The 288,358-nt window shown below is 39.3% G+C and overlaps 1 protein-coding gene and 1 long non-coding RNA gene across 2 annotated transcripts; one reads left to right on the top strand and one right to left on the bottom strand.

Moving 5' to 3' along the window:
• Nucleotides 1-109,572: 109,572 nt before the first annotated feature.
• HECW2 (HECT, C2 and WW domain containing E3 ubiquitin protein ligase 2) lies at nucleotides 109,573-285,422 on the top strand. The gene is made up of 28 exons (XM_047773115.1): nucleotides 109,573-109,947; nucleotides 126,204-126,311; nucleotides 137,759-137,853; nucleotides 144,919-144,994; nucleotides 149,789-149,958; nucleotides 152,735-152,877; nucleotides 158,282-158,382; nucleotides 158,802-160,157; nucleotides 161,328-161,423; nucleotides 173,659-173,809; nucleotides 174,498-174,601; nucleotides 175,107-175,231; nucleotides 187,919-188,104; nucleotides 205,374-205,508; nucleotides 209,162-209,264; nucleotides 211,413-211,509; nucleotides 226,097-226,180; nucleotides 232,258-232,367; nucleotides 241,146-241,266; nucleotides 243,045-243,158; nucleotides 253,788-253,940; nucleotides 255,979-256,077; nucleotides 260,032-260,161; nucleotides 261,441-261,587; nucleotides 262,257-262,371; nucleotides 265,396-265,481; nucleotides 266,526-266,638; nucleotides 283,235-285,422. The coding sequence occupies exons 2-28, from the start codon at nucleotides 126,305-126,307 to the stop codon at nucleotides 283,344-283,346; spliced, it is 4,329 nt and encodes a 1,442-aa protein (XP_047629071.1). The 5' UTR covers nucleotides 109,573-109,947; nucleotides 126,204-126,304; the 3' UTR covers nucleotides 283,347-285,422.
• LOC125123401 (uncharacterized) lies at nucleotides 264,857-269,023 on the bottom strand. The gene is made up of 2 exons (XR_007134050.1): nucleotides 268,811-269,023; nucleotides 264,857-266,599 (listed from the first exon to the last, which is right to left on the bottom strand). It is a non-coding gene; the product is annotated as an uncharacterized LOC125123401 (long non-coding RNA).
• Nucleotides 285,423-288,358: the final 2,936 nt, after the last annotated feature.

Genomic DNA, 288,358 nt, shown 5'->3' with positions numbered 1-288,358 from the left:
TGATATTTCCCCATCTTTCCTCAGAGGACAGCTGATCAGTCGTGATTCCCAAAGAACCATTTGCTATCTATTTATAGGGTGCTTTGGAAAGACTGTGGCAAAGACAATGTGACCTGGGTGGGGGGTGGCAATATTTTCCTTGTTGGGTTAAGATAAATTGTGAAAGGAGATAATGAATATAGCGAATATAGTATAAGCTCATCGCATAGGGTCTTGCACATTTTAAGTGCTCAGTAAATATGTTTTATTCTCTTTTATAAATTTGCTTCTAGGTTTATAGCTCTCAGGCAATCAGCAAGCAGGTCTGTGTGTTTTAAGACCCAGGAAAGATCCTCCAGAATATTTAATTTAGTGTAGAGTTTTAGTACAATGTCCTTTCTGTTGTTTACCCTTTAAAAAGGGAGCTAACATGTTCTATAACTTTAGTATCTCTAAATTGAGGATTAACAATTAGGGGATTAATTTGTACTGAAAGCATTGATATCTAGAAATAATTGAGACTCCTTCTCAAAATATGGGAGTGTGTGTGAATTGTGAGAAATGGAATCTTTCTTTTGAAGTTTATATGCTGTTTTAGGCTAAAAGCACTAAAAGTAACAATACTAGATCAAAATGCAACCATTTAAAGTTAAACATTTTTGGTTACAAATAATGGTTTAAAATTTTTTCTGTTATTTGCATGATATATTTCTTTGAACAAAAACAGTTGATTTGGGGTCATTGGGCAAACTACATTATTGTCTTTTGAATTTCCTTTGTTTCTCTAGTTTGAATGATATAACTATTTTTTATTTTCTACTTTATGTTCCTAGTGTTAAATATTATTATTATCTTTATGAAAAGTGTATGTAAATGTAGTTAACATATTTTTTAAATATCAAAGAAGACTTTTTTCCCCAAAAGAATGCCGCAATTAAATGCCACAATTTAGAAACAATGTAGCATTTATAGTAAAAGGATACTTTATAATAAAAAAAATTAAAAGAGGATTAAAAGTGCTAAGTTGAAATATAAATAATATAATATGATAAAGCCTTTTAGTAAGTAGATAAACACCATGTTATGTTTTTTAGCTGTTTGAAATATCCACATGTATCTGATTTTTCTTGCTTTAATTGTGAGCTTCAAGAGTATCTTCCAGTGTATGTGGATCACTAGTTAATTTTTGTTTAGTTTTAATATTTTTATTTATCTTTCATTTTGCTTTCAATAAAATTTATAATTCCAAAGGAAAAAATAAATAAGCTTCTATGTTTAAAAGGTTGTCTGTACCATCACTTTTTTATAATTTTGAATTTGGAATATTTTAAAAATGCTTTTGTTACCATAAAGTCATGAATAATATAAGGATACATATGTATGTATGACCATGACTCTTAATTAAATTAAACTTTGTTTTGGAAATTATAACCAATGCATTTATTCTAGAAAAACAAAACAGAAAGCTACAGAAATCCCCAGTATTTTTAAGTGATATGATTGACTAAACAAATCTGCCAAGGAAATGCACTAGTTTGTAAAAATTAAGTAGAAGGGCCTACATTTAATCCAGTAAGACTCAAATAAATACAAATGAGATAAAAACTGAGCTTTGTTTTTACCTTTCAGATGGGAACTATCCAATATAGTAAGAGTGAATATGTGTACTTATTGTATATCAGGTTTGTAGTAACTCTAATCCTTAAAAATAATTTTTTATGTTTCACATTTCTGTTTCACAGAAAGCTGCAGAAATGTCGAGTAACTTTCCAGAGATCAGGAGAGCTAGTCCATGGCAGAGCTGGGATTTGAACCCAGCGATAGAATTCCTCTTTTAGAACCTGTTTCCTTACTCACTAAACTGCCTCCAAATGTTGATAACATTCAGTGTTGGCAAAGGTATGAGGAAGGAAATGGCCATCTCACCTGCACTTCAGGTGTGAGGAATGTTCATTGCACCTCCTTTTGAAAAGACATTCTGGTAGCACTCTTCAACACCCTAAGATCCCAAAATTCCACTTCTAAGAATTTATGCTAAGAAAATGATCAATACAACATGCATTAACAAATGTGAAAGGGTGTGTTTACAATATGGTTTATAGCAATAGTGGAAAAGACCATCTTGAGGGAATTAACAGAATTATGGTACCTCATAGAATAGAATGTTATATGGTTATTTAAAAGGATGAGATAGTGCTAGGTTTATAACATGGATGTGCAAATTACTGTTTGCATGAAAAGAGCAGATTACAAAACAGTTTGTACTCTGTAGTATGATCTCATCTTATCTATGGGTTTAAATAGCTACTGTGTGTATTTGTAGAAAATAATGCAGTGGACTGGCCTCTCTGGGTGGAGACATTATGGGTAATATTTATCTTCTGTATCTTTTCTCATCTTTTCTGAAATTTTGTAGTGGGTGTATGTTATGTGTATAATTCAAAAAAAGCCCTAAAAAGTATTTCTTTTCCTTATTCCCTTAACTCTTACTTTTTTGTGATAAAATTAGGTTGGCAGGTTTTACTGACTTTGGTTTGATGCTTTCTGAGTGTGAGGCAGTGTTTTATGTGAGCTTGTCATGAAGCTCCATGTCACAATTTTGTTTTTGAAGTTTCAATTCTAAGGTTATCTATTTCTTACCCTAAAACACCTCCAGAGGTCTAGATGTGCTGTCATTAGGTGGGGCTAATGAGCTTTGGTTGTGCTCTAAACTGCAGGGCCCACCCTGATTTAAATGTGACTTTTCTGGAACATAATTTATGTAACGATAGAACTCTGTTAAAATAACTAAATACAAGCTGCCACTGAACATTAAAGAAGATGATATCTTAAAGCTTCATTTAAAATCAACAATTGTCATTAATAATCAGGGATTTTCTGTCAAACCATCAAAAATTTTCTTTCATGACCATATATGCTGATTCTGATTAGAATGTTCTTTTCTTCTTAAATCTTAGTTTGAGGTAAAAACATCTCAAGGCTTGAGTTCCATTGCATACTCCACTCTAGGGTTTGGACTTGGCTGGTAGTGCTGTGCTTTTGGGCAGTTTATTTCTTACTTACATCTTAGGTATATGTGCTTAAAAGTAATTTAATTGGCTGCACTCTCTCAAAGTTTTCTTTATAAGTAAAGCATTGTCAGCAGATTTCAGCATCAACCCGGTCGGATACCCTAAAATTTTATGATGTCATAGAAGAAAGATTTATAACTAGTTTCCTCCAGGGAGTTCCCAAACCCTTGGTGATTAGGTGTTTTCAGTCATAAAAGTCTGTTTTCTTTAAGAGGACTGGAGTCTTCCCTCTCCTCTCTTCTAGGAGTAGATCCATTTGCTTACATGGTTTCTGTAGGTAGAGTGAATATGTAGAAAGATCTTGCTGATTCCCTAAACATAGCGCTTCGAATAGAACCAATTGCTCTTAAAGGCAAATTTACCAGAAAGTGAGCTTGTTTTCACTGGCGGTCACAGTTCCATCATGGATTCTCACTAGTCTTTGTGAATGGGGCTAGGTTTTGTTTTTATATGCTTAGCCCTGGAATTGATTTACTGAAATCATAGGATTATCTTGTTGGACTGTGGTCCACTGGTAAGCTCTGCTCTGAAAATATACCAGGTGTGTTTATTGGCCCATGTTTTCTCTTAGAGCTTTGGGGTCATCAGTCTTTTGTTATACACAGATAAGGCCCAGAATTGTTTTCTGAAGACAGTGTCCAGATATGATCCTCCCACTGGTCTCCATGTGAGAGAGGAGTGGCCTTTTATGCAGGTATGTGTACTAGTCCGCCTCCTTCATGTTCGTAAAAGGATGAGACCCCAGTGACTTTGCTGTTAGTCACTTGTGTCACATATTCAAGGTCAGATTTCAATCAGTGGACATTATCTTGAACTTCCTGTTGCCAAATTCTTAAGAAAAACATATTTATAAGAAGTTATATTCACAAAGAGTTACTTAAAAATAAGTCCAGCCATTTCTTTAAGATCTAAAATTTTACTCTTGAGTTAAGCTGGAGTGTAGCTGCTAGGCTAGCATTGTTCCAGTAGAAATATAATGTATGCCACACATTAATTTTGTATTAATCACATTGAAAAGGTGAAAAGAGCAGGTGACATTAATTTTACAATCTATTTTATTTAAACCAATATATTTAAAACATTACTATTTCAATGTATAAGAATATAAAACAATGAGATATTTCCCTTTTTTTGTACTAAGTCTTTAAAGTCTGTTTTTTTAAATGTTTTTTATTTTTTCCATTATAGTTGGTTTACAGTATTCTGTCAGTTTTCTACTGTATAGCAAAGTGACCCAGTTACACACACACACACACACACACATTCTTTTTCTCACATTATCCTCCATCATATTCCATTACAAGGGACTAGATATAGTTTCCTCTGCTATACAGCAGGATCTCATTGCTTATCCACTCCAAATGCAATAGTTTATGACTATTAACCCCAGACTCCCAGTCCGTCCCACTCCCTCCTCCTCCCTCTTGGCAACCATAAGTCTGTTCTCTAAGACCATGAGTTTCTTTTCTGTGGAAAGGTTCATTTCTGCCATATATATATATATATATATATTTTTTTTTTTTGCTATTTCTTGGGCTGCTCCCGCGGCATATGGAGATTCCCAGGCTAGGGGTCGAATCGGAGCTGGAGCTGCCAGCCTACGCCAGAGCCGCAGCAATGCGGGATCCGAGCCGCGTCTGCAACCTACACCACAGCTCACGGCAACGCCGGATCGTTAACCCACTGAGCAAGGGCAGGGACCGAACCCGCAACCCCATGGTTCCTAGTCAGATTCGTTAACCACTGCGCCACGTCGGGAACTCCGTGCCCTATATTAATAATGCCATTTGCAGCAATGTGTATGGAACTACAGACTCTCATACTAAGTGAAGTAAGTCAGAAAGAGAAAGCCAAATACCATATGGTTATTTTATATTTACAACATATCTCAGTTTGGACCAGCAGCATGTCAGATGCTTAGTATTCACATGTGGCTGGTAGCTTGTAGTAGACAACACATTGTATACCATTATAGAGCTATGTATGAGTATGCCTGAAATGGCACTATTTGTGTTGTCAACGAGATATCCAAAAAAAAGGGTAATACTTGATATAGATATCACAATGCGGATGAATACTTCATACATCATAAAGACTAATAAGCAGAAAATTCTTATTTTACTTAAAGTCAGGTCTCATCACCAGAAAACCATTTATATTTATCTTATAGACTTACAGATTAGTCCTGTAATCCTTGTGCATCTGATTGGGATGCTAGGAAGTTGAGAGACAAATCGATGGCCTATTTCTGTTATCTGAGCAGTGCTGAGTGGCAAGAGTTCTGGGAGTAAACTTTACCCCTGGCTTGTTAACTCTGGCTTTTTCTCACTGACTTCTTTTCAGCTTGTTGGATGTCATACTGCAACATGCCATGACAATTTTTTTTTTTTTTTTTGAATAAGAGTAGGGATGATTTCAGTACTTGTGTTTGGTCTGCTTGTTTTTTTCTATTTCTTCCTGGTTCTGTCTTGGAAGATTGTACCTTTCTAAGCATTTGTCCATTTCTTTGAGGTTGTCCATTTTATTGGCATATAGTTGCTTGCAATAGTCTCTTATGAACCTTTGTATTTCTGTGATATCTATTGTAACTTCTCCTTTTTCATTTCTAATTTTGTTGATTTGAGCCCTCTTCCTTTTTTTCTTGATCACATCTGTCTAAGGGTTTACTAATTTTGTTAATTTTTTTGAAGATCCAGCTTTTAGTTTCGTTGATCTTTTCTGTTGTTTTCTCTTTGATGTTTCATTTATTTCTGCTCTGAGCTCTATGATTTCTTTCTGTCTGCTAACTTTAGGTTTCGTTTGTTCTCTCTCTAGTTGCTTTAGTTATAAGGTTAGGTTGTTTAAGATTTTTCTTGTTTCCTGAAGTAGGCTGGTATTGCTATAAACTTTATTCTTAGAATTGCTTTTGCTATATCCCATAGGTTTTATATCATTGTGGTTTTCATTTTCATTTTGTCTCAAGGTATTTTTTTGATTCCGTCTTTGATTTCTTCAGTGATCGGTTAGTTGTTTAGTAGCATATTGTTTATCCTCCGTGTGTTTGTGTGTTTTTTGTAGTTTTTTTTCTTGTCATTGATTTCTAGTCTTAGAGTGATGAGGTCAGGAAAGATGCTTGATATGATTTCAATTTTCTTAAATTTACTGAGGCTTAATTTATAGTCCAAAATGTGATCTATACTGGAGAATGTTCCACGTGCACTTGAGAAGAATGTGTATTCTGCTTCTTTTGGATGGAATGTTCTATAAATATCTATGAAGTCCATATGGTCCAATGCATCATTTAAGGCTTATGTTTCTAAGGAAACACAAGAATGGATAAAGGAGATGTGGTACATATATGCAATGGAATAGTACTTAGCTATAAACAGGAATGAAATAATGGCATTTACAGCAACATGGATGGACCTAGAAATTATCATACTAAGTGAAGTTAGCCAGACAGCGAGAGACAAACATCATTGCTATCTATAACATATGTGGAATCTAAAAAAAAGGATACAAGTGAACTTATTTGCAGTCTTTTCCTTTAGATCCTTACCTCCAGCCTCAGCTTTATTGACATGTAACTGACATAAAACATTGTGTAAGTTTAAAATGCACAACATATTGATTTGATTCACTAATATGTTATAAAATGATTACCACCATAGTTAGCTAATACTTTCCATCATGTGATATAATTACCATTTCTTTGTTGTGGCAATAACATTTAAGATCTATTCTCTTACAAAATTTTAAGTATATCACACAGTATTATTAACTCTAATCACTATGCTACACATTAGATCCCAGGAATTACTTGTTAGTCTTATAGTTGGAAATTTGTATTGCCATCCCCTCCCTCCCTGCCGCACATCTTTGGCTTATTTTTCTTTCCCCTGCCTCTCTCTAGCAAAGAACAATGTTTTAGAGGTAAACTCAGATTCTTTGGATTTTTCAGTTTTTCCCTCCCTGCTTCACCATGTTTTGTAACTAAATGGTGGGACCTCCCCAGTCTCTTATCTAGGATTTTTAAGTCTGTGACAGAAAGCCAACCTAACTTGCCTAATCAAAAAGAGAAAAGGGGCAGAAGAGCCCAGGGGTGGGTTTTGTCTCAGGCACAGCTGGGAGCCACCCACAGCTGTCTCTCTGGTTCTCAGCCTGGAACCATCCAGGTCCTCGTAGCTCCAGAAGACAGGCAGGAGAACACTTTCCTCTTCGAGGAGGTGAGGAAGAGAGGAGAAATGCTAATACTTGTGATTCAAAACCTCTTCTTTATCTCACTTACTCATGCTTCAAGACAGAAGGGCTGATGGTGGCAGAGAGTGGGCTTTTGGTTTACCCCGGATACTTTCTTTTAAAAAAGAATTGAATTAATGAGGTAATGTATAAGTGCATAGTGTTTTTAGATTTTTCCCTCAATTACTATCAGTTATAATTGATTTACATTTTAATGAGATTTTAATTTTTGGAAACTATTAAAGTCATGGCATTTTTCTAAATTTAATGGTGTAGCATTCTGAACAAAAGTAAATATTTATAAACTGAATGGGTTTCTTTCTTTGACTAGATTTTAATCTGTTAATTAACATGCCGCTTGTAGTATATTGAATTTGGAGCAGGAATCCAATTTCTGTAAATTTAATAAGTTAGAATAATTGGACTCATTGAAACAAATGATTTTTCAGCATCTTTAGAAAGAAGTTGGCAGGGAGTTCCTGTCATGGCTCAGCAGTTAATGAACCCAACTAGCATCCATGAGGATGTGGGTTTGATCCCTGGCCTCAGTAGGTTAAGGATCTGGTGTTGCCATGAGCTCTGGTGTAGGTTGCAGACGCGGCTCAGATCCTACATTGCTGTGGCTCTGGCATAGGCCAGTGGCTACAGCTCTGATTCAACCCCTAGCCTGGGAACCTCCATAGGCTGTGGGTGTGGCCCTAAAAGAGACAAAAAGAAAGAAAGAAAGAAAGAAAGAAAGAAAGAAAGAAAGAAAGAAAGAAAAAGAAAGGAAGTTGGTAATATTACCTAAAGTTATATAATTTCATCTGATGTATACCCATTTAAAATGGTTCTATTACTATTTTGTAAGACTTGTCTATTCTATAAAAATCACCATCAACTTCAGCCTTACTTCACTTCCATATAATAGGCTATATAACATACAGTAGGCTGCTTTCATTGAATAGTTTCCATGTAACATCTCGGTGAAACCAATGGGAATAGAAAGAGTGGAGAAGACCAAGCTGCTTTTTAAAAATTTTTTCTTTTTACAGCTACATCTGTGGCATTTGGAAGTTCCCAGGCTAGGGACTGAATCAGAACTGCAGCTGCCAGCCTACTGTACAGCTGTGGCAACACTGGACCCTTAACCCACTGAGTGAGGCCAGGGATCCAGCCTGCATCCTAATGGACACTATGTCAGATTCTTAACCCACTGAGCCACAGTGGGAACTCCCCAAGTTGCTTTGTGTAAGAACTGATGACATGTCATTCTGAGATCAGCTGGAAAGCTGCTGGGTCCCTGAGGATTGATTGTATGCATTAGTGTAATTGGGCAGGAGGAGGCTGGTACTTTAGACAGGAAAGCTTCCCATTTCCTCCTCCCTCCCTGTGTCTTTAGGCTAAGAGGCCACCACTGTCTTGTTTTTAACACAGACCCAAATGCCATGAAAACCAACCCTAGTTTTGACATGGGAGGTAGAACTTTACTACTCAGCTTACTGCAGAATTTCTAGGAACAAATGTTCATGTGCTTGCTTGAGGAACCCTCCTAATATATATTCATTACCCTTTTCAAAAATGGATGGATGAGAGGCAAAATGATGTGATTTTCTAAATGAGTCCCACTCCGGAAGGGCTTCCATTGGCAAAGCTACTCCTTGGCTCTTTCTTGAGTCTTCACATTGCAAAATGGTCAGAATCCATGGAGACTGTCTTGGGAGAGGGAACGTGCTGCTTCTCAATAAGCAACTTATGAAGCTGACATATAATAAATCTGTGGCTCATCACAAATAAATAAATAATGACTTTCTACATCCGCAAAGCTTACATTAAGGACCAAAATGAGAATGAGAAGTCAGGGAGAAAACAAGGCAAGTCAGGGAGCTCAGGAGCTCTGCTTTGCAGGGGAAGGCTATTTGGTGCCTGCATTTAAGACACTGATTTTAAACCCTGTAAATAGATAATTCATTCCTCCCTCCAGTTTTGTGGGCAACCCCAGGTACCACATGATGTGGCCTTGGTATAGTTGCCACAAGGAGCTGTGGCATATGGGAAGAGAAGCAGGCTTTTAAGACCTAAATTTGGGTCTCAGCTGTGTCACCCATTAGTTTGGTGCCCTCATCTGGAAATGCAATCAAGAATTTACAGCTCCATCACAGGGTAGTTGTGAGTGTGGGGGCAGAGAATAGACAGGAGATACCAGAAAGGCAGTCTTCTTAAAATGAATCCATTTACATTGGGAAGCCAAATTTCATAGTGATGAGGGGCAAAAAAGGTTTGATCATGACAAACAAAAGTTCAAATTATGGAAATTAATTTAAACTTACAACATTTAGTTTATAATAAAAAATATGGCCTAATTATTAGAATGAAAAGAGAACAAAGTGTTGAAACTTTTAGAGGATTGGGTAGAGTTAATTTAAAAAAAAATGTATGCTAGCATAGTATGATATTTGTCTTTCTACCACAGATATCAAAGTCATTATTACAAAAACTGCCAGTGCCTGGCCTCGCTCAGTGGGTTAAGGATCTGGCATTGCCATGAGCTGTGGTGTACGTTGCAGACGTGGCTTGCATCTGGTCTTGCTGTGATTATGGTGTAGGCTAGGAGCTACAGCTCCGATTCACCCCCTAGCCTGCTGCAGGTGTGGCCCTAAAAAGACGACAAAAAACCCAAACCAAACCAAAATATAAACTGTGCCGGGCCACTATCCACCTTCTCATGTCCTCTCTTTAATCCTGTGATATTCAAATTGCACTTAATGTTTTTCTCCTTCAGTTATCAACTATTTTAACTTTACCAGACCCTAATTAATCAGTGGTTTAGCATGCGATTTGAAGTAGTTCTTCAAAATCACTTTCATTGACTTTTATGAAATCCCAAGTCTTTCCTTAGTTCATGCAGTTTCTCTCTGCATAAATTTATTGCTGAAACATCTGAAATTCAGTGAGGGAGTGACTAAAAGAGATGTGAGTGGCAGGGAACAACTCTTTCCGTGCATAGGAGATGTGTTTGAATGGAGACATATAAAAATCTTCAGTTCATTGTTTTATGTATTTTTGCTATCTTCAGCTTCTTAATAGAGTTCAGCTGGATAATGAACACCTAGGTAAAAAGGATCTCTGTTAAAATTTTTTTGAGGATAAGAGTGTTACAAAAATGTACATAGTCCATTTAGGAAAGGTTATTTAAAAATGTTTTTTATTCTAATACCTGAATCAGAATTAAACTTGGTGTCAATTAGCAGGATCATGATACTGGACAGAAATGTTTCCTTATCCACATGCTATTACTGATGTTCACCTGACGTTTTGGTTCTTCCAGATCACTCTATATACCATGGAAATGTCACAATTAGTGATTTATTAATTATTTTATTTTTTAAACTGAAGTATAAATGGTTTACAATATTGTATTAGTTTCAGTTGTACAACATAGTGGTTTAATGCTTTTATAGATTATACTCCATTTAATGTTATTACAAAATGATGGCTATATTTTCCTGTGCTATACCGTATATCCTTATAGCTTATTTATTTTATACATAGTAGTTTATACCTCTGAATCCCCTCCCTCATCTTGCCCCTCCCCCTTCACTCTCTCCACTGATAACTACTATTCTCTATATCTGTGAGTGTGTTTTGTTATAATCATTTATTTGTGTCTTTTTTACATGCCAGATAACGTTAAATGGAGTATTATCCCATATAAGTGATAATATACAATATTTTTATTTCTATATCTGACATTTCACTAAGCATAATACTCTCTGGTTCCATCCATGTTGTTGCAAATGGCAAAATTTCATTCTTTTTACGACTAATATTCCATTGTGTGTATGTATCTATATATGTCACATCTTTATCCATTCATCTGTTGATGGACACTTAGGTTGCTTTCATGTCTTGTCTATTGTAAATAGTGCTGCTATGAACATTGGGGTCCATGTGTCTTTTCTAATTATAATTTTCTCTAGATAAATACCTAGAAATGGAATTGCTTAAACACATGGTAGTTCTGTTTTTGGTTTTTTGAAGAACCTTCTTACCAATTTACATTCCCAGCAACAGTTGTAAGTGTTCCATTTTCTCTGCTTCCTCACCAGTATTTCTTATTTGTGTTGGTTTTGATGATAGCCATTCTAACGGGTGTGAGTGATATCTCCTTGTGGTTTTGATTTGCATTTCCTTGATGATTAGCAGGAGATGTTGAGCATCTTTTCATGTGCCTATTGCCTCTCTGTATGTATTTTTTGGAAAAATGTCTATTCAGATCTTCTGACCATTAAGAAAAAAATTTTTTTTCTGATATTGAGTTGTATGAGCTGTTTATATATCTTGGCTATTAACCTCTTATCAGTCATATTATTTTCAGACATTTTCTCCCATTTAATAAGTTCTCTTTTCTTTTTACCAATGGTTTTCTTTGCTGTGTAAAAGTTTTTAAGCTTAAATATGTTCTGTTTGTTTATTTTTGCTTTTGTTTCTTCTATTTCCTTAGGGGGCAAATCCAAAGAAATGTTGCCATGACATGTCAAAGGGTGTTATGTCTGTTTTTTTCTAGTTTTATGGTTTCAGGTATTACATTCAAGTCTTTAACCCTTTTTGAGTTAATTTTTGTATATGGTCTAGTTTTTGTATAGTGGTCTAGTTTCACTCTTTTGCAAGTGGCTGTCCAGTTTCCCCCACAGTGTTTTTTGAAGAGACTATCCTTTTCAAATTGTATATACTTGGCTTCTGTGTTATAAAATTGATTATGTATGTGTGGGTTTATTTCTGAACTCTCTCTTCTGTTCTGTTGATCTATGTGCTTCTCATTATGCCAGCACCATACTGTTTTGATCACCATAGCTTTGTAGTATAGTTTAGAGCCAGGGAGCATGATTTCTCCAGCTTTGTTCTTTTTTCTCAAGATTGCTTTTATTATTCAAGGTTTTATTATTCAAGATTGCTTTTATGATTTTGTGGTTTCATATAAATTTTAGGATTTTTTTCCTCTAGTTCTATGAAAATGTCATGGATATCATAGAGATTACATTAAATCTGTAGTTTGCTCTATGTAGTATGGTCATTTAACAATATTAATTCTTCCAGTTCATGAATATGAGATATTGTTCCATTTCTTTGTAGCATCCTCATTTTCCTTCATCGGTGTTTTTTTTTTATATATAATTTTTTTATTTTCCCACTGTACAGCAAGGGGGTCAGGTTATCCTTACATGTATACATTACAATTACATTTTTTCCCCACTCTTTCTTCTGTTGCAACATGAGTATCTAGACAAAGTTCTCAATGCTATTCAGCAGGATCTCCTTGTAAATCTATTCCAAGTTGTGTCTGATAAGCCCAAGCTCCCGATCCCTCCCACTCCCTCCCCCTCCCATCAGGCAGCCACAAGTCTCTTCTCCAAGTCCATGATTTTCTTTTCTGAGGAGATGTTCCTTTGTGCTGGATATTAGATTCCAGTTATAAGTGATATCATATGGTCTTTGTCTTTGTCTTTCTGGCTCATTTCACTCAGTATGAGATTCTCTAGTTCCATCCATGTTGCTGCAAATGGCATTATGTCATTCTTTTTTATGACTGAGTAGTATTCCATTGTGTATATATACCACATCTTCTTAATCCAATCATCTGTCGATGGACATTTGGGTTGTTTCCATGTCTTGGCTATTGTGAATAGTGCTGCAATGAACATGCGGGTGCACGTGTCTCTTTTAAGGAGAGTTTTGTCCGGATAGATGCGCAAGAGTGGGATTGCGGGATCATATGGAAGTTCTATGGATAGATTTCTAAGGTATCTCCAAAGTGTTCTCCATAGTGGCTGTACCAGTTGACATTCCCACCAAGAGTGCAGGAGGGTTCCCTTTTCTCCACAGCCCCTCCAGCACTTGTTATTTGTGGATTTATTAATGATGGCCATTCTGACTGGTGTGAGGTGGTATCTCATAGTAGTTTTGATGTGCATTTCTCTTATAACCAGCGATGTTGAGCATTTTTTCATGTGTTTGCTGGCCATCTGTATATCTTCTTTGGAGAAATGTCTATTCAGGTCTTTTGCCCATTTTTCCATTGATTGATTGGCTTTTTTGCTGCTGGGTTGTATAAGTTGTTTGTATATTCTAGAGATTAAGCCCTTGTCAGTTGCATCATTTGAAACTGTTTTCTCCCATTCTGTAAGTTGTCTTTTTGTTTTCTTTTGGGTTTCCTTTGCTGTGCAAAAGCTTTTCAGTTGGATGAGGTCCCATGGGTTTATTTTTGCTCTAATTTCTATTGCTTTGGGAGACTGACCTGAGAAAATATTCATGATGTTGATGTCTGAGAGTGTTTTGCCTCTGTTTTCTTCTAGGAGTTTGATGGTGTCCTGTCGTATATTTAAGTCTTTCAGCCATTTTGAGTTTATTTGTGTGCATGGTGTGAGGGTGTGTTCTCGTTTCTTTGCTTTGCATGCAGCTGTCCAGGTTTCCCAGCAGTGCTTGCTGAATAGGCTTTCTTTTTCCCATTTGATGCTCTTGCCTCCCTTGTCAAAGATGAATTGACCATAGGTGTCAGGGTTTATTTCCGGATTCTCTCTTCTGTTCCATTGGTCTGTCTGTCTGTTTTGATACCAGTACCACACTGTTTTGATGCCTGTGGCTTTGTAGTATTTCTTGAAGTCTGGGAGAGTGATGCCTCCTGCTTGGTTTTTGTTTCTCAGGATTGCTTGGGCGATGCTGGGTCTTTTGTGGTTCCATATAAATGTTTGGATTGTTTGTTCTAGTTCTGTGAAACATGTCCTGGGTAATTTGATAGGGATTGCATTGAATCTGTAGATTGCTTTGGGTAGTATGGCCATTTTTCCAATATTGATTTTCCCAATGCAGGAGCATGGAATATCTTTCCATTTCTTTCCATCTTCTTTGATTTCTTTGATTAAAGTTTTATAGTTCTCGGCATAGAGGTCCTTTCCCTCCTTGGTCAGGTGTATTCTGAGGTATTTGATTTTGTGAGGTGCAATTTTAAAAGGCATTATATTTTTGTATTCCTTTTCTAATATTTCATTGCTGGTATACAGAAATGCCACTGACTTCTGAATGTTAATCTTATATGCTGCCACTTTGCTGAATTTATGAATCAGTTCAAGGAGTTTTGGGGCTGAGTCCTTAGGGTTTTCTATGTGTAGTATCATGTCATCTGCATACAGTGACAGTTTGATCTCTTCTCTTCCTATATGGATGCCTTTTATTTCTTTGGTTTGTCTAATTGCTGTGGCTAGGCCTTCCAAAACGATGTTGAAGAGCAGTGGTGAGAGTGGGCATCCCTGTCTTGTTCCAGATTTGAGGGAGAAGGCTTTCAGCTTTTCTCCATTGAGTATTATATTTGCTGTGGGTTTCTCATAAATGGCTTTGATTATATTCAGGAATGTTCCCTCTATACCCATTTTGGCGAGGGTCTTGATCATGAATGGATGTTGGGCTTTGTCACATGCTTTTTCTGTGTCTATTGAGATGATCATATGATTTTTGACTTTTTTTTGGTTAATGTGGTGTATGATGCTGATTGATTTGCGTATGCTGAACCATCCTTGTGAACCTGGGATGAACCCAACCTGGTCATGGTGTATAATTTTTTTGATATGTTGTTGGATTCAGTTGGCTAAGATTTTGTTGAGAATTTTTGCATCTATATTCATCAATGATATTGGGCGATAGTTTTCTTTTTTGGTGGTATCTTTGTCTGGTTTTGGAATGAGGGTGATGGTGGCATCATAGAATGTCTTTGGGAGTATTCCTTCTTCTTCAACCTTTTGAAAGAGTTTAAGGAGGATGGGCACCAATTCCTCTTTATATGTTTGATAAAATTCACCTGTGAAGCCATCTGGTCCTGGACTTTTATTGGTAGGGAGTGATTTTATGACCTCTTCAATTTCATTTCTAGTGATCGGTCTGTTCAGTTGGTCTGTTTCTACTTGATTCAGTTTTGGCAGGCTGTAAGATTCTAGGAAATTGTCCATTTCTTCCAGATTGTCAAACTTGTTGCCATATAGTTGTTCATAGTCTTCTCTTATGGTTTTTTGTATTTCTGCTGTACCCATTGTGATTTCTCCTTTTTCATTTCTAATTTTGGTTATTTGGGTTCTTTCTCTCCTCTTTTGAGTGAGTCTGGCCAGGGGTTTGTCAATTTTGTTTACCTTTTCAAAGAACCAGCTCTTGGTTTTCTTAATTTTCTCTATTGTTTTTTGAGTCTCTATTTTATTGATTTCCTCTTTGATCTTTATAATTTCCTTCTTCTGCTGACTTTAGGACTTTTTTGTTCTTCTTTTCTAATTCATTTAGGTGGAGGGTTAAGTTGTCAATTTGGGATCTTTCTTCTTTTTTGAGAAAGGCCTGTATTGCTATAAATTTCCCTCTGAGCACTGCTTTCACAGCATCCCATGGGTTTTGAGAGGTTGTGTCTTCATTATCATTTGTTTCAAGGTAGTTTTTGATTTCCTTCTTGATTTCCTCATTGACCCATTGGTTTTTTAGTAGCATGTTGTTTAGTCTCCATGTGGTAGGTTTTTTCTCTGTCCTTTTCCCATGGTTGATTTCTAATTTCATGGCATTGTGGTCAGAGAAGATGCTTGAGGTAATTTCTATGCTCCTAAATTTATTGAGGTTAGCTTTGTGTCCCAATATGTGGTCGATTCTTGAGAATGTTCCATGAGCATTTGAGAAGAATGTGTATTCTGATTTTTTGGATGTAGTGTCCTGAAGATATCAATGAAGTCTAACTTTTCTATTGTTTCCTTTAGGATCTCTGTTGCTTTATTGGTTTTCTGTCTAGAGGATCTGTCCATTGATGTGAGGGGGGTATTAAGGTCTCCTACTATGATTGTATTCTCATCCATATCCCCCTTTATGTCTGTTAATATTTGATGCATGTATCTGGGTGCTCCTATATTTGGGGCATATATGTTGACGATAGTAACATCCTCTCCTTGGATGGATCCCTTAATCATTCAGTAGTGTCCTTCTTTGTCTTTCTTTATGTCTTTTGTTTTAAAGTCTATTTTGTCTGATATGAGCGTTGCGACTCCCGCTTTTCTGTCATATCTATTGGCGTGAAATATTTTTCCCCACCCTTTCACTTTCAATGTATATGTATCCTTTGTCCTAAGGTGAGTTTCTTGTAGGCAGCATATTGAAGGTTTTTGCCTTTTTATCCACTCAGCCACTCTGTGTCTTTTGATTGGGGCATTCAGTCCATTGACATTTAAGGTGATAATTGATAGATAATTATTTATTGCCATTTTGAACCTGGTGTTCCAGTTGATTCTATGGTTCTCCATTCTTCCTTTCTTTTTTTTTTTGGTTGGATGGTCTCCTGTTATTATCTGCTTGAGTGTATTTTTTTTCATTTTTTTTCAAATGCAATATTTGGTTTTGGCTTGTGGTTGCCCTGTTTTTTAAGTATGCTAACCCCTTCCCATAATTGTGTGTTTTAGCCTGATGGTCCTGTAAGTTCAAACACTTCATTACTATATTAAAATTAAGAAGAGAAACATACAAACAAACAAAAAGGATTATTTACTTCCTAACATCCCTTGCCCACATTTTATAGTTTTGATGACTCTTATTTTTTTCTTTTTAATTTTATTTTGTTTGAAGCATGTTCATGATTAAATCTGTATGCTGGCTTATTTGAATGACTGCTCTCTGATTGCAGTTTCTTCAGTTCTAGTTCTTCCTCTTCTTCTTCCTTTTTTTTTTCTTTTCTTTTTTCTTCCCTTTCCTTCCTTTCTTTTTGGTTTAGCGAAGCCCTTTCAGTATGTCTTTTAGCCTGGGTTTTGTGTTGCTGTATTCTTTAAGTTTTTGTTTGTTGGAAAAAATTTTTATTTCCCCTTCTATTTTAAATGATATTCTTGCTGGATAGAGTATTCTAGGTTGCATATTTTTTCCTTTTAGCACTTTAAGTATCTCTTGCCATTCCCTCCTGGCCTGTAGTGTTTCTGTAGAGAAATCAGCTGATAATCTTATGGGGGTTCCCTTGTAGGTAACATTCTGTTTTTCTCTTGCTGCCTTTAGGATCCTCTCTTTATCACTAACTTTTGCCATTTTTATTATGATGTGTCTTGGTGTGGGTCTGTTTGGGTTCAGTTTGTTTGGGGCCCTCTGTGCTTCTTGTATCTTGAACCCAGTATCCTTTAGATTTGGGAAGTTTCCATTGATAATTTCTTCAAATATATTTTCCATCCCCTTATCTTTTTCTACTTCTTCTGGAATTCCTATTATGCGTAGATTGGCCCGCTTTATATTATCCCATAGGTCTCTTATATTGCTTTCCAGTTTTTTGATTCGGTTTTCTGTCTGCTGACCTGATTGGGTGATTTCCATTATTCTATCTTCCATATCACTGATTTGTTCTTCTGCATTATTCATTCTGGTTTTTACTGCCCTTAGTTCAGTTTGCCAATGAATGTTCTAGTTTTTCTTGGCTCCTCCTTATACTTTCTAGTTCCTTTCTGAGGGTATCTGCATTACTGTTCCTATCTTCTCTTAATTCCTTCAGTATTTTCACTATTTCTCTTTTGAACTCCAGGTCTGTCAGACTGCAGAGATCTGTTTCATTGTTGACTGTTTTAGGTGAGTTCTCCTGTTGTTTGCCTGGGGGTGGTTTCTCAGCTTCTTCATCTTGCTTGTTGTTTTCTTTCTCCTGAGGGAGCTGTACTGTCCGTTATCGGGCAGTGTTTGCTTTGTCACTGCAGTGGAATATTTCCTGAGGGCTGGTGTTGTTGGTGAGTCTTTTTTGAGGCAGTATGGCTTTTCTGGAGTGTTGATGGGGCTAACAGTGTTTCTTTGAAGCAAAGGAAGACTTCCTGAGGGCAGACAGGACTGGGAGGTCCACACCACGATGGTAGCAGATTTCACTTGGTCATGCAGAGCTTGCTCTGGTGTTTTTAGGCTGTGGGGTTCTTGCAGGGGGTTGGCGATGTTGGGCAGCTGTTCCTCAGGAGTGCAGCACCCCCTGGGGGCTGGAGCAGCTATCTGGGTCACTGAGAACCTAAGAGGCTCTTCCCTAGGGCAGCCCAACTCAGAAGGACGGCCTGAGAATGTAGGCGGACCTTTTCACAGTCTGGCCAAGTTTGTTGTAGCTTTTCTGGGCTGCAGGGGCTCTTCTAGGGGGCTGGTGGTGCTGAGCAGCTATTCTGCGGGAGTGGGGCACCCCCTGAGGGCTTTGGTGACTAGCAGGGCCGCTGAAAACCCACGAGGCTCCTCCCCAGGGCAGCCCGACTCAGAAAGACCATCTGAGATCTTTTCCCGGCTCGGCGAAGCTTGTTGCAGCTTTTCTGGGCTGCAGGGGGTCCTGCCAGGAGCTGGCAGTCCTATGCAGCTGATCCACTAGTTCTCGGCACCACCTGGGGGCTTGGGCGGGTAGCAGGGCCACTGAAACCCCAAGAAGCTCCTCTCCGGGGCAGCCCGACTCAGAAAAACCGTCTGAGAATTACGTAGATCTATTCACTGCCTGGCTAAGCTTGTTCTAGCTTTTCTGGGCTGCAGGCCTTTTCTCAGGGGCTGGTGGTGTTTGGTGCTGCTCTGCGGAAGTGTAGCCCCTCCAAAGGGCAAGCAGGCCTGTGCAGGGACAGCCCCTGCGGTGGTAGGCTTCAGGCAATTGTTGAGGCCAGCCCTCCTGGATGGCAGGCAGCCCCAGGTCCCGCGAGAGCGTAGGGGGTGGCAGGGGTGGGGGGGAGGGGATGCACTGGGAAGCACAGCTTTCTGCTAGCTAGCGGGCCTGTAAGCTTGCTGTGGCGTGGGGGGTATTCCATGGGGACCCACCCCTTCTTCTCTCCCCTCCCCAGCATGGGCACAGACCAGGCTCTTCTCCCAGGTTCCTGCTGATGTGGCTTTCCACTTCCCCGCCCCTAGAGTATTGCTCCCTTCCTCTGCAACAGCTTTGTTTTCTAGTCTCCCAAGCAGTCTCCGCTCCACCCCTCCCCCCCCGGCGCTTTCCCGGGGACTAACCTTTGGAGGCGAGGTCTCAGTGCCCAGCCCCCACCCAGGCGTCCCCCGGCCCTTTCCCGGGGACTAACCTCTGGAGCCGAGGTCTTGGTGCCCAGCCCCCACCCAGGCGTCTCAATTTTTGGTGACTGTGCCAGTAGTTCAGATGGTCCGTTCGGTTCTTGATCGGTTTCTCAGAACTCCAACTTACTGCTACACTCTTCTCTGCATCTAGAGATTCCTCCGTTTCGTTTGATCTTTCCCCCAAGTAGGTGACTTTCCAGGGTGCGGGATCCCTTTCTCCTCCTCCGTTCCCTTTCGGGAGCGCCCGTCCCGCTCGGATTCACCTTCTCTCACTCTCCTCTTTTCTCCCGTTCTGCCCAGTAATGTCACGAACTTCTTGCCGTTATGGGAGTTTAGGTTCCTCTGCCAGCGATTGGTTGCTGTTCTGTGCAAGTCATTTATTCTGTAGATGTGCTTTTTTTTTTTTGTGTTTGTGGGAGAGGGAGAGCGTATCCCCCTACTCCTCCGCCATCTTGTCCTCTCTCCTTTATCGGTGTTTTATAGTTTTCAGACTGTAGGTCTTTCACCTTTTTGATTAAGTTCATTCCTAAGTATTTTATTCTTTTTGGTTCAATTTTAAACTGAATTGCATTCCTGCTTTCTCTTTCTTATAGTTCATTATTAGAGTATAGAAAAGCAACAGATTTCTGTATATTAATTTTTATTCTTCAACTTTATTGAATTCATTGTTTAGTTATAATAGTTTTTTTGATGGAGACTTTAGGGTTTTCTATATATAGTGTCATGTCATCTGCAAATAGTGACAGTTTTATATCTTCCTTTCTAATTGGATGTCTTTTGTTTCTTTTTCTTGTCTAATTGCTATAGCTAGATCTTCAAATACTGTGTTGAAAAGAAGTGGTGAGGGTGGGCATCTTTGTCTTGTTCCAAATTTTAGTGGGAAGGGTTTTAGCTTTTTACCATTTAGTATGATGTTAGCTGTGTATTTGTCATAAATGGCCTTTATTATGTTGAGATATATTCCACTATACCCACTTTGATGAGAGTTCTTATCATGAAATGATGTTGAATTTTGTCAAATGCTTTTTTCTGTGTCTATTGAGATGATCATGTGATTTTTATCATTTGTTTTGTTAACATGGTGTATCAAATTGATTGATTTTTCAGTACTGACCCATCCTTGCATCCCTGGAATAAACCCCATTTTATCATGGTGTGTGATCCTTTTTATATATTGTTGTATTTAGTTTGCCAATATTTTGTTGAGGATTTTTGTGTCTATGTTAATCAGAGACATTGGCCTATAATATTCTTTTTTTTTTTTTTTTGGTGGTGCCTTTGTCTGGTTTTGGTACCAGGGTAATGTTGGCCTCATAGAATAAATTTGGGAATGTTGTCATTTCTTCAATTTTTTGGAATAGTTTTAAGAAGGATTTGTGTTAGCTTTTTATATTGGTAGAATTCCCCTGAAGCCATCCAGTCCTGGACTTTTGTTTGCTCAGAGTTTTTTGATTACTAATTCAATTTTATTACTAGTGGTCAATCTGTTAAGATTATCTGTTTCTTCCTGATTGAATCTTGAATGATTGTATATTTCTAGATATTTATCTGTTTCTTCTAGGTTGTCCAGTTTGGTGATGTATAGCTTTCATACTATTATCTTCCAATTTTTTTTTTGTATCTTTGTGTTGTTGGTTGTAATTTCTCCTCTTTCATTTATTTTGTTTCCTTGGTCTTATCTTTTTTTTCTTAATGATCCTGGCTAAAGGCTTATCAGTTTTGTTTGTTTTCCCAAAAAACAACTCTTGGTTTCATTAATCTTTTCTATTTAAATTTTTTTTTATTAAAGAATACTTATTTACAATGTTATACCAGTTTCTGCTATACAGCAAAGTGACTCACACACACACACACACACACACACACACACACATTCTTTTTAAATATTATTTTCCATCGTGATCTGTCTCAGGAGATTGGATATAGTTCCTTGTGCTGTACAGCAGGATCTCATTGCTTATCCATTCTAAATGTAATAGTTTGCATCTACTAACCCCAAACTCCCAGTCCATCCCACTCCCTCCCCCCTCCCCTTTGGCAACCAGAAGTTTGTTCTCTATGTCTGTGAGTCTGTTTCTGTTTTGTAGATAGGTTCATTTGTCCCGTATTTTATTTTATTTTACTTTATTTTTGTCTTTTTAGGGCCACACCCTCAGCCTATGGAAGTTCCCTGGCTAGGGTCAAATTGGAGCTACAGCTACCAGCTTACACCATAGCCACAGCAACACTAGATCCGAGCTGTGTCTGCAAACTACAGCACAGCTCACAGCAACACTCGATCCTTAATCCACTGAGCAAGGCCAGGGATTGAACTTGTGTCCTGATGGATACTAGTTGGGTTTGTTAACTGCTGAGCCACTTTGGGAACTCCCATATGGTAGTTCTGTATTTAGTTCTCCTCCATACTATATTCCATAGTAGTTATACCAATTTACATTCCCACCAACCCTCTCTAGCATTTGTTATTTGTACCTCATTGTAGCTTTGATTTGTGTTTCTCTAATAATCAGTGATGTTGAGCATCTTTTCATGTGCCTACTGGCCATCCATATGTCTTCCTTGGAGAAATGACTATCTAGGTCTTCTGCCCGTTTTTCATGTGGTTTGTTTGCTTTTTTTTTTTCCCCTATTTTTGGTATCGAATTATTTCCTCTCTAATATTTGTTTATTAAGTATTCTTTTAAATTCTTTTTTTTCTAGTCTTAAGACTGTAGGTTCCTTAGAATGGAATCTGTTTCATTTGTTTTTCCCTAGAGCTAGAACAGCACCTCATATGTAGTAGCCGTTGCATTTATTTGTATGAACAATCAGGAAGGTTTAGCATTTTGTGTTTGTGACTTACTTGTGACTCTCCTCTCTACCATGATTATTCCTTATTATTTCATTATATCCCTTTTCCTTTTTTCTGTTTTAATGCACCTTTTGTTAACCTCCGTAATAATGGCATACATCAGTTTTTAAACTCAGACTTTGAAGTTTAACCTGAATGTTTTCAAATTTCGCCCACAATCATTGCATTGTACCAGTGAAATTACCTCAGTTATAAATTTTACTGTGGTGGCGAATCACCTGTAAAGTTAAAAACAATAATTGGTTATTTAATTGAATGAACACTGTCTTAGAAAACCATATAATAAACACAATTTCCTGCATAGGGGTGACCATCTGTCATTTCCAGCTCTTCATGAAGCATATAATCTAGTGGGGAGAGACAATAGACACTAGAGAGACGCTGATAAGTTACACTATGTATTAGAATGTGGAGAGTGCTCTGGAGGAAAAATGAAGCAGGGAAAGGGGATAGGTAGTGTTGGGGTAGTTAAAAGTTTACATAGGATGGATAGGGAAGGTCCCACTGGGAAGGGTAGCTTTGGGTAAAAATGTGATGGGGTAACAAAGTGAGCCATGTGGATACTGAAGAGAAGAACTTCTGTGGGAGAGGAAACAGCAGATCCAAAGGCCCTGTGGTAGAGTATGGCTGGTGCCTTCTAGGATCAGTTTGAGCATAGGTAGTCTTCAGAGGACAGATAGCAGCTTGGACCAGAGTGCGGGTAGTGGAAGCCCTTTCCTATCTTTCCTTACTTTTTTTTCTTTCTATTTTCCTTACATTTTAATCACATTTTTTTCTTTGGCCTAGAATTCATGCAGTATTTCCATGGCCTCTTCATATCTTTCAAGATCCAGCTCAGTTTTTCTCACTAGGCTTTTCTTAAACACTCCATTCCCTGATGATCATTCCCTGTGGAGAGTACTTACTGATTTTTCCACTTAACACCTTGTAGTAGAGAAGCAATTGTTCTGTTTCTTTCTTGAAGATTAATTTATATATCTTTCTATGCTATAACAAGGAACTTACGCTTTTCAGCATAAGATAAGGTACTTAGTCTTTTTTTGGATGGCTAATGTGGCTAATTCTAAAGAAAATTCAACATATATTCATACTGTTGACTTGGTCCTTTTACATTCTTATTTTCTCATTAGTAGGAGTCAACCCCATCCATTCATTTCTTTGAAAAATATTTACCAAAAGATTCCTATTTTATGGAGGATGTAAGATGTAAGAAAAACCGTAATTGTCCTCAAAGAGTTTATAGTCTGGTAAGAGAAGATGCAAAATTTCATAACCAGACTATGAGGCACTGTGAAGTGCACATGATATGAATGATATAAAAAAGACCCACTGGCTTTTGGTGTCAGAATGTTACCTTCTGCTGAGAGTTCTTCAAGACGGGAGTGATCCTTAGGCCTTGAAGGTGGAGTGGAAGCAGGAGGTGGAGAGGTGAGCTGGGCAGTGCTGGGCACCCTAAGCATTTTTATGGGTAGCAGAATAAATGAACTACAGGGGAAGTTTGTATAGAACTTTGGGTTTATTTAAGGAAGTATATAAAAAAATCCATTAAAAAAACCCTACCACTTTCCTCCACCCTGGCCCCCAAGAGCCACCACTCAAATCCATGCCATCCTTTCACAAGGACTGTGCATTGGCCTGCAAACTACAGGTCTCAGCTTAATCAGCTTCCTGTCACTACCTGTGAGAGGCCTGCCTACTCCCCCTGCCCCTTTGTTCACTGCCAGCATGGGCTTTTAGTTATGTGATTTACTTGATTGGGAGTGTGGTCATTCAAAAAGTGCTATGGGGGGAAGAGAGTAGATGGGTCGCCTGAGGAAAATAGAAGGGTCAGAGAGGCTTTTAAGAAGTGAGTGTCTGGATATGATATGGCAGGAACTGGCTTAGCGATGTTGTGGCAGTGGGAGTGAAGAGAGAGAAGTGAGGTATAGAGTACACACTACAGTTAGTAGTGTTCATGGTTATGACCTCTGGTGTTTTATGGAATAAACAATTATACTTAAATACAATTTGTTGTCTTTCTAGCAGGTTTTGACAATCTACAACTGGAAGCTTATGTTTTCTGGTTTGCTTTTCAAGGAAGACTTACCCACCCAAATGTGCTCCAGCCACCTCAAAGTAATGCAGAAATATTAATATCTGAATTCTGTTTACCCACAATTGGTAATTATCTGCAGCTTTAGTTGAAGTTAATGTCTTGGGATGTATTCCATGCAAAAGAAAAAAGACATCTGTCCCCCTAAGGTTTAAAAGTTTAGTATCCTTAAAAAAAATGACTCAAAACGAATTGGTTCTACTTCTCCCACATGAACCATCACTATCTGTTGATAGATAAGCAGACCACCAACAGTTCTTGACATAAAAGCAGAGGTTTTCTTTTTTTCTTTTTATCAATACATGGATAGACCATGGAGCTTCATGTGTATTTACTGAAAAATAGGCTGGAATTTTAAAAAGATATTGAAAATATATGAAGTTTTGGTTTCCATTTTCCTAATTTGACATAATGTTTTTTGTTTTGTCTTGGGTCACTCCCACAGCATGTAGAAGTTCCTGGGCCAGGGATCAAACCCTCACCACAGCAGTGACCTGAGCTGCCCTAATGACGATGCCATATCCTTAACCTGCATGCCTCATGGGAACTTCTCTGCCATACTGTTTCAAAAGGATTCTTGAAATGGTTTTGCTCCTCTTAGTTTAATTGCATTTTAAAAGCATAGATCAATGTTTAAAAACATTGATATCTGTATGCCGAGGACTATCATTCCAGTGAGGGCTCATTGCAATCTATCCTCCACTGTTGAGATACATGAATAAAGATGTTGTCTTGGTTCTTTCTACTCTTTCTGTCCTAGATTCTTTTCTTGTTACACATTTAAGGGTCTGTCATTTGGGCTCTGATATTTTGTTAGTGTTTTTTTTTTTTTCCTTCATTTTTGTCCAGCCTTCATTTCTTCTTCTTTTAGTAAAGACTCCCTTACTTCTTTTTGAGGAATCATTTGTCCCCCACTGCTTTCAGTTTTGGTCTAGATGCCTTTTCTTCTCCAAGGGCACACCCAGTGAGAGCTACGTAAAACCATCCTCTCAGTAGTGTGAGTGTCTGTCTCATTTGTACTTTGACTTCTGAATACTGTTATTTTTCAAAGTTGACATTTTAATGGATAAAACATTATGTCTCATTTTTGTTTTAATTTTTTTTTTGTCTTTTTGCTATTTCTTTGGGCCGCTCCCGCGGCACATGGAGGTTCCCAGGCTAGGGGTCAAATCCGACCTGTAGCCACTGGCCTACACCAGAGCCGCAGCAACACCAGATACGAGCCACATCTGCAACCTACACCACAGCTCACGGCAATGCCAGATCGTTAACCCGCTGAGCAAGGGCAGGGACCGAACCTGCAACCTCCTGGTTCCTAGTCGGATTCGTTAACCACTGCGCCATGACAGGAACTCCAGTTTTAATTTTTAATATATAATTATTAATGATTTGATTTTTTCTTTTGTGAATTATCTAGTCACATCGGCAATAGAATATTGTAATTCAGTTAATTGAATTAAAAGCCTTGTCAAGTTTAAAGAACTCAGAAGAGTTAAACCAAATCTTAATTATTTCCTCTTATTTATCTGACTGCATATTCAGTGATTTCAAGCTAGACCAACAGCCTGAAAGCTCTGTTGGATTCAGTCTTTAAAAGTAACAGTTTTTGGAATTATTTCTTTCTGTTGTATCCATCCATCCCTTTTCCAAATTTACAAGTAGGCTATTATTATGTTGTGGTTCATAATATATCATTTGATAAAATTGCCAGGAGAAGAGCCTTTTCCTAAAGGGCAGCAGCCTGGGGGGTGGGGGTGGGGGTGGGGATTGCATTTTCTATGACTTTTCCACCTGGAAAGAGGAAATGAGGGACAGCTTCAGTCACCCCAGGCTCTCTGTTGAATACGACCAAGTCATTTATCGGTAGGTTGTATAGGAAAGATTTTTTTTTTTTTGATCTTAATCATTTTACTAGCATGCTTGCCCAGGAAGCTAAGCATGGGGTTATGATTATGTATGATAAACTCTGAGTAATGAGTATGTTTTCTCTGAGCAGTAGGCACAGTGAAAATCCACTGGAAAGAAGAAGGTCTTAGCTGAGAATTTGGTGATGACTTTCTTCATCTCTGGTGACAACTCTGATGCGTACTCGTTTCTCTTCCCAGGCCTCTCACATCTCCGCTTATTGCAGACATGTTTTGTTTTCTTTAATCTCTTGACATAAATATAATTCTCCTGTCTTTGTTTTCCTCATTTATACGGTAAAACACAAAGGGAGTTTGAAACATAATGTAGCTGAACAGCTGTGTGTATGTGTATGTGTGTGCATGTGTGTGATGTTTTTTGGGGAGTTTGAAGGGTTAAACAGATGTTGTTATTATTATTATTGTTTTTATTTTTCAATGTCTAATCTAGAAAGTTAAAATCTAAGGGTGATGCAGTCTATAAAAGTCTTTTCACCCTTCAGGTGAGGTTTAATAAATTGACATTCACCTGCAGATTCTTTAGCAAAAATATTTTAAATAAAAACACTTGTTCAATGTATTTGTCATGGGCTCCTGTCTGTCTGTATCTTCTAAACAAAATCTGCTGCTTTTGGAAATGAAGTTGTATACTAAGGTGTTTTTCAATTTGCTTAGTAATTATATCTTTCTTGACCTCTGTAAGAAAAGTGATTTTGTTTTCAGTTGTTGTTTAAGCAGATGTCTGTTATCTGAGAGATACGCCTAGTGCAGACTTAATCATAATTAGAAGAGGGAGCATTTTTTTTTTTAAAGGAGTCCTACACCATGTTAAATTGTGTCCTTTGAGAATGGGACATAGAGCTGTAGTCAAGGATCACCATGGGACGGATTTTCTAAGACGCTTTAAAGCATCTTTTTAGATATTTTTATTTTTTTATTTACTTATTATTTATGTATTGATTTTTTGATTTTTTTAGGGCCAGACCCAAGGCAAATAGAGGTTCTTTTTATATATTTTTTATTTTTTTATTTATTTTTTGCTTTTTTTAGGGCTGCACCCAAGGCAAATAGAGGTTCCCAGGGTAGGGGTCTAATCGGAGCTATAGCTGCTGGCCTACACCAGAGCCATAGCAACACCAGATACGAGCCACATCTGCAACCTACGCCATAGCTCACAGCAACGCTGGATCCTTAACCCACTGAGCAAGGGCAGGGATAGAACCTGCAACCTCATGGTTCCTAGTTGAGTTTGTTTCCACTGCACCTCAACGGGAACTCCACCAGGTTTCCTTTTAATAAATATGATGGGTACTAGTCATAAGCTTTATCTAATAAGCTTTATCTAATAAGCTTTTCAGAGAAACATAGATACTATTTTGGGAGAAAAATTGTTTTTCTTATTGAAGAAGGCATAGATGTGGAACCAAGACACCAATCAAAAATTCTTAGATGTCAGTGGGAGAAAATGTGAAGCAGCCATTCACTGTTTGAATAGCCCTAATTTTCCCACATGAGAACATTGCACTGAATAAAGTAGCTAAAAACTAAAATTTTAACTGTAAAGTTTAGAGTGATTTGATTTTTAAGATTTGTATGCATCTTTGCAAATTCATTTTTGCCTGGTGTATGGTCTTATTTATTATGGAAACATGAACTCTTAAAAGATACATTCATTTTCCTTTAAGGGAAAAAAAGAAGTTTTCCAAAGTAAGTTTGGTAATAGTCCCTCTTTATAATGTAAGCATTCTGATTTTATTTTTTTACAGTGATCTAAGTCATGTAAAATAAAACATCTGAGTGAGGTTTTAAACTAATAAGTTCTAAGACCTTATTAAGCAGAAGCTTTCAATTAAGTATTTGTTTTCTTCCTGGCCTCTAATAACCAGCAATTCAGGCCCATCCTCACAAGCATCTTTGGGACATAGTTGCTTGGATATATTGCATTTATTTTAGACTCACCCAAAATAGTATTGATTTTCTCAGGCCTATCAGTGTTTCTGGGGTCCTGTTTTCACTTAGACTGAAAATCCAGAATTGAGTCTTAATTTCTTTCTCACTTTTATCCCCTATATTCAGTATGTCACCAAGTCTTTGAAATATTCCTGATTGATATACTTCCTTTCTGGGCTACAAAAATCCATTCTTCAGCACTCGGTGCTGGATGCCATAACTAATCAACTAGCTTCTCAGTGGTTTCCACACCTCTATTTTCTTCCTTTTACAATCAGCTCTGGATAAGCTCTCATATTGTTTCCTGTGCTTAAATTTTGTATGTTGACTCTTCTGCTCAAGATCCTGGAGTGGCTCCCTGCTCATTGGTGAGGTTCCAAGTGAATTACTTTACATTCTGTGCCCAAGTTTCTTCGAATCTTCTCTCTCTCTCCTCTCACGTCTCCCTACATGCAGTGACCGGCTTGTGAGTGGTAGGCTCTCAGAGTTATTTTACAAGCGAGTGGTTTGAAAGTTGGAATTAATTTTTTATGTGGTAACAATTCTTTCAGAGCCATGGTGGAGTTCCTAAGCTATAGCTCAGATAAATCCTAGTTTACCAGTGTATCCTAATGCAGCTGATTTCTGGGCTCTGGGAGCCAGGAGCCACATTGAATAGAGAGGCAGGAGAAGGATGAACTGTTTTCTCCATCTTTCCTAACTATGGGGTAATCCAACACTAGGCAGAGCTTATAGTGACTTATCATGTGTAAAGCATTTGATTTCTCTTAACTGTCCTCCGAGCATTAGTGTTCATCTCCTTGGAGTCTTAGGCCTGGAGAGCTGCACTAAACCAAATAAGGCATTAATTAATTCATTATCTAAATTGTTTGTCCATTAAAATAGCAATAGTTGCTTTTTAAAAGATAACAGCAAAGTAGCTTTCACTTACGATTTTTCTAATCTACACAGTGGTTTTGCATGGTACATTAAAGTTACCTCCATTTATTTATTTATTTATTTATTTGCTTTTTTTTTAGGGCTGCACCCGTGGCCTATGGCAGTTCCCAGGCTAGGGGTCTAATTGGAGTTACAGCTGCCAGCCTATATACCACAGCCACAGCAACGCCATATCTGAGCCATGTCTGTGACCTACACCACAGCTCACGGCAACGCCAGATCCTTAACCCACTGAGCAAAAGCCGGGGATCGAACCTGCAACCTCATGGTTCCTAGAATTGTTTCCGCTGCACCATGAAGGGAACTCTGACCTCCAATTTAAAAGATGAATATGTTGAGGTAAGGTGAAACCTAAGAATATGCAGCTCTTGATATATAAACCAAAAGATTTACAAATAATCCTTGTAAATTTGTAAACCACTTTGAGTAAGTGCCATATAAATATTTGCTAGAGAAATATACAGATAACCTTCTTCATTTCCCCACTTTATCTCTTCCCCTGACACAAGTAAGTACGACTGAGGAGCTGTTCCTGTTTTTGAAGACTGTGTTGGCTCAGCAGTAACAAACCCAACTTGTATCCATGAGGATGTAGGTTCGATCTCTGGCGTCACTTAGTGGGTTAAAGATCCAGCGTTGTTGTGTCTGTGGTGTAGGCTGGCAGCTGCAGCTTTGATTTGACCCCTAGCCTGAGAACTTCCATGTGCCACAGATGCAGCCCTGAAACAAAACAAAACAAAACAAAACAAAACAAACAAATAAAAACGACTATAGCTTCAAGGTTGAGGAAAAGAAATTAAAAGATAGCCAAAAGAGTTTCTGGGATTGTCTGTCTCCCCATCCTTGAATCTATCCCCAGAAAATTCTCCACCCCAACTGGATGTCTTCATGTAACAAATAGAGATTTGGCTCAAAAAGCATCTTCATGCTAAAATGCATAGGAAAAAAAAAAAGCATCCATGCTAAATTGCAGGATTAAGGAATTCTTCATTACCCATGCATGATTGTCAGCTAGTTCAGTAATGTTTTCCTCTTAGCTACATTGAGAGTCTTTCTGAGGGGATAAAGTTGAAAAGGAAGCAAGCTGTCATGGAAGCAGATCTAAACTTCCATGGTTTAGATCTGTACTATCCAGACCAGCAGCCACCTGCCACATGTGGTTATCAAGTTCTTTAGATGTGGTTGGTTTGAACTGAAATTTGCTTTAAGTATAAAATACACACCAGCTTTAAATACCTCAGCACCAGATGAAAAAAGAATGTAAAATACCTTATTAATAATTGTTTATATTAATGCCAAAATAATAGTTTGGATATGTTGAGTTAAATGAAATATGCTGTTAAGATTTCCACCTGTTTTATTTTATGTTTTCTAATGTGGCTACTAGAAAGCTGAAAATTACACAAGTGGTTGCATTATATTTCTGTAGGCACTGCTGATTTAGACCAATCCTCTACCTGTCCAGTATATTCCAACTTTTGTTCTTCCTCAGTAGTCTGCTCCATCATGTGGATCTCCTCTTTTCCCTACATTTCCCTGCAGCCTCTCCTCTTCACTGGCTCTTTCTCTCAACTTTCATTTATTCATTCATTCAGCAGATATTTCCCGAGCTCTTAAGTACTAGCATGGTATTATAAACATGCAAAAGGCTCTTTCAGGCTTAAAATTAAAAAGTGAACAATACACATCACCCTGTCTCAATACGCATCACCCTCTACCATGTGCTCTTCTTCCCTTTATGGTCCAATCTTTTGAAGAAGATTCTGTACTCTGCCTCCATTTACCTTCTAAGCCTTGTTCCTCAGACCTCAACCATCTGGCTTTTACCTCTTTTACCACTCCATGTAAACTGTTTTCCTGTGGCCACAGATTACCTCCTAGTTGTCAGATGCTGTGGTAGCTTCTCAGTTTTCACTGGCAGCAGTTGGCTTTCTCCCTGAGTTTCTCCTTGGCTTTCAAGACATTTGTCTCTACTCCGTTTCCCTCTTCTTCCCTCCCTCCCTTTCTTCCTTCTCCTCCTCCCCCTCCTCCCTCTTCTTCTTCTTCCTCCTCTCCTTCCTCTTCTTCTTCTTCCTCTTCCTCTTCTTCTTCTTCTTCTTCTCTCTCTCTCTGTCTCTGTCTCTGTCTCTCTCTGTCTCTCTGTCTCTGTCTCTGTCTCTGTCTCTGTCTCTCTCTCTCTCTCTCTCTTCTCTCTCGTGTGTGTGTGTGTATGTGTGTGTATTTCCTCTCTTCTATTCTACACTGATTTTTACCCTTGTCTCTTACTAGCTCTGTGACCTTGGGCAAGTTTCACTTCATGGAGCATCAGTGCCTTCTGAGTCAGCAGCTCAGGGCTGACCATGTGTCGTCAATGGCAGTGTTATGACCCACCTCTCTCCCTGGGCTTCTGCTTGGTTCTTTTGGAGGATTCCCATCATTTTCCCTTGGTTCTGCAGAGCCTCTGTTCTTGTTTTATGTGTCTACCCTCTCATGTCCTCTTTGCTTGCTTCTCCACATCCGTCCTTCCAATTAGAATGCTCTTCATAATTTCTTCTAATCCAAATATATCCTCTTCCAAAGTTTTTTTTTTTTTTATCTCCTTCAGCCAACCTTTTGCCTCACTGATCCTGTTTTCTCATCTGAAAACAGATGATAGCATCTCTAAAATTTACTTCACAGTATCCTGGGGTCTCACTTGAGATAGCAGATATGAAAATGATTTGGGAAGTGTAAAGCATTTTATAAGTGTCATATTATTATCACTTCCTGATGTCCCATGAGCATTTATCTCTATCACATACTGGTGGGGACAAATTGTACATATACAGGAACTGTCAATAATAGATTTAATTCTTTCATGTGTGAATATTTGGTCTTCTCCCCCAAAGTCAAAGTTCCTGGAGAGTAAGGGCCAAGTTATGTGCCTTAGGAAAAGAAAAGAAAGAATTTGAAAGTAAATCTTACTCTTTTCACTGTTTAATATGCTTTGTAGCTTTATGCCAGACGTATGCTAAGAGATGCTTCATACATTTTTTTCAGGTTTCAATTAAGCTAGCAAATTCACACATTTCCAGTATATTTTTACCTTTCCACAAAATAAATATGTTCTTTATTAGTTTTTTGATGTGGCTGCTGCTTGTCTGTCCTTGTAAAAATGAAGGCTTCACACAGTAGGGATTTGGTCTTTTGCTCTGTTGTATCCTAAATGCCTTTCACATGGGAAGTGCTCAGTAAAAATTTGTTGAATTTGTGAATGAATGAGTGAACACAGTAACAGAGAGAAAGTCACATTCCAGCCTTTAGTTCTAGCTTGAGGGCCCAAGAACGGTCCTCCTCAAGCCATTATTATGGGGTTAAGGCTTGGGCTTCAGGGTAGCTATTCCTCAGTGCCTATAAAGCTCTTTTTTTTCTTTGTTTTTGGAATTGTGCTTTGAATAATTGAGGGTGCTGACAGTCTACTCTCCCAATAAAGGAGGGGAGGAGGAATCAAGGGAGTATTAAAACCAGTTCTGCTTGATATGATTAAATTAGAATGTAGTCACATAATAATAAACATGAGTGAGCACTTATTATGGCCAGACACTGTTCTAAATGCTGTACCTGTATGGATTCATTTACTTCCCTCCAAAATGCTATGAGCCAGGCGTCATTATGTCCCTTTTTTACAGATGGGAAAATGGAGGTGCAGAGAGTTAAAATAAAATGTCTATAATCACAGAGCAACTTAATAGTAGACATATGACTAAAACCCAGATATCAGGCCTTGGGGTTTATTCTCTTATCCACTATTTTAACCTGTCTCTCTGATTAAATTGAGGTCATTAGAGAAATAAAACAGTTTTGGTGTATATCTGTGTTTTTCCTTTTTTTTTTCTAGGGCAAAGCAATTTTCTCTTATGGCTTAAAGCTGTAAAGGTTCTGGCCTATTTCTTTCTTTCAGGGAAGTAGCTTAGTTATGTGCAGCCTGGATTTTCTATTTGACTATAGTGTGTTAAGAGTTAATTATTTATAGTGCTTGCTGAAGCTGATGTGCTGTTGGATTCACTCTGGGTTGACAGACAAAAATGGCCTGTTGAAATCCAATAAAATGAAAATTTCATGAAACCGTCAGATTAGAGGTTGACCTGAATTTTAGGCTTCTTGGATTTGAAGATGTCTCATAGTTATGGATTGTATTATGATGTCAGAGTTACTATATACCACGTAAGGAAAACAAGTGCTAAATTTATGAAGAAGAATTAGTTTCTGTGTTCATTTTATTTCTGCTCTTTTTACACAGGACATCTTGCCCACCAATCGGTAATTCAAGAGGTAGTGCTAAAAATAAGAGATCAACTTCATGACAGAAATTAATTGAATCAATAGTACATTTACAAGTACTGTGACCTTTGCAATGACAGAAGGTCCCCTTCACCCAAGTGGTTGTGAATTGGATGAGGGATGGGAGAAATTAGGTAACCCTACTCCTTTTTTCTTTCCTCAGACTTGGTAGCCAAGATTATTAAGGATAATGTAAATATTGAACCCAAGATTACTTTTTTTTTTTTCATGGAAGTTCATGCTGACATTCCAGGACACCTTGCAGGGTGGCCATTTGAAAAGATGTAGCATATTGAAGAGACCGGCACATAATAAGGATGCAGAGTAAATGTTAAATCCATAAACCTAATAGTGAAGGCCGTCGTCCTGAAAGGGGTAGTGTGGGGGAGGGCCAGGTTCATTCCGTGTAGAGCCTGTGGCATCTGGGTGAGGGGGTGTGAATCCATGGACGTGCAGGAAAGGCACTGGCAGATGGAACCTCAGATGTGCTAGAGGAAAGTACAGAGGTCTTGGAAAGAATCTCTGTCAGAGTCTGGCAGTGAGGAAGAAAGTGGATATTTTAGGACTAGACTGAAAGTGAGCCAGCGGGGCTGGATCTAAGTTCAAACAGGCTCTGTTCCTTTAGATGGAGGCCAAGTGGGAACCAAAGGAAGTGGCTTATCATGGGTCCAAATGGTAGAAATAGTGTGGACCAGTCAGAAAATCAGGAATGGCAATGAGCAGTTCCAGAAAAGGGCCTCAGGTTGCAAGCCGTGAGTATCTAGGAAATAGTCAGGAGTATCTCTTCAGAGCTTAAGGAGTATCTAGGGGAAGGATGCTGCTGTCATTGATCAGTTCATTCAGCATTTATTGATATGTACTATCTATCTACCAGGCACTGTTGGAGATACTGGGGATAGAGTAGTAAACAAAACATGCACTTGTGAAGCTTATATTCTTCTTCTTCTTTTTTTTTAACTTTCAGCTTTATTGAAATGTAATTGGTAATAAGAAGATACTTAGGTACATCATGTTGATTTTTCTATATGTATACATTGTGAAACGGATTCCCATCTCGTTAATGAACACACCCACCACCTTATGTATTTATTTATTTTGGTGACAGCATTACCTTCTACTCTCTCGGCATATTTCAATTATATGATAATGATGTTATCAACTATAGTCATTCATGTTTTACCTTAGCTCCTCAGACCTTATTCATCTTAAAATTGAGAGTTTGTAGCCTTTTACCAACCTCCGTGTTACCACCAACCCCTACTCTTCTACTCTCTGTTTCAAAGAGTTTGACTTTTTTTTTTTTAGCTTTCGCATGTAAGTGGGATACTACAGTATATCTCTTTCTCTGAATTATTTCACTTAGCATGATGTTTCAGTGTTCCTCCATGTTGTTGCAAATAGCAGGGTTTCCTTCTTTCTCATGGCTGAGTGATATCCCATCGTGTATGTACTGTGCCTTCTTTATTCAGTCATTCGCTGATGGACACAAGTTATCTGCATGTTTTGGCTATTATGAATAATCCTACAATGAACACGGGAGTGTACATATCTCTGTGATATCCTCTTTTCATTTCCTTTGGCTGTATACCCAGAAGTGGAATTGCTCTATCACATGGTAGTTCTATTTTTAATATTTTGAAGAACCTCTATAGTGTTTCCCATAGTAAATGCACCAATTTACATTCCCACCAACAGTGTAGGAGTGTTTCCTTTTCTCCGCATTTGTTATTTTGTGGTCTTTTTGATGATAGCCATCTTGACAGGTGTGAGGCAATGTCTCATTGTGTTTTTGATTTGTATTTCCCTGACGATGAGTGATACTGAGCATCTTTTCATGTGCCTGTTAGCCATCTGTATTTCTTCTCTGGAAAAATGTCTATTCAGGTCTTCTGCCTATTTTTTAAATTTGTTTTTTTAAATATTGAGTTGTATGAGTTGATTATATAGTTTGGATATTAATCGCTTATCAGTCCTATCATTTACAAATATTTTTCTCCCATTTAGTAGATTATTTTGTTTGGTCAGTGATTTCCTTTGCTCTACAAAAGCTTTCGCGTTTATATAGGTTCCATTTGTTTATTTTTACTTTTGTTTTCTTTGCTTTAGGAGACAGAGCCAAAAAAATATTGCTATATCAAAGTTTGTTTGGTCTGTTTTTTTCCTATGTGTTTTATGGCTTCCTGTCTTATGTTCAAGTTTTAATCCATTTTTAGTTGATTTTTGTGTATGGTATAAGAATGTGGTTTAGTTTCATTCTTTTACATATAGTTGCCTAATTTTTCCATCTTCATATAGTGAAGAGACTATCTTTTCCCCAAGCTTACATTCTTGTTTGGAAACCTAAACAATAACCAAACAAATAAGTGTATGGTACTTTGTGGGACATTGGCTCGTAGTAATTGCTTTTGAGAAAAGTAAGGCAAGGAAAGAGGGGTAGAAAATGCTTGGGTTTTACAGTTTTAAATAGAATAGCAGCTGTATTTAAGTGAGGGGGTGACATCTGAGCAAACTACTGAAAAGGGATTTAGTGAGTCTTATTCCTATGTGAAGGAAATTGAGCAAGTAAACTTGTCCTCAGTGGTGTATTTTAATTGTTTTCCATGTGTCAAAATTTTCTGTCCTGCTATTTTAAAATTTAACTGCATCATCAAATAAATATGTGCGTGAGGTGAAGGAGAAGAGGCTACCATTTCTAAAGGAAAAAGGACAGACATACAAGGGATGGCAGGGAAATCCCTTCCTTAATTGCCGGGAGGAAGCCGGTGGCCAGTGAAATCGAGGGCCACAGGTGTTTGATGACCTTTAACATCATGTGACCTCAGCGTATAGAAGTGGTTTCTGACATCATCCAAGTTGACAGTCGAATAATAGGTTTTATTTTGACAGCAGAAGATTATGGCATGGCTAGGCTTTAACAAGCGGTCCTAACGTCTTTACGTTTGGGAAGCTTAAACTTAATTCCTCACATTGTAGCACTAATGCTTTGTGCTTGTTTGTCTCTCACAGCTTTGTAGGAAGCCAACCTCAGAGACGGGATGGCTAGCTCAGCCCGGGAGCACCTGCTTTTTGTGCGGCGGCGAAATCCCCAGATGCGGTACACTCTGAGTCCAGAGAACCTCCAGAGCCTGGCCGCCCAGAGCTCCATGCCCGAGAACATGACCCTGCAGCGGGCCAACAGCGACACAGATCTGGTGACTTCTGAGAGCCGGTCCAGCCTGACTGCCAGCATGTATGAGTACACGCTGGGGCAAGCCCAGAACCTCATTATCTTCTGGGACATTAAAGAGGAGGTGGACCCGAGTGATTGGATTGGACTTTATCACATAGGTGAGTCAAACAAAATGGACTTGCTCATGACTTAGAGCATACATTTCACTCTGACATTTTCTATTCTGTGGTTTCTCCTGGGAAGGAATTCACATACATAAATTCCAGGCAGATCCTAGGAATTTTTCTTTCGTCTTGAGGGTGGGGGAGTCAACATTTATAAATACCTTTGCTGATATGAATTCTGTGGTTATATCTCTACCCTAATTAAATGTGAGAATCTGTGATATTTTCCTTTTAAAACTTCATTTTCCCCTTAATCAATAGCCCCATTTTGGAAAGAGGTTGCTATGAACATTTACTAGTATTTTTAAACCAAGGAAAAGCTTGTCTAGATTTAGATAACTGATATAAAAAATGTTTCATATTTTCTAAATGTTGAGTTTCGTTAAGAACAACCTTCAGTCTAAAGTATCTTTATTTCAAAATTGATTAATGTGTCCTGGATCAGTTAGGTGAAGAAAGTGTCACATTGTCCTAACAAATGACTTAGAAATAGGTTGCTCTTTGTTTTTTAAAATAGTGTCCCATCTCTGTTTGTTTGCATCTGTTATTCATAGGTGAGTGCATGATGAATAGCACATCCCAGAAAATATAAAGCCTGCTTTATATGAAAGCAAAAGTCAAAACCTACTAATCTATCATAAAGAAAATCTAAACTTAACCTAATAATAAAATCGAACACCTCTCCCCAAAATTGGAGAACTTTTTCACTGAATAAAGGGAATCCTTTTAAAAATTTAACAACAGATATTTTATCAGAGAGACACTGTGGCTTTCAATGTAGATTATAAATCAAGCATATTTTTGTGTGCATGTGAATAAATTTGGCAATGTCTGCAGACATTTTTGGCTGATATAACTGGGTGAGGGTAATGGATCAGGGGTACAGCTAAACATCCTGCAATGCACAGGACAGCCCCTCACAGCAAAGAATTGTCTATCCCCACATGTCAGCAGTGCCACTGTTGAGAAACCCTGGTTGAGGCAAAGTAATATCCTTGCTGAAATTTTATTAAAATGTTGAACCCATTGCCCTTTATGTTTCTCTGGACAGAGAATTTTATATTGACTAAAATAAAATTGATTTGCATTTACTTACATATTTTTTAATATTTAATCATGCTACAAAGCAAGATGTGGCAACCAAAAAATTCAATGCATTTTTATTTTTCTATTTCTTCTTACGACAAAAAAAGGGAGGAAAAGCTTTCAGTGTTCAGCCCTTTCCCCAGGTGCATTTAAATATATATTCAGGAGTTCCCATCGTGGCGCAGTGGTTAACGAATCCGACTAGGAACCATGAGGTTGCGGGTTCGGTCCCTGCCCTTGCTCAGTGGGTTAACGATCTGGCATTGCCGTGAGCTGGGGTGTAGGTTGCAGACGCGGCTCGGTCCTGCGTTGCTGTGGCTCTGGCATAGGCCGGTGGCTACAGCACCCGATTCGACCCCTAGCCTGGGAACCTCCATATGCCGCGGGAGCGGCCCAATAAATAGCAAAAAGACAACAACAACAAAAAAAATATATATATATATTCATAGTGAGGAAGAGACATGATTTAACGATTATGTTTTTATATCTGATATCTATTATGTTCACAAAAGAATCTTAGTTTTGACGTGACTTAAGAAGTAACTCTTTTGGTTTTGATTTCACTCTTCCAGATTTCATAATTTTTTTTTCAGTTTTCTCATATTTTTTCCTTTTTTTCTCATTTTAGATATTGTAATGCTTAATATAAGACTACAAATAGACTGTTTTCTTAGTGATCTTCATTTGATATTTCTTTGGGACATAATCAGTGTTATTTTCTCACATAGGATGATATCTTTTTTCTGTGGGAATCGCTTAATCTGTAAGATGCTAGAATCACTTAGGATTCCCGTGTGGACAGTGACTTCTATTACTCCATACTTTTCCGCCATCTTCCTTTCTGTTTCTCTACCCTATTGTTATATTTACCTGTATGTACTTTTTTTGGTGTGTGTGTCTTTTTGCTATTTCTTGGGCCACTCCCACGGCATATGGAGGTTCCCAGGCTAGGGGTCGAATCGGGTGCTGTAGCCACCGGCCTATGCCAGAGCCACAGCAACTCGGGATCCGAGCCGAGTCTGCAACCTACACCACAGCTCACGGCAATGCTGGATCGTTAACCCACTGAGCAAGGGCAGGGACTGAACCCGCAACCTCATGGTTCCTAGTCGGATTCGTTAACCACTGTGCCACGACGGGAACTCCCATTCCCTGTATGTACTTTAAAAATTTTTTTTGTAGTTGATTTACATTGTTCTGCCAATTTCTGCTGTATAGCAAAGTGATCCAGTCATACATCTATACACACTCTATTTCTTATATTCCCTCTCCTCATGTTCCGTTACAAGTGATTGGACATAGTTCCCTGTGCTATACAGTGAGACCTCATTGTCCCTCCATTCTAACTGTAACAGTTTGCATCTACTAACCCAGATTCCCAGTCCTTCCCAATCCTGCCCCCTCCCCCTTGGCAACCGCAAGTTTGCTCTCCATATCTGGTGAGTCTGTCTGTTTCTGTGCTGTTAGGTAGGTTCGTTTGCGCTGTATGTTAGATTCCGAAATAAGTGATAACATCTGGTATTTGTCTTTCTCTTTTTGACTTAACTTCACTTAGTATGAGATCCCTGACTGTATTTAACTGAGAAGGAACTAAGGAATCCAAAGCCAAATTTATCTTATTCCCGAGTAGCCAAAGTCACAAAATCTTGGTGTTCTTATTTTTCACTTTCTAGAGTATAGATCAGAAAACTACATCTGGAATTAACTAAGGATATAGGTAGGAAAATAGTATTAGGAAATAAATCTCTTTTGAAAGTGCTATTCTTTAGTTTATTTCAGTTTCTAAGTCTTTACTATATATTCTCATTGTGTTTTTGCTTTCTTGTGTGTAATCTATCTCTTTTTTCCCTCTTGGCTACTTTGAACATTTTTTCTTTATCTTGGTTTATCTTTCAGCAGTTTGTCAATGATATATCTAGCTGTGTTTTTATTTAACCTGCTTGTAATTCTTTGAGGTTTTTTTTTTTTCTTTTTCTTTTTAGGGCTGCACCCATGGCATGTGGAGGTGCCCAGGCTATGGGTTGAATCAGAGCTATAGCTGCTGGCCTATGCCACAGCCACAGCAACACAGGATCTGAACCGCGTCTGTGACCTACACCACAGATCATGGCAACGCTGGATAATTAACTCACTGAGTGAGGCCAGGGATTGAACCCGCAAACTCATGGTTCCTAGTCGGATTCATTTCTGTTGTGCCATGACAGGAACTCTTTCTTTGAGCGTGTTAAATAAGCTTTTAATGAAAGTTGTGAAAATTTTGAGCTTTTAATGAAAGTTGTGAAAATTTCGGCCATTATTTTTTTCAGGTTTTTTTTCTATTTTTACCTTTTTTTTCTGAGACTTTAGTTACGCATATGTTACATCATTTCATGTTGTTTTGTGAGGCCCCAAGGCTCTTAATTTTTCTTCAATCTCTTTGGTATTCAAATTAATAATTTCTTTTTACCTGTCTTCAAGTTCACTAACTTTTTCTATTTTTATCTTCATTCTCCTGTCAGTCCCATCCAATGACTTGTAAAATTTGAGATATTTGACTTTTTATTGATAGAATTTGCATTTCTCTTTTTATGGTTTTAATTTCTCTTATGAGAGTCCCTATGTCTTAACTTTATCAGACCATATTTTTGTTCAGTTCTTTTAATTCATTTGAATACAGCTGTTTTAAATTATCTGCTAAAGCCAGTATCTGGAGGATGGGGGCATCTGAGGGTCAGTTTTTATTGTCTATTTTTCTCTTGACCACAAGTCCCATTTTCTTATTTCTTTGTGTATCTAGCAATTTTTTATTTTACACTGGACATTGAAGAGTCTATATTGTAGAAATCCTGAGTTCCATAGGATAATTTTTATTTTAATGTTAATTTTATTCTAGTCGGCAGGCTTATTTCCTTGAGCTTACTAGTTGTGATTTAATGCTTTGTTAGAATGGATCTATGGAAAGCCCAGTGTAGTTACCCAGCACTTCTAACTTGATGAAATTTGGCCTCCACGTTTGGTCTCCTCTGTGGATTTTGTTGTGGTTTGGTTTGGAGATTTGTTGGAGTCTATGGTGGGCTTTACTATAGGACTTTGCACTTATTCCTAAGTAGTGGCATTTCTGATGTCTTAGCTGGATGCCTGGAATGTTAACCATTCTGTTTGGCTGGGCTGTAACTTCAGTGTTCTCCAGCATTGCTTGACCTCTTTAACTGTACTGCATTCTCAGCCCTGTAGCAGCTGCTCTCTGGAAAGCCTTGGTAGTCTCACCTTACACATGTGCAGCCTAGACCTTGGCCAAAGGCTTGTGGGGGACCCCCATGTGGACTTTTGGCCCTTGTACCTCCATAGCTCTTTCCTTTCCAGTGCCTTGCCTGGAGATTGTAGCCACTTCAGTTGACCCAAACTCCATTTGTTGCCTCTTCAGCTCTTGCTAACTTACATGGCCTCTAACTCTGTGTACTGCACTCAAAAAAATTGTCCCCTGGCAGAGATCTGTGTGGTCATAGAAATACCTTATCACTTTACCTTCTCTCTTGGATTTTATTCTTATGCCACCTATTGTGTAATGTCTGAAAACCACTGCCCTTTAGTTTTACAGTTGTTTCCTTAGGAAGATGAGTCTGGAACTAATTACTACAATATGGCCTGGAGCATAAGTTTCTCCTCTGCTTTTGATTTAGGGTAGACATTAAGAGGTTCCACTTAATTTTCCCATCTACCCATTTCCAGAGAACTCTGAGTAATTAATAAGTGATTGTTTAAGTTCCAGCCATTTGTCTTCTTCATGGTGTATTTTCTTATAATCCGTAGCATGGAAGAGGTATGAGGAGTTGGCACCCTCAGATCTCTTAAGGGACTAGGATGAATGTAGAGACTAGCATTTGGAAATAAAAATACCATGAAAGTTGAATGAGGTACGTGGTGTTTTCAGGCATGCTGTTGGTTTTAGCAGGTCTTCTGCATTAAAAGGCACAGGTCCTAAAATCTAGAACATGAAGTATGGCTCAGTTATATAGTTGCAGAGCCACAGCTGTGTTTAAAAGAAAGCTTAGCTTCTTTGGGACCTCAAAATGAGTGACAGAGACCTGGCTTTAAGCAGAGATAGCTATTTTTCTCCTGGGGCAAGAAAGGACTGTTCTGACCTCTGGACTGGAGGCAGCCTCACTTCTGTGGGGACTTTGCTATCCCATGTGATGAGGGAGGCCTGGCAGCACTCTGGTCTTTAACTGACATGCATCCCTGATCCCTTTTTCCTTATGGAACTAGGGGATGGGCCGCAAGCCCTTGGACTCAGGGTAGGTTGGACCCCTCCAGGCTCAGGAAAGGTCTAAACCTATGTGGTAATCCAACTAGTAAGTAAGTAGTCTAGGTGTGCCCATGTCACTCAGTTCTGGCCAGTGATATGTAAAGGAAAGACTTTGGAGGAACTTCCTTTTCCAGTGAAAAGCCGGAGCCTCATGAAGAGAATCTTTAAACCTCCCTTCCTCTTGCATTTGGGACTCTGGTGAAAGGATGTGCTATCTTTAGTCGTTGCATCCATGTAGCAACCATAATTTATCAATCAAGAAGGTTAAAAGCCAAGAATGACAGAGCAGAAAGCTGGAAAGAGCTTGGGCTGGCACTCTAAAGTTCTTGCTGTATATAAAAAGAATCTTCACCTCTGTTTAAGTTATCATTAGTGAGGCTTTCTTGTACTGAGACAAGCTGGGGCCTGAGACCTAGGACCCTTGGCTACAGTGCTTGCATGGGGACAAACATCTCCTCTAGCAACAAAAACCGAAGAAACTACTAGGGACTAAAAGTAACTGTATGCATGCACAGTTGGGGTACATTATGGACAGTAAGATGCAAAGACCAACCCCCCCCCATCCCAACTGCCACTGATGAAGAGCTGGAGCAAAAACAAAGAACTGCAATCAAAAGCATATTACTGTGCATGTACCTTGCTCACACCACCAGCCACGGGGTGGGCAAACCACCCCTAGACAACTCTCTGGCATAACCCTTGGACCCGCCCCTAGCCTCACCTCATGTAAGGAACCAGCTTGCCATCCCTTGGGAGCAAGCGAGGGAACCTGTTGACTTGTTTCTCCTCCTTCATGCTGCAGCAGGAGCCCTGACAAAGCCTTGTCTGAATTTCTTGTCTGGCCTCTTATCTTACTGATTAAGGAAGGCCAAGACTGTGATTGGTAACAGTACCAGCAGTTCTTGAGCTGCTAGGGTGGCTCTAAAGATGAGAAAGAGAAAAGGAGGAACACAACTGCTTTTAAAGACAGGATGAAGAGTGAGTCGGTTACTTCTATAGCTGCTGCTTCAGGGAGCATGCTCAGGTTGCTTTAACATAGGTAAACCCCCCAAAATTTGACATAAAAATTTTGAAAACGGTTAACTCCAAGCCAGGCAGAAATTTTCAAAAGTTCATCAGGACAAATGATGTGATAGGCAGCATCTTTTAAATGAGTAGTTAGTAATCTGAAAACATGCAGAGCAGTTTTCTTGGGGTAAGATAATGCATTTGGAAAAGACTTGAAAGAAAGGAGGAAATGCAGGGCTGGAATGGGGATGTCAGGGTCCGAGTGATGTCATAAACTCAAGGCTGTTATGACTAAAGAAGAATATTCATAATAAGTTCTCTGTCAGGCTCTGTGAAGTAGAGCTCATAACAATAGCACATGTAGTGGGAATAGCTTCAGGTTTCTTTACCTCTTAGTAGAAAGCAGCCACTCCTCTTCAGCTGTGTCCTGAGAAGCCGGACTGTTTCCTAGCAACAGCTAGTTTTATTTGTGGAACTGAGAGATGGTCTCTATAGAAATAAGTCCCAAAGGGAAAGGATTTGGGTGGAAGATAGGGCTTGCGGGGTGTGGCTTATTGGCACATTCTCACATTTTGATCATGTTTCTCTTGGCTTAACGTTTTCTTCCTACCTTGAAGTGTGTGTTGCTTTTCTTTCGCTAATTGCTAATAATGTTTTGCACTGTACAACTTGCTCCAGATGACTTTCAGCACTGCTAATCTGGAGGGAAAATATATCCTCCCAGATCAGAAACATAAATCTTTCATAAGGCATTTTAGGCAATATATAGATCCTATTGGGAATACAAAGAAAAAAAGTTGGAAATTATAAACACCATTTGGGGAAACTTCGAGTTTGTCGTTCTTAAAGTGAATGTCATTCTTAAAACAGAAGCTAATTATAGTTTCTCCTTCCAGAAAGTCTCAAGTACACCCTAAGAGTTCTAGAGAAGATCATAATGTAGCTATAGCTCTGAAAATCCAGATTACAACAATTAATCCCTTGCAGATGGTTTCCAGAAATCACCAGGTTTAATTTATTGTTGAGCTCCAAAATTAGAATTGACCCATCACAAAGTTAATAGTGCTACTTGTTGCCTCCTCCTAAGCCCTCTAAATAAGAAGAGTCAAGTGTTTATCTTATGCAGAAATACTTAGGGGACTCAACACAAACAGCTTTCCATGAAAAATCGAAGGGACACTTTGTAAAGAGGAGGCAAAACATATTAAATTTGTTTCAGGCTTACTATGTAATTCCCCTTATCCTTTAGTCTTATGCTTATTTTTTTTAGCTGTTCAGGAGAAAAACACTTCAAGAAGCTTAATTTGCCATTTTTTATTTGTAGGCAGCTTCAGGTACCTGAACAGAGCTGGGAAAATGCACATTATGAAAATTAGAAGTATATACTGTGCTGTATACCTGTGCTACTCACAGTGCTACTCACAGTGCTGGTCCGTGAACTGTTTCTCATTGATCTGTGACTTTTAGCTTGGACAAGAAGCTTTCTCCAGAGTGTAAATCAATGTGAGAACTTCCTTCATTGAGAAATTCTTGGTGTAAAAAAATCATCTGAACTAAATAATGGGCTTATTGATGTAGGTATTTCATACTCTGTTTTTTTTTTTTTTTTTTGGTCCTTTTGCCTTTTCTAGGGCCGTTCCCGTGGCACATGGAGGTTTCCAGGCTAGAGGTCGAATCAGAGCTGTTGCCACCAGCCTACACCAGAGCCACAGCAACACAGGATCTGAGCCGCATCTGTAACCTACACCACAGCTCACGGCAACGTCGGATCGTTAACCCACTGAGCAAGGCCAGGGATCGAACTCTCAACCTCATGTTTCTTAGTCGGATTCGTTAACCACTGAACCATGACAGAAACTCCTGGCATTTCATACTCTGGACCAAGCTTCTTATCTTGTCATGGACTGGTAACAAGTAAATAGTTTACCATCATTGTCTGGTCCATCCTTTGAGTATACCTCTCAGTGTCCATGTGTTGATTGTATCTTCAAAGGTGAATGGCAGAACAGTTGTACTTTGACTCTGTCTTAAAATGTTTTCCTGTCTGGGAGTTTCCGTTGCGGCTCAGTGGTAACGAACCCACTAGTATCCTTGAGGATGTGTGTTTGATCCCTGGCCCTGCTCAGTGGGTTAAAGATCTAGCATTGCCATGAGCTGTGTTGTAGGTCGCAGATGCGGCTCAGACCTGGCATTGCTTTGGCTGTGGCATAGGTTGGCAGCTGCAGCTCTGATTCGACCCCTAGCCTGGGAACTTCCATATGCCATGGGTGTGCCCCTAAAAAGACCAAAAAAATTTTTATCATGGCTTATGTATTATGATATTTTCACATTTCTTTGCATTTGGATGGTTAAAGTTGCAGTAGTGAACCAAGACATTAGGACTGTGTATTATTGAGCTCTAAGATCTGAAAGTTTAAGCTGATGTTTCATAGATAAAAAAACTAAGCTCCAGAATGGTGTTGCCATACAGCTAGTTGAGGACATCTGAGCCTGGGGCTTAAGTATCCTGTGCCACAGTCTTCATTCCTCGCCCTCCTCTGTTGAAAAATATAGTCCAATACTTTTCAACCTTTAGTTACTTCCTCAACAAGTTCTTGGTTTTTGCAATATTGGATTATCAGTTGTGCTATTAATCTTTTTCTTTAAACAATCTGATTAAAAGAAAACAAACTGGTTATCTACTCTGACCTTGTTCTTTCTAAGCAATAAGGTCTGGGGAAGGTTCGCTCTGTTAGTTGTATTTCTTTCTAACATGCATTGCCTGTTAATAAATAACTTTTGTCTGTGGACCACCCAGGGTTGTCACACACAGCATACTTTGAGAAATTCTGAAGTTATCAGTGGTTAAGAGCACAAGCTCTGTAATCAGACATACTAGTAAATTCATATCTACTTATTAGCTTGGGAGAATTATGTCATCTTTCTAAATCTTAATTTCTACATCTAAAAAAAAAATACCAAGGAACATACACCAGTGTCATGAGAATTAAATGAAATAGTGCATATAATGCTCTTGGCAAGATGCCTGGGTTCATGTAAGGTCCTTACTGATTATAAACTACCATTGTTATATTGGCTACTGTTAAAAATAAGAAAATCATTTTCCTGGTAGCCTAAAGCAGCAGCACAAATTGACCCACTGAGTGAATCCAAAAGAAGGGATTTCCAGATTAAAGTGACATACTGGGCCACTTCTGCTCACAGAAAACAAAATCCATTCCTTTGAAACTGAGCTCTAGGAATTATATAAAGCACTTTAAAATATGAATCATAAATAACACAATATTTTAATTTGAACATTATTAGATTCTAAACCAGAAGGCTTTCCAAGTTACTGGAAAAGGTGCAGTTTAATCTGGAATTCAATCAGATAGAACAAATAATTTATGTATTGGGTAAATAGCTCCCAGAATAGCTATCACTAAGCTATTCTAAACACCAAGAGTGTTTGTTCTTAAACTTTTTTAAAAAAAGTTTTACATGATTACTGCTAAAGAAGTGTTGTTTTAGGTCATGTCTTTAAAATAATGCTCTTAGAAAATAATAACTTTGGAAATGAAATTACTTTTTTGGGCAATAACTTCACTCTAAATTACCTTTTATTACCTAGTGTGTTGGGATAGGTCAGATTGTGCTGCAGTAACTAACTACTCTTTAATCCTCATTGGCATAATAACAAAAGACTGTTTATTGCTAATGCTGCGTGTCCAATATGGGTTGGCAGGGGGCTTGCTTTGTTCTGTCATTTAGAGATTCAGGCTCACCACCTCTTGATTTTTGCCATATTGGATTATTAAAGGCTTGACCATCTTCTCATTACACCTTCTGGAACATTAGGGCCTCTTTTGGCAGTTATCAAGGGAACAGAGAGCTAGAGACTTTTATACCAGCTCTTAATGCCTTGGCCCCAAAGTGACACATTTTCATTTCTCCTCAGAGCTTGTTGTTCATCACTAGGCCCATGTGCTGGCTAACTTCAGGGGACTAGGAAATGGGGAGGAGTCCTAGGCATGTTGGTGAGCAGCCAACATCTTTGCCGCATAGCGGATATGTCTTGCTCACATCATGTTGGGTCTGCTGGTCTGTTGCAAAGTCTTAAGACATCCTTGCAAGGTCCCTGCAAGAATAGATGCTGGAGGCTAGAAAGGGTCATACTTTGGGATACACTTTGTCAAGATGTTTAGGAGACTGGATGACAGGATACATCCAGAGCAGGACCAAAGGTAGTACCTAACATTATGGACACACAATGGAAGTTAGTGGAATCTGAATGCATAGCATTGCATTCTCATTTCAGGCGATTGTGGCTCTTACTTTTATTTTTTTAATTTTTATTTTTAGTCTTTTTAGGGCTATACCCTCGGCATATGGAGGTTCCCAGGCTAGGGGTCAAATCAGAGCTATAGCTGCCAGCCTACACCACAGCCACAGCAACTTGGGATCTGAGCTGCATCTGCAACCTATGCCATGGCTCACTGCACTGAGCGAGGCCAGGGATCAAACCTGCGTCCTCATAGGTGCTAGTCAGATTCGTTTTCACTGAGCTATGTTGGGAACTCCTGGCTCTTCCTTTTAATATGCATGTGGAAGATTTGGTTCACAGAGAAGTCCATGTGTTCAAAATGGTAACGGAGGGAGTTCCCGTCGTAGCTCAGCAGAAATGAATCTGACTAGCATCCATGAGGATGATAGTTTGATCCCTGGCCTTGCTCAGTGGGTTAAGGATCTGGCGTTGCCATGAGCTGTGGTATAGGTTGCAGACACGGCTGGGATCTAGCATTGCTGTGGCTGTGCCATAGGCTGGCAGCTATAGCTCTGATTTGACCCCTAGCCTGGGAACCTCCATATGCCACCGATGTGGCTCTAAAAAAAAAAAAAGACAAAAAAAAGAATGGTAATGGAACACTTCCTTGAATATGAGATAGGTTTCAAATATTGTTTAACTCAGTGTGCTGAAGACACTTTTGTGTATTTTATCCCCTACATACTGGTTAAAAGCGTCCTTGAGGTAGGCATTCTTCTGTCCATATACTGACATGTTTTTTACTTCCTATCCAGTTATTCTGTAAACATTTCCTGAATTTCTCTCCCACCTATGCCAATGCTAGTTTCCCTAAAGGAGGATTATATAGGTGCCATAAATATTAAATGTTAAATAATTGAGAGTTTTCTGGTGACTCTCAGAAACAATGTCAGGTTGTTAACAATGTCAGGTTAAGCATCTGACATTGTCACTGCAGTGGCTTGGGTTGCTGCTGGAGCAGGTTGGATCCCTGGCCATGGAACTTCCATATGCTGTGGGCACAGCTAAAAACATAAGTGATTGTAAATATTTTGTGAAGATACCATTTGCATGGAATTTATAATGTTTCATTCTGATGTAACCCTTAATAAATACAAAATAATTCTTATCACACATTCTAATTTTGTAATATTTGTTTTAATTAGCTTTTCATATTTAAAACTTTTTTTAATTTTTGTCTTTTTAGGGCCACACCCATGGCGTATAGAAGTTTCCAGGCTAAGGGTCGAATCAGAGCTGTAGCCGCTGGCCTACACCATAGCCACAGCAATGCCAGATCCAAGCCGCATCTGTGACCCACACCACAGCTCACGGCAACACTGGATCTTTAACCTACTGAACGAGGCCAGGGATCGAACCTGTGTCCTTACATAGTTGGTCTGTGTAAGAACCCATAAAAGCTGCATTCTCATCCCCAACTGATGCTAGTCGGGTTTGTTAACCGCTGAGCCACGACAGGAACTTCAACTTTTCATACTTTTTTAAGGACTAAATAGTGGGCACACCAGTAAAGAAGGAACATTTATAATGCCATCTTTTTATCCTGATATCTCTTTTAAAGCCAGCTTGTCTCTTATCAGTTGCTCTATCAGCATCCTTTTAGTTAGTTTTTCTTGGTGTATCTTTTCCCACCAATTTACTTTCAACTTTTCTTTGGCTGCTTCAGATATATCTGTTGCAGATCATCTATAGCTTTGTAATTTTTATGCAGTCGGTGTGGCCATCTTTTAAAATTGGCACTTTTAGTGTTTTTACATTTGCTGTTATTTTTGGATATATTTGGGCTTATTTCCACATCTTATTTTATTTCTATATTGCATGATTTTTAAAAAATTTACTCTTTAAAGTATAGTTGATTTATGTGTTGTGTGCATGCTTTTTCTTAGAGATTTTTTTTTCCTTCTACTTTTATGCCTTCAATTGAAAGGATGAGTTTTCTTAACTTGTACCTACCTCTCACATTCTTCAGTCTGTTTGCTTGGAATTTAGACATTTTAGTTCTGATCTGTTAGTGGTTATCCTTAAAATATTTGTCATGTATAATTAACAAAGGTTTTAATGAATCAATATATTTAAGCCCCTCTCAAACTGTACAAAGATCTTAGGACATATTCATTACCATTAGCTCCCTCCCATCTTCTTTTTTATTGTTGACATGTAATTTCATCCTGTTTTAAACACCTTCTTCCCCATTGGTCATTATTATTGCTGTGGATTTTTCATAGAAAAGAATTGTTCTGGTTATATATTTTACAACCAAACTTCCACAACCCTTAGCAGCTTGAAACTCCAATTTATTGAATGAGTAAATAATTTAAGGGTAAAAAAATAAAGATTATATGACTCAATAGCATTAGCATACATGGAATTTGATTCTCTTACCACACACACACACACACACACACACACACACACACACACACATCCTGCCCCTAGAAGTTGCATTCTAAAATAAATGGCACCAAGTAGAAGTTTAAAATTTATCTTAAAATCCTTTTTCATTTACTAAACCAAAGAACACTTTCTTTTTTCTGGTTAATGTAGGTAAATGAAAGGATCTCAGGTACGTCTGTAATCTTCTCTTCCTTTTCTCTAGGAGGTTTTCCTCTTTATGGGTTCTCACATGATCTTTATTTCATTTTGCACCATTTATTTTTATTTTTATTTTAAACCAGCCTTATTCTGGCAATCTTTGAAGTACAGTAGAGCTGTGTAAACCATCAAAGTCATTATATTAATTTCTGTCAATTGTTTCCCATGGTCTGGCTGACATTGCTGTTGGACTTTTGAATAAAAACTCACTTTACAATAGTGTGTGCTTCCTATCTACTTCAGAGAAACTTACAGAACAACTCACATTTTCAGTGTGTTTTAAGTTGTGAGTACTAGAGTATTGTAACTCAGTTTTAATGGTGACACTAGAGAATTTTTCCTCTAAGTTCTTCTGGTTTTACCTTTTGTGTGTATTTTATTTAAATTATGATTGCAAACTCCCAATGTATGCATGTTCCTTGAAAAAAACTGATTTTTTCTTTTCCTATTTCAAATTTTTTTTTTGTCTTTTTAGGGCTGCACCCATGGCATATGGCGATTTCCAGGCTGGGGTTCAAATTGGAGCTATGGCCACTAAGGGCCTACACATAGCCACAGCAACCTACACCACAGCTCACTGCAATTCTGGGTCCTTAACCCACTGAGAGAGGCCAGAGATTGAACCTGAATCCTCATGGATACAAGTCAGATTCATTTCCACTGAGCTACAGAGGGAACTCCTCAAAATTTATAAAACAACAATTAAATACAATAAATGGTCACATTTTCTCAGTTTTCTCTAGTTCATAAAATCATTACAAGAACCACACTAATGCCTTAATTACAAACGAAGCTTGAACTGGGTCAGGAGTCCATTTTATCCATTACCTCGGCATCAGGTAGTAGTGTGGCTAAGAGGATGCTTTTGGAGTGGAGATGTGAGACAGACCTGGATTCAGCTGGTGCTTAGGAGTTATTTAACCATTCTGAGCCTCCATATCTTCATGTACAAAGAAGGAACAAAACCAACTTTACACAGTTGCAAGAGAGATGAAACAAGGTAATATTTGTTATCACTGGGTAATTGCTTGGTAGGAAGTCGCTGCCACACCAGCCTCAAACATTGGTTGAGAGCCAACGGTTTGTCTACCACTGGGCAATAAGGTACACACATGGATCAGCTCATGGTTAAGTGGGGTGGCAACTAGGTGATTCATGGTTCAGTGTGTTCAGAACAGCATTACAGAGGCCCTGGGAGTGTTAACACTTGAGGTGGGTTCAGGGATGGGAAGGGTATAGGAGGGGCGTCACCAAGAAGGTGATATTTAGGTTTATAATGAAATAGATTAAAAAAACATTTTAAAAAAATTAATTTATTTTTTAAATTATTTATTTATTCATTATTATTATTTTTTGTCTTTTTTGCCGTTTCTTGGGCCACTCCCGAGGCATATGGAGGTTCCCAGGCTAGGGGTTGAATCGGAGCTGTAGCTGCCAGCCTACACCAGGGCCACAGCAACGTGGGAACCAAGCCATGTCTGCGACCTACACCACAGCTCACGGCAACACCAGATCCTTAACCCACTGAGCAAGGCCAGGGATTGAACCCAAAACGCCATGGTTCCTAGTCGGATTCGTTAACCACTGAGCCACAACGGGAACTCCTTAATTTTTGTTTTTGTTTTTGTTTTTGGTGTTTGCATGAGAAAAAGCCATTCTAGGGATTGGGAATTGCATATACAAATGTGGTCTTTCCCTTGAAGGGCTTGCATGTGCTTTTTGCAGGTTGCACCTCCTGTTCCCATTCCTTTCCTTCCTGGCTGATGTGTGTGTATTTATTATTTAGTATTATTTTTTGGCCACACCCGTGGCATGCAGAAGTTCTCAGGCCAGGGATTGAACCCACGCCACAGCAGTGACCTGAGCCACAGCAGTGATAATGCCAGATCCTTAACCTGCTGAGCCATCCACTCTCTGATGAACCCCCTAACTCTTTCAAGACATCAGTCCATTTTCCTGCTCCCTTAGAAACTTTTTTCACATCACTGTTGCAGTGCTGATTATACTGTGTTTTAATTTGTCTTTTTCCATGTTTGTCTCTTCAGTTGTACGCTTAACTCCTTAATTGTGTCTTGTTCTTGCTGTATCCTGAGCAGCTTTCAGTGCTACATTATTCATGCAGCTTAATTAATTTCCTTAAAGAATAGCTTTTAGGCTAGAGCAATTATGACAAAGAAGTAAATACTTTTTCAGGGTTATTTCATGTTATGTGGTTTTCTCATTTTTATTGAAGTGTAGTTGATGTCAGTATTATGTAAGTTATTGGTGTTCCATATAGGGACTCACAATTTTTAAAGGTTATATTCTATTTATAGTAATTATAAAATATTGGCTACATTCCCTGTGCTATACAGTATATCCTTATAGCTTATATGATAGGTAATAGTTTGTACCTCTTAATTTCCTACCCCCTATATTGCCTTTCCCCACTTTCCTCTCCCCAGTGGTAACTGCTAGTTTGTTTTCTAAATGCGTCAGTGTGTTTCCTTTTTGTTATAATCACTAGTTTGTTGCATTTTTTTGGACTTCACATATAAGTTGTGTCATACAATTTGTCTTTTTCTGACTTATTTCACTTAGCATAATACCCTCCAAATCTATCCATGTTGTTGCAAGTAGCAAAATTTCATTCTTTTTCATGGCTGAGTAGTATTCTGGTGTGTGTGTGTGTGTGTGTGTGTGTGTGTGTGTGTGTGTACACATCTTCTTTATCCATTCGTCTTTTGATGGATAGTTGGGTTGCCTCTGTATTATGACAGTCGCAAATAATGCTGTTTTGAACATTGGGGGTGCATGTATCTTTTTGAATTAGTGTTTATATACCAAGGAGGGGAATTGCTGGGAATATGGTAGTTCTCTTTTCAGTTTTTGAGGAACCTCCATGCTGTTTTCCACAGTGGCTGGGCCAATTTACATTCCCACCAACAATGTATGAGAGTTCCCTTTCTTCCACATCCTTACCAATATTTGTTATTTGTGTTCTTTTTAAAATTATTACTCAATGAAGTTATTACATTTATAGTTGTACAATGATCATCACAATCCAATTTTATAGAATTTCCAACCCACAACTTTTTGAAGATAGCCTTTCTGACAGGAGGGAGGTGATATCTTATTGTGATTTTGATTTGCATTTCTCTAATGATTGGCATTGTTGAGTATTTTTTCATATGCCTTTTGTCTATCTGTGTAGTTTTCTTTTAATGAGTTTATTCAACAGAGTATTTTTGGTATTCATTCATTCATCTCTTCATTCAATGATGTTAGGAGTTGTCTATGCACCAGGCATCTGAAAGAATTTTTAAAATATTATCTGTACTTAATGTAATAGTAAAAGTACTGCCATTCTAGGTTTTTCCCCCAATTATAATACAGTATATTGGCCTTTAGATTTCTGTTTCTCTACCCATGGATTCTGTCTTTAATGTGGAAAGCACTGTGTGTTTAAATAGAGATAAATTTACTTCCTGAACTCAGTGTGGTTACTGCTTTAAATGCCCACCTTTTTGACATTTCTTGATCTCTTATTTCCAAAAACATGCCTCTGCTACTCTAAGTAGTCATAGATGTTTTTCTGAAAGCTGTGAGTTTGACATGAAAAATATCTGTAGTGTTTTTGATATCCTGAAATATGTACCTATATAGTCATTATATAACCATTACGCTTCTTATATGAACAAATATTATTATGAGATTATTGATGCATCAAGGAATGATCATCATTTTGCTCCACAGAAAATAAGAACTACTTTTTTTTTGTGGCTGTGTCCATGGCATGTAGAAGTTCCCAGGCCAGGGGTTGAACCCATACCACAGCAGTAATCTGAGCCACTGCAGTGACAGTGCAAGATGCTTAACCCACTGCATCACAAGGGAACTCCAGAACTACTTTTAAAGACTATAGTTATAGCACTAAGCTGTAATATATGAGGCAAATGTATTACTGAAAGGCTAACCTAAAAAAAAAAATCTTAAAATTTCCAACTGAGAATTTATATTCACTAATAGCATGCATCTTTTTAAAGCATAAAAATAGATAGGTTTTTTTTTTTTTCCTTTGTGTATGAGTCTGTGGCATATTTTTGATTATGGTACAACATTCCATGTGAAAAGAAAAGCCTTAAGAATTGAGTGGACATCTGGAGGAGGTTAAATTCTTAGTTTTGGGCTGTGTGATAGTTATTTTTTCTCTGTTCGCTTTAACTGCCAAAACTTGTCATTCCTGAGCCATTTCAAGGGGATAAACAAGGTGAACTGTGCTGTGCACATAACCCACTGTAACTGCTGATTTGAGCAAGGTTACAGGTCAGCATTTGTCAAGTAACTTAGAATTTTCTGGTCCATCATTTGCCTGAATGGAGTGCTATGTAAAACTAACAGAATTTCCTTTAGAAATTATTATTATTTGTTTTTAGTTTTTCTAACTATGGCAATATCACTAAAATAAGCAGCCAAGTTATTGTCTTCACATGGTGCAGTGCTATTGATGGGACCTCTGGGATTCCTCCTTTTATATAAGGTTCACTCAAATGTAAGGAAACTGTGTTTCTTACCTAAGGAAATTGAATGCTGGTATTGAAGTACTGTGATTTTTGTTATTTGGAATTGTTAAAATATATTATTCAGGAGTTTCTTTTGGCTCAGCAGGTTAAGGCTCTGGTGTTGTCATTGTCATGTCACTGCTGCGGTGTGAGTTTGATGCCTGCCCCAGGAATTTCCATGTGCTGTGGGTGTGGCCACTATATATATGTGTGTGTGTGTATAATTAATATATGTATATTATATATAATATATGTTATAGTTATTTATTATATATAATATATGTTATAGTTATGTATATATATATATAAAATTCATCTGTTGAAATTTCTTTTGGACGTTAAAGTCGTAGAGATTTCAGATTTAGAAATGAAATTAGTGATCATTTACTTCACTGGTCTCATTTTGTGAATCTGAGGCCCCAGATGAAGTAGTATGCTTATAGTTATTCAGTAAATAGTAAAAAAAAAAAAAAATACAGAGTCTATAGGACTTTCTTCCACATGGAGTTGCTTTTGAAAAAAATTAGGTGCTAGAGTCAGTTCCTGCAGGTGATTTTTGAGTGTAGTCACAATTACCCTTGAAAAACCCCATGGGAAGGCAATGCAGCTTAACAATGAGTTCAAGCAGCCAGATTACCTTCCAGCACTGGAACAGATGCCGTTCTTAGCGTGAGTGCCAGGGAAGTTGGCTTGTGTTTAGGGCTGTTTTTATATCAAAAAACCCTATCATTTTAAACTAAAATTCCACTGGGCCTGTGGGATGCTGGGAAGAACTGCATGTTTCAAGCTCCCCCAGGGCAGGCGCTCAGGGTCTGGAATGGTTCCCATGCCGCTTTGATTGTTCTCTTTCTCAGTCTCTCTGCTTGTCCTAAGTGAGCTTGTCTGTTACACTGGAATATATTAAATGGGTGTTTGTTGAGCCTCCTTTGATCATCAGTTCATCTTTGAAGATTCTGTAGAATATAATGAGTTAGTTCCTTTAAAAGAGGCTCATACAGATTTTATAAATTTTTTTTTACTGGTTTTTTATAGCCCTATCTAAAATACAGCACTCCCCCCCCCATACTCCTGTCACTTCGAGCGATACTTCAGTGAAAGAGTTTCTTATTTTAAACCAACGCAGTTTTAGGTGACTTATCAGATACGCAGAGATTGTTCTGTTACTCCTTGTGCCCTCTTTTCAGTGGAGCATCTCACTCCTCGGGATTTTAAAACCATTGGGCCAAGTGTGTATACAAGCCAATGTGTATACAAGCTCTGGGCACAAGAAAGGCTGAGATGATATATTTGTTCAGCACAAAAATATCTTTGCCAGAAAACTTCCAACCTACTCATCTTTCTCTAAATTATAACTGATGTTAATTTATTGTTTTCTAAAGGCAGATATGACCAACATCCAAACATGTCCATGAGCTTAACTATTCAACGAAATTTCTTTCGTATCTCTATTAAGAAAAGGATAGGAAGAAATGAATGACATATGGAGAAATCGTGTTTATAAGAGGTTACAATAGTCTTTCCCCCCATATTGTTTACCAAAACTGTGCACTTGCAAGTCAATAATTACCCTTAAAAGTCAGACACTGGGAGTTCCCATCATGGCGCAGTGGTTAACGAATCTGACTAGGAACCATGAGGGTTTGGGTTCGATCCCTGGCCTTGCTCAGTGGGTTAAGGATCCGGTGTTGCCGTGAGCTGTGGTGTGGGTCACAGACTTGGCTCAGATCCTGTGTTGCTGTGGCTGTGGCATAGGCTGGTGGCTACACCTATGATTCGACCCCTAGCCTGGAAACCTCCATATGCTTCGGGAGCTGCTCAAGAAAAGGCAAAAAGACAAAAAAAAAAAAGTCAGACACTGGGCCTTTTGTTGGTGCTAACCCCAAAGGACACCCTTATATGCTGTCCACTGGCTGCAGTTTTCAAGGCTTGTTTGCTGCCATAGCTCTTCCAGGTATCTGGCCATTCATTCTTTCCTCTTTACTGAAACTTTTTTTTTCCTTGTCCTCTAAATATTCTTCTGGCTTTATTGTGAAGAATACTTTATTTATTTTTATAAATTTATTCTCTTTATTATTCCCTTCTTTTTAATATGTCTCTCCTTAAATGATTTCATTTACTCCCAGTCTAAGCAGAGAGCTTGATTTCCAACAAGGGAGCCATCTTTTCCTGGCTAGTAAGAGGCAATTCTGCACATCTCTTGTCAGTTCCTCACATTGGTAGCACAGAGGCAGCTGTGATGGGAGTATTTACACCACAGAAAGGGGCAAACATTGTAAATTAGGGCTTCTCCCTAATTTCTCACAGCTGGGTTACCAGCACACCGCTAACTAGTTCAAGGCTCTGTCAAAAGCTCCCGAGATAATTTCCCTCTGGAGAGCCTACTCATTCCTCAAATCAGTCTGTTCAAAACAAACTGACTGACATGCCACACCCCTTCTTTTTTGTTTCCCTATTTGTTAGTGGAAATGCTCTGATTTGAGTCTCCCAGCCTTGACAGCCTTGTCCAAGGTATTGACTGCTACCCTCTTCTCAGCCTGCACATCTTATCAGCTACAAAGTGATGTAAGTTTTAAGTTATCAATAAGTTATCAATGTTTCCTACTGTTGCTTCTTCATCTTCATCTTCTTCTTCTTTTTTTTTTTTTTTGTCTTTTTAGGGCTGCAGGTGCAGCATATGGAAGTTCCCAGGCTAGGAGTCGAACTGGAACTGTATATGCTGGCCTACGCCAGAGCCACAGCAATGCCAGATCTGAGGCGCTTCTGCAACCTACACCAGAATTCATAGCAACACTGGATCCTTAACCCACTGAGCAAGGCCAGGGATTCAACCTACATCCTCATGGCTACTAGTCAGAGTCATTACCACTGAGCCACAACGGGAACTCCCCTACTGTCACTTCTTGATTCTCATTTTGTTTTGGTCTTTATTGTTAGCTACCTAAGTCATCTCCTCAGTTTGGCATTCTCTAGTCTAATCTATGTTCTGTTTTGCTGGCAAACATTTAATAAATGTAAATTTATTTTTGCCAGGCATTAAAATAAGCTCTTTATGCACCTTACCTCATTTAATTCTTAAAACAACCTTATGGAGTAGTTTGTCAGTTAGCGTTTGTCAGTGACTAAAAAGAATCAAACCTAACCCTTCCTTGGACCAATAACTAGGGCCAGGAGAATGGTGTATATGCAAATTATCCGCCAACCAACCAGGTCCTGCCTGGGAGTAAGGGTGGGGGTGGTATTATACTAGCCACACTGTGGGGAATGGGGAGAGAGATGCTACTTAGTACAACAAATGTCTAATTTAGGCAGATATTAGGATCCTCATTTTATAGCCAAAGTAATAGACTGAAAAGTTAATTAACTTTTTCAGGGTGTTTTCAATTAGCATAAAGAGGAGTTGAAATTTTCCTGACTTTGCAGCTTACACTATCATCCTTTGTCATAAACCTCTCAACTTACCAATTTAGTAGAGACCAGAGGTCAAGTGCTTGGGCTACAAAGTTGGGTAGGCATCCCTGTTTTGCCACCTGTTTCCTCTGTGATGCTGGCAAGCTACTTACCTTCTCTGATAACAGTATCCGTCTCATAGGAAATCATAAACCCCCAGTAGGATTTTACTGCATACATATAAAGTGTATATGAGTATATGAGGATGATGATAATGATAATAGTTTAAATGCATATTTGAGCCAGGCAAAGTGCATACTTTTCTGTTTCCTTTTGCTATACTGCCAAATACAGCCCATTTCCTTAGGATAAAGTATTTGTTGAGTTAAAACATAAAACTAGCCACTAAATATAGGAAATGTGACAATGGTTGTTTTACATCTGGTGATAAATATCATCATTCATCTGCAGGGATGTTAAAATGGAGATTGTTCTGGATCAGTTCTAGCCGAGGCCCCAAGGTGAAAGGTGACAGTCACATCCGTACTCCAAAGGGAGGTGCTTGACCACCCGAGCAGCACACGGGCAGTAGGTAGTCCAAAATCGTTCTCATCACCCTTCCCTGGCCACCCAGGCAGTCAGAGTTGTTGATTTCGTGGAGGACTTTCTTGGGGGCATAGTCCACCTGCTGGTGCCTGTTCTTTCTGTCAAAGACACTTGTAGAGAGAAGTAAGGTGCTTCCCTCCACTTCAAATCAAGTGAGAGGGACGCCAGGGGAGCTTCTCTGAGAGCCTCCTGAGTGTCCTCTGCCATGTCAGAGATACAGGGGATGGGTGTCTGGCCCTCTCCTGAGGGTTCTAGCGGTAATGAATCGTGGTTGGACCTCAGAGTGAGGAGGCCTTGGTGGCAATTGCCTGCACTGCCTGAGCTGTTGGGATAAGAGTGATTGTTTCTTGTGGACCAGGGGTGAGGTCTGCCCAGGGGTGAGGTCTGCCCAGGGCAGAGCTGGTCCATTGTCACACTTGCTCAAAGGACTACCACGGGCCACCCAAGGGGGCAGAAGACCTTGGCAGAAAGGGACCATGTGCACTTTTTGGGTCCAGCGTCTGAGGGGCAGAGGGCTGAAAGGACCACATCAAGAAAATTGCAGGTGAGAATCCCCAGAAACTGGGTGTTTTTCTTGAACCCAGGAAGGTCCCCTTGAGAGAAAGACATCCTCCAAGCTCACAGAGTGCTGGCACCAGCTTGAAACCATGCCAGCCGTGTCAGACCTTCTCTCCCTCCTAAGCCTTCTTTCTTCCCCCCACTGTTACCCTGAGAGAATCAGAAACTGGTGGGAAGTAATCCCTGTGGTGGAATCCAGCCACATCTCATTTACTCTCTGAAGCCTTTCTACAGGAAGCAGGCCTGAGCTGAGACAGACAATTTCATTGTAACTGAAGCTTGCAGTTTTGTCTCTGACACAAGACTGGACATTCTCTTTGCAGAAGTGAACATTTTTTGTGACTTTATGTGACCAGAGGACTTTTCATTGTCTCGGAATGACCAGCAAAGTGATGGGCCCTGCTCTCATTCCATCCAGTGGTGGGCAAAGAACTATCCCCTGGAGGAGATTAGGATAAGCAGCAGGAGTTGTGCTCAATGAGCCCTGCTTGCTCAATGTAATCATTCATTGAATACCCAATTATTAACTTTATATTGAAAAATGTGAGGCTAAACAGTGTCTCTGGAATTTGAAGTGGGAAAGACATGGCTTGATTTTTAAGTTGCAGACTGTGATGTTACAAGAATGGAAGTTACTGGCATGGTTTTAGTCTTAGACTCAGAGGTGAGATTGAGCAGACTGGGGCCAGACAGTGTGGGATAGAAAATGGTACTGTTGGGGGAAAATGCCTTTCTCTGATCTGTTGCTTCTAAGTCAGGCTGACTGAGAGCTGTGCTCCAGCCTCCTGGAGAGAACCACTTTTGAAGAAGTATGCATGTGGCAGCAGGCTCAGAACTATTTATGGAAAAGCCAAGCATTTCACTCCAAAGCAGCAAAAGAAGGGAAAATCAGAAAATTGGAGGACCATGTTCTTGGTGCCTTTGATGACATTGTTGGGGTACAGCTGGGTGCGGAGGTGAAGTGCAGAGCAGTGATCCTTGTCAACAACAGCAGACAAAAAGCTGAGGCAGGTCTGCCTCAGTCCTTGAGGCATGAAGAGCAGGGTGACTGAAATGAGGCCACCTGTCTCGCCCAATGGCTTTGGCGTTCCTGTAGAGACCAGCATGAACTGCCTGGCCAAGCGAGGGGTGGTGTGGGAGGTCTGTGTAGCAATGGTAAACCTCAAAGGATAAAGGAAGTGCTCCAAATTAGAGAGTGAAAAAGAAGGCAGAATTAAGGTTTTCAGAGTTCAGTCTTTCCCTCCAATTTATCCATCATGCTATGTTTACAGTGCTTTTATATCTGGAGAGTTCTTTCAGGAACATTTCATGTAATTGTTAGAGCAATCATCTACTGATTAACTCTGCCACCTGATGCTGGAAACTAGCTGAGAAAACTCAATAGGTTAAGGTGCTTATCCAAGGCTAGACAAACAGTAACAAAATTTGATCAAAGCTGTCTTATCATTTCCCCGTTCAGAGAGCTCTCTCCAGTGGACCAGCCTTTATGGCTGTGTTAGCAAGTGGGGTTGAGAGGATTTCAAGTGGTTTTTGGACAGTTTGAAAAAAATGTGATAGTGATATGTTTACTTTTAAGGTTGCCTTCCATTTATTTGGCAAAAATACTGTTTTTTTCTATCAGTGGGATAAGAATCTTGTTTGAATAAAAAGAGTAGAAATTAGAAGGCATCAAGTAAATAGTGTTACTGAGATGTGGCAGTAAATGGGGAGAAGGCCTGTGCCTACGTATGTTTGGGAACCCCTAGCCTAAAGACTTTTGTGTAAAACATAGAGCTGATAATTCAATTATATCTGAATATTAATATTGAATTGTCTCATATGTCTCAGTCCCAACTTCACAATTAGATTATAAACTCTTGGTAGACAGGAACGATGCCTTATATAACATAGATGTTATGGATTAAATTTTGTCCCCCTTACCATTTATGTATTTAAGTCCTAACCTTAGTACTTAAGAATGTGGCCTTATTTAGAGACACGATCTTTACAGAGGTAATCAAGTTAAAAATGAGGTCCTTAGGCTAGACCTTAATCCAATTTCACTGTTGTCCTCATTGAAAAGGGGAGATTTAGATCAAGACGTGCTGGTCAGGGAGAATGCCATGTAAACATGAAGATTGCCACCTGCAGGCCAAGGAGAGAGGCTGGGAGCAGGTCCTTCCCTCACAGCTCTCAGCAGGAAATATTTCTGTCAACATCTTGATTTGGGACTTCTAGACTCCAGAACTGTGAGACAGTACATTTCTACTAAAAATACCCAATTTAGAAGATCCTGTTGTGGCTCAGTGATAACAAACCCAACTAGTATCCGTGAGGACATGGATTCGATCCCTGGGCCTGCTCAGTGGGTTAAGGATCCAGCGTTGCCATGAGCTATGGTGTAGGTCGAAGATGTGGCTCAGATCCCGTGTTGCTGTGGCTGTGGTGTAGGCCAGCACCAGTAGCTCTGATTTGGCCCCTGGCCTGGGAACTTCCATATGCTGCAACTGCAGCCCTAAAAAGACAAAAAACAAACAAACAAACAAAATCCAGTTTAGGGTACTTTGTTGTGGAAGCCCTAGGAAATTGCTTAAATACTGGAAATTATAGCGAAATAAGAATTCTTAAACTGAATGATGTGATCTTTTTCCAGCGTGATTCTGATCAGACTCCAGAGTTTCAAATTAAAAATGCCTCCTCAGGAGCTCTAAGGCCTTCTCAGGCCTCCCCCTTCTCTCTCTTTCTACTATGTCAACATCGTTCCCCCAACCCCAGCCCCACCCCAGCACCACCATATCCTGAGCTTGGACACCCTCTGATAGGTCTCCCTGGAAGGATGGTGCCCTGGGCTTCTAGGCTTTGCCATCCTGTGTCGTGTTAAGGGCTGTCCTCCTTTCCACAAGCACTTAGTGTTGAACCTGGGTTGCTTTTTTTAAATCTCCACTGCTGTGTGGGATTTTTTTTCCTTCTGGCCAGGAAAAAAAAGTTGTTATCTTTAGAAGTGGTAGCACCCACTAAAAAGAAAGAGCACTATTTGAATTCACCACAGAGCCTGGCCCTTAATTAAAAGATGCTGCTGCTTCCAGCTGAGCTGTTGCCTCTTGTGGCATTTGAAGCTCCAAAGTCTGTATTTATCTGCATGGGCTATTGTTATCACAGCTCTTAGCACCCTGTATCCTTACCATTTGTGAGTGTGTGCCTTTCCCTGTGTTCCATTGAGTTCACAGATCGGCCATGTCTTAATCATGGTTGGAGCCTCAGTTCCTAGTACCCAGTTCAAATTCAGTACAAGTTTGTTGTATCAATGGGCATTTTTCCCCCTGATTTTTAGGGCCACACCCATAGCACATGAAAGTTCCCAAGCTAGGGGTCAAATTGGAGCTGTACCTGCCAGCTGATGCCACAGCTATAGCAATGCAGGATCCGAGCCGCATCTGCAACCTATACCACAACTCCCAGCAATGCTGTATCCTTAACCCACTGAGCAAGGCCAAGGATCCAACCCACATCTTCATGGATACTGGTTGGAGTTACAGCTGAGACACAATGGGAACTCAATGAGCATTTTTAAAAGGAAAACTGAGATTCAGCATCCTATAGGTTGTATTTCAGTTTCACATACAATTGAATTCAGTAATCCATTGCACCTGAAAGGTTCTTCTAGTCTTATTTTTTTAAAAAAGAAATGAAACTTTTTTAAAGGTTTTTATTTTTTCTATTATAGTTGATTTACATTTTTATGTCAATTTCTGCTGTACAGCAAAATAACCCAGTCATACATGTATATACATTCTTTTTCTAGATTCAAAACATTGTTGGTTTAAGAATGCTTTTAGTCTTGGACTGGATTCCCATGACTTTGTGTGTCCTGTATTCCTAGGGAGCTTTAGGAATTGTTTTCAATGCTCTAGGTACTCATCTGGACTTAAATGTAGCAGATGGGCCTAAATAATTTCCTGCCTTTTCCCATACTCTCTGGAAGATCTATTTATACGAGTTAGATTGGATATATAGGATCCTTTTTTAAAGAATCCATTCTAAGTTTAAACCACTCTGTCTATTTTTAAATTCTTCTATGACTGAATGTTTAAAAAGAATCTGGCTGTCAGTACACTGACAAATTGGTCCTCCTGGATGATATTATATTTCTCATCACTTTAGGATTCTGTCCAAATGTACTGTTGCTATTTACCAATTAAATATTCCCCCCCAAATGTGTTATCTGCATTTTTATTTTGAAGAGCAATACAATGGAATGTCGATGATATTTACAAACCCTTGCTTCTAGAAATGAGAACACTTGGAAGAACAACAAGAGTATTTACATCTTGTCATGCCCAAATGACACTGCCATCCTATGTTGTGGGGTAAATCTGTGCTGACTGGTCAGGAGGGAGCAGGTATTTTGAGGAGTCCTTTGCTGCTCTGGGAAAACATTTAACTCAGCATTATTTGTTGCCCATATAGTAACCTCAGGCCAAACTCTACCAAATTCACATCAGCTAATCTTTTGTGGTTCTTGTGCCAGACTTTGTGGGTCATACACAGTCTCTACTTTTAAGGGACTTACTTGTGTTGGGCTTGGGTGGGTGGCTCAGGTTCAAGGCAGGAACTCTAGTATTAGGGCATGTGCTTCTTCTGCAGCTTCTTCCGGCAGCATGGCACTTCTCATTTCTGCCCTCATACCTGTGGGCTCCTTATCCCTTTTCATCACTGCAGCAGGATATAAGTGGCACATGTTGACAAAATGGCCTGGAATCCTCTGTGAGCCTATTGCCTAAGTCTAGAGAAAACCCTTGAATAGGCTGGAGGCTTTCTGGAACTTTTTTTTGGATGCAGCTCAGTAATTAAGAGATCCTGGGAATTTTAGAACTCTGGCCAGGTCTGAGCATGATTGGTTAGCCAAATGCGTCAGACTAAAGTAGTGCCAGACTGTGCTGTCACAAATGGAGGAAAGACTGAACCATGTCCTGGTGCTTCCCGGGTTTTGCTGTATGGGGCATTTTCATAAGAAGACCTCAGTACTCTGGATAGGTATGACCCAGACAGAACCATAAATACCTAACTTTTAGGCTCTAAAGTGTTCTTCGTTTCACTTCTATTACATTTTAGTCAACAAAACAGAGGTTCATAGACTTGCTCCAATTTTCATGGCCAATCAGTGATTGCTAGAATTCAGACTTTCTATTTGTTCCCTGTAGGTCTCGCATTGTCTGTTTTTGCCCAGAGTCTTTCTAGCCAAGCACCACATTTAGTTGTATGTTGGTGAACTGACTGTCTCTTTAAAATACACTCTGATTAGTAGGGTTTATAGATTTCTGTCATATAAAGACTTCCACCATGGCCAATTTCAAGCTACCTAACAACTAGCTTTCCAAATTTCAGAAAATGTTAACAACCAGCCCCAACACACCATTGATCATATTCTTCTGAGTGTTCTTTTTGGCCTTGTTGGTGGCATATCAGTGACCAATGAGTGCCTTTTGAGATAGGTAGATTCCTTGAGGTGATGGGAAATAAAACAGTGTGATGAAGAGAAGGGCCTATTTTATTGATTAGCTCAGCTAAAAGAACTCCAGCATTCCCTGAATTTGAATCTCTTCATAAGACTTTGTAGTCTTCTTGAGTTAAGGTGTGATTAATAAATACTGGGTGCTAAGAGGGGATGTTTCATTTGGTTCTGCAGCATTTTTGAAAGCGTCCTGTGTGGGACTTAGAATTTGCTATTCATAAAGATAATCATTTGAGAAAATCCAGTGGAGGGGTACAGAACATTTCCTACCCATCTAGTCATTTATTTACTTATTTATTGATATTTGACTATTGTCACTGCACTCAAAGCACTGCTCCATCTAGCTATTTGAGTTTAGAGACGGGGGAAGGGTAAGATACTGGGGCCATGTATCATAAGCAAGATTGCTTACAGAATATCAGATTCTAGAACCAGAAGACCCTAAAGATAATCATTATTCATAAACTATAGATGAGAAAATTGAGAGACCGATGGAAACCTGCATATGAAGAGCCATGGAGCTATTGGGATTCATTGTTTGGGATCTTAATACCCTATTCAGTGCTCTGTTACACCATTATGACTGTCTGCTTTTTTTCTCGCATTCAGAGCAGGGGCAAAAATTTAGCCTATGTCACTATCAGTGATCTCCTTGGCAACATGGTCAAGGAGATCATTGGTATCTTGAGGTTGATGGGGATAGAAGCTGGGATGAAATAATTGAATAAATCTTGGATTTTTGACATGCTGTTTGTTCACATTAGAAGTAGAAAGTGAATTGAATACTGATTTGGAGGAATGCCTAGGACTCATTTAACCTCCTACAACTTGTGGTTCATAAGTTGTCAATGAAAGAACTCAGAAGATGCTGGATGATGTATAACTTGAGGCTTTTCAAAAGAATGATTAAAGGGTTTTTAGATATTCAGAGTGAAATCTTCAGGATTGAGATAGAGAACAACCCATCTGTTTTGCATTGAGAAGAAGGCTTGGCTCTGATGTGAGTATTCAGCTAAATTCAAGACGCATTTTAATTCCTATAATGTGCCAGGCAGTGTGCTAGGCACTGGAAATACATAGATGAATAAAACATCAGTTTTGTTTTGTAGGAACATATAGCCTGTGGGAGAGGAGACATGTGAACAGTATCTTCAGTATAATCTTTAAGTGCGGCGCACACAGCGCTGAGGGCAGAAGGGTCCAGTTCAATGTATATTTTCATTTGTTACTTAGATTTAGTAGGAAGAGCATTAAGCAGGGAGTCTAGCAATTAGTTTTTTGCATTGACACTTGTATATGGACTCACCAACTCTAGTCCCAGCACTGCACTGCCTGACTATGTGACCTATTATAAGTCACTTAGCATCTTCTCTGTGTATTGGGGAGAGGAAGAATCATGGTGATTCATGGCTCAATAACCTTCTGAAAGGTTATTGGGAGAATTAAACAAATGTCTGTGAAACTTTTTTGAAACTGTTGTCTGCCACATAAATACAGGTATATTCATTTTGGGAACATAACTCTTTCTTTGTACCAGAAAGCTCATATTCTCTGACTAAGGTCTCCATAAGCATTTATTAGCAATTATTTATTGAGCTCCCACTTGGTGCTAGACATCCTTTTCTATCCTGGGAAACAGCAGTGAACAAAACGGAGTGGATCTCTTTTGTAGAGCTTATATTTTAGAGGGGGAAGACAGAAAATAAATAAGCAATAAAATGTCATTGTTATCTATCCTATGCAGACAATAAAAACAGGCTAATCTGACAGGAATGATTAGCTAAACTTTATATTGGGGGTCAGGAAAGACCTCTCTGAAAAGTGATGTTTAAGCTGAATGACAAGAAGGAAAAAGTCATGTCAGTGCCAGAGATAGCCAGAGCTTTCTAGGCAGAAGGAACAGTTAGTTCTAGCATAAGTCGTAGGCAGGAATGAGCTTGGCAGGTTGCAGGAACAGAAAGAGAGCCAGGGTGGCTGGAGCACAGTGGATAAGGGGGAAATGAGACATGATGGGGGTCAGAGAAACAGAAGTCAGATCACAGAGAGCTTTGTAAGCCAGCATAAGGAGTCTGGGTCTTACTCCAAGTATAAAGCAAACCAGTGAAGGTTTTAAGCAACAGAGTAACAGGTTTGATTTTTTTTTTTTTAGGAGATCACTTTTGCTGCTGGTGGTGAATGAATTGTAGGTCAAAAGTCTTATGATAGTGAAAGTGAGAGACTATGGGCTTTTGGTGGAGAAGTTGATGGAATTAGAATGTATGTCGGGCATTACTGCCAATGCTATCAAGAGAATCCTCAAGGCTCAGATAAGGGGTCTGTGGGAATATGAAGAATCAGGGATGGCTCTTTAATTTTGACCAGAGTAGTTCAACTGACTGAAGGAAGACTTAAGTGGGAGAGTGGGGAGGAAGGGAAGAGACAGTCAAGAATTGCTTTGGCCATGTCAATTTTGACGTGCCGATTAGACTTCCAGGTAGAGATGACAAGAAGAGAATGGGGTCTGTGAATCTGGAGTCTAGGAATCACTGACAGGTGGAGCTGGAGGGAGTTAACCTCGAGAGAGCACATGCATAAGGAAGCAAAGGAGATTGAGGGTGGAGGCTGAGTAGAGGATAGGAGGTACAGAAGTCTGAGAAAGAGAAGTCAGGAAAAAAACCAAGAGAAGGATGTATCTTGAAAGCTATGAGAAGAAAGTAAGGGATGATTAAGTAGAAGGGAGTAATCAACAGTGCCAGGAAGGGCCAAGTCAAGTCCTGCAAGAGTAGAGAAGTGACCATTGGGCTTGGCAACGTGGTCAAGGAGATCATTGATATCTTGAGATCAATGGGGATAGAAGCTGTGATGAAATCAGTTGCGGAGAAAATGTAAGGTGAGGAAGTGGCTATTGTGGCTTAGAGCATTCCCTCAAACAACCTGCTGTGAAGGAGGACAGAGCAGTGGAGCAATGCCTGGAGGGGCATTCAGAATAAAGTTGAGGGCATTTTAATAGTTTGCATTGATAGATATGATCTAATAGACACTGTCTCTTTGACATTGATGATGTAGGAGAGAAGATAATCACAGGAGATAAATATTTGAGAATATGAGAGCAGATGGTCTTTCGAGCACAAGTCAGGGGCTTAGATGTCAATAGGAGCAAAGGCACTTCAGTCGGAAGAGTAGAAGGCAACAGAGAAAAGATGTGTCTAGAAGCACATCTGTCTAGAGGCAGGTCGGCTGTAGATCTGCCAATGAAAAGATGAGTCTGTTCACTTCTATTTTTGTGCATTTGAATGTTTTTTATGCATGTAGTAGGGAGGTAGAGAAGAGAGGTAAACGTGTGACATGGCACCTAGGGAAATGAGACTACATATATCGGAGCAGCATGGCAAGGTTGTGTGGCAAAGCTGAGTCCCATGCAGGATTTGTGGTGAAACGTAAGTCCGGTGAGCATCCTTGTGTTTGGTTTTGTTTTATTTTTTCCACCAGCTAGGCTGCAGATATGGTCTAGGTAGGTAGGTAGGTAGGTTTAACTACTGTTGAGCTTTGCCATAGGGCATAGCAGAATGGGAGGAGGAAGATGGATTTAGAGAGTGACTAAAAGAATGGATCAAAGGATCTAGCAGGATGAGGATGTTGATGACTTGGGGATTACTGACAGAGAAAGTGAAATGCAGGGCTTGAGATGGAAGGATTTCTGAGATGGGAAACTGGAGCCAGTGAGTTAGAAGATCTGGAGGTGTTTGGATACAGGAATATGCCCAGAGACAAGAAACAATCTCAAGATAATAAAATGAAAATCTCAGGAGTGAAAAGTCCTTTTGGGATTTAATGCCTGTATTTTGAGGGTATTTTGAGGGTTTCTTCATAATTAAAAACGAAGTGTCATTACATAAACTTTTGACTGGAAGAGACACTGGAAGACCCTCCAAACCTTTCTGATTGGTCAGGCAGGTTTATTGGGTGCTGGGAAATGAGAACATCATTTTCTTCTCCTGAAAGATCTAGGAAGGGGAGTTCCCATTATGGCTGAGCAGGAACGAACCTGACTAGTGTCTATGAAGATGAGGGTTCAATCCCTGGTCCCACTCAGTGGGTTAAGGATCTGGTGTTGCCGTGAGCTGCAGTGTAGATCGCAGACACAGCTTGGATCTGGCGTTGTTGTGGCTGTGGCATAGGCTGGCAGCTGCAGCTCTGATTCGACCCCTAGGCCAGGAACTTCCATATGCTGCAAATGTGGCCCTAAAGAAAAAAAAAAATCTAGGAAAAGACTTTGAAGACTCTCTATTCCTGTATTATCCTAGCAGATATGGCAGAAAGAAACATGTCTAATGCCTTGAGCAGGTAAATAAACATTTGTGAGGAGAGTGATAGGAAGAATTATGCCTTTTGATTATTAAAGTTCACAGAATGGGACTCATAACTAGTCTCCAGCTCTGGTGCTATGTGCCTCCTCACTTATTCACCTATCCTTTATTTATTTGCTGTTTAAAATTGCTTCATTTATTTTTAATTTTTTATTGAAATGTACTTGCTGCACAATATTACAAAAGTTACAGGTATATGACAAAAGTTACAGGTATATGATTCACAGTTTTTAAAGGTTATACTCACTACAGAATATTGAATCAAGTTTATCCAACGTGGATATTTCAAATTACTGCAGACCCTGCAATTATAAGAAAGCTGTTTATTATACGTATGCAAACAGAAAACTTTCCCCTAGAACTTAGCTGAGTGCAGTAAAAATCTAATCTAGCATGGTTAGCCAGCCACAGCCAATAGGTGGTTCCATTATATATTATCAAAGTCAGATGGCACTTAAAACTGTGACTTCAGGTGAATATGAGGCCTAAACCATATTCATGTAACATAATTTTGAAAGAAAGACTGGATGCTCCAGAAAATATTGACACTGTGGTGCTGAAGTCGGGCAATGTGCTTGATATTCATTCTGTGAAAACCTGAAAAAGAGCCTGGCTTACAATCTGGCAGTATATATTAAGATGCAGACAGACATGTTCTTTTTTTTTTTTTTTTAAATTTCCTTCAAAAGATCCGAGGACCTATTACATTTTTCATTCTTCTTCCCTGTTACTTCCTTACACCTCCTGGTCTTGTAGTCATTGTTGTCTTTCCTGCAAAGAATGGATTTTCCAGAATGTTTTGGTTCATTTCCTTGAGAGCTTTTAAGCTTTAGAATTTTTTTCACTGACAAGAGATAGCTGTAAAACTTTAGGGAAGTGACTCAGTCTCCTAAAATAAATCATGTAAGTTGCTGAGGACTTTGTAATCAAGTCACATTTTGCAGAAATGAGCCGCACAGTATAAATGTCTTTTTGAAAGGACATTTAGAAAATTATGGCATCTTGAAGATCTGACAGTTTGCGCCAACAGAATCTCTTTCATTTGATGAGATGAATTTTTAATGGCAGAGTCTACCTTTCCCTAGAAGTCTTTTAATAGCTTATATGTAATTCTAAGTGTGTGTGGAAAACAGGAACATTTAGTGACCTGTTGCTTTATTAGTATGATAATGTTCTTCCAAACATATCTATTAAACACTTCCTTTGGAGTTCCCATCATGGCTCAGAGGAAACGAATCTGCCTAGCATCCATGAGAATGCAGGTTCAATCCCTGGCCTTGCTCTGTGAGTTATGATCTGGCATTGCTGTGCACTGTGGTGTAGGTCGCAGATATGGCTTAGATCCCATGTTGCTGTGGCTGTGGTGAAGGCCGGTGGCTACAGCTCCAATTTGACCCCTAGCCTGGGATCCTCCACATGCTGTGCGTGTGGACCTAAAAAGACAAAACAAAACCAAAATCAAAACAAAAAAGACCCCCCAAAAAAACAAACCCCGCAAATAAACAAACCACTTCCTTGAACATATATTAACCATCAAATAAAGAATCAAATTGCGTTTTTGTTGAGCATTATTTTGTAGCCTATGGCTATTTTGTGCTTACCAGCTCTCTTTGCCTGGGGTTCCACCCTACCTCTCCCAATTAAAACTGCTTATTAGTTGGGGAGAGCCACAAAAGAATAAAAAAACCCAAGGCAAAGAGATTTACTTGTTGGTAATTCTTTATTTGGTTTACAAATATTTATATTTCCTTCATAAATATTTATATGGCCTCCCCAATTAAATTGTCAGCCATAGAAATTTTGTTTGCTCTCTTAGAGTCTGCTTTTGGGGGATTTCAGGCCATTGTCAAAGGCTGTGGTAATTTGTACCGGGTACAATTAAAAAAAAAACATCATTCAATATGCTGCATTATTCACCCTGAAAAAAGCCATTAAATGAATGACAGAGAAACATTTTGGAATGTAATCTTCCTTATGGGAACTGAACCATCAGAGCAGACACAGCCAAAGTAACCTGCGAAGTGCAGGTTCATCGCGCACAATGTTTATGGCTAAATGTCTCTCATGTGGACTCTCATGTTGAATAGCAGTTCCAAAGTTTCTTTTTGACCAAGAATAAAAAATATACTACTTTCAAACCATGCCTCCAACCCAGCTAAACCCAAGGTCTGTTAAATGGCCAAGAGCTATATAGATGCTTGATGACTGAATTTCTGATAAAAGCACATCTTTTTTAAACATTCTTTCAAAAAATATTCTTTTCCATTATGATTTATCATAGGATAATGAATATAGTTCCCTTTACTAAACAGTAGGACCTTGTTGTTTATCCATGCTATATATAATAGTTTTCATCTGCTAACCCCAACCTCCCAGTCTAGCCCTTTCCCAGCCCCCTCCCTCTGGGCAGCCACAAGTATGTTCTCCTTGTCCGTGAATCTGTTTCTGTTCATAGGTGGGTTCACTTGTGACATATTTCTTCTTTGTAACTTAAGATTTTTGTGGCAAGTTTGCCTAGTTGTTGCTGGAACTCTCTCTATTTGATGATCCTATAAATAATCGCCATCCTTTGAGTCATTGTTGTAACTTTCTGGGGAATTTTTTGTTCCATTGGCAATTGTGTTGATAAAGAAAGCATTGCCGTTAATCAAACTATTTTCTAAGGTTACTCTTAGATTAATAGAAGCTCTTTAAATGTTCATTTCATTAAAAAGTATCTGTGAATGTGTATTCACATCTGTGTATATAAAATGTCTGTGAAAGGTGTATTGTTACCTGACATAGTATTTGAAATATTTGGGAAGAGGTGGGAATGATTCATATTTTAAAAGGTAGAATTTTAAAAGCAAAAATTTATTTAAAAATTGCTACAAGAATATTTTATTTTTTGTAAAAATTTCAAATAATGCAAACTATTTCCCTTTCTCCACCAAAGGTAAGAAGTATTAATGATGGATTATATGTAATAATACACACAAACACACATACATACAAAAATAAACTTTTATTATTATTATTATTATTTTATTTTATTTTTTACTTTTTGGTCTGCGCCTGTGGCATATGGAAGTTCCCAGGCTAGGGGTTGAATTGGAGCTACAGCTGCTGGCCTGCCCCACAGCCAACATCAACACCATATCCAAGTCACTTTTGTGACCTACACAGTGACATTGGATCCTTAACCCACTGAGCGAGGCCAGGGATCAAACCTGTGTCCTCATGGATGCCAGTTGGGTTCGTTACTGCTGAGCCGCAATGGCAGCTCCCCCCAAATAAGCTTTTTTTTTTTTTATCTTTTTAGGGCCGCACCCATGGCATATGGAAGTTCCCAGGCTAGGGGTTAAATTGGAGCTGTGTCCACTGGCCAACACCAAAGCCACAGCAACGCCAGATCCGAGCCACATCTGCAACCTACACCACAGCTCACGGCAACACTGGATCTTTAGCACACTGAGCAAGGCCCAGAATCAAACCTGCATCTAAATGGATACCAGTCAGATTTGTTTCCTCTGAGCCATGACAGGAACTCCCCCAAGTAAACTTTTAAACAAGAAAAGATATTATGCTAGATATATTCTTTTGTAAATTGCTTTGTTTTCACTTTGCAGTGCATCTTGGACATTTATCAAATGCAGTAGTCTTTGTTTTTAACTTTGTAATATTCCCTAATATGCTTGTACCATAAGCTATTTAATCATTACCTTGTTGAGGGTTATTTAGATTGGTGCCACAATTTGATATTGCTGCAGTAAATATTCCTACACTTACATTTTTGAGCATTTGTGTCAGTATTTCTAAAAAGTTAATTTCTAGGCACAGAATTGCTGAGGCAAAGAATGTGCACATTTAATTTGAGGGGTATTGCAAAATGTCCTTCCAGAAACATTGAGTCAATTTAATAAATTTTCATTTAACATGAAATTAAATTAGAAAGTGCTCATATGATAGTACAAGTCTGCTGAACAATTAAAGCATACATCACAGATCCAGTTGTATACCTTTTTACGTTTCATGGATGTTTTAAAATTGTATTTCAAGTAAACAGGAGTTGAACATAAGAATAAGAAACTATTTTAAACTTTGCATTTTGCATTTCCTGAGAATGCAGGTTAGTGGCTCAGAGAGAGGGCAAGAATCACCATTTGGTCTTGGAAGAGGTGAGCAAGGGGCATCTGTCAGGAAGATACTCTCCGGAACAAGATGGTATTTAGCCAGATTTTCATGATTTTTAAGTAAACCATCTGTGACTGGGATTCAGTCCAAGAAGGTCTTTGTGCTAGGACAATACAGATCTTTAAGTTATGGAATAGAAGTAGAATAACAGAGTTTCCTGTGCATGTTTGGTTTATAAAAATAGCCTCTTTGAAAGTCCATTTTCAAGTTTCAAATATCCCGTGCTTCTGAACTATTTCTAGGCTATCCTGTTCCAGTTCAAGGGCTTGATTTTAATACAATGCACAAGCTTATCTTTTCACTCAACAGCGAAAATGCTATATCTTTTTCAGCGGTATGCAGGCATTAGTCACATACCCTACTCTCCTTCCCCTCAAAGCGAAAATCCTTCCTCTGTCTGTCCCATTTCCTTGCTGATGTATGTAACGGGGTGATGTAATTTCTCTGCAATGTTGGCAGTTATAATTAGGTTACCCCTTTTGGGAAGGCCTCAAGAATCCCACAGTGAAGGTTACAAAGGCACCAAGCACTATGTACTATGACTAGAAAGATTGTTAAAAGTTTGAGATTTGGTTCTGAGAGTTAGGAAAAAGTTCCTGAGAAACTGGTCTGAGGGAGAGATCCAGTTAATTTCTTACATAAGACAAACGCTCCATATTTCCAGATTCCAGCATTTTTATTATCCTAGCGGTTCCCAGTTATTATACCATTGTAACCTAATCATTTATAATATAATATTGGGTACTTCTTGTATTAGGACCTTTTCCAGGAGTTTCTTGTACTGAAAACTTGGCAATATTGAGTGCCTCCGGTCTCTTGCCTTGAAAATGTTGGTGACCACGCAGTGAAAGGCTGTGGAACCCCTGTTCAAAGACACATTAATGTTTGCCTATAATTGGAAGTATGCTTTTGGAGACAAGTTTAGGCCTGCTATCCAGGCATCTTTTAATCCTACTCAGAAGACTGTGTGGTTAGAACACTAGCATCCATGTTTAGTAGGTCTGGGTTTGAATGCCATCTTTGTCATCTACTGGGGTCTTAGACGTGGGCAAGTTATGTAAATTATACTTTTTATCACCTGTCAAATGAGCACCATAACTCTTATGGGATTGGAGAAAGCAATGAATAAATGTTCATAGAGTGCCTAGTACCGTATTTGACTTGGAAGAAGAACTCGATCATAAGCTATTCAGTAGTTGTGTTGCTGTTCTCATAGTTAGCAGTTCATTCTCTGTCTTGTGGAAACTTAAACTCGTGCTTCCCAGAGTTTTTTACTGGAGAATTCCTACTGCAGGCAGTGGTGAATAAGTAACACTGGCTTCTCAAAGTAGAACCCAAAGTGGTCTGCTACTGGGGTGGAATTATTTGAATTCTTATTTTCATATAAAAATGCTTTTTAAAAATTACTAATTAGATTACTTAATGTTACTCGGTGCTCCCCCTTCTTTTTCAAATCTTTGAAAAGAAAATGATGCCTCATATTTGTAATGGGACCGGAATGTCCCCGTCATGCCAGCACATTCTTCCGGAGCATGCATACTCAGCTTAAGAACTGTCTCCTGAGAGGAACTCTAGAGTTACTGAGGCCTGAATGCAGTGGTCATTTTGAGATTAAGAATGGATTTCTTTTGGCCAATATGTCATCACTAATTGAAACAAATTAAATAACATTGGATTGTGAGTATATGTTGGTTTGCTGGCCATATTTCTGGCTCTATTTTTAAATTTTATTTTGTCTTGGAATTATTTGGCCCCTGAATCTATAAAATACCATGAACCTTTTAATCTCACTGGGGAGACAAGATATGGACATATCAGAAGATTCACAGCCACACACTGGGGTATATGATTAGATGAGAAATGAGTAGCGTGGATAATAAATGACCTCTTTCAGAGAGGAAGATTCCACATTGGACTGGAAGCTAGAGGTGGTTTCATAGAAGTTCCTAGAGGACCTGATTAGAATTTGAAGAATGGGTAGGATTTGATTGGTTGGAAAAAAGGCACCTGAGTGGTATTTCTTTATTTCCCTTCATATTCAGCTATTTTTTTTTCTTCTAGAATTTTTTTTCCTTTTAGAAATATCCAAGCTATTTCTAAGCTTTAATTGCTCTGTCTTCCACTTCATCCTGAAACACCCAATTTATTAAAACCTGTGGTAATTATATATCTCTTTCATAAAGACCTGTAGTAATTATGTAACATCTTCCCCTCCTCATTGCAGTTGTTAAACATGTTTATTTAACCTGTCACATTTTGCTCCATGCCTCTGTTTCTCTGAATGCATAATCAAAATATTTATTGTATTGTTTTGTCCTCAAAACCCTTCGCATGACCATTAGTCTTCCTCATCAAATTCAAAGTCCTCATCTCACCAGGATTTGTTTAAGATCGATGTGTCCTGTCTTCGTTTCTCATTGGGACGTATACTGTCTTCCCAGGCCATTTTTACCCTTTTATCTCCCTCCCTCTCACTCCCACCATCTCCACTTTTTTCCCCTTCTTATATGTCTTCCTTCACCTTTGCTTGCCTGAAAACACCTACCTATCCCTTTTTAAGAAAACTCCTCTTCCTGCTGATGTATCTTAGGAAGGGCATGCTTTCTGCAGGGTTGTTAGAGCTTTGTGGAGATGAGGTCTTATTCTTACTCTTACAGCCCATTCACAAACATCTTTGGGTGCAGGTGAGGAGGATGAAGTGAATGAAGCAGTGGTATGGGGGCATTCTGCTGAGTTTTAAAGGACTACGTCGGAAGCATTTGAAAATCTGTGTCTTGGCATGCATGGAAGGACACGGTAGCTAAGCAAGTCAGTGGAGACCCATAACTGTGACTGCTTCCAAGGGAAAACAGATTGTGGCAGCTGAGCACCTTTGTAAAATGGGAAAGGTGCCTTGAGTGTTCACAGCTAATGATGCCTCTGCTATTTGGTGGGAGGTGATGAGGGTTCTGTCATTATTATTACCTGTGGAGTTACATGGACAGCTAGCAAAACTCTCAAGCATAAATGGAATATGTTTTTAAAAAATAGTAGAAAGAAAAAAGTTAAAACCAAAGCCAAACTCACTTCTATCCTCAGCTTTCTCCGCCAAAAGAGTATAAGTTTGACAAATCTGGGTCCCTTGAGGCTGATTGGAGAGTTTATGTGTATGGATGCAGGTTATGGAGGTGATGGGAAGTGGGACAGGTACACAGTGGTCCCAAGAAGTGAATGTTAGTAAGCTCTTGGAGAGATGGGTGCAAGGCCTACTTTCAGCAGTGAGATCTCTGGTACTTGAGTCATATTAAGTACTATCTTGCCACTGCCTTCATGTGTTCTTCTGGGTTAGAAAGCAGCAATATAGAGTCTCTCCTCTGTCATGTTAAACTGTCGAAACAGCTCCCATTCTTTCATATGTAGAAGACTTCACAAAGGCAGTTTTTGCTTTGTGTTTTTTGAGTTGAATTATATGAAAACCTAAGTCTATATATTATATTATCAATAAGATAACAATTTGCTGGAACTTTGAAGGACATTGTCACAGTCCTGACCAGGTCACTTTTACTCATTCTTGTTTCCTTCTTGACCTCTGTAAACATCCAGCTTGGTTGGGAATTGACCCATATGTGCTTAAAAACCATTTCTATAGTTTGAATTGAAAACTTCTCAATCACTTTTATGCTACTGATTATCTTTCTATACTTTTTTATGGCATTTGGACATGGCCTAGTCCCTGGAAACCACCATTCTACTGCCTGTCTCTCTGAATTTGACCATTCATATCTCATATAAGCAGAATCATACAATATTTGTCCATTTGCTTCTGGTTTATTTCACTTAGCATAATATCTCCGCAATTAATCCATGTTGTAGCATGTGTCAGAATTCCTTTCCTTTTTAAGTCCGAATAATATGCCATCGTGTGCACCAGATTTTGTTTATTCATTCATCCATTGTTGGACACCTGACTGCTTCCACCTTTTGGCTATTGTGAATAATGCTGTAATAAATATGGTTGTATAAATAGCTATTCCAGTCTCTCTTCATTTCTTTTGGGTACATACCCAGAAGTGGAATTGCTGGGTCATGTGGTAATTCTATGCTTGATTTTTTGAGGAATTGTCATATTGTTTTCTGCAGTGGCTACACCAGTTTTCACTCCTACTAGCAATGCTAAAGAGTTCCAATTTCTATTTTGTTTTGTTTTGTTTTGATGCTAGACATCCTAATGGGTGTGAAGTGTTATCTCAATGTGGTTTTGATTTGCATTTCTCTAATGATTAGTGATGTTGAGCATCTCTTCATGTGCTCATTGCATTTATTTATCTTTGTTAAAGAAATGGCTCTCAAGTCCTTTGCCCATTTTTGTTGTTGTTGCTAAGTTGTAAGAATACTTTAAATATTCTGGATATCAATCCCTTATTATTGCAAATATTTTCTCCCATTCTGTGGGTTACCTTTTCGCTCTGCTGATAGTATCCTTTGATGCACAAACATTTTTAATTTCGATGGACTCCACCTTATCTATTTTTCTTTTGTTGCTTGTGTTTTTAATGTTGTATCCAAGAAGTCACTGCCAAATCCAATGATTTACCCTTATGTTTTCTTCTAAGAGTTTTATAATTTTAGCTCTTATGCTTATGTCTTTTTTAGTTAAACTAACATCATTCTTTTGCATGTGGGTATCCAGTTTTCCCAGCACCATTTGTTCAAAAGACTGTTTTTTCCCCATCAACTGGCAATCATTTTAAAAAAGGATATTAGCAAATCCATCTTTCTTTCTCTTAGAGAAGCATCATGGTATTTGGTTTTGGGAATTATAAAAACCTGAGTTTAGATCTAGCTCTGCTATTAACTATGTGATCTGGTTTAAGTTAATTGACCTCACTGAGACAGGATATTGGATGAATCATCCATCCTTCAGGCTCTTGTATCTACTTCTAGATTGTCTCAACTCTATCATGGACTAGATGGGTGGTACTTATCGACTGACTAAAGTTACAAAATCAGCCCCAGGTATAGGCCCAAGTATAGGAGGAAAGTATATTATTTTCAATCAAGGTATAGCAGAATTTAGTTTCCCTTTATTTAATTAATTTCTCTTATACCTTGGATAATGAGAGAAATAGAAAACAAATTCTGCTTTATTGTCATTATTATTATTTGGTTGGTTGTTTTGCTCTTTAGGGCCGTACATGCAGTATATGGAAGATCCCAGGCTAGTAGTTGAATCAGAGCTACAGCTGCCGGCCTACACTATTGCCACAGCAACACAGGATCCAAGCCACATTTGTGACCTATGCCACAGCTCACAGCAACACCGGATCCCCAACCTATTTAGTGAGGCCAGGGATTGAACCTGCATCCTCATGGGCACTAGTCAGATTTGTTTCCACTGCGCCACAGTGGGAACTCCTCATTCTTATTATTTGTAATATTTTTTCCCCATGGGATCATTATCTAGGAGAGTTTTGTATGCAAAGAGTGATATTTTATGTCTTCCTGTTCTCTATTTCTGTTGTCTCTATGTTGATTTCTATTGCTTTTGTATTTCTTGCATGTTTTCCAGCAATATTTCTGAAACATAGTGGTGGCATTTGGCATTTTTTATTTTATATTTTGTTAAGGGGAATGATTCATGCTTTCCATTAACTTCTCCTACTTCTGAGGTTTATAAACTACTATTCTGATGTTTTAGAAGATGAAATATATTTTGTTATACTGCTGACTCAATGCTAACAAACAAATCTTCTCTCCTAAGTCCTTGACTTGAACATTTACTATTAAAAGAATACGTTTCTTTTATCTAACACAGTTCTTTAAGTTTCTGTACATAGCATTTAATAATGAGCTTAAAACTGAAAATCAAAGAACTAGAAGGATCCTTAGAGATCACATAATCGTGGTACAGAAATTAGGTTTCATCTTACATGCCTGTTTAAATTGAATAGTAGGAGATACATAGAGTGCTACATTTAGTAAGATTCAGGCTTTATCCTGGAAAGAATGTGTAAGGATTAATATGACTAGGAGATGGAAAACAATATTATTTCATTTTATTATATTCTGTTACCAATCCTAATATAATCTATTCTGTAGATAAAAAACTGAATCTAGAAAGGAAAATGATTTGTACAAATATACGTATTTGTGGTGGGTTGAATAGTGTTCTCACAAAATTCACGTCTACCTGAAACCTCAGAATACAAACTTATTTGGAAATTAGATCTTAGCAGATACAATTAGTTAAAAAAAAGTCATGTTGGATTAAGGTGGGTCTTAAGAAGAGGAGAGGACAAAGACATGGAAAGGAAATCCAGGTGAAGACAGAGGCAGAAATTGGGGTGGTGCAGCCCCAAACCTAGGAACGAATGCCAAGAATTGGCAGGAACCATCATCAGCTAGGAAGATCAAGGGAGCATGGCCTCACCAACAAATTGATTTCAGACTTTTTTCCCTAGAACACTGAGAGAACAAGTTTCTGTTGTTTTAAGCCACTCAGTTTGTGATACTTTGTTATGGCAGCCCTAGGAAACTATTATAGCATTTAGAGCTAGAATATATACCTCCTTATTCTGGTCCCAAGGAGTTAAGTGAAGTATGAGAGAGAAAGCCTAGAACTAACCCTCAAAAAGTGGAAACGCTAGAGGATCACACTTGATAACTTTTTGTGTTCCACCTGTGAGCTGGTAAAATCTAAAACATACATTCAGAAGTACTCATCAGGTTAAGAGCCTGATGTAGTGTCCGTGAGGATGCGGGTTCTATCCCTGGACAGTGGGTTAAGGATCTGGCATTGCTGTAAGCTGTGGTGTGGGTCACAGATGCAGCTCAGATCGAGTGTTGACCTGGCTGTGGTGTAGGCCAGCAGCTGCAGCTCCAATTCACCCCCTAGCCTGGGAACTTCCATATGCTGCAGGTGCACTGTAAAAAGAAAAAATAAATTAAAACAAGTAAAAAATAAAACATACATTCGTGAGAATTAAATATTATAATAAAAGCAATATCAATTCAGTACAAAAATGCAAAAGGATGTTCATGATTAAGTGCTGTATCAGTCAGGGTCCATGCAGAATGCAGATGGCCATCTCCATTTAGGTAATTAGACGAACCTTTAATACAGGGACTATTTATAGGGATATGAGCCGGGCGTAGGGAAATCACAAGGAATGATGCATGGCTAGTAACAGCAGAGTGGGTACCATTAGCACTCCTCGGTCTAAAGACCTAACAAGGGTGGGCTGTTACTAGAACCCGGATTATAGAAAGCCAAGAGGAGAGGGTCACCTGGGAGGAACTATATAACCTGTAGGGAAGCTGTATATTTAGGACTGGGGGTTTAATATCCCAACTTTCCTCTTCTCCATTCCTTCTGTCTCTTGCCGGTACTACCTGTTGACAGCATCCAATTGTAATCTTAAGGCAAAGGAGCTCAATGATAAGATCAATTCAGGTCAGTGTCCCAGGGCAGAAAGAAGAGTATAAAGTGGTACAAGTGGATGGGATAGGGGTGGGGCAGATGAAAGATAATCCAGCACCAATGCCAATGTGTATAAGAATATCACAATGCCAAATTTTCTAGACAACGTGCAAAGTTCAAATCAGAAAATCCTCTTTGTCTAAATACTTAGCCCAGTCATCACAAATAGAAATAGTTCTTGCCTGTTGTGAAATCCTAGTCTGTTTATCTCCAAGTATGTTGTTTCTTATGGTGACAGGTTTTGTAGCAATATGTGTTTGTTTCCAGAACATTGAATGCATTGGCCCCCACAGGCATTAAGTATGAGAATATTGTATTAATAAAAAAACAACAAAATTTTAGATGGCATTATTTACCCCAGGAGGCTGAACATGCAGTCACAGGAAAAGGCATTCCCTATCATGTTAAGAATTAATGGAAGTGTAATTTCTGTTTTACAGAGAGAAAATCAAGGCACAGAAAAGACTAGAATCCTGCTTGGGGTCATTTCTACTGTGTTTAGTATTCCATGCAGGGACTTTTGCTGCTCAATTTGAGAGGTGATCAATGGCTGCTGTGAAGTGATGATATGTGACAGTTTGGAGGAGCACAAGGAAGGCTGGAAAGAATGGAAAAATAATTCTTTCTGAGAATTAAACTATAAAGTTGACATATGGATCATGCCAAGTCATTTTAAAGAAACCAAAAGATTCTCAGATCTTTAAATCATTGAAGTAGCTAGTGAAAAGCGTGGCTTTCAAAAGCTGGTGGCCTCAATTTAAATTTTGACTTGGTCACTTTTTCTCTGTGGTGTTGGGTAAGCCAGTAACTTCTTTGGGTCTCAGGAACTTCATGAAAAAAAAATGGGTGCTATGATAGGGCTTACCTTATGGAGTTGTAAGGAAAATTATAAGAGCTAGTGAATAAAAAGGACTTCATAAAATACCGGACATCGAGGAGTTACTGAAGAAATAAGTGTTATTATTCCAAGCCTTGGCTACAGCAGACCTACAATTTTGAAAAATCCACGGAGATTATGAGAAATCAGAAGAAGACTTTGGGTGGCTGTCAAAGTTTACAGTGGGCACTGTAGTCCTTGGCAGTGTCCATCCAGTCGCTGTCTAGGGAGAGAACGTGCTGGCCCAAGGATGAAGTCTGAGTGGTTCCAAGGGCTAGAGGTGCATGTATCAGATGGCACTAGTCAGGAAACTTTATTTTTTATTTTATATTTTTTAGGGCCCCACCAGCAGCATATGGAGGTTCCCAAGCTAGGGATCTGGTTGGAGCTGTAGCCGTCAGCCTACGCCACAGCCATAGCAACACCAGATCTGAGCCGAGTCCGTGACCTACACCACAGCTCATGGCAATGCTGGATCCTTAACCCACTGAGCAAGGCCAGAGATTGAACCTGCGTCCTCATGGATATTAGTCAGATTTGTTTTCGCCGAGCCACAATGGGAACTCCAGCCCGAAAATTTTAAACATCTGAAGTTGTTCCCGTTCGTCTGATTCCTTGCTGCCAAGCAAGCTTGCGATGATAATTTGGTTTTCTGTGTAGTTTTCCTTGAAGGCCAGAGGATACAAGAATTAGACCCCCTCCAAGGTTACCTTTTTTTGTCAAGCTAGCATTTCTGATTCTGACCAATTTCTAGGGGACTGACAAAATCAAACCTTTCACGGAACCAGGAGGAAGATCCAGAATAGTGGAGGATTTCACCAAGTCACAGTCTCTCAAACAGAAGTCCCTGGGCTGTTTGTAGGTATATGTGATAGAGGGTCCCCTGGTCAAGTCAGTTTAAGACAGGGGGTTTCAGCAGGCATCTAAGAGTCTTTATATTTGCTAATTCATGTTGTGAACCTCTAAGTGGTGGGGTGTAGCACCCATCACATTCTACTCCTATTTGACCAGGAGCCATCTTTCCTGCAACTTCTCAAAGCACTGATGTTCTCAAAATGCACTTTAGCAAAAAATGCTGCACAAAGGAAGCGTCTCTCTGTTAGGTTTCTTGGTAGTGCATTCACTTGCCAGCAACAGACAATTCTGCAATACGGTAGTTAATTTCATGCGTAGGATATTCTTCAATTAATGGCAAGAAGTCGCTGTGCCATATGGATAGAGAAACCAGACACAGGTGAAGAATTTGTCCCGAATGGTCCATAAAGTGACTAATTCACAACAGATTGCACTTCAATCACAGTTTATTATGTACTATTCTATTTATGCTTCAGGTTCTAGGAACTGTCGCTTTCCTGTTGCCTGGAAAGGTTATCCTGTGAGTGCTTGCACTTCTGATGCGTTTTTCACAGGGACGCTCCTCAGCTGCAGAGCTGTACCCCAGCACTAGTCTTCCCTGCCAACAAAAGTGGACGTGTATATAATCAAAACTCAGCTCTGTGGACAGTGACTCTTGAGTCTGAGAAGTAAACACATCCAGTAATCTTAATGGTTTCACTTCTGCAAAACTGCCATTGCTTTTGATGCCCAGAAAATTCAACGTTCATTACATTTTTTTCTAGGTTTCTTATATGTTGAACATCATACATATGATTAGAACCTATAAATACATGAGGAAAAGGAAAATAGGTGGATGTTGAAGGCCCACAGGTAAATATAAGATAGCATCGATAGTAGTGAAACTCTTGTGCTTTGAAGCCAGGAATCTGGATTGAATCCAGGCCCTGCTACTAATCAGCTGTGTGTCTATGGGCATATTGTATAATCCCTCTGCACCTCAGTTTCACTATCTATAATAATATGGGAATAATAATAGCATCTAAGTCATAGCATTGCTTGCAGGATTAATTTGTATTTATAAAACACCCCGAACAACCAATGAAAGATATTACACTCTACATAAATGTTAAATCCATATACCTAAAGAAAGTCATGAAAAGGCCAAAAAAAAAAGAAAAGAAAAAGAAACAGTCTTTAGAAAATGACCTTTTTTTACAATAAGAATTGTACCATCATCAGTCACAGTAAATGAGCATTGCTGATTAGAATTTTATTTGTTTTCTAGTTTTAATTGTATTTAATGCATTTTATTTTGTTTCGTACATTTGGCACTATTGGCATTTTGTCATACATTTGTGTATATTTAATATTATAAGAAGAATAAAATTGTACTTTGTTCCTTCTTTTTATTTTGGCTATGCCCGTGGCATGCAGAAGTTCTGGGGCCAGGGATCAAACCTGTGCCACAGCAGCCACCTGAGTCACAGCAGTGACAACACTGGATCCTTAACCTACTTACTATGCCACTAAGGGAACTCCAATAAAATTGTACTTTAAAGAATGTTCCTTAATAACTTAGTGTACATAAACCCTATTTCATTGAGATGAATGAGGGCTTGGAATTTGATAAAAATTATCTACTGCTGCTGCTCTTCAGTGAAATAAATTACCAAATGATATCCCCAAGTCATCACAAGGAAGACAAATGCTTTGATCTGGTGTGTTAGTCCTTAACCTGCCTCGCCGACCACACACCCCTCAGTGGTCTCTTCTTGACTGTTGGCTGAAATAGACCACAAGATCCCCTTCCCTGGGGACATGTAAGCATATTCTCGGGGGTGTATTTTTTACAAGGAATTTTAAGTTTCGTGGTTTTGCTCCAGAGATAATCCCTCCAAAATATTTAAGCATATTCTGACTCATTAGGATCATAAGTTTAGAGCACTTGTGCTTATAATGTTCTCACCATGTAAATACTGCTTTGATTGTCTGAGCTTAAGAGGAAAGATAAAAAGTAAGCTTAATATGTAGATGGTATGCTTGTGCCAAGAAAGGGCTGCAAACAGAGATTTTGCAGTGGTTTTAATAAAGAAAAAAGAGAGAACTGAGTCATCAGCATGTGTTATTTTCATGATGAACTCAAAATAACCTTTGCTGTTAGTAGTCAGTGTTATAATCTCATTATAGTTCCAGCAAAACACCATCATCAGTCACAGTAAATGAGCATTGCTGATTAGAATTTTATTTGTTTTCCAGTTTTGCTTGTATTTAATGCATATTTTTTTGTTTCATACATTTGTTTGGCACTATTGGCATTTTGTCATACACTTGTGTATATTTAACGTTATAATAAAAGGAACCTATTTATGCTAGGAATCAAGCCAGAGTTTTTTTCTTTATATAAGAAATTGATTCATTACTCATATTTGAAAAATACTGCCTAGGAAGAGATGGTCTTGGCCTCAGGCCTTCATTTTTCTTGAAAAGAGATTCAGAACACAGAAAGTTAGGGAGACTTTTCCTGCCTTTTTGTGACTTGCAGTGTCCAGGTGTCCAAGTTGAGGAGACTTTTCCTGCCTTGCAGTGCCTGGATGCCTAGCTTACCAACTAAGAGAAATCAACATCTTACACAAAGACGGCAGAAGTGCTAATTCAGGCTGGTCACTCCTTTCTTTGTATTGCTGTCAATGTCTCTGTTCCTTTTACATCTTCAAAATTTTCCTTTTATCTGCTTGCTTCTCCTCAAGCATTTTCTGGCAAGCTCCTGCATTAGGGCCTTTGCACATTCTCTGTGCCTAGAGCACAGGGACTACCTCCCACGTCTTACTCAGTTTCTTTCCTCCAGTGTCATCTTCCAGATGAGATCGACCCCAATTTCCTACTCTGCAGCCCTGAACCTGTTCTGCTGTTTCCTCTAAATGCTTTACACCTTGCAATACACTCTGTAACTTACCTTATCTTTATTGTTCATAGTCTTATCTCTCTCTTCCATCTCTTGCTAGAATGTAAGTTCAGTGAGGAGAGAAATTTTTTTTTTGTCTTTTTGTCTTTTTTTTAGGGCCACACCCACGGCATATGGAGGTTCCCAGGCTAGGGGTCTAATTGGAGCTATAGCTACCAGCCTACGCCACAGCCACAGCAACACCAGATCGGTGCCTCTTCTGTGACCTACACCACAGCTCACAGCAACGCCGGATCCTTAACCCACTGAGCAAGGCCACGGATCGAACCTGCATCCTTATGGATCCTGGTTGGGTTTGTTAACCACTGAACCACAAAGGGAACTTATTAAACTTTTTAAAAAATCTAATTAAGTTATGTTTCAATGAAATACTTTGCATTAGTATTGCATTTGACAATTTGACGCGCACTTGAGTAAAAACTTTCCTGTATGGTTTTTGACAGCCTTGACTAGACTGAGCAGGTATTTTAGCCCTCCTTTATTAAAGTTCCAGAGATGTTAAAGATCTCACTCCAGATTGCAACAGTGATCTTCTAAGACCTGCAGCCTAGGTCTTTAGAATCCTACATGGGTGACTAGAGAGCTCTTTTTCTAGCAGGTTATGCTATCAGTTTATAGGCTGTTGGGGAGAGGGAGGACTAATGAGAGTCTTAGGAAGGCGTTTTCCAGGAATAAACATTAATTTCTCTTGACTGAGATCACATTAAAAGATTTGCTTTAATCCCATTTCAGTGGTTTGTTGGATACTTTTCATTAAGTAACTGTAACTTTTATATTCTGATTAAGTAAAGAGCTGTTGTTTGTAAGACAGAGAAGCTATTACATCTTAATGAGATTACATGTGATTTATTGCATATGGGATACAGAAAAGAGTCCAGCCAACAGGTGACTCAGGAGATTTATTGTTAATGTCAGGAAGTTACCGAGAAATGCAGAAAAAATAAAACAGATTAGACACAGGTATTTAGAACAAGTGAGTAATATTTTATGACATGAAAAAGAAATTAATCAACTGGCAGCTTACCATTTTTGTGCTTTTTTAAAATCTTAGCTCAGGACATTGCAATGAAGGACTGTAAAAAAGTACTCAGGCAGGGTATTTCAAGTGTTGTTCTTGCCATTTCATTGCGTAAATACATATAAATTTGTAATATCTTATTGCTTCTTCACAATTACTATCAGGAGCCCTAATAATAACTCTTCTGTTATTTTAATTGCTACTTTGTGATTTTTTCATAAAAGAAATACATATTAATTAAAGTAGCGATTGCCTCCTCCAGCCTGTGAGAGTTGGGACCAAACCTTAATCATTTTTGTGTCCCGGAATCCCATAGTTGGCCCATGGAGGAGGCTCAATGAGTGTTCATTGTCCAGTGAATGAGAAAGCTTAATAATCTCCTGAATGAGGTTGTTATTTTAAATAGTCAGAACTTCAGTTGGGGAGATCCAGATTTAATTTCTTTTGGGTTTTGTACAGGTAGAAGAATTAGGGAGTATAACATCTGAATCTTGAGTGAGCAGACACTAACCTAGTTGCTTTGCATGAGTTACCTCATCTGAACCGCTGCAGTCTCTTGACACTGGACCATCACATTTTCCAATGTGAATTATGAAACACAGGTGTTAAATTATTTGTCCTAAGTTAACATAAGCAATAAGTAATAGAAACGGGGCTTGGGAGTTCCCATCGTGGCTCAGTGGTTAATGAATCTGACTAGTAACCATGAGGTTGTGGGTTCGATCCCTGGCCTCGCTCAGTGGATTAAGGATCCGGCGATGCCATGAGCTGTGGTGTAGGTTGCAGATGCGGCTCGGATTCTGTGTTGCTGTGGCTGTGGCGTAGGCTGGCGTCTACAGCTCCAATTCAGCCTGTAGCCTGGGAACCTCCATATGCCATGGGTGCGGCCCTAGAAAAGACAAAAAGACAAACAATAAATAAATAAAAATAAAAATAAGAAGCAGGGCTTGAACACAAGGACTGTATTTAATCACTGTACTAAACTCCCATGAAATAAAACATTTTGCCATGGAACAAAAAGAGAATGTGGGAGTTCCCGTTGTGGCACAGTGGTTAACGAATCCAACTAGGAACCATGAGGTTGCGGGTTCGATCCCTGCCCTTGCTCAATGGGTTAAGGATCCGGCGTTGCCGTGAGCTGTGGTGTGGGTTGCAGACGCTGCTCGGATCCCGAGTTGCTGTGGCTCTGGTGTAGGCTGGCGGCTACAGCTCTGATTAGACCCCTAGCCTGGGAACCTCCATATGCCACAGGAGCCGCTCAAGAAAAGACAAAAAGACAAAAAAAAAAAAAAAGGAGAATGTGGTTTCCAGTCTCACTTATTAAAGGTTTTAAATGAATGGTGTATATACAGTGTGAAAGTTTGCTCTTGATTGGTTGAAATACCTTCCATTTTGCTCCTCAGTCCACACCATTATAGCTCTCAATTTCAACAGTTGGCTGTTTCTGTCCCCGCTAAACTCACTGGGGACCTCGTCATTGCCAAATACAAAGAACATTTTTCAGGCTTCATCCTTTAATCTTTGCAGGATTGAGATGATCATGTGGTTTTTGACTTTTGTTAATGTGGTATATGAGGTTGATTGATTTGCATATGGTCTAATGTTTCCTTTCTTGAAAATGTATTTTCTTTTGGCTTATTGAAGTGTATTCTCTCCTAGTTACCTGCCTACATTTATTTCTACTTTGTCTTTTCCTGTCTCTTTTTACCTAAAGTACTGGTGTTCTGTTGACTTTTATCCTAGGCCATTTTCTTCTAATTTTGTTCTTGGCACTCTCTGAGCAATTTCATCCATACCTATGGCTTCAGCTAAGGTCCATACCTCCTTCTGGATCTGAGTGCCATTATTGTATTTTCTGGTGTTGACTTAACATCTTTAGTAGAATGGGTCCAGACTCCTCAAACTCATTATAGCCCAAGCTGAACTTGCCCACATCCTTGTTCTTGTAACCAGCCTGCCTCTTCTTTTCTCTAATATTGCTGGTGGCAGTTACTCAACTTAGAAATTTAAGACTTATTCTTAAATTTCTCTTAATTACTTCATCCAGTTAGCCTGGTCAGTCCATCTCTTCAGCTCACCTGTTTTCACCCCCACTACCTCTCCTCTTATTCAGATCCTTGCCATCTTTCCCCTTACTTTTGAGCACACTGCTGACCAATGTTCCTGACACCAATCTTTCCTGCTGTAATTCCTCTTTGATAATACTACTAGAGTCATTTGTCTTATAAAAAATATAGCTTTATCCCTGGTCCTGAATATTAAGCAAAGCGAAAAACATGGAAAATAAAGGAAAGGTAAAGAATAAAATAAAAATTACTTGTATCCTGCTGCCATCTCCAATATAATTTTTATTGATATTAAAGCCATTTATAGTTTTAAAATTCATTGAGTATCATATTTGCTATGGGTTTATCATAAATGGCTTTTATTGTGTTAAGGTATATCCCCTCTATACCTATGCTGGTGAAGTTTTTATCATGAATGGATGTTGGATGTTGTCAAATGTTTTTTCTGTATCTACCGAGATGATCATGTGGTTTTTGACTTTTCTTTAATGTGGTACATGACATTGATTGATTTGCGTATGTTGAACTATCCTTGTGAACCTTGGATAAATCTCACTTGGTCGTGGTGTATGATCTTTTTCATATGTTGTTGGATTTGGCTGGCTAAAATTTTGTTGAGAATTTTTGCAACTATGTTTGTCAAAGGTATTGACCTATAGTTTTCTTTTTTGGTAGTATCTTTGTCTGGTTTTGGTATTAGGGTGATGGTGGCTTCATAGTATGTCTTTGGGAGTGTTCCTTCTTCAACCTTTTGGAAAAGTTAAAGGAGGATGGGTATAAGCTCCTCTTTGTATGTTTGGTGGTATTTGCCTATGAAGCCATCTGGTCCTGGACTTTTGTTTGTAGGGAGTGTTTTTATGATATACTAAATTTCATTTCTAGTAATTGGTCTGTTCAGTGATCTGTTTCTTCTTGATTTCAGTTTTGGGGGGCTGTAAGTCTCTAGAAAGTTGTCCATTTCTTCTAGGTCGTCAAATTTGTTGGCATGTAATTGTTCATAGTATTCTCTTATGGGTTTTGTATTTCTGCAGTATCTGTTGAGATTTCTCCTTTTTCATTTCTTATGTTGTTTATTATGGGTTTTTCCTCTCCTCCTCTTGGTGAGTCTGGCCAGAGGTTTAGGTTTAGGTTTAAATTCATTTAGGTGGTAGGTTAAGTTGTCAATTGAGATTTTTCTTCCTTTTTAAAGGAAGGTCTGCATCGCAATGAACTTCCCTCTAAGCACTGCTTTTGTGGCATCCCATAGATTTTGAATGGTTGTGTCTTCATTATCATTTGTCTCGAGGTATTTTTAATCTACTTTTTGATTTCCTGATTGACCCATTGGTTTTTTAGTAGCATGTCGTCTAGTCTCCAGATAGTCAGTTTTTTCTCATTTCTTTTCCTGTGGTTGATTTCTGGTTTCATGCCATTGTGGTCAGAGAAGATGCCTGAAGTAATTTCTACACTCTTAAATTTGTTGAGGTTAGTTTTGTGCCCCAGTATGTGGGAACAAGCACGTGAAAAAATTCTCAGCATCATTGATTATTAGCGAAATGCAAATCAAAACTACTGAAGTACCACCTCACACCTGTCAGAGTGGCCATAATTAACAAGTCAACAAATTACAAATGTTGGAGAAGATGTGGAGAAAAGGGAATCCTCCTACACTGTGGGAATGAAATTGGTACAACCACTATGGAAAACAGTATGCAGGTACCTCAGAAAACTAAACATAGACCTAACATATGACCCAGCTATCCCACTCTTGGGCATATATCTGGATAAAACTTTCATTGAAAAAGATACATGCACCGGTATGTTCATTGCAACAGTATTCACAATAGTCAAGACATGGAAACAACCTAAATGTCTATTGACAGATGAATGGATTAAGAAGATGTGGTATAGATGCACAGTGCCATTTTCAGCCATAAAAAAGAAAAAAATAATGCCATTTGCAGCAACATGGACAGAACTAGAGACTCTCAAACTAGGTGAAGTAAGTCAGGAAGATAAAGCCAAATACCATATGATATCACTTATATCTGGAATCTAATATATGGCACAAACAAACCTTTCCACATAAAAGAAATTCATGGATTTGGACAATAGACTTGTGGTTGCCAAGGGGGAAGAGGAGGGAGTGGGATGGACTGGAGTCTGGGGTTAATAGATGCAAACTATTGCATTTGGGGTGGATAAGCAATGAGATCCTGCTGTATAGCACAGGGAACTATATCCAGTCACTTGTGATGGAACATGATGGAGGATAATGTGTGAAAAAAAATGTGTGTGTGTGTGTGTGAGAGAGAGATGGGGTCACTTTGTTATATAGTAGAAATTGACAGAACACTATAAATTAACTATAATGGAAAAAATAAAAATCATAAAAAAATAAAATTCAGCATGATCATGTCAACTATCCTGGTTTAGGACCATTGCTGTAAAGCAGTATGGAAGCTCAATTTACATTTGAGTCATTGCTGTAGATATACTTTTAAAGCCAGATTATTTATAAGTGAAGCAAAGAAGGCATCTGTTGCTACTGTATGGAGAACACAGTCCCCTGTCACTCACATCAACCATTTTGGGCTTCATCGATTTTCTCTTGACTACAGTGATTTGCAAAATTTGAAAATATCTCTAGTTTCTAAAATTTTGTTTAAAATAGTTGTGTTTAAATATTTTATTATAGACTCTTTTGTCATTGAGTAGCTATGTAACAAAGACCTTTTTTGGACTAAGAGTCACATGGCTCAAAAGTTTAAATGCAGAAGGGTATAGATTGAAAAGTCTCCCTTTAACTTCTTCTGCATTTCCAAATTTCTCCCTTTCCTCCCAACAGCAATAAATGCTTATTAGTTTCAGGTTTATCCTTTCAGAGTTTCCATATAGTATATATGGGTGGATATATGCTTATGTGCGTGTGTGTGTGTGTGTGTGTGTGTATAATATATGCATACACATATACATACATATATACAAGCAAGTGCAAATATATGTTTTTAAAATTTTCTCCCTCTTTTGCTATAAAAAGTAGCAAAAAACCTCTTCTATACATTGATTGTTTCACTTAATGTATTTTGCTAATTTTCCATGTTAATACATAGAAAGAGCCCCTTTCTTGTACCTTTACTACTGTTTTATCGTTGAGATGTAGCATAATTTATTAACTGATGCACCTCTTGGAGATAAAGTTTTTTCCCAGTGTTCTTCTATTACCAATAAATAATGCTGTGAATGAATCTTTTCTTCAATTGAGGTAAAATTCATATAGTATAGGTTAACCATTCAAAGTATATAGTAGTTGGTTCAGTGGCATTTAGTAATTTGTAATATTGTGCGGCTATCATGTATATCAAGCTCCAAAGCATTTCATTGCCCTAAGAGAAAATTCCATAGCCACTTAGCTGAAACTTCTCAATACCCCTACTCCCAGCCCCTTACAACCACCAGTTTGCTTTCTGTCTCTATGGATTAATCTATTCTGGATATTTTATATAAATGGAATCACACAATGTATGACTTTTTTAATGACTTCCTCCATCTCATAGCATGTATCAGTACTTCATTTCATTTTATGTATATAACATATTATTCGTTCATCTGTTGATGGATATTTGGATTATTTCAACCTTCTGGTTCCTGTGAGTAATGCTAATGTGAACATTCATGTACAATTATTTGTTTGAATACCTACTTTAATTTTTTTGGATATATACACCTATAAGTGAAGTTACTAGGTCATACAGTATTTATATGTTTGACTTTTTGAGGAACCTCCAGACTTTTCCACAGCAAGTGCACCTCACTAGTAATGTGTAAGGGTTCCAATTTTGCCACATCCTTGGCAATACTTATTATTATTGTAGGTGTGAAATATCTTATTGTAATCTTGATTTGTGTTTTCTTAATGAATAAAACTGTTGTGCAACTTTTCATATGCTTCTTAGCCAGTTGTATGTCTTTTATGGAGAAATGTCTTTTCAAATCCTTTGCCCATTTAAAAATTAGATAATTGGATTATTTATCTTTTTCGTAGTTGAGTTGTAAGAGTTCTTTGTATATTCTGGATACTAGACTCTTAACAGGTATATGATTTGTAGATATTTTTTCCCATTCTGTAGGTTGCCTTTTCACTTTCTTGATGGTCATTCAAAGCACAAAAGTTTTTAACTTTGATGAAGTTCAACTTATATATTTTTAATTTTGTTGCTTGTGCTTTTGTTATCATTACTAAGATTCCCTTGACAAATCTAGGATCACAAAATCTTACCCTTATGTTTTTTTCTGAGAGAAAGAGGGTACAGCTTCACCCTTGCAGGCCTTAAACTTTGTTTTTTTTTTTAAGATTGTTTTGACTTGTTGGGGCCCCCTTGCAATTCCAAATGAATTTGGCAATCAGTAGGTTTTTCATTTCTCCAAGAAAAAGCAATTGAAATTTTGATAATGGTTACATTTAATCTGTACATATCCTTTAATTTCTTTCAGCAATTTTGTATAGATTTTAGTGTACAAGTCTCATCTTCTTGATTAAACTTATTCCTAGATATTTTATTATTTTAGATGCTCTTGCAAATGGAACTGCTTTCTTAATTTCCTTCTTTGATTTTTTTTGCTAGTCTGCAGAGATACAACTAATTTTTGCATCAAACTTTGCTGAATTTACTTATTAGTTCTAATAGTGCTTTTGTGGATTCTTTAGGATTTTCTATATAGGATCATGTGATCCGTGGCTGGAGATAGTTTTATTTCTTTTTCTTGCCTAATTGCTCTGGCTAGGACTTCCAGTACAGTGTTGAATAGAATTGGCAAAAATCAGACTTTCTGTTTCATTCTCAGTTTTTAAGAAGAAAGCTTTCAGTCTCTCACCAAGTGCATATGATGAGAGCCATGGGTTTTTCATAAATGCCCTTCTATTCCGTGTTTGTTAAGTGCATTTATCATAAGGGTGTTGGATTGTTTCAGGTTTTTTTACTGCATCAATTGAGATGCTCCTGTGGTTTTCCTCTCTTCATTCAATTAATGTGGTGTATGGTATTGATTGATTTTTGTGTGTTAAACCACTCTTGCCTCCCTGAGCTAAATGCCTCTTGGCCATGGTGTTAATCCCTTAAATGTGCTGCTAGGTGCAATTAGTGATTCATTTATGGTTATGGCACTTATAATTAATCCTTTGAGAGTGTGGCGAATGCTATGGGCTCTATTTACAGAAAAGATAAAATTTATGCATACATATGAAGTTTTCTTACTAGTTTATAGATTTTAGCATCTTCAAAACTCCACCTTTAAGGATCCAAGAATTTGAGGTTAAGAAGAGCTTATTTAAGGTTCCAAAGAAAGTTTGTTTCTCACCATGAAGAGGAATATTGTGATTCATTCATTTACCTCTTTTCAACCTTAACTCTTAAGGAACTTTATTGTTTTATCTTATTAAATGTTATGTTTAATTTTATTTAGTCTTAAACTAGTTAAAGAACTAATGTTAGCCATGCCCTGCGTTAGATGGTACACTCCTGGCACTTTAGGAAAACTCACTTCTTTATATCACACTAAGCTTCCAAATCATGATTTACAGAGAGCCTTAGCCTAAGGATGTGGCCTCACTAATGACCCTTCCAACCTCAGCTGGGTCTGGTTTCTGGGAAACTCTTGCCCTCCTGGTAGGAGGTAAGTGTCTGCTTCCTGACTTCCCAGAACTTTTTCTCTGCTTTTACTTATTTTGACATGAGAAATATTTTCTGCCTATTAATAGACTGGGACCTGTCCCTTCACAATTCCTTGCACTTTGAGAAACTAGTGACCACCTTGAAAATTTCATTGTTGATTCATTTAGTGAGAATTTTGTATAGACACTGATTTTAATTTATTTTTCTCTACTGGTCTCCAACTTGTTAATGACCAAGGTACAAAACCGTAATGAAATGAAGCTAAAACTTTAATCAAGATGGCTGTCATAGCCCACATTATTAGAAGAGCATGTTGTACTTAATTGTTCTTCCAATAGGGAGGATGACTCTATTGAACCGGTATTTAGAATCAGGAACACGATAACCATGTGTGGTTATCAGTGATGTTTGTGGTCACAGAAGAGTGTCTGTAAAGGACTTTTGACTTCCCTAGATATCATGCTTTAAGCAACAATGCTATTCAAAATGGCACCTGGTTGAACTGCAAAGTCCAAGAGGAAATCCCCTAATGCAATCTTCAAGGAATCCTTGTGAGAAGAAGTTTTAAATGGTAGAGTAACGATCTTTGACAGTCTGCGCCTCTAAAAAGCAATGAGAGAAGAGTTTCAAAATCAGCTTCTTCCAATTTCTGGCTAAGGCAGAGTTGTCAACGGCTAGAGTGTGGAAGGTGTGATCCATCATACATGCAGATCCTGCTGGCAAAGGCTGGGAGATTTGTTTCTCAAAAAGCAGTTGATTTGCTTAAAACAAAATTCAGTGAACTATTTATTTATTATGCTACTTTTAGTATAGGGTAGTATTTCCTCCCTTGACTTTTTAAATTGGAGAATAACATACACACTGAAAAGAAAAGTTATCATCAGTTTACAGTGTAACTGTCTCAAAGTGGATACATTTATGGTAATACCGCTCAGATCAGGAAACCAAATATTGGAGTTCTGTGTCATGGCTCAGAGGTAATGAACCTGACTAGTATCCATGAGAACACCGGTTTGATCCCTGACTCTGTTCAGTGGGTTAAGGATCTGGCGTTGCCATGAACTGTGGTATAGGTCACAGACGTGGCTCAGATCCTGTGTTGCTGTGGCTGTGGCGTAACCTGGCAGCTGCAGCTCCGATTTGCCCCCAAGCCTGGGAATTTCCATATGCTCTGGGTGCGGCCCTAAGACACCACAAGAAAAGAAACCGAATGTTTCCATCCCTCTCCTGCCCTTCCCACTCACATCCTTTCTTAAAGGTAACTTCACATCCCTTCTTAAAGTTTTGACTTCTAACACCATACAGAAGGCATGGCTTGAAATTTTTTTTACTGAGAAATCACATGCATCTAGGAAAGCCCTTAACGTGCCTTAATTTTAAATATACAGAATGATTAATTTGTAATATGTACACGCCCTGGTAACCATCACTTAGATCAAGATGTAGAACAGCACCCTAGAAGTACTCCTGTTCCCTTCAAGTTACAGTGCCCCTAGTGTTTGACTTCCAAAACTATAGGTTAGTTTTGCCTGTTTTTGTACTGCAAAAACCAATTACATAGAGTATTACATTTTTTAAAATCTGGTTTCTTTCACTATATGCTTACTTTTTTGTATTTCATGGTGACACTGACAACTATATCAGTTATCCTATAATAGTGTCCCATAATCTTGTTTTTGTTTTTTGCTTCCTGGTAACATCTTTTAACTTGTTTCACTATCCTCCTATCTCTTTTAAATTTGACATTGAGACAAAAGTCTTGACTGGGATCAGTTTCATTTTTCTCACCACCCTGCAAGGCTGTGTCAGATGGTGCTATATAGTCCACATTGCATTCAATCAAAAGATACATGAAATACTTAATGTCTGGTTGTCCCATTCTTTGTGATGCTAAGTGGATTCAGATTATGACACCTTAATGCCCTCATTGTAAGCTTACCATCCATCTTCAGGTAATATTTCAATTAGCTCATTTTCTTGGGCGTTGAAAAATTGTGAATTTTCTATTTATTTTCTTCCTTCCACATTTATTTCCTGGAATTCTTGCATAAGAAGCATGCTTCCTCATTAGCTACAGCTCCTTAGCTACCCTGAAATACAGTTTATCCTCAAAAAGGCAAAGTAAATGCCTTTGAACTGAAAAGTCCGATAGGAAATCCCCTAATGCAATTCTTTCTTTCTTTAGTTTTCATTGAGAGTTTATTTTCAGAACACACAGGCATCGGTATCTTAGCTATTGCCAGTTGTGATTAAAGAAGTTTATTTCTTTTCGACGAGTGGTTATGCATATTTTAAAATCATTATGAACTCATATGTTTTAAAAAATTGTATGTTTTAATGAAGTGCAGCTTTTAAAAAATATTCCACTTGTGCCATTTGGGCCAATGGTAAAATTATATAAGAAAGTGTTTTAAGATCAGTTTTATATTTTATACCTGGTGTCTCTACCCCAACCATCATTCTCTCTGTAGGTCACCATTTGTGGTGGGTTCTTCTTTTCATCCACATTTTTTATTTTCATAAATAAAAGCAAATTGTATATTTGTGTATATAGCACACTATGGCACTCTATCTATTATCTATATCACACTATACTGTTTTGGCCCTAAGCAATGCGACTTAAAGTGACTTGGCCAAAATTATGAAAAGATGGTATAGCAGGGGCCAGATTTAAACCCAGCAGTCTGACTCCTGACTTTGGCCACTTCATTCTCTACTATACTTAAGGTGGTCTCACTGACGCACAGCCCAAAGGAGGAGACATGCGTGACTTTGTTATTCTCAGAGTATAAGTGGAAAAGTAATCTGAACACAGAATTTGAACTGATTTTCAAAGGATTGTAAAAATGCTATGTGAGAATGCATCAGAGTAGACTTACGCCAAGAGAAAATATGCTTCTTCATTTTCTTTTCTTTTTGCACTTTTATATTCGGTTTGTTTGTTCCACATTTTCTACTTTTGATTTGGCAGTATTGACTTAATCTGCTGGCAAGAAATGGGGAAGAAAAGCTTACCATAAGTCCTTTCAGATGTTACAGTTGTTATTGAGTTATCAATTTGTAAAATGGAAGCTTTGCCTCATTTGTGTATTAACTATTCTGATGCTACTTCAGCAGAATCTACACCAAGATAATTTTTAGCAACTTAGATCAGGAATGAATTTCTTCTAAGCACAAAAGGAGTTAAAAGTGGCCATAATATAAGTTGCCTCTTGGGTTATAGTTGAGACTCTTCTCTCTCCTCGAAGTTCTAAGAATTTACTCACTGTTTTATCACTAAATGTCCAAGCTACTTCTCCTTGGCATTGTTGCTTCAACTAACTTGGTTTCCATTTGATTTGGGGAGTAATGTTATTAAAACTTCCTTGGCCTGCTTATGAAGTTTGAGCAACTTCAAAGACTAGTTTTTGTAGAGTTTGTAACTTTCTTGTTTTTTTTTCCCCTGAAGAGTGAAAAACTATTTTAATTTATGTTTTGCTTTCAGATTCTTCTTGTCTACCTGTCCATATAGGGAGATTTTTTAGATATCGCTTTGTGTCTGTTCCACCTATAGTATCTCTTTAAATTCTTATTTTAACAGTTGCTCCTAAAGATATGCATTTGGAGACCAGTAAGTTATGTTTAACATTTGAGACAAAGTCTGAGGGAGGCAAAAGCTAGACAAAGAATAAATTCTTATTCATTTAATCAAAAACATTTATTGAATATTTCCCAGCATTAGATAATTGTTAGGAATATTAAGATGGTATCTTCAACATTCTTTTTTTTTTTCCTTTTGGTTCTTTTTGTCTTTTTCAGGGCCACACTGGTGGCATATGGAGGTTCCCAGGCTGGGGGTCCAATCGGAGGTGTGGCTGCCAGCCTGTGCCAGAGTCACAGCAATGCAGAATCCGAGCTGCATCTGCAACCTACACCACAGCTCATGGCAACGCCAGATCCTTGACCCACTGAGTGAGGCCGGGGATTGATCTCACGTCCTCATGGATGCTAGTCAGGATCATTAACCACTGAGCTGTGATGGGAACTTCTTCAATATTCTTATTTAAAGAACATAGATTCAGAGTTCCCATCATGGCTCAGTGGTTAATGAATCCAACTAGGAACCATGAGGTTGAGGGTTTGATCCCTGGCCTTGCTCAGTGGGTTAAGGATCCAGCACTGCAGTGAGCTGTGGTGTAGGCTGCAGATGCGGCTCAGATCCTGTGTTGCTGTAGCTGTGGTATAGGCCAGAGGCTACAGGTCCGATTGAACCCCTAACCTGGGAACCTCCATATGCCACAGGAGTGGCCCTAGAAAAGGCAGAAAGACAAAAAATAAAATACAGAACATAGACTGATAGAGGGGATTGGATATGACAGTGTATCCACATGGGCCAGGTTTTCTAACATTGGTATAAGAGGACAAGATTTTAAAAAGAGCTTAGGTAAAAATACTTTGTGTAGTAGCTGATATATAATGGATATTTAAGTTTTAAAAAATGCTAACCTCATGAAAAAAGTAAGACTTGTTTTTCTAGTAGAATTTATTCAACTTTCTTTAAAGAGAAACTGGAAATGATATCCATGGTCATGAATATTTACAATGGTTGATTGAACTATGATTTTTCTGTGTGTGTGTGTGTGTGTGTGTATGCATGTGCGTGTGCACCTGTGTTTCCAGTGTGAGAGAGAGGCCCTGAAATAGGCTGGGAATCTGAATTCTTTTGGTATTTATGTCTGATTTAAATTGACGTCATAATTCCATATGGAGCAGGTCTCTTTGGGTTAATGACTATTCAGTACTTGAAGTTTTGAATTCAATTTTTTTTTGTCTTTTTGCCTTTTCTAGGGCTGCACCCACTGCCTATGGAGGTTCCCAGGCTAGGGGTCAAATCAGAGCTGTAGCTGCCAGCTGACACCAGAGCCACAGCAACGCCAGATCTGAGCCGTGTCTGCAACCTACACCACAGCTCAGGGCAACGCTGGATCCTTAACCCACCGAGCAAGGTCAGGGATCGAACTCGAGACCTCATAGTTCCTAGTTGGATCCATTAACCACTGAGTCACAACGGGAACTCCCCTGGAATAGTTTTTAACTCAGATTCAAAGTAGTTTTCATGTGACATCTTTTTGCTTTCTTTTTTTGTTTGTTTTGTTTTTTTACAATTCCTTTACCAGATGTATCTTGAATTTGTGTCTTGTCCCTTGGAGGTGACCTTATGATGAGTGATTACCTGTGTTTTTTCATATCTTGAGACACGGGTTATTGATAATGTGTGGTTAGCTATGGGGCACTTTTTTGGCCAACTCTGCTTGAAAAATAGCAACTCCTTTTGAATGAGTACCTTCATAAATCTACAGTGTTAAGTTATACTTGCAAATGTCAGGATAGTTATGAGTAAAGATAGATTTGCAAGGGAAACTTTACTTCTTTCTTTATTACTCTTTCTCTATTTCTCTGTGTACTAAACCAGATTGAAGCCTCTCTTCCAATTATTAAAGTAGTGGAAGTTCATTAAGGCAAAGTTGGAAAATATAAAGGAATATAAGGAAGTCTTAAGTCTTTCTGCCAAGCAATAATGACTCTGAACATTTTGGCATATTCTTTTTAAAACTTCACTTTTATAAATATTATACATACTTTTTAGGTCAGTTAAGCTTATATCTATATATAACTCTGTAGCATATTTTTCCACTTATTATATCATGAATGTTTTCCATGTCATTAAAAATTATTTGGGAACATAGTGTAATGACTACATGATGTTCTAGAATATGGCTATGCAGCTGTGCCATATTATAGATCTTTTTTTAGACACATACATGGTTTCTAATTATTACAGATCATGACACAATAACCACTGAATTCATGTAATCTTTGGAGACGTATATTTCTTAAACATGAATCTTCTTTTGCTTATTAAATCATTTTTTTTTCATGTGTAAAATAGTCTTCTTCTGGGTTTTTCCCCCTTGTACCATTCTTCTTCTTCTCTTTTTTTTTGAAGGGCCACACCTATGGCATATGGAAGTTACCAGACTAGGGGTTGAATTGGAGCTGCAGCCGCAGTCACAGCAATGCCAGATCCGAGCTGCGTCTTCCACCTGCACCACAGCTCTTGGCAACGCTGGATCCTTAACCCAGTGAGCAAGGCCAGGGATCAAACCCTCATCCTCATGGATACTAGTTGGGTTCCTTACCGCTAAGCCACAACAGCTCCTTCTTTATTGAAGGAAGTTTTTAAATTTAGAAAACAATAGCTTTTTTTTTAAAAAAAAAGATTGATTGAGATGTTTATATGTAACTCTGAAGCAGATTAGAAGGTAAAATTACAAATCCTGATGATAGCAGTTTATAATGGAAATGCTTACTGATCCTTAAATATAGCTTGGTGGGGAAGGGCGGCAATGAATCAAGTTGTTACAGTTTGTTCCAGGAAAGGCGTTTTGGATGAATGCCACCGACTTTTACAAAGATGTCTTGTGATTTTAGTTTTATCTGCTCCACTTAACCTTCCCCAAAGTGATTGCTGAAGCAAATGTATGTAGTGGAATAAAAGGAATTAACATAATTATAATTCCTTTAGTTAAAGGCAGTTCTTTTTCTCCAACACTGCTGCTTGAATTTCAATGAAAGTACTGAATTTAAGCCTGGGTGAATCAAGTCAGAGAACCTAGATCCAAGTCACTCCTGAGGTGACTTCATCTCACTAGCTGCCTTCCCGAGGGAGTGCCATTAATCGCCTTAGTATGCATATTTGTCACAGAAATAAAATTCTGAAAACTGCTCCAGTTATCGGACCAAAGACAACACTAGAATCTGAGAGTTTACTGAGAGGGAGTAAATACTCTGTTCCAAGCATTCTGTCTGTTTGCTTTATGCAGCTTCATAATCCCCTTGGAACTGTGCTATTATACATTGTTATATCCCCCATTTTATAAATTAGTGAGCTGAAGTTTAGGAAGGTAACCCACAAGGTCACACAGCTAATAGGTGTCCCTTTTGGCTGCCGAACCAATGCTATTAAGTGCTGCCTTCAAGCTGTCAGAGAGTTCTTAGCCATGTAAACTGACTAAATAAGAAAATGTCTTAAATTGGATTAAAAATGTTAAGAAAACATACTGAATAAATTTAATGTGTGGCATAACTTTTAAGCTTCACAGAACAGACTTGGATATTTAAAGACTGACTTTATTCCCTCTTAAAAAGGGGGCATAATTACTTAGGAGGAAAAAAAAAAAAACCTCATTTTTCATTCTTCCTGGCTAGAAATCTTGGCAACTAGGAGTTTAGTTGCTATTATTGTGAGTTTGTCTGTTGTGTGTACAGATTCATGCTCCCAGATTGTCCATCCCCACCTTTTATAAACACCATGTTTAACTTGGAAGAGGAAAAAGTTATTTTTGGGAACACTGGTACAGCAAAAGTAGCAACTGCAGGGGGCATGAAGGGAGATACTGGCCTGAAGCCAGAATTGCAAGACTGTATCTGGAATTTAACTTCAATACTGTTTAGAATATGGGTCTTCAATAAGGGAGAGAATTATATTCAAGGTTTAATAGGAGGCAGGAAAATTGCAAAATGAGAACTCTGTGTATGTACTTATGAGTAAAATAATGTATTGATACTTTGTGCTTCTCAGTACTGTTTTCATTGCAAAAACTCATGAAAAATCATTGCATTTCTGATATGGACCCAATGCTGAGATGACCAGGCTGCTTTTTGAGAATAGCCTGAAACAATAGTTTTGTCAACAAAGATTCACAAATAAAGTGATAAAAGTTCAGAGTTCCTGTTGTGGCTCAGTGGTGATGAACCCAACTAGTATCCATGAGGATGCTGGTTTGATCCCTGGCCTTGCTCAATGGGTCAAGAATCTGGTGTTGCCATGAGCTGTGGTGTTGCTTGGATCCTGCATTGCTGTGGCCGTAGTATAGGCTGGCAGCTGCAGCTCCAGTTCAACCCCTAGCCTGGGAACTTCCATATGCTTCGGGTGCAGCTCTAAAGAGACAAAAAAAAAAAAAGTGATAAAGTTCATCACTGAATTCTCAAATATTAAATCTCAAGAGTTTCTTTGAAAGTTGAAAGATACACATTTATAATAAGTGAAACATGTGTTGCTTTTTGTTGTTGAAAGTAAACTTTCAGGAAGTTTTTACTAAAATGTTACTTGATGGGTGGTATAAACTAGTTGAAAGTAAACTTTCAGGAAGTTTTTACTAAAATGTTACTTGATGGGTGGTATAAACTAGTTGGTCAATTCACACAACACGTGGTTAGTGTATTGCCCTCAGATTCAGAGTGAGTTGTGAGAAGTTAAAGATGTTCATTCAGATAGTCATTCATTAAATCATTTCTGGCCCCTAACTTTTTGGGATGATGTCACAGAAAGCCACTTTTTTTTTTTCTTCTGAGGCCCACACAGGTGGCATATGGAAGTTCCCAGGCCAGGGGTTGAATTGGAGCAGCAACTGCTGGCCTACACCACAGCCACAGCAATGCCAGATCGGAGCCACATCTGCGACCTACCCTGCAGTTTATGGCAATGCTGGATCCTTAACCCACTGAACGAGACCAAGGATTGAACCCATGTCCTCATGGATACTAGTCAGGTTTGTTACCTCTGAGCCACAGTAGGAACTCTGAAAGCCACTTTTGGATCAAACCCTGGACTAAAAGGCTCCCTGGACTGACCAGGTATGGCTGATTCTCCCATCTAGAGTATACCAGTGTTTTTCAAATTACCTGTAGTCATTCAAATCCATGACACTGATCTTTGGTAAATCAGAATTAAAAACAAACAAACAAACAAACAAAAAAAAACCTGTTAGAAGAATGAAATGGGATAAAAAACAAATCTGCAATTTAAGTCCCCCCCTTTTTTATTTGCTTTTTAGGGCCACATTCACAGCATATGGAGGTTCCCAGGCTAGGGGTCTAATCGGAGCTGTAGTTGCCGGCCATAGCCACAGCCACAGCAATGTGGGATCTGAGCCTCGTCTGCGACCTACACCACAGCTCAGGGCAACGCCGGATCCTTAACCCACTGAGCGTGGCCAGGAATCGAACCCACAACCTCATGGTTCCTAGTCGGATTGGTTTCTGCTGTGCCATGATGGGAACTCCCATATTTTTTTTTATCAGGTTGAACAGACTTAAAATTACTCTGACAAATTTCTGTAGAAATTTCTAAAGGCTCATGCTCAATTTCTGCACTTAGATCATTAACAGCCAGCTTATGGCCCATATTTTAAGGAACACTGCTCTAGACTTAAATACAGATGAAAGATTTTTTTTTCTCATGTTAGTGTCCCTTCCTGTCTCTTCATTTTCCTATACTTGCTTGTCTTCCTAGTATACCATTTTCCTCTTCCCTTAAGATGAATTGGAAATAATCATCCTGAAAAATGTTAAAGTAGGGAACACAGCAAAAGTACAAAGATGCATGTCTCTCTCTGAGTTTTCTACTAAAACAAATTTGCAAAATTGAGTGTGGCATTCACACACACATATACCTTCATATGCGGTCTGTTAGGTTTTGAGACTCCAGGCCAGTGTCTCTTGAAGTGTGGTCTAAGGACCACCTGTGTCAGAATTAGCATGGGTAATTGTTTAAAGATGCAGACTCCTAAGATCCATCTTACATTCACTGAATCAGAATTTCTGTGGTTTTCTCTGTGCAGTCTGAATTTTAGACATGAGTCTCCGCAGATGATTCTAATACACAATAGAATTTGAGTCTTACTCTTTGAGGGTTTGGGAATTGGTGTGATTACTCGATTCTGCATCATACACTGTGGTGTATATTATAAATGCTAATTCTATAATGTCTGCAAATGGGAATATATTGGAGTCTCTCTGTGCTTTCAGTATAGGATCTCCAAGATATTATTGGGTTCATTGCTATCTCAGCCGTATGCAGAGCCTTATTGGAAAAGGGCATGTTCTCATTTTACGGACAGAAACAAAGAACACACATATGCAAATAAAATAATTTTATATCCTTTTTTCTTGTAATGATTTTACAACCTTCTCCTTTTATTTTCAAAGTGTTACATGCTAAAATCTATTCTTAGATTCACCGTGGTTTATAGTAATACAATTTTATTTGGAATAAAAAATAGCATAGCTGCAGAACCCATCAACTATTCAATTAAACAGCTGTTATGAATTGAATGAGGTTTGTGGGATTGTCTATAACCACCTTAATATTTCATTTAAAAATACTTATTTTTGCATTAATCTGGGGTTAATACAAAATTTGTTGATAAGGAAAAATATTACAGTCTTAGGTATTAATGCCAAGCTCACCCATATGGAAAAATAATATATCCTTAGAGCTTCTAGATATGTTCCAGTCAAATAAAGGAGACACCACTAGAGCTAGATCTTTAGTTTGGTAGTGGAAATTACTGAAAGAAAAAGAACCACATTTATTCTTTTTTTTTTTTTTTTTGCCATTTCTTGGGCCGCTCCCACGGCATATGGAGGTTCCCAGGCTAGGGGTCTAATCAGAGCTGTAGCCACTGGCCTACGCCAGAGCCACAGCAATGCGGGATCTGAGCCGCTTCTGTCACCTACACCACAGCTCATGGCAACGCCGGATCATTAACCCACTGAACAAGAGCAGGGATCGAACCCACAACCCCATGGTTCCTAATCGGATTTGTTAACCACTGCGCCACGACGGGAACTCCCACATTTATTCTTATTTATGTATGCCTTTCAGAGTCTTTGGTACATTCACCCTGCTTGCATGTATTTGTCTGTTAGTAATAGAAAAGTGAAGGTCATTTGATTCTTGTTTATGAAGGCAGTGGATCACAACCCTGCCATTTTGGCTTGAATGACATTGATAAAGGATTTCCTTATTCACTTATGATGAGAAAGTTCTTTGGGGACTTTACTGTCTTTTTAAACATAATGATCATTTCCTAGGTAAAACTGAACATTAAGAAATTAAATAGGGAGGTTGGGATTAAATATATATATATATATATATATATATATATATATATATTTTTTTTTTTTTTTGCTTTTTAGGGCCGCACCTTCGGCATATGGAGGTTCCCATGCTAGGGGTCGAATCAAAGCTGTAGCTGCCGGCCTACACCACAGCCACAGCAACGTGGGAGCTGAGCCTTGTCTGCAACCTACACCACAGCTCAGGGCAACACCAGATTCTTAACCCACTGAGCAAGACCAGGGATCACACCTGCAACCTCATCGTTCCTAGTCGGATTCGTTTCCACTGCGCCATGATGGGAACTCCTAAATTTTTTTTTTTTAAACTGCAAAACCCTAAGAATGCTTACATTTACTGAACAAAAATGCTGCTGCTGAGAAATTGTGCAGGCCACTGGAAAACCTTCCCCTGCACCTTTCAGCCATGCCACGTGTGCCTTTGACCAAGTTGGTGGGCCTCTGCAGCTCTTGCCTCATTTTTGGGATACTGATGCTTCTCAGGACTGCTGGCAGAACTCTGTCGGTTCCAGATTCTAAAATCTGGGAGCGCAGTTCTTTGCATTGGTGAGTGGTAGTTAGCTATTGCTGGGGGATTTGTATAGCAGTGGGAAATGTGTGGATAAGCTTTAACATGCAAACCCCAGATTTGAAATTCAGCAAGCTTCTTCCTGTGTAATCTTGTGAATTATGAAATCTATGTGAACAAGTAATTCAATCTCTCTATCCCCCATTTTTCTAATTTGTGAAATGAGGATTGTAGTGACGATTCCAGAAGGTTACTCTGAGGATTAAATGAAGGCGTGTGTATACACCCTTATAGTAGAAAGTTCTTAATGGAAAACAGATGGTAGCCATCATTATTTTTTATTGAATTTGACTGCCTACCACTTTCTACGTTAAATTTAAAAAAATGTCTCATTATATGTGTCTACTTGTGTTTAGATTTGAGGGTCCTTCCCTTGATCTTTTAGTGAGTGTCTCATTTTTAAATGTATTTTCAAAAACCTTTCTGATTTATACACAAACTGATAGGCATTTCCACTGGAAGATTTTCGGAATCTGAAACCAGAGTGATGATGAAACAAGCATTCATCTGGCTGCTTTTTGGACACAATATCAGAAGAAAAAGCAGCTGAAAGAAATTGCAGCAGATAGGCAGACGCTCACTGCAATATTTAATAATGCCTCGGAGTGATGTCAGACTCAGAGGCATGCAATGTGCATAAACACGAAGGAAATTCATGATGGGCTTTTCAGGAAAAGGGTTGTTGCTTCCTGATGTGCTAACCTTGATTCTGTTTTGTGTTTTTGGCGTCAGCAGAAAGATAGCTAGAGAAGACACCATTGGATTTTTCCATTGTCAGTTTGTATTGTAATCTAAGAACTGTGTTTCACTCTTCTCTACTTTACTCAATAAATATTTTGTAAGCTTTGGGGAATAAGCTACTTCGGTTAAGTGATCTCTTTAATCGATGTGATGAATTCATTCCGCAGCCACAAATTGTAGTTCTACCCGCAACCATCCTTGTGGATCAATAGCTCAGAATGTTGAGGACTGTGATAATCAATTGGGTTTTCAGAAGGCGATTTTAAGGAGATGAGGAAATAGCCAATTTCCGTTCCCTATTCTCAAGCCTCCTTTTCTCTCCCTATATACCAGTGCTTAAAGTTTCTTATCAGTTCTCCTTTCCTGGCCTCTTCTTTCCTCTAGGCACACTGGCCTTCCCTCAGTCTTGGAAAGGACCCTGCTGTTTCCCACCACAGCACCTCCACACAACTCTTCTATCTGGAACGAATCTCTCTTCTCTCCCCTTCCCTCCTCCCCAGTTCCTAGTCATCCTTCAGAGCCCAGTTCACAGGCTCCCTCCCCAAGGGAGCTTTCTCTTATTCTCTGGCTTGGTCATGTCCCTAGCGGATCCATTCTTATATGACCTTCTCTTTTTCCTTTGTATCATGTGTCATAATAGTAACTAAAGAATTAATATGTGTTATTTCGTTTTTCTGTCTCTCTCTAAAATAGAAGGTCTATAAGAACGGGCAGGGGCAGAGTTCCCTAGTGGCTCACTGGGTTAAGGATCTAGAGTTATCACTGCTGTGGCTCAGGTCATTGCTGGGGTGTGGGTTCGATCCCTGGGACAGAACTTCTGCATGTCATGGGTGTGGCCAAAAAGAAAAAAAAAAAAAGAAAAAAAGAAAAGAAAAAGAGAGAGAGAGCAGGGGCTATGTTTATCTTGTTCACAAAGGTCTCCCAGTGCCTAGCACTGTATGACAGCATAGTAAGTGAAGATGCTAAGGTGTTAAATGGGTACAAAGTATTAATATGCTTCCCCATTTTCTTTGTTGTTGTTTGTGTGTTTGCCTGTATTTTCTTCATACAGGGGTGTGGTTTGGAGGAAGGAATAGCCTGTATAAATTTTGAGGTCTAACACTGTGCTCCTCTGGCTGTCTCTTCTCAACAGAGTAGTTGACTATGATTGAAGAGGCACTGGCTGAACTACCTGTGTGTAAGAAACAGCTTTCCCATGAAAGCATGCATGCACGTGATGGTCTTGAGGCTAAGCTCCAGTGTTCCTCCAACCTCCCTGGCTCCACTCTACGTTTCTTTCTTGATCAACTTGGAAATCTAGTTCTATTTTGACAAAGGCTTGTGCTGGGAGAAAGCAGATTTCTTGTACATAGGAAACTAGCCTGTTTGTCACATGTGAATGTCAGTGACGCATGGGTAGATCATGTGTGTTTAGAGTTCAGCTAAAGGGATATGTCTGGAAAATGCTATAGTATTCGGAAGGCAAAGAATCCTGGTCTGGAGGCCCAGAGTGGTGGGGGCATCAGGTGGGTCCAGGTACCCGGCAGTGAGTGGAGCTAAGAGTTGCACCTTGGGCAGAGTGAGTGAGCCTCTTTTAAAGCCTGATGAAAATATATTGTCCATAACAGGAAAGTAGACAAAAGTTTAAGATTATATACTTTCTTAGACTGGGGATGAAAGCAGAGATGCTGACATTATTGAAAAGTCTGTTGTTCATAGGCTGTAACCATATTTGATGCCAATAATAGGAAATAAATTTATATTTTCTAGCTTATTTTTTCTCATCTCCTAAAGGTGACAGAGGCTGCTATGGCCCATTGGCCATCTATTCATTAGTGAGGTCACTGGCCTTTTCACAGTGTTACTTGAGGGAGGCAGGATATTGTGAAGAGCTTGGGCTTGGGTGTTTTCAGGTCTGACTTTAATCGTGGTTGTTAGCACTTCATCTCTGTGAGCCTCAGTTTCCTCATCTGTAACATGGACCTAATAACACTATTGACCTCAGCCTTAGAGCACAGTGGCATCTATTAGAGACTATTTTTAAAGCATTTACTGTGTGTTCCTGGTGCACAGGAGGCATTCCATACATGCTTGCTGTTGTCGTTTGCTAGGTCACATCCCAACATCACAGTGATTTGTTCTAAGTGCAGCTGGGTTTGCATGTCCAGAAGAAGCCTGGACAGGGCATGGTTATTCTGGGGTGTCAAGCTTGCTGTGTTTGCCCATTCTATTCCAGAATCAGCCCAAAGTTCTCTGCCTCTTGGAGCTTCATGGTGAACCACCTCTGGGTTAAGGGAACAGTGGAGAGGAAATTGCAGCCACCAAATGTAGCCTGGAGCTTAAATCCAGTCTGCCCTACTTCACAGCAAAAGCGCGTGACAACTGAGGACATCTCACTCACTTTCCTGGAAAGTTTGCTGGAAAGGGATGGTCTTGCAGCCTCTGATTGCACTCACTCATTCAGTCAGCACTTAAAAATTTCAGCAACTGCCCCAGGTGGGCTAACAGCTTCATGAAGCCCCTTTCCCCTTTGAAGAACAACACATCTGAACTGGAGGCTCTCCTACTCCAGTTACTTCCTAGAATAAGACAGGAGCACCAGCTAAATTGTGATTGTATCTAATTTTGCATTAGAAGTAAGGTCTGAACATAATTTCTGGATTTATAACCATACTTTGGAGCTTTCATTAAACCTACATGACATATAAAAAAGTTGTGCTTTTTTTTTTTTTTTCTTTTTCTTTTTATGGTCATTCCTGAGGCATATGGAAGTTCCCAGGCTAGGGGTCAAATTGGAGCCATAGCTGCCAGCCTACGCCCAGCCATAGCAAAGTGGGATCCAAGCTTGTGTCTGCAACCTACACAAAAGATCACTGCAATGCCAGATCCTTAACGCACTGAGCAAGGCCAGGGGTTGAACCTGAATCCTCAGGGACTCTATATTGGGTTCCTAACCTGATGAGCCACAGTGGGAACTCCTTTAGTCCTTTTTTTGTTTTTTGGTTTTTTTTGCCCTTTGAAATTGCAAGTCCAAAAATTCCATTCTGGATTGGCTAGGATACTGTAAGTCTATTTCAGTAACTGAAATGAAGGCTGTATCTTGTTAAAGGTAACAGTAAATTCGAATTCCCAGATAGTGGCCGCTCTATTCTGAGTAAATCAAACAGAAAGCTTCCCTCTCTGTGATAACAGTTAGCTTGTTGACATCAGCCCACTCTGCATAAGTGTGTGTGTGTGTGTGTGTGTGTGTGTGTGTGTACACGTAACTCGTTCTTTGGAATTCTCCCATGGAAAAGCAAAGGAAGGAAGCTGAGGGGAGGATGGGGCGATTGCATCCTGTGCCCTTTGCAGGGGTGTGGCTGCAACTGCCTCAGCCACAGGGACACTGATATGTGATGTTTTTTCACTTAGGATGCCTGAGCAGTGATAAGTCTTGATGAAAGGCGGGAGTGGTTCTCAGCTGTTCTTAGCTGGACAGGGGCCCCTTGGTGGAGGCCTGCTTGAGTCCCAGTCAGTGCTTCATTTCTGGAACTTTGGGGGAAGAGGAAGGGCAGCAGGAGCATCTGGAGTGGCCCCCAAATGCTCTCCCAGCCACACTAGGACTCCAGACCACAGATCCTCTTTGACTTCGGTTCTGGCCACTTCTATGAATGAGATTGCCAAGTGGGCAGGCCAGGTACATGATTTTTAAGGAGAGTGAAACATTTCTTCATGCTGCCTCCTCAATCTGATGTGAAATGATGGATTCAACCCTGGCAAAGGCAGAGGGGAACTCGCTGGGATTTTATGAGGTAAGATATTAGAAAGTTCTGTGAAATCAGTTCCACTCTCATCCAATTTCCGTGTCTGATTTTGGGATTTACAGTTCTCTCTGCCTTTCTCTTTGACAAATTCTTAATGTGGTCCTTTCCTAGTTTGGTTAGGGACAACTACTAACAAATTCTGCAGTGCATTATCACATTGAGTTATTTGACAGCTCAACCTAGGAGATCAGCGCTGGGATTAAAGCATGCAAAAGTTTTATAAATAAACATACAGTCCCTTCACTGTGGGTTTCTAGAGTCTCACTGCTTTTAGATGAATTATTTTACTGTGTGTTAGGGACAGGTTCTACCTACAAGAATGCTTTTGAAAATGGCATTAGATTGAGTCCAAATAGATTTCATGACAGGTGACCTGCCTCTGCAATAATAATGTTTTTTGATGGATTTTAAAACTCTTATCTCAGAGAATGAGGCATTAAAACAGATTTATTTGTGATGTAGCCTTTATGTGGACAGGTATTCAGAGACATTCACATTCTAGAGACTGATGATTTAACAGCAGTCTTGCAACAAAACTTTTAACTCCACAATAAAACTGTGGGAGTTTTTGGTTCTTAAAGATTTCCTGTGGCAACCACGGCAAAACTGGCTGTTTTCTATAGAACTTCTAAATCTGCTTTAATTAATTGTTTAAAAACTGGAGTGAATGTAGGACAAAATTTCAGTCCTACTATAATTTTTTAAAAGTGAGTATTTTTGAATGACAATTTTTATTTTTTGGCTATTTACCAAAAATGGTTTTCCAGTGAGGGTGAATGTTATTGTTTACTGTCATATACCCTGTAATTGGCATTTAGTGCCTGATAACTGGGGGTGCTTAACCTTTCCTATAATGCACTGGATGGACCTTTACAAAAAATTATTTGCTAGAATGCCAGGAACATCGTCATTGAAAAAATGTGATACGTCTTCAGGTTAATGAGAAGTAAGGTGATGATTTAGTAAAGATTCAGGTGAACTGTTTAATCTCTGGAAAGGTTACCTATCTTCAGATCAAGCTGTTTTGGGAAAGGACCAACAGGGAGGAGCCATTCCTGCAAATTTATTCTTTAGGATCAGTAGGAATAACTATTCCAGGGAGATTACTCTCACATATTTTTAACAATATTTTCAGACCTAGTTTGGATGAGCTCCAACAAGTATCTGGTTCACTTCAATCAGGTAACTGCCTTCTTTAAATGAAGTTAGTTATTTCAGTTCCTAGTCCTTATTTGTATGCACTCATTAAGATCAAAGGAGTAATTTACCCTGAGTCAAAGGATGTTTTTGTACTGAACATTATATTTTATAATGGTGTTACATCTCTCAGAATCTTCAGTTATCATGTGCAATGTAAAAGGAACACCATAAAGGATCTAGAAGTTGCTTTTAAACTTTACTTAGTATTAGAAGGGATTATCTATAAGTGAGAGCCTAGTGTATGCGTGGTATTTAAAAAAAAATAATTAGAGCAAAGACAAGAGGATATATAGCCCAAGCAGTGTAATTCCTGGCAACTTTTTATACACGCTGTGTCAGAAATTCCCAAGTTGAAACCCTATTCAAAGTCTTGGATTTATTGTGTAGGGAGCTGAGGGGCCTCTGCCTGAGTCATTAATTAACCCAGGCTTTAAGCTCATTGACAAAATTTTCAGCTTTGAGTCACCCTTCATCCAAGAACTGGGCAGTATTCAGACACTCGGTGTGGATGACTATGCTATAGGCAATGGCATAATGAACAGTTACTGTATGTATGTACAGCCTGCAGTTTTGCTGCCTGGTCATTTGGCATCTCTGCTTAAGATAGCAGAGTCTCCAAAAACATAAGAATAAGCATGCTTTTGTTTTGATGTAAGTATATTTATGCCAAATCAGAATAAAATAATTTCTTTAAAAGAAACAAGTTTTAAAAGTTAAAACTAAGGAAGGAAGGGGAGGAATTGTGCTTTTGAATATTAAGAAAATAGCTCTCTTTAAAAAAGGATAAAATGGATGGAAAAGTTTTAAAACCCTACACATGTAGCTCCTAACATGTGCTGGGTTCACATCCTGTAGTCATATGCTCCTCACAGCTTTCTGAGCTAGGAGTGCTATTATTATTTTATAGAATAAAGAAATGGAATGTTTGGAGCTTTAAAACTTGCCCAAGGTCACGAATTCAGTAAATGGGGAAAATGGAATTAAAACTCAGGTCTGCTGGTTCTTGAAGTTCTAGGATCATAGCGTCACCTGGCAGCCACAGCCTGGCAACATCATTATCAAGCAGTCTGTTACTTTCGTTGTACCTGTACTACATGATATGTACCTAAAATCAAACACTATACTTCTTTTGGTGAATATTGGTCCATGGGGACTAGCCGCCAGTGATATATTAAATATGTTGCATTCATGGTTTTTTTAAGTTACCAAGTTATGGAGAATCAGAGCTTTCTGTTTTGGCTGATTAAAGTTGAGTGTGGGAAAGTTGGACTTTCAGGAGTTGTTTGCGTGAAGAGGGGGAGGGGAAGAGCATATGGACTTAGAGGGTGAGATTGCAGGATGGTGGCAGGACTGGGAGAGAGCAGAGAGGTGGATGAGTCACCTCTCGGGGTCATTGGACTGAAGAGTCTGGAATTGGTTTGCAGCTTTTGCACTAAGGGTGGATATTTATAGCTGCCGCAGCTCTGTCTGCACAGGAAAGAGGGAGACAGGAGGAGGGTCATGTTTAGGTTATGGTTCCAGGGCTTGTTGCTGGGCCTGAGCATGAAGCATCATCATGAGCCGTCCTCTCTGTCCTTGTATAGCCTACTCTGCACGCTGCAGCCAGAATGATTGTTTTTTTAAATGCAGATCATGTCACTTCTCTGCTTTAAGTTCTCCAGTGACTTTCTGTTATCCTCAGAGTGGACTCCAGACTCTTCACTATTGACTACATAGATGGTGTGGTGTAGTGAGGAGAAGCAGGGCCTCTGGAGCATGACAACCTGGGTTCACTTGGCTTGTACTGGTTTTCAGATTTAGGCACATTTCTTAACTTCTCTATGCCTTAGTTTCTCCATCATTAAACACCTGATAATAATACCTCAAAGGATTGTTAGAGGTTTCAAGGAGTTAATAAATCAGAAGAATCAGAGTAAGCACTCTAGTGTTTACCTCCAAGCTGGCACTGCCTGTCTCTCTGAGCTCATCTTCTCCTACTCTGCCTAGTTGTTGTTCACTCTACATCACTTTGTCATCCTAGGAACATGGGCCGGGGGTGGGGGGCTTGTCCTATTTCAGGGTCCTTGCATTTTTTTTTACTTTTTACAGCTGCACCTGTGGCATATGGTTCCCAGGCTAGGAGTCAGATTGGAGTTGCAGCTGCCTGACTGCATCACAGCCACGGCAACAACAGATCCGAGCCACATCTGTGATCTACACCACAGCTTGCAGCAGTGCTGGATCCGTAACTCACTGAGCAAGCCCAGGGATGGAACCACAGCCTCATGGACACTATGTCAGGTTCCTAACCCTCTGAGACACAACAGGAACTCGCAGGGTCCTTGCATTCTTGTTTGTTGCCGTTTCCCAAATCTCCTGGTGGAAAACACTCTCACTTCATCCAAGGCCCTGTTGAAATGCTTCCCTTGTCAACCTACAAAATAGTCCTCCCCGTCCACTCTCTCTCCCTCCCCATGCCCTGGCTGTCTGTCTTCAAGCCAGGTCACCGCCACCTGACATTGTGGCATATCTTCTACACTACCTGACATATACATTACTTTGTACCTGATTATTGATCGCTTTCCCCATTAGACCAAAACCTACACAAGGACAGGAACTTTCATTCTCTTATTTCTACTAGAATCCCTGACACTTAAAATATTGCCTGGCAAAGAGCGGATGTACAATAAATATCTGTTGAATTAATTTTCAATGAATTTCATTTTTCCCATCACTTCTATAATTGTTTTCTTCCTGTTTTTAGACCTTAATATGTTCCTTTTAACACTTGTTAGCCTGTCATCAGCTTGCTCCAAATTATGGACCTTTAGGAAAAGGAGTTCCTGTCGTGGCGCAGTGGTTAATGAATCCGACTAGGAACCATGAGGGTTTGGGTTCGGTCCCTGCCCTTGCTCAGTGGGTTAACGATCCGGCGTTGCCGTGAGCTGTGGTGTAGGTCGCAGACGCGGCTCGGATCCCACGTTGCTGTGGCTCTGGTGTAGGCCAGTGGCTACAGCTCCAACTGGACCCCTAGCCTGGGGACCTCCATATGCCGCGCGAGCAGCCCAAGAAATAGCAAAAAGACAAAAAAAAAAAAAAAAGGAAAAGATCATTTACCTACACTTTCTCATGAAGGTTCTGTAGCAATAGGAAGTCTTGTTCAAACCTGTCAGCTTTGGTACCAGGAAAGGGTTAGAGTTATTTTAATGTCAACATTATAATATTCCTAAAAGGGCTAATATTGGATCTTGTGCCAAGGTGTTGGCCAAGCTCCCATGTGCTGGTTATACTTGACTTTTTAAAAGAGCTTCCACTTATATTCTTGTTGGAAAAATGTAGTTGGTGGAGGAACTAAAGCCATGCAAACTATGGTGGGGAAAATTATGTACTGACGGCAATATGTTCTTCAATGAGACACTGGAAATTTTACAAAGAGCACCTAATTCCTGCTGATATTCTTTTTTTTTTTTTTTGTCTTTTTGCTATTTCTTGGGCCGCTCCCACGGCATATGGAGTTTCCCAGGCTAGGGGTCGAATTGGAGCTGTAGCTGCCAGCCTATGCCAGAGCCACAGCAACTCGGGATCCAAGCCGTGTCTGCAACCTACACCACAGCTAACGGCAACGCCGGATCGTTAACCCACTGAGCAAGGGCGGGGATCGAACCCGCAACCTCATGGTTCCTAGTCGGATTCGTTAACCACTGCGCCACGACGGGAACTCCCCTGCCGATATTCTTTAGGTGAAATTGGCCATTCTTTTATTAGAAATTGCACATTCTTTTTTCACAATGATATTTATCGTAAATTTCTATGACAGCTAAATAAAATATAGGTTGTTTGATATTAAGTAAACTTTTAGTAATTTTTCCATTTGAAGGATTATCAAAGAATTTGTATTTCCTATATTCTATGTAGGAAAACGTTCAGTGGGGGAACAATAAATCTTAATTTAGAAATGCTCTGGAAGTCTTTGTCAGGAAAAACTTCTTTAAGGTATTTCAAGGCCTTTAGCAGAAACTGGTCATGTGATCTTAGGTAAGCTTTTTTTTTTTTGCATTGGTGTGACAGATGGTAAGATATAAACAGATGCATTCAACTCAGCATAGCAGTGTGGCAGTGTGATTGAATTAAATTATTTAGAAATTCTTATTATAGAGATTTAGAGCTTAAATAAATTGATTTTTAAAAATTAGTCTAATAAAGCTTACCATGGAATTTGCAACATTGTCCTTGTTTTTCTCTATTTTAATCAAGAAAGATTTCTTTAAAGGGGCTTTATGCATTCCTTGGTGAGAATTTCATTTCTCTTTTGTATATTTTAACAATGTAATACTTGATTCAGTTAATGCCATATCATCATAATTAAAAGATATCAAGGCATCTTTTATTCAGCCAAATCTGAGCATCTACTGTGTGCCAGATATTGTTCAAGACTCTTGAGATATTATCAGTGACCAGAATAGACAAAACTCCTTGACCTCTTGGAGGTTACATTCTAGAGAGAAAGACAATTTTCAAAAAGTATAAGTAGATTTCTATAGTAGATTAGATATTGATAAGTTTGTGGAAAAGAAGTTGAGCAGAGTAAGATAGTCCAGAAATGCTGGGGGCTGTCAGGGTACTTTTACATGGAGCAGTCACGGTAAATTTCATTGAGAAGAGGATTTGCAAGCAAAAAAGGAAAAAAAAATTAAGGAGATAAGTGATCCATTAGGATATGCGGGGGAACGTTTCAGACAAATGGACCCTGAGGCAGAATCCTGACCAGAACTTTGAGGATATTTTAGAGGAGGAAAAGAAGTTTCCTCTCTTCTCTTAGGTTTGGCTACTGGGCCTACAAATCAGATTTAAAAAAGACAGATTAATAAGAGAAAAGACTTACAGACTTCAATAGATGATAAAATGGTAATTTCTACTTGGACAAAGCCTTCTTGAATATGGAATGAAGACCCAAAGAAGTGGTTAAACTCAGTGGCTTATATGTGATTTTAACCAAGGGCAATAAATTGTGGAGCAGCACCTAGACAAAGAAAGGGGGGTAGGCTTCTAGGGGGTAGTAAACTGTGGGAAGGTAAATATATGGGGGAAACTAATGGAAGGTTAGGGGTTATTTGGGAAGGTTTGTTATTCAGACTGAAGTTGGTTCTTTTTCCATTGATCAGTGGTGATTAAGAGTCATCTTACTCTTCCTGGGATGGGAGAGGGAGACTTCTTTACAGATGGAAATTTATGTCTTGCTTTTAGATATAAGTGGCAGAGGGCAGAGAGCTGATTGTTTTCAGCTCAAAGTGGCATATTTAGGCATGGCATACTCTGATCCCCTTCAATATCAAGGAGTCCAGTTTGACCAGAGCAGAGCAAAGGAGGAGGGAGAGGGGGGAGAGGAAAATGAGGTCAAAGCTGTAATTTTTAGGGGATGGGAAGGGGGCTGCCAGATCCCGTGGGACACTCTTAACTTCCATAAAGACTTTGACTTTTACTCTGAAACAGAGATTTGCTGAGCAAGAGGTGGGCCGTGTTTCAATATGTAAAAATTGCCTGTATTTAAAATGAATTCTTCTATAAACCTTCTCTGACCAAAGTACTTGGGAGGTATTTGCTGAAATGAGTCCAAGTGTTTCTTCTCATTCATCCTTTGGTGGTTTCCACCCTTGTCAAAATGAATATTTAATTGAAGTTCCTGTCATGGTGCAGCAGAAATGAATCTACCTAGGAACCACGAGGTTGCAGGTGCAATCCCCGGCCTCGCTCAGTGGGTTAAGGGATGTTGCCGTGAGTTGTGGTGTAGGTTGCAGATTCAGTTCAGATCCCGAGTTGCTGTGGCTGTGGTGTAGGCTGACAGCTGTAGCCGGGGAACCTCCATATGCTGTGTGTGTGGCCCTAAAAAGGCAAAAAAAAAAAAAAAAGAGTATTTAATTGACTAGTTTAGGATTAGGTATTTTATTCAGGAAGTTTCTTAGCAGAGCACTGCCTCTGCCCAGCATGTCTGGACGTGTGAAGGTTCTGGAGACCCCTCAGAGGTGTGGTTAGCACCTGGCTACAAGTTTGATCTACTGAAGTATATAACATTCTTCCAGTTGGGCTCCACCACCCCTTGTGAGCCTCCTTGTAGAGGAGACAACAGTAACACACCTCTCTCAGACTAGCATTGAATCAGTGTGTGTGCCCCACTCCACTCCCCGCACCAGTGCTCCCTTCTGGGCGGTGAGGCCCACGGCCTTCAGTGCAAACATCCCCAACGCCAGACCTCATTGACCTGCCATCGACTCTTCTCAGCATCTGTTCCTTTTCTGTCCTATCATGTGCCGGTGTCTTTTTTTTCCATTTCTGGCACATTATAATCAGAAAACCTCCTGGTATCTATAAGAATAATGCCATTCAGCGGTTCCAAAGGCACTCTCAGTGGCTAGCATGGTATCATTATTCCACTCTCTAAATGTGTCTCACACTCCCGCTCTTTTTTCTACCCGGAGAGGGTACTAGCACACTTAGTACTAGCACACTAAGTACTAGCACACTTAGGGCCATTGGGTTTAAAAGGAATGGCAAGTGTGTGAATTCATCAGGAAGTTTGTTAGTAAATTCTCATTAGCGCATAATAAGATTGGTGCTCTGTTTGGTGCAAACAGTGGTAAAGAGTCACCCCTCCCCTGAGGTGTAGTTTAGATCTCAGCCCTCATCAAAGTTTTCTTCTTGCATTGCAGCAGGATGCTATCATTTGCCTAGCACATGCTGGTAAACTCGCAAAGTTTTAGCAGTTAAGCAGCCCCGATGAAGGTGTGTTTTTTTGCTCAGGTCTGGAATGATCATTTTGATTCAAATTATAGCTTAGGATTTCTCTCCAAATCCCAAATCCTCGATAAGGCATCTAATTTCTGAGTGTAACCAGAATAAAGCCAGGCCCCTTTATGATCCAATCTCAGGATGTACTTATATCCAATTTGTATCCAAAAAGCAATTTAAAATCAATTTCGATGTTTATGCTATTTTTTTTTCGAGAAAATGTAGGGAGGAATTACTTTAAAGCAAAAGTAAAGCGTCATTTTTCATCTCTGGCACAATCTGTCGCATGGCATCTTTCTCACAAAATTTCTCATCTTTTTTTCAACTCCCCCGGGTTGATCAATAGACGGGTGAGGACTTTGAATACTTTTTTTGTTCCTATTTTATCTCCAATACTGTATGGAGGTTTTGAAAATGTTAATATAGACATAGAAACATTTCCAAATCCAAATTATATTTGGATATGTTTGATATGTCTGGTTGTGTCCCCTATATATTCTTTTATTATTTAAAAGCCTATTCCTGGGCCATTTTCTGGGATCCAAAAATCATGTATGAAAAAAAATTAATCTTTAAAAGGTTATTTTCACACTGAGCTCTGTGTATGAAATATCATGGGGAAGGAAGTGTTTGACACATTAAAGACTTTATGCCTGTGTTACTTTAGTTTTTTGTGACATTTAAAAAAGAACTCATTTATTGTAGGTTAGTATAATTCCTATTGCAGGTTAATATAATTAGAATTATAATTAAAGAAGAAAAGGATAACGTCATGGGACCCAGGCAGCAACAGTAACTTTTGCTACTGAATTCAGCTCTAAATATGTCACTTGTTTATTACTTCTGATGATCATTCATGGAACCCCAAAATGAACCCTGAGAGATAAAACAGTATGTCTACGGAGTAGCGAAGCCAAGGAATGGATGGGACACCTTAATGACCAGCTTAAACATGTATATCTCCCAAAGGCTATTCTGTAGGCATCTGCAAGCTTGGTAGATCCAGAGCCCTATTCATTATATACAGTCACAGGGAATGCTAATCTTTGCTCCTCGGTTCTCCTTCAACCCTTTAAGAGGTATGCACACCTCTCTCACAGCACATCTTACACACTGCCTTTTATCTTATGTGCCAGTCTTCTGCTTCACTGCCGATTGTGTACGGCAGGAAAAGGAGTAGGCAGTCAACAAATGCCATTCAAATGAAGGAAGGAAGGAAGGCAAGAAGGAAGGAACAAGCTAACAAACAAGAGGGACAGTTGTCAAAGAGAGGTACACGGTCCACACCGTTGCTGTGATTGCTCAGTTTCCTTGGAAATTACCACGGAACAGAATTTTTCCATGTATGGTGTTTGTAGTACCCATATCAGAATCAGATTGGGGTGCTTGTTAAAATGCAGATGCCTGGAGTTCCTGCTGTGGCACAGTGGGTTAAGGATCCAGCATTGCGGCAGCTGTGATGTAGGTTGCAGCTGTGACTCGGATTGATCCCTTACCCAGGAACTTCCATATGCTGCAAGTGTGGCCAAAAAAAAAAAAAAAAGGAAAAAAGAAAGAAAAAAATTCAAATTCCTACCTCCTTACCCAAACCTACCAAATCAAAACCAAAAGCCCCCAGGATATTCACTGTAGGCAATGGAGTTGGGCAGTCATTGCCCTGGAGGATCAGTTAGCTAAAGGGGAAGGTGACCTACTGAAAGTGCAGATGTTGGTAAATCTGCTTTTATGGAGATTTTGTTTAAGGCCCCCAAGGTAAAAATCATGTGGTTCTCACTAAGGAAAGGGGATTAGTTCTCACCTAATTAACCAGATCTGAGGAAATTCTCTGAGCCACTATACTCTATACAGTATATAGTTATATAGATGAGAGTTAATTCTGTGTGGTGTAATTTTATATCCCTACTCCTTAATTCCTAGGTCCAAATACTTTGTTTCTTCCTTGGAGAAGCATACTTTATAGAAGCAATGCCAGTATTAATAACAGAATTAACTGGAATAGCCCCAAAGAGTACAGTTGAACAACATGGGTTTGAAATGCTCAGGTACACTTAAATTTGGATTTTTTTTCAGTAGTACGTACTAGAGTATTCAATGATCCATGGTTGGTTGAATCTGCAGATGTGAAACCACCTGCAGATAAGGAGGAACAAAATCATATATACAGATGGCTGCCTGTAAGTCGTACATGGATTTTTGACTGCAGAGAGGGGCAATGCCTTTGTTCAAGGGTCAGCTGTAATTTTAAAAAACACTAAATGAAATCATTTTGGAAAAGTGTTATGGATTGCTAAAATAAGGCAAGAGTAAAGATTTTCAAAAGTTTTCTTGATCACATTCCCACAATATTCACAAATAGATAGGTGTGAAAATTATATTAGAAGGATGTTAGGGCTTTTTTGGTGTGTGTGTTGCTTTTCTATTTAGAGAAAATGTACTGCCAACCAGATTAGTAAGAGAACAAAGCATATATGAGACATGAGTGAACAAGCTTTATGTAAATGCTACCACACAAAAATGAGATTTAGAAAAGGTATTTAGGTACATGAATTAAACATCTCCAATGTTTCTTTTGTAATTATATTCCAGCTAGAAAGTTACCTATCTAGAATATACACACCTATACTACAAACTCTATTGTAAATGGGAAACAGACACTTCAATCCTAGTAGGAAGGGAAGTAAGAATGGGGATGGGAGAGGGGGCAAGAGAGGCAATGGTCAAAGAGCAAAAGCAGGGAAACATGCCTCATGGAAGCTGACATGTTTCTAGGTTGAGAGGAAGAAGCTAAAGGTCATGGTGAGAGGGGGTGATGACGGAAGGGACTGAGTCAAGGGCACCACCATAATGGGGGATAGAACTGGGGGCAAGAAGGTAAGAACTAGGTATGGATACAGAAAGATGGCAGTAGGGAGATGGAGAAACCAGGAGATGGGGCCTGATGCCCTCCATGTTTTAGATGCCTTAGGATGGCACGGCACCCTGCCCCAAGTCAGAGGGTAGAAATTAGGGGATGTGAGGACTGTGGACAGATTCGAATAGTTCCTAAGAGAAATGGAAAAGGGAAGTGACCAAGTATAAATGAAACGATTGATAATTGGCTTTAAAGACCAATGACATTTCTTTGATCTGTTAGAACCTTTATTCACGTAAAGGAAGAAATAGGTTTATATCTACATTATACCTATGGAGAATTTAGAACTCTTCCTTTGGTGTACTATTTTATACTTAGCTATTTTTCCCATGGGGGAGGGCATTTAAAAAAAGCCCAATCACCTAATATAGATTTTTTAAAATTGTTATTTCCCCAATACAATTTTTTTTTCTGCTGTACAGCATGGTGGCCCAGTTACACACGGATGTATACATTCTCTTTTCTCATATTATCAGGCTCCATCATAAGTGAGTAGACGTAGTTCCCAGTGCTACACAGCAGGATCTCATTGCTAATATATGGCACAAATAAACCTTTCCACAGAAAAGAAAATCGTGAACTTGGAGAATAGACTTGTGGTTGCCAAGGGGGAAGGGGAGGGAGTGGGGTGGATTGGGAGCTTGGGGTTAATAGATGCAAACTATTGCCTTTGAAATGGATTAGTAATATAGATGTTAAATGAGGGTAAAGAAAAACAGCTCATACAATCTGGTAACAGTGTTCTGTCCTCAGATATCCATGAAAATTGATCTGAGCAGAGAAATGCTGTCACTGAGAAGGTATTCTTGGGTTAGACTAGAATGCACTGCAACCTCAATGAAGGTGTTAACCTACTTAAAGAAGAAAATTTTAGTCTGAGGGGCCAATTAAACAAAGAGTAGGGACAAGTCATTGCAGACATTCTTTAGTATGGCACCACCCAGGCTGGCCAGAGCTCTGCCAGCTCACATTGGTAGGATGGTGCAGTGGTGGAGGTTGTGATGGCCATAGCAAAATGATTTGAACTCTGTGGCCTTACTCTGGTTTATTTCTAGGGATTTTATGTTTTCAGTTAGAGTAGCTGCCACTCAATGGCAGGAGTACCAGTATCTGTCAGGGAGGGTGAATTACCAGAAACATAATCTCATCAGAGAAAAATTTCCACTTAGAATCACTAGAATATTAACCAACTTGGGTAACTTCTATATGACAGACGCAATGCTTGGTGGGGAATGAGACTTTCCCCATGAAAGTTTACAAGATTATTTCTTGCTGTGTGGCATCTGGACTTTTTTTGTTTTGTTTCTTTTTTTTCTTTTCTTTCTTTTCTTTTCTTTTCTTTTCTTTTCTTTTCTTTTCTTTTCTTTTCTTTTCTTTTCTTTCTTTTCTTTCTTTTCTTTCTTTCTTTCTTTCTTTCTTTCTTTCTTTCTTTCTTTCTTTCTTTCTTTCTTTCTTCTTTCTTTCTTCTTTAAATCAGAACAGACACATTTAGCTTCTGCTCTGGTCTGCTCATCCAATTCAGACTCATTTCTCATCCTATATGGGACATTCGAGTTCCATATCAACATTTTGCTCCAAGAGGCTAGCCTTTATTTCCTTAAATATCAAAAATTTAACCAAATGGAGTTGTCTACATTGCCTATGAATCAGTGAAGGGAAAGTCAGAGATATATGGTTTTTTCCAGCCCACATGAGCTGGTAGGTGACTTGAACACTTAACTGTATGTCTCTCTCTTGGTAAAGGGTCTGGAGAGGAAGCATCCATCCCTTGTTCTCCCTTATTTCTGACTTCTTGGACCAAGGGAGGATATTTGTGCAGTGCTGTATTTCAACCTTGAAGTGAAAGTGACTGCTAAACAAAAAGTTATTAGAGGCCCCTCTTGGAACAGGAGATACTGGCACTGGTTCTTTGTCACGGTTCTCCTCCAAGAAACACGTAAGGGGTTACGCCAAGCCTCAGGCATCTCTTGTGTGTGGAGCTCAGTCCTCCTACAGTAATTCTCCCATTCCTTTACCACCCACCACCTGCTCCCATTTCTATTTCTACTCCTCGGGGCTCCATCTTCCCAAGGTGGTTATGTCAGAATGTACTTGGATTGGCTTAACCGATGGCTTGGGTAGAAGACACCAGAAGCGAAAATGCTCTTACAGTGAGGTCACACCTTCACAAGTACAATTTTATTACTGTTGCTTTCTCTCATTTTGATCCTAACGCATGCTCCTTAAAACAAAATCTGATGCTGCTTCATCTTTCTTGAGGCCTCAGTAGGAAACTAACATAACTGTATTTTCAGAGTTTCCAATGTGCATAGCCATGGGTGTGGGTTTTTTTTTTTGTATTTTATTTTATTTTATTTAAAATGTTTATCAAAGTGTAGTTGATTTACACTGTTCCTTCAATTTCTGCTGTGCAGCAGTGACCCAGCCATACATATTTATACATTTTTTTCATACTATCTTCCATCATGTTCTAACCCAAGAGATTGGACATAGTTACCTGTGGTATACAGTAGGACCTTGTTGCTTATCCATTCCAAATGTAATAGTTTGCATCTACCAACTCCAGCCTCCCCATCCACCCCATTCCCTCCCTCCCCCCTTCCCCCTTGGCAACCACAAGTCTGATCTCCATGTTCGTGATCTATTTTTGTTTTATAGATAGGATCATTTGTGCCATATTTTAGATTCCACATGTAAGTGATATCATATGCTATTTGTCTTTCTCTTTCTGACTTATTTCACTTAGTATGAGAATCTCTGGTTGCACTCATGTTGCTGCAAATGACATTATTTTCCCTTTATGGCTGAGAAGTATTCCATATATATTTGCCACATCTTCTTTATCCGTTCACCTGTCAGTTAACATTTATTGTTTCTATATCTTAGCTATTGTGAATAGCTCTGCAGTGAACATAGCCATGCTTTTGAAAAAAGCATTTTCAAGAGCTGGATACCTTCTACTCCTATGCCTTTTCCTGCAGGCTCCATCTTTTTATGCCTTCCAAGTGACCAAAAGCTAATATAATACATTTATTTGTGAAAACATGAGAGTCACTATCTAACCAGCTCCGCTCATTAAAATATGTTCTAGGAAGTAAGACACTACTTTTGTTGTCTAACTTGGAGCAATGATGCCCTCTCAGAGATTCTGGGTCAAGTTAAGCCTGACGCTTCTAAATCACTGAGTGATTTTTAGGATGGTAGGTGTTGGTATTAGGAATTGTGTTCAGCTGCAAGTAACAAAAACCCAGCCACAGGGGTTTAAGTAAATAGAAATTTATTTTTTAATTGGGTAGTGAGAAGTCTGAAGGTCATTCAGGGCTTGAAGAATCGTCATAGATGCTTCTAGCTTCTTTCTCGGCCATCCTGAGCATGTGGCTCTCATCTAAGGAGAGGGGAGGGGGCAGAACAGAAGCATCACTGAGTCTATCCTTTTATCAATCAGAAAAATGATGGCTTTCCAAGAAGCCCCACACAATAGAATTTCTCCTACATCTCACTGGCTGCATGCCACACTTAGCTGCAGGGGATTCTGGGGAGGTGAGTAGTTTTAACTGGGGACATTGTTACCTTGGACAAAATTGGGGTTTAGTTAACAAGGAAGAAGTTCAGGGGACAGGCATTGAGCAGGATCTGCCCCGAGGAGCCATGCGACATCTTTCAAATCCAGTTTTAGGTGCTTGCCTGGGTATCGTAACCAGCATCGTGGTTATGTTTCTGAGATGAAATGGAGTGGTGTGCCTTGTGTTGTTTGACTTCCAAGAGGGGGGGACCTGCTGCGTGGGATGTGCCTTTCCATTCTTACAACAACGGTGGCTGCTTCTTGGCCGTTCACAATAGAGAATCCTTTGACTTACACTGTGCTGATTACAGATAGTGTGAAAGGACCTTTCCTCCCAGAGTTTTGGCTTCTCAGTGTGATGAAACCAGTGGCCCCAAGGATAACCACAGACAGAAATCCCTCGGGGCTGGGTTATCTGACCCCTCACCTGACCTACTTTCTATTTCTTTTATGCTCCTAAGAAGTGAGGTTTTTCTTCTCAGGACTATTCCCTTGGGCTGGTGACCTTTTCTCCATCTTTCCTGTTTAAGACTGTATCTCTTACTTCACTCTCCTTAATTCCAGCTCTCAGTCAAAGTGTACCCATAATCTCTCCTCTTGGGACATGGATTATGGGGAAGCAAATGAGGTACAGTACAGCAATGTCACTGTACACATGTTCATGTACCTATAAAACTCTTAATGGTCTTTTTTCATGTTTTTAGTTTCATTTCCTACTGCAGGGCCTTAGGACAGAGCTTCAAACTAGTGTGATGTAAGCAAGTTAAAGAATATGAATCCCTTCCACCTTCAGGGTGGTGGGGCAGAGCCTGGGGCAGCCAGAGCACCCCTGCTGTCATCTTAAGTTGTGTGTTTCTCTTCCATGTGCCCTGCAAATAGTACCATTGTTGTACTATTATATTAGAGGGCCTGGAGAATGTTTCAGGACTGTTCTTTGGATCTGTCCTTCCTATCCTTCTTCCCCTTTCCTTTTCTTGTATTGCCTCAAGATTTACTGCCTTAACAATGGTCCTAGAAAACATGCTAACTTCATAGGTGTCTCCCAAACACTGTCCATAGCAAACCTGTGCTGTTTCTTGATGCAGTTTCATAGCTTAATGGCCTTTTTTTTTCATCCTATCTTGATGCTGATGTATTTTACCAGCTTTGCTCTTCTGTTTTTTTTTTGTTGTTGTTGTTATTGTTTTACTTTTTAGGGCGGCATCCATGGCATATGGAAATTCCCAGGCCAGGGGTTGAATCAGAGCTACAGCTGCCAGCCTACTCCACAGCCACAGCAACATGGGATTCAAGCGTCATCTGTGACCTACACCATGACTCAGAGCAACACTGGATCCTTAACCCACTGAGTGAGGCCAGGGATAAAACCCATATCCTCATGGATACTTGTCAGGTTCCTTACCACTGAGCCACAGCGGGAACCCCTTCCCTTCCTTCTTATAAAGGATTTTATAGACAGGAGCTCACCCAACCTCTTTTTTTATATATCATCTCATTGCTGGTTGATGAACAGCTGCACCCTTTGTTCTTTGCGGTTTTGTCTTTTGGCAGCAATGACTAAGCTGGCCAAGCCTGGATGTGCCATTTTCTTTCCACCTTCCCACCCTCCTCCCCAGTTCTCCCATATCAATGCAAGTATAGAAATTCAGGCTAGTAATCTGCTGGAAAGGACTCATCAACAATCACGTTCATTAATATTTCGCCTTTACCTCCTTCTCTATTTATTTTAGAACTTGTATTAGTTCTTTGAACTAAGAAAAGACAAAGAGGTTATAATTAGGCTAAAAAGTGTTTCTTTGGTTTTTCCAGATGAGAATTCTCCAGCCAACTTCTGGGATTCTAAAAACAGGGGTGTGACTGGAACACAAAAAGGACAAATTGTGTGGAGAATTGAGCCTGGGCCCTATTTCATGGAGCGTAAGTAACTAAGTGTGAAGTATAGGTTTGTTATTGAACATTGCAGAAATAGGCAGAAATTGGTGGAGATGTTTCTGAATTTTCTTGTAAAGGTTTTTGGCCCTGATTTATAAATGTATGCCATGTAGCCCAAAACTGGAAAATATATTGTTTTGGAAGAGTGTTTGTGTGTACATATAACATAATCGTGATTAATGTATGGTGTATAAATTGTATATGGTGATTTTAATACTTTATGCATTTTATGTAGCTTTGTATCTACATTTGTAATTAATATTTATTATATTAATTTCAGGAAACAAAAGGAATAATTCAAGATTTCAGTTATGTTAAGAATTTTATTTGCCTTTTGAATACGTCACTGTTTCTTTTCCTAGAAGCAGAATAACTTTTGCATTTGGGTCTTGGTATAGATGAGATAGTCTGGGGCACGATGCCACAGAGGTCAGTTTACTAGGAATTAGAAACTGGCTGCAGATAGCGATTACCCTGTAGATCTGATGTTGTATTTATTTGTAAATACAAATGCATATATATAGTATTTTATATGTAGTTGATTTACTGCTTGGTCCATGTTAACTTCTATATTTATAGAATTTATTTTATTTTATTTTGTTTTGTTTTAATTTGTCTTTTGCCTATTTAGGGCTGCACTTGCAGCATATGGAGGATCCCAGGCTAGGGGTTGAATCAGAGCGGTAGCTGCCAGCCTACACCACAGCCAAAGCAACATAGGGTCTGAGCCTTGTCTGCAACCTACACCACAGCTCATGGCAACGCCAGATCCTTAACTCACTGAGCAAGGCCAAGGATTGAACCTGAGTCCTCATGGATACTAGTCAGGTTCATTACCCACTGAGCCATGAGGGGAACTCCTAGAATTTATTTTTCTTTAATGTAGAAAAAAATGAGCTCTTTAATATTTTTCTGAGCTGTTTAGCTCTGAGTGAGAATTAAGTTTTCTATATGCAAGGTATTTTATGTAAGACAGAGAATGTGTGGATACTGGTACTTAAGAATGGTAGTTATTAAACCATAAAATATAAAGTAAGATTTGATTGAATAGAAACCTGCTATGAGCATATCTTTTCTGAAGCTTGTAAAACTTCTATAACATAAAATTAATCATTTAGATTAATCATTTAAAAAGATTAACATCTATTATTTTGAATTGCCATTAAAGACACCAGCTAATTTCTTTGAGCATCTTTACTGGTAGGTTAGCATTTCATAACTTTCTCTAATTCCACTTCAGCCCCCTAAAGACTCTTTTTTTCATAGTTCAATTTTTGGCTAGATTCTCTCTTTAAGCCCTACATGGATTGTAGTTTCTATAGGAAAATGCTCATGATATAACGGTAAGCGAGGGGGGTGGAAAGCAGATACACAGAGCATAATTCTAGCTACTGTAGCATAAAGGAAAAAATCTGCAAGGAGATTTGCCAAAATGTGAACAAGGGTTGTTTCTGGGAGGTGAGATTATGGGTGATTTGTGTTTATTGCCTATTTCTACTTCTCTTTATTTCCCAACACTGGTCCAGATGCCATTACTAAGTAATGAGAAAAATAATAATAAAAGAATCCTGTAAAAATGGAATAGGAAATAGCTGGGCTTACTTTCAGTATGATTCTTCCTCTGAAAAAAATCTCAGGGCTTAAGAGGCTGAACTAGTTGAGACATATTGCCAACTGAGCTTCATGGAAAAAGGTAAAACAACCTTTCTGTTCACTCTAAAATGCTGAAGACTGCTAGCACTGGGTGCCTCTTGATGGAATGATGGAATGAGCAGATTCACATTATGGGGTTTCATGTGAGCACCTGCGAAGAAGACCACACACTGCTGTAATTTGAAATATTATGTGCAAAAAAAAAAAATTGGAGATTCATAATGTCCTTGCTGATTCAGATTTAGTAAGCATCTCTGTCTCGACAAATGTTTTTCTTTACATCTCATTCTTAGTATTTAATAGATATGGGCCTTACACTGAAGCTAGAGATCAGGAATGCTTTTGCTTTTCTCCTCTAATTTAGCATTTCCACCTTAATTCTTCACACGAAAAATTGGAACTATTGTGTATCATGATTATAAAAGTGGAAATATTCAGTAATGCATTTTTTTTTTGGTCTTTTTGCCTTTTCTAGGGCCACTCCCATGGCATATGGAGCTTCCCAGGATAGGGGTCGAATTGGAGCTGTAGCTGTTGGCCTATGCCAGAGCCACAGCAACATGGGATCCGAGCTGCGTCTGCAACCTACACACAGCTCACGGTAACGTCGGATCCTTAACCCACTGAGCAAGGCCAGGGATCGAACCCGCAACCTCATGGCTCCTAGTTGGATTCGTTAACCATTGCGCCACGACGGGAACTCCAGTAATGCATTTTTTAAGGACTAAGAAAAGCTGTATAAGTTAAAATGCAAGAGAGGGAATAGGAATTATAGGAAGGTTTGGCTTTAGAATAAGTTTATCTTCATTCATCAGAATGGGGCCTCCCCTAGTACACATCTCTGTCTTTTCAAAATCCATTCGGTGTAAAAACCTCAGGTGGTAGTTACATCATTGCTTAAAGGCATGGCACATCTTTTAGACATCAATTTTTTAATACTGTGTCTGGATAGAGCAGACCTAAGGGGACTTCCCAGCTTAATGAAGTTTTGTTTGAATCTCTGGAGCTGATGGTGTGGAACTTAAAAAAAAAAAAAAAAAATTGGGGGGAGGTGGTTAAATACCTTCTATATTTTCTTTTCTTTTCTTTCCTCTTCTTCCTTTTTAAAATTTATTTTATTTTATTTTATTTTGATTTTTAGGGCTGCATTTGCAGCATATGGAGGTTCCCAGGCTAGGGGTCAAATCGGAGCTGCAGCTGCTGACCCTCGCCACAGCCACAGCCATATGGGATCCAAGCTGTGTCTGTGACCTACACCACAACCCATGGCAACACCAGATCCTCGAGCCACTGAGGGAGGCCAGGGCTCGAACAAGCATCCTTATGGATACCAGTCAGAACCTCTATCCTCATGGATACTAGTTGGAATTGTTTCCACGGGGCCGCAACAGGAATTCCAGCTTCTGTATTTTCAGCCTCTGATCTTGAACTCTTATGACATTTAAAAACCATTGCCTTCATCTTCACAAAGAAAATTTTCTTTAGTTAATCAGAAGTCCAAACAAAGTAAAATTATCTGAAAATTGACCTGAGTTCATGGGCAGACCTGAATTTGAGCACTGTCTCATTTCTGAATGTAAAGATGGCTTTGGTTTAGTTAGATAAACCTTCAGAGGAAGCAAGTGGCCCAGACTTACATTATTACAAGGCCTACTGAAATGAATTTGAAGGGCAAAGACAGGTTTAATTTGGGGTTAATGACCTTCTTAGACATTGAAGAGGAGGATCAGCTTCATCTGCACTTACTTGTCATAGGACCGTCAGCATTCCTCAAATGAGCTTATGCTCACAGAAAATGAATGGTCATCTGTGCAGTGTATGTTCCTAAGTTTTTAAATGTAAGAGGTTTCAAAGGTTGTCTTAGCATGCTCTGATATCTGTTTTATTCTGATTGGTCTTTCAGAGGCTATGGTCATTGATTCATTCATTCATTCGCTCCTGCTTTTTGTTCTCTCTTCATTCCTTCTATTCATCGGCCCCTCTGTGTCCTCAGCCATCATGAAATATCAAGTACCAACTTTGGGGTGGGTACTATCAAAGAACTCATTAAATCCTGGATCAGTGAATGAGCTTAGAAATAGTCAACCTCATTGCTGTGTACGGAACTGCTTTGTGATCCTTAGGATAGTAACAGAACATTGCTATTTGTCTGGATTATATAGTACTTTCCCATAGCTTACCTGTCTCAGCCCTGGGAGGTGGGCAGAATTAGGAAACCATGCATTAGAAATGCACACGGCTTCTGTGAGAGCCTCATCTCTGAGTTAGTGGTCAGGTTAGCATGCTTTTAAAGATGTGGTGCCTTGCCAAAATAGAACCTTGGTGGGTGGCTTTTTGTTGTGCGGGGAGAAAGGGCTAGCTGGAGCCTCTCATTTGTCCAGTCAGAGCCCCTGCTCTAACTTTCTCCATTTCTAAGCCCCTTCCCATCAACATCAGAAAGCCCTTTTTGGACATGATACTATACATAGAAAACCCTAAGGACTCAACCCCAAAACTACTTGAACTGATTAATAAATTCAGCAAAGTAGCAGCATATAAGATTAACATTCAGAAGTCAGTTGCATTTCTGTATACCAGCAATGAAATATTAGAAAAGGAATACAAAAATACAATACCTTTTAAAATTGCACCTCACAAAATCAAATACCTCGGAATACACCTGACCAAGGAGGTAAAGGACCTATATGCCGAGAACTATAAAACTTTAATCAAAGAAATCAAAGAAGATGTAAAGAAATGGAAAGATATTCCATGCTCCTGCATTGGGAAAATCAATATTGGAAAAATGGCCATACTACCCAAAGCAATCTACAGATTCAATGCAATCCCTATCAAATTACCCATGACATGTTTCACAGAACTAGAACAAACAATCCAAACATTTATATGGAACCACAAAAGACCCAGAATCGCCAAAGCAATCCTGAGAAACAAAAACCAAGCAGGAGGCATAATTCTCCCAGACTTCAAGAAATACTACAAAGCCACAGTCATCAAAACAGTGTGGTACTGGTATCAAAACAGACAGACAGACCAATGGAACAGAAGAGAGAATCCGGAAATAAACCCTGACACCTATGGTCAATTCATCTTTGACAAGGGAGGCAAGAACATCAAATGGGAAAAAGAAAGCCTATTCAGCAAGCACTGCTGGGAAACCTGGACAGCTGCATGCAAAGCAATGAAACTAGAACACACCCTCACACCATGCACACAAATAAACTCAAAATGGCTGAAAGACTTAAATATACGACAGGACACCATCCAACTCCTAGAAGAAAACAGAGGCAAAACACTCTCGGACATCAACATCATGAATATTTTCTCAGGTCAGTCTCCCAAAGCAATAGAAATTAGAGCAAAAATAAACCCATGGGACCTCATCCAACTGAAAAGCTTTTGCACAGCAAAGGAAACCCAAAAGAAAACAAAAAGACAACTCTCAGAATGGGAGAAAACAGTTTCAAATGATGCAACTGACAAGGGCTTAATCTCTAGAATATATAAACAACTTATACAACCCAACAGCAAAAAAGCCAATCAATCAATGGAAAAATGGGCAAAAGACCTGAATGGACATTTCTCCAAAGAAGATATACAGATGGCCAACAAACACATGAAAAAATGCTCAACATCGCTCGTTATAAGAGAAATGCAAATCAAAACTACCATGAGATATCACCTCACACCAGTCAGAATGGCCATCATTAATAAGTCCACAAATAACAAGTGCTGGAGGGGCTGTGGAGAAAAGGGAACCCTCCTGCACTGTTGGTGGGAATGTCAACTGGTACAGCCACTATGGAGAACAGTTTGGAGATACCTTAGAAATCTATCCATAGAACTTCCATATGACCCCGCAATCCCACTCTTGGGCATCTATCCGGACAAAACTCTCCTTAAAAGAGACACGTGCACCCGCATGTTCATTGCAGCACTATTCACAATAGCCAGGACATGGAAACAACCCAAATGTCCATCGACAGAGGATTGGATTCGGAAGAGGTGGTATATATACACAATGGAATACTACTCAGCCATAAAAAAGAACGACATAATGCCATTTGCAGCAACATGGATGGAGAGAATCTCATCCTGAGTGAAATGAGCCAGAGAGACAAAGACAAATACCATATGATATCACTTATAACTGGAATCTAATATCCAGCACAAATGAACATCTCCTCAGAAAAGAAAATCATGGACTTGGAGAAAAGACTTGTGGCTGCCTGATGGGAGGGGGAGGAGTGGGAGGGATCGGGAGCTTGGGCTTATCAGACACAACTTAGAATAGATTTACAAGGAGATCCTGCTGAATAGCATTGAGAACTTTGTCTAGATACTCATGTTGCAACAGAAGAAAGGGTGGGGGGAAAAATGTAATTGTAATGTATACATGTAAGGATAACCTGACCCCCTTGCTGTAAAGTGGGAAAATAAAAAAAATAAAAAAAAAAGAAAGAAAGAAAGGCCTTTTTGCCCCTTAGACAGAGATTTCGTACTTTTCATTCTCTACCAGCATACTTTATGCTTTAGGTCCAATTACTTCTGTACTCCTATTAGGTTCTGCCACATTACACTGTCATCGTCTGTCTTTGATTTGCAGGATTTTTTTCTGATTTTTTAGCAGAGGAGGGCATGGCCCTTTCAGGCTATATTGGCTCATATGAAAGAGAAGACAACTTGTGGTGACATATAACAAATGAGCGTGTCACCGAAAATGTGGATAAATTTCTTTAAAAACGTAAGAATTAGAATGTGTTTATCCTTTCCCAACTTGTGGCCTCTGAATTAAAGAGCCTATCAGGAATCATAAGATTAAGAATATAATAAAAGCACAGAAGCAGTGGTTAATATCATGTTTTTGAGTAAATTGCAGTTAGCTTTATTTTTTAAAAAATTTTCAATTTTAGTGAGATAGAAATGATTACAAGAAGGAGATTTCCATTCCATCCATTTTTATAGTTCAAAACAGTCAACTTCCAAAAGAGGAAAATCCATATTTTCTGAATAGGAACAAGCTATTAATAACCCCCTAAGTGAATCTCGTAGCTATTAAAGGTGATGGACGTTGCTTCAAAGATACCAGCCTTGGAAACAAAACCATTTCTTGCAGCGATTGGCCTTTAGAACCATTTTTCAGAGAGAGCTTGAAATAGAATCTTATTCCAATGCCTAGAGTTAATGTAGGTGATTTGAAATTGCTTTGAAAGAATATTTTTTGAATAGATAACAGATGAAAAGAGCATAAAATTAAAAAGACACAAAAAAATGAAAGTAATATCTCCCCAGCTTCATGCCCCAGTCACTAATTTCTCCTCCCTAAAGGGAACCACTTTTACTAGTTTCATGTGATCTTTCTAGAAATATTTTATTCATATACAAACCCAGGAATATATTCTTCCTTTAAACAGATGTTAGAATAATTTCTTTAAAATGCAATGTCAGGACTTCCTGCTGTGGCACAGTGGGTTGAGAATCTGACTGCAGTGGCTCGGGTTGGTGCAGAGGTTTGGGTTCAATCCCTCGCCCAGCACGGTGGGCCAAAGGATCTGGCAGTGTAGGTGGCAGCTGTGGCTTGAATTCGATCCCTGGCCTGGGAAATTCCATATGTCTCGGATGTGGCCATAAAATGGAAAAAAAAAATTGCAGTGTCAGAACGACACAATTACAGAAGCTCCCTTACTTCAGGACAGATTTAAGTTTAAGTTCTTTTTTTTTTTTTTGGCCACACCCACAGCATATGGAGGTTCCCGGTCCAGGGGTCGAATCAGAGCTGTAACTGCCAGCCACAGCCACAGCCACAGCAACCAGATCCGAGCTGTGTCTGTCACCTACACCATAACTCATGGCAACGCCAGATCCTTAACCCACTGAGTGAGGCCAGGGATTGAATCTGCATCCTCATGGTTGCTGGTCAGATTCATTTCTGCTGAGACTTGCCAGGAACTCCAGGTTTAAGTTCTTTCTACCTTCCAAACCCCATCCCCCAATAAGTACAAAGTACCATCTTTGGGCAAGGATCACTGTCCCATCTGTGGTGGATGTGGAGCTGGCATGTTTTTACTCTGAGGGATGTCTTCATTTATATTTATGAAAGTTAGCAAGTTAAAATTTTTAAAATAGGAGGGCTTCGATGTCTTCCCATACTTAAATAGAGTCTGCTAAATCTTTATTTTCATAACTTTAGAAACAAAAGTGTCCAGGAGATGATTTAAAAGGGCCAAAATATATTTCCATGGTTCATGACTGGCTTCATCTATTCAGAAGGGACCTGAGAGAGAGAAAGTTGCCATTTCCTTCTTAGGTGAGAGGTGGCTTAGGCAACTGTAGGTCCTTATAGGTGAGTGTGGGCGGCCTCACCCACTGCTGGTTCTGCCTCTGCGGTAACATCCTTTTATAAGTAGATTTTTTGGGAGAAAATATTCTTGCTTTTTATAATCCAAAGGAATGGCCATATATCTATGCCTATATATGCATGCACAATATGCATATATAAATATATGTCTTTTTCCCCCTCCATTATTTTGAGGCAAGCAGGAGGAGATGTTTACTGCCACATCGGGCTGTGGAGAAATCATTCTCAGGTAGCACCTCCCTTCATCTGTATCCTCCATCCCTCCTGTCTGTGAGCATGGCTGGCCCTGTGGCCATGGGGCCACTCCCTTATCTGATGCTCTGTCATTGGGCTTGTGTTTGCTTTCACCTGTTCTTGTATCGTTTTCTCCGGAATAGCTTTCTGTTTTCCTCTTGCAGTTAGAGGTTAAAATTGTAGCTAGAATAGAAGCCTGAACACCAACTGCCCTTTTGCGCATTTTTTCCCAGTTACCTCTTCTCATAACTGAAATGTTCAGGGACATGAAGCAAAATGCTGCTCTTTCTTCTCTCTTCCTCAGCGGGGATGTTGCTTAGTTACACCATTTAAAAAAATCTTGAGGGACCTCCTAAAACACTAAATAATATGTAAAGATGGGCCCTCCCCCTCAGCATGAAACATTCCTACAATTTAGGGGACGGAAATCTTCACTGCCCTGCTGATTGAGCCGGCTGATTTACTCCAGGTGCCAACACCTAGTTTTGTCCCGTCCTGGGTTTTTTTCTCTGGCGACCCGCCTTTATATTTGTTTTTGTAACTGGTGATCTGTGTAAGTCCCCTTGGCTTTACACCGAATCTTAAGGCAATGTGACGTGTCAGCTCTGCGGGTTTTGGTGGTCATAGCCTCAAAATCTGCTGCGCACAATTCAGAATAAGTTTGCATTATTGTTTCAGAGATTATAATTTATCACAGGGGTTGGAGATGTTTGTTTTAGCAAAAAGTAAAAGAACAGTCAAAATGGGTCAGCTAGCAAAGCTGACTATCAACATCCTACAGGTAAAAATAAGCAGCCCCTTTGGTGTCTGTTTCCTAGTCTCTTACCTAACTGACAATTAGAACCTTAGAAAAGAGGAGGTGGCCTGCTGACTTGAGGGGGAGTTCAGGGAAGATGTAAGAATGCACTTCTCCTTATTGAAAACCCAGCTGCTCATTCAGGAGCCCCTGACTGGATCTACGAGTTACCGCTGCAGATAAATTCAGAGTGCTGTTCCCGGCATTTAGAATGTGATACTAATGAGCTCATGCCCTCACAATTCAGTCCTTGCGCATCACTGAGCTTGTTTTACTTTGATAGGCTCTGTGCATGTTGCTTAGCTTTGTTGCAGAAGACATGAAGCTGGCCTTGGAGGAAAGCAGATGAGAGGGTGGGTTTGCTCAGGTCTATACATTTATTACCGTTTGAGGAGTAGTGCTCAGTCAGGTCACTTATGCGGGCTTCCCAGGGCAGTGGAGTCATAATAAAGCTGGAATTCCTGCTGAGGTCCACTTGCAGGTCCTCAGGCCAGCAGGCTTGTTCCTGCTTCCTGGCTCTTGCCACTCCTCACACCTAACTCTCTAACCTCATTTTTCTCAGCTGAAGGTTTGAGCCCTGACCTATTTGTTCTGTGAGGCCTTTCTTTTATTTTGTTTTTGGTTCTGGTTTTGCTTTTTAGGGCCACACCTGTGGCATATGGAAGTTCCCAGGCTAGTGGTCAAATCAGAGGTGCAGCTGCTGGCCTACACCACAGCCACAGCAATGCCAGATCCAAGCTGTGTCTGCAACCTACACCGCAGCTCATGGCAACGCTGGAACCTTAACCCACTGAGCGAGGCCGGGGATCAAACCTGCATCCTCATGGATACCAGTCGGGTTCGTTACCGCTGAGCCACGAGGGGAACTCCGTTCTGTGAGGTCTTTCTGACTCATCTCTGCCCTCACTAATCTTCTCCACCATCTCCACACATCTGCCTGGCGCTGTGCCTTTTCATTCTTGTCTTCTGTATTTTGTCATCTTCACAACTACACTGTAAATCACCGGGTAGACCAGAAACCTTTCTCTGATTCCCTTGCACTGTCTTGCCTAGTGCTGGGCAGGTATTCCACAGGTATATGGTAAAAATCTTTTGCTTGTGATGCCAACTACATTGTGAATCACTGTACTGTGATTAAGGAACGTGATGGAAAGACTCAATATTTTACCTCATGATAGACATTTTTTTGAGAATTAGTATTTTTTCATTGATGGGAAACATTTTCATATGTAATATTCCTAAATATTCCTATATAAATTCCTAAAAGAACATTTTTCTTCCATCATTATCCCTTTCTCTTAAAATAAGCAAACTGAACACTCTGTAGGAGGCCATTTGGTACAGTTGGAAAAGTCGATGCAAGATTAACTTCCTTGGGAAATTAACATGGAGTGGCCTTACTTTAATAATCCAGGTGACTCGGTTGAGAGAGTAACTCCACTCTTGAAGGCTAGGGGGTCTCCTCCTGGGCCTGCCCATCAGCATCATTGCCTGTATTAAGTGACACCTTGGGAAGAAGGCATCTCACAGGGAAACTTCAGTGACTCAGATGTTCTGTGTATGGAGAAATTTCAATGACTTTGAGTTTTATCTTTGACCATATTGACTTCCTGGTAATTGTAGTTACTTTCCAAAAATAGTCATTGGCATTTGTATTGGTTTTTTAAATCAAGCTCAAATTATATAGTATATAGACATATACTATATGTCAGATGTATACATACACACCTGTGGGGATATAGATATATACTTACCAGTGGTTTCTAAATTTGACCCCTGTCTAGTGGCTGCATTCAAGTCATTTGGAAAATTAACATAATACAGATTCCCAGACCCTCTCACCGCAGAATCTATTGCAGCATTAGACTGCTCCTTTTCTCTTTCCATCAATAGCTATAGTCTATGTTGTAGAGATGAGGAATGAAGGCTTTGGAATTGGACAGAGGGGATCTGAGTCCTGACTCTGTCATTCCTATTGGTTTGACCTGTGGCAAACCTCAACACTTCATCTGGTAGTATGGGGGCAGGAGTTTCTGCTTCGTGGGGCAGGCGTGAGGGGCAGATGACAACCAGGGTGGAGACGTAGCCCTGCATCTGGTCCTTCAGGAGCACCTCAGTGAATGGCAGCCGGTCTTATTCTTATCTCTGCACTATTTATTTTGGCATATTGTGTTTGTGCATTATTTTTCTAGTCTATTTGGGGTGCTCTTAGAAATTTTCAGAGAAGTGTATAAAATCAAGCAGGAATTGGTATAACCTGTTGCCTCTGATTGGAAAAGAAGGAGTCACTCAAAGAGTTCTGAGCAGGGTTTTCTGAGAGGCAGTGCAGTGGAATGCCTCGGTGACTTGTTTCCGTGTTTAAATGATTGTTTTTCTCTGATCCATTTGCAGCGGAGATAAAAATCTGTTTCAAATACTACCACGGCATTAGTGGAGCCCTGCGAGCCACGACCCCCTGCATCACGGTGAAGAACCCTGCTGTGATGGTGAGTGCCCCTCGCGCTTCCTCAGCCCTAGTCCCAGGCTTTGCTTTCTATTTTTGCCTGTGCGGCTCTGGCAGGGTTACGGGAAACAATGAGAAAGGAAACCCAGAACAGCGTGGGGGCCGTTTGGGGGAAGGAAATAACTTACAGGATGGCTTACCTAAATCCGTGAGACAAATCTGTAGACAAATATGACTTGATTTATAATGATTCCGTATACCGTCAGCTCTTTGGGGAACCCACTCATGAGGCGAATTAGTGAGTGTCCATCGTGGGAGGTTTTTTGTTTTGTTTTTGTTTTTTAATTTTTTTATTTTCCCACTGTACAGCAAGGGGGTCAGATTATCCTTACATGTATACATTACAATTACATTTTTTTCCCCCACCCTTTCTTCTGTTGCAACATGAGTAGCTAGACAAAGTTCTCAATGCTATTCAGCAGGATCTCCTTGTAAATCTATTCTAAGTTGTGTCTGATAAGCCCAAGCTCCCGATCCCTCCCACTCCCTCCCCCTCCCATCAGGCAGCCACAAGTCTTTTCTCCACGTCCATGATTTTCTTTTCTGAGGAGATACGTTCATTTGTGCTGGATATTAGATTCCAGTTATAAGTGATATCACATGGTATTTGTCTTTGTCTCTCTGGCTCATTTCACTCAGGATGAGATTCTCTAGTTCCATCCATGTTGCTGCAAATGGCATTATGTCGTTCTTTTTTATGGCTGAGTAGTATTCCATTGTGTCTATATGCCACCTCTTCCGAATCCAATCCTCTGTCGATGGACATTTGGGTTGTTTCCATGTCCTGGCTATTGTGAATAGTGCTGCAATGAACATGCGGGTGCATGTGTCTCTTTTAAGTAGAGTTTTGTCCGGATAGATGCAACTTTGCCTAGGTGGCTAATTGGTAGGAAATGGTGGCGTTGCATCTTATGTGAATTTAATTTACACGAGCTCAGAGGATGAAAGAGAAAAATAACAATAGAGTAGTTTTCACCCCAAAGAGAGTGTGAGATGGGATTATGATGTGCCGTTCCCTCGGGAGATCTTAGTGCTTAATGCCAAGTTGAGCTCTGGTACCTGAAGAGACCTACCCCACATATTTTTGGTATCACACGGCCACTCAACAGAAGCCAACCTCTTCACCAGGTCCTCAATTAAAGAAAGCTATTAGGAGTTCCCATTGTGGCTCAGTGGGTTAAGAACCCAACATAGTGTCCATGATGGTGTGGGTTCAGTTCCTGGCCTTGCTCAGTGGGTTAAGGATCTGGCCTTTCTGCAAGCTGCTGCATAGGTCATAGATGTGGCTCAGATCCTGAGTTGCTGTGGCTGTGGGGGTAGGCCGGCACTGCAGCCCTGATTCAACCCCTAGCCTGGGAGCTTCCATATGCCACAGGTGCAGCCCTAAAAAAGAAAAAAAAAGAAAAAAAAAGAGATAAATATGTAATTTAGCTTTGGAAGAAACTGATTGGGTTGGATTTTTGAAGGAAAGTGTATCCATTTCCAATGTGGTACTTTCCGAAGAATTACTTTTCACATTTTTGTGATTTTTTTTTTCATTCCAACAACTAACTTTAGAATCTAACAGCTTCACAAAGATGCACTCCATTGTACATGGATCACTGGACTCAGAGGGTTTGGGAGATTATTAGAGTCTAAGATATATAAATCGTTTCAGGTTTTATATGTCATTAATAAAAATCTGGCTATGAAAATAGAAGAAAATTTTTTTTTTTCTTTTTAGGGCTGCACCTGTGGCATATGGAAGTTCCCAGGCTAGGGGTCGAATTGGAGCGGCAGCTGCTGGCCTACACCACAGCCATGTCAGCACTGGATCTGAGCAACATCTATTACCCACAGCTGTGGCAATGCCAGATCCTTGACCTCCTGCTCGAGGCCAAGGATCAAACCCACATCCTCATGGATACTTAACCCACTGAGCCACAACTGGAACTCCAGAAAAATTTTTTTGATGTTTACAGAAGTTTTATTTTATTTTTTAAAATTTATTTTACTGAAGTATAGTTGATTTACAATGTTGTGTTAATTTTTGCTATACAGTGAAGTGATGCAGTTATACATGTATACATTCTTTTGCATATTCTTTTCCATTATAATTTATTATAGGATATTGAATGTGGTTCCCTATGCTATACATAGGACCTTGTTGTTTATCCACTCTATATGTAATAATTTGCATATGTTATTCCCCAACTCCCAATCCATCTGTCCCTTACTGCCCCTCCCCTGGCAACCATAAGTCTGTTCTCTATATCCATGAGTCTGTTTCTGATTTGTAGATAGGTTCATTTGTGCCATATTTTAGATTCCACATATAAATGATATCATATGGTATTTGTCTTTCTGTTTCAGACTTATTTCACTTGGTATGATAATCTCTAGTTGCATCCATGTTGCTACAAATGGCATTATTTCATTCTTTTTTATGGCTGAGTAATATTTCATTGTATGTTTTTACCACACCTTCTTTATCCCTTCATCTGTCGATGGACATTTAGGTTGTTTCCATGTCCTGGCTATTGTGAATGGTGCTGCTATGGACATAGGGGTGCACAAATCTTTTAGAATTACAGTTTTGTCTGGACATATGCTTAGGAGTGGGATTGCAGGTTCACACAGCAACTCTATTTTTAGTTTTTCAAGGAACCTCCGTACTGTTTTCCATAATGGCTGAACCAGTTTACATTCCCACCAACAGTGTAGGAGGGTTCCTGTTTCTCCACACCCTCTCCAGAGTTTGCTATTTGTAGCCTTTTTAATGGTGGCCATTCTGACCACTGTGAGGTGGTACCTCATTGTAATTTTGATTTGCATTTCTCTAATAATTAGCTATGTTGAGAATCTTTTCATGTGCCTATTCACCACCTGTATGTCTTCTTTGAAGAAATGTGTCTTTAGGTCTTCTGCCCATTTTTCAATTGAGTTGTTTGGGTTTTTGTTTTTTGTTTTGTTATCAAGTTGTATGAAATGTTTGTATGTTTTGGAGGTTAAGCCCTTGTTGGTCACATCATTTGCAAATATTTTCTCCTAGTTTGTAGGTTGTCTTGTTTTATTTATGGTTTCCTTTGCTGTACAAAAGCTTGTAAGTTTGATTTGGTACCATTTGTTTATTTTTGCCTTTATTTCCATTGCCTTGGGAGACTGACCTAAGAAAACATTGGTATGATTTATGTCAGAGAATGTGTTGCCTGTGTTCTCTAGAAGAAAAATATTGGTTTTCATCAATATAGAATCTTCATAACATTGTGTGTACACATTTATAGAAGTTTGCATTTTTGAAAATAGGCAAGTGGACAGATTGACTCTCTGAAATTCAGAAAGTAATTTCTGCAGGTGGCATTTTGAAATTGTCCAACCTACCAATGCTATCTATATCAAGCAGTTTTTCCCTTTCATTTATTCTTTCAAACAAATATTCGTTGGTGCCTGCTAGGTGCCAGGCATTATATCCACCACTAGGAATAACCTGATAAGCAAAAACAGTCCTTGCTCTCACTGGTCTGATGGGGGAGAAAAACATCAATTAAATTAAACTGTATTTATTTGAGTGATAATTACCATGAGGGGCAGTAAAGCGGGACTATGAGAGCACATACTAACAGGATTCATCCTATCAGGAAGGTCTTGGAAGGCTTATCTGAAGAAGGCAAGTGTGCAGGACAGTTTGAAGGATGAGTAGGAGCTACTTTGGTGAAAAAGGGGAGGGAAAAGCATTTTAGGTAGAGGGAAGAGTATGTGCAGAATTTTCAGTATCTAGGTACTCTGCTCACATTTGAATTATATTGGAATTCCCATTATAGTGAACAAAGTATATTTTTTAAAAGCCACATTTATTGAATGAGACTTTGAAGGTCCACAAAGAGAATAACACTTGTTGACTACAAAATCTGCTGTGTCACATAGTAAGCTCTGGAACATACTCTAATATATATTCTAAAAAGATCTATTACAAAATTGGAAAAGTGGGGCTATTTATTGTAAAGCCTCTGAAAATTAACTGTGTGTGAAATTAGATAATAGCTTCCAAACATGGTTTTTCTAGATTCAGATTTTCTTAGACTTGAGCAGTTGCCATGATCAGATATCAATGAAGGCGGTGGGAACCTACAGCCTGGTGAGCATTGATCTCATTCCGTTGATTTTGCATTGAGATTATTCTGTCAAAGCCTGTGGATAGTTGAAAATAATTAATTTGCTTCAGCTAGGTTTTAGAGTGCCTTAAAAGCTTCAGAGATACAGCATTGGCAATCATAGTAGAGTATTTTGGTTTAAAGGCTGACTAATAGAACTTGTGGTCAGTAAATTTCTGACCAAGCTTGAGATAGTTTTGTCTGTATCCACTTTTGAGAGGCTGTGCCCATGGTCATTTCCTTGTGGGCTGAGTGCTATGTTTCTGTGACAGCATAATGGGCACCTACATATATGACGTGTATTTAGACAACATGGATATTCACAAAGCCAGTTTAGTATGATTATTCCACGACCAGATGCAAAGGATATTTGGGAAATGGAAACCACATTTTGATGCTTGATGACACTGGATTGGCTCTCAAAAAGTACATTTGATTTGCTACATTATGCTGTACCCTCTGACTCATCATCTCCAGGTTAAATAGAGCAGAGACAGCACCGAACGGGCCAGACAGCATCACTGTCACTGTCTCCCTCTGCTTTCACCACACACACCCTGGACAATAAAGTGGTTAGCAGTGAGGTAGACTACAACTGAGACAGACACGCAGCCATACCTGCCCTTCCTGGGCTGGACATCTCAAAAACTGTGGTCTCCCCTCAAATAGACCACACTGTCCAGGGAAATGTGTCCCCTCCAAAAACATGATATCTCTTCATGCCAAGTAAGGTCAGTGAGACTCCGAAAAGATTCCTAGTCTGTTGTCATTTAGCAGCTACTTAAAATGTTACAAGATATTGTGAAAACTAAAGGAAATGCCCTCGAATTCTCATTTTTAAATGTAACTCCTTGTTTGGCAAAAAGCTAATACTGTGAAATAGTTCTTTCAGAATTCTCAGATAAATAGTATCCTTCACCATGACTGCAGTAATATGCTCATGTGAAATAGTACACAGAGAATTCAGTTTCATTCTTCCAGAAAATAGAGTCAGGAAGGACCAAACCTGACCACCCAGTATAAAGACGTCGGTGATAACAAGCACATCTGCACTCAGTGTTTAGAGAGAGGTTTTTAAATAAACTGCCTTCATAGATTGAGTCCAGGAAAACTCAGAAGCAGCATTGCTGAAACAATATGTGGTAGTGAGGGTCGCCTTTATCTGTCCCCGAAGCAAGGGATTTCCTGTTCCAAGTGACACATATCACTGTGCATCCTGATGAATGACAATGACGTCAAAGTACAAATGACAGAGAAGACATAGCTTTTTTTTATATCCTTGATTCATTGGAAAAGGACATGTGAGAAAGGAGACCATATGATTAGGATGGTAGCTCATTTCCTTCCCTGTAGAGTTTCTCAGATACATCTTCCAGAACTGGATGGAACGAAATAAAGATGCCCAAGTGTCTTGCAAATGACATATCAGACAATCAGGAAGCAGTTAATGTCACACAAAATAGTTCTGATTAAGGCGCAGGAAGTAGAGAAGGAAGTAGAAATTTATTTTTCAAAATTTGAATGGAATTTATTTTGAAGTACCTCAACTTTACTTATAGTTGTGGAAGTTTTATCTCTTGGTGGTGTATGATTTTGTTTGCTCATTTGTTTTTTAGGGCCCCACCCATGACATATGGAAGTTCCCAGGCTAGGGGTCAAATCAGAGCTACAGCTGGCCTACACCACAGCCACAGCAGTGGGGATCTGAACTGCATCTGTGGCCTAGACCACAGCTTATGGCAACACTGGATCCTTAACCCACTGAGCAAGGCCAGGAATCGAACCCACATTCTCATGGTTCCTAGTCAGGTTCGTTAACCACTTTGTCATGAAGGAGACTCCTGCTATATAATTTTTAAAGGAGGTAGGGACTGCCACAAAGATAAGATGGAAGGGTTTAATCTCTGAACTTTAGAATTAAAATGTGGTTTCTAGTTTCTTAACTATTCAAAAAATATTCAACCTTTAAGTCTGTTTCTTACAGTATTGTGGACTTCTTTTTTAGAGAACTATGAAGCTTTTTTCCTAGCGTAGTATAAATTAAGCACTAATTGGACATGAATTGAGAGAAATATTTAATCTGATGTGTGATCTATAAATTGACTGTTTCAAGTGAGATATAATTTACTCAGAAGCTTTTAGGAATAGCTTTACAATACAATATCATACAATAGGACTGCAAATTGTTATTATCGCTAATTATAGTAGTATGTGCCATGTTACCGGTAGCACAATAAAATAGGAGCCTACAAGGGCAATGAGACTTCCATATGGTGGTCCCTTGGAAATATTTAGCAAGAGAGGATAATTATATATATATATAAAATATGTAAATATAAATATATATTATATATAAATATATAAATATATATTATATATAAATATGTAAATATAAATATATATATAAATATATAATATATAAATATGTAAATATATATATTATATATATATATAAATATTTAGCAAGAGAGGGTAATTATATATATAAATGTCTGATATAAATCACCTGTTTAGTCTAGATTCTCCTAACAAATCTAAAGGGATTTGTGTTTGATTTTTTAGTTTACAGGTATGTTTTAATATTGTAAGAGCAATATAAGTACATTTACTACATAGCAAGTATATTTTTATCAAAGAAATAGAAGAGCATGAGGTAGGTTGATTCATATCCCAGGGAATTTAGAAGCTCATATTGGTTACATTTTGGGTGAAGATTAAATTTAGGATGTGACCCTTTTTCTCGTCTCTGAGATACTGCACCAATGTCTGGATTCCAAGATTTGTAGCAAATGAAAAGGCATATACTACAATATATGTTTAATATAAAAATTGTACTTGCAAACTTATGTACTTCCCCGGGAAGGTTGAGAGAGATCAGATTCCTGTGAAACTTCAGGTACGTGTGATTTTCTCTGCAGATGGGGGCAGAAGGCATGGAAGGAGGTGCTGCAGGCAGTCAGCATTCTCGGAAACTCGTTAGCTTTACGTTGTCAGGTAAGGAAGTCTTAAAAATGGTGTCCAGTTTGTGTATAATTTCAAAGATATGAATAGTCACTTCTTTCTGCAGACTCTCATATAGGATATGTGAACCACTTTGGTTTTGGTAATACCTCTGGAAATTCAAGTGTATCTCTTACTGTGATATAATTGGATTACTGATGTGAACTCAGAAATTATTTCTTCTAGCAGGTTTTCTGGTGATAAAAGACTATAACTGTGTATACTTACCTAAAAAGCTGTAATGTAACATGTGCTAACCCACTGTAGAGCTTTGGCTATTGAAAACAATTTATGCTTACCTTATCTAGAGAAAGGAAAAATTGGGGGATTGGGGGGAAAAAAGCCAAAGGATATATTTCTCTGGAGAAATGCACATAAAAATTGGAAAGTAGATTAGACAATTTTTTGTTGTTATTTTCTGGTTGGTAAAATACTCTGATTGCCTGTGTGTTTATCATGCAGCTAAGGCACTGCTTTTCAGGTTGTGAATTGGAACTAATTTGTGGTTTGTAAGATTAATTTAGCTGAAACTAGCAATTCCAAAAAGAATAGAAAAAAACATCAGAGTTTACCATCAAATGGAAATATTTTTCATAGAACAACAGTTTATACAAACTGAAAATTTTCACCCATAAAAGTATGCACAACTATGTATGTATATGATGGGTTTCCGTATAAGTGTATTTTATACATAGGTCAGTGTCAAAAAAAGTTTGAAGCCCACTGATTTTTTTTTTTAATATTAACTGGCAGTCTTTATTATTCTTTGAAAGTCAAGAATACTTTTTAAAAAATCAGTATTTAAAGTGGACTTTGAAAACAGACAACTCTACTACGGTGCATATAAAATAAAGTCTAACAGATGTCTGTCACTGCAAGATGTTTTGTTTTCATTTTTCCATAGCTGCTTCTGAAATTTAAATTAGATTCACTTTTTCTTGGCTGCAAAGAAATGATGTGAAATTCTCAGGAGTGAGAGTTAGAAGGCTGATCTTGAAAACACATGTATCTGATGCATGATTGTCACATAGGATGGACTGTGCACGTTAGTTCACGGGTAGCCCTCAGCCTTCCGTGTATCCATGTCTGTCCTTGCACATTCCTTCTCCTTACCATGAAAGCCTTTTTGCTTTGGTTCTCAGAGGCTGTAAATTAGTTGGCTTGTAGTTCAAATTTGGCCAATAAATATATTTTGGTTGGAGACTTCAAGATCTTAAAATTATCCAGGTTTTTACTTTCCTTTTATTTTCTTTTATTTTTTAACTTTATGGCTATACCTCTGGCCTATGGAAGTTGCTGGGCCAGGGATTGAATCTGAGTTGGAGCTGTAGCAATGCCGATCCTTTTAACCCACTGCACTGGGCCTGGGATTGAACCTGTACTTCTGCAGTGACCTGAGTTGCTGCAGTCGGATTCTTTTTTTCTTCCTTTTTTTTCCCATTTCCAACTCATTTTCTCTTTTTTCTTCATTTAAAAAAATTAAATTTTGGTCAATTCGGTAGTCAGAGTCTTAACCCACTGTGCTACAGGAGGAGCAATAAATATATCTAGATTTTTAGAAAAACCCTCAGTACCCCTAATCTACTTTCCATTTTTTATGTGCATTTCTCTGGAGAAATATATCCTTTGGCTTCCCCCTGCCCTCACGCAATCCCCCAATTTTCCCTCCCCACGCCCTTATCTCTCTGTCTCCTGGAAACATTGCACTTGGCTACCTGTGCTTCAGACCCTCACAGTTCTGAGGGGCTGCAGGTACAGAAGTCTTTCATTTATAGATAGGGAAGAATTAGTCAGCCTGCATGGTTCAGGAAACTCTGACCCAGACTGTGGTTTTCTTAGTTTAGAAGCATTGCCCTAAGCTTTCAAGTGATCAGTTCTAAATATGACACACACACATAACGATTTTGACCTTAGAAGGGATGTTAATTAACTCATCATGGGAGAATGACCATGTAGGAATTGAAAATCTCAGGACGTTTTCCTAAAAAGTAGGAAATAAGCTTTGGAGCACAGCCACATGCTCTTTCTTTACATACCACTTTATCCAACATCCATCTCTGTGCACATGGAGGTTTGGTTACCTGAAATGTGTTTTATTTCTTACCGTACAGTCAGCTGTTTGCAGATGATGTATAGAAATGGCTGAAAATTATAGAAGACGAAAGCAACTTTATAACAGTAATTCTAAAAAATTAATTTGGTTGCAGCATATTAACAGCAGATGATAGTATTTATGGAGAACAATTAAGCACTGCAGGCTGTCTCTCTGCAAATGTGCTGCTCTTGATTATCTCCGGATAAGTAGGGATACAAATAATGGAACTCTACAGCTAGAACAAAAGCTATGTTTTAATGAATCTCTTAAACCTCTTCTCCAAGTAAGAATTCAACCAGGGATATTTAACTTGTCATACCTTTGTGACTTTGAGTCCTTCTTTAGTCTATTAGGTGACATGGATATTTATGAGCAATAAAATATATAAAGGATAAAAGAAAGAGGCAAAAGATGGATCAAGTGAACTGAATAATCAGATTACAAATAATTGATAGTTTATTGTATTTTTGTAATGAAGATTTATTTGTACGGTGTCCCTTGTAGAAAAGTGTTAATGGTGACATCTTTCCTTGCTGTGGCTTTATATTCTGGTGGATGCTTTCTGTTCGAAGGAATGTTTTGCATGAATAATTTAGCTCGGTCAGACTTCACGGCAGCCATTTCTGTACATGTTATTCCTTGCTAGCTGCAGAGAAATCCCTGGTTGAGAAGTAGATTTAATATTTAAAGAATATCATTCTTTTGTCTTTGAGTCCGAGGCAAGCGCAATCAAGAAAGGTAAGAAAATAAAAATGTAAATTGCATTTTCCTCTCAAAGCTATTTTACACTAAATAAAGACAAGTGAAAACATGTAGCATTATTAAATTGACAGTAAAATGCAAATGCTGTATTAATACTGACTGCATAGTTTATGAAGTGCTAGGGATGGGGGACCATGAGACTAATGAGATTATAGCAGCTTCTCTGATGTTCCTGTCTTATTCTTTACTTGTCTTTTTCTTCTGCCACTGGCTTTCAGAGCAAAGATCTTCCTGTATTTCAGGCAGTATTCTTAATACCAGTTCCTTTTGGTTGAATTTTTCTGACATATTAAACTGCCTCCCTCTACTGCCCGTTTAGAGTCATTAGACAGTTGTGGTCTATTTTCGCCTCACATATCTAGGCCGTAAGTTTTTGTTGGCCATTGTGAACAAAACACTCCTCCAGGGAACGCTCCCTAGAGAATAAGGTTCTTTGGGCAACCCCAGGCCAATTCTGTCCTTCTAAGAAAGACTCCGTGTTTCAGGAATGGACTTGAGTAGGACGACCCTGGTGACCTCCTAAAATATAAGGTTATTCTACAGGGTCTTTTCTCCAGCTAATCTGGGGAATCCAGAGGTCTCTGAAGGTTCAGAGGCCATCCACAGAACTTCTTTTTGAACCAGTGGTCAGAGCCTGCCTACACTAATCCTAGCTGCAAAAGGTTACCTAGAAACAGTCTATTCTTCCAGAAGCTTTCAAGATCACTTAGCTCTCAGGCCAGTCTTATTCAAACTGATATTCTCAGAAGGGCACTGGGAACCCATTGAACCCAGCTTTTCATTTCCTGACATTTTTGTATCCACCACCTTATCTAAAGGTGGCTTGGCTTTTTTTTTTTTTTTCTTTCTTTCTTTTTAGGGCTGCAGCTATAGCATATGGAAGTTCCCAGACTAGCGGCCAAATAGGAGCTGCAGCTGCCAGTCTACACCACAGCCACAGCAAGGCCAGATCCAAGCCAGTCTGCAACCTACACCACAGCTGATGGCAACGCCGTATCCTTAAGCCATTGAGTGAGGCCAGGGATTCAACCCACATCCCTCAAGGATGCTAGTCAAGTTCATTACCACTGACCCACAATGAGAACTCCAGCTTGCTCATTTTTAAAAGTGGTAGTCTCTTCACTAACTAGACTTTAGCCTGAACTTTTGGCAGCTCTCATAGTATGAAGTAGCAGCTGGTGAATCTAAGATGAATTATGGGACATTCATCAAATATTTAAGTGACTTAACAGGCTATTGAAAAAATAACCTTACACTTATTTAATCTAGCATATAGTATTCAATTTTAGAGATATTTCTGGGCTCCCTTTCTTCCCTAATATTCATTTCCTTTGTCGAATACCTATGTCATTTTAAATGGGGCACAACTGAACGTGTGCTCTGAAGTTTCATCCCCAATTAAACTTAAGTCGATGCATGTCATATGTGTATGTAGAAGATTCACTTTTCTCTCCTGAAGGAACACATTGGTTTTTTCTTTTTAAATACATTATTTGCTAAGGATTTCTCTCAAGACATTCTGGAATTGCTGGTTGCCAAGCCATAGTGAAAAAGGGTGGTGAAGATGCACATGTTACAATCAAAATGGCTCCCAGGAAAAGTCATTTTAGATAAGGTGGTGGTAAAAGTTCGGCTTCATTTTGCAGCCTGTTAGGAGACCCTCTGCTGGAATTAGTCGTGACCCACTTGTCCTCCCTTATCTAAGCGATCATAGTGTGAATAACTCTATTACTGTTTTACCGAATAGTTTCTGTTTTAGAGCTTCCTGTGTGATTATTTAAGAACACATTGGTGTTGAGCTGCTCATTCTAATCAGGATGTATGAATCTTGTCTCCTGTCCTTTTGTTCGCCCTCTCTCTTTCCCTCCCTCCTTCCTCCTCCTCCTCCTCTCTCTATCTCTCTCTCTCTCTCTCTCTGTCTTTCTTTAAAGATCTTAGGGCAGTTGGGCTAAAGAAAGGGATGTTCTTCAATCCTGACCCTTATCTGAAGATGTCCATTCAGCCAGGGAAGAAGAGCAGTTTCCCCACCTGTGCCCACCATGGGCAGGAGAGGAGGTCTACCATCATCAGTAACACCACTAATCCAATCTGGCACCGAGAGGTAAGAGGATTGCCGCTGGTCTTCTTGACACTTAGAAAGTCAGCCAACTTCATCTCTTTTCACTGGACCCTGCCTCACTGAGTTGCTTTTGGGTGTGAGCGGGACAGATGTGGCGTCTAGAGGTTCTGTGCAATGAAAAGGAGATGCTCCCTTCTAGCTGGTCTGGGATAAAGCAAGGTGCATGATCTGTAGGGTGCCCAAAATTGAATGATCCACATTAATATTTCAATGCAATTTTTTTTCTTTTGCTTTTTAGGGCTGCACCTGTGGCATAGGGAGGTTCCCAGGCTAGGGTTCAAATCGGAGCTACAGCTGCTAGCCTACAGCACAGCCACAGCAACGCCAGATCTGAGCCACGTCTGTGACCTACACCACAGCTCACGACAATGCCAGATTCTTAACCCACTGGTTGAGGCCAGGGATCGAAGGTGCATCCTCATGGATCCTAGTCAGGTTTGTTACCACTGAGCCATGATGGGAACTCCATAATACTTTTTTTTTTTTTAATCAAAAGCAAGCAAAACATTCATGATGAAAGAATATCAAATTTTTATAAAGACAGAATCAGTTACAGTGCCTTGTAGAGCCATGTTGGAGCCTAAGGCAGAGGGAAAAATCAGTAATATGGATGCCATTTTTATTTAAAATTTTGATATTTTGTTCTAGCATATATTCAGTACAAATTGAGGGAATCTCTCTTCCTACAGGCTTTAGCAAATATTTTTCGGATTTCTAGATTTTGGTTAATTAAATGAGCCATTCGAGAAGTCATCATCGTGAGGGATGGCAGATTGTATTGATGGTGTTTCAGACTTCCTCCCAGCTGCCGTATGCTACCAGTCACCACAGTGCCCCATGTCAGTGAAATCAAGAAGGTGTTTCCCATTAGAACTATTTAAAGTCAAAGAAAGACCAGAGATGTCATTTCTCACCTAGGGAGCAAAGCGTGAGTTTTCCCTTCATTTCTCAGGGAGCCAAGGCACATTTCACACACCAGGGTCAATGCGTGTTTCTGGGCAAACCTGTATTGGCATAGGAGTTGCACCATTAATTAAGTCACTCTCTCAGTGTGTAATGATGATAATATGCTCTAACAATGTTGTACAAGTATTTCGTTGGAGAGGGAGCTACTTCAGGGGATCCAAAACCAATTGGAGAAAAGATGTGGATATTTGAATTTGGCAGTGCACTGAGATGTTTCTTCTGGGCAGTTCTTATGGTTATCTAAATAGATAAATATTGCATGGTTTCTTATTATTCCTAGCTTGAAAAACGACTTAGGATCTCCAAATACTGAATAACTCTTAAAGGTCAACAACTTAATTTAACCCATTAGAAACCTAGAAGACATAAAGTTTATCTTAAATGTGAGCACTTAGAAGGCATATAGTAGGTATAGTAATTTGCAAAGTTCTAAACCATGAAACCAGTGCAATCCTGATAACAGGGTGTAAGGGTGAGATTATCATCTCTTCATTTTTGTGACTAAGAAACTGAAGCTTAAAATGTTTGTATAACTGGCTATTCAGAGGCAGAAGTAATGCTTTAACTCAGTTCTTTTATTCTAAGCAAGTGTTTTGTCCATTAAGCAGGTTCCTAAACTTCATGGCCCTTTGGAGAAATAAAATTGTTGTGACTAAATAAACTTAATGACCCCTAAGTGTAAAGCTAGCTGGCACTATTCACGTTACTGTGGTCACCTGGATGCTGTCTGCCAGGAAAGGAGAGAAATGGTTCAAGTTAGATTCCTGGCTCCATGACTTACTTTTCCTGAGATGTTCATCACTAAAAAGAAAATTTTAATCTTTCTAAAGATAAAATGAGGTGAATATATGTGATAGTCTTTGTAAATGAGTAAAACTGTTTTATCTTATGTCCTTATTAATATACAATCCAGTTTTCTCCAGTGGCATTCTTATTTATTTTTTATTTTTTTTTTAGGGATTAACCCGTGGCGTAAGGAGGTTCCCAGGCTAGGGGTCAGATCAGAGCTACAGGCGTACAGGTGCTGGCCTACACCACAGCCATGGCAACGCAGGATCCGAGCCGTGTCTGCAACCTACACCACAGCTCACAGGAACACCAGATCCTTAACCCACTGAGCGAGGCCAGGGATTGAACCTGTGTCCTCAAGGATGGTAGTCAGATTCGTTTTCACTGAGCCATGACAGAACTCCCCCCAGTGGCATTCTTAAAACAACAAAGCTTAGCTTAACCTTATGTTTTTATTCTTCTGTCTCAGAAGAAATGACCCTGTGTGCCTTTTAAATTAATTTCCATTTAAACATTATTTTATTTTAACATAAGCCAGGGAAATCTTAGCACTCTGTAGATGTTCCTACAGAATAACCACTAAGGGAAGGAGTATTTTAACCTGTGGGGTACAACTTCAAAATTCCACAGGATCAGGAATTAAAATTGCTGTTGATCAAATGTATTGGTTAATTCTAAGGTACCCTGCAACAGAATATTACATTTTAAAAATTAAGATACAGTACATGAAATGAGTACTAAAATTGTATTGTGCATAATTTAATATTTAATAACACCTTCATTAGATGATTAAAAGGACTTTTTTGTCATTCAGATTCTAATTTAACTGTTGCTTTTTAGTCTTTGTGAATGTTAACGATTTGGAGTGAATAAAGAATTGACAGGGGCTGTGGATATTTCTCTATGTTGTTAAGATTTAAGAGATACTATTTTCTATGATAATAAACTGATACATGTAATTTCATATTTGTCTTTTTTGAACATGTTATGTTTTTGTTTTCAGAAATACTCCTTTTTTGCACTCCTTACTGATGTCTTAGAAATTGAAATTAAAGACAAATTTGCCAAGAGCCGTCCTATCATCAAGCGTTTTCTGGGGAAACTAACCATCCCAGTCCAGAGGCTGTTGGAGCGACAAGCCATCGGGTAATCAGCCCTCAGACGTAGGGGTCTTATTGCGATTAGTTCTTACTAAAGCAACTGAAATGATACTCTGTGGTCCTAGGACTTTTCTTACTGGCAATAAGTGGTAACCTAATTCTTTTAAAAATGTAAGAGCTTATATACTCATTAAAATGTGTGGGACACAAAGCACTTTAATTATGTACCATTTTTTGGTTCTTTCCCAAGATGTATCTACCATTAGCATTTCAGCATAAAATGTCACAGTGCTCAACTGTTTTTGAGTGTATTGAAATCTTGCTATAAAAGCCTCTCCCAAGAGCAGGATCCTAGTGTCAGGTTGAGTCAACCTCCTTATCCTGGTTAACCCCATCCAGAGAATCTTATTCCTAAGATACCAAAACCACCTTATTGTAGGGCCATTTAAAACAAAATCTAGACTCTGAGAAGGTATTATAGTTGAGCTCTTATGCATGTACATTTCCTTCAGGCAGCTAGACATTACTCATTGAGAGAATTTTAAAAGGTGATTTGATGTCTATTTTCTTTCGTGAACTTTTTGTAAGCTGTGAATAAAGTAGTTAGGAAATCATAATGTGGGATTCCCATTGTGGGTCAGCGGTAACAAACTCAACTAGTACCCATGAGGATGTGGGTTTGATCCCTGGTCTCACTCAGTGGGCTAAGGATCTGGCGTTGACGTGAGCTGTGGTGTAGGTCTCAGACGGTGCTCGGATCCTCCTTTGCTGTTGCTGTGGTGTAGGCCGGCAGCTGCAGCTCCAGATTCAACCCCTAGCCTGGGGACTTCCATATGCTGAAGTTGGGGCCCTAAAAAAGACAAAAAAAGAAAAAAAGGAAAAAATTATAACATGCCTCCACCTCTTGTTCTAAATGGTGTATGTATTTTCACATGTAAGGACCAGCAAACCCAGTAACACTGGTGCTTCGAGGTAGCCCTGTGGTGGGGGGGGGGCATCTTTTTCATTGTGAACACACGATAGTAGTATTAACAGCAGCAGTATCGTGATGACAATGGATGATGAGACCTTACTGGGACTAAGTAAATCCTACTCATTAGCTCATGTAATCTTTTCAGCAACTCTGGAAGGTAAATGATGGGATTATACCCATTTCGGAGTTGAGGAATCAGAGGCTAGTAAGCCAGTAGTGGAGCTGGGATTTGAACAGATCAGTCTGCCCTAGACCCCTGGCTTCTCTGAAGAGCTTGAAGGACTGGCAGTGATGGAATACTACTCTTGCTACTGAGGGAATTCATCGTTCATATTCATTCTGCTGCTAATTAACTGTTCTGTTTTGTCCAGTCACGATTTCTTCAGGCATTAGTTTCCTCATCTGAAAAACAAAGTGTTTAGACCAGATGATTTCCAAGACCTCTTCAAAATTTGAAATGAAGCGATCCTAATGGATTCTAGGTCTCTGGCCATCAGAGGCAGTAGAATTTGTGACTGAGCCAAACCACATGAAGTAGAAATATGCTGCTGAAATTCTAGCAGCCTGGTTTATCTGATGGAAACTGGGAAATCACAATGATAGTTCAGGATGGCAGTTATTGCTTCTAGTAGAGATATTCTTTGGAAACTTTTCAAAAATTATTTTTAGGATTTCTAGAAAATGAAAACTTACAAAGAATGGAAATTAACTATCAGAAATATATTTATCATTTAGTTTGCACAAGTATAATCATATAATTTATATAATATCATATAATTTATGATATAATTTAATATTATATGACATAAATATTATATAATATATAGATATTATATAATATAATCATATAATTTATATAACATAAACTTTGGCAGAATTGTCAATTTGAGTATACAAGTAAGAATGATCAAGGAAATATAAAACCTTACCAGTGCTTGAAACTATTGTTGATTTGCTGGCTTTTCATTCAGTTTTTTAAAGAATTGGACAATCAGTGTACTTCCCTTCATAGAGTCCATGTGTACTAGAATGAAATCCATCATGAATTTGTAAGACAGTAGAATTATGAAATGTTTCTACCTAAGTACATTGCCTGAACTTAGTATTTGCATTATTAGATAAATATGATATTACATATTAGTATATCAGCTATTAACATCCAAATATGATGCTAAGTATGATGCTTTGACCTGATTATTATGTTCTATCAAGTTGTTGATACATCTTGAAAAATACTGGTTTTCTTTACTTATGTGTTTGGTAGACAGCAGTTTTCTGGCGTAGTTGAGGTTTTACGTGGTGAGTTTATGGGATGAGCTAGAACTCCTTACTAATTGTCTAGTTTGAGAGCATTGGTTTGAACGTGACATTTTTCAGAGAGTGGCCTACATTCTGTCCAAAAAAGCACATCACTTTCCCATGCTTTGTCAGGTGCTCTGGTTACACTAGTGAGAGAATGTCTCAGTCAGGTAGTGAGAGTTCTTTGACACTTATTTTTTATAATTATATATCATAATAATACGTAAGATATTGTACACTATTATCTATCACAGCAAGAGGCAGGATGAATCACATGAGCCCAAGAATAAGAAAGCAGGTGAATCTTTTGACAGACGTTCAGCAAAGGGTGAAAGCCTTGACTCAGAATCTCCAAATAGGGAGGCTTTCCTGTACATATAGATTAAATAGTTGGGTAGAGTATCTTGTCAGCTTGGGTAATAAATAGCACTAACAGCTATTAAAATTCTTTTTTCTAAGTAAAGAGTCTCCTTTGTTAATTTAGTCAATAAATATGTGTTTATATATTGTCTACTAAATATTAAGCACTATGTTAGGTGTTGGAAATATAGTGAGAAAAAGATGGATGACATTCTTTCTTTAAGATCCTTACTAAACATTTACTTCCTAGCTAAAATGCATCCCTTTTTATAAGTCTTCATCATCAACACCAACACCCTACTTTTATTGGCCAAAGAGGTGAAGAAGAGTCAGTTTTTTTTAACAAAGAAATGAAGATTTTTTTATTCCAGGACTAAATATCCAAAGAAATGGGTGACGAACCATGGTATTGAGAGCAGGTCCAGGTAGTTTGCTGCTGGTTCATGCCTGAGTGCACAACGATGGATTGGCCCTGGATGGCAGGCACTGTCTAAATGCTGGGAAGACATCCTTGCTGTTATGCAGATTGCAGTCATTATGAAATTATTCTAACACTCTAATGTAAAATCATTTAACAATTTAACATAACAAATAGTTAAAGGTACTAATATATCCATTAATAGAAAAAATTATTTTATTTTTTACAATATTTTTATTTTTTCCATTATAGCTGATTTACAGTGTTCTGTCAATTTTCTACTGTACAGCAAGGTAACCCAGTCACACATACATGTATATATTCTCATTTATAGAAAAAAATTTTAAAAATACCAGCTTAAGTAGACAAAACGTTATGATAGCAGTTGCTTTGAGATGAGCCATGGGTAAATATTAAAATGCATGCTGGGAGTTCCCGTTGTGGCTCAGTGGTTAACGAATCTGACTAGGAACCATGAGATTGCGGGTTCAATCCCAGGCCTCCCTCAGTGGGTTAAGGATCTGGTATTGTCATGACTGTGGTGTAGGTCGCAGACGCTGCTCGGATCTGGCGTGGCTGTGGTGTAGGCTGATGGCTACAGCTGCAATTAGACTCCTAGTCTGGGAACCTCCATATGCCACAGGAGTGGCCCTAGAAAAGGCAAAAAGTCCAAAAAAAAGAAAAAAAGAAAAAAAATGCATGCTACTGAAAGCAGCCAAGAATCACTGAAATTGTGCATAAAACAAGATCTGACTTGGGGACTGCAGAGCAGGGACTTCTGCGTCAAATCATCTGAGTTCTAATCTCAGTTCTGTCACTTAACAGTTGTCTGGCCTTGGGCAAGTATCTTACCCTCCCTATGCCTTAGTTTCTCCTCTAGAAAATAGGGGCACCACTTGCCTCACAAGGTTAGTGGGGGGATTGAAGGAGATGATGAATGCAGAGCCCTTATCAGAGTGTATAGAGCACAGAGTAAGCCCTCAATTGGGGGTGAAAATACACTGTAAAAGCATCAATCCAGAAAAAAATATTACAGCATTTCTAGAGAAAAGTAAAGGAAATGATCTTATTGTTTTAAGAAATTCTTGCTGTTAAGTTGAAGAAATCCCTAAAAGCTGAAGTGGGATTTTACATTAGAAGGTATTCTTTTAAATGGATAACATCTGTTTAGAATTGTGTTGAGGTGGTAGAGAAGAAAGAACAAAACATTTACACAGGTTAGTAATAAATGGGTGACTAGAGGTTCTGAACTGCCCAGTGGTGTAAATAGGTAGAGGCCTTGTGTTTTCCTCCTGAAGTTGCCATTAGAGGGCAGTGTGAGAGCAGAAGTAGCATGATTTGGGACCATTCTGGTTACTTTCCTTAATGAAGAGCAAATCTGCTTCAGAATGAAAGTGGCTTTCATACAAGGAAATGATGTAATTGCACTTGACTTTGATAAATAAACTCAGAATTGAAAAAAATCGACAAAACCATCCTTGGAGGGGCTGGTAGTCGCAGCCTGGGGCCAAGGTGGGGCAGACACTGGGCAGACCCAGTTGTGGTCCCCTCCAGCCCTTCTTCAAGTGTGGCAACAAGACCTCACCAGGTGGTGCAGCCAGCTTCTCCAATGTCCCATCATTATCGCTCCCAAGCTGCCCTGAGAATCAGTGGTTGTCAGGCTTGCCCACAGGGAGGCGCAGCAGTGAACCCCTTACTTTACAGTGGCCCCTGCCCCTCAGGGAGCTGGAGCAGCTGTCAGAGCCTCGCCTGTTCTCACACTGCTCTCTCCTAACTCCCAGCCCCCATTCTTCAGATTTCAGCCCTGTGTCCTCTATGCACCGTCAGGTGATAATCCTCACCTCTGCCCGTCCTTGTAGAACCCCTTAGAGTGCTAGGTGCTAAGGAGCCGGCCCTCTATACTTTTACACCTAAATCACAAAACACCTAAAATTTTAGGCCTTCCTCAGCTCTTCAGTGGCTCTCAAAATGCCCTGAGAGAGCAAAATCAGTGCCCTGTAAAAAAAAATCATAACAATACTGTAGCATTTTCTTTTTCTTTTTTTTTCCAATTTTTAAAAAAGTACATTTTTAATTTTTTTTAAAGTTTTATTGATGTATCGTTAAGTTACAAGGCTATGATAATTTCTGGTGTACAACAGAGTGACCCAGTCATACATATACACATATCCAATAGTTTTCCTTATGACAGGATTTCCTTTCACCCTTGGGTTTACAAGTATTCGTATGTGTGAATGAGTACCATTAGGTTGGGCTCTACCATGTTTTTCATCTTTTATTTTCTTATGAATCTGCAAGTTTCAAGAGTAATAAGTGGCATTTTGGGGGGTAGCCTGTGGGAAGAAGGTGAAGGCTGACACCAGAGCAGTAAGGATGAAAGAACCATTTCTCCTCTTGCAGTGATCAGATGCTCAGCTACAACCTTGGCAGAAGGCTCCCAGCTGACCATGTGAGTGGGTACCTCCAGTTCAGAGTGGAGGTCACGTCTTCTGTGCATGAAGGTGAGGTATCTGTACAAATTCACTGCTCTAGGAAAAACTTGTTAAATGTTAGTTAACCTTTTACATTTGAGCAGAATTGTTTATGTCCTATTCTGAACATAAAATAGCTATCAAAGGATTATCTGCTGAAGTTTTCCAAGCAGATGTGAAAGCCTATTTACCAAAAAATCTCTCTTAGGTTTTTGCCTGCATTGGGAAACTGGGCAGTAGAATTTCCTGCAATGGCAAACATGTAAGCTTCATATGTCACACTGACCAGCAATGTAATAAACTGTGAATCTTAGCAAATTGGTGATACTGCACAGCGGCCTCAATGGGATGATTGAATTCTTTGAACTGATTGGCGGCAAAGGAATGGGCCATGAAAAGTCCATTCGTTATTACTACTTTATTTTTATAAATGCTGTCTTCTCCTTCAGATGCTTCTCCAGAAGCAGTTGGCACAATACTTGGAGTCAATACTGTGAATGGAGACCTAGGAAGCCCTTCTGATGAGGAGGACATGCCAGGGGGCCACCACGACAGCCCGGTTTGTTCTAATGGACCAGTTTCTGAGGAAAGTGCTGATGGGACCCCCAAGCATTCTTTCAGGACTAGCTCTACTCTGGAAATAGACACGGAAGATTTAACCTCTACTTCTTCAAGGACCTCACCTCCCAGAGGACGTCAGGATTCCCTCAATGATTATTTAGATGCTATTGAACACAATGGCCATTCCAGGTCAGGTGCAGCTACCTGCTCAGAGAGGTCCATGGGAGCCTCTCCAAAACTAAGGAGTAGTTTTCCCACCGACACGAGACTCAATGCCATGCTTCATATTGACTCAGATGAGGAAGACCACGAGTTCCAGCAGGACCTGGGTTATCCATCTTCCTTGGAGGAGGAAAGAGGGTTGATAATGTTTAGCAGGGCATCAAGAACTGATGACGGGAGCCTCACATCTCAGACAAAGCCGGAAGACATCCCAGTGGAGACTGAGGAAGCCTCTACCCACGAACCTGCTTCCTTTGAGGATAAGCCAGAACATCTTCCAGAGCTTACAGAGAGCTCCTTACCCTCAGGTCCCATGCCAGATGAAAGTGAAAATGGCCTGGAGTCTCAACCAGGTGCCGACCAGGGCAGCACTGAATTGTGTGGCTCTCAGGAGGTCGATCAGCCCACGAGTGGGGCAGACACGGGCACTTCTGACACGTCGGGAGGAAGCAGAAGAGCCATCAGTGAGACAGAGTCCCTTGATCAGGGGTCCGAGCCTTCCCAGGTGTCCTCTGAAACAGAACCCAGTGACCCTGCCAGGACAGAGAGCGTGAGTGAGGCCAGCACCAGGCCTGAGGGAGAGAGTGACCTGGAAGGGGCCGACAGCTCCTGCAATGAGAGTGTCACCACGCAGCTGTCCTCGGTGGAGACACGGTGCTCATCTCTTGAGAGTGCACGGTTTCCCGAAACCCCAGCCTTTTCTTCTCAGGAGGAGGAAGATGGAGCCTGTGCAGCAGAGCCCACCAGCAGTGGCCCTGCCGAGGGGTCACAGGATTCCATATGCACTCCTGGGTCCTTACCTGTGGTGCAGGTGCCCAGTGGAGAGGAGGAAGGGCCAGGGGCAGAATCGGCCACCTTACCTGACCAGGAGGAGGTGGGGGAGGTCTGGCAGCGGAGGGGAAGCCTGGAGGGAGCTGCTGCTGCTGCTGCTGCTGAGAGCCAGCCCCAAGAAGAGGGTGATGCTGGGGAAGCCCAAGGGGCTTGTGAAGGGGCCACTGCCCAGGAGGAGGGTGCTACTGGAGGTAGGATGTAGAAGTCAGCATGGCTCTTGACTCAAGCATATCTGCTCAGAGAGAAGTCTTATGGTTTTGGCCTGCAATGTAAATTCTGCTGCAGATCCAGTATGAGCTGAATTCTTCATCTTGGGGTCCAAAAACATTTTTGAAATGGGTCTTCAATTGCTGAAATAAGAGGCTTGTCAAATAACAGTTGTCATACTTAAACAATGGCTCTTGAGGGTCCACATCAGTGTGGGCAGCCAGTGCTGGCCTGGAGGGGGGTGCCCCATCTGCACTGGCCTGTAGGGCCTGGGATGCCTGAGGACAGGTGTGCAGGAAAATTGCACATGTGCTTGCTGCTCGGTGCCTTCAGTGCACCCAGGGCCCCGTGCCCTTGTCCAGATAGTGTGAAAAAGCACTTAATAGTGAATCTCTGGCAAGACCTGGGTTTGTAGATACAAATCCAAACAGGCCAGCAGCTTCTGCCGGTTGGTAAGATTTCAGGAACATCTTAAGTCACTCCTTACTGCATGAAGCTTCAAAATGAAAAGTTAATATGCGCTTTGCATCAAATGTAATGTTTTTGCCTTCTGCAGTATAGTCAACTAAGTTAGGTAATGCATTCTGACACTTGAAAACAAGCTATTTGAGTGTCTGAGGATGCAAATTTACACATAAAATTTATTTTATGTCTCAATGTATGTGGCTTGGTGGAGTGATGATTCTTTAAACTGTTCTACTTTTGATACATCAAAAAGTAGATGTATCAGAAAGTCTGAGGATAATTTCATGTGCCTAAACAGCGTAGCCTCAGAAATATAAGTGATTTTCTTATTCTATAATTTATTTTTCTACCTAAAGTATCCTCTTCTTTTCTGCCTCTGCTTTTTTTTTTCTCCTTTAATTATCTTGTAGTCATTGTGTGACCCTAAAGCATTGGTGCCTGACCAGGCCAGAGGCCGGGGTGGGAAACGGCGGGGGAAGGGGAGGGATGGACACTGTTGGACATCTCCATAGAAGACCCATTTCTGACTAAGCACCCACCTCCCATTCTCTTCTTTTGTTTCTGGGTCTTCATGTGGGAAGTGACACAAGAGCCTAACCCCAGGATTCATGTTAGGTGTTTTTTACAAAGGCTATTTTGACACCGAAGGGGAAAACAATACCTAGGTAACTGTTTACCTTTAATCCTAGGTTCTCAAGCCAACGGCCACCAGCCACTGCGATCTCTGCCTTCAGTGCGCCAAGATGTTAGCCGGTACCAGAGGGTGGACGAGGCTCTCCCACCAAGTGAGGACCTGCTAGCTAAAGGGCTCACCTTGATCAAAGGGTGCAAGGGTGGCAGGACCCATGGGACCTAGAGGATGGATGCTGGGTCCTCCGTAAGAAGGGATCTAAGAGCTGCCACCTGACTTAGATGTAGTCTAGAAAGTGCTTAGCTGAAGAGTCCTCTCTAGCACTGTACCACCAAATGAAAGAGCCACCAGGGGAAAGTAAATGCTATAAAGGGAAAGAGATCCAAATGTTATGGTCAGTTGGGTGTATGATAGAAACATTTTTTAATTTGCCTAATGGCAGCATGAATTTTCAATTATTAGACAAATTGGTACAATCTCTTAGAAAAGCCTAGCTCTATGTCATATACTGGTTTTTATTAATTTACAGCATTTTAAATCATTAAGTACAAGGTCCTGAGTTGTTTGTTCATTTGGTTTTTGTTTTTTGGCTGTGCCTGCGGCATGTAGAAGTTTCAGGGCCAGGGATTGAACCTGGGCCATAGCAGCGACCCAAGCTGCTGCAGTGACAACTCAGGATTTTTAACCTACTGTGCCTCAAGAGAACTCCTAGTCCTGGGATTGTTTCTTAGGGATGTCCAGAGAAATGCTATTAATTTCAGAAATTAGTCTACCATTGCATGACCATTATCTGGGGATTTGAAAGATACTTCTTTCACTTTCAGATACTTAAAGGAGAGCTGGGGTGAGGATTAGGGATGCTGGGAAAGTTATGCAGCCTGAATTCAAAGAGCTGAGTGGTGCCCATGGCCAGTCATTATCAGATGTGATTTAGACTCTATTTTAAGTTGCTAGAATTCCTTCAAGCAATATTACTCAGTGAGAGCAAAGTATTTTGATAAACAGTGATAAACTCAGTAAATACTGAACACATTAGAACATACATCTTTCTGCTTTATTGCTTTTCCTTCTTATTCACCTTCTCTATCCAGCCATGTTCTATGTGATCATGGTAAGAAGCCAATAACCTTGGCCTTCTGTGTTTTAAAACTGGTGGGACATAAGGGGGGTGGGTAGTGTTCATTTAAAGGCCTAAAATGCTGAGTGGTTAGTTTTTGTGCATGCTGACAAACGAGCTCAATGGTGCTATGCACAATTTGTCAAAATATTGACTTAATTATTTGGTAATTCTGTTGTGCACAGATCCTCCCCCTTGCTCTTAGATTTGGATAACTGTAGGTGGTTACTCATAGGAAATATATATTTTAATCAGTTTTTAAAAAATCAACCCAGAGATTAATTAAACATTGTGTCATCCTAAACTGTTTACCCTTGAAGAAAATATTAGAAGCATAAAAAATACTCCTGGGTGATATTTAGATATAATTGCAGAAAATGGGTTAGGAACACCAGCAAAGTATTCTGGGAGATCTTTGTTTATGTGCACATATGGATCAATAGGAAATAATTAAAGTTTCAGGCTCCTGGACAGGAAGCAGAACATTGCATCAGCCTGCGGATAAATGGCATCTTCCTGGTCACATCCAATTGATCTGAATTTTATTGGACTGTAATTTTGGTCCCTAGTTTGTGTTCAACAAAGACAGGTACTTTCCTGCTGAAATTATGACCATTATTTGTGATATTTCCGTGCATTTGTTTAAGCACCGATATTTGCATTGTGCAGATAGAGTACATTTTAGGATTTTTGAAAATAAACAATTGGCAGTTTGTTTTAATAGGTTAATATATACCCCAAAATTTAAAAAGGCAAATTCATAGTATATCCAATTTAACGAGTAACTGATGAACAGGAGGAAAGTTCTAAGAGTTGTTTCCTCTTATGCAACTTGTAACTTGCAAATCCGGGCATTTATATTTCCATGGATCGATTATAGACTATGGTCTGAGCATACCTGATTACCATTCAACTTTGTCCCACTGCTTCAGCCCTCCTATTCCCAGTCTGTCTCATCTTTTGACAGTCTTTTGAATCACTCGGCTGCCCCTGCTAGTTGTCTGTCCCTACCCCGGCCAGTTCTCTGTTTTCCTTTCCTCACTGGGCACCTCTGCCACTGTCTGTGGTCACGCCCCTTGGGGCTGTGACATTCTGCCTTCTGCATTGTCTTTGCCTTCTGCTTCACATAGCGTCTCACGGGAGGCTTAGCTAAGGGGTGTCTGCTTGGAGTGTGCAGATTGGTCCGTCTCTTAAACAAGTTGGCTGAATTATTTTAAGCTCGGGGTCATACTTTTCACATCATTGATTGTAATACCTCAAACTTGTTTAGTGCTCTACAGTTTACAAAGCATTTTACATGCTTTTAAAAAAATTTTTTTGGAGTTTCTGTTGTGGCTCAGCAGATTACAAACTCAACTAGATCCATAAGGATGTGGGTTCAATCCCTGGCCTCGTTCAGTGGGTTAAGGATCCGGCGTTGCGGTGAGCTGTGGTGTAGGTTACAGATGCAGCTCAGATCTGACATTGCTCTGGCTGTGGTGTAGGCCATCAGCTGCACCTCTGATTCAACCCCTAGCTGGGGAACTTCCATATGCTGTGGGTATGGCCCTAAAAAGAAAAACAAAACAAAACAAACAAACAAAAACAAATTTGTGAAGTAGGTTAAGCAGGTCTTCTTCATAACCTATAGATTGATGGGTAGAAATCAACTGATCTGATTCTTTCACTTTATAGATGGAGAAATTGAAGCCCAGATAAATTAAGTAACTTGTTTAAGATTCCGCATTAGTAAAAATTGTGAGAGTCTCAAACACTTTTTTTTCTCCTCTAGCAGGCGTTCTGGTCTAAGATTAGAATGGTGGGGAGTATTGTGTGGGTAGATGAATGTAAATTCTGAAAGCTTGGTTAACAACAAAGTGATGACTTAAACTTTGATTTTATTTTTATCTGTTAGGGTCAAGTAACCACTGGAATCAGAGGGTTTGGAGGCTTCTCTGAAACTTTATTATACTGAGGTCTGACCTGGGAAGGCTTTCTTTTTCTTCCAGATTAAGATAATTTAGCAGGACCTCCCCTGGGAGGCCCTTCCAGTGTAAGAAAAGTGGTGACAGTGACAGTGTTAGCCACTCTGTTGTGAGCCAGACAGATTTGCTCTGTTAAGCATCTGTACTGTACTGAGAGTGCCTTTTCCTGTCTGTATAGGTCACTGTCCCCAGACCTGCAGGACAGGCTACTGAATCATTGTACTTTGGGCTCAATCCCCCCATTCTTACTTCTTTCTTTTTCCTTGTCCTTATTATTGTTGTTGTTATTTTAGCTTGTATTCACCTTTAAAAAATACCTGTGCACTAGCATGACAGTGAGGAAACCACCCAGTAAAATTTGCTTCCCTCTGAAGGTTTGCAGACTCAATTAAGGGGGTTCAGAGCTGTCCCTTGCTATGCTGCTTTACTCTTAGAGCTGATCATGTGGTCCTCCATGTGTCAGGGCTCTAAACTTACTCCCTCCACATCTATTTGATCTCTTTTTATTGAAAGCAGTTTTCCTTGTTTGTTTGCCGCTTCTTGCAGTCTCATTCCCTCTATCTAAGGATCAGGGAACAGATCTTGGACTTAGTATAGAGATTGCTCAGCTGTAATGATGATCTACCGATTGGTTCTTGAGATCTTACTCTTGCTTTAGGCCATGGACCCTGCTCTGTGACCTTGCACTATGTAACCCCAACCACTGCTTGAGAGACATTCCAATGAGCCATACAAAATAAGAAAGCTCCGGGTCTTAAAGGCGGCATGGTACTGTTGCAAGCCTTCCAGGGGAGCAGCTTGAATATGTACTGAATGCCTGTATCATATTCTGAGGTGATTCATAGGTTGGCAGCTGGAGGCTGTTCAGGGATGAAGCCCACTAAAATTTCATCAGCATGACAAATCTTGGTCTTTTCAGCATTAAGATAAGTGAAAAAAAGAATGGCCAGCTCAGCACCTTCTCTTTTTTCTTTCTTTTATTTCCCCAATACATTATTTTTTTTTCTACTGTACAGCATGGTGACCCACTTACACATACATGTATACATTCTTTTTTCTCACATTATTATGCTCCATCATAAGTGACTAGACATAGTTCCCAGTGCTACACAGCAAGATCTCACTGCTAATCCATTCCAAAGGTCTGCATCTATTAGCTCCAAGCTAATAGATGGTCTGCATCTATTAGCTCCAAGATCTCAATCCATCCCACTCCCTCCCCTCCCCCCTTGGCAACCACAAGTCTGTTCTCCAAGTCCATGATTTTCTTTTCTGTGGAAAGGTTCATTTGTGCCATATATTAGATTCCAGATATAAGTGATATCATATGGTATTTGTCTTTCTCTTTCTGACTTCACTAAGTATGAGAGTCTCTAGTTCCGTACATATTGCTGCAGATGGTATTATTTTGTTCTTGTTTATGGCTGAGTAGTATTCCATTGTGTATGTATACCACATCTTCCTAATCCAATCATCTGTTGATGGACATTTGGGTTATTTCCATGTCTTGGCTATTGTGAATAGTTCAGCTCCCTCTTAAAAACTTTTATTTTTCTCTTTCTGGCTCCAGTGACTTAGCACACTGCTACACTCAAGATAAGAGGAAACTGTTTTATTTTTATTTTTATTAAAGTATAGTTGATTTAATAATGTGCCAATTTCTGCTATACAGCCAAGTGATCCAGTCATACATATGTACACATTCAGTTATATTATCTTCCAGCATGGTTTATCCCAAGAGATTAGATATAGTTCCCTGTCCTATACAATAGGACCTCATTACTTATCCATTTTTTTCTTCTTTTTTTTGTCTTTTTAGGACCTTACCCACAGCATATGGAGGTTCCCAGGCTAGGGGTCCAATTGACTCTGAAGCTGCCACAGCAAGGCAGGATCCAAGCTGCGTCTGCGACCTACACCACAGCTCACAGCAATGCCAGATCCTTAACCCACCAAGCAGGGCCAGGGATTGAACCCGTATCCTCATGGATACTAGTCAGGTTCATTAACCACTGAGCCACAACAGGAACTCCTGCTTATCCATTCTAAATGTAATAGTTTGCATCTACTAACATTTACTAACCCCAAACTACCAGTCCATCCCACTCCTTCTCCTCTCCTCCTTGGCAACCACAAGTCTGTTCTCTATATCTGTGAGTCTGGTTATGTTTTGTAGATAGGTTCTTTTGTGCCGTATTTTAGATTACACATATAGGTGATATTATATGGTACTTGCCTTTCTCTTTCTGATTTACTTCACTTAGTATGAGAATCTCTACTTGCATCCATGTTACTGCAAATGGCATTATTTCCTTTTTTATGGCTGAGTATTATTCCATTATTACATGTATCACATCTTCTTAACTCATAATTGACTGATGGACATTTAGGTTTTTCCATGTCTTGGCTATTGTGAAGAGTGCTGCTATGAACATAGGGGTGCACGCCTCTTGTTAAATTGCAGTTTTGTCTGGATATATATATGCCCAGGAGTGGGATTGCTGGATCATATGGTAGTTTATATTTTGTTTTCTGAGGAACCTCCATACTATTTTCTGTAGTGGTTATACTACTTTACATTCATACCAACAATGTAGGAAAGTTCCCATTTTTCTGCACCCTTTCCAGCTTTAATTATTTGTAGACTTATTAATGATGGCTATTCTGACTGGTCTGAGGCAGTGCCTCATTGTAATTTTGATTTGCATTTTGGTAATAATTAGTGCTATTAAGCACTTTTTCATGTGCCTACTGGCCATCTGTATGTCTTCTTTGGAGAAATGTCTGTTTAAGTCTTCTGTTCATTTTTTGTTTGGGTTGTTTTCTTTTCTGTTGTTGAGTTGTATGAGTAGTTTTTATATTTTGGATATTAAGCTCTTGTTGGTGGCATCATTTATAACTATTTTCTCCCATTCTGTAGATTGTCTTTTTGTTTTTGATTTATGGTTTTCTTTTCTGTGGAAAAGCTTGTGGGTTTGATTAAGTCTTGTTTGTTTATTTTTGATGTTGTTTCTATTGCTTTGGGAGAATGACCTAAGAAAACATTTATACAGTTGATGTCAGAGAATGTTTTGCCTGTATTCTCTTCTAGGAGTTTTATGGTGTCATGTCTTATGTTTAAGTCTTTAAGTCATTTTGAGTTTATTTTTGTGCATGGTGTGATGATGTGTTCTAGTTTCATTGATTTACATGCAGCTGCAGAGACTGTCTTTTTCCCATTTTATATTCTTTCCTCTTTTGTTGAAGATTAATTGACTGTAAATACCTGGGTTTATTTCTGGGCTCTCTATTCTGTTCCATTGATCCATATATCTGTTTTTGTACCAGTACCACACTGTCTTAATTATTGTAGCTTTGTAGTATTCTCTGAAGTCTGGGACAGTTATACCTCCTGCTTTTTTTCCCCCTTGGGAATGCTTTGGCAAGTCTGGGTCTTTTATGTTTCTATGTACATTTTTGGATTATTTGTTCCAGTTCTGTGAAAAATTTCATGGGTAATTTGATGGAGATCACCTTAAATTGGTAGTATAAAACTGTTGAAAAGTGTTTTTCCCCAAAAAGGGTAGGGATAGGAATAGATTCAGGATGAATGGTCCACCGATGAACAGTGGACTTTTATAGGATCCCAGGCTTATTGCTATATTTTTAGGTCTTAGTGTTTTATTTGTGTGGTAGGTAGCTCTAGAAAAATAGGAATGTTTATCTTTTTTTTGTGGATGTGCACTTTTGTTATTAAAGCATCCCAGTTTAAAAGAAGGCAGTGAATCTGCAAAGTACAATTAATTTTATAGAATTTCTACTCTGTTTAAAGCTCAGGGCTTTTATTCTCTAGAACCTAAAAATTAGTTTTGAGAAAAGAATTCACACTTTTGATATAAAAAGCTACTTTCTTAAATATTGAATATTAAGGTCCAAAATATGTATCATTTGAGATTTTTAAAACTTTTTATCCAAATAGAATATACATGCAGAAAAGAGCACATTTTCTCCCAAACTGAGCCCATCTGGGCAAACAGCACCACATCCCTGGCACCTGGCAGACCTCATGAGTCCCCTTCCCGTCTCTCCCCAACTCCTGAAGGGCAAGGGGACCTATTGTCCTGACTCCCAAAATCATAGCGAAGTTTAATTTACTTTTGTACTTTATACAGGTAGTATCATACTTCCTTGAGTGTTTAAATAAATACGGAAAAAGTAATCATTTAAGCACTGTTTTCTAGCGTCTGTTACAAAGCTTAATTTTTTTTTTTTTTTTTGGCTGTGCCTGCGACATATGCAAGTTCCCAGGCTAGGGATTGAACCTGCACCACAACAGTGACCCGAGCTACTGCAGTGACAAGGCTGGATCCTTAACCTGCTGCACCACAAGGGAACTCCTTAATTTTTTCCTTAAAAGTACCTTTAGGAGTTACTTTGTAGCTCAGCACATTAAGGATCCGATATTATCACTGCTATGGCTCTGATTACAGCTGTGGCACGGGTTCTATCCCTGGCCCAGCAACTTGAATGCTGTAGGTGTGGCCAAAAAACAAGTACCTTTAGTTCATTATAACTTTAAATTCTCACCATTTTGGTGACGATATCATAGTTATTATAATTTTTATAGTGGGTTTATAAATTTACTTCTCAACATTCAGGCACTTCATTTTTCTAATTCCAGTTATAACCAAGTGAGGCCCCCACTGACAGCCCTCTCACCACTTTGATTCATGTAGAGAGTTCTTTGTTGGCCTTGCCTGACTTGTGATTCATCCTGTCTAGACACTGACCCTCTTCCCAGTCTCAGAATTCACTGAGATGTGTTCACATCTTCATCTGATCAGCTGGGTGGTCCAGTGGAGATGAAGGTCTAGTTTGAAAGGCGTGAGAAACAAGAGTGATGAGATGAAGAGGGGCCATAGGGACGACCCCTGCCTCTGCCCACATATGTTGATTCTAAAAGCCGAAAGTATCTAGGAGACCTTACCTGCTCTATCTCCCTGTCTCTGTCATTAGTCCTGTGATAGTGGCCTTGGTATAGCTTTTCAATCTTTCTAATCCTCTGACTTCCCCTTATTGTCCAGCTCTTTAAAGGGGGCTATTATATTTGAGTCTTAGGGTATCTAAGCATCCATTGGCTCTTGGATTTCAGTTTGAGGGTACCTGGACTGAAGTTCAGTTTCTTGTGAGCCTGCATTTCATGACCTATGAGAAATCTGGCATTAACTCCATGGGTCCATCCAGTAAATCAGTTCTTATTAATTTCTGTCAGTGTTCCTCAAATTTTTATGTATCTGGGAATCCAGTGGGAAGGTTGTTAAAAATATAGATAACTAAGTCCTGGCCTTAGATACTCAGATTCTAAAGAGCCGGGGGATGAGGGGTGGAATCTGCACATTTATTGATTCTTACAGTAAGTTTGACACAGACTGTCAAAACCCCACACCTTGAGAATCATTTCTCTAGATAATGGTTTTTCAAACAGTATTATTGCCATGAAGCTCTTTATGGAAATGAAATTTTTGGAAGAATAATATGCACAGCAGATAATACTGGAGCTGCAGTGGCTAAAATGGGGTTGGCAGGTGGTTCCAGAGCCCTACCCCTCAGGACCCTGAAGCCCATGACCCAAAAGGCTGAATTTATTAGAAACTATTTTGTTATCAGGTCCTTTCTGAACCTAATATAATAAAGTGGGTGTCATTTGGAGATTCATGTTACCTTAGAACTGAAAGGACCTTAGCAGTGTTTACTTCTGTTCTCTAATTTTTCAGCTAAAGAAACTATGGCCCATGGGAGGTGTAGTAGTTTGTTGAAGGGCATGTAGCAAAGGTGTGACAAAGCCATGGCCAGATACAGGCCTTCTACTTGCTAACATAATGGTGTACACACACACACACACACACCCTGCAATACATTGCTCTCAGTCTCACTGCACACTGATTACATACCCCAGTTTACAGTATGGCAAGAGAAGGAAGTAAATGCTAAGATCCCAGTCTTCTAACCCTGCCTGTCTGGTTTTAGCATTCTCTCTGAAAGAAACTTTGATGCTGGGCAAGGTGTTCTCATATGCTTTCTTAACCAGGAACGAACCAGGCTTCATATAAAAGCTTATACTATGTTAAATCTACCAGACCCCCCTCCACTGTGCAAAGTCACTTTGATAATGATAGAGGACTGGCCTTTCCTCAGGCACCCTTGCTGTCTTTGCCTAGATGGGGTGGAGGCAGTGACAGCTTGAGTAAGAATGGATATGTAGTTTACAAATAAGCCAATAGTATAGCAGTCTTTCCAAATTCAATGCCAAGTATCCAGTTGAAAGCAGCAATGTAGCATTTCTCTTTACGGGGACTTAGGTAACTACCTCAGTTTAAAGATGTGATATTTGTCAGGGTGAATCTTTTTTTTTTTTTTTTTTTGTCTTTTGTCCTTTATAGAGCCGCTTCCGCGGCATATGGAGGTTCCCAGGCTAGGAGTCCAATTGGAGCCGTAGCAGCCGGCCTACACCACAGCCATGGCAATGCCAGATCCCCGACCAATTGAGTGAGGCCAGGGATCGAGCCCTTGTCCTCTTGGATGCTAGTCGGGTTCACTAACCGCTGAGCCACAAATGGGAACTCTGACAAGGGGAATCTTAATATGCATCCAACATCCCATATTCTTTTTTTTTTTTGTCTTTTGCCATTTGTTGGGCCGCTTCCGAGGCATATGGAGGTTCCCAGGCTAGGGGTCGAATCGGAGCTGTAGCCGCCAGCCTACACAGAGCCACAGCAATGCGGGATCCGAGCCGAGTCTGCAACCTACACCACAGCTCACGGCAACGCCGGATTCTTAACCCACTGAGCAAGGGCAGGGATCGAACCCGCAATCTCATGGTTCCTAGTCGGATTCGTTAACCACTGCGCCACGACGGGAACTCCCAACATCCCATATTCTTAGAAAGCAAATTTTCGAACTTGCTTCTTATTCTTCCCGTTGCATATAAATGTCTTTATTGAAATACAAATTAAGGTTATTCCTGGCCTTTGTGGAAAGCAAATACAAGAGTCATTCTTTTTTATAGTTTACATTCTCTAAATGATTTGTTCATCCATTACGTTGTATGTGCAAGGCATGGTGCTGAATGTATTTGGAAATACCTTCCACTGCCCCATTTTGCTACCCATGTGGCCCTCATACAGGCCACATTTCATGGAGTAAATTCCTGTGTAGTTTATTCAAGGAAAAAGTTCCATCTTTGATAATAATTTTTTTTGTCTTCTTTTGTCAGAAAATGGAAAGTATGCAACAATGTGTTTTCTTTTCTGCCTTAACTGCCAGGAAACTTAGAGCCAAATTTTAGTTATAACCTTATCTTGGGAGCTTGGCAGCATCTCTTTCTCCCTTTTGTTGGTTTCTGTTCTGTTTTTATCCCTAATTGACCTATTCTACTTTTTTTTTCCCTTAAATTGGAAGCTACTGTAAATATTCTTGGGGGGGGGGGGATTTGTTTCTATGTGCATTTGATTTGCCACATAGTATGTGCTTAAATTATCCAGACTCTAATGAGAGAGGAATACGTGGGATACTTATTCTCGGAATCTTTGAGATGAGAAAGTAAGAGCTGAGCAAAACAGTGGAGATCAAAGGTTTGGGAAAAGGTTTCTGAAAATGCCTTTCTGTACTTAGTTAGCACTGGCTGAGCATGAGGCCTTTTGGAAACGACCTCTTAATGGGATTGTAGCCATGCCCGAGAGTTTCATATTTGGCGGGCTGCTTGGTCATGAGGCCAAGTTACCTTAGAGTGTGAATGATGTGGAATGGTTTGTCATCTGTGCTGTGCTTTTCCTCAGCCCAATTTTTCTTCCCATTTGTCATAAATTATGATGGGCTGAAATCAACAAAAAGAAATCTTTCCATTCCCAACCAAGGCAGCCCTCCGTTGTCCCCTGGTGTCGGCTGGGGTCCACCATGCAGGTCTTTGCAAGCCTAAGGACTTTGTTAGAACACTGGCTCCTTTCATCTCCATACCTGGTCGGGGGCAAACGGGATTTCCTCCTGGTCTCTAGGATTAGATCCATGGTGTCTGTTGATAAGCTCTGTGATCACATGGATAGTTTTAAAAGTAATACAGCTGCTCAAGAATGGTGCTGATTTAATTTCAAAAAAAGTAATTGACATAGAAATAGCAATGTATAAAGAACTTTCCTGGTTAAAGAATAGATTTTTGCTGTTTTCATATCTTCCTATATAAATTACCCTTCCCAACTGCAGTCAGTTTAAGAACATGCCATTCTCCTGCTTATTTCAAGAGGAGAATGGCCTTTTAGAGAGATCACAGAGGTGGAATGCCTGGTCCTGAAGACTAGTTTGCTTGCTATTTTTGCAGAACATGCACTTACATATTTGTTTACAAAGACTAACACATTTAATGAGATTGCTTAAACATAAAATTAAATCATCATTTAAAACTTGGTATCTATTTGAGATAGGAGACAAGCCATTAACCTTGCTCTGAAAATGTATTCCTCTTGGGAGAATAGTGCAAATAGAAGTTTGTAGGTACTGGTACTGTTTGATGACTAGGTTAGCATTTTTTCTTCTGAAGTCCACATTTACTAAAATTGGGTGTAAATATGCACATGGAAGTTTCCAGCTATGAGTCTTTCATCTCAGTTGGAAGAAACACAGAGACAAATCAATTTTTGGAGGGAATAAACATCAGTACCAATTTTGATGTGAATATCTAAAGTGTTATGATACCAACTACTTAGATTTTTTTAAATGCTGGTGCTTACACCTGAAGGATAAGCATAGGGGGCAGACCTGGGAGGATCCTCTACATTCAGGGATTCTTTTTTTTTTTTTTTTGGCCTTTTCTACGGCGGTACCTGCGGCCTATGGAGGTTCCTAGGCTAGGGGTTCTATCTGTCGAGCTATAGCTGCCCACCTAGGCAACAGCCACAGCAACTTGGGATTAGAGCCTCATCTGCGACCTACCCCACAGCTCACCGGCAACCCCAGATCCTTAACCCCCTGAGCAAGGCCATGGATCGAACCTACATCCTCATTGATCCTAGTCGGGTTCGTTAACTGCTGGGCCAAGACAGGAACTCCCATTCAGGGATTCTTTAAGGGGTTCATTACACACGCAGGATCTGTTTCCTAACCGGTCAAACAGATTCTGAAGTGGACTGAGGGGAAGTGCCGGATTATGCAGCCAGGTATATGTTATTAGCCCCAAATTATAGCATGTCAGAGGGAGAACACATGCTGCTTAATGAACCACATCAGTGGCTTCAGCTGCTCCTTCTACTCCCTCTCCCTGCGCTGCTACTGCCGTTTAGACTGGGAGGCCCGCATTGACAGCCACGGCAGGATCTTCTACGTGGATCACGTGAACAGAACCACGACGTGGCAGCGGCCCACTGCTCCCCCCGCCCCGCAGGTGCTGCAGAGGTCCAACTCCATACAGCAGATGGAGCAGCTGAACCGGCGGTGAGCATGGGCACTTTTGTGGTCGGGCTCGTGTTTACATGGTGCAAAATGGTTGGAAACAGGGTTGCCTCTTTCATCTCTGGGTGTCCTGTCATTAAGGTGGAGCTGTGGCCTCTTTTGATTCATAGACTTCCCTGAACGTCTCTTGGTTAAAAAATAATAACTGCATACATACAGAGCTCGCTTGGAAACCAGAGAGGAAATAAGTAATGATGACCCCTTTAGTCAATTCAAGGCATCGATTTTTAGTAAAACAGAGCATGTTCATTTATCATTTGAAGCCAGATAGCTTTTTAAATATTTGGATCTTCATTCATGATGCCTTTTTATTATTAACCTAAGCTTTGAAAATCTATCTTTTCTTTTTTCCAAAGTAATTTGCTATGGAACAGAGGTTGGTTCTTTTCTTTAACAACGTAGGAGTTTAGTTTTCCTTGGTTAAGAGCCACAATATTTTTTTGTTTTGTTTTATTAATTTGTTAGGAAATGTTCCATGAAGTCTGGACAGAAGAAATTCAATCTAATGAATTTACTTAAACAACAGATGGCCCAAAAGGTCGGGGAATAGGGCTTTGGGGAAAAAAGGTCAAAGCTGAGAAGATGGTGAAAACTTCTGGGCTCTGGGGGAAGCGGTTGAGGCCCATGTCGGAGAGGCTGTGGGGATGTAACTCCAGGCTCCTGATTTTAGATACCAGAGTATCCGCAGAACCATGACTAACGAGAGGCCCGAGGAAAATAGCAGTGCTCTTGATGGGGCAGGAGAGGAGGCTGACTTTCACCAAGCCAGTGCAGGTAAGGGCCTTTGCCTTGGTTTGCTTCGTAATCTCACAAAAGAGAAAACAAGCAATTAAGGATTTCCAAGAAATGAAGCTTTCTTGAAGAGAACTTTTGATCTTCATTAAGATCTGATAATCCAACTCAAAAAGTCAAATTCACCAGACACCTCTTCCAATCGTTGGCTTTTTAGTAGAACTAAGAAAAGAACCACAAAGCCAACTAGGATATAAATTACTTTCATCTCTGTGTCTGTGGGAGAGCGGGAAAAGATTGAATCTGATCACTTGAAAATCTAAGGATGCATTAAAATGTTCATAGTGACTAGAAATACTGTTGAATTCCATTTTACTGTGGGTAAGAACAGTCGGCATGCATTTACAGAAAGGAAAAAAATATTAGGGGGGTTAAAATAATAGCAACTGATACAGGTGTTCTTTTAAAATATAGGTGGGTGTGAATAGATATGTTTCCACCACGTGGAAAGGTTTCCCAGAGAGCCTGTTTTGTCTGCCCCATTCAGATTTCCGACGGGAGAGCGTCCTGCCCCACTCTACCTCCAGATCCAGGCTCACGTTGCTGTTACAGTCGCCCCCCGTGAAGTTCCTCATCAGCCCAGAGTTCTTCACCGTGCTGCATTCGAACCCTGTGAGTATCACATCTGAAAGCACGTGATGGAAAAAGCAACAGGCCAAGGGAAATTACCCTTCTTGACCTAATCACAGTAAGAATGAAATCAGCTAATGTTTACTGAGCACCTCCTGGTTCCAAACTCTGTGTTAAGCGTGACACATGACTTAAGCCACTTATTCCAAACAAACCTAACGCATTAGATAGGTTAACTAAGGTGTCCAAGGTTATGACTGGGCTTAAAGCTCCCAGAGAGAATGACTCCAGAGTCTGTGTTCTTAATGACCCCCTTGTTTTGTCTGCATGAATATAACCAAAGACCTGAGCAGTGACAGCAGGCAGTGGTCAGATTGGGCTTTGAGATTGTGGTACAGGCTCTCCAAAAAAAAGAACAAGTGTAAGACATATGCATTGCTATAATCTAACCAAAAAAAATCAATAAATACAGGAATATTTTTAAAGATATATGAAGTTTGTATGGGAGATCAGGATTTTTTGGAGGGTGTGTCTCTCCCAAAAAATGATGACGAGAAAATCAATGATGTGAAAAGCCAGAGGAGGGTCATTTCAGGCAATTGAAACAGGAGGCATGGTGATGCGTTTAGGATGAAGTAAATATAAATCTTCATTCCTGGAGTTTCTGTTGTGGCTTACCAAGTTAAGAACCTGACACAGTGTCCATGAGGATGCAGGTTTGAGCCCTGGCCTCGCTCAATGGGTTAAGGATCTGATGTTGCCTTAAGCTGCCATGTAGGTTGCAGAGGCAGCTCAGATCTGTCATTGCTGCGGCTGTGGTGTAGGCCGGCATATGCAGCTCTGATTTGACCCCTAGCCTGGGAACTTCCATATGCTGCAGGTGCGGCCATAAAAAGAAAAAAAATTTCCCTCCTTTTCCTAATATGTCTATTTTTTAGAAGCCCTACCTCTGTAATTTCACTAGAGGCCTGAAAATGTTAATATCAGCTAAAAGAATAAATCTGTTTTAAGCCAGGTTATTAAAAAAAACCTTTAGTCTTTTAATCATTATTTAAATAGAAGTCATTTGACTCTTTCTTTTACCTGTTTTCTTTCATTTCCTCCAGCCTCGACTTTTAACCAAAATTCTACCCTTTTCTTGATCTTGATTCTTTAACCAAGAAACCCCTCATTTGCCCCTCACCCACCCCATTAAGTCCTCATGACAACCAGTTTCTCCAGCTCTATTCATGTGCCTCTTTCCCACATTTATATTGGAACTACAACCTGGAATGAGAATTTTTAATTTTACTCAGGAAGTGACACTAAGGTATATGAAGTTCATGAGGTGACAGTGGAAAATGTTGCACACCTGTTTTCTGGTCATGAGCGTGGTATTTTTCTAAAATGTTTCTAGAAGTGAAAAGAAGTGTTTGAAAGTAGGCTATGTCTTAAGCCAAAACTGTGTGTATGTGAAGGAAAAAAAATAGAATATGATAAGAAAATTGGTTAGAAAGCATTTCTTTATGATATGAATCGTTAAGTTGTGTCACAGAATAAATAATGGACATTGGCTGGTTTAAAAAAAAAAGAGTGGGAGGGCCTTCTAGGTGGAGGGTGTGTATGAGCCAAGATAGAAGTGAAAAATGTGTCCTATATGTATAATGAGTTATTTTATTTATTCAGTAAATACTACTGAAAACATGGCTTATGCTAGAAATTATGGTAGGTACTGCAGACACAGTGGGAATAAGATCAAGTTCCTATCCTAGAGGAGACAGAGAAAGAGAGCAGCCCTAGAAAGATGGCTATAGAATGCCTTTCTGAAGAAATAGTTTGGAGTTGGAAGCTGAAAGATGAGAAATCAATAATGATGTGAAAAGCCAGGGGAGGCTCATTTCAGGCAATTGAAACAGCAAGTACAGGGACCCCTGGGCTCAGAAGAGGGCAGAGGGGCTGCTGTGGAGTGACAGAAATAGGGCATGGTGTGATATTAGGTTGGAAGGTCAGCAAGGTCTAGATCATAGATCTGGCTGTGGGACATGGCAGGGGATTTAGGTTTCATTCTGAGGTCAGTGGGAAGCCATCCTGCACTTAGAGTGATAGGCTGGGACATGGAGACTTGGGGAGGCAAGAGTGGAAGCAGGGTAATGAGAACAGAGGCTCTTCATGGTCCAGGGCAAAGGCAGTGTTTGAAAGTAGGATATGTATAAAGTAGGATATGTATTCTGTCATGGCTAGAATCATGATGTTGGTGTGGAGATGGAGAGAAGTGCCTGGATATCAAGAGATACTTTGAAGGTAGAAAAAATATGGTTTGGTGAAAAGTTGGCTGTTAGGAATGGGAAGAAGAGAAGAAACCAAAAATACTTTTAGGGCTTTGGCTTGGCAAATCTTGTTGAGTCAGTGGTGCTAAATGTGGAAGTCAACAGCCTGAAATTTGACTAGGTATGAGTGAGGCACAGAGAAAGAGCTTCGTGTTTCTGTAAAGTGTTTGGGTGTGTCATGGTGGGCAGGGGGGGCGCCGCTCCACATGTCCGAGTGCTGAGGGAGTGGCTTTCTGAAGATGTTACTTAGAGGACGGTTGTCTTAGCTGCACAGGGAGTGATTCAGAATGGGGGAAACTGGCCAGCTGTGTACAACCCATTCCTCCTGGCATGAGCCGATGAGAGCCTAGACTAGGAGGTAAGCAAATAAAGAGGAAGGATTCAGCATGAGAAGATCACAGGCAGAGAGTTGGCAAGAGTTGGTGACTAAATAGCATAGAAACTAAAGAAGAGGACTCTGAGTGTTATTATTAAAAATTATAAATACATGAGAGTTCCCATTGTGGCTCAGCGGTGACCAATCCAACTAGTATCCATGAGGGTGCGGGTTCAACCCCTGGCCCCTCTCCATGGGTTAAGGATCTGATGTTGCCATGTACTGTGGTGTAGGTTGTAGATGTGGCTTGGATCTGGCATTGCTGTGGCTGTGGCATAGGCCTGCGGCTGTAGCTCCGATTCAACCCTTAGCCTGGGAAATTCCATATGCCACAGGTGCAGCCCTAAAAAAAAATTATATGTAAATGATAAGCAATAATACATAATGAATAACAATAGGAAAGTTAGAATGAGAGGCTTTTTAAGGGAATGGAAGAACATACTGAATTTAACAAAGCAGATGACATGCCTTAGGAAAAATAGAGTAGACTATAGGGAGAAGTAGAAGTCAGTCTGGTCCCATCACCAGGAGTTGTCGGCAAGGTTCTTAGTATGTGAGAAGGATTAGACTTACCAGGCATTCAATATAGCAACAGTTATCTGTGCCCTGCTATATACTAGGCATTGTGCTAAGTCCTAGAATACAAAAAGGACAACAACTTTGGGCTGTGGAGTCCCCTTCTTGAAAACACATTCCAGGGCAATGAGCAGAGTTGTGAGAGCAAAAATGGAAGACTATGGAAGGTATCTGATGGGGTGAGTAACTCCGGGGAGAAGGCATATGGGAGGAGCCACACATGGGCTTGCATTTGGAATAGGTTCTAAAGACTAATGGGTTTTAAAGGTTGAATAGGAGCTTGCCCTAGAAATAAAATGGGCCAGAGCTGGAAGGAGCAGCATTTAAAAAATAAGAGATAAGTTGCAGGGCTGTCTTAGTAATTTCTGTAGAAGTACTGAAACTGCCTTATTCGTATAGCAGGTTAGTGTTGCTGCTGTGTTGAGAGTGTAGGACACTAGGGAAAGTCAGATTTGAGCCTGGAAAGATAAGCAGAAGCCTGCTTATAGGAAACTAAACTCATGTATGGGGCAATTCTAGGAGATTGTGGGTTTTCATACAGGGAAGGATGGGATAACATTTAGAGTCATTCTAAAACAAGTGTCGTGCTGTGGGGAAAAGTGTTCTGGACTTGGAGTCAGGTAACAGTTTTCCTTTTTTTGTTCTTTCATTTATTCAACCAATATTTATTAAATGCCTATGATTTAGAGCCTGGTACATTCTAGACTCTCAAGATAGTGTGATCAACAAGACAGACCCAGTGGAAAAAAGATAAACTAATAGACAGGAAAGGATCATTCAGACAGTGAAATGTGTCAAGAGGCAACTGAAACAGTGCAGGTGACTGGGCTAGGGTGACTTGGGGCCAAACTACTGGAGGTGCTGATTTAGATCAGGTGGATGGAAAGGCCTCTACAAGAAGCAATGTTTGAGCTGTTGTAAAAGTCAGGAAGCCAGGAAGGTAAAGGTCTTGGAGCAGAACTTTCCTTGCCAAGGAAGAGCAAAGACTTGAGGACAAGAATAAGGTTGAAGTGCTACATAGTATGGTCAGAGAAGTGAGCAGGGCTTCTGAATGTTGGGCTTTTGTGATATAGCAGGGAGTTTGGGCTTCATTCAAAATGGGCTTTTTTCTAAAAGAAGTTCTTATAGGGATGTGGTTTTGATTTTTTGTTTCTTCTATTATGATCTGCTGAGAATGGGTTTTATTTTTATTTTTTTTCTTTTGTCTTTTTAGGGCCACACCTGCAGCACATGGAGGTTTCCAGTCTAGGAGTCTAATCAGAGCTGTAGCTGCTGGCCTATGCCACAGCCACAGCAACACCGGATCCGAGCCACGTCTGCAACCTACACCACAGCTCATGGCCATGTTGGATCCTTAACCCACTGAGCAAGGCCAGGGCTCAAACCCACAACCTCATGGTTCCTAGTCAGATTTGTTTCCATTGTGCCACGACGGGAACTCCCCCAAGAATGAGTTTTAGAATGTAAGATTGGCATCAGGGAAATAAGTGAAAAGGCCCTGTGGTGAGACATGGAAGGGGCTTGGACCGGTACAGTAGCACCCAGTTGGTGACCAGTGGGTGAATGTGGGACGTATTTTGGAGGGAGAGCTGACATTCTTAGCACTCCTTTGTCGAAGAAGTCAGTACCTTCTTTGTTGAGCCAGATTATAGTTTTTGAACACTGGAATTATTTTTCTTCATTTAGTTTGTGTATCTGTGCTATTTGCAATGTAACAGCACAATATGAACTTTAATCTGTATTATTAGCACTGAATTTTCTTCAATTTCTTAAGTCTAGACATTCTATTCAGAAAAAGGAAGCAATACTTTTTTGGAAAGGGCCAGAGTGTGAATATTTTCAGCTTTGGAGCCAAAGACAACATGTAAATGAATGGACGTGGTTGCATTACAATAAGAGTTTGCAAACACAGCCTCCTAGCCCCTGAATCTGCAGTTTACTCGCTCCTAGTTGAGGCAGCTCACAAAATAATATTGAAGACTGATTTTTGCATTTACTGATTTCCGTAGTGTTCATATTTCCTTTATAGCCAACCATCTGTTTTGGCTGAGTAATTTTTGATTTACTTTTGTTGAAATATAGTTGATTTACAATATTACATTAGTTTCAGGTGTATGCATAGTGATTCAATATTTTTATAGATTATATTCCATTTCAAGTAATTACAAAATAATGGCTTTATTTCCCTATGCTGTACAGTATATCCTTGTTGCTTATCTATTTTATGCACAGCAGTTTATATCTCCTAATCCTATAGCCCTGTCTTACCTCTACCGCCTTTTCTCTCCATACTGGTAACTACTAGTTTGTCTTCCATACCTGTGAGTCTGTTTCTGTTCTGTTATATACAGTCACTTGTTTTACTTTATTGTTTTTTGATTCCACATATATGATAACATATGGTATTTGTCTTTCCATGTCTGACTTATTTCACTAGGAGTAATATGCTCCAGGTCCATACATGCTGTTGCAAATGGCAGAATTTCTTTATTTTTATGGATGGGTAGTATTCCATTGTGTGTGTGTTTATGCGTGTGTGTACCACATCTTTTTGCATCCAACTGTTGATAGACACTTGCTTCCATTATCTTGGCTCTTGTAAAATAATGCTGCTATGAGCGGTGGAGTGCATGTATCTTTTTGAATTAGTGGTTTGTTTTTTGTTTTTTTCGGATATGTATCCAGGAGTGGAATTCCTGGATCATATGGTAGTTATATTTTTAGTTTTTTGAGGAGCCTCCATACTGTTTTTCATGATGGCTATACCAATTTACATTCCCACCAACAGTGTATGAGGCTTCCCTTCTCTCCACCTTTTCACCAGCACTTCTTATTTGTATGCTTTTTGATGATAGCCATTCTGACAGGCGTGAGATAATAGTATCTCATGGTTGTTTTGATTTGCATTTCTCTGACTATTAGCCATGTTGAGCATCCTTTCTTCTGCCTGTTAGTCATCTGAATATCTTCTTTGGAAAATGTGTATTTAGGTCTTCTGCCCAATTTTTAATCAGGTCGTTTTTTTGACATTGAGTTGTATAAGGTGTTTAAATATGTTGAATATTAACCCCTTGTTGATCATATTATTTGTAAATATTTTTGCCCATCTAGCAGGTTGTCTTTTCATTTTGCCATTGATTTCCTTTGCTGTGCAGAATATTTAATTAGGCACCTCATTTTTTTATTTTTGCTTTTATTTCTTTGGCCTTAGGAGACAGATTTAAAAAATACTAGTATTTATGTCAAAGAATATTCTGCCTGTGTTCTCCTCTAAGAGTTTTATTGTGTCAGGTCTTACATTTAAGTCTTTAATTCATTTTGAGGGTTGGGTTTTTTTGTTTGTTTGTTTATTTATTTATTTATTTTTGTATATGCTGTGAGGAAATGTTCTAATTTCATTCTTTTACGTGTAGCTCTCCCACTTGCCCAGCACCATTTTGAAGAGACTTTTTCTCCATTTTATGCTCTTGTCTCCTTTGTTGTAGGTTAATTGATGCATAGGTATGTGGGTTTATTTCTGGGCTCTTTATTCTGTTCCATTGACCTATGTGTCTGTTTTTGTGCCAGTACCATGCTGTTTTGATTACTGTAGGTTTGCTTATAGCCTAAAGTCAGAGAGCATGAGACCTCCAGTTTGTTCTTTTTTTCTCATGGTTGCTTTTGCAGTTCAGGGTCTTTTGTGGTTGCATATAAATTTTAGAATCATTCATCCTAGATCTGTGGAAAATGTCATGGATATTTCACAGGGATTGATTACATTAAATCTGCAGATTGCTTTGGGTAGTGTGGAACTTGTAACTATATTAATTCTTCCAATCCAGGGACACAGGAGGTCTTTCCATTTCTTTGTATTGTCTTCAGTTTCCTTCATCCATATTTTATAATTTTCGGGGTGTAGGCCTTTCACCTCCTTGGCTAAGTTTATCCCTCAATATTTTATTCTTTTTGATGTTATTTTAAACATAATTTTTTTTGCTTTATCTTTCTGATAGCTCATTATTAGTATATAGAAAAGCAACAGATTTCTATTTTAATCTTGTATCCTACAACTTTGCTGAATTCATTTATTCTAATAGTTTTTTGGTGGATACCTAATCATCTTTATTTAAAAGAACAAAATTAAATAGATATATAGTTCTCATAACTCAAAAGGAAAACTTGAGAAACAAAAAATTGGGGTTTTTTTCCTGTCTTTGCATTGTAGCTGCTTTAAGATATGTCCTACTGCCCTCTGCTGGTTGTGCTTGCTTCCAAATTTGTCTTGATAAACCATTCTGCTAACTAAAGATTTAATTATTAGTATCATGTCTCTTATAGTTGGTATGCCTCTGTTTTTCTAATAACTTTCATACATAAATACATTTCATTATATGCAACTGAATAATATTTCCAACATATAATCCCAAATAATTATTATTCCAGCTATTAATACTTCTAGAAATATATTTATTCCATCATATAAACTTAGTACTTAATGAAGAAAAATGTTGTTCTAAAATACATAAATATATTCTTATGTCAGAAATCCCTGCTATTTCAAAATAGGTAAATTGATAGTGTATAGTTAGTTTTGTCAATAAGTTCAATTTCCCCTCCATTTTATTCCTTGTTTTTTGTTTGTTTGTTTTTGCTTTTTAGGGCCACGCCTAAAAAGCACATATCTTATGGGAACAATATTGCTTGATTTTGTTTATGATAAATTTTTCTTAGTGAATAACATACATGGATGCTCACATCTGCTCCCCTATGATCCTCTGTATACATTTGTTGTGGAGGCAGTGACAGTTTTTTCCCAAGCATGAATTCAGAACACCTAGTTTCTTTTTTTTTTCTTTTGTCTTTTTAGGGCCGCACCCGTAGTATATGAAGGTTCCCAGGCTAGGGGTGGGATCTGAGCTGTGTCTGCGACCATGCTGGGATCCTTAACCTACTGAGCAAGGCCAGGGATTGAGCCTGAGTCCTCATGGATGCTAATCAGATTCGTTTCCACTGACCCATGACGGGAACTCCAGAATACCTATTCTTGATGAAGGATTTCTGAAATATAAACAATAGATTTTATTTAGCAGTAATATACTTACCTGAGTTATTGATTACAGATTTAGAGTAAATCGACTAGGCCAGGTAGTCCTGGACATATGATCACCTAACACTTAAAAAAAAAAACTGCCAAAAGAAAAGAGAATTGATAATTAGTTGCATTGATTGCAACTAATTGACTGATAAGTTGGTTGATTGATAAGGACTGACTGTTCACATATGATTTTCTGCTGCTGCCAAATGGTATTAACATTCCCCTCAGCTCTTCTCAGTATTTTTCACTTCTAACACCTCAAGTGTTTAGCCAAGCAAAATATGTAAAGAGCTAGAGTGTCATTTTAACAAAATTCCACCAAGAAATTTAGGTGGTCATTCAGCTGATCATTCACTCAACCATGGGGGGCTTATTTCTTTGCTAGGAAGAAAAGAACCAAGAGGACTGGGAAAAGGAGTTTTGGAATAGAGAAGGGAGAACCCAAATGGACTTTTTAAATCATATCAAAGAAAACTTTGCATCCTTCAGGGATTATTTAAAGGGCTCTGTCTCCTATGAACAATTGCCGACTCGCCTTCCTGCTTGGGAGTGAACATGCAGCACCTTCCGCTGTGAGCTCGTTCTGTGCCTTGTCATGAGCCTCCTGTGAAATAGGTCCATCTGCCCTCTCCTAACCTATTTTTGTTTCAGTAGTAGGTTCAGAAGATCAGATCCCTTTACTGCATCTTTTTCTGTAAGACCAAAACAAAACAAAACAAAACAACAAAACCCACTAATCCCCAGAGGGAGAATTAAGATGCTTCTTTTCTCTGAACCCACCTATAGCTTGTCCATGTCAGTTTTCATGAAGACTAATTTCTTTTAGCCTAACCCACCTGTTGAGTGTTTCTTGACTTTTGGGGCACTCACATTCTTAGTTCTGCTAGTTTTGTCAGTGTGTTGCAGTATTTTCACAGTGACTGTGGCCTCTGTCTTCCAAGCTTCACTTTCTGCCTCCAGTGAATGCCTTCCTCCCACCTCCCCCTATTATTTTCCTTCTCCATCCTTTTGAGTGATCAGACTGGGTTCATCTCTGTATCCTTGGGGTTTAGCCCAGGGCTTAGCACATAATTAATGAGAGACTATGAGACCTTTCGTCCCTTAATAGAAAGTGGGACGCTCGTCCAAGGATGCTCTCCCAAGATCTTCAAAGACTGAAAGTAGAAAACAGTTTTACCACTGTCATTCATCTGTTAGAACATAGTTATGGTAGGTATAATCCCTTGTATACTCTTGTATTTACTTCCAATCTATGTTTTTACCTCCTCAAAGCACCTTTACGTCCTTTGTTCCACTGATTTGAATCCTACTGCCTGTGAAAAAAGCAAAACAGGTACAATTATTTCATCTTATAGTTGAGCAAATTGAGGCAGATTAAATGTCTTTCCTTGCCTCTGTCCATGAGTGATAGAGCTGTGGTCAGGTTAGAATCCTCACTATAGTTTTGTATGAACAGGAGTACAGATAGCTTTTTTTGAACAAAATTGTTCATAAAGGATATTTATATTTCAGTTCATATGTGTGTACATGTGTGTATATATGTGTGTATATATTTATATATACATATATGATATATATTTAAAAACAGTTCTCTATATATTGAATAAACATGTGAAATATATTTTCAAAAATAGAATAAACACCTATTTGTATATAGGCCCATATATGTGTAAATGACACATATACATGTAAACATATATGTAAATAAGTATATATGTAGTTTCTTTATAAAGATGTAGCCATCTGCAGGGATGTTCCTGTTTGGCTTAGGTGTTTTATATGGACCCTAAAAGTCAAGTGCATATTATTCAGACTTGGAAAAAACTGTGGTTCTAAAGGTTGTTGGCTAGTTACTAGTGAGAGAAGTCTTTCTTAGTCATAATTTACTTTGGTACATGCTTTTTGCAAAGAGCCATTGAACTTGGCTCTGTATTACACATCTCATTGAGTGAAGAGGAGGAAGATGAAAAGATGTAATTAATTCTAAGACAAGCCTGAAGTCTCCCATGCTTCAAGAGCTGTCCAGCCCCAGGGAATTGCTTCACGCCTGAGGCTGGGATGGCTTCCTTCCCCTAATGACCGATACCTCTTGTCCTAATGAAGTTCTGCAGCTTTTCTTTAGCAGAGTAAGGAGTGTTTCTGGTGCTCTAGATAAAGAATCAGGGTGTGGCCTATTTACTTCTTTCAGTGTGGGGAGGGAGAGGAGATGGTGACAGGAGAGATACCTATTTAGAACACAGTTAATGAAATGATTTATCTGACAGAATTATCCTACAATAATTTGTCCCCAAAGAGACTTATTAGGGAGAATGACTTGAAAGCTATTGCCATCGCCATTACACAAGCTAGTGTGGTCTCAGGGCTCTATGCTTGCAGTGGCCTATGTGAAAATGTATCAGCAACATGGAGCCAAATGCAGAAAACAGATGCCTTGCGGATTGTACATAAAACTCCAAGGCAAGGTCAGCCACAGGCTAAACTATTAGTTAGCTGGCGTTGGTCTCTGACAACCTCCAACTTCTTCTATTAGTCTCCTTCTCTGCTTTCATGACATCACTTTCTTATTCGCTCATGCTCTCTAATTGCCCAGAGCCCCTGCCTAGGCCTGCCTGCTTTGGCAGTGCTCTGTGCTCTGAACCTGACAATTTCTCCCAGCCTTCACACCTCTCGTGTAGACTGTTAGGCTGAAATATTTTATACTCAGGTAGACTAAGGAACTACTACACTAGTACATGAGGACAGTTTAATGTGGCTGGCCTTCCTTCCTTCCTCCTTTCCTTTCGTTTTGATAGGGGGAAAATATCTCCATGCAAAACAAAAAGTATGTAATGATAGGGAATCCATCCGAAAAACTGTAGCAAGGTTATTTTATGTAGTTTAGGTTATTCATCAGTAAGATGCCCAGCAAATCTCAGTGGCTTAAGCTAACAGAGGTTTGCTTCTCATTCCAAATGGGGTTGCCAGGGTTCTCTGATTTTCCTCAGAGACCCGGGAACCCCGGTTGGTTGGGGAGCAACTACCATTTCACACATGGTCAATGGCTATACCTCCTGTGCCAAAGGGAGGAAAGCTCAAGAGGGACTCACATCGGCAATAAATGCTTTGACCTGGACGTGACACCCTGGGGGCCCTGAAAAGACAGGAGCAGTGTTGACATCCTCAGACTCACTCATCTTTTATCCTACAGAGGATACAAGTGTAGTACTGGCACAGTCCTGGGCACAGCAAAGACAGTAACTGTTTCTTAAAGTGAAATGATTTCCAAGGATCCTGATTTCTTTGGGGTTTGCCTGGGTCTGTCTTAGATGAGAAGCAATACCAGAATCCATGAAAAAAGCCTGAAGGCCTCCAGACTCAGGCTGGTGTTCCTGGGATACTAAAGGGAAGAGGAGCCTGAAGCCTTTTGAATCTACTGGAGAAGAATAGAACCCCAGGAAAATTCATTCACAGGCAATTTCATGAACATCACATTCCTTCTGATAACTCAAGGAAATAGCTCTAGACAGTTACTCCTTTGCTATTGCTTGGCACATGGTATTGTGCCATGAATATTTGTTGACTGACTCAGATGAGGAAAGCCCATGGCTTATGGTCTGTGTTTTAGGACTCTTCTCTAAGTATCATAGAGACAAAGGCTGGAGCATTTTATAAAACAGTCACTTTTTTGTGTGTGCTGGTATAATGGAACTTTCTTAAATGTGCATTTCGATCATGTAAATTCAGACACACACACACACACACACACACACTCGATAGAGAGGGAGAAAGGAAAAAACAATACTAAGGTATACAGTCCAGGCAGTTCTGCCTGCTATTCCATTTACTGAGATCATGCCTCCAAGAATAAGTGTGATGAAAAAATCCAGTCACTGATGGTCTTAGTTGAATATGACTCTCCGTGAATACAACCCAGCCTGTTGCGTGTACTTCTACTATTTAAATATATGGTCAAGCATTTTTCCATACAACGTGGCTCCTAAATGTTTGCCAGCTGTTTCATCAGCTCTAACCCAAAGAACCAGTGACCTGTTTCTGTGCTGGAGGAAACCCTGGCTATGGTAGGGCTCACTGTGAGGTGCTAGTTTTGTCTCTGGCATGGTGTGACTTTGACTGAGTGGGTTTCACCTAAATCCAGCTTTAGGATTTAACCTCCCCTGTAGAATGAGACTCCACCGTGTTCTGGTGCTTTAAAAAACTAGAATCATCAGTGAAGGCTCCCTTACTCTCTGTAGGTTTATCTGTTTTACTTTGATCAGATTTGTTTTGTTCTGTCTGCTGTTTCCATCTGTGGATCTAGAGTTACATTGAAGCCTATATGCCATCTGGAGATTAAGTAGCATGTATGTTGCTTTTGAATGTCAAACAGGTTAACACTGGTTCTCCGTCCTTCTCTCCAGAGTGCCTACCGCATGTTTACAAACAACACGTGTTTGAAGCACATGATCACCAAAGTCCGGCGGGACACCCACCACTTTGAACGCTACCAGCATAACCGGGACCTCGTGGGATTCCTCAACATGTTTGCAAACAAACAACTGGAGCTGCCGAGGGGCTGGGAAATGAAACACGATCATCAGGGCAAGGTAACTGGAGAGAGTTGCCATGGGGAAGCTGCCGCAGGACTATGGGCTGCTTTTGGCTGTGGCACTTGGCCCTCCCCTTCTGGGGAGGGCTGGAAGCCCTTTTGAGGTGCAACATTCCATCTCCTGGTGCAAGTGAAACCTGGACAAGCAGGTAGTTAGTTACAATAAACAGTTGCTGTGCTCTTCTGAAGTAGTATATGTAGTGGGTGGACATGAGGGCACTTGTTTGGCAAAACACTCACTTTGGATATTCTTCTAACTGTAATCTTGCCATTTTCTACTGATTAGAGAAGAGGTGTTTTAGGCAATGATACTTCCTTCTCCTCACTGTACAGCTTGCGTTGTGGGTAGTGGTATATAAGTTGTGACATTGTTTGGAGAAGGCTGCCCAGAGGTTGCTAAGCAATGATGCAAGGCATGTCTGTGATGCTGTCCTCTTTTTGGCCTCAGTCTTGTTGGTTCAGACCCCTGATTTTGTTAGCACAGTAAACAAGATTCACTGATTGGTTAATTTATGATGAGAAATACATAGTTCTGTTGCACAGGCTAGAATAACCACATCTATACTTCCTTCTGAGGACAGATGAACCCAAAAGCCAGGTTATAATCAGGAGTTTGTTATATGAGTAAACAATCAGAGTAAAAATAATTTTATAATGTGCTTCTCAGCTAAGATTTTATTTGTTTCACTCTTATTCAGTACCTACTATCAGCCATGAACTGTTTAAGCTTTTTCTTTCTTTTTTTCTTTCTAGGGCCGCACCTGCAGCATATGGAAGTTCCCAGGCTAGGTGTCTAATCCAAGCTACAGTGGCCAGCCTACACCACAGCCACAGCAGTGCTGGATCCTTAACCCACTGAGTGAGGTTAAGGGATCCAGATCTGAGCCATGTCTGCGACCTACACCACAGCTCACAACAATGCTGGATCCTTAACCCACTGAGTGAGGCCAGGGATCGAACCCATATCCTCATGGATACTAGCCAGGCTTTTAACCTGCTGAACCATGATAGGAACTCTTGTTTAAGCTCTTTCTATGTTTAAGTTCTTCACAACTCCATGAGGCAGTGCTAGTATTATTACTGCTATTTTCTTACAAAGAGTCCCAGGTCTAGAATGGCTCGGTGACTTGCCCAGTGTCACAGAGTTGAGCAGTGACTGAGCTGGGCTTTAACCCAGGCAGTCTGGTTCATACTCCTAACCACCACACTATGCTCTCCGAGTACTGAGTAGCCATCCTCAGTTTCCCTGTCTGTGAAAATTGGAAATACATGACTTATAGTATGGGGAAGATTAAGTTGACAAGATATTTAAAATAACTATGCTTGACTTATTAGTTCAACAAATATTTATTGAGCACCTGTGCAAAACAGATAAGCCAACTACTTCATAGAACTGCCACTCTGATGGAAAGAGAAGGGCAGTAGACAGATAAGTAAATACATAGCATGCCAAGAGCTGATGAAAGCTGTGGTTTCAAAGAAAGCCGGAGATAGGGTCTAAAGAAAGGCAGGAGTGGAGAGTTACACAGCATGGCTGGGGAAGGCCTTGCAGATAAGACTCTTCATGCACACAGACCCGAACAAAGTGAAAAGCAAAGCGTATCAGGGAAGAGCATTCAAGGCAAATGGAATATGGAAAGTACTCAATAAAGACCATTCTCCCCTCTAGCAATAATACCACAGTGGCATCTCACTCATCCTGGACTCAGCTTCCAGCAGTCTTAACTGAGAATTTAAAAGCAGTCAAAATAGATATTATGAAATGCATATATTTTAATGCATGGAGGAACCCTCAGACTCTCATTGACACTATTGACTTGATTTCTGTAAGTCTTTTTAATAAACCTCTAATTCTCAGCCCAGAGAAGATTAGAAGTAGCCAGCATGAAGTTTAGAATAGATGAAAGAGGATGAATTTGTGATTAGGACCCTGGACCACAGACTGAATGGCGTTGTCGCAGAGTCAGGCAGGCGTGGCAGGGAAGCCTTTCCAGGAGCTAGGAAGCTGGCAGCAGAGCCGCCTGGCTCTGCCTGTGCTCTCTCCTTCCCGGGGAGGATGTCACTGTGTTGGCACTGAGTGTGGTCAGCAGCCTGAGAGCCCAGCCTTTGTAAACACTCTTCTGAATGGAACGACATAGGTGGTCCAAGAAAGGAACTTTGGAAAATGCCGATGGTGTTACACCTGCAGTAGCAGGCCAAGAATTCACCTCTGTTCTCAACTCTGACAATAGTTTACCTAAGTATCTGGAGCAGCTGTACTCATTAGAGAACTGTGAATCCAGGGGAAAAAAAAAACCCAGGTGAGACAATGCTGCATGTATTTCTGCTCTGTGTAGTGACTTAACTTGCTAAACCATTTTGTTCGGGAGCTTATGGTGCAGCTGTGGAAGAGAAGGTTCCTTTCTTGCCAGTCATGACTTGCCAGACAGGCTTCAGGAGAGAGCTTTTTATTAATAACACCTGAACCTTGAGAAAAGTTTAAGTTAAACCTAGGATGCTATTTAGGATGAGTTACGATGTATTCTTAAGAACAAGTTCTGTCTCATAGTTTTTATAAACGTTTTGATGGTTAAGCAAAGGTAAATATTATCTTAGCTATGTGGGTAACATAAGCATCCGTCTTATTCCCAGAGGGTTTGGACTCATTTGGGGTTTTAACCTAAAGTTGTAGGCATTGTAAAGAGCTCCGAATGTGGGCTATTGGGTGACCTCATTGTCTACTGGTGGCCTTGCAACTCGATGTTCTTTGGCCTGGACAGAGACATGGAAAGGAACCACCCCTGCCCCTCCCTACCACCTTGTGGACAGAATGGATTATCAGACAAGACTGAGAGCTTATCACTTTAGCCCGATTGCTCTGCTCTGTGCATTTGGACTTGAATAAGATTTTTAGTTAAGCTGGGCACCTTAACTAAAGCAGGTATATCTCCCTGTGTTCCTTCCCTGTTCTTCCTTTACAAATGATTGGCTTCCAACGAGCTAAAATAATTGAAATGGACATTTGAGAGAGGCTGTTACTATATCTGTATTTGGCTGCGCTGCTTTTGACTGTACTTTAAAAGTCATGGCTCCCATCCACCAGGCAGCTAATAGGTTTTCTTCCAGCCTGAAAATTTAGCTCCCCTTTTCAGTGAGTTGCTTTACCTACAGAACATTTAATGGGAGTGACCTTTTTTTCCCATTTAACATGTAAGCCATTTAATGCCATGAATTTTCCCACAGTTATGACCGATTTCTAGAGCTGACGTGAGATAGGGAGACCAAATCCTCATCTACATGAAAGGAAAAGTTCTTAAGAGGAAGGTTGTCACACTCAGCTCCTCAGGCTTATGAAGTGTAGCACCATCTTCTTTTCTCAAGTGCAGCATCTTCCTTTTGTGTTTTATTTTGTCTTTCAGCACACTTTTGAATGCCTACTATGTGCATGCCTCTGTGATAACAGTGATACACCTTAACACTTACTGTAGCATAATGTAGTACATAGTATCGGCTATGTGATAGACATGTTGAAAGCATTTAGATGACTTCCTTCCATACTCACAGCAGCCTGGTACATAACTACTATTTTTACCCACATATTCTAGAAGAGGAGACTGAAGCACAGCATGGAATTGACCAAGGGCCTACAATCAGCATGTGGTAGAACTGGATTTGACTCAGACTGTCCAGAGTCCCTGTGCTCACCCTGGCTCTCCCTGGTGGGTAGGGTGAATGCATAACTTCCAGCAGTTATAGTGAAGGTGGCAAAAGGTGCTTTTGGAGCCCCTGGTAGGGTGTCCTCCCATAGTTGAGAAGACGAGGACTTTCAGGCGCTTCATCAAAGGGCAGCGTATTGGGTGCATTGCTGTTAGCTCTCCAGGCATAAGTGAATCCCCATATAATCTCCCTTGCATGGTTTCATGACATCTGCCCTCATCCGCCTCAGGGTATAGTTGTTAACTTGTTTTATCTTCCCAAGCCGATGTTCTCCTTCTTGAGAGTTCTTCTATTTATTTCTTAATTATTCCCTCTTCAACCCCTGAGTCTTACATGTATAAGATTCTCAAAAGAAGTTTGATGAATGAATAAAACTTGTCACAGTTATTTAGTAATCTCTGCTTTGGACCAGTGAAGCCGCTTCTAGGCTCTCTCCTCACTGCCACTTCCTCTTCCTCTGCTCTCACCAGAAGCAGGTCCTAGATTTGCCTGATTTCACTTCTTGTAATGCATATGTTGTCTTGGATTTTCCCATTACAGTTTTGAACAAGGTAGTGATTATGCTCATACCTCATTTTGGCTGTCTTCAATTTTGAAAGAGATTTTTTTTTTCCTAATTACTTAAGGCCAAGAGTTTAAATTAGGTGATATTATATAGTATTCTAGATCTTGGCTGCTTTTTGGGGGGAGCTTTAGTCTGAAACATGTCCTTGACTTATATAAAAGAAGACAAGTACAATATTCTTTTTCAATTGACTGCTAATTAAAGAGCAAGAACAGAATATCAGGCCTTGCTAGGTAAAAGGAGGATGATGATACTGACAGTGGCAATGGTGATAATGATGATACCTGCATTTATTAAGCTCATGCCATGTGCCAGGCACTTTGCTAGGTACTTTTCCATAGATTATCTTATTTAAACCTTATAGCAGTTTATGAGGTGGGTATTATTATTATTATCCACATTTTATTAGAGATGTTAAAAAATGTGTGTATTAAACAAGCAAGTGAGGAATTAACTATTCAAAGTCTAGGTGTCAAACATGGGTAACCACTAGGTTCTATTGAGAGGAATTGTCTTTGGAAATGAGAGATATCTTATCATTCCAAGGAAGAAGCGTTCTGGTCCAGGTACTGAGATTACTGGATCCTTCAGGGCTGAGTCATACATTCAGGTTTTGATTAGATCATAGGTAATTTAGCAGAAGACACATCATCAGAAACATATACATGACTCCATGCTTAAACACCATAGAGTTCCTATGCTAGGGACACGGAGAATAATGGCAATGAATGGAATTCACATATATTGATAGCTTATTAGATGCCAGGTTTGAAGCTGGGGTATTATATTAGCTCACTTAACTTTCACAAAAATCCTATGGAATAGGTTTTGCTATAGATGAAGAAACGAAGGCTCAAAGTGGTTTAGTGTCCATGTAAATAAACTTTTCTATACAGATCCATGTCTTTTGATATTCAAATCCTATAATAATTTTCCTAGACAAGGTTAATCTAGATCTCACTAGCCACTAACCATCTGACTAATTGGGGATATGTCATTTAAACTTCCTGGGTCTGGGTTTCCTTATTTCTACAAATAAATAGGTTAATCGTTTTTTCAGGTGTTTATCGGTCACTTGTTTGTCTTCTTTGGAAAAATGTATATATGAAGAACTGCCGCATGATGCAGCCATTCCACAGTTAGGTGTAAACCCAGGATAAATGAAAATAGGCTTCCACACTAAAATTTGTACGCAAATGTTTACAGTAGCATTATTCATAATAGCCAAAAGTAGAAACAACCCAAATATCCATACTGATAAATGGAATAAATAACCCAACTGATAAATGAAATAAGTAAATGTGGTATATGCATACAATGAAATATTATTTGATAATGCAGAGGATTGAAGTACTGATAGAATGTGGTAAGCCTTGAAAATATTTTCTAAGTGAAAGAAACTAGTCACAAAAGATCACATATTGTATGATTCTATGTATATGAATGTCCAGAATATTCAAATTTATAGCAACAGAAAGTAGATTGGTGGTTTCCTTGGGTTGTAGATAGGATAGGAAGTGAATGTTAATAGATAAGGAATTTCTTTCGGTGGGGAAAATGTTCTAAAACTATATGGTGGCGATAGTTGTACAGTCCTCTGTATATACTAAAAAGCAATGAATTTTTTTTTCTTTTTTCCTTTTTTTTTTTGCTTTTTAGGGCTGCACCTGCAGCATATGGAGGTTCCCCAGGCTAGGGGTCTAATCAGAGCTACAGCTGCCGGCCTGTACCATATATCACAGCCACAGCAATGCCAGATCCGAGCCGCATCTTCGACCTACACCACAGCTCGCGGCAATGCTGGATCCTTAACCCACTGAGCGAGGCCAGGGGTCAAACCCGCAGCCATATGGTTTCTAGTCAGATTCATTTCCACTGCGCCATGATGGGAACTCCTAAAAAGCAGTGAATTTTATACTTTAAATGGATGGATTATATATGAGTTATGCCTCAGTGGAGCTGTTGAAAAAAATTAATAGGTTGAATTTGAGGAAGACTAGGTTTCCCTTTTTAGCTCCTAGATTCTGTAGCTCTTTGATTCTTCAGTCTTAAAGATTAGATGATATGGTTCTAAACTGGGTTTGGCATTAAATGTGAAATTCTTTTCTTTCTACTTTTAATCTCATTTGGAAAGATTTCTTGTTCAGAATATCACGCTCTGTTTTAATCAGTATTTTGTTCCATAACTTGATTTCCTTAATTATTTTGATTCTGGCAATGAAGCCAAGTTTTATTTTATGCAGGATAGTCCTCATGAGACTGTGATCAACATCTCCATATACATGTTTCTTGGCCCTAAGGTCTAGGATATTCAGCTACCATATAAAACACATTTTTGACTTGCCTTATTTTGAAACAAAACATATAAGCAAAGAGAGTAGGCCAGTATGAAAAGAAATTTTCTTCTTGCTTCTTTTTGTAATAATTCTTAAAATTTTGTACACTCTAAGGAGTGTGGAAATCAAGGGTAATTTGATGTCTGGGTTACAGTGTTGATGTAAATGTTTTATATTTGTGCAAGAAATATGCATTGGTAGTACTAAAATGTTTAAAATGCTTATTTAAAATGCTTCTGGTTCTTGGCCAGGTTTGATCATTAGTATGTGCTTGTGGGGATTATATATCTGGTACCTGAATATGAGCTTTAATAACAAAAACCGAATGTGATGTAATCTAGGAGTGTTCTTTCTTTCTTCCTTTCTAATATTTATTCTGTCCTCCTTTCCATCTTCCCTCCCTCCTTTTCCTCCCTTCTCATTGTTTGTTTGAAAGATTTGAGGAAATGTTGTTACGTGGGCCAGGATTTCTGGATCCACCAATATCAGATCTAACTTCTGTAAGCCTCAGTTTTCTCTAATTAATAACCTGTCCTGTCCACCTCCTGGGGCTGTGGTTGGCATCACCCTAGATAATCATGGAATTACAAATGGAAGAAAACCAACTGGGATGATAATTAACACAGTTTATTGAGTAATTGACTTACTATTACTCGGCTTACAGTGTAGAAGAAAAAATAGTACAATTATAAACCTCTAGAGATTTATGAATTAGTTTGAGGAAAGCAAAAATATAGATCGCGCAAACACCTACAAAATAAAGTGGACCATACAGCACACTAACCAAGAAGGCTAATCACTTGGTTATCCCTACCCAACTCACCCAAATCTTGATTGGAATGGTTAGGTAGAAGCAAGAATCTATCGAAAACAATTGCTAATGAGTTTCATCAATTTAGAATTTTATGAAAGTGGTAAAGCTTTATCATTAATGACTGAATACTTCCTCTAGTGGGAAATACACAATGGCTTATAAGAGATACTATAGAATTAGTGTGAGTATCCTCTTCCTCCTCTTAGCAAACTGCTGCTTCTCCCCTAACCAAGGTGGCCTTACAGAATGGTTTTTCACAGTAGGGTTCTTTTTGTCTGTTCTTGATCACCACAGGGTAGGCTGCTCTTGCATATTTGCTTCCAGCTAAGACCTTTTTAATGACCCAGAACATTCTGTTTCTCTACCATGAGTGCTGTGTTTTGCGGTCTCTCTGGTAGGTTTGTTTTCTTGCCAAGATCAGTGGTCTTCTGCTCTGGTGCTTACATTCTCCATAAGCTCTGGTCATGAAGATGGGGTTTTATAAGTATCCTTAGCAAGATGGGTAACATTTTCCACTGTACTGGAACTGAAACTGGATCTACCCATTTGCACAGAATCATGCTCTTCCTTTGTAAAGCCACTAAGCACCCCTCCTCTAGACTCTTTTACCCCTAATGCCTCTTATTTGGATTATAAAAAACAGAACTTGTACCGTGCACAGGTATGGATGCAGGATGGGTTTTTTTCTGGCATGGGATACCTAGAAAGTTTTCATAGTAAAGATTGGATTTGAACTGAGCCCTGAATGGTGAGTAGGGTTTTGATAAATTTAGATTGTGGAGGGGATAAAATAGAGGGTGGGAAAGGAAGGAAAACACTCCAAGTAGAGGCACGGAGACAGGACTGGGTGGGAATTGTTATTAATTCCTATGAAGAAGTAATGGGTGGAGTTCCCATCGTGGTGCAGCGAAAATGAATCCAACTGGGAACCATGAGGTTGTGGGTTTGAGCCCTGGCCTCGCTCCTCCATGGGTTAAGGATACAGCATTGCCATGAGCTGTAGTGTAGGTCACAGACACAGCTTGGATCTGGCGTTGCTGTGGCACTGGTGTAGGCCAGCAGCTGTAGCTCTGATTGGACTTCTAGCCTGAGAACCTCCATATGCCATAGGTGTGGCCGTATAAAGATGAAAGACAAAAAAAAAAAAAAAGTAGTGGGCAAATTTTGAGAGACTTTGTGTTAGACACACACACACACACACACACACACACACACTCACACGAGGTGAGGGTGTAAACCCAAGCCAAAATCCAGAATGCTCGAGACCCAAGAAAATGCCAACATCCTAACTCATTGAGGCCAAGGGAATTCCCTTGCAGTCAGTCACTTTTGACCTTCAGTTGATTTAATGAGGCCCACCCACATTAGGGAGGGCAATCTGCTTAACTCAGTCTACTGATTAAAATGTGATTCTCATTCAGAAACACACTCACGGACACATCCGGAATAATGTTTGACCAAATGTCTTGGCACCTGGTGGCCCAGTGAAGTTGGTACATAAAATTAAGATCAGTGGAAGCATCACTGCAGAAGGTTAGGGATAACAGGGAGAGTGATAAAAAATGACATGGACAATTAGAAAAATACAACAAAGCTTGGTATTTCTATTTATCTACTCATCTAACAATTTATTTATTTTCTGCTTTTTAGGCCTGAACCTTTGGCATATGGAGGTTCCCAGGCTAAGGGTTGAACCTCAGGAGCTGTAGCTGCTGGCCTATACCACAGCCATAGCAACACGGGATCCGAGCTACGTCTGCGACCTACGCCACAGCTCATGGCAATGCTGGATCCTTAACCCATGAGCGAGGCCAGGGATGGAACCCACATCCTCATGGATACTAGTCTGATTTGTTTCCGCTGAGCCATGACAGGAACTCCCTTGGTATTTCTTAAGCTCATATAAGGCACTGATCATTTGGCTTAATTTGTTGAAAAAGTGTTATTTATTTTATGACTCCCTTTCAGGTGTGAAATATGGAATTAATTTTTTTTTTCCTACCTCTTTGTTTTCTGCTCTCAAACAGTATTAATGCACAGGGCGCTTTCCCCTGATCATTCTACTTGGGCCTAATTTGAAATGCTAAGAAACTTTGAACTTTAACAGTTTTATATCATAAGTATCATGGGTTCTTTAAATCAAAATATAAAAAATGCTAACCTTCTCCTTAGAGTGAAATGCCCTTTCCCATAGTTTCTTGTGTTTTTCCTACAAAAATCGTATGCTATAATATGTCCCATCTAAATTGACATCCATCCCTAAAGCCAAGCTTTGTAACTCTAGGTTTTTGTAAATCAAGCTTTGTAAACTTTTTTTTTTTTTTTTGTATCTTTGGATGTCATATTGGGGGTCCGAGTATCAGAACGGTCCAAATACTCAACTTTGATGATCATGGCAATAAGCAGTTATGGTTGTGAGGACAGATTTTTTAGAAGAGAAAAAATATTTGTACAATGATAGTTAACCACAGTCTGAGCCTACTTAAGGATTCTCATTTTATCAGACCCTAAAAGAGCCTGTATGACTGCAGAAGTTGCCCTGGTGATGACATAGACTCTGGTTTCAAACCCACATGAAGCTGATGGCCACAAGTTTTTGAGTCGGGTTCATCTCAGTGAGTGAAATCCAACTTAATATTTGGAGGTTTCAGATGAACCCCAAAATGTCTTTGCAGGATAAACTCCATACTTTGAAAATAGGTTCTTTGTCCATTAGAGCTCTATATTTTTTATTTTGTAGCACATCTCTTTAATTGCTTAGAAACACTTCCTACTTCTTTGTGGTGGTTACCTGGTTTAATCACCTCCTTACACAGCAATCCAGAAATAAAGTCTAAATTTATAAAAAGTGCATTGTTTTTAGAGGATCTCTTACTTATTTTTGAGGGAGTAAAAATGTGTTTGATCAAAAAATAACCCATATAAATACACATAGAGGTATTATAAAGTGCTAGATTCATGGAATCTTAAAGGAATTCCCCGGGATGAAGATAGCCTTTGCCTTTATTTTGAGCCAGTTTTCCCCTGGCCAGCATTGGATACTTTTTAAAAATGTAGTATAATATCCTAAAATTTTATGGTCATGTCCTTCTATTCTACCTTAAATGTGCTGATGTGGATAACTTCATTCTTGGTCTTCTACAGTGATGTGCTGGTAAATGCTTAACAACCAGCATCTCCAGGGAGGTGAGTAGGAGGGCTGATCTGTGGCATTTGCTATTTTCTGTGGTGTAAATTCTCCCAACATAGCCAATTTCAGGCTACTGACATTATCATCAGCCAGCCTGCAGAATTCCTTAAAATTTTATCATCAGCACTTTTAGCTGGTTCTAGCCATCCCCAGCGTATCACTGGCTCCCCTATTCTATTTCTCACACCTACATCCACCATGCCTAACACATAAAATATCCCTCCTTTAGCTAACATATTACATGTGAAATTTGGGAATGTCTTACTTATCCAAATCTACTAACCAATCAGCTGTTTCCAGAACTCTAACCCAAGTGCCATGAGTCCCTGTTTTCTGTCTAAGCAGTTTAGATCTCTGATCATAGCAGTTTAACAAAGTAACTTTCTTGAACGTTTTTTGTGATTGATACAGATGTCATGTGATATTTGGGACCACCTACTCCTTTAAAGGAACCAAGTGGTAGAAAATGTTAGCATGACTATTTTTTACATAAAATAAACTCTATCATTCAGCCTTTTTCAACTCTACTTTGGTAACAGAGTTCTGTCTGGGATATAACAGAGAGAAAATATAGCATGTTTATCGTAATTGGGGAAGTACCACGTGGGAGGGGATCAGGAGCTGAGAAGGGATTTATATTTTGGAAGGGAGAGAATGTGAGTAAATTACAATCTTTATAAATATTAAAGTAGATTACAGTTAACTTTTTTGAGCCTTTTAAGACTATGGAGTTGAGAAACTAGAAGTTAGAACAGATTTATATTCAAGCTTCTAACTTTTAGATTATTGTGAAAGAAAGAAGATGGTGTTCTGTCATAGTTACAAGTGCTTTTTGTTTCATTTTGTTTACATGGTCTTTTAATATGGATTCCTGGTTTGGCAAAATGTTAACTGGAAACAATTTCAAACTTCTGTGACTTAGATTTGTTGAGCCTGAGGTTGGTATTTCTTCACAAATACTGATGGTTTTTTCTTTTCTTAAAATAATAGAAGCTTAAAAAAAAAAAAAGAATTGTGTAAAGAGAGAAGTGTATTTTGTTTGGCCTTACTAAAATACCACTTGGCTCCAGCCAGCCCATATTTCCTGACTCTGACCATGCCCCAAAGCAGTGAAAGGGTAGAAGTTTTCAAAATGAGATTTAGATTTGTGTATTTGCATTCCTTTCAGTTTTTGACTATGTTGTTAGTGCTAGTAGGTCCAGCACTGGGAAGCTCGAGTGAATTTCCTTAATGAAACTTAACAGTAGGGAATCTGTGTTGTTCAAAATTTGCTTTGCTAGTAGCTAATCTGAAAGAAGCTCATTTTTTAAAAAATACAATTGCTTTTTTAATGTGGTCTGCATTCTCAACATAATATTTATTCAGAGAGTATTTATTAATACACGGTAGAAACTTCCATAAATAAAGGTGGGCTACTCAAGAATGGTGACATAAAAAAGTGACCCAAATTTAAAAAAAAAAAAAAAAAAAAAGGAATAGGTCAACTTCATTACTGGCTTGAACTCGTTAGGCTATCCTGTGGGAAAGTGATCCACTTTGGTGACATAATTGATTTGTGCGTCATGAATAGAAATGGCAAGGCTAAAATTTGCATGGTATTTTTTTTTTAATGCTTTCCTCTTTGATTTAAAGTAGAGTACATTTTTCACAACTCTGTTGTGACCTGAGTTGTCTCCTTTCCATGGGTAAAGCAAAGCACCAAGGAAGCCTGTCCAGGGTCACACAGTGAACAGAGCAGAGCCAAAACTCAAGCTGAGGAATTATTTCTTAGCCTCGGACTAGTGCATTAGCTGTGGGGTTTCCACGTTTTTTTTTTGTTGTTGTTGTTGTCTTTTTGCCATTTCTTGGGCTGTTCCCGCGGCATATGGAGGTTCCCAGGCTAGGGGTCGAATCAGAGCTGTAGCCGCCAGCCTATGCCAGAGCCACAGCAATGCAGGATCCGAGCCGCGTCTGCAACCTACACCACAGCTCACGGCAACGCCGGATCCTTAACCTACTGAGCAAGGGCAGGGACCGAACCCGCAACCTCATGGTTCCTACTCGGATTTGTTAACCACTGCGCCACGATGGGAACTCTTCCAAGGGGCGGGGGGGGGGGCGCCTTAATGGGGACTTTTCCCTCCAAGTACTTAGCAGACATAGAAAGCACATGTGAATAATATACACATTCCATTTACTCTGAAACTGAGCCCCTCGTGGAATATAAAGTAATATCTATCCACCACTCACAACCCTGCCTCCAACAGGGTAGCAGTCGAATGGTGCACAGTAGGCGCAGTTTGCTGTCCAGCATCCGCAGCCGCCTTTTCAGCCTTGAAACAGTGGTGAGGCTCAGTGCTATGAGTGACTGGGATTGTCAGCCTAATTCAATTAATACTTAAATACTATTCTAAAATCAAGTACTATGTGAGATGTGAGGGGAGAACATAAAAAGGAAAAATAAGAGAGAGCAGAATGAAAAAAAAAAAAAGAAAAATGTGAAAAGGAGAAGAAGGAGGCATTGCTTATTGGGTTTTGAAGCCAGATAAAAAGATGGATTTGAATCTCAGCTTTATACTTTCCCAACCCTACCTTTCACTTAAGGAACCCTTACCTGACTGTGTTAAAGGTGAACCATGATGAGAAATCATTGTTTAGGAAATAATGAAGATTCTTATTTATAATAAGAATAAGGCAGCTGGCCTATGTGTTCTTCTGTGCTCAGACTTCGGGGCATCAATTACGATTTGGTTTGGCTGCATCATGACTGAGACCTGTACAAAGTTTAATGTGCAAGACTTTATTCTCTGACATAAAGAAGTTCAGAGGTTGGCAGTCTAGGGCTCTTAAAATGGTTCCTTAAATTGTGAGAGCCCCGGCTCCTTACAGCTTTTCCCTCTGCCATCCTGCATCTTATAGGCCCAGTATGGCTTCTGGAGGTCCAGCAAATACATCTTTGTTTCAGGGAGCAGAATGGATGAAGGTCAGGAGTGTTTCACCTTGTAAGAATCTCCTTGTACGGGAGTTTTCCAGAAGTATGATGTAACGCTGTATTCACAGCTCATTGGCCAGAGCTTAGTCTGGGCCATACATACCTCCAAGGAGCCTGGGAAGTTAGTTTCACCAGTTGTTTTTTTTTTTTTTTTAAGCTTCATGTATGGACTGTAGGAAGAAACACTGTGATCTTTAGAAAAATGTCTCAGAAGTAAAAACTGTTATTCTTAGTAATAGTAATTCACTAATTAAGGGGCACTATGTTCAAAAATTTATGTGAGCCATATTATTTTGCCCTCCTTTGATGTAAGTAAGTGTTATTATTTAACAGAAAAGAAGTCGTTTTTGAAAGTGTAAGTAGTTTGCTTAAGATTATGTTGCTAGTAAGTGCTGGAGATAGAGCTCAGAACCAGGCTTGCCTTTTTCTAGGCCCCAAGCGTTTAATCACTACTTTGCCTCCAACTTCTCATGTTTTGACTTGATCGCTTATCAATGGTCCACATGAGGTGTTTTAAAACTGTCTATCCTGTTTGCGGTTTTATAGTCTTCAGTTCACCACCCTTTTCACTCAAACACACAAACACACACATACCCCTCATTTATTTTTCTCAAATATTTGTGGGTTTTTTTTTTTTTCTTTTTACAGCTACATCTATGGCATATGGAAGTTCCCAGGCTAGGGGTCGAATTGGAGCTTCAGCTGCTGGCCTATGTAGCAGGTTCATCAATGCCAGATCCTTAACCCACTGGGCGAGGCCAGGGATCAAACCCTCATCCTCACAGACACTATGTTGGGTCCTTAACTCTCTGAGTCACAATGGAAACTCCTTTTGTGCTTATGTAAAAGAACATGAATTTTTATATGCGGTTAGTTCATTGTCAGTTGTCTACTTGTATTTTTGTCAGGAGTCTGCTGTTAAAAATTTTTGGCAATCTATTTTCTGAGCACCTCCTTCCTCCCAGGTATAGCCCTAAAAGCTACTGGGGAGAACAGGGTAAGAAAGAGTCCCTGCCCTCAAGTCATTTATAGTAAAATTCTTTATAAAATGGATTTTAGACAAGCTTCTTTTTTTCTTTTTTGTCTTTTTTTGTCTTTTTGCCATTTCTTGGGCCGCTCCCACGGCATATGGAGGTTCCCAGGCTAGGGGTCGAATCGGAGCTGTAGCCACCAACTGTAGCCACAGGCCTATGCCAGAGCCACAGCAACATGGGATCCAAGCCTCATCTGCAACCTATACCACAGCTCACGGCAACGCCGGATCCTTAACCCACTAAGCAAGGCCAGGGATTGAACCTCCAATCTCATGGTTCCTAGTCGGATTTGTTAACCACTGCGCCACAGCGGGAACTCCCTAGACAAGCTTCTTAACATCAAATTATACTATGACACTACACCTAAATCACAACTGACCTAGATGTACACACCCATTTGTTCTTATAATTACAGGTGCATCATTGTTACCTCTAAGTGGCCACCTGTCCCTTCAAAACATTCCTAAGAAATTAGGCGGGGTAAATAGGCAATTCTACTTTAGTACTCTTTGTATTTTTCCCTTAAAAAACATGGCTCATAGTATTGTTGTGGTAATAAAAGCTTAATCTTAATTTATATAAAGAGGGTATGGGATTTGTTATAATACCTAGTATTTTGAAATGTCTATTTGTAAAAATAATTGAATTTCTATTTCATGACATTTTAAATAGTGGCAGAAATAATATCCAAATATATAAGAAGCTCAAATCACTGAGGACTAGAATCACATTTGCGATTAGAGCCTGCCAGCATAAGCTTGTGTAGGGTGTCTCACGGGTGTACTTTTTGACCAGATCAGAGAAGAAAAATGTTCCACCTGGCAGGTTGTGAAAAAAGGGAGCAGCATCACAGGGATGTAAGGTTGACGACACCATTTCCTACAAGACTTCCATTTACCCCAGTCTTTGTACCTGGAATTCCGAATGTTGAGAGAAGAAATGGACCAGGATTCTGGCCATTTCTTGGCTTTGTTTCTAGTCACATTCTGCTTAAAGCTATTTCTTTTAAAGAAGACACTTTCCTCCTATTTGGGAGCTACCTACAAATTACTTTGGCCCATTTCCTAATCATGTATCTGCAGAAACATTTTGTTTCATAAAGGAAAGGTAATTTTTTAATCAGTGTAAGTATACCATCTGCCCCTGGGATTTGCCTTGACACATTCATTTCTAGTCTTTAAGGTACTTTGTTAATGGAGCACCATCAGTTTGAGACACTAGTTCTTTTTTGCTTAGGTTATTTGGCATATATCAGTGACTTTATCAGCAGTGAGTCTCCAGGCTCACCTAATAGTCCCTTTTATCTTTGAAGACCTAATTAACTTTATCTGATCATGGAAAACTTACATTTTTCTAATTGTCTTTGAAATAATGGGCTCCATTATTGCCTTGAATGAATTTTACTTTGAAAACTTAATTTCATTTGGCTCCTAGTGATAATAAAAAAAGTGCTTATGTAGAACTTTGAATTGAAATAAATAAAAAGAATTTAAAAATGCTTTTCTACATCGTATGCAGTCCTTACTGCAAAATGGAGGGACATGGTTTATGCTCATTTGTGATTTCATGCTACCAGGGATTCAACAATAAATGTGACAGGTGTGGTTTCCTCCTTCCTATCACATTATGGGGGAGAAATGTCTGTTATGAATGAGAGAGACCTGTTTTATAAGAAATCTATAGCCCAGAGAATTTAAGTGACTTGCCCAAAGTCACTTCATGTGATAGAATTTGTCTGGATACATGATCAGTGACCAACCTGGAAAGGCAAGTAGGAAGGAGAAATTAAAGCATCTTGGAAGATTGACCAAAGGGTTGGAATTTTTTTTCTATAGCTGGCATGTAGCCAATAGAGGCTTTGGATTGGAGTGAAAATGTAATTAAAGCTCTTAGAAAAAGCATTCTGATAGTGAGGTGCCAATTTAGTGAATACATTTGTAGAGATGCGGAACAACTAGAAACTGTTCATCGTTCTGTGTTTAAGAGAAAGCCCTGAAATAATGGAATGGTAGTCCGGCTAGGATGGGACAAATATAGGAGATACCACAATGGGGAAATTGTAGAGAGGAGGACTTGGTAGCTGACTGCATAGAAGGAAAAGAGAAGCCAGTGGTGTTTGAAGTTTCAGGTGATAGGAAGAACTTGGTAAAACCCATGGGTAGCAGTAAGAGCTTAAAGAGCATCAATTAAAAGAAGCCCAAATGTCCATTCCGGTGGCTGCTTTCTAAGACCATATTTTAAATTTATTTTTTTATTATTGCAATTTTTAGAAAAAAATTATTGGGGCATAGTTGATTTATAGCGTTGTATTAGCTTCGAGTTTACAGCACAGTGCATCAGTTCTACGTATACACATATCCATTCTTTTTTCCCAAATAGATTATTACAGAAAAAGAGTGTATATTTTTGATGACTTTCTCTTAAGAGTGTTTCCTGAAGCCAGGAGTGTTCCTTCCTGCTCTCTTCTAAGCTTTGCTTCCTCTATTCTGATCTATCCTGAGGAGGGAGTAAGGGAAATTCTCCAAAAGATTTAAAATTATGAGAAAACAGAGCTAAGATGATTACTTCAAAGTGGGTCTTTCCCGGATGTGTGAAATGATAGGACCCCTAAGATAAGTATGTGACATGAATTGGCTATTGACTGAGTGGATTGCTTTCTAGGCATTTTTTGTTGACCACAACTCCCGGACCACCACTTTCATTGATCCCCGGCTCCCACTCCAGAGCAGCAGACCCACGAGTGCGCTGGTGCATCGACAGCATCTGACGAGGCAGCGCAGCCACAGTGCAGGCGAGGTGAGTCCCCAGCCTTGGTACCCACTTACCAGTAGATAGGTGTACCGAGGTGTGTGCAGTTGTGCTGCCTCTTTATTATTGCTTTGCTTTGTTTTTCTAGTTTGATTTAGAGCCTGTCATCTGGAGACTGGAAAATAGTAAAATGTTGACAGGGCTTTTCTGGCAACACATAGAGCCTAAATTACAAATTTTAAAAATAGGACAGATGAGGAAAGAATGAAGAAATTATAAAATATTTTTTAAAAAGCTCAGTGGATGGTGAGAGAGAATTCATAATGCAATAAAATGTTCAAGAGAGAGGAGGAGCCCTTTTGCATACCTAAGGGCAGCTTCGTAGGGAAAAATGAATGTAACTTTGATGGGGCTAAAATTAGGTTAAGGATAGGAATTTTCTAAAGTGAGGATTCCTGGATTAGATTAAAATATTCAGCCAAGGCTACGGGATTGTGATATCCTCATTAATAGCCTTTAAAATTAGAATATATAAGACAGTCGATTTATGTACTCTTAAGTGCCCAGAATAAATGAACAGCATTAAGAATTACCACAAACTGAACTGTACTCCACTTTGCTAGTTTGCACTGACCCATGGTAACCACATGAGGGCTCTCTAATAATATAACCCCCAAAAAGAAAGAAAAAAGAAATAATCTCTTCCTGCTTCCTCTTTTTTTTAGCAGCTTAAATAAATAAAAGAGAAATGTTTTAGGTCAAATATTTTCTCCTTAGTACTGGCTTATGAATGTCATATATCATCACTTGATATACATTGTTTCTAAAACTTCCCTTAGACAAATAGAATTAAGATTTTTTTCTGGCATGCCTTTTGCACGTCTATGTACATATCATATTTTCAGTATTATATCGTGGGTCAAATATTTTTGCAGCTTCTAGTAGAAGAGAAATTATGAAGCCAATAAATAACTGGATTCGGTTCATCAAAATTCCACTCTTGGAATTTCCCCTCATGATTTCCATACTTGCTCTGCTGCATCATGTGTGTTTGCTGGTTGTAAGAGCAGACACAAAGAGTACACAGGAGACGCTCATATAAAAATGATATATAAATGAATTGCAGGATGAGGTATGCACAAAAATATTTATGTTTTATGAGGAGCTAATAAATCTCTACCTGGCTGCCGTATAAACCATTGGTGGGGAATGGGATGATGCTGACAGCATTCATCTAGAAAGCAGAACAGACCTCTCACCTTTGGACCTTGTGCGTGATCTGTAGCATATTCGGGCCCTGACTGGTTTTATCACACAGCCCAGTGCACTTTAGACACTCACCTTATCTCGACTTCCCAAGATGAAGTTGACTCTTCAGTCTGGTCAGGACTACGTGCATGAGATTAGTAACTGTACGTTTTCTTTCAACTCCTCTGCCTCAGAACTTGAATTCTTTCCACAGTCTAGCCGTAGGGTTACTAAGGTCCACATTAAAATTTGAATGAAGATTTCTCTTCTATTGATGGAGATGGAGCAGTGGAACTGAGAGGACCCCATAAAGACTCAGCATTCAGCCCCAGCGTTTTACACCTTTGAGGGGAAGGGGCTTTCTGGCCCAGCCGTCAGAAATACGCACAACCTGCTGTGATGCACACATTTATCATGGCTTGCCCACTACTGCCTGGCAGTCGGGTTTGAAGGAGCGGGGTGTCCAGGAGGAGACCTTTGGCTGTTCTGTGAAATGATGATACAGAGCAGTATACTGACAGGAGGGAAAGTAGATGTTGGTAGATTGAAATGATAAGTTTGGTGACTGATAAACGAAGTGTAGTTAATGATTGGATCTCCTCAGAGAGGGGCTGACTTCATTCCTCAAGGCCGATAACTCTAGAGAAGCAGAGTGGGAAACTCCCAGTTACATACATGAGTCTTCTCAGCCACTCTTATAGGCTCATTTAGCAGATATTCCAGGCGGTAGAAATTTTGGTATCTCTTCCATCCAACAAATGAATTTCTACGTGTAGTGTAGGTATGTGGTTGGTGTGAAGGATACAAATAAATATGTTCCTGTGTTCTTATTAGGGAGAGAATATATAAAACTAACCATAATCCAGATAAATCAAAATACAAGTGAAAGGGAGTTTCCCGGTGGCCTGTTGGTTAAGGATCCGGCATTGTCATTGCTATCGCTCGGGTTCGATCCCTGGCCTGGGAACTTCTGCATGCTGCAGCCGTGGCCAAAAAATACAAGTAAAAAATGCTTTATAAATTGTTAGTAATGACGGTTGCTTTAGAAATGTACCCTGAGACCTGGGGGAGCTCAGTGAAGGCGGCATCTAATGTCAGCTTGAAGGGAGGGGAAGGCTTCATGGAGAGGGGCCTATTTGAACTAACTTTGAAGTATAAGTGAGAACATTCTTGAAGGATAAATAAGCAGTGGAGGGTGGGACCCACATTTTCAGCTTTAGGGCCTTCAGAAAAAACCCCACTGAACGCCTGATACAGTGTGGTAAACTGGTTGTAAGGGTTTGAAAGGGTGGAAGTAGAATCTCTATATTAAAGGTACCTTATTTATGGAGTTCCTGTCATGGTTCAGCGGTAAGGAACCCGACTTATCCATGAGCACATGGGCTTGATCCTTGGCCTCGCTCAGTGGGTTAAAGATCTGGCATCACTGTGAGCTGTGGCATAGGTCACAGATGCATCCCAGATTGTGTGTTGCTGTGGCTGTGGCGTAGGCTGGCAGCTGTAGCTCCAGTTTGACCCCTAGCCTGGGAACTTCCATCTGCTGCAGGAGTGGCCTTAAAAAGCAAAAAAAAAAAAAAAAAAAAGACCTTATTTATAAATCCAGGAGGTTACTTTGCCTTTTGTTGTCTTAGTCTCTTAAAAGACCTCTGTTGTATGGGGGGATATGTCAAAATAGAAGCTAAAGCAATCTTAGAGGCTTCTGATAAGCTGCGGATGGGCATTTTTGTTTATCTCTTTGTATGTCTGAGTCTCTAAGTATGTAATAGGTACCCATAACTAATTCAGGTAAGGGCAACCCTATTTAGCTCCTCCACACCTGCTATGATTCGCTCCCTTGGTGTGGGAGGTTCAAACCAGAAAGGGCTGTTGTACTGGATGCTCTAATAGGCGTGTAAAACTGCTTCTGAGCGGATAATACACCAACTCAGAAATCCACATGAAGACTGCTGCCCTTCAGCCCCTCCTCTGCTGAGGCAGGGAATTCCCTGACCTGCCTGGGCCAAAAGAAGGTATATCCTGGCCCTGCCCCGATGAGTTTTGTCCCACCCAAGTGCTCTCTCTCTGACTGTGTTGTCTCAGATTTGGGTTCTGTCGGGCGGAAGTTCTTCCTGATGAATGGATATGCAGCGCCCACGTCCCCCATCATTGTAGACCCACTGAGCTACTCCTGTACCTCAATATGCCAACAGTGATGGGGGATATAGACACTGTACCTCCGAAGTCACTGCCTTGGCCCCCCTCTCAAGGTCGTGGATGCCCCAGCCCCTCCTTTCAATTCAGCAGCTGATGCAGAGCTTGCGAGAGCCTGTGTCAGCTCTTCAGGTGGCTTCTGTTCTGATCACTTGGTACCTAACAGTGCTCATTGTCAGGTATTCTGAGCATCCTGGCTTGGGGTGCTGCAGTATAGTGCTCTCGATCTCGGTGGAGAACAGAAACCCTGCTTGTGTTTGCAGGTGGGAGAAGATTCTCGACATGCCGGACCACCAGTTCTTCCCAGGCCGTCGAGTACGTTCAACACAGTCAGCAGGCCGCAGTACCAGGACATGGTTCCAGTGGGTATGTCATCCCTTTCCAGAAATCCTGATCATTGCTTTACATGTCCGTGTGTACCATGCATTCTCTGTGGATTCTTCCCTATTGTCTGCCCACTCCACTGGCCCTGTTCTGAGACGCTGTCGCATGACCCCTAAGAAATCAATTTGAGTCTCCAAACACATCTCGTAAAATCCTATAGGATGAGAGTTTTTTAAGCTACCCTGCCTTTTCTGAGTGGAGCAATTTGATTGTTGAAGTTAAGGAAAAATAAGTTGTTAAGGCAACTATACTATGTGGTCATTTGGACAAGTATAGATTGAGTATATATATTGAGACAGCATTCAAATGGTGTAGGAGTCTATTGTTGCCTCACAAAATAAGAAGGAATGATGGCACATTCTTAAGGGGTTTTGAAGCAAATGTAAGACAGCAGAAGCTTCTAGAATTATAAAATAAAAATAAATGGAGGTAGGCAAAGAGGCCTAAAGAACAACTTGAGTTGTTGTGAAAATGATGAGGTTGGGAGTAGATGAGTTTCCAAACTAGAACCCCTAAAGCAGATGGAATGGACAGACTGGCCGGCAGTCAGATGGGCTCCCTGCTCCGTCTTAAATTTGAGCAGCTCTCCATTTGTCTGGTTTTACTTTAAAATTTTACCTTTTTTTTTTTTTAGAGCTGCACCCAGGCACATGGAAGTTCCCAGATAGGGGTAGAATCAGAGCTACAACTGCCGGCCTACACCACAGCCAAAGCAACTCTGGATCTGAGCCATGTGTGCAACCTACACTGCAGCTCACAACAATGCTGAATCCCCAACCCACTGAGCGAGGCCAGGAATGGAACCTGCATCCTCATGGATACTAGATTTGTTACCACTGAGCCACAACGGGAACTCCTAAAATTTTCACATATTTAAGAAAGACTTTATCATAAGGAGTTCCCGTCATGGTGCAGCAGAAACGAATCAGACTAGGAATCATGAGGTTGTGGGTTCGATCCCTGGCCTGGCTCAGTGGGGTTAAGGATCTGGCACTGCCATGAGCTGTGGTATAGGTCGCAGACATGGCTCGGATCCCCTGCTGCTGTGGCTGTGGTATAGGCCGTCAGCTGCAGCTCTGATTCGACCCCTAGCCTGGGAACTTCCATATGCTGCGGGTGTTGCCCTAAAAAGACAAAAGACAAAAAAAAAAAAAAAGGTAAAGAAAGAAAGACTCTATCATGAATATAATGCATTGCTCATTCCTAAAGAAGTTTGAAGGGGTCTAATTGGAGCTACAGCTGCTGGCCTACGCCAGAGCCACAGCAACGCCAGATCCAGGCTGCGTCTTTGACCTGCACCACAACACCGGATCCTTAACCCACTGAGTGAGGCCAAAAGTCGAACCTGCAACCTCATGGTTCCTAGTTGGATTGGATTCTGCTGCGCCACGATGGGAACTCCCTATATTTCTCATTATAAATAAATGTAATTAAGATGAATCATCTTAAGTAAGCAAATGAGTTTTCTTGAGAGAAAATTAACAGAGCCTTTAATAAATTTAATTAAATTTAAAATTTCTGTAAACATTAGCCAGCCTTGACTAAGATACAGATTTCCTTTTAAAATGCTGCATTCATAATTGATGACACTGATTATATTATAGCCGTTGGTATAGGTGGTTTGGTAAAGAACTATGGTGTGGCTTAATGGCATTTACTTCCACGTAGAATTTGGGGATGGTTTGTCTCTGCATTTCAATAGTGGCTGCTGCTGGCAACTACTGCATTTTAGCAGCTCTTGTTCTGTCTCTTGACCTCTGTGGATGGCTGACATTTAATCAGAATAAGGTTTTTCATTTCTAGCAGTTGCTTGTGAGGTTGATTTTAGTAAGCAGTTGCATAACAAAATCTAGAATCTTGTTGATGACCTCATCCTGCAATTTGATAATAAACATAGCTCATCAAATGAGTTTAATGAGTGCTTATGTAAGTCCTACCTGACAGGTCTAAGTCCAATATTCAAATAAAAGAATAGATAGAAATTGGCATTTAGGTATTCCTAGTGACTCTAAACTATGACTTTGAGTACAAGGAATATTAACCAGAAAAACAGATTTTAAAAATTCTGTAATAATGTGCATAAAGTTAATAACAGATTTTAACATATTGTTTTATATATCTTCTTTTCAGCTTACAATGACAAGATTGTTGCTTTTCTTCGCCAACCCAACATCTTTGAAATTCTACAGGAGCGTCAACCTGATCTTACCAGGAATCACTCACTCAGGTAACCATAATATTGGTATTTAATTCAAGTTGCATAAGTCCCAACCACTGACTCTTAAGTTAACTCTGATAATCCTCTTGGAAATATACTCTTGCTTTCTGGAATTCTGAACTAAGGCATCTTGTGCACAAACAATTTATGTCATCAATATCAGGTCATTGTGGTCCTGGTTTTCTCTAGTAAGTATGAGGACTGAATGAAAATGACTAAAGAACCTTGAGCCACCTTTAAGGAAGAAATGTGAAAAAGAAATAAAAAATTCACAGCCAAGAATGCATGCTAGATATGCAGATTGTAATGAAAATAATGACACTGACTATTTGAATGTAACTAGCGTAAACACAAGTAACATAGAGTTTATTGAATCAAGATTTATAAAATCGTAGACTTAATGTTCACATTTTTCCATAATGAAAACACAGCAGAACCTAAGGAAGAAATCAGATCCTCTCAAGAGTCCAGCATTCCCCTGCATGAACCCTCTCTTCTAAACAACTCTTCAGTGCATCACACTTTCAAGCCCAATTTTACTTTCCTGAATACATGCTGTTCCTTTTCCCTGGCAAGCTCTTCTCGTCTTCTCTGTATTTTTTTTTTTCTTTTTACGGCTGTACCCACGGCATAGGGAGGTTTCCAGGCTAGGGGTCAAATTGGAGCTACAGCCACAGCATCGCAGGATCCGAGCCACTTCTGTGACCTACACCACAGCTCACGGCAACACCGGATCCTTAACCCACTGAGAGAGGCCAGGGATTGAACCGGCAACCTCATGGTAACCAGTCAATTTTGTTTCTGCTGCGTCACAATGGGAACTCCTTCTCTTCTATGTTTGGCAAGATTTTTCTTTTTAAATTCAATGTAAGATGCTCCTCCTTGAAGCCTTTCAGCTCCACTGTGGCCTCTCACTCTTATGATCTAGTCTGGTATTTCTCAACTTCGATGTGCTAGACATCGAAGAGATGGAGATGGAAAGAAGTAAGAGTTTCTGCTGAAAAGCCGATTGGTCTACATGTCACCTTTACTGGCAGAAGTATTTGCCCATTGGTGGCATCCTGACTCATGGCAGTGATGCTCAGATACTTTTCCACTAAGTTGTGTCAGGCTATTTTTATCAGTATCACTGGGGTGTTGTATAAAGTACAAAATGCCAGGTCTTGGAGTTACCTGGTGGCCTAGCGGGTTAGGAATCCAGCATTGTCATTGCTATGGCTGGGGTCACTGCCATGGTATAGGTTCAGTCCCTGGCCTGGGAACTTCTACATGCTGTGGACATGGCCAAAAAAACCAAAACACCCCAAAACACCAGGTCTTTCTTCCCTCAACTTCTTTCCCTTCCCTGAATTTACAGCCTCTACCTTCCCATGCCCTGCCCAGAAATTTAGTTCAAGAGGTCTGGGGCAGAGCTCACGCATTTAATTTCTTAAAAATCTCTCCATATAATTTCATCGCACATCCGAGGTTATAACCTCGGGTCTAGACACTGATCATTAATTATGTAGTGTATCAAGTTATCCTTCCTACTGTTTTGGTTATGTGACTTTTGCGCTCTAGTCCTTATGCTTTATTTTCCAATTAGATTATATGCTCCTTGCAAACAGGGATCTTATCCAACTCATCATTATTTCTCCTTCCTTACTGCTGAAATAGCTAGAAGAGCACTTTGCATAGTTAATGTAAATATATGTATATGCCAGATATATGTTGAATTGAAAATAAATTAGCAACTATTCTCCTTATGATGTTCTCCAGTCTCTCATATCTTTAAAGTTGTCATGGCTTTTAAAGTTTCTAAAGGGTAAAACCACACACGATTTCAAGTATGATACTACCAACGTTTCTTATACAGAAATCCTGGTTTCGCATTGTTAACATCTAACTCAGATTTCAGTGTTTTCTCCAACTTGACAAGCATGGCGTTCTCAGTCAGGAAAATTATAAAAATTATACAGGCTATCGTGTTGTATATTTGCACATTACAGCATCATCTCAGCAACCCATGGACCTCTAGAGAATCTTGTGTAAAAAGTTTTAGTTCATAGTTTTGCAAAAGTGAGCTCCTCAGTTCTCTAATGAGAGATCTTAAATGTTCTGGGCTGTAAAGCAAAACAGAAAATCCCTCTTCTTCTGCAAATCACACAAAAAGAACTCTATTTTCTCTCTTTTGCACCAACATCAGCCCCACCCCTCCCTCACTTTTAGTCAACATCTGTTCCTCTGAAAGAACCCCACCCTAACAAAAATGAACAAGAAAGAGGAAACTCAAGAAGTTTTCCAATTCTGCCCTGCAAATAATAATTCCACATTATTATTTTATCAATGTAACATATCTTCAGATCTCTATCATCAGAGAAATTAAATGATATCATCTACCTGAACAAGGCATCTAAGAATTGTTATTCTTTAGTGACTTGACAGAACCTTAGCAGATCCTAACAAAGGAAACAACTGCAGGCCCTGTTGGTGGCTTCCAGGTTTTTTTGTGTGTTTGTTTTTTCTTTCGTCTTTTTAGAGTTTAAAAAGTCTCTAATCGCCTAAAGATTGCTGAAGACTTTTATTTTTAATGACACCCAATGTCCTCAGTTAAGCACAATCTCATGTGGTAATCTATTGCTAAGATATTATTTGATGGTTTTTGAAATAAGTTTCCATCTTATTTCAAAACTTATTTATAAATTTCTGCTTACATTTTCAATAACTATTTCCAGAATTTGACCATAGAAATCATGAGCAGTCATGACAAGCAGAAAGAAGCAGGAACTTCAATCAATGAAATAATGCTGCTCCCCTCACACAGCATATGTCACAGTGCACTTTTAGTTTCTAAAAAGTTGTTGGCAGTTAAGCATTTTGCTTATCGTAACAACATAATGGGGAAGTTTGTACTTCTAAGGGAACGTTCTGTTTCATATAGTTAAAAACTGTATTGTAAGGAGCATTCCCACAAACGATGGGGTAGGGAACCAGCTGGGGTTCTTTAATCTCTTATTTCAGTGATGTATTTGATAAGAGATTTATGCATGGACTGGAGCCACTGGGTAATTGTGTGTCAAAGGTAACTGCAGCCCTATGTTCCTATCCTAAGCAAGGGTTCCCAATAGCAGCGTAGCTGTGTGTGTGTTGTTCCTCAGCCGTAAAAGAGATATCCCTCCTTATTTGCTCCATAATATAATGAAGAAATAAGCCTCAGCCCTTGGGAGAGTCACAGCACCTCTGTGCTTTGTGTTTTTTCTTGTTTGGCTGTGATTCCTTCCTACCGGGAGGATAGCAAGCAGCTTGTTTAGTTTCTATCCATATATAGTTCCCTCTTCCTTGAGACTCCCCTTGTGTAACTTTTCCTATGGAGTAGCTATGATTTTTCATGCTTTGGGATATGGCTTTTGCTTTCAACTCCTGTTCTTAAATCACCTCTTTCCTCTAACATTATCTGTCAAGCAAATGTGAATGTTACCACGTTGTCCTTTCTTAAAAAAAAAAAAAAAATCTCAGAAAACATTGGTTTCTCAGAAAAAAAATCCACTTCCAAAAGTCACTACCATTTCCATCAAATGGATAGTGTCCCATTGGATAATTGCATCCTGCTATTGGTTCTCATTGAAAGACAGTAATCCTTTAGAAGCTTTATAACATTAAAATAAAGGCTGAAATAATATGTTCTAATATTTTATCCAAAGACAAATCTATCTATTAAAAAAAAAACACAGTCTTTTAACAGTATTTTATGAGTGAATGTAATGCGTACAAATCCAGTAAAATTTTTGGTGTTGGTACTTATGCAACTTTGTATTATGAACAAGGAGGTGAGTACCATAAAACTGAGTTAAGAGTTAAGAATTTCCCTTTTTGTGTGATTATTGGATTCACCCCACTGGTTCACCTTTCCTCAGACATCAGTTATTGGGGCTCTGGGTCAGTTCGTCTTTGAGTGTTTCTTATATAAGTTTCCTTTACATGAGGATGTGATCTGTGATAACTTTTTCTTCATTCTGGGTAAATTGGGCCATTTCCCATCTTATATCACTGGTAAATCAATACCTTGGAAGTCAAGAAATTCTGAGCTGCAAAAGCCAATGACTGTGTGGCCCAGAGTTCACCAGAAGAGAAGCAAATGCAGACTCTGACCTTCTATTTCTTTCCATCATCCTATTTTAAGAGTCCTGGCATTTTGTTATTGCTCTAATTATACTCTTAATTTTGTTTTCATTTTAGAAATAGTGCATGCCATCTCGAAACTATCAAACAATGTAGAATTTCATGGAATAAAAAGTTAACATTTTCCAAATGCTAGCTTTCCTAAGACAAACCCCAGTTTTCAAAATTTCTAACCTATTTCTTGTCCAGTTTTCTGACACATCAGTTTTTCCGCATTTAATATTGGGCAGGAAATATTAATCCCAGTTAACATCTGATCTACTTGGTCAAAATAGCATTAATTTCACTTTTCCAGTCCTTATGCATTTTCTTTTTACGACCTTCCTAGCTCTCCCTCATAGTTTCTCTACTGTTCACTCATATGTCTGAAACCAATGTGAGAAACTGCTGGTCTTTGTCATATCAAATTTATGTAACAGGAAATCTTCACTGAAAGTATGATTTTCCTATGAATACTTTACATAGGTATAATTATTGGAAACACCTGATCGAAGTAACTTATTGATGCCACACAACATTATTGGAGAGTCCTGGTCTGTCTCCCAACTGGGACCAGCATTCATAATGGCACTTAGAAGTAGAAGAATGTAGGCCTTTCTGGCGCTGCATTTACTTACCAGGTGACTCTGAATGAGGCATTTAATCCCTCCAAGTCAAAATTTCCTCATTTGTAAAATGGGAATAGGAATTTCTAACTAGCGATGTCCTTTTGAAGATTAAATAAGATATGGAGTTCCGTCGTGGCGCAGTGGTTAACGAATCTGACTAGGAACCATGAGGTTGCAGGTTCAATCCCTGGCCTTGCTCAGTGGGTTTAGGATCTGGCGTTGTCAAGAGCTGTGGTGTAGGTCACAGACGTGGCTCGGATCCCGTGTTGCTGTGGCTGTGGTGTAGGCCAGCAGCAGCAGCTCTGATTAGACCCCTAGCCTGGGAACCTCCATATGCTGCAGGAGCAGCCCTAGAAAAGGCAAAAAGAAAGAAAGAAAAGAAAAAGAAATGAAGGTTAAATGAGATAATGTATTTAAAACACTTGGTACTGTATAAGCAATAGAAAGCATACAACAAATTTAAATTAATATTGTATGAGTAGTGTGTCCTTCAGTTCTTTATTGTATCACAAGGTCTTAGTTTAAGGTAATTGATCCCTATATTTGCTGATTGTCCAAACCACTGTCCCTAAGACTGGTCATACGTATAACTTGAACCATGTGATTCTGTGGACATGGTTAAAATGCAGGTAGGATCATCTCTTGAGTTCCATGGTTAACTTCTCTTTAGGAAGGCTATCTACTGTTGTGCTTACACTGTGTCCTGTAGGAAAATTTGCTCTAAATTTTTTTTACATGTATGCAGTGAAACCAGCCTTTACTGTTTCATGCCTACACGGAGGACTGGGCCTTCTGGCTTAAGGTTCAGCACAAGTTACTGAGGGCAAACATCATGGCAAAACCATTGACATAACATTTTAGAAGCCATCGAAGGTAAATTAAAACATCTTCTCAGGCAGTAATCTTCTTGTAGATCTAATGAGAAGTTTGAGATATTGCTACCTAGGACTGTAAGGAACACAGATTCTTAGTCCTTGATAGCTATTCTAGGGCTTATGCAGAAGAAATCATTGCTGCTCATGTTTTGTGTGAATGGATATTCCAATTTGTAGTATTACATAGGCTTTTGACATAGACATCTTGTAAATATCCGGTTTTCACATTTTACAGGCATGGAATCTCATAACTATTTTTTTAATGGCCACACCTGCAGCATATAGAAGCTCCCCAGGTCATGGCTTAATTCGGAGCTGCAGCTGAGGCCTGCACCAAATCCAAGCCTCATCTGCAACCTATACCACAGCTTGCAGCAATGCTGGATCTTTAACCCACTGAGTGAGTCCAGGGATCAAACCCACATCCTCACAGAGACAACGTCTTGGTCCTTAACCCGCTGAACCACAACAGGAACTCCACAACTATGAATTTTAAAATAACTGGACAATCACTTAAGAAAAAAAGGCTCCAAGGAAAAATTCTCATAGCCAAGATTAGTTTAGAGTCTCTGAAAGTATTTCACCCAGGTATTTGTTAAATCATTTTTTTCTTACAAATAAAGTTCCCTGATATAACTTGGAATAATTTTCTAGGAGAGGTATGTTCATACATTGGATATTTCTCCAAAGCATTGTATTTTCTAACAAATGATTCAGTCAGGGTTTTCAAACCATTTTGTTGCATGAAGAATAACCATGTTTTAGGTATGTCTGTTCCACTCTTGATTTTTGCTGTATTCTTTTGCAATTATCAAGAAAATGGTTCAGCAAAATGTCATCAGATGTGCATTATGTGTGGACCACAGAAAAATATCAGTATGGATTCCAGCCTCAATGCTTTCCCAAAGCCAAAAGAATAATAAGCCATTTCTAAAATCATAGAGAACAGTGCATTACCATTTATGATAGCAGAAAATGATTTGTAATTAAATCTGATTTTTGCATATATATTTAGATAAATTGCTAAGTTAGTGAGTCAGAGGTATTTCTTACAAAGAAAACACAATTCATATCCCCTCTATGTTAACAATGTATTTTTTCTTCTTCTTCTTCTTCTTCTTTTTTTTTTTTTTTTTGTCTCTCTTAATGGATTTAAATAATCATGGATACGGACTTCAGAAAAAACTAACTTGGCTAAAATTAAAATCTTCTTATTTCAGAGTTCCCTGGTGCCCTAGCTGGTTAAGGATCTAGCATTGTTACTGTTGTGGTATGGGTTCGATCCCTGGCCAGGGAGCTTCCACATGCCATGGACATGGCCAGAAAAATAAATTAAAAGATCAAGTCAAATCAAATCTCATTTCATGCACATTGTCCTACATACAAATGGATACTATTAATACATCCCAATGAGTAAGTTATTACTCTCAGTTCCTTGAGGGTGCATTTTACAGAAAACATCCTTGCAGAACCATCAGGGTGCCATTATGCCAAAAACCAGGTATCCTATTTGTCTAAATTTTATGGTTTACAATAGAAATGGCACAATACTATAATCTGAGCTTAAAATATGTAAGAATATCTTGTATTTTCTACCATATGTTTTCTTACACACATATTCCAAATAAAGTGCAAGCTACATAAGGTCAAGGTCTATATTTTACTAATCTTTCTAATCCTCATAGGACTTCACATCTTATAATTGCATAAAGTGGGTGTTTGAGAAATATTTAGTAATCATTCATAATAGTATATTTGGAACTTCATGATAGCACCTAAAACTGTTTATTCCAAAGAGCAAGTGACTACATTTCTAGTACACAAAATCACATATATAAAGACAGAGAATCCGGAGTTCTCGTCGCAGCTCAGCGGAAATGAATCTGCCTAGTATCCATGAGGACACAGGTTCGATCCCTGGCCTCGCTCAGTGGGTTAAGGATCTGGCACTGCTGTAAGCTGTAGGGTAGGTTGCAGACATGGCTCAGATCCCATGTTGTGGCTGTGGTGTAGGCCAGCAGCTACAGCTCCGATTGGACCCCTGGCCTGGGAACCTTCTTATGCTGCCAGTGCGGCCCTAAAAAGACCCCCCCCCCCAAAAAAAAAGTACAGAATCCATCTTTTCAATACAACAATTTATATATCTTTGTATATTCCAACGTGTTATTAAATTGTTATTTTAGATCTTAGGAAATGATAGCATAACAATTATTTATTTTGAAAACTTGACTCAAATTCTCTAGCACATAGCATTATTTTGAATATTGATGTAGAATTTTGAATAGTGTTCCTAACTTTTAAAATCACATTGGGATTTTGATGGGGAATTTAAATCTTAGGTTACTTTGGGTATAATTAAAATATTTACAGTTTTCCACTTTTTCTTCTACAACTGTAAATTTTTTCATATATTCAATCCTTTCATTTCTTACAATAGAATTTTCTTGTTTCTTTCTTTTTGGACCTGAATGTTTCTTGTCAAGGTTTTCCCAAAGTATTTTATATTATGGTTTTTGTTGTGGGTGGACTTTTTTTTTTTTTCAGTTTTCTAAATAATGACTCCCAAAATGGAGGAAACTACTAGTTTTTGTAGTACTATTTTCTGGAAATTATGGTCTCAAGTTCTTTTTTGTCCTTGCCTTGACCTTTTTTTTTTATTGTGTACCCAAATGATTAGTTTACTTTTTAAAAATTTTCTTATATCACTGTTTAAAAAAACACTGCCTTATCCTTTCTAATGTCTTATATAGTAGGCAATTTGGTTTTTTTTTTGTTTTTTAATATGTATATTTAATATAAAATAAAAATTTATGCATATATAATGTAGTTTCAATTCCTGAATGTATTTTCAATTAGAGCACTTGTTATTAAATACATAATAAATTATTATAATTCATAAGAAAATAGAAACCTCATTATACTTCCTAGTAAATCATAGATAATGATTTTTCAGAATAACGATGGACTTAGGGTGCAGGCTATTATAATGCCTTAGATAAGATGTCTTATAATCAGATATATTTGTGTATAATAACTAAACTCCTGTTTTAGAGTTCAAAATGGTTTTTCTTTATGTAAAATTTGGCTTCATTGAGAAAAGTGTTTCTCATCATCCATTGAGTTATGAGAATTGTAAACCCTTCATTTGTATTATCTCTTTGGTACTCACGGCATTATTTCAGTTTTACTGGGAGGCCAGGGTCTTATCTATTGTACGTAGAAGTACTCTACAGGTATTTGTGGAATTAACCTAGATAAACAGCATGGTTAAAACAGCTTGCCAACAGCAGAAACAGAAAAAGGAGTAAATGGCCAGGCATCTAATTGGGTTCTATTTTCAGTAGATCATACTGTCTATTGAAAAAGAAGTAAACAATTGTGAGGCCTATCTAACAATATACTCAATATTTTAAAATTATTGAGTTCTACCATATAATAATCTGTGCTATTTTATTTTTATTCATTCACTGAATCCTTTCCACCAACCTATGAGGCAGATACTACAACTACACTTATTTCAAGACGAGGAAACAAGCAACAAGAGAGTCAAGTAATTCTCTGAATCCTCAGCACAGAGCTGGTTTATATCCATTTATAGCAAATACTACCTCTAAATATAGGGCTAATTGATGTCACTTTTATGTGTCCATAAGAGTCATGAGACAATTTCCAAACCTAACCTATAAAATGGGAAGTACACAGAAAACTTGATCTTTCTACTGCTTGGCTCTATCCTCCAAGTCAGACCAGGCCCTGTGACTATAATCAAAAGTATGAATGATCAGTGCTGATTTTCCTTTCTTAACATTACACCAGCAGAGAAGTCCTGGGGATTTCTCTAAAATTGCCCTGAGGCAGTTTTTTTAAAAAAAAAATTTAACAACGTATGTATTTTCGAAGGTTTACTAAACTTTGTCTACAGGAACCATGTGTATGCAGAGTCTGCAATCCAGAAAGAGTTGTGGTTTAAAGGCATTGCTGCTTCTCATTGTTTTTGATCACGTGCCCAACTTTAACTTCACAAAAATGTTGGTTGGTTTCAGTGAGGGTATTTTCTGTGGGAATTCCGGTCTTGAGACTCTGTTCCTTGTCCTCAAATGATCTTCTGCCTGAGTTGATCTTCTGGGGTGATTCTATGCTTTGGAGGAAGTGGTTATCGAGGACTGAATATGATGGGCATCTGAGAGACAGCAGCAGCCAGACTTTTTCCTGAGGTTGTCACTCTGTATACAGTTTAACATCTGTATACATCTCTTAGTTGCATCAATTGTGTTTTCTTATTAAGAGATTGCCTTTGCCTGTCTTTGCACTTCCCTCATTGGGTTCTGTTTTAGTAAATAATCTAATGTAAGTTTCCTGAATCTCTTTTCTCCATCACAGCAAAAAAAAAAAAAAAAAAAAATGCTAGCAAGATAAGTTTATTCCAGACATTGTGGAGATGTAGGGAAATTTGTTAGGAGCCAAATCTATTTTGGTACCAACTGATCATGCGCCTGGTTTGATTTTACTGAGTACTTCTTGTATTCACAGCATAGTGCTAGGTACTTGGAGGCACAAAGATAATGGAGAGAGAGCTTTGCCCTCCAGAATCTCATGTTTCAAAAGCAGCTGAAGTTGTAATTGAATGCGGTGTGAGAAGATGCAGTGGAGGAAATGCTGAAATGTGTTTTAAAGGGCACAGTAAGAAACATCCATGCACAGAGGGTCAAATGATAAAATGTTACTTGAATATGATCTTAATCCTCATTCTGAATCATTAAAATCAAATAGAATTTGTTCACAAGGTGAAGGCAGTAAAGAAAGAAATTATAGGACTGACAGAGATTCCTTCTAACTCTGTAAATTTATAAAATAAACTTGAATCAATGTGTTAATGTAACTTTCAAATATCCCTCTGATCAGAGTTGTATGAATCTTCAACAGTACTTGTCAAACTTGTTATGTTTATTTCAGACACTGAGTGGACTCATGGAAATTTGTTAGGCACCAAATCTGTTATTTTTGTATCCTAAAAGGAAAAGGGACATTACAGAGCTGCAGTGGTGATCTTAACCACTTTCATTTTAATGTAAACATAAATGTGTACAGACATAAAATATGCATAAACTTCTTATCCTTACAGTTTTTATAAGCTACAAAACCAAAAGACTTATAAATTAAGAACTTAAAAAAAAACATTCAAATTAATAATATTGTGAGAAAATTTTGTTTTTCAGAAGCCAGATGACCAGAGTTGAGACCAGTGTCAGTGGAAAAATACACTTGTGCTTTCATTTCACTTGTGTTTGACTTGTTGCTTTTGATTTTGCATCTAATGGCCCATCATGTGCCTCTGTGTTGTTATCAAGGTCATCATTTTCCCTTCTTAGCAAATAGCTTATTTTTATCTACTGTTTTGTTGTTGTGATGAGCCAGTTCATTCAATAGTGGACCCTCAAGTATTATATGAAGAAAACATATCACCAAATGTACCTATGATGATTCTACCACCCTCCTCTAATTATAAACTATTGTAAAACTTTTGCTCTTAGAATATGCTTTACTTAACATAAATGCAGTGTTCACTTTTTAAGTCCACTTACTTCATTTTCTCTTTAGCCTGTGGCAATTTATATATACATTACTTTGCCTCATTTCATAAGCATCATTTAATTTGCAAATTAATACTGCAGGAGAAAAGTTTTGTCTGGGTCAAAGCATTGCGTGCAGGTGGCAGACAGGAACTGTTATCATATTTAACATCAAGGCCCTGCTCATCAACACATTGAAAGTTCACCTCTCATCACTTGGCAACAAGTAGTTCTTGTAAATGCAAACATGGGAGCTGAAGTCACTAAGCTGTGTTCAGTCATAAATGTCATCTGGATTATCCAAAATATGCTTACCTCATTTTAGCAGTTTTGATCAGCAAAGTGAAAGCACAACATTTAATAATGCTCCCAGAACTCGAGATTATGTCTGTAGATTTCTAGTAGGCAATGAAGCCGGTTTAAGAAATACTGGAGTAGGAACTCAGTGGTAACAGACCCGGCTTAGTATCCGTGAGGATGCAAGTTTGGTCCCTGGCTCTGCTCAGTGAGTGTAGGATCCAGCATTGCCTGTCTGGAGAATGTCTCAGGCATGGCTCTAATCTGGCATTGTTGTCACTGTGGTGTAGGGCGGCAGGTATGGCTCTGATTTCACCCCTAGCCTGGGAACTTCCATATGCCGTGGGTGTGGCCCTAAAAAGACAAAACAACAACAACAAACTGGACTGTAGAATATTGGACAAATACATGATAACCAAGAAATACTTCCCCTTTTTTTCCCCTCAGAATAGATTGGTGATGTTTCTGAGGGTATCCACTGACTTCTCTCTCTCTTCTTCAGCCTTAATATGCTCTTGACAGTGAGTAAACCAATGCCTTCTTTGTTTTTACATGAAAGAACCTAATGAAGGACGTAATGAAGGAGGATTGGGTATGAGGCCTAAACAGGGTTCAGTTAAGTGAATGGAATAATTTAAATATTCATATCATCCAAGAATTGCCTGAGGGCTCTCTTCCACTGCACCATGAACCCTTTGAGAAAGAGGCTGTATCTTACATACTGTTGGATTCCCAGTATGTGATACCATGCCTAGCACATAGTAAGCACTCAGGAAATGTTTGCTGAATGAATGCCTATTACTATAAGAAAGTCCTTAGCAATGTGAGGTACATCAGATAACATGCTCCAGTGTCTTGTTCCTGGAAGCATATGGCCCATTGCTTGTCACAGTGATAAGTTAACTGGTAGAAAACTAGACTCAGCCTGCCTCTGGAATGTTCCAGCCTAAAGAATCTGACCAGTTGCCTCTTAGTTAATATCTGGAAAGTGATGAAAAGTTTCCCAACGGGCATATTTCCTCTGGTGTCTTTCCCTTCCCTTTCTTCACTCTGTCATCCTTATGACTCAGGAAGCTATGATCTGTACCTTATTCACAGGGTTCATACAAGCCACAGTCCAGAGCATGCTCTATTTTTCATTGCTCAACCCATTCTGTGTGGTTCCAGGTGAAGGAGTGGAGGAAGGTACTCAGCCTGTTTGTTTTCTGGTTCTCTTCTGTTTGCCTGGTTGGTTGTGGAGATAGACCAGGGAGATAAACTGCATGTTGGTTGGAGATAGCTTGCGATTCTTCAAGATCAAAGCATATTGTTACTGACCCTTATAAGAGTACATCTATGGTCAAGTTATTGTTCATTTTTTCTACAAAATGAATAATTTTATATTGTTCAATTTTTCTAATTTGGATTTTTTAAAATGAACTTTTATATCTCTTACTAAAAAAAAACGTTTACCAGATAAGGGGCCTTGGTTTTGTGCTTCAGATATGTGACTATCACTCTTGAGGGAGAATGTTCTATTTGGTTTGAACCTTAGGCTGAAATATCCTTAAGCAGAGAGGAGAGGCTGGCTTTTCTCTTCTGAGCGATTTCTTTAACTTGCCATTCATCTGTATCTCTATATCTGTACCTATATTGCCAGTAGCTGGCTACCATATATAGTAGATACTATAAAATATTTCTATAGTATAAAATTTCATAATGTAAAATTACATCATATAAAAATCATATAAAATTTGCTTAAAGAACAGCAGAAAAAACTTGATAGTATCAAAGGTTAGATGCTTCATATGCTAACATATTATGTAAAATAGATCTAGGCAGAAGCAGCCTAGGACCAAACTCTGTTTATCACTTCTAGTAAGCTAGGTGGCTAAGAGCAAATCAGTTGACTTTTCTGTACATTAGGGAATTTTTTGTCTCAACAATTAAACCTTGCCTTTCACCTCATTCCTTTCAAGTCTGGAAGCAGTTGAGAGGAGAATTCGAAATTTGGAAATACAAAATTCATTAGAACTTTGTGAAAATTTCAAGTAGAAAAACAAAGTGCTCTATAGATGAGAACTAAATTTACATAAGTACTTAAATCAGAGATTGATATTTTATTTCATAGGGTGACAGGAATCGGAATATGTTGTTATTTACACTTAGAGTATGAGTGCATACTTGCTTTGTCCCCTGTGTTCCTATCACATGTAATGCTTTCAATACCATAGTTTATGTTCTTCTTTTTGTCCTCATCTTATCAAAATTGATACGATGTGCTTTGAAATAGCTTGATGTAAATGAGAGGAAGCAACCAGGAAAATGTTATTAAATTTATATTTATATAAATAATTGAAACTATTAAAATGATGACTCAATAAACAAACAAAAAACTGGTGTTATCACATATATCTATAATAACAAAATAATGGTCCAAATAGCTTACATTATTGTGTTTGGTATGTGAAAGTATATATACATTTACACAAGTTTATGCACAATCTATTTTGCCAGCTGTAGTAACTGAAAGTGATTTAGGTTTCAGTTATTGGAAAGAGCCATATGCTTTTATATTGAATATATAATTTATAGATACTACCTTCTTCCAACTAGAAATGTGCTCATTGCACATAACATAGAGGTATATCCTCAGGAAAATAAGTGAATATCCCTGCACCCTCTTGTTCTCGAATAACAGGAAATCAGCCTGAATGGTCCAGACTGTTGCTTAGATTCAAACCCACAACAAGGCCTTAACTCAAAGCAGAGACTGAGTTTTATTGGTTGGATGGTATTGCTACCTCCAGTAGTATTTAAGGAGCAAAAGATGAAAGCAGTGAAATATGTTTTTCTCAATGTTAGAACTGGGAGATGTTAATGCTTATGAGGTCTTCCTTGAAGGCAAGCACCATGTCTTTCTTGGATGTGTGTTCTTAGGGCACAACAGCGGCCACATAATAGGTACCCCAAAAATGTTGTGCCTATTGTTTAAATGTTGTTTATTGTTTAAAAAAGTGTTGCCTAAAGCACCAAGTTATGTCCCAAGAGTCTACTGCACACATTTCAGATCTTTTTTTTTTTTTTTTTTTTTTTTTTGCTTGAAAAGGGAGAAGATCCAATTTATCCGAACTGAAGGGACCCCAGGATTGGTGCGTCTTTCAAGTGATGCAGACCTTGTTATGTTGCTAAGGTATGTAACCCCTTCTTGAAGTGGGAAGTCTCTATCATCAGGTATTATGGAGCATTTTAGGAAACACTATGCCAAAATTGGCAGCCTGTGAATACCTCCTTTATTTTTAAAGGTTTGTGGAATACTCCTGTTTAGTGATAATTCATTTCAGATTTTTTTCAGATTTTATTTCTTGTCACTGAAATCAGTTTGATTTTGTTTGTACCCTGCTGATAAAGGAGGTGGTTTTGAAGAATGGAAAGGTCTGTAGAGACCAGTGAGTAGAATGTCCCACTCACAGAATGGAATAGGTCATGTGTGCCTGGCTTACCTCATTCAGAGTAGAAGAGAGCTTGTATTTATATTTACATCCAATTTTTTTTCTCAAAATGCGTTTTGTCTCCTTTTGCTTATTTGACATTATTTATTTACTTTATGCTTTTGAGAATTTAAGCTTGAGAAATCAGGTAAGAAAGTTGAAATTTGGTTACTGGTACTCACTGCCAGCCTGATAGCCCTTCATAGAATTGACCAATTGCATTTTCTTTTCTGATGGTTAGATGAGCTTTGGTTTTAAACTTTAGAGTAGTTTAGAATGGAAACTGGCAAGCTTTCAAGAGACTTTTTCATTTTTGATGTTATCTCTCAAATTTAGGAGGCCAGAGTAAAATAATGCTTTTGCTCTATCTAGTGATTGGCACATCCACTATGATAACCTCCATAGAATTAAAAGGCAGTCCTGCTGGACCATATTAAGCAATGTTTTATTTATCCCCAAGTGTTAACAGTCTCATTCCTATTATTGATTATCATCTTAACTCTAACCATTTCTAAGTACCTGTTTGGTAGTTGCCGTATTTGTAAAACCCAAACCAAAAAGTTACTTCCTTTTACTATATAGTTGGAGCATAGAGTTGGGATACAATCACTTTCCATAGATATTTCACTTCACTTGATGCTGAACAAGACCTATTGGTGGGTGTGGTCCCTTCTCAGTACAAGGCCTTAACTCAAAGCAGAGGCTGAGTTTTATTGGTTGGATGGTACTGCTGCCTACAGCAGGTAACTGTAATACTCAGCTGTGGTGTTCTGAACCAGTTCGGAAAGCAGGAGGGACTTGAACCCACGTGCTGGGACTCGAACCCAGCCTAAACTCAGATTGGGACTTGAACCCACGTGTCGGGACTTGAACCCAGCCAAAACCCAGCTTTAACTTCATTTGGATGAACAAATGTATTTATTATTTTAATAACTCTCAGCTGTGGTCTTCTGAGCCAGTTCTGAAAGCAGGAGGTAGCATGCGAGGTATTCTTGAAGACTCTGTGTCAGTTAATGTAGAATATGACGTTTCTACCGTAGTTTGGTTGGTGATAAAATAGTAAGTTTCATTACAAATTCTGGCTAAGATAGTACTCTCTTGATTCATTCTAGAAATCTAGGATTTTTTATTTAAACTAAGGAATTTTACTTTTGGAATTAGTAAAAATAAAAATGATTACAAAACGGAAATCATGATTATCATTCACCTGTCCTAAATAATCTTTAAAGTGGTATAGTTCTAAATATTTTGAGTTACAGTATAGTTTAGAATATTTGTACGTTGGAAAATACCACAGTTTGTGTGACTTTCTATGTGTTATGTGGTTGAATTTTAAAATATTTGAAAACTGATTTATAATTAAAGATCAAGGCTGCATTTTTCCCCTTTTGGGAAAATAACCATGTTTTCTGAAGTTAATGAGCCTTTGGAGGAGTGTGAGAAATTCACTCGTATGTAATAGCTTTATAATTATTATATACGAATAATATTTAATTCTAGACTTTAATTTCATTTGGATGAGCAAATGTATTTTAATAACTATACACTGTGACACAATGTATTACATGTGCATGCTTAATAAATAATATTTAATGATTATTTAAACGTTAGAATACTCTCAGTTCTTTAGTCTTTATTTTACTTTGGAGTTTGAGTCATTTTTAATCATAACTATAACTATAAACACAGGCAGTGCACTTGTTGGATACATAGATGGAGTCTCTGTGTCTGTTTTTTTATGATTTTTATTTTCTCCATTATAGTTGATTTACAGTGTTTTGTCAATTTCTACTGTACAGCAAAGTGACCCAGTCACACATATATACATATATTCTTTTTCTCACATTATCTTCTGTCATGTTCCATCACAAGTAACTGGATATAGTTCTCTGTGCTATACAGCAGGATCTGTGTCTGGTTTCATACTTTATTTTTTTCCTTTTTCTATTTAAAATATTTATTTTCTTGGGTGAATTTTGTAGTTTAAGTGAATTACATTTTAATAAAAATGTCTTTAGAAGTTCCTGCTGTGGGTCAGTGGGTTAAGAATCCAACTGTAGCAGCTCGAGTCACTGTCGAGGTACAGGTTCAATCCCTGGCCTGCCGCAGTGGATTGAAAGATCTGCCGTTGCTGCAGCTTGGATTCACTTCCTGGCCCGGGAACATCCATATGCTATGGGTGTGGGCATAAAATAAGATAAAAAATTAAATATTTTTTATTAAAGTATAGTTGATTTACAATGTCATATTAGTTTTAGGTGTACAACATAGTGATTCAGTATTTTATAGATTCTACTCCACTTAGGGTTATTGTTAAAATATTGGCTATATCCCCTGTGCTAAACACTATGTACTTATATTTTATTTATTATATGCATATATATATATATATATATATATATATATATATATTTCTATTTCTTAAAAAGGAAAATCAGTCCTGGTACAAATGGACTTGATATCAGCAAGCTGCAATGTAGTGCTGATATAACTCTGGGAAATCATTCATTTCAAAATAAATCCATCTATGATTATTTTCCAATACATCTATTATAAAACCCAAGAATTTTGAAATAACTTTCTTGTATTGTTGTTTATTATTCTATTTCATATGTTCCGTCACTGATTCAGCTTTTAAAAAGTGTACCTTTAACAGTTTATATAGGAAGTGCTTAATACATTTGGTTATGTATGCAGTAGAATTTTTAAATTTATGAAATGAAAGATACCACATACAAAGCCATAAAGAAAGGCAACAAACTAGAAGAATGTGCTCACAACATATAAAACAAAGATATCATGAATATCTAAAGCATGCCTTTAAATCACTTGAAAGAATTTAAAGAAATAACCTGAGAGAAAACTGAGTACAGGATATAAAAAGGTATATCAAAGGATTTGAAGCATGCATAGCCAGTAAACTCATAGAAAGATGCTAGTAATCATAATATGCAATTTCAAATAATGAGATACTCTCTAACACTATTAGATTTGAAAGTAGAAAAAAAGTCTGGTTATTCCAAATGAGAAATAGGAACTCCATATTGCCTGGACTTGGAGGAATTGCAATTCCTACAACCTCTTTGGAGGACAATTTGACAATACTTTATACAGTTGAAAAAGCGTATATACATTATGACTAAGCAACTCTGCTTTTTGATATATACCATATATATCTATATCAAAAGTCTATTAGAAACTCTAAAGAAACTCTATTACATGTACACAAGGTGATATATACAAGATATTTATCACACCATTATTAATAAAAGCACACAGTTGGGGGAAAAGTCGATATTTGTCAAGAAAGATATGGATAAATAAACTGTTACATTCACAGAATGGACTACTACACAGCAGGCAAAAGTGATAAACTAGATGCTTATATATATCAGCATGGGCAGATAACAGAAATACATTGTTGAATATATCAAGAATGTAATATACCTATAAAGCATTTATGTAATTTTTTAGCAACACATGAGGCAACACTATATATTGTTCATCTATACATATGTTGCAAAATATCAAACTATGGAGAAAGGATACCTTTAAAGTCATGATGGAGGAGATCAAAACAGACTTCATATACACACATGCACACACAAATATATAGATACATCTATGTATGTAGATATAGAAATACATCTATAAATATGCATGTGTGTTTGAAGCAAAAGTAATTGTGTTAACATTTATTAATCCTGGACAATGTATATTGAGTATTTTTATGTTATTCTCTATTTCTTCTGTATTAAATTTTTCAAGTAAAAAAATTCTCGATATGAAAGACTTCTATATATCAGTTATTTTTAAAGGAAATAAGAAGTGTCATGGACCAAAGGGTACAGACATAGATGTTTGAGGAGAGGGTGCCAATGCCTATTATTTAATTAACTTAGCTATGAGTTCCTAGACTTTTGTAGTATTAACGGTTTCATGGCCTTTTTCCTTAGCAATCAATTTAAAATTCACATTATTCTAATGGTTACTGATTTATTGAGAAAGAATTGACTGTTTTAGGGCTTAATTTGCTTATTACAAGTACAATTACTGTTTCTATTTCCAAATCTTTTGACTTTTTTAGTTTAAAGTTAGAAACATAGCTTTAAAAAATAGGGTATCTAGGAGTTCCTGCTGTGGTACAGTGGGGTCAGCAGTGTCTTTGCAGTGCCAGGAGGCAGGTTCAATCCCCAGCCTGGCACAGTGGATTAAAGGATCACTCGTTGCCACAGCTGAGGCATAGTTTGCTTGGATCTGATTCCTGGGCCTGGGAATTCCATATGCCAAAAGAAAAAAAAATGTGAGTGTCTAAAACTTCTTTTGCTCTATTGATTTAGCAGATGTGTGCAGATGAATAAAGAACCAGAGAAATAATTGTCCAGTTGTTATTGTATTGCCATAATGCAGGGTCTCTCTGCCTTAAAAGTATTGACATTTTGGGTTGGCTATGTCTTTGTTCACAGGGAGCTATTCTGTACATTGTAAGATGTTTATCAGCATCCTCGCCTCTACCCACTAGATGCCAGAGAAACCCCTTCACCCACTTACAACAACCAAAAGTGCCCTCAGCCATGGCCCAGTGTTCCCAGAAGTGTGGGGAAGGACAAAATTGCCTCAGTTGAAAACCAGCGCTATAACCCTTAGGAGTCCTTTCCTTAAGTCTCTGCAAGACTGAACTTTTGCCATTAAACATTAGTCTCAATGTTTTCTGAAAACAAGCAACAGATTTGTAGAGCTGACCAAGTTTGAAGAAAACCTACTTCTACCTCTTAATTTAAAAACACAAGTACTCTTAAATTGTTGATGTATATTTGTGGTTAGTATAATCAATAGTGTGTTTCTTTGTCATAACAGTTGATGAAAAGCCTAGGATTCCAAGCTCTCAGATCCCTGGTTACTGTCATTTAGGAGAGTATTAGAAATAGAAATTTCAGGAGTTCCCATTGTGGCTCAGTGGTAACGAACCCAACTAGTATCCATGAGGACATGGGCTCGATCCCTGGCCCCATTCAGTGGGTTAAGGATCCGGCATTGCTCTGAGCTGTGGTGTAGGTTGAAGATGCAGCTCAGATCTGGCATAGCTGTGGCTGTGGTGTAGGCTGGCAGCTGCAGCTCTGATTCAGCCTCTAGCCTGGGAACTTACATATGCTGCAGGTGTGGTCCTAAAGAAAAAAAAAAGAAAGAAAGAAAGAAAATAGAAATTTCAGTATGGAGGAGAAAGAAGACACTGGACTGAATAAGATCAGAAACCTCACATTTGAAAAATATTATAAAGCCGGAGTAAGTGAGGAAGCCAGTTATTTAGCAGTTGTCATTATTTAGAAGGTATTTTATCTTGCTTTTAATTCTGCATTGAAATACTACACTCTTTGAAGACTAACACCCTGTTGGATACTTCTTGGAATGAAGGTGTAGAACACCCTTGATGTATTTATTATGGGTTCTCAGTGAACATTGTCTCTTGTGTTTGAATCTTCTTCTCAAATGTAAAAAACACAGGCTATTTTCAAATAATGAACGTGTAAAATCAAACTCACATATTAAAGTGGCAGGCTAGAAGTCATATGTCCAAAGTTGGTGGGAAAATAGGCTCATAACCACAAATTTCATAAAAACTGCACCAGCCAGTTGTTTGTCCAAGGATTACTTATGCTTTCTTTGGGATGTAAACTGGACCTCAGATGGAATGAGCCAGAGTGGCTTACTTGTTGTGGAAATAAAGCATTTACTCACCTCTTTGGCTAAAGTATGCATTTTGTTTCTTGTCTTTCCCCAGTTTATTTGAAGAAGAGATAATGTCATACGTGCCTCCACATGCCTTACTCCATCCCAGCTACTGTCAGTCCCCACGTGGCTCCCCTGTGTCCTCTCCCCAGAACTCGCCAGGTGAGTCTGCCTGCTCCACACAGTGAATTCTCTGAGCGATCCTTCAGTCAGATGCTGTCCTCATAAAGGACAGTAGGGCAACCCTTTGGGTACATCTGTAGTGTCAGCACAGGTACTTACTGAGTGGCATTTCCTGTCTCTTAAAACTGGCTTGTTGCCATGGGAATTCATTTTGACTGGAAGGTAATGACATTCCAGAAGAGGAAGATAAATGTTAGTAGCATGAAACACTCAGATTTGGAATTTACTTATGTTACGTGGTGCCTAATATGTCTTGGAAAATATTAAGGCACACAATACTCTGTTTATTTTTTGGATTTAAAAAGTTCTAGTTAGGAGACTGATTCAGTGAATAATAACAAGAAATCTCTACTTTTAATAAATAATGTAGAATTAAAATTAATCAGTTTAATGGTCTTGGACAGTTTTTTGCCTCCAGTAGTCACTAACTGCACTTCTGCAGTTAGGAAGACCAGTGATGCATGGTTGATAGATGAAACAAGCTAAAAATTTTAAGTTTAAATTGCTTTGGAAAGAAGTATGTTGTGAATGAAGGAGTGGATGGATGAGTAAATGGTAGAAAATGCAGCTTAGCAAATGAGCTTTTTTAAGGAACATCAGCTATATTTATTCTAATTATTTGCCATGTATTGTTCACACCGTAGGAGCTATCAGAATTTAAAGCTATTTTAATAGAAACCCAAACTCCATAGGTGTCACTAAAATATACTCTATGTTCTTTGATATATAACATCTGTTTCCACATATTGGTATCATAATGAAGCTACAGCCTAACTGAATACCACAAACAGAAAAAGATCTATTAATCTGTTCATTTAACAGATTTATTGAGCATCCAGCTACAATCCAAGCACTGAATTAGACCCGGTGCTACACATATGATTAATAGAGTCTCTGTCTTTGAAAATTCATGGTGAGGCAGTGAGTCAACAAGTGACTTTAAAAGCTCTGTGGTTAGTCCTGTAATGAAGAGATGTATGGGAACACAGATGTGGGAACAATTCTCCTTTCAGGATGGGAATGGGGAAAGGTAAGACAATAGGTATAAAGCAGACCCTTGAAGAATGATAAGATTTTACCAAGTGGACCAAAGGACCGAAGACATTCTAAGTTAAAGAGTAGCATAAGCTAAGCTGCAGAAGCATGAAAGTACCTTAGGACAAACTCATAGATATGAATGAAGGCAATTTCTCAAAACTCAGGTTGGAAACATAGGTTAGAATCAGTTGGTCACTGAAGCTTTACTTTGTAGTCCATGTGGAGCCACGGAAAATTTACAGACAGTTGTATCCTGTTTTACAAAGTTCAGTTTGGTGGCAATGTGGAGGATATATTGGAAGATGAGACTAGAGTTAGATATACCATCTGGGAGGCTGTTGCATGAACCTGGGTGACATGAAAAAGGGCAGAAAAAGGGTAATGGATAAAAAGGAATTAAGTCAAAGGCTGTGGAGGATGTAGAGATTCTAGAACTTTGAGTCCGTATAGGGAAGAGTCAAGGCAAATTCTTAGCCCTTCATCATGTAGACTGCCAGGCAGATGGCAACACCACTTGTCAAGAAAGGAAGAAGGTGAGACTGGAGGAGAGTGGTTAAAGGAGGCTGGCTTTGGACATGTTTTGTTGAGGAATCTTTGGGCCATCCAACTGGAGATACCCAAAGAGAACTGAAAACAGTCTTGGAGCTCAGGAGAGGTTAGCAGCTAGGAATACAGGTGTAGTGGTGACAGTTGAAGCCCATAGTGCAGATCAGAGGAAGCAGAGAGGACAAGTCAGTGAAAAGAAGAGAACAAAGGAGATGGTGACATGAGGATCTCCAGTATTTGGGGGGAGGGGGGGAACGGTCCTGAGGGAGCAAGTGGAAATAAGAGAGCCAGTGGATTTTGGAAGAGGATTATGAAAGTCTTTTCAGGGAAGCCAGGTTTCAAGGAGGAAGGAGTGGCAAGCAGGGCCCAAAACTCAAAGAATTCAAGAAGGATGGGGCTTGAGAAGAGGCCATTAGATGTGAAAATCTAAGTAAACTCGAAGTTGTATGTGGCCTTTGCCAAAGCAGTTTCCATGAATTAATAGGTCATAAACTGGAATGTGACCAGTTACAGAATGATGTCAGAAGATGTCAGGTAGAAACATGAGTGGAAAATACTCTTTTTATGAAGCATGGAAATGAAAAAGAGCAAAATGAGGCAGTACTTAGAAGAAGAAGAAATGAAGGGGTTTTAGGATGGGCAAGTTGAGTGTGTGTGTCTGTGTGCACGCACACAGTTCAGGTAGTGTGGATGGAAGGAACGTGGTCTGTTGAGTGGGCCAAAGAAGCAGCGGTCAACACAGCCCAAGCCCATGGGGAGGCAGGACACTGGAGGCAAAAGCACAGGTCCACTTTGGAGCCAAGTGGGGACACCTATTTTGATGATAAACAAGATGGAAAGAAGTTAAGTATATGATTCTACATGTAAGTTTAAAGCTGCAGGGGAAAAACTAATGGAATTCAGAGCTGGCCTCCATCTTTTACCAATTGTGTGTGATTTGGGGCAATTTACTTCCTTTCCTGAATTTGAATTTCTTTTTCATTAAAATGAGAATAATAGTATTAACCTCCCATGGTTATTTGAAGGAGAACACTTCACCCGATGCCTAGAACATGATAAGCATCCAGTAAATATTAGTTTATCCCTTTTTCTTTCTTTCTGGAAATCCAAGAAGTCTAGTTTATCAGTATTTGAACCACTAATAACTGGTACACAGACACACACACTGGTATGTATGAATCTGTTTCTTCCTGATTTGCAGAATTGGCTGCCTAGATATTTAATCATTCTGACCTGTCTTAATGAGAACTTATGAGGGGGGTTAAATCAGTTGTCCCTTTACATCATGCTTTATGGTTAAAGAAGTGAAACTAAGCAGAGTATTATTTATTCCAGTCAAAGCTGTCCTTTCCATACCTTTTCTGTAGCCCATCATCCCAGAAAAAGAGAAATCACCAAATTCTGTCCTTTCTGAGCCCTGCAAAGTCCTATACTCTTGAAGACCTGTGAGACTCTATCCACATTTTGAATGCTAAGTTTCTTCTGTTCACGTAGCATTACAAATGTACATGAGTAATCCATGCTGGTAATAACATGCATTCTGGAAGCAGACTGAGAGCTAAACATTTTCCAAAGACATGTCTAACCCAAATATATCTAAATTGCTAGCAGTGTTTGTGGTGGTTTTAATTTTCAGGAAGAATCAGCTCCATATTTTTGGCCTACTCCATTTCAGTGGGCTTTATTTGATCTTGAAGTTGGGATGTACTGCCTGATATCAGTGGAAGTAACTCTTAACTAATTCCACATGATACAAGGGCAGGACTAGCTAACCTTGGCCCTAAAAAAAAGCTAAAAAAAAAAGGGACTAGCTACCCTCATTTACCCTGTGGAGGAGCCTTCTGTTGCTTTGAGTGAAATAGGCTCTTCTCTACCAGTACTCCTCAAGTTCTATGAAAACATTTCAAATGGATCTTTTAGAGTTGTCTGATCCTCCTTCTTGTGACTAGAGTTCCTCCCTTTGGTGGCGTGAGAATAATATCGTGAAGATTATGACCATCATAAATTTTAATGATCTTTTTTCAGAACACCTAGGAACCTGCTAAACTTTCCACTTTTCCTCATTCCAAGCACATTTACATGTCGTTTCAAGTGCAGGAGAGAGGGGGGCTTTGGAAACTTTGACTCACTGCTTTTTTGCAGCTGTTAGAGCGCTCACCTAAAATTTGTCAAAATTTTGGAATGTGAAGGTTTGTTTTTCTAGGACCGTTATATTGCCAACCCCGACCTCAGCTATGCCAGAAGGAAAAGATCTTTCCAATTACCATATGGTTCCTGATGCCAAATATAGGACCAAGAAGTTTATTTAGGGACTTTTAGTAGCCGCACATTTCTAGGAATTTAAATACAAGAACACCTAATTTATCTAACATTGTTGGAGATGTGCTCATCCTGTGAATATGCCACAGACCAAGGCTATGACATCAGAGAATTTGTTTAACCCACCATGGGCAGAAACCCTTTCATAAATACATTCCATCTCTCCCCGCTTCCCTGTTCGCAGTGCTATGATGGTATTTCATGGTTTGGGGGATCGTCGTACAGAACGACACAGCACCAGACTGTACAGCACCAGGTCACCCTCTACGCAAGTGGAACGGACCAGAGAGTACTCAAAAGGCTCCTGAGTCTTTATAGAAGGTTATCTGGAGGGCAGGGGGTGTTTGAGGCAATTATTTCTCTCGACACACAGTGCAGCTCCTTAAGGACCCTGTTTCCCTCCCAAGTCTTAGCATCCCAGCTGCTGCCTGTCTCATCTGCTCTTGTCACAAATATTCACCCTTCCTTTCCCCTCCCTTCTCTTCCCTTTTCCCTCCCTGTCTTCTCTGTCTGTCTCGCCCCACCACCCCCGTGCCTTTCCCACTCTTTCTCCCTCTCCTTTCCCTCTTCTTTCCTATAGTCTCTGAAGTAGCTTTATACATGTTTTTATAAAAAGTATTCTATCCTCTCTCTTTGCCAAGGCCCACAAAGATGATCTAGGAACTGAGCAGTACAAATGAAGGAGGCTCTCTTTGTGGGTGAGGATGGGGGAATTGTGATTTCAGAGACCGAAGGAAAACCAAATACTGTCTCTGTCACAATAGCCTGTTGTTTTTGTTTTTGTTGTTTCTCTCTCTTGTTCCCACTCCTCATGCTCTCAGAGGATGCCTGTCACTTGTATACCCTCCACCTTTCCCCTCTCAATAAACTGCTTTTAATTTGCCAACATTTGAAAAATGAGATTATCCAGTTGGTTTTTGTTTTAAAAAAATAAATGCTATGTAAATGTTGCATCAACAAGGTCAAAACAGTGACCTGAGGGCCTTTTATTACTCTTAGAGAATAAAGCAAAAATGCCAGGACTTCTTTGCTTGTGCTTTGTGTCAGCAATTTTTGAGGTGGTTTTTTTCCTTAATTTCTATTTTTGAGCTATGTTCCAGAAGATGGCATCTTCCAGAAATTATTGCAATGAAATTTTTTTTAATATCAGAGAGGAGTTTTTTGGGTTTTTTTTTTTTTTTTGGAACCATTCCCTGTAAGAGAATTAGGTCCTAGAACTTCACTTACAGCTGTGGTTCTTATACAATTCTGTGAGCTCAATTTCCAAGAAGATTTTTGATTTCCAAAGTGGAAGGAACATTGTTTCTGCCCTGGAGTTTCCTGGCAGCCGCACCTGACTTATATTAAGAATTTGACAAGGGCCAACAGCATAATTTACTTTAGTTTTTAAACCATGATGTAATGTGTCATAAATGATTTTTTCATAATAGAACTATTAGCAAAAGAATTTTTGCATTTAACAGTTTCTGTCTCCAGGGTCTCCATAATTGAATTCCCTTACCTAGAGCATAAATGGAGTCAGAGCTAATTTTTATTAAGTGTCTGTAGTGATATTGATGGAATGCATTATGGCATTTCCCACATCCTTTCAAGCATCTCAAATTACACAGCAATAGTATATGTGCTTTTTTTTTTTTTTAAGTAATCAACTCATAAAGAATCATGTTTCTTTTGAGTCCTGAAAGATTTTCAGTCTTTTGTTCCTCTTCCCTATCAGTGACGGTGCCCTTGAAAGCTGATTCATTGTGGCTGCTTTCTGAGCTAACTGTCTGGGTGTACTGGTCTGCAGTTTCTTAGACTGCAGCAGTGACAGCTTTATTCTGCTGCCTTGACTGTACTTGTGCCGCACTGCTCTGTCCCTCCGCCAGCAAGAGAGGAGCCTGGAGTTCACACAGATCACGTTCCTTCATGTTGCAAATAATGCCTTTCAAACACATAGGAAGCACTCCCCCTGTGTTGGTCCTTGGATGTTGCCTGGGTGTTTCATTGGTTACATTTGACCTTCCTCTGGGAGAGAGTGGTTCTCAGCCTTGGCTGCACATTGGAATCACCTAGAGAGCTACGTGACACCCTTGTGTCTGGGTCTCACCCCCACTGATTCTGATGTAATATGTCCTGGTTGTGGCCTGAACACTGGAATTTTTAAAAGCTTCCTAAGTGATTCTAATGTTCAGTCAAGATTGAGAACCACTGCCTCAGAGTCTTCTTTCATCCCAGACCTTTAAGGTCAAGTTTATTTGTTTCCTTTATGGCATAGTTCTTAGCTCTTTGGGTAAAAGATTCATAATTATGCCAGTGGAACTCTGGGCATATAGATCTGTAGACAATTTTATTCGAATCCATCCCTGAAGTGAATACATTTCCCCATGTCTTTAGTAGTCACGGCTACACAGATAATAATAGCTAACAGTTATAGGAGGCTTCTGAGGCAGCAAGCACTGCACAAAGTCCCATCTGGCACATATACTAACTCATTTAATCCACAAGCGTGGCTCTGATCTCTGATCTCACATTGGATCTCTAGTACTATATTTTCAAGTGCCTGTAGGTTATATCTACCTGGAGAGCTGTCATCTCCAGCCTCATGTGTATAAAGCTTCCCATGGCCCTGTCCACAAGCCTCATTTCCCACACTGCTTTAGCATCAGATAGACCTGGCTCAGATCCGGAATCTCCCATTCATTAGCGTATGACTTTAGTTTTCTTAGTCACAAGGCAGCGATGATGGTAACAATGATAATGCCAGTTTCTTAGACTTGTGAGGTTTTCCCAACATCCTCTATGTAAAGTGAATGATCTCTAATGCAGAGCAGACACTTAACAAACACAGCTATTGTTATTGCTTAAAAAGCTTTATATTACCACAAGAGCTTCCTGTTTCTCTTCCTTGCCTATCTACTGTTGCTTATTCTTATTTCACACTGTACAAGTTGCTCTGAGTCACTGCAGTCCTGGCCTGTGTCCATCCCCTCAGGCCTCCATTGCTGGGACTACTCCTAACTGGTTCTCCTACCTTGTCGTTCTGGCTTCCCACCCTTAATCCACTCCGCACACTCTGAAAATCATTTCTGAAATAAAACAACCACTTGTGTGTTGTTCCCTTGCTGAAGAACCTATACAGGCTTCCCACTGCTTACTGCATCATGCCCACACTTCTGCTAGGTTTTAAAAAATTCTTCTTGGAACTTGGGACCAACGTTCTGACCCAATTTCACTTCCTGCTTACTCCCCGGCACTTGCCCTCTGCTCTGCTTAGTAAGGTGGCCTCGGTATCTTCGAAATGTACATGCAATGCTCGTTCCAGCTCTTGCTGTCCTGCCCCAGTAGAAACTATACATTCTCCCACGTTTAGAAGGCCTGATTCCAATAATATCTCCTCCCCAAAGTCTTTTCCATTTTGACCTCTATTTATCCTCGTTTTCTATTACTATTACATCAACACTGATCTCAAATGCATTGTCACTGAGTGTCTCTGGCACAGTGGAGGCACATGCTTCATCTTAATGGGAAGCTGCCCTCTGTAGACCCGGGGAAATGCAAGCCAATTGGTGCAAGGGTTCTCAGATAAATTTCAAACAAAATTAGGATTTTTTTTTCACTTGAAATCTCTTAATTTTTAAATGTTGGCGGTTCATTTAAAATCTTTAAAACATTGTAAACACAATAGATCAATAGGGCTGGGTATAGCCCCAGGGCTATAGTTTTGTTCCTTCTGCCTTGTAGTTTGTATACCATCTAGTTTAGGACTTAATCATTCTCTAGTTGTTTGCTGTGTTCTAGTTTCTTTCTTCCCAACCAAGATATCCACGCCAGCAACCTGATCTTACTTATTTTGAGCATCTTTGGCTGAACCTAATGCAGTATTAGCAACAAGTAATCATCGCTTAGTTGATTCATGCATTAAAGATACATTTAAGGAGCTGAATTGGTATGTAATGCACAAGATGTCACAATTTTTGTTTTCTGGTTTCTTTTATTGTGCTGTGAAATATTTAGTGGAAATATCCAGTATTTGTGTCATGGTGTCTGATTCCCATATTCATCATCTGTTTTGTACTTCAGCTGATTGGGTAGTCACAGTATGATACAAAGCCAGATTTTTCTGTGGAAAGAGTAACAAACTATGCTTTTACATTTTATATTAATGATGCTGGCCATGGGATGACATGCAGAATGTCTTTGGATGCTCTGTAGATAATCACAGTACTTGGCACTTATTAAGACTGCAACAAACAGTATTGTTTACTCTGCACAACCAGGAGACCAGTGCCTTCTGCAATGACGTCTGGATTCTGTTTTTAAATCGATTGTTCTACCCTGTAAGAGGAAATGTATGGGATTGTGTGTCTATAATATTTCTTAGTTACGGTGCATATCTAAAAGACGTATTTGTGGGTTTTTCATCAAGTATGGAAACTCACTCTTCTTGCTGTATGTACCACATACTTTCACATTGTAACATCCTGTCTACTTCCTGTCTAATTGCCACGATATCATCTCAGCAGCAAGCAAAGATATTCCACCCTCAACGGTTACATTAGACATGAGTAACTCTGTTTGACTCATTAATGCGAACCGAAAAGGGGAACACATTTGACTAACACATGGGCACCATTTCAAACAGGACTGGTATTTTCAACCAAAAGGCCACAAGGAAGACATCCTAAGAGCCTGGTTAAGCTTTGTGATAGCCTTTGCCTTGGAGGGGTAAAAAGTGCAGGAATCTAAAAGTGTCGCCTCCTTTTACTTGGTAACTGTGGTCTCAGCCCCAGGTAGTATTTTTTTCATGGTAATGTGATGAGCTCCAGGACGTTGCACAAATCCATGCCCTCCTCTCTGTGTGGTTTACTGCAGGTACTCAGCGTGCCAACGCCCGGGCTCCTGCCCCTTACAAGCGAGACTTTGAAGCCAAACTGAGGAATTTTTACAGGAAGTTAGAGACTAAAGGATATGGACAAGGCCCAGGGAAATTAAAGTAAGTCAGAGTGATGCAAACCATAGGATTTGTGGGTGGGGAAAGGATGGGATGCAATTGGGAATGTAGGAAATTGAGTGTGACTTGGGATGACCAGCCTTTCTTTGTTTTCGCCGCCATAATTATTTTAGCATGTGTAAATTACAGGATCATCTGAAGCATAGTTCTGGAATTAAGCAGGGTTTAGCTTAAGCTTTTAAAACAAACAGGAAAGAGACGACCACATTTCATGTAAAAATGTAGGCAAAATTAAAAGCCGATTTGTTCCTTTCTCCTGGAAAGTACCTCTTTGTTGGCTTATAGCATGTTCATTAGGCGGAAGGCTGTCACAGTGTCCTGTACTGCACAACACTGTTTCCTGGACTGACCTGAGTATAGGACCATTGCTCAGCTCTGTTTTCATCTGTGAAATAAGTTTCACTTGGCATTCCCGTTGTGGCACAGTGGAAATGAATCCGACTAGGAGCCATGAGGTTGCGAGTTCGATCCCTGGCCTCGCTCAGTGGGTTAAGGATCCCACATTGCCGTGAGCTGTGGTGTAGGTCACAGACGAGGCTCAGATCCCGCATTGCTGTGGCTCTGGTGTAGGCCGGCGGCTACAGCTCCGATTCAACCCCTAGCCTGGGAACCTCCATATGCCGCGGGTGTGGCCAAAGAAAAAAACAAAAAAAGACCAAAATAATAATAATAAGCTTCACTTGTCTAGTGGAATATGTCATGAATATTGTCTCTGCTTTTATTTGTGCCCCTCTCTTTAAATGGGGAAGTTGAAAATCGCATTATTTGGCCTAAAATTATCTGAATTTCCTACTCACCCAAAGTCCCTTCAACCCCACCTCCACCCTGTCCTATGTCCCTGCTACGGATCACAGTGCCACTTGAGAGAGGACAGAAGAGGGAGGGTCTGCACTGCAGCACCATTGTGTCCCAGGTGCCAAAGAGAAGCCCCAGCCCCACAGCCCACAGCTCACTGCCCCCTCACCCCCACCTCAGTGCAGCGCTTGCTCGATTAAACTCACAGCTTCCCCTTTCATCACCAGCAAAAAACATCAATGTGCCCCAAACACCATACCTCTCTGAGTTTCACTTATGCAAGGTCTTGCTGATCAAGCTTTCATGCCTTTGGACTCCCTAGCATCTCCCTTTCCATTACTATTTGCTTTAAGGGCAAATTGATACATGTTTAAGGGTGACTTTAATTGTCGTTGTCACAAGTAGATTAATCAACCTCAATATGATTCATTTTTACCCTAGGGACTACAAGATTCTCTTAATTTTAAAACTAAATTAAGCATAGTAGTAAACTCCTCTGCTTTGGAGGACACTGAGAATTTGTGTGTGCGTGTGCTTCTTCTTCTCATAGTCATCTCTCTAGGCACCTAGGAATTGAATTCCTGGTCTAGGTGCATTCAGGCTTAAGCCATTACCTCATAGGATTCCTCTTCCTTTACTAAACAACTTTTGTGCATGTGTTGTTTTATAATCATTTTCCTTCTGGGATAAATTGATATGATCATTCAGAAAGGACACTTGCATTGTTTCGACAGGTCTTAGGTGGAGTACTCTGTTTACCAAGGACTCTCTGATGTAACTTTTGTTTAATGCTATTGAGAGTTAAAGACAGACGGGTGCTTTATTGCAGATAGCAATGACAGCAAGTCACTCCACTTTTTGCCTAGTTACTTGTGGTAAATGGAAGTTAAATGACAAATGTCCGGTTCTGGAAAGATAAGAATTAGGAAATAATCTGAGTTTTTCAAATTATCTCCTTATGGCAGGTTAATTATCAGAAGAGATCACTTGCTCGAAGATGCTTTTAATCAGATTATGGGCTATTCCAGAAAAGACCTGCAGAGAAATAAGCTGTACGTCACATTTGTCGGGGAGGAAGGGTGAGTAGCACAGAGAAGTGGCCTGTGGAGCTCGGGCTGTGGCTGCAGACGGATGTTTCCCCACACGGTCCACTGTGGTTGCCTGAAACAGGAAATCCTTCTGGCAGGAAGTGCTGTTCTCACACACTTAAACCTTTCGGCTCTTTTTTTTTTTTTTTTTTTAGGCTTCCTCGGGATTTTAAATCATTTGACATAGAAATTCTTTGGTAAAAGCTCATACCTATAGATCATTTTTGAGAGCAGAAGCTTGGTGTGGTTTCTTCTTTCTGTAACTTTCTTGCTCTTAAAGCGAAAGAGTGGGCTTTGAGAGGAAAAAGACCCTTAAACCTTGCATTTTAAGGTCTGTGATCTTGTTTTCTGCACTGGGGCGCTAAGTCAGTCATGCTTCACCTGTTAAGTAAACTCGGTTTCAGAATCACAAATTAGAAACTAGTGGTCGTGGTGGGGGCTTGTGGTGGGCAAAATGGGCGAAGGGGATTAAGAGGTGCCAACCTTCGTATTTCCTTCTAACGTAAGTCAGTCACAGGATGTAAGGTGCAGCACAGGGAACATAGCCCATAGTGTTGTGACTTGGTGTGCTGAAAAGATGGCAACTACACTGTATAAAAATATGGCCTCACTGTGTTGTACACCTGAAACTAATACAATATTGCAGGTCAACTATACTTGGATTAAAAATTAGAGGAAAAAGGGGTGGGGGAAGCATCCTGCTCTTCTACCAGGAAACCTCCCCAGCAGTAACTCTTGGGCCTTGGTTCTTATTTCTTTGTCCCCACTTTTCCTCTCCCTTTAGGACAGCAGCACACCTACCAAAATAACTACCTGCCATAAACATCTCCAGCCTTCTGTGACTCTTCCATGAGTGTGCTCACAGAGATAAGGTTTAGGAAATGAGTGAAGATGCCTACGCAGTGTTTATCACACCCACCTAGGCACAGCAGAGGTTTTATGACCACTGCTCACTGCTGGCAGAAGATGGCAGCTCTCCTCTCCCCTAGACCCCTTCTTCTTTCCTCATTTCAGGTTTAAGTTTTGGGTCTCAGCACCTTCCTTGTAGGCATCACTAGAAGGAATTTAAAGACCACCACATGATTGCCTGACCTCTAGTTGTCTTCCTCTTAATGCCTTTGCTGCTCTTGATTTGGATCATTTTAAGGCTGCCCCTCTCAGTCTTGCCCAGGATCAGAGTACATTAGATTATAATCATCGAAATAATATTCAATGATTGAGCCATATGGTATCTGATTGAGGAAATGGAGCCTCCAAAGTGTAAAACAAAATTAATTTGCCTGTGGCAAAATCGAGATTTGAAATTAGGCCTCTTGTTTTCCATCTTGGATTTTTGTGTGTGTGTGTGGGGGGGGGGGGTGGGACTGCACTTGGAAGTTCCCAGGCCAGGGACTGCATCAGTACCACAACAGCAACCTGAGCCACAGCAGTGACAACACCAGGTCCTTAATCTAATGAGCCACCAGGGAACTCCCATCCTGGATTCTTGGACCAACACTGGGAGGTAGGCAAAACTCCTGAACTCTGATCTGAGTTTTTTTTCTTACTCATGGGTCTTTTCACTATTCAAGCTAGTGACTGATAACTTTTATTGTCACGTATACTGTTGTATAGTCTCCCAGCTTTGTCTTGTTTAAAGTAAAATATCACATGGGAAAACAATATAATGTGACAAAGTTTGAGAAGCTTGCCTGAGACTTGAGCCTTTCATTGCTGACGTGCCATAATGGACTGTAGCTTTTGTTCATTGCTTTAAAGATGCAGGTGCACAATTGAAAATGGAAGGCAAATGTTTTTAGCCTAATCACAAGTATGCATGGGATTCCAAGTATTTCCTTACATAACCAGTCTGGTTTGGTTGAGAATACTTCTCCTCCCCCAGAACTCCAGCTGCTTTCCTTCATTGTTGGACCACAGTTTGCTGAGGTCTCAGAGATACAGGCAAGAGTCTTTGGAAGCTCTGGTACTTAGGTTTGAATAGAACAGATGCTTATCATGCTTAATCATCCTAAAGCCATCTCCCTGTGATCTGGACTGACATCCTCCATAGGGGGAGGCCCAGACAGAGTAGGATGTGAAACTTCTGTGTTTGATTGCCACTAGGGCCCAAATGTTTCTTGCCTCCATTGTTTTCTTCCTGTAACCCCAGAAGGAGAATAAGAGAGTATTTCGAGGTGTGAAGTCACCCCTCAAGGACAGTCTCTTAAAATCAGGCCCCTCTGTGTATAGCTTGTTAAAGCTGGAATAGGGCCAGATCATTTCTGGCCTATGGCTTTATCTTGTCAATATCATACATATAGACAGTTAGGCATGGGCTTTAATTTGCTGTTGAGGCATTTGGAATACATAATACTGTTTTGAAAGATGAACACAGTATGCTTGCTGAAAAAAATAAAAACCTCAAAACAACATAAAACTAAGAAGTTTTAGCCTTTGCCATCTTATTACATTGAAATTGAAGATCATTGCAGTTCTTTCTGGATTATAATAAATCGCCAAAGTGAAAAGCTACCTACGTTTTTCTGTGGAATTCTAAAATGGAACTGGGAGTTTTCTGTCACTTTCCTTTCATTGATTGTAATGCCCTCAAAATGTGTCACTTTGTAGGTTCTTCATGTCTGGCTCTAATAATGGTACTAAAAACATATGTGTCTAGTGCCCAGATGTTGGCTTTTAATATCATTCTTAAGGAAATGGGACTTGAGCTCCTTGGAGAAATGGTTCATTCTAGGACTGGGGCAGGAAATGTACAAGACAGCGCCTGAAGCATCTTGTGCCAGAAAGTATAGAAGAGCTCAGACAGCTCACAGTGATGTCAGAGGGATGCAAGAGCCAATGAAGGAGCTCCTGGTGGTCAAAGCTGGAATAATTGGAGCAAGAAAATAGTGCTGGATTAGAACCCCAAAGTATAAAATTAATATCTATATTGATATACACAATTGATAAATAAATGAATAGACAAATCTCCTATGCAGAAGATTTCCAAATAATTCTGCATAATTTCCTACTCCTTAATTGTGAATTGCACATAGTGACTCTCTTCCAAATAGTACACAGGGAAAAGGGGGAAAAAGAAGTCTACAGCGGAGAGGGCTGACCAGCACTAGCCGGGTGACCAAGGCTAAAGCTAAAATTGACAGTGGAGTATCCTGTTGACAGTACGTACGTACTTTTGATAGGATGTGATGAGAATGACACTCTACCTCTGCTAGCTTCTCTCAAAAACACATGACACCAGTCTAACCAGGAGACAAATATCAGTTAAATCCAAACTAAGGGACATTCTACAAGATTACCTTATCAGTGCTCCCTAAGCTGTCAAGGTCTTAAAACCATCAGAATAGTCTAAGAAACTGTCACAGCCCAGATGAGCCTAAGGAAACGTGGCAATTAAAATTAACGTATCCGGAATGGAATCCTGGAACAGAAATGGGATATTAGGCAAAAATGAAAGAAATTTGCATAAAATATGGGTTTCAGTTAATGATGTATCAATATTGGTTCATGAATTGTAACAAATGAACTATACTAATGCAAAATGTGAATAAGAGGGAAACCGAGTATGAGCTGTGTAAGAATTTTCCCTGTTATCTTTAAAACTTTTCTATAAATAAAAAAGCTATTCTAAAACAGAACATTTATGAAAAGGAAGCATAGAGTCAGGACTGGGGGAGATTTAGAAAATGTTTCCCGGAATGACTTTTCTTCTTTCTTCGTTGTCTGATGAGTGATTGCCACTAGGGTAATTTTTGGTGTTGTGTATACTTCTTTTTGCACTTGAGGTCAGTAGAGTAGTAAGTACATGGATACAGTTAATTCTGTGTAAAGGCCAAAGTAGTGAGGTATTGGTATGAATAGAGTATTGTGTTGTGTTGCTAATGTCAACTTTGTTATCTGCAAGGGAATAGTACTTTGCAATTCTTACTGCTATCATCTCAGTGCTTCTATGTTCTACCTGTCATAATCATGGTCTTTATGATAGATTAGTGAGCGCTTAAAGAGAAGCACTCCTGCACTCCCCGAATGTGTAAATTAGCAGATTCACCTAGAGACTTCACTTCTGCTTTAAGATGTTTCTTTGCATAGGTCTTAAAACATGATAGATAGGTTTTTCCTGGAGTGGAAGAGCTGAGTCAAGAGAAATGATGGGAAATATTATAGTCATAAATTTACAGGACAATTACAAATTCCATATGGGGTAGAATTAATCTCAGACTATTAAAGATGCCTGTATTCAATTAAAAATGTAAAAATAATTCCAGAACCTATCAATGTGAATATATTAGTTGGCAACTAACTATTATATCTCGCTAAAAGAATGCTTCATGTTATGTTTGGCTTTTTACGGAAAGTACACGGTCTCTAAGCAAACCACTGTAATTTAATTTGGTCAGAGCTGGAGGTTTTGTTCTAGTCATTAAAATTTCCACCCAGCTTAATCTGGTTATCTGCTCTTGCAAAGTGGGGAAGAGGAGAGGTCAGCAGTGGTGGAATGGCTGGAAACTAAGTCATCTTGACTGAATGTGGTGGGAAATTGCATACTCTGGTTGCCTCTTTCTGTTGTACTTCTGTCTGCCTAGAAGTTGCTTCTTTAGGAAGGAAGCCAAAAGAATACTGCATATTCTCCAGTGTATTATTTTCTTTTGAATTGAAAGTCCTAGCAACTAAAGCTTATGTGGCGTCGATAGTTAGCTAGGAAGACAGTTGTGTTCTGTTAGGGCATCCTGGGCCATGCACTTCTTTCTCTTTTGTTTATTGAAGTATATTTGATTTATAATATTGTGTTAGCTTCAGTGGTGCATTTACATCTTAGTCCCCAAAACAAGTAAGGAAATAATGGCCTGAATAGACAGGATGTTTACACTGTGATTGCCTTGCCTCTTTTCTTCTCCATGGCCAACTCTATAAAAGGCACCTTTCTTTAAGAAAGAATGAGTTCATTATATGTAAGGTGCCATCTATATGACATCAGTCTTGCAAAGCCACACTTTAGGGAGGGGATGTGTGCAAATGGTTTTAGTTTGGGGGTTTAAGAACAGGTGAGCTCTTCCTGTGATAATTCTCCTTAGACAGGCAAATGAAAGCAATTAAGGAGGACAAGATCTGAAAGGTTTTCTTGAGTTCCTACTTATAAAATAACCAGCAGTTCTTCGTACACCTGACTGGTCTAGAAGTTGTCGGGGGTCCTGGGCTTGACCATTTATTCCTCATAAATTTGTGAAGCTTCAAGTTAAACTTTGTAGTGCACTGAGTTCCCATCATGGCACAGCAGAAACGAATCCAACTAGGAACCATGAGGTTGCAGGTTTGATCCCTGGCCTTGCTCAGTGGGTTAAGGATCCAGCATTGCCATGAGCTGTGGTGTAGGTCGCAGACACAGCTCGGATCTGGTGTTGTTGCTGTAACTGTGGTGTAGGATGGCGGCTACAGCTCCGATTAGACCCCAAACCTGGAAACCTCCATATGCAGTGGGTGAGGCTCTCAAAAAGACAAAAACAAAAAAATAAAACTTTGTGGTGCTGCTGGCTTTCTTCTAAAAAGAGACATTTGCAGGATAACCTAACTGACCCAAACCATGCTAAAGAAGTTTGCTTCTGCAGCTACGCTTTGGCTTGGTATGACCAGGTAAAGTCTTATCACATCAATTCCTCACAGAATTCCTTACCCACCAGGCTGTCTTAAGTTTAAGGCTCAAGAACTAATGCCTTGCTGCTATGAATATCTGAGGGTGAATCAGAAGGTTTGTAGGCCATGTTTGCCTGAACCAACTTGTAAGAAAAGCAAAGCTTTCTGTCTTCCAGAAAACCAGTAGGCAATAATAGTGTGACTTCCCATTGCCCTTGACCTCCTTCATTTTATAGTTTACTTCCTCTGAAATACTTTGTTTTCAGTAATTTTTAGTGGAAAATAAGGGACAAGAGGATAAAATATTTATTTAATAAATATTGGATGCCACTAACACCTTGGGCGGTGTCGGCCCAGCAATGTGATGGTTTTTAAAATGCTCTATCAGCACGTCATGGGGCTCAAAATGACATTGCCACCGTAAAGACATCTGTGCTTATTCCGAAATGCCCTCAGATGCAGCTGTTGTGTGGCTACACACCCGCTGTCCGGAGTTTCTATATTTCCGTGCCAAGCCTTTAGCTGTGGAACCAACCGAACTGGCAAAACAGGAATGTAACAAATGCTCCCTGTGGTATGAGTCATATTAACTATTTATATGGTAGAGGTTGCTAAGACATTACCGGAAGCACATGCAGGAGGTACCCGGCTAGGACATGTCTTACTGAGTTAGGTAGATGTGTGTAATTTGTAATCTACAACCTGTTCTCTGATATGCAGTGCTAAATTTCAGATTAGAATCAAATCACACTTTAAAAACTGTCTTGGCTTTGGAGTGACTCCATCAGTGCTGTTAGAGTTAAAAAACAGCAGATGAAAGCCTGACCAGTGGAGGAAGAGACGTTTTCCTTCTAGAGGAGCTGTTAGCTTTGTTCTCTCTTGGAGGTGGGGGTGGGGGGGAAGGAGTTTTACTTTTCAGCTTAACTCCTTGGGGAACATTCATTTTATCTTTAGCCAGATTCAGCTATTATCATGAAAAAGGAACCAACCAGTGAAGTCCATCTTGTTGTTTTAATATATTTTGCCACATTAGAAGATATTAGACTTGGAAAAGTCAAGGACCGGACTTTCTCAGCATCATTCACTTGAGCAATTTCTGACAGTGTTTGCAAATTGAGTTGCCTGTTAAGGTTTGGCATAACCTGTTAATGCATTGAATACAGGGCAAACTTGTGCAAGTTATTCACGCTGCTAGATGTCAAATAACAATGTAAATTATGTTGATTTCCTGTGGAGAGCATCAGACAGCTTCCACGCAGTGATTTAACAATATAAACTGAGTCCCAGCTATCTATCAGCCTAAATACTTGGGATACAAAAGTGAAAAAGACAGAGGCCCTGCCCTCAGTAGGATTACAGTCTAGATGTGTGTCTGAGAGAGGCAGACACTCGAACAGTTCTAATACACTATGGTGAGTGCAGTATAATTAAAACCCTGAGAGGTGAAGCTCAAAGAAAACCTGCCATTTCTATTGAATGCCACTGTTTCATTTTAAGCAGATTTTTAACTTTAAGAAAAACCCATTTTACTTATACTAGTGGTCTTTTTGTAAGAAACCTGACTAATAAAGTATTTGGTTCACGTCTCAGCTGTGACCCTTATCTTCGTGTACCTCCATGGTGTCTGAAGGCCCCTGTGGAGCAGGGACCACTCAGGCCACAGCTCACTCACAGTCTCGTGGTCAGTAGTTGAGACCACTTCTGGAGGTTGCATACACCCTAGGATGTTGTTGTCTTTTTATATTTCCTCGAAGATCTTCACTAAAGAAGCAGCATTAGAGTAAGCCAAGTATTTTATTAAAGTAGCATTTTTTGTTCTACTTTCTTCTGATAACAGGGGTTGAAAGACTTTCTTTAAAAGAGCCAGATAGTAAATATTTTAGGCTTTGCGGGCCATATGTTGCATTGCACCTTCTCAACACCGTCATTGTAGCAGGATAGCAGTCCCAGACAACACATAAACAAATGGGCATGGCTGTGTTCCAATAAATCTTTATTTACAAAGCGAAGGGTTGGCCAGGTTTGACCTGTAGGCCATAGTTTGCCAGACATCTGCTCTAAAAGCAACATTATTCTTAGTCCTGATGAACATTTAAAATTTATTGAAGAGCTATAAGGAGTCATGAACATTAAACGTGGGGTCAGGAAACCTGTGTCAAGGCCTGGATCCTCCACTGCAGCTTTCATTTGATGCAAGTCATTGATTTTCTTCAGCCCCAGTGTTCTGCTCAATGAAATGAGGGGATGGACAAAATGACCTCTAACATTCTTTTGACTGGCATTCTCTGTTTCTGGAAAGACAGTGATCTGCTGATGAAATTACCCTCCATAGGAAATTTAGTTGTTTTGCATACACAAGGATCCAGGTAGACTGGAGCCATGAACTCTCTCACCAAATTTAGTAGGAAACGTATAACATCTAATAGTTAGGTTTTAAAAAGAAGCATATAGGTTAAAGCAAGTAGGTGAAAGGTTTGAGCTGATGACTAACTCATTATGAGTCAACAAAGTGACTGCCCCACCAGGCAGGTGACATTAAGCTGCATTAGTGGAAACAAGTGCCCAGGAGGAGAGGCCAAGAGCCCTTCAACGAGACCACACCTTGAATGTTGTCATCAGTAGAGACACCACCCCTTCGGTCAGACTTTGACACCTGGAGAGTGTCCAATGCAGAGGATCAGTGCAGAGAGGGAATTCCCTACTCTGCCTTAAGACAAAGTTGAAAGAAGGGGCTGTGTTTGGGAGTGAGAAGAGGACAGGAGGAGACAGGGACCAGGGATGTGGAAACTGCTAAACTTAGACTTCTTCTTTTTTTTTTTTTAATTTTATTTTTTTTATTTTATTTTCCCACTGTACAGCAAGGGGGTCAGGTTATCCTTACATGTATACATTACAATTACATTTTTCCCCCAGCTAAACTTAGACTTCTTATAGAAAACGACCTTTGAAAAAATTTTACATCTTTAGTGTTGAGCATAACGGGCCCTCCAGTATTTGTTGAAAGAAAGCCTCTAAGTGTGTGAAGAATATTCAAGTGGAAGATGTATTCTCCTTGTTCTTGGTGGCGTCAGAGACCAGAACTAGGACAGTGGAAGGAAGCCACTGGAAGCTGCCTTGGTCTCAGTGTGAAGAGGGGTAGCCTGTGTCACCACCCCTGGGGGCAGCCAGAGGGCTGCTTTGGGAGTCCCCAGGGAATCTGAGCATAGTCCCATGGTTCCTGGTGGCCCCTTGGTCACCTTATTATTTTCAGCTGCCCCAGAGGGTGATTCCATCACGTCACCCTAAGGCTTCTTGGCCCTGAGGGTCTACTCTGTTTGCATTTTTTTTTTTTTTTTGTGAACCTGGGTTGCTTGTCAGTCTAACTCAAATCTCCCAAAGTGCAGTACAGACAGGTGATGTGTGAGATGATTGTAGCTATTATGTAGATTGACACTTTTTTTTTGAAATTTTAATTATTGTTTTTTTAAGTTATTTCCCCAATACAATTTTTTTTTCTACTGTACGGCATGATGACCCAGTTACACATACATGTACACATTCTATTTTCACACATTAGAATGACATGTTTTAATATTTATGTGTTTAGAAAAGATGTAAAGCCAGCACATCATAATTCCATAAATATTGTGTTAAGACAAGGCTACATTGGAAAAGCAAGTAGACTTAAAATTTAAAACATGAAGTAAAAGGCAGTGCATAGATATTCAAATATGGCAAAAAATAAGAAAGTATGTGGATAGCTGAGGTCTGTTCTAAGTAAATTCTATTAAACTCGCAACTAAAACATATAAAAGCCATTTCATTCTTCTTACTAATATTCCAGCTCCCTCTTCTATTTATAGTAGGATTCTTTTCTGTCTCACACAATCCCATCCGTCCACAAGACTCAGATGATTTCTTTTCTTTGTCATTTAAAAAAATATATAGTAATGCCCATGGAGGAAATTCCATAAGAGGAAAAAAAAAATGGAGTGAACAAAGGAAGTCTTATAAAATCCTACCACCCCAGTTTATACATTGCTTTCATTTCCCCCTTTGGAATTCCTTGCTGTCTTTGAACCCTTGTGTATGCTTTTTATCATAGGGTAGATGTACTTTATATTTTTCATTTTAAATTGAGCATATCAAATTGCTTCATTGCAAACTCCTCTTTACTGCATTTTTTTGCTCTCAGCATTGTTGGCCACTTGTCATTCCTTAACCTCTCACAATTGTTTCGTAGCTGTTCCTTTGACCCTGATGGCTTTGTAAGTAAAATGGAATTTACACTGCAGTTCAGGTGCAAGAGTTTTAGCCTCTTCTCCAAATACCTTCCTGAGGGAACTTTAAACACCCTCGTTTTTTTCTTGTCTATAATTTTCCTTGGTGTTTTATAATTTAAAGTTTTCATGTGAACCCTATCATTCTCTCTTTTGCCTCTGATCTCCCTAGGAGGCCTTATATCTGTAATATCTTCTCACCAACCCACTCAAGTCTCTTTCCTTCCCCATTTAAAAGTGCTTCAGAAACCCATGAGCACTCCATGTCCCAGTGACGTATATGAAGCTGACCCTGCCTGTTTTACCCTGCTGAAATAAAGCATGCCCACTGTACTCTCTTTCTCTACAACCTGGCCCCGAGCATTTACATTATTTACTTTTTTATGCATATTTATACAATCAAATTTTTAGCATATCGCCTATTTCATCTGTTATCTGATGTATAGCTTCAGTTTTGGATATGCTGCATATAAATGTAGCTTTATATATTTATATGTAAATGTGTAGCTTTAGTTTTGGGTATGCTGCATATAAATATTCATTATGCCATCTGAGTCACAAGGTGGACAAGATCAGGAATCATGATCCTTCAGTTTGGTTTGGACAATCCTATTATGTAGATAATTAGACTTGTGATGAGTACACTATAGAAAGTTGAGCTCTGCAGAAAATGTGCCTAATAAGTAGGAAAAAAATTATAACTGCTTTTTTTGTGTGTGTGGATTTTTTTTTAAAGGCTGGATTACAGTGGACCTTCCAGAGAGTTTTTCTTCCTGGTATCCAGAGAGCTCTTTAACCCATATTACGGCTTATTTGAATATTCAGCCAATGACACATACACAGTACAAATAAGTCCCATGTCTGCTTTTGTAGACAATCACCATGAGTGGTAAGTATTCTTTTCCTCAACACTTTTCTTCAGCTGATTTTTCTCTGTGATACTACTTTTTATAGAAATCCGTAGAAAAAAATGCTTTTTTTAAAAAAAGCGTTTTTTCCCCCTTGGAGAAAATCATATTTGCAGTTAAATATCTCATTTGACTCTTGTTTGTGCTATCAAATCTGATGTACAGACAGTCTCCAAGCTAGGAACAGATTATTTCCAGAAGGCTAATTTTAAGTGACTTGGGAGGAATTCAAATAGTTGCTCCCATTGAGAACTGCAAATGATCGTTAGTCTCCTGGTGAGACCCTACGTTCCTTTCTGCAGCTTTGGGCAACTCTGAGCTCTGGTAGGGACTCAAGGGTAAGAAGGAGAAGGTCTTGACCCAGAGACAAGGTCAGACAGCTTCTAGAGCAGCCCTTGGGGAAGTGGCTAACACTGGGGGAGGGGCAGAGCGGCTGGACGGTTGTTGTACTCTAGAGGAAGGAAGGGAGGGGTCACCGGAGGACCTCATGGTGGAAGGGAACCCTGGCAGGCGGGCCAGGCAGGAGTGCAGAACCACAGCAGCGACCACTCACCCTACCAACCATTTGAAGTTTGGAGCCAGGGCTTGCCCTTTTCCTAATTTCTCACTCAAAATCAAGGGAAACTAGTGTAGGATTCCCATTGGGGGATTCTTTATTCTGAAAATCCCCAATTGCATTCTTTCCATGACATTTTTTTTTTTTTTTACATTCCTGAATTTATGGACTTGGAAGTATCTTTATAACCTTTGTTTGCTTATTCATGTTCGTTTTCACTATAGTAACAAAGAAAAAAAATAACATGAATAGGACTCATGGAAAAACTTTCTTGAGTCATGAGGTTAATATTGGTGGGTGGAGGGCATTAAGTTTTAGGACTTAGTCTTCAAATTTACTTCCGTTTAACTACTATCTGGAGTCCTCCTAGGGGTAGCTATTGCAGTTATGCCAACGCAAGTGGAAATAAAGAAAACCAAAGCAGCTGGACATTAGCCTGAAAATGGTTGCCTGACGCTAACACTACAAATGGACAGTATGAACCTCAGGGTGGATTTGCACTTTTAGAAGACATCAGACTCTCAAGAAGCCAGAAACTTGAATGCTTTTGAAAAAGAAAATACGTGTCCATCTCAGTTAGCAAATCCAGTCATGACGACCATTTAAGAAAGTTTCCACAGTGATTCAAAATAGAATTAAGCCCTGAAATTTTAGAGAACAGAATGTCCCATGAGGAAACTCCCTCAAATATACACATGCATAATTCTTGGATGGTGACAATTATTATCAGGAGTGAGTATGCGAGAGAATGGAGATAGGAACTTTCTCACTCTGAGATGGGGCCTTTCCTCAAAAGGGAATTACTCCTGGGTTTGCTTTAGAGAAATCCTGCTAATATTCATGCAAGCAAACAACCAGGGGATAGCATCCTTCTCACCACCACTGGTCTTATTCTGTCAACATTTCTTAGAAGTGGTTTGGGTAAATTTCACTACCCTGCTGACAGGGAATTCATTACTGGGGCGGGGGTGAAGGGGGAGCATTAGAGTGAAACATTTCTTCCACAAATAGGTGTGAATATTGACTTCACGAAGACACAGCCCAAAGTGCACACACACATGGACCTCATAGGCAATTCATCTTGGACAAACTTAGATTCTTAGAGCTGGAAGGCACTGTTTTGTTTTTTGTTTTTTGTTTTTTGTTTTTTAAGGGGCCAAACCTGTGGCATATGGAAGTTCCCAGGCTAGGGACTGAATCAAAGCTGCCGGTCTACACCACAGCCTCAGCAACACCAGATCCAAGCCTCATCTGCAACCTATGCCACAGCTTGTGGCAACACCAGATCCTTAACCCAACTGAGCGAGGCCAGGGATCAAACCCGCATCCTCACAGACACTATGTCGGGTTCTTAACCGGTTGAGCCAAAAACGGGATCTCCTGGAAGGCATTCTTGAGAGGAAATAGAACCATGTAGAAACTACCCTGTGATGTGTAAGCCGTCTCCTGCTTTTCCTTCGCAGGTTCCGGTTCAGTGGTAGGATCCTTGGTCTTGCGCTGATTCACCAATATTTGTTGGATGCCTTCTTCACGCGGCCCTTCTATAAGGCTCTTCTCAGAATGTAAGAGTATTTTTATTGCCTGTGTAATGAGCATGTAAAAATTTAATATTTCCCTTATCAAAAAGGGTCTTTGGTTAATGTCATTTATCTGCTCACCAACTCAAATCTGTTATTACCAAATAATGGCCTAGATTTCTGAGAGTCACACAGATTCAAATAGGGTTACTGGATTTGGGGGATTTCTAATCCTTTATTCCTATCTTGCTCCCAAAGTCTTAGTTTTGCTCTACTCCGGATCATTTATTCTCATTTGTTATAACACATGTTTCTTCAAAACAATTGCACTTCACATACAGTACTGGAATTCCTGTGGTATTAATGCCAAGTATTAATAGAATAGTTGTGGGTTAGTCTTGATGACTCACAGCCCCCCATCTTTCATGAGATGCATTTTGTATTTTGCTTTATGCAAACTTTCAACTGCTTACTCTTGGTTCAAATTCTCATTCTCCTTTGTTGTGTTTTGTTTGTTTGTGAGAGGTGAGCCATATTGTTAAGAGTCCTATATTTTTCTTGAGACTCCTTTATATGCAAGACAGTAATTTATGATGGCAGATGAAAAATTTAGCATTCCACAGAACTTTTTCTTCATTGTTATCACAATGAAAGATTGCAATTATTGTAAAATGTAGAGCAAACAGTTTCTATCCTATAATCAGTAGTCATTTGCAAGGATGAACAGGAGAAGCCAACTGTCTGTTAGGGTTGTAGCTCAAACATGCAATGAGAAAACACAGAATGATTGCATGCTTCTGACCAGCCCATTCCCTAACCAGAGCCATATATCTGCCATCTATAAAATGGAAGCCTAGACTTCAAATGAAAACAAAGTGGTTCTTTTTTTTTTTTGTCTTTTTTTGGGCAACACTCGTGGTATATAGAAGTTCTCTGGCTAGGGGGTGAATCAGAACTGCAGCTGCTGGCCTATGCCACAGCCCCCAGCAACACCAGATCCAAGCCGCATCTGCAACCTACACTACAGCTTACAGCAACGCTGGATCCTTAACCCACTGAGTGAGGCCAGGGGTTGAAGTTGAGTCCCCTTGGTTACTAGTTGGGTTCGTTACTGCTGAGCCACAACGGTAACTCCCAAAGCAAAGTAGTTCTAATGGGCTCTTCAAAGAGTCAGTAGGAAGACTTTTCATCATGCTCCCTTTTGGTATCTGGGTCGATGAAGCCCTGGGTAACTGGGGATTGGCCTTCCGCCTCTCTGGTTCTCCCTGGCCCATTTTTGCATCTTCCTTTTCATTGCCTTATCAATCATCTTCCCCTCTAAGCTTCCTGAAAGAGTAGTCTATAAGTGACTATTGGCATACCCTCAACACACTTTAGCCTGGCCTTTTCCCTACCAGTAACCTATGGAAGCTTTAAAGAATGTTTTTTTGTTTTTTTGATTTTTTTTTTTTTTGTCTTTTTGCCATTTCTTAGGCTGCTCCCGCGGCATATGGAGGTTCCCAGGCTAGGGATCCAATCGGAGCTGTAGATGCCGGCCTACACCAGAGCCACAGCAACGCGGGATCCGAGCCGCATCTGCAACCTACACCACAGCTCACAGCAACGCCAGATCCTTAACCCACTGAGCAAGGCCAGGGATCGAACCCGCAACCTCATGGTTCCTAGTCGGATTCGTTAACCGGTGCACCACGACGGGAACTCCTAAAGAATGTTTTTTAGTCTTTATCTTGATGGTCATTCTGCTGCTCTAGATTCTGTCCACCCTCCCACCCCCACCCATTTCTCTTGAGTCCTTCCTTCACTGGCATCCATGACACTAGGATTTCCTGGTTCTCCTTTACTTTTATGCCTCCTATGTGGGCATCTCCTCTGACTTGCCCTTCAGCCTCAGTGTTCCTGAAGTTTCCATTCTGTTTCCTGCTTTTCTTTCTCTATGTGCTGTGATAAGACATCTCTTCATCTGTCTCATCTACTGACTCTCCAATCCGCACCCTCAGACTTGATGTCCCTTGAGTCATAGGCTCAAGTGGTCACTATTCCACTGAGTATCTCCTCTTGTCAGTCTCACAGGTGTCTCAAAATAAACATGGTTAAAACTAAACTCATCAATTTCACCTGACCTAAAAATGCACCTTCTCCCTGTGCTGGGACAGAATTCATGACGCCAACACTCTCAAGTCACTCTGGTCAGAAATCGGGAGTCACCCTTAAACACAACACAAGTTCTGCTCTCCCCACCTCCCACCCCATTCCCATGGTATAGGTCACAAATTATTTATGGTACTTTTTCCTGCTGTACTTGTATGGCCTCAAGCATTTTCTCAATTTATGGCCCTCAAGGCTGCAATTAATCAGAGTTGTCTTGCAACATGAGTTCATTTGCCATCCTGTTTCAGATATCCCTCTTTAGACCACCCAATAACACCATGTACTGATTTCCACATTTGCCTCCTAAATAATTCTTAAATTCATCCTCTCCTCTCCACCCTAATAGCTATGCCCTAATTAAAATTCTTATTTCAGCCAGATTACCATTGTGCTCTATTCATTGGTTTCTACCGTCTAATGATAACACACACACACACACACACACACACACACACCCCACCCCATTTTAAGGAGTCCTCTGCACTGCCACTTCCAGAAAAGCAATTTAAAGTCACACCTCATGTCTGATCATGTCACTCCCCGTCTTAAAAACCTTTCGGTAGTTCTCAATCACCAAGCTCCTTAGAATGACTTTCAAGACCTGCTTCCAGCTACCTTTCCAGCCTCATTCTCTGGACATTCTATCCTGTAATTAACCATCTGGTGCTGCCAGTATGCTTGGAAATACCTGTACACTCCATCCCTTACTGCTTTGCTCAGATTGTCCTCTTTTGCTCTCCGCTTTCTTTTCCCCTTTCTCCTTCTTTTCATCCATTCTGCTTTACGTCTCTAGCTTTTAAACATCCTACTAACTTTGTTGTAGACATTGTCTACTCCAAAAAGCTTTCCCTAAACCGCCAGGTCAAAGTAAATGGCCCACATGTTTGCGGGGGGGGTGGGTGGGGGTGGGGTGCTGTATCTACTTTATCTCTTTTTTAAATTGAAATGTAACATCCATATAAAGTACACAAATAATGTTACCCACCCTAAGCTATCACTTGCCACCTTATATTAACTTACCTGTTTGTGATCTCAGGTCTACCATTAGCTCTTGAGGGCAGTAACTATTTATCAAGTAGCTATTAAGATGTTTGGCACATACTAGTGCCTAGCAAATGTTTAGACTGAACTGAACAAAATGATCTTTGAAATTGAGCTGATCGAGGAAATTTCAAAGCAACAATAGCAAATCAATTGCTACTACCTTATAGCAGGGCTATATAATAGTAACTCCACCTCGTACAGTTCTCTCGAGAGGGAAAAAAGAAGAGAGAAATAGAGAAAACCATTATAATTGTAGAGTGATTCTGTGGCTTTCAGTTTTCAGAATCACAGAAAGAGTAAGAACGATGGGGAAAAAAAGGATGTACGTGCATGTGGATGATAGAATCTAGGTTTGGGGAAAAAAAAAAAAACTAAGTTAAGGCACAGTATAGAAATATACAAAGAATTCCTAATGAGAAGAATGATATTTTCAGGTAGCAAAATATAGCCAAAGGATACTGAACCCAAGTTGTCCACCTGAGTTCCGGTTCTGGCTCTGAAATTAATTGTGGGTGACTATGCACATGACAGTCACCCTGTACTTGCAGTTCTGTGTTTGTAAAAGAACGAACAAACGGAGAGATTCCTAAGGCATTTCCTGTGTGAGGATTTTTAAATTTTATACCCAATTTCTGAATTATGTCACTGGTTTAGTGACCGACTTTGACTAAGAATATTCCAGAAATCACTGCTTATTTAGTTGATCTTGTTCTGGTCATTAATCTTGGTTTCTTTCCTTTCCTTTCCTTTCCTCTGAGTTTTTGCGAATAGCCATGCCTACGTACCTGTTTCTGTTTGTCGTCTTAGTCTGTGTGACCTGAGTGATCTAGAATACCTTGATGAGGAGTTCCACCAGAGCCTGCAGTGGATGAAAGACAATGATATCCATGACATTCTGGACCTCACGTTCACGGTGAACGAAGAAGTTTTCGGGCAGGTCTGTGTATGTCCATGACTAGTGACTAAGTGTGGTGATTGAACGCTGTTGGTTGGTGAAGAATTAATTCAGTGGCTAAGGTCAGAAGCTTATTTATCTGTGGCTGGTCAGGCAGTTTAAACCCAGGATTATGTGCAGTTACAACAATCTCGGTTACAAAGGTTATTCCAGAACCAACTTCAGATTAAGATGTTCCAGATTTCAGATTGTGATAACTGTGTGTTGTAAGCAATTTATTTCCCATTAAAAAAAATCCTCAAAAAGATATTAGAATGTGCCTTGTGTAGAATAATTTTTTAAAAAAATTCATGCTATGCCAGAGTTGAATATTAAATTATTTGATTGGCACTTGTATTGAACTCTCATTCATATTTAAGAACTGAAATGGATGGTTCTAAAGCTGAAGGAAAGTAATAAACAACATTCTGGTAAAGGTTTGAATACTTTTTTAAATTGATAGAAGAGTTGGTTAAAAAATTTCTTTTGGAAATTGTATAACTAGTTCATAAGTAATAGTCTTAGTTAGACATTAATTCCTGGCTGGTTTCCTGAATTTCATGTTTTGGGAAAGAAGTTCTCAATTTAACATTCATTTGAATGTAATTCTGCTTCCTTAAAGTCAGTCTTCACTTAAATATTGACTTTCTCTATGTAGTTGATTCTGAACCCTAAAGGGATTTGCGAAAATGTCTTTTTGTCAAACATTCAAAGGGCAGTAGGGCAGAATCCGGAGCCAATTTGTTTTCATTTAAAAGACTTATATGTTTAAACAGGATTTAAAACTTAACCTTCAGAGTTTGCAACACACATGTTTTCAACCACTGAGGCTCTCAGACATCAGCTTGTGGCTTATTTTTCCTTGAGCATCGGTGTGTGCGTGGCTCTGTGCTGGTGCCACACCCCCTCCTCGTGGGGTGTGCCTGGGCCAGGGCAGGGACAGGTAGCCAATGATTCCAGCTCACTGGTGGCAGTGATCTTATAACATTGATAATATAGCTTATGGTCAGTCCTTTTTTTTTTTTTTTTTGGCTGCACAAAAAAAAAATAAATAAAACCTCCCAAAAAACAAACTCAGCATATGGAAATTCCCAGGCCAGCATTGAATCTGAGCTGCAGCTGTGACCTACAGTGCATCTGTGGCAGTGCCAGATGCTTTAACCCCTTGCGCCAGGCCAGGGATCAAATCCCTCCCTCCACAGAGACCCCTGCCACTACAGTTGTATTCTTAACCCGTTGCAACCACAGCGGGAACTCCCATCTTTTTGTTTCCCAATCTCAGATAACTGAACGAGAATTAAAACCAGGGGGTGCCAACATCCCAGTCACAGAGAAGAACAAGAAGGAGTACATCGAGAGGATGGTGAAATGGAGGATTGAGCGGGGTGTTGTGCAGCAAACGGAGAGCTTAGTGCGTGGCTTCTACGAGGTGAGGATGAGCAGCAGGAGTGGGGTTCTCGGTCTGACGTCAGTGACGTCTTGGTCCATCGCCCTGTACTTCACATGTGTGCAGTATGCCCATTTCTCTTTTGCTGGATTTATGTTGCTCTGTTGATTTAAACACTGCAGTATTTTTTCCTACCTGTTTCAAGAACACAAAAAAAGCTTATTGCCCTGTGCCAAGAGATCACTGAAATAGAATGACCTCAATTCCAATAGCATTTGGTGATTTAATGACTGCTAATAACATTTAAGTCACACATCTTAGTCATGCTTAGGTACAGGTAATCAGATCTCATGCCTGATATGTGATCCCATCATACCTGAGGGTCAGGATGAGTTGTTACCACTAACCATTGTGATTTCTTCTGTAAGAGCTCTAGATCTTCTCCAAGAGAGGAGAGGGGAAAAAAAACCTGGATTAATCAGTGGCCAATTATAAAACAAAAATTCTGTTGGGGAAAATCTCATCAACCTTGTACTAAAAATATATTTTGTAGAGAGCTTCATAGTTTTTAAAGTGCCTACACAGAATACGTCCATAGTATTCCCAACCCTCCCTGTGCCCTCCTTTTCTGATGAGGCTTAATTGTCGCTGAGGCTTATCCAGGTCCTTAAGCCATGTCCTATATTCTTTTTTTTTTTTTTTTCCCCACAGGTGGTGGATGCCAGGCTAGTATCTGTTTTTGATGCAAGAGAACTGGAACTGGTCATCGCAGGCACAGCTGAAATAGACCTAAGTGATTGGAGAAACAACACAGAATACAGAGGAGGTGAAATTTCATTTATTCAGCTGGATTTTAAGTTTCAGGTTAAAGGGAGGCAAATAGTTCAGCAGGTGGGTCTGGATCCAAGACAGGCAAAGGCACTTGAACTCTAATCATAGGTTTGAGGCGGTCTCCTTTGAGACCTTGGGCAAGACACATTCCCTTCTTTCCCTAGGTACTGCATCTGTCAAGTGGAAGGAGGGCTGTTTACACATCATCTCAGGATGTCATAAGTCTTAATTGTTGGCGAAGAAATGTGACCATAGGAACACTAATTAATTGCTTTATGGTATAATTAGTGAAGCGCCAGGGAGCTCATATCCAGCTGGTCAAATTCCACCTTCATTCTAAAGCTGGAAGGACACACCCTCTGAGCTTCTTAATGAGCAAATGCAGTTTTTCTGCATTTCACTTAAACTACTTGCTAGTTGTAATTCACAGTTGAAACACCTGAATGGGTAATATATGGTTCTCAAATTTCAAGTTTATTGGATAAGCCCTTCTAAAATTCAAGCGCTTAGTTCAGCTGAAAGGGAAACTGCTATAACATTAGCTAAAAACTAACTGCACCATCCAACTCATCCCCAAATGGGAAGCTTTAGAACTGGCATTTCTGTAGATCAGTACAGATTTTTGAGTAGTAATTGGCATCAAAGCCACTGAAATTTGATTGCTGAATCAATGCACTTTGAAAGGGACCTGATGTTAACCCAGAGTTCTCATTTTATCCATTAATCTTAAGCAAAGAATACGTTTTCTGAAATTTATTGTAATGTTATAAAGTCTTCAGAAAGTCATGACAAATGGCAATTTTGTTTTTGTTTAACCCAGAATGTAAGAGGTTAGCGGTAGTTTTGAACTTGGAGAATGAAGAACACAAACTTTAAGTCACTGAATTAATTGCTTAGCAGGATAAAATGAGAGCTGAGCAGTTATCTGTAAATTGAAACTGGGGTTTAAAAAAAAATTAGTTTGGAGTGGAAAAATACCTTGACATTGGCTCAATTGCTTTTCTTTTGGTCTGTGCCTGGCTTTTCCACCCCATCACTGATACTGGACTGGCCTTGCATGCCCATTTTCTCTGGAAGGCGATATTAAATTGCAGTTTCCATTGCTGCTATTTCCATTTCAAATGCTGAAGTCCATTTACTGTAATAAGTCTTTTCCGGTTGGCCCCATGTATAATCCACATATGACCTTGGCTCTTATAACTTATAATGTTTTCATTAACTAGAACACAACTTCTCCAACATGCTACATAACTTATATCTTACCATAAATATTATTAAGTCATTTTCTTCCTTCTCAGGAGATTCTAATAGCTATGTCATTAATGAAATAAGCCATTTTTGTATTTACAGAGTATACACTTTTGTTCACTATATATGACTAATCAGGTACCTCTTGCTATGGTTATCATTTATCTTATCAAATGAAATCCTTGGGAGGAGCTGGGGGAAGGGGCAGGAAAGGCGAGATGCCCAGCTGCCGTGTTTGCTAACCCACTAGTTGGCACTGGATGAAGGGGCAGCTTTGCTGCCATTTGCCATATGTTCACAAGGCAGCTGTTTGTAGAGAGCATGATGAGGTACTTTCACTGCTTTTCCTTCTCCAAATGGTTTGGCACAAACAGTAAGAAGAGGCATAAAAGGGCCTATTCAAAGGGTCAGAAAGCTTTAAAGCTATACAGAGCCGATGCACTTATTTTATAGATGAGAAACCTATTTGCTCAGCACCAAATAGCTAGTCTTTGCCAGAGGCAGGATAAGGAACCTATGCACTTCCATGTCCAGTCTAGTTGTATTTACCCTTCACTTGGATCCCTTTCTCCTCCAAGGGGCGTCACTGATCAAATGGTAAACAGTAAGGCAAGACTCCCCACAAACCCCGAAACCATCAAAACACGTGAGGAAAAATTCAAATTAAAATGGTCTCTATCCACCTTCTGTTTTGGACTCAGTGCTGCTGACTCAGAGTAACTTTATGCACATTGACTATGTCTGTTAATTGGTTTAAATCACTAGTTGCACCTTAGACTTTGTCAGCCTTTTCTCTGAACTTTTCTCCATTGAGGGTTTTGGAACCACAGCTACTGCCGTAATCCACCTGTGTGGGATGATACTTCTGACATTTTATTAAACTCTATTAAGTATAGGATAAAGTAATGTTTAAGGAGTTCCCGTTGTGGCACAGCTGAAACAAATCCAACTAGTATCCACAAGGATTCGGGTTCAATCCCTGGCCTTGCTCAGTGGGTTAAGGATCCGGTGTTGCCGTGAGCTGTGGTGTAGGTCACAGACATGGCTCAGATCCTGTGTGGCTGTGGCTGTGGCCGGCACCTACAGCTCTGATTCAACCCCTCGCCTGGGAACTTTCATATGCCTCGGGTGCAGCCCTAAAAAAGCAAAAAAAAAAAAAAAAAGAGTAATGTTTAGGTTGATGATTATTTGGGACTTAGTTGAAAAAATTAAAGTAATAAAATTATTTTCCCTTTTTATTAGCAAAAAAGTAATTTGATTTCAAAATGTGAACATTATATGTAGCTTTAAAATAGTTAGTAGTTACATATTTTTTTTGTATAATTATTTGTTTCTCCTTTACCAGAAGCTCTGTGAGAATCTGTTTTCTTTGCTATTGTACCCCCAAACTTAGCACAGTGATTGGCATAGTAGCACTGGAAAATTATTTCTTCAATGAATGATCCAAAGGGTTAAGCATTTCCAGTAACACATTTATATTTTTCAGAAATGATACGGTTAAAATAACTCATTTGTTGTTCTTCTCTCCACTAGTTTCATTTAGTGACCACTAAATGGAAACAGAGATTTCTTGGTTTCATTTAGTGTTTTGTTTGACTTGTGACACTCATGCAATCATATTTACAGTGTTATTCCTTGGTCTTAAATTGTAAATAACCTTTAATCCAAGATGATGATGTATGTCTGGGGGTCTTTTGTTGACGGGTCAGTGTCATAGTGACTTAAGATAGAAAACTCAAAGTAATATGGGCTTTCGTGATTGGTTTGATAGGTTATCATGACAATCATATTGTAATTCGGTGGTTCTGGGCTGCAGTGGAGAGATTCAACAATGAACAACGATTAAGGTTGTTACAGGTAAGATGACATTAGTTAATCATTTTAATGTATAAGAGACCTACCACAAATATTAATACTATTGTTAAAAATGCATGTTTTTAATAGCTGCTAAGTATACTCAATAAAATACATCTCATGTTGATCTACATATTTGGGATGCGCTGTTTTCAGACTCTTCTGATTGTGTGGTTCTGTGGCTCCATCACTATGCTGAACATCCCAGCCACATAAAAGCATGTCATTGGTTGTGAGGAAGGATGAACTCTGGTCCAAGAATCCTGGGAACAACATCTGCCTTCATGGCAGTTTGATCCCTTCATCAAGAGGTCCCCGGCTACTCTGGAGGCCAGCATCCCTGGCAATAGAAAGAGATAATCTTCGGTCCCTTAAGAAGTGACCCAGTTCCTTGATAAAGAGTCCTTTCTTTTCTTCCATCTAACTTTCCACAAATTTGAGATAACAGTGCAGTTTAAGAACACTGGGAAAACGAACTCATTATTTTCTTGTGGTGTTTATAGTTATACAGTGAAATTGCTAGTTGGTTGCAGCTCAAGAAATATCTGACATGAGGAAGGAAGTCTTTTGGTTGCTCAGGCAGAGCCTTACAAGTAGACTGGGTCTTAGCTCCTTTGGATCACATATCTGGTTCCCAAATTTGCAGGCCTAGAAATTCTTTTTGTTTTGCATTCACTTCAAGTTGATGAGGGGCTGGTGCTCCGTAGACTTAGGTTAACTGATAACATCCACTTTATTCATCTAGAATGAGGAGTATACCTGGTTTAAGCTTCTAAGCTGGTCAGCTGTATTGAAGGCTGTATCTTCTACAAACTCTCTACATCCCCTTTCCCTTTATAACAAGCTGTCCTTGCTTGGTATTCTCCAGACCTTTGTCAGAATTCCCTTGTTGCAGTTATTCCCTGCCTATAAAATTTTGTTTTCTGAGCTTTTCCACCCGCGAGCAGCATGCTAAACTTCCCCAGGGCCTCTGCACAGGAATGATGCCAGTCTTTCCTAGAGGCTGGTCTCTTGGTTTCACCTTCTCCTTCTTTCTTGGGTTGATAGTTTGTCACAGGCACATCCAGCATTCCCTATGAAGGATTTGCTTCTCTCCGAGGGAGTAATGGCCCAAGAAGATTCTGCGTGGAGAAATGGGGGAAAATCACCGCTCTTCCCAGGTAAAGTAGAAAACATTTCTTTACTGTCACTACAGTGTTCTAGGGGAGACCTTCAACTTATATATATACTGACTTATTACCATTTTATATTGAAAGTTTGAGAGCATGGGAAAAGCTTTTAGAATGAATTTCTCTTGGGTGACCTTTCTAAATGAAGGAAGAAAAGATCTTCCTGGTCATACTTAAAATACATATATATATACACACACATATATATATATAAGATATATGTATGTATCTCTTAAACTGCAAAATGAAACAGAAGCAAAGCATTTGTTAGCAATAGGAAAGCAACATTGGTCATCATACTTGTGGCTTTTACAACGTGTTTTTTAATTTGTGTTTTCAGAAGCTCTAGTTTTAAGTTTACATTGATAACTATTTAGAATCCCTTTGGTAAAAATGACCATTGTGGTTTCTAGGAAATATTAAATCATATGAATGTGCTCTGTATCTCTTCTCTTTAGTCCGTCGCATACACAGCTTATTTCCATGCAAATGCTCTCTGCATTATGCTCTCATTTGTAGTAAGATGATATGTTTCCTTGGAGTGGAAAATATCGTTTTACTGCTGCTACTAATAAACGTAAGAGGCAGTATTTGTGAGTTAAAAAAAAGAGTGTTTGAAGTGAATGGAACTAACTGGAGCTGAAGCAAAAGAAAAGGAGCCAATGAACAAAGGAGGAATGGAGAAGAGTTGGTCTTAGGACTCCTTTATCCAGTCAGCAATGAAATGGAGAAATTTTGAGGTGAAAAGGACTTCAGATTGCCTCTCATTTTGCTACTAATGAAACTTCAATCTGGGGAGGTTAAATCTTCCCAAGTGATAGTAGCCACTCCAAGATGTCACAATGAGTTTCATTACATACAGTTGGCCCTCCACATCCATAGGTTCTGCATCCATGGATTCAACCAAGCACTGGACTCAACCAATAGCAGATTCAATCAACAGCAAGTCAAAAATATCTTTTAAAAAATTTCCGGAAAGTTCCAAAAAGCAAAACTTGAATTTGCTGCATGCCAACAACTTTCTATATAGCATTTACCTTACATTAAATATTTATTTTTTGAATTTTATTGTATTTATAGTTGTACAACCATCCCCACAACCCAATTTTAGAATATTTCCATCCTAAACCCACAGTCTAGATATTTCAAGAGGTCTAGAGATGATTTAAGGGATAAAGGAGGACGTGATAGGTTATATACAAATAATATACTATTTTATATAAAGGACTTGAGCATCCACAGATTTCAGTCTCCCTGAGGGGTTCCTGGAACCAGTCTCCTGGGTTCACCAAGCAATGACTGTACAAGCAACTTAGAAAAACAAGACTGTCTTCTTAGCAATTGCAAGATACTGGTTCTTAAGAATTATGTTCTAAGCATCAAAATACGGGGGGGAAAAAAAAAGCAGTACTAAAAATACAGATACAGAGATCTATGGGTCAGAACAAACTCAGGGCTGGCCCGAGCCTCCCAGTCACCTGGGGTGCATCTCAATTGGCAAACAAAGGCAGTACATCCAAACACTTAAGTATTACCTGGCATACCTGGCATTCCAAATGTGAGAGAGTTTAATTTGCATTATTTAAAGAAGTATCTTATTTATGCCTGAATCATGCTTTTTTCCCTCTTAAATCACATCTGTATCTCAACAGCAGATTTACTCTGAGAGGAGCCTTTCACCCTTCTAAGAAACACAAGGATTAGCAGTAAGGAGGCAATAAAGGACAGATGAATTGTATTCTTTTTCTTGAAATCTGTTTTTGCAAAGATTTACTTTTGTAAAGTAGTTGGAATAAACTGTAACGATAGGCAGATATAGCAACTGTTTAATCACTGTAATTTTCCCTAAACCTGGTGAGCAGAGAAAGGCAATTTGGTATAAACATGAAACTTCAGCTTCAGAGAGACCGGGCTATATCCCCGTTCTGTTACTTGCTTGCAGTGGAGTCTTAGAGAAGTTGCTTAATCTTTCTGAGACTCTGTTTCTACATCTACCTTGTATGTTAGTAATTCTGAAGATTAAATGAAATCATTCATATAAACATTTGCTACTGACCCTGGCTGCCATTATAATTGCTGTCACTATCACTGTAATATATTCAGGCTGTAGCGTATTGGAAAGAGCGCAGGGTTGGGAATTAGAAGACATGAGCTCTTGCCCACCTTTGCTGCCAGCTGACTCTGAGGATTGGAAAATCACTTGATCTCTGGGCCTCCATTTCTCCACCTTTAAGACGCCAGGGAAGGATGGTATCATAGGTCTGGTTGAGCAGTAAGTAACACCAATAGGTTGCTGAAGAATCTTGGAGGTCAGGCCAGATTCACTTGTCTACTTCCCCCTGCAGCTCCAGGAAGTTCAGGTGCTGACTCATTATAAATGGTGGTATTCTTCATATTGTTGCATACTGACAGTTGGGCAACAGCTGCTGTTGTTTCTTCCTTCCTTCATTATGACCCAAGGCTCTAAATTCTAGAGTCTGAGTTCTACCCGTACTCTAAAATGGTAATAAATAAAGATGATATGAGGTACATCAGGCATGCAGGCTATTTTTTTTTTTTGTCTTTTGTCTTTTTGTTGTTGTTGTTGTTGCTATTTCTTGGGCCGCTCCCTCGGCACATGGAGGTTCCCAGGCTAGGGGTTGAATCGGACCTGTAGCCACCGGCCCACGCCAGAGCCACAGCAACGTGGGATCCGAGCCGCGTCTGCAACCTACACCACAGCTCACGGCAACGCCGGATCGTTACCCCACTGAGCAAGGGCAGGGACCGAACCCGCAACCTCATGGTTCCTAGTCGGATTCGTTAACCACTGCGCCACGACGGGAACTCCGAGGCTATTTTCATACCTTGTCTGTAACAGGCTCTAACTTTTTAGGTCTAGTTGGAAGAAAGAGCTACTTGGCTATTCGACTTCACAGTTTGTCAACTTCTATTACCTTGTTAGGAGGCTGAGTACCGCTCTAAGCCCTATGATTCACTAGCATGTGATCCTAAGAGCCTAGATCCATCCCTCAAGTGTAGGAATACCAGTGCCATGCTTGAAGAGTATTTGTGACAAGGGAGTGAGAGAATGTGTATGAAAGTCCTTGGGAATAGTAGGTGTTCTTTGTTTTTTAAACTTTTGGTCATGAATCTTCTCTAAGCCACCACACTGCTGAAACTATTAAAATGTGCTCCACCAAAAAAGTACATTTAGAAGAAAATAGGAGAAATTTAATGCATGACCATATAGTTTTATCAGAACTGATTTCTTCACTGATTACACTGCCATCACCCTTTAGGAAATGTAGGGTGTTACACAGTGTTAAAAAGATCTTTAAGATTGGCTCTGGTCTAAAGAGAGTTTTATATGACTGAGTCCATTTTTCCCTACCATTGGAACAGATTACACTGAAGCCATTTTTCCCATGATTTCCTGCTAAGTTTAATGGCAGAACTAAAGAAGTAGTCTGTCTCAGGCTGGTCAACCCCAATATAGTTCTTTGTCTTATTAGGAGAGGATGTTTAACAGTTAAAATGTGACATTGTACACACTGGAAACCAAATGGATGGATCTTCTTCTTACTTAAAAAATGTATTCTGTAAGAAGTCTGGTATCATCTCCTGTCAGGCATGGGAGGCTGCACCCTGGAGATGTGGAAGTGGCTGTAAAAGATGAGGGCAGGCAGTCCCCGTGGAAGGGAGGGCATCTTAGTCTTTCTAGACTTGGATGATTGAGGGCCTTTCAACCTTTTAAACAAGCAAATGTGAGTCTCATTCTTTTCTCAGATTGCCTAGTCCCACACTGCAGTAGCAGTGAATAGCACTACTCACAGTGTGGGCCAAAACATATATTAAAGTACATCAGTTTGTCTCTGAAGCCAGTACAAGTTGAATCCATGGCTCTTTTTTTCTATCTTGTGGTAATAAAGTAGCTAGAGGCCAGATGATAAATAATGATGGAGGCAGACGGGTGTCTCTGCGGAGGCTTATAGCCTGAATACATTATTGCACTTCCTCTGCTTCACGGTTGGTAGTTAGCTCTGCATTTTGCATTTCTGTAGGAGATTTCCTGTCTCCTGTGCTCTGATGAGCTTATAAGACAGTAAATTCACTTTACAGTGATTGCTCTTGTCCAAAAAAAACAGGCTACTAACATGCCAGCAGAGAAAAGCAAGTCAAATCCTCTCTCCCAGGGTGGTATGGACTTTTGTGTTCATCTCAGGGGTTCTCGCCAAGTAGGGTGATGAAACAGAGGACTTAGGGAAGCTACAGTCATGATGGGGGGATGTAGGTTTTACCAAAGGGGGGAACATTCATTTTTGAAAATGACTGTGTCTGCAGATTATTATAAATGAAATGCTGACCCACATTAAAAAATTAAGCAGAGTTAATTATGAAATGAGTGTCTCAGAGAGACAGCTTTTCCAGTGGAATAGAACTTAAGAAGATAAAATAATTTTTTAAAGATGAGACTTTCACTAAAATTTTTTATATTGAAGTATAGCTAATATCCAGTACTATGAGTTACAATGTAGTGATTCACAATTTTTAAAGGTTATGCTCCATTTATAATCATTATAAAATATTGGCTATATTTCCCATATTGTACAATATATCCCTGTCATTTATTTTATATCTAATAGTTTGTATTTCTTACTCCTCTACCCCTATATTGCTAGTCATTTTTTTTTCATTTTTAAAACTCTGATTTTTATTCTTATGTAAAGAAAATTTTCACAAAAAAATACCAGGGAGTTAAAATTTTTTAAATATGTCTATATAATGTACAAATGATAATATATAATATAATATGTGTTTATATAATAATATATATGTATCCATATATATGTGTGTATAAGTCCACTACTGAGATAACCTCTAAATAATCACTCATTTCTATACATATACACACCAACACGCACACACACGACATACATTTCAAAGCAAAATACAGTCATAGTGCATATACTGTTTATGAGCTGCTTTTTGTGTGCCAAATATCACTGATCATGCACATCTTTCCATGTCATTAAATATTGCTTTACAACATTATCAATAATTCAGTTTTTCCTCTTCTAATACAGAGAGCATTGTCTACTGCAAAGGGAGCTGACAGATAGGAAATGGGAAAGTAACTGTGGAGCTGGTGTCACTTTCTTTAATGACAAAAAACAATGCAGAACAAGATACAGACCCTGGAAGGATTTTTTGGTGCCACCTCTCATGGGTGTTTGCTGTGGGGCATCCCCCCCTCCCCGATCTCCCAACTCTCCGTCACCTCCCAGCCAGCTGGGGCACCTTGTCTGAGGGGGAGTCAGTGGAAGACCCTCATACAGAGATCTGCTCTGTCACTGAGTCTGCCCTCTTTCCCTTTCTTCCCTTTACTCAATCCACACTATCTAAGAATAGCATTTTTGGTTGTTATTTTATCCTACCATTGAATCAGCATGTGCTAACAAAAATTTACCAATGATGACCAGTGATATTACCTTATTTAAAATCCTTAAATAGGCTATACCTTTTGGATTGGTCTTGACATTGGGAAGTGGGTAAAATGATCCTAAAATGTATTTTGTCTCAAAAAGGACTCCAGTAATTAATGTAAAATACTACTGAAATAATTTGTAATTACTGAATGGAATGAAAGGAGGTTTCATTGCTGCTGTCAACAGAACAGAGTTGTCCAAGTCACAACTATAAATCATCAAGTGTGTATTTGTGAGTGACAGACATTACACCTGTTAAGGAATGGTTAATGGTTTTCTTGGGCTTCAAGATTGAAAACTCGTTTGGGCTCATCCTTTTCCCCGTCCACTCCACCTGCTCCTTTCCCCGAGGCTATTGCAGTAGACTGCTGGCTAAACTCCTGCCTCTGTCCATATATCCTGTAATTCATTCTGCGCTCATCAGCCAGAGTGATCTTCTGAAATGTCCAGATCACCTCCCTCCCCTGTTCATACACTTCAGTGGTTTAGCATAAAAGCCAAGCTCCTTGCCAAGGACTGCAGGGTGGGTGGCCAGGCCTGGCCAACTACACCAACCTCAACATATACACCCTCCCCCAACCTGCTACAGCCGCCAGCCTCATTCTTCCTCAAACATACCAAACAGTTCCACCTCAAGACTCTGGAGCTCGCTGCCCAAACTCTTTTCTTTTGGTTCTGCATGTGGCTGGCTTTCTCATCCCTAAGGACTCAGTTCAGTGCTCAGAAAGACCCTCCAAGCCTTCTGCCCACAATGCACCTGTCATTGTTTCATACCCTATTTCCTTTATAAGACTTTAATTCAGTCATTGTGTTTAGTTATTGGTTTACTTGTTAACTGTCTGTCATCCCCTCTAGGATATAACCCCATGAAAACAAGGACCTTATTTGAATTGAATGTAGCTTTGCCCCTAGTGCTGGGTCATAGCACATAATTGGTACTCAGTAATTTTAGTGAATTCTTAAACTTCAGGTATGACTCTGGACCACTCCAGACAAAATATGCCACAGTCACTTTTGCGTCTTTATACCCTCATCTGAACAATTGGGATAGATACTAGTAATTAGATAACAGGGTGGTTTTAAAGATTAAGTGAGATGAAATGCACAAAGTGCTTACAATGATGACTAACTCATCAATAAACTCGGCTATTTTTGACTCTTAATACCTAGCCTTCAGACCTGGCATGGCACTTCACAGTTTTAGGTGTTCAAGAAATGTTCTGCTTATTGTACAAGAAATGTGATAACTTATATTTTGTTTGGGCTTCTAAGAGTTCTCATTCTGGAACTGTTCCTTACTGGGTTTTCTTCTATTGGGTTTAAGTTTTGTAAATCCAGGTACATTTTACCTAAGACAACCTAATGAGACTTTAAAATAAGATGTTAATAACTTAGTGAATCTAATTCCTCTCATAAGCCTTTAGAAATTTATTATGCATTTACTATATAAATTGATATCTCTCCTTGTGGACTTTAAAACACAGTGAAGGGGAGTTTCCTACTTTGGCGCAGTGGGATCAGCGGTGTTTCTGAAGCACTGGGATGCAGGTTCCATCCCCTGCCCTGCACAGTGGGTTAAGAATCCGGTGTTGCTAAAGCTGCAGTGTAGGTTGAAAGTGCAGCTTAGATCTGATCCCTGGTGGAGAACTCTATATACAAAAAAAAAAAAAAAATAGGACAACAACAAAAAAAGAAACCACATGCATCGAAGGAAGTAATAGATATTTAGATAACCAACATTATTGCCATGAAACAGTATATGACAAAATAGTAGTGGGCATAGTAAGTGCCATAGAATTCCTTTCCATTGATTCACATTTATTAACACCTGGTCAGGGTCAGGGTTGTGCTGGCATGAGTTACACAAATATTTGTGAATGAGTCTTAGCGAGAATTCCTGCTGAAACCTCATGATCTAAGAAAGTATTAATGGGGATAATGAAGAAATTTTGAATATTTTAAAAAATTATAGCAAAAGTTATAGCTTTATTTGTGTTAATAAATCTAAGCTAACAAAACAATTGCTGAATGACTATAAGTGAATTTATCACTCAGTGTGATTGGTAACTCTGGATTTCTCATGTTGATTACAAGCCCATTTCCTTATTTCCTGTCTAGTTTGATGGCACCTCTGTCATCTCACTCTCCACACCCAGTCACTCGCTCCCTTTTATTAATGGAATAAATGACAGAGGTCTGTTGCATGAATGCTCCTAGCTTCCTGATGTGACCCTGCCTCCCCATCTGGCTTCAGGTCGAGCCTTGGCTCCTGTCACCCAAGCACTTGCAGTTCTTAGTTTTCCGGATGATGTAATGCTTCCTCACGCTTCTGGGGCAGTCTCTGGGAACATCCTTCTCCTTGTTGGTCCAGAAAAACCCCACACACCTACAAACTCAAGACTTGGCACAGATAGTGTCCTCTATTATAGCCTTTTGTGACTCTGCAGGGCCACTGACTCACTGTGTGTAGGGTCACTAATGGCCCGTATGAATCTTTTGGATGAGGCAAAGATTTCTGATAGTTTTCTAGAGAAGTGCCGCCCTGAGCTAGGGCTTATGGGTTGGTGAGCAGAGCCAAAAGCGGGCTGGATTTCAGTGCCCACTGGCCCCAGCCAGATCCCCTAGTACAGAGCACAGACTGCATAACTTTGAGTGGGTCCCATTTGCCTGCATATTTTGCTCTCAGCATGTAAACTTCTTATGGGCAGAGACCATCCTTATCTGCCAGGGGCCAGATGTTCAATGCCTGGCATGCAGCATGATCTCAGTAGGTGCTTGTTCAATGAATGAAGGAAGAAATGCAATGTAATGTAAATTGAAAATTAATTTTCACTAGGATACGTTGTGCAGGAATGACAAACTTTCAAAATATAGGATCTTCAAAGAAGGTGACGCAATAAAAGAGGGTCTGCTTGGGTGCTGCCTGAACACTCCCTGAGCCCTGAATTAGGGAGCCCTGGAAAGCCCAAAGGAAGCTCCCCTTTGCCTGCCTCACAGCCCAGCTCCAGGCCAACCTGCTTCTTCCCCCAGCATGCCCCACCAACTAGGACTGCAGGCACACCTCCCTCCCCTGTGTGGAAGTCTGCAGGCACTGCCTCAGATAGGGAAGCTTTGGACTTGACAGGTAAATCCAGTCGGGAGTACTCATGTTTCTAAATAAATCACGGCATCAGAAAGTGAAAGTTAAAATGTCCCTTAGGATTTCCCAGAATGCTTTTTAAGTGTTTGTTTTTGATTTATTAATTACTTGATGAAAAAGTGGGAATAAGAATAAGGAAACAACTCTGAAGGATTAGGCACCACTGTCAATGGAAAAGAGAGAATTAATAAAACATATTCCAAATTATACTGCAAATAAAAGAGTTTTTTTAGATTTACATACATTTTATTTCTGGAATAACATCTACTAGATGTAAGGAGGCTCGTGGTTTTCTCTTTCTCTCTTTAAAAATTCCGATTGCAATTTCTTCTTTGTCTCATTTTGAGTCCTTATAAGCTACTAAAAATCACTTCTGGGAAAATGGAGAATAAATTAATAAATGTATACATACATACACACACAGAGGAATACATTAATCAATGCAAAGATCTATGAAACTCTAGGTGTAATTGTGATACTTGGGTCCATTGGATTGGGTAACTGACTTGCCTATCTATAGGAAAGAAGAGATGGTATGCATGTGACCTCCTGGTTAACATTTAAAGACTCCAGAAAGCACCAAAAGATCTATTAAGTCAGACCAGATGTCTGGAGGCCTTTTAAATCTCCTTTGTATTGATGCCAGCATGATTTCCCAAAGACGGGTTCAGACCTGCCCTCCTTGAGTGGTTCTGGCTGCCTAGATTAAAATGAGGTAAACTCATTATAGTCTTTCTGTGGCTGGCTTTGAAAGATTTGAAAAATGTTCTTTTATTGAGACCGAATAACTGGATATGCTTTTGCTGCCAATATCAACATAGTCCAAGGGCCCTTCTGTTACTTTCTGCTAGAGTTTTCTTAGGACATGGAATGGGGCGGGAGAGCGGGTGTGAAAAGCCTCAGAGGATTGTGTTTTGTTTTGCCTTTTTTTTTTCCTGTTCTTGGCTCACAGAGCAAGTTGATGGTAAATATTGGGCAATTTATTTAACCACACTGTTCCTCAATTTCCTTATTAGCAATGCTGTCTTGTTTATAAGGAGTTTTGAAATTTTTGCAAGCACACAAAACACTGGTATGAATAGCCAATGTAGATATCTTCTTTCTAACCCAACTGATGTCTCTCCAATAGTGGAGCCTACCTGCATCAGACTCACTTGGAGTGATAGTTAAAATGCAGATCCCTAGGCCCACCCCAAACCTTCTGAAGTTGAATCTCAAGGGGTACACCCCCAAATCTCCATTGTAAACAAGCCTGTTGGGTAATTTTGCTGAACCCCAACACATCTCTCTGAGTATCTGCTTTCTTGTGAGCCTGAAATAGAACTAGATGGTGCAAGCACCTAAAAATCCCCTGGTATCTCCCAGACTTTTCTGGACTGAACCAATCTGGACCATTTTCCCCAGAGCTACTGCATATTGTGATTGAGTCATTTGTTTAAAACAAACAAAAAAAAATTGAAGCTTTATTTTGCTAATCCCTAGCTTCCAAATGTTTGTAATTGTGTAGGATCTTGAGGACTGGCAGTTTATAGTCAAGGGTGGGATGAAATTAACTCACAGGCTTCCAAAACTGAAAGAACAGAGCATTAATCTCCCTGCTTTCACTTTAATGTTGGACTTCCCCTAGGAACCCAAGGTTGCAGTCCTATTCTTGACTTGACCTTGGGAAAACCATTTAAACTTTCTGCATAGTTTCCCCCTCAACAATGCATACTTTCTCCATCCTGGTGAAACATTTTCCAGGAGAGCTGTTCAGTTTATTCGGAAGGAAAGTTCTGTTATGGTAACCACACATTATGCAACCAGATGTAATTTAGGAAGCAGTGATAGCCTTAGATTGTGGATCAGTAATGGTGATTATGTCTTGTGACCGAAGATCAAAAAAAAGTTCTAGTCCTTCCTTCGGTGTTGAGAACTGAATCTTTGGGGGGGGGGGGGGGAAACCCAGTACTTTGGGCCTATGGATTTACTGGATACATTAGTGTAGTATCTGCAAGGATGCTACAGAAATAGCAGAAAGAGACATGCAGAGTTCCTGTTTCTTTGCTCAAAAACTTGGAAGAAGGAAAGGACTGCTACTGATGCCTAGCTTTGCTCCACTGCCTGCCCTCGATAGGAGTGATTCTGCTATCATGTTCATCACACTTAGCACATTTTCTTGGAATGTTTTACTACCTTGATACCTGTTCTAATTTTCTAATGCTGCATAAAAAATTACCATAAACTTATCGGCTTAAGACAACAGACAATTAATACATCACTGTTTCTGTGGATTAGGAGTCCAAGCATGACTCAGCTGGGTCTTCTGCACAGTATCTCACAAGGCTGGACTATATTCTCATGTGGAGGCCCAACTAGGGGAGGACCTGCCTCCAAGCTCACTTTGGTTCTTGGAAGAATTCTTTCCTTGTAGCTGTAGAATTCATGGCCGCCTCTTTCTTCAAACCCAGCAACAGTGAGAGTCTCTGACCTCTAGATGCTCTTTTAGAAGTCCCACCTAATTATATCAGTCCCATTCAGGATCTTCACACTTTCAATTAACTTAAAATCAACTGATTAGAGACTTTTTTGCCATTTATTGTTTTTTTTAATTTTTGTATTAAAGTGTAGTTGATTTACAGTGTTTCTTCAATTTCTTTTGTACAGCAAAGTGACCCAATCACACACAGTTCCCTGTGCTGTACAGTAGGGCCCCATTGCCCATCCATTCCAGATGTAACAGTTTGCATCCCCAAACCCCAAACTGCCTGTCCATCCCACTCCCTCCCCCCATCCTCCACTGAGAACCACAAGTCTGCTCTTCTTGGCTGTGATCTGTTTCCATTTGTAGATAGGATCATCTGTGCCATATTTTGGATTACGCAAATAAGCGATATCATATGGTGTTTGTCTTTTCCTTTTTGACTTACTTCACTTAGTATGAGAATCTCCAGTTCTGTCCATGTTGCTGCAAATGGCATCAGTTTGTCTTTTTTATGGCTGAATAGTATTCCATTGTGCATATGTACCACATCTTCTTAATCTATTCATCTGTCAGTGGACATTGAGATTGTGTCCATGTCTTGGCTGTCGTGAATAGCGCTGCCGTGAACATAGGGGTGCGTCTTTTTCAATGAAAGTTTGTCTGGATATATGCCCAGGAGTGGGATTGCTTTGATTACATCTGCACCCTACCTTTACCTTTGCCATGTTCCATTGGTTACGAATTACAGGTCTCAGTTACACTCAAGAGATGGGGATTATACAAAGGCTTGGGTCATGGCAGATCGTCTTAGAATTCTGCCTGTCCCAAGACCACATTGAATTAAAATTCATCCTTCCATCTAAGTATGCTCAAGAAATTAATTGGGGACTTCAAACATTACTGTTTGTGAATTATCATTCTCATGTGTGTGACCATTTTGCTAATTCTTGAGACTAGGTAAAATTAACCTTCAGTTAAAGGAACATATTTGGTTATCAAGAGGGAAAGAAAAGGCTTAACTAGCATGTGATAGATATACCAGCTCTGTAGTTCTGTCCTGTCCTAAGCAAATGAAACATTGATTAAGGGTTATTTTTGACCTAGAGAAAGGGTTTTCTTGAATTATTTTTCCCTAGTTTACCCAATATGATTCAGTTCACAAAAAAGAATTCGCATATACCTACTCAAGATCACAGCCATGTAAAATGAGTTATTACTCTTTTAAGAAAGAGTAACAGATCCCAAAAGTTGATCTGTCGCAGTCGATAATACATTAGCACTACCAAAAGGAAAGAAAAATATAGGTAACTTAAAACCTTCCATTAGGTGTAAACAATAGAGATCCCCTTTTCAACAAGTTTCTTAACATAGCAACACCCTGAAGAAAAACAATGTATCAAAAACAGATAACAAGTAATCAGATTAATACTACTCTAAACAAAATGCGTAATTAAATAAAAAGGTGAATAGGCTGGAGGAGATTCGTGGAATCCCATCAGAGTTAATCTCTTTATTTTGTAGTATTTAAGCAAATCAATGAGAAATCCCAAAACTCTAAATGATAAATTTAAGTCACACTCATTAGAATGGCTGTTATCAAACAGCCAAAAATAACAGGTGTTAACAAGGATGTGGAAAACTTGAGCATTGCTGGTGGGAATGTAAACTGGTGCAGCCACTATGGAAAACAATAAGACGGTTCCTTAAAAAAGTTCAAATAGAATTACCATGTGATTCAGCAATTCCACTTCTGGGTGTATACACAGAAGAATTGAAAAGAAGGACTCAGACGCATATTTGTACACCCATCTTTATAGCATTTCTTTCTTTTTTATTTTAGAGCAGTACCCGCAGCAGATGGAGGTTCCCAGGCTAGGAGTCGAATCGGAGCTACAGCTGCCAGCTACACCACAGCCACAGCAACGCGGGATCCAAGCTGCATTTGCAACCTACACCATAGCTCACCGAAATGCGGATCTTTAACCCACTAATCGAGGCCAGGGATCGAACCTGCAACCTCATGGTTACTAGTCGAATTCGTTTCCACTATACCACAATGGGAATTCGTATAACAACATTTCTTGTAATAGTCAAAGGATGGAAACAACCCAAGTGTCCATCAGTAGATGACTGGATTAACAAAATGTGATGTGTACATACAATGGGATATTATTCAGTTTTAAACAAAAATAAAAAGAAATTCTGATCCATGCTGCAACATGGACCTGGAAAACGTTATGCTAGTAAAAGAAGCCAGTCACAAAGGACAAATATTGTATGATTCCACCTGTATGAAGTACTTAGAGTAGTCCAGTTCACAGAGACAGGAAGCAGAATGGTGGTTGCAGGACCAGGAGAGGACATGAGGTAGTGTTAAATGGGTACAGATTTTTAGTTTGGAGAAAAAAAGTTCTTGACATGAATGGTGGTGATACTTGGAGAATAGTGTGAATACTACAGAACTGAGCACTTGATAATAATTGGTACAATACACTTTGTGATGTATATTTTCTCACAATAAAAACATTTTTAAAGAAAAGATGCAAAGGAGACAGCATATAGATTACAAAACAAGAAATGTTACACGCAAACGGACTTGAGGAAAGACCCTTAGCTTTGTTGGTAACCAAAGAAATGAAAATTTTTAAATTTCAGCTAAAAGAGGTACTGTCTTTATGCAAATGATTACATTTACAATGGAAAAGTAATGAGGTCCTACTGTATAGCACAGGGAACTATATCAAGTCTCTTGGGATAGACCATGATGGAGGATAATATAAGAAAAGGAATGTGTGTGTGTGTGAATATGACTGGATCACTTTGCTATCCAGCAGAAATTGGCCCAACATTGTAAATCAACTATACTTTAATTAAAAAAAATTTTTTTAGAGAGGTACTATCTTTAAAGGGATAATGAATGTTATGTCTTAACACATGAAGTCTAGATGTTAATTGTATTCAAAACATATTTCACCTCTCTGCTTCTTCCTCCCCCTCCCTATAGCAGATTTAGAGTCTTTAGTTAATTATTTTTATACAAGTGTTTCACACAAAATAGATTTTTAAACCATTCCTGGGACTGTCTTTTTCTATGCTAGTTCAGTTTTTTAAAAAAGTAAAACATTTTCCCTCAGACCTAAAGTGAGATTCTGGTGTAAGGAATATACGATAAGAATTATGTTAAATGTGATTCTGAAACAGTTTATTATATCAAAAAAGAAGTATTTGGGGAATTCCTGCTGTGGCCCAGTGGGTTAAGAATCTGATTGCAGTGGCTCAGGTGGCTGCAGAGGCACGGGTTTAATCCCCAACCCAGAACAGTGGGATGAGGATCCAGCATTGCCGCAGGTGTGGCAGGAAGGTCGAACCTGCAGCTTGAATTCAATTCCTGGCCCAGGAACTTCCAAATGCTGTGAGTGTGGCCATTGCAGAAAAAAAGGAAGTGTTTGTTTGCAAAGATTAATTAGGTGATTTTTTTTCCCCAATATATCCTAAAGTTTGTAATAACAAGAGTCATAAACTCTGAGCCAGTACTATCTCTGTGTTATAAAAGTGGTACTTTCAGTCTCAGACTCATGGTTGACTTACAATTTTTCAAATTTACAGTGGTACAAAAGTGATACACATTTAATAGAAGTCATATTTTGAATTTTGATCTTTTCCCAGGCTAGCAATATTTGGTCCCATACTCTTTTGTGATGCTGGGCAGCAGCTGTGAGCCTCAGCTCCCAGTCAGTTACCCAATCACAAGGGTAAACAGTCAGTACGCTTACAACCATTCTGTACTGGTCTGGCCATTCTGTTTTTCACTTTCAGTACAATATTCAGTAAGTTACACAAGATATTCAATACTTAAAATAGGCTCTGTGTTAAATGAGTTTGCCCAACTGTATGCTAACAAGTGTTCTGAGATCCTTCCTTCCTGTAAGGTAGACTAAACTAAGATGTTTAGTAGGTTAGGCATATTAAATGCATTTTTGACTTATGATATTTTCAATTTATGTTGCATTTATTGGGCCGTAGCCCCCACATAAGTTGAGGTAGATCTGTATTTTTCTAATATAGCAGAGACCCTTTGCATTACTGTTTCCAAGAAACTATATGGCCACATGCCTTCCTTATTATCTCTTTGCTATCTCATAGTTTCAGTGAGTCATGATTATCTTCTGATAATTTAATGAAGGCAGTTAGACTTTTTGGTAATGTATGGTAATGAAATGTAGGTAACAATACAGCTCTCCTTAATTGGTCAAACACTATGAACCAGGTATTGTATTAAGCATGTTTCTGTGATTTCATTTAATCCTCATATCCTTCTGAAACAAATGATATTATTTTCATCTTATAGATGAGAAAATTGAGTCTCTGAGTTTTAATCACTTACTGCAAATCACACAGCTGGTTGGTAGAACTGAAATTCACACCCAAGCCTATCCAGTTCCAAACCTCTGATCTTCTCATGACACCACACTGCACCAAGGAATAGAACTATATTTATTTCATAAGTAATAAAGTGATTTATAGGGAAAAGAACTTAAAACATGTGACTTTGTAAAAACAGCCTGCTAATAATCACAGATCCTAAATTCCATATTAATTCAGGAGCATTTTAAGTCAAAGTTGTTTGACTCCTGCAAGCCAACTGTTGTGCATTCCAAATAAAATACTTCCTATTTCATGTCAAAAGTACAGATTTGCTTCCCGATAAGATGTACTATTTGGGGACTGTCTATTTTTTTCTTGTGCTTCAGGTGCAAATAACAGGAAAGCATTTTTTTTTTCCTATCTTGGCAAAAGGGGAGGTATTTCTAAAAAAGAATACTTAATGTAATGATTTATATGGCCACGATTTTTGCATTGTGTGTGAGGAGAAAATAGATTATAGCACAGGATTCAAAGAAGTAACAATAGTCTACTGACTTCGACAGGAAAGTCCAGCCGGGGAATTTCCCGAGACACTGAGCCATGAGGCAGGTCTGCCGGTCTTCAGAGATACTCAGTGCTCTTCCCTGACCACCAAGATGCAAAAATGCAAAACCGTAGATTTTCTGAGAGACGGTCAGGCAAATGCCAACTCTGAACATGAGTTACTTTGCAAGATGTTATATTCATGTCTTTTAGGAAAAAGAAAACATCGTTTCCTAAAAACTTTTATTTTCAGTGTTTAGACAACTAAACAGCTAGTAATATGGATGTAGTATGGATGTTAAATGATTGTAAAAATGTAAAGAAAATATTTTTAAAAGGTCCCATTGCCCTTAAAGAGATTTAGTTCTGAATTTTTCTATTTTTGTATTACTCAATGAATTTATTACATTTATAGATGTGCAATGATCATCACAACCCAATTTTATAGCATTTCCATCAAGTCAAAATGTGGTCAGTGTTTCCAAAAGGTATGTGAAAATTGGCAACAAATCAATTTGAATATGAAAGACAAGCATGCTCACGCAGAGGGAAACAATCTCATTTCACTCAAAGCGTTCTGAACTCTGTACTGCTTCTTCTGTTTGCAGAGCTCACACTTGTTTTAACCGTCTGGATCTCCCTCCATACCCATCCTTCTCCATGCTTTATGAAAAACTTTTGACAGCAGTTGAGGAGACCAGTACCTTTGGACTTGAGTGACCTGGAAGCACAATGCCCAGCTCCTTGCAATTCCAGACAATTCTGGACAGGCAATTCCAGAAGCTGCCCTCTAGAAGAATGGCCGAACATTGGAAGTTTCAAGAGTATGCTTCTATTAGAGCAAAGCTGAGTGCTGTTATTTTCCAGGCATACATACTCTGTCACATTTAGGGACTGAATAGTGATGATGAGTCCTCTTGGAAGGATTTGGGTGAGCTTGATGCCCAGGGAACAACCCAACAGTCTTTCAATCAACAGTTCTTGACTGCCAAACTCTTTTCCATTTGTTATGTTCCAAGACAAAGATGAACCTGTACATGATCAGCTCCATGGTAACTTTCAGAGACTCAGGAGAACCTTGAAACTTACCTTTGAACATGGTTCAAGCCAAACTGGCAGCACTTGGCCCAATTTCCTAATTAGTGCAGTTTAAATAATGTAATAAAAACAAATATATTTCCTGAAAGTACATTCATTTAAGCCCTAAGTTATAACAGAATATTCATTTTCTTGCTTATGAGTGCCTGCATGGTGTGCACCATAGGTTTCAGCTTCCATGGAACACAAGTGAAAATGAAACCAAGTTAATATGAGGTAACTTTAAAGATTTGCAATAAGGTGGTCTGTGACAATGTATATGCAAAGTGGTATGTGTGTAATTATGGCTGAAGACAAACTGTTATACAATGAATTACTAATGACAGATTTTATGCTTTATAATGCATGAAAACAATTTAAAAATAACTAGCAATTAATCACAGCATATCAGGAAAATGTACACAGTGAGTTCTGTTTATTTTTTATAGGTTCGTTATATTTATGTTCTCGAAGATGTATATAAGAACCTACCTATCATACTCTACATATCATCCGTTCCATTTTCATGTTCCACGCTTACTCAGGCATCACGCTAGTACGTATCCTTTTAAGCACTCTCAAGGGAACAAAAGGGCCTTTTATTTTTATAAAGGTACAAAAAAATTCCCCGAAATATTTTGCACTGAATGTACCAAAGTTGAAGGGATATTACAATATGACTAACAGCAACTCCATCACTTGATAAGTATAATAGAAAGTAGCTTCTAAATCAAAACTTCCTTCACAGTGCCATGTCTACCACTACAAGGACTGTGCATCTAAGTAATAATTTTTTAAGACTCACTATATGTGATAGTGTGATATGCATTTATTTAAAATGCATTAGACTCTTCCATCCATCAAATACTTTACAGGATGGCATTTAATACAAATATTTCGTATTTCCCCCACTACTTTTTATTTGTACAGCGTCATTAAACACTAAGCTCAGTTAGAGAGCCATCGGCAACACCCAAGAGATCAGCTCTCTTTAGTAATAAGAATTCCATTTTCCCTCATCAGTGAAGACATCACAAATTGAAATTCTCAGTACTCTATTTCTAAGCCTGCATTTTCACTGATGCATAATTTTCTTATCAATATTAAGAAAAATTTTTCTATGATATCTCAGAAACTGCATGACATCACTAATGTTATTGCTGCTTAGTTTATCAGAGGATGTTCTTCATTTTTATTGCTTTGGGGTTGTTCCACAACATTGTTTATTATTTCTTGATGTATGGCCATAACTAATCAGGTGTATAACAGAGTGAAGTTAAGGTGTGGATAATACAACCATTGGCTCAAACATTGTTTGCCAGCCTGTGGTATTGCAGGCATTGCCCAAACGCTTCTTTGAGAACTGTATTTATGAGTAGCCATGGAATTCCTATTATGGGGTGTTGGCAATCTTACACTTTGTAGAGGTCAAGTGCATGGTGGTTTGTCAGAACAGAGTGCTCTGTTGGTTAAGCTGCATTTCCTGTTGGGGTCCTCAAGAGCAATAGCACTCACGTTCCATTCCTGCACTAAAGGCAGGTACTGCAGTGTGGGGAAATGTTCTGGGAAAAAGGTTACAGAAATCTGGGAATAAGGAAAGATTTATCTGTGTACTGTAATTGTATCAGAAAGAAAGGAAAGAGAAAAAAATTTTAACTGGAAATGTTAGTTTGTACTTACTTATCATGAATATAAGTATATATTTAATTTCGCAAACTATTTTTACTTGTTTGTATTTTTTTCATTATAAGGAAAACTCATATAGCATACTTAAAAAAAAAAAAACACATTTTTGATGGTATGTAAGATGTTTCCGAGCTGGAAGCTGATACAGAAGATTGAACTCTCTAAGCAGCTGATAGAACTTTCATAGACCATGTTAGCTTTCCTTTGGGTTTGAGACACATTGTTACTATAGTCAACATTATTTAGGTAAAAGAGATTTAAAATAAAATCTCTTTGGTTACTTTTAACAAACATATTTCGTTGTCAAGGTATCCAGCTTTTTCCCAAATACCAGTACAATTATTTAGTTGCTGCCGTTCTCAGAACTGGAAATTATCCACGATGTACTTATCACTTCAGAACACCATGATAACATCTATTAGTCTTCATTAGTAAAACAAAAGAGTCCAATTATAACTATTTAAAATATTAAATAACATTTCCACAGAATAAATTAGACTTTAATATACTCTACCAATAGAAATATCCGTAAATATTTTCTTCTGGACTGTGAACCTAAATAATATGGCTGTCTTTAAGAAACTCATAAGTAATGCTTATACTCTACTAATTTATGCTATAAAAGATGGTAAGGATACATCAAATATGTATGCAGAAGGTCTCTTAGGTGAGAAAAGAGGCCACTATTGACATTTATTCTGTGCCAGCCACTGTGTTTGATGATGGAGCTATGAGATTTAAAATCTGCCCTCAAGAAGCTCACTGTCTACTAGTGGAGTAGAGACCAAGATTCAAAAAAAAAGTGTTTTAAATAAAATCTGGTATGTTCTACAGTCAAGAGATGAGGAGAGATTGTCTTGTTCCATCTGGGAGTTCCAATGGAGGCTTCATTCATGGGAGATACTGTGGCTAAAAAAAAAAAAGTCATATAAATGCTCTTTCCATTGGTAACTAATGTCGTGTAATAGTGTGTTGATGCTGGTCAAGGGTGCCAGCCCACAGTGCTTTTACACACACGGTTTAACATGTACAGGTGGGAAGCTGAATGGTGAAGGACCAACTCATGGATCTTCAAATTATCCCCAAAATGCCAAAATTAAGTTCAGTCATTTCCCTCTGTTTCCTTTCATCTGCACTACAACAGATCTTTGGTTTCCAGCATGAAAAATCCCAGTCCTTGAGTCCAGTCCACCTCGGAGGTCAAACTGTTTTTCTGGTACACACAATGAATGGATCTTTGTCAAAGAAGTGCCATCAAAATTTTCTAGCATGTGTTGTGTTTATAGTTAAGTAGAAATTCTGTAAAAAAAAAAAATGAAGGAAAATTTGTTTCGGTTGCATAACAATCAGACATTTAGAAAACTGCATTCAAATGATGAACGGTAATGGCAGACCATTTGAACAGCACATTACAGTGTCTAAGCGCTTTCAGGGGCTTAGTCTCTCTTGCTCTTGACACACTCTGGGGGGTAGAAGTTATCAAGTCCCATCTGGGTTGAGGCTGATTTTCATGGGTGGCTTGTGAGATCAGTTTCAGTACTTTACGGTTACAGTTCTAGGTTTCATCTCGAGAAATGTGGAGCCTGATGCTTTTACCAGCTTATTTCAATTTCAGTGAAGTTTGCAAGCTGCTTCATCTACCCAAACTCTCATTTTTTCAAACAAATACTCTTAAAATGTGACACCTTCTGAAAAGCTGAAAAGTCCACCAAGAAGTTAGCATATTCATGGCAAATTCCCCACACTCTTCATGTTTCCCTTTTACTACTTGTTATGAGAAGTTCAAAACAAAATGCAAAATTTGATTGCTTTTAGTGGAATTATATAGTAAATTTAGTTTTCTCAAATATTATTTGGAAGCAAGATAAACTTGATTTGATTTGATTTCTTTGTAGAGCATAGTCCTGGCCCTAGTATAGAGGCACTAATTACACATAGAGATGGGCATAGAACAGGGTAGCCAATACAATCTTTTTTTTTAGAGCCATTTTTTAAATTGAAGTATGTAGTTAATTTACAATATTGTGTTAGTTTCCGGTATATAGCAAAGTGATTCAGTTATGTGTATTTATTTTTTCCATTTAGGTTATTACAAGATATTGAATACAGTTTCCTGTGTTACACAGTAGGCCCTCATTTAATCTTCAATAAGGATGGATCTAGAAAACCCTGATAACTGAGTTCCAGTGATGTGGATGCAGGAACCACTGCAGGTTCTCTTTTCCTCTCTGTCCTCATATTCATCCCATCTTTTTTCTTTCTTTTTGTGAAATTTGTGTTCATGACCACTTCTAACTAAAACAAAGTCGGAGTCTAAAAGTCTCTCCAATCCAACCCAATTCTGGAAATTCCCGTTGCAGATGAAATGATGCTATATCATCATTACAAAATACCTATCACCCTCCATGGTAAATAATGGAAATAAAGAACATGGCCTAATCCTCACACTGAATCTGACTTTTAGGCCCTTTTGTGCTCTTTTACCTGCTTCTGATTTAATTGCTGATCACAAACATTCTAGGTCTTAAGACACTTTCCTCCTACAAAATTTGAGCTTAAATTAATGAGAATGTCACTTTCAGTTGGATTCTAATTTTGCAATACCTGTTACTTTTCTAAGTCGATTGTGTGTTCTAGATAGATTTGCTTGTCCAATATGGAAACAAAGCAGTGTCAGAGACATCAAGCTTTCTAAGTTGTGGCTTAAGGCCGCCCACTTGCTACCCACTAGAAGGAAGATAGAAACAAAAATCAGGAAAGAGGAGCTCAGCAGTGGTGCCCCCTCCTTCCTCCCTCCACCCCTGCCAAGAAGGTAATGCTGGTTATCAACTAACTGTCAAGATTCAGGAGTGGTAACTGCTTTCCAAGGAGCTGGCACAAACGATACACTGAATGCGTGTGCTACCCATAATGGAGCAGTGTACGGGACTGTAGCAGAGGGAAAGTTAAAACAACGGTGGAAGAATCAT

Source organism: Phacochoerus africanus, chromosome 3, assembly GCF_016906955.1.
Source record: "Phacochoerus africanus isolate WHEZ1 chromosome 3, ROS_Pafr_v1, whole genome shotgun sequence".
Taxonomy (NCBI): Eukaryota; Metazoa; Chordata; class Mammalia; order Artiodactyla; family Suidae; genus Phacochoerus; species Phacochoerus africanus.
The sequence above is the reverse complement of the archived record's forward strand: the minus strand, read 5'-3'. Positions and strand labels throughout refer to the sequence as shown.

Coding starts and splice junctions, on each gene's coding strand:
- HECW2 (XM_047773115.1), top strand. Junction 149,959..152,734: donor ATCCAATCTGGCACCGAGAG/GTAAGAGGATTG, acceptor TTTTGTTTTCAG/AAATACTCCTTTTTTGCACT. Junction 262,372..265,395: donor CAACACAGAATACAGAGGAG/GTGAAATTTCAT, acceptor TTGGTTTGATAG/GTTATCATGACAATCATATT.